At 38.6% G+C, this 229,543-nt stretch overlaps 1 protein-coding gene across 2 annotated transcripts; it reads left to right on the plus strand.

The window, feature by feature from the left end:
- Window positions 1–1,700: 1,700 nt before the first annotated feature.
- On the plus strand, window positions 1,701–202,426 carry VWA8 (von Willebrand factor A domain containing 8). Of its 2 annotated transcripts, none has more exons than XM_050896862.1 (45): window positions 1,701–1,845; window positions 14,107–14,184; window positions 25,428–25,558; window positions 27,714–27,824; window positions 40,175–40,342; window positions 42,049–42,213; window positions 42,632–42,681; window positions 43,009–43,117; window positions 46,034–46,138; window positions 53,050–53,181; window positions 54,520–54,654; window positions 54,735–54,812; window positions 61,116–61,276; window positions 62,549–62,662; window positions 72,238–72,406; window positions 72,756–72,833; window positions 76,121–76,236; window positions 77,111–77,214; window positions 79,262–79,368; window positions 82,535–82,606; window positions 93,969–94,045; window positions 108,475–108,550; window positions 109,241–109,376; window positions 110,715–110,834; window positions 113,481–113,686; window positions 123,865–124,016; window positions 132,159–132,267; window positions 133,188–133,326; window positions 134,629–134,831; window positions 142,152–142,268; window positions 142,752–142,816; window positions 142,916–143,041; window positions 143,683–143,792; window positions 145,854–146,008; window positions 147,765–147,966; window positions 153,373–153,454; window positions 155,429–155,633; window positions 174,598–174,706; window positions 175,466–175,622; window positions 178,886–178,994; window positions 184,811–184,936; window positions 186,786–186,944; window positions 196,221–196,319; window positions 197,519–197,757; window positions 200,100–202,426. In XM_050896862.1, exons 1-45 carry the CDS (start codon window positions 1,701–1,703, stop codon window positions 200,206–200,208), a joined length of 5,715 nt encoding a protein of 1,904 aa, XP_050752819.1. In that variant the 3' UTR covers window positions 200,209–202,426. The 2 variants fall into 2 exon arrangements, with proteins under 2 accessions (XP_050752819.1, XP_050752827.1); XM_050896870.1 differs by having other exon boundaries at window positions 1,787–1,845; window positions 134,632–134,831.
- Window positions 202,427–229,543: the final 27,117 nt, after the last annotated feature.

The raw sequence follows: 229,543 nt of genomic DNA on the forward strand, positions 1-229,543 counted from the left end.
ACAGGTATATATATACATACACACAGAGGTAAAAGGAGGCTTTGTACATTCACAGTGTGAAATTACTGTGAATCTGTACAAAATTTTGAAATGTCTCATTATTTCCAGCATACCATAAAATCTATTCAGTATTCAGGTTATGCATTTAATTGCTTGCATATCTGTTGCAATTTATTACTATTTATTATTTTTTCTATAGATATGACAAGAGGATCAACTTAATCTTCTAATTTAATATCCTAGATTGGTAAGACGTATTCACGAACAATTCCATTGTTATTTTGCCTCATTGGCCTCCTACTCTGTTCCGCCAGACCTTCTTGTTACTTAGCCTATCTTTAGCCTCCAGCATTCACGATCTTCAGCTTACAAGAAATTAGGGCAATATCCATAAAAGGATGTTTCAATTTAGTTTGCCCTGCCTTAGACCCAGAAAGCAGGTTCATAGACCTATATTAGGTACTAAGAATAGAATTTATACCCAACCAACACTCTAGCCAACGGGAAACGCTGAAGATCATGAAATCTCACCTCTCTTAAGTGTTTAAAGCACCTAATACTGAGCTGCAGAAATGCATCTAGGACTAGATCAACATTCATAATTCATGATATCTTTTGGGGGCTTAGAAGTCTAAGTTGTCTATGTTTAAACAGATGCTTAGCTCACTCTTTAGTGGCTGTCCTCTCGGATAATTGTTCAATGCTGAAAACATGCAGGAAATGGGAGATTTACTGGAGAAAAATTCTCCCAGCCCCATGGACACTGAGATACCTAAAAACTGAAGTACAGGTGATAAAGACGGTGACTTGACTCTGGCTTCTACCTTCTGCTAAGCTCCCTCACCATCTTTTTACTGGTGCTGAGATCCAAGTCTCAACCGGATTTTCCTTGAAAGTAGGCTTAGTTCGTTATCGTGAAAGCTTCAGTCTTTCACAAATTATTCTAAAATTTACTCCCAAGCTTTTACATAGATCCAAGAGCCATAACTTTAGTTGAAACAAGCCAGTTTTGAAATCTATTTCAGTAACATAATCTTTTACAAAAATCTCACATCTGAGCCATGCATGTGCAAAATGTCACTCCCGAGTAACTTGGTTCAAATTCTTCTTAAAGTATAAAAAAACTTAAACCCAAGAACACAGGTGAGGGGTGGCACTGGGACAGAAAGGCCCATGAATTCAGCAGGTTTTAAGAAATCAGAGGTAGGAAATACCTTTGACGCATGAATTTACTTCAGCCACTGCTGCCCACGCTTTGCTTTCCAGGGTGTTTTAAATGTTTCCAGCTATGGAGTTCAGCCTTTTTCATACAAAAAAATAACGTCGTCCTCGGAGCTGACGCCCCAACCCTCCTGACACAGCAGGTATCAGCCCCCCCGGCCGCCCGCCATCGCCTCCCCCTGCCGCCGCAGCGGCCCGCGCTGAGGGGGCCCAGGGCTCCCCCTGCCATTGCCTCCCCCTCCGGCCAAGTCCCCCCCACCCCCTCCGGCACAGCTGGGGGCTAAAGGAGTCCCCCTCGCCTTCCCCAGGCACCCCGGCGGCACAGGCAGCCTCGGCCCGCCGCCGGCCCGTACCCGCCCCGGCCGCCGGTCGGCCCGGCGCTGGTTTCCGGTGGGACTTTGTGCCGCGGCGTTTCCCTTCCCCTCCTTGGCTCGGCCCGGCCCGGCCCGGCGGCGGCAGCGGCGGTCTCTCCGCGGCCCATGCAGTCGCGGGTGCTGTGCCTGGGCGGCGGGGCCGGGGGCCCCGCTGCGCGCAGGGTCCGCCTGCTCCTGCGGCAGGTGCTGGGCGGCGGCGCGGCCGCGGCGCGGTCCGGCCGTCTGGAGGTCAGGGCGCTGCACGGCTCAGGTAACCCCTGGCCCCCCCGGGCTAGCCCGGCCCGGGCCTCCCTACAGCCTCCCCCTGGCTTCCCCTGCCCCGGCCAACCCCCAGGCCCTGACACTGGGGCCGGGGGTGTGGGCAGCCCCGCTCTCCTCTCAGCCAGGCGGCCCAGGGGAGGCCTTGAGGCAGGTTACCACCTTGTGGGCTGCTGGTTTGTCCGGTTTGCGCTACCGTCCCTGTTTCTCCTTATGTTCGTGAGTATTGCGTGAGAGGAAAGGACAGAGTTCAGTCACAGGCTTGCAGGGACGCTTAGTGTGGCTTTCCGTAGCTTCTCTTTCAAAGTGTTTCACCCGCAGTGAAGCAAGGAGCAGCACCGCAGCCTGTACCTGTGAGAACTGCCCTTCTCCATCAAGCGGCTTATTACCATCTTGCGATGCTTTCTGTTTCTGCATTGCATGGCTTTGTCCTTCCGCTAAGGCAAAGCCATATCCATATCTGGTTGCCAAGGCTGATGCGTGTTTGAATGTGCCTGCAGTGTACGGTAATGAGATAGGGGGTTGACCTTGAGCTTGCGTATGCTAGGAAGGATGACCTGAACTGTCCTGGAATATCCTCTGGTGACCTTTGAGACAGAAAACGGGCCTGGGCAGAGCAGAAGTGAAGTTTGGAAATGGTGACATATGCCTGTGGTAGCTGGCACTTTTTTGGATGAATGCCAAAAGCAACAAAGCCACTAAATACAGAGCGAGTGATGAGTAGCTGTAAATTAGGGAGATAGAATGACAGCAAGTGATTCTGATGGTGGGGTACTCACTAAAGCTCTTAATTACACCCCTTTTATACCATTTATCTCCATTTTTTAAATCTGTTTATTAGTTGACCAGTTCATTTCTTTAAATATGAGTTTGGTTTCTCAAAGGTTTCTCAAGAAGGAAGCCTTTGAGGAATTGATAACCATAAAATTCCTTCAAGAATTTTTGAATAGAAAATATTTTATTTGTGGAAAGTACTGAAAAAACTAGGGTTATTTATCTTAAAACAAATAGGAATAAAAGGGAACAAGTTAACAATGTGTGAAACAAGCACCTGAAGAAGGTATCTCAGCACTTTTCAGGCCTTTGTTGGGATGAGTAACCTTAAGAAGAAGAAGAAATTCAGCAAAATGAAATGGTAGCAAATGCAGTATTACTAAAAATACTTCATAATTTCCATTTGCTATGGAATGTAACTGAGTGTAACTTAACAATATTCATGAATACACTGCATATGTATATGAATAATACGAGTATTCCCAGTTACAGTCAATGATGGTAATAGTTTTGGTAGAAAGATTTAAATCTCAAAGCTTTAGACAGTCTTGTAGTTTATTAAAGGCAGGCTAAGAGATAATATTAGGGATATTTGCCCTCCCAGCACCTGAAACATCTCATTCATTATAGTGCTTCCTGTGCTCCTGTGAACTTGGGACCTTGATATTGGGAATACTATTTATTATTTGGTTTTTGTTGATTTTTTTTTTTAAAATTAATTTTATTTTAAAGGTGATTGCACGTCCTCTTGCAGGCCCTATCACTCCTTTGAGATTACTGAATTTACAAAGAGATGGTCTGAAATTTTGTGTGCAATACATGTTTTTGCTATTCTATGCAGCTGCTGTAATTACAAGTCTTGTAAGCAGTGTTGAGGTTGCGTGTCTGTTCCCTACTGATAAAGAAAATATTTCTGAAAAGGCTGGAAGCTGTTAACAGTCAAGTAAACAGCAAATTGTTGTCCACCCAGTAATTTGGATCTGACATCCCTGCCAGATCAGATTTACTGTCTGTGATGGTACCTTTTAAGTTTAAGGGAGAAACTGTTGCCTAATTTTGTCCTGTTATATGTGAAGGAGCCATGCTTATCTTTTCAGCTCTGTCTTTGTAATGCGAATATGGCTTGCTGGTGCACTGGGGGCTGTGGAGGAACTGCTAGAGCTATCTAGTGGTAAAGCTTAAGAGAAATCTCAAAGTGAAGGACAGGGGCACTCAGTGACTAAAGGGTAATGGGAATATCTAGGAAGTGTTTGGGTTTGCACAGCTTATTTAATGAGGGAAACTTTATTTATAGTAACAAATGTTGTGGAAGGATGACTATCAGATTAATTTTTAATGCAGGTTTCATGTTTCCTTCCAAAAGACTGAGAAGAATCAAGTTTTTGTAGACTGCAGAGTTATTTGTGATGAATTATTATTTTAAACACAGTATGAGCTGAACAAAGTGAAGTTCTCTGTAACTCAGTTCACTGAGGTTTAATTATTTGCATCTATCTGTATGTAATATGAAACTTCTGAAAAAATCTGATGGAATACACAATATCAGAGATGCTTTAAGGGGTTGGTGGGAACAAATGCTGAATTTGGTGAAAACTGAAGAGCTGGAAAAATAAAAATCATTGCCAGTCGGATAGTACAGGCAAAGGAAGGTCTCTTGTGTGCTTTGCTGCTCAATGTACATAAAACAACTTAGACTTTGTCACTTGTATAGACCAAAATATATACTAGCTTTATTTGCTGTTTTCTGCAGCTCTGCCTGTGCAGGTTCATTTCCTGTGCTTTCCAAAACCTGGTCAGTCCCAGGTCCTAATCAAACCCATGTTTAAAGCCTAAAAGATCCCAGTAATAAATGCAAGAGTATCTGCTGAGTATAACACAGTCAGTGGTGAAAACTGTCTTAGACTTCAGAATCCTGTAATGTTAATCATCAGTGTACAGGATCTAAGTGATTGTGGTAAAAATTTATAATCTGAAAGAAGACTATGGAATGGGACTATATTGTTTAGAAGGGTGTTTGGATGGATTTTTTTCCCGGGTCTGTCACTGTCCAAAGACTAAAGAACTAGTTGATGATGGATGTAAATGCTTTCCAGTACATTCCTTTTTCCGACTTTACCTGTGTCGTTATCTTGTTGAATTTCACGTGTTGACAGCTGGGAATGTGGTTCTGGCAATATTTTTTTCACTGGCAAAACCTACTTAAGAGACTTCGTTCTTTCATCTTTCTCTTAACCTTCCCGCTATTGTTCATTGCCTCGGTAGTTGTACTTAGGGGGCTGCATTGTGGTGACTGAAATGATTCCAGTGATTTGATTTACAGCGAGGCCTGATGAACAGTTGTTGTGTCAGTACAACTGAGAAGGCAGTGAATGGAGATGGGAATTTTCAAAGCCAGTTGTCATGGAAGTTTGCAGAGTTATGCCGGAGTTATTTCAAATTATTCTAACATTTAAGAGAGAAAAGGTTGGTGGCAAAAAAAAAAAAAAAGTCTTTTATTAGACATGCTGATATAGCTGGAAGAAAGGGATGAGCTGTCAGGCAGATAAGCTTCTGTACGCTCTTCGGTAGGGTTTCACCGTTGTTCCCATGAGTAGATGTCAGTAAATAGCTTCTGAGTTTTAATATTTGGCAGTTGTTCAAAATTTAAATTTTCCTGTTTAGCAACTGTTACAGTCCTGATACATGTTGATGTGTTCTGCAAGTTCTGCCCATTTTAATACATAAGGCTGAAGCTGAACCTGCTTGGCAAACTCAGGGACTCATGATAGTTGCGTAGGACAGGCCATAGTGAATTTTAAAGCTGTTTTGTCTATTTTGGTTATCTTTTCAGTAAATGGGAAGTTTTAAAAACAATTCTATTGATTTTCAGTTGTAGTTTCTTTTTAGTTGAAATACATTATTGAAATTATACTAGTGCATTTGATACCTAAGCTCAGTTTAGAATAGACTGATAGTCTGGCTTTTTTGCACTGAGCAAAATGTACTTCAGGAATCTTCATACAGTTTTAAAACACTATGAGCTGATTTTTCACATAGGTAGTACTGGCCACAGAAGATTTGAAAGGGAACACTGGGGATGTGGTGGGCATCTGTTACCGTGTAACTAAGAGGAAGTAGTGGATATCCATACCTATATTGCTACAGATAGCTAGCAGAAACCTCCCACTCATGGGCCCTCATGCTCATGGGGGATTTCAGCCATCCAGACATCTGCTAGGAGGGCAGTCTGGCATTGTGCATGCGCTCTTGGTAGTTTCTAGACTGCGTTGGTAAAAATTTTGTAACGCAGATGTCAGAGAGCCTGGTCAGGGGTAACTCTTCACTTCATCTGCTGCTCACAAGTAGGGAAGAACTGTGGCCGGTTTGGTCATGGATGGCAGCCTGGATCACAGTGACCGTAACATGATTGAGTTGCGGATCTGGAGGAAGGCTGGGAAGGTGAGCAGCAGAATTAGGATCCTGGACTTAAGGACTGCAGGCTTTCACTTATTGAGGAGATTGGTAGGTAGAATCCCTTGAATAACAACCATGAAGAAGAAAGGTGCGAAGGAGAGCTTGAAGATTCTTAAAGAAAACTTAATGACAGCTCAGGAATGAACCATTCCACAGTGCATGAAGATTTGGTATTTCAGCAGGAGGCCTGCTTGGACCAAGCAGGGAGCTTTTCAATGAACTAAAACACGAAAAGGGGGCATACAAAAGTGGAAATAAGGACAGACAGCAGAAGAGGAGTGTAAAACTGCTATTTGGTATGTAGGGACAAAATCCCTACCGTCTGACAAACTGCAGATCTTTACTCCAGAAGGACCTTGATAAAGTTGAGGACTGGGTCAACAGAAACCTCAAAAAGTTTAAGAAGGGGAAGTATGAAGTTCTGCTACTGGACTTAAGTGTTGCTGTGTGTTGCCACAGGCTGGAGAGGGACTGGCTAAGTAGCAGCTTTGCTGAAAAGACTGTGGGGTTGCAGTGCATGTCTGGTTGAATATGAGCCAACACCTCATAGCAAATAAGGTGAACCACAGGCTGGGCTACATTAGGAGGGGGGTGAGCAATGGTAAAGGGAGAGTTCATCTCTAGAAAGCACTGGTGAGGCTCTGCCTGGAATGCTGTGTCCATTTTTGGGCTCCCTAGTTCTAGGGAGATATTGAGAAACTGATGGAGTCCACTTGAGGGCTACCAAAATTGTTAGGGGCCTAGAGCACCTGATGGTGAGGAGAAGCTGAGGGATCTGGGCTTGTTAGGTTTGCAAGGAGAGGCCTAAGGGAGGAGAAATCTGTTGGCAACTTACAGTTATAATTACAAAAATGATTAAGTGTAACTCTACTTAATAGTTCCAGATAATATATCAAGAGGCAGTCATCACAAATGGGGGCTCGGGAGGGTCAGACTGGACAACAGGGCAAACCTTTTTACTAGGAGAGTAGTGCAGCAAAGGAGGAGGTTGGCTAGAAAGGCTGTGGAACATCCATCCTTGAAGGATTTTGAGACTCAGTCAGCCAGAGCCACAGCTCATCAGTTCTCATCTTGGTGGTAAGCTGGTGTTGAGCAGGAAGTTGGAGAAGACGACCAGTATTTCTGAAGTGTTTTGGTAACTGATGAAATGGGCAGCTTAGCACTTCTTTGACGTGGTAAGCGTGTTACTAAGAGATATTCTGAAATTTATATATCAAGTCTATGTGAGATCATCATGGTATTAAACATATTTAAAACTGACTTTTCACATCATAACATTTCTGTAATTGAGCATCATCAGACTCCCTACTTTCAGGATATGCTATTGGCCCGAACAAAAAATAACTCTCTGCTAAGAAATGATTGTAAGCTTCCTACGTGACTGGATGTCAGATAAGATTTCGTGTTCATGTTGTTGATCTTTTACTAATGCAGAAAATGGAGGAAAAGGTTCACTTCCTGGAGTAAGTACCAAGATTTTGTTTTAATGACACTTCGGACTTTAATCAGTAAAGAAAATCATTAGCTTAAAGTAGACAATTGAAAAATCAAGCATTAGCGTCAAAACTGAAAATTAAAAAAATAGAAGGTCTAACAATAATGTTGAGTAGAAATCGAGTAATATTCAAATGTTATGTTTGCAGTAATTATTTTGGTTTCTCAGAGCAGGAGACTTTCTTTCTTTTGCTCATAAAAAAAAGGGCGACTTAAGTGAAGTGGATATCTTTGCTTAGATTGGAGATGGGTTTTGTTGTGTAAACATCCAACTATTTCAGTCAGCAGCAGCTGTCAGTCTGCAGCGTCCTGTCGGCAGCAGCTGAGCTCCACCTCATCTGTATGTGAAGGCAGTGGTGGTCAAGGAGCAAACCTAGTGAGTGCGGGGAATGGGTTTCTGACCCTCATACTCATGTGTTTGGGAGGCTGCCAGTACCAATATAAGATGCAGAATAGCTTACAGTGTTACCCGGTGACTGTGTGTAATGTTTGCAGCCATGAAGATGGCCAGTATGAAGAGCTGGTATGAAATGAGAGATGTAAGTAAGTTGTGTAGATAGGGCTGCTTTTTTTTTTTTTTTCCTGAATAATGTATTCAGAAAAGTCGAGGAAAAAGAAAAAAGAAATCCTGGAAAGTGTCAGTTCTGTTTCTTCAAAATAAGTTGGCTCTTCAAGGATGAGGGCTGACACTCTTTTCTGTGCCCTGATGGAAATGTCCTGGATAAAGATCAGTTAAAAGCATCTCTTCCCCACCGCCCCCTTCACATTAGAATGAAATTAAGACCTGGAAATATACATTTGAATATAATATAGATTTTGAACTTTTCTCTAACAGATGTGATCTTATCACACAAAAGTTAATGTTAGCAGAGCTTAGCACCTTCACAGTTTTAATATGCTCTTGCTGTTACTGGCTTTTGAGACCAGATGGATGGTCTGTGTGCAAGTGAATGTGTAATATAATAAATGACTGTTGGAGTGTGTTAATCTCACATAAATTCAGGACTAAAAAGGCCAAAAGGCAATAATTTCAGCCACTTAAAAACTCAACGTTCCTGAAGGTTCATTGTAGTGTCTTATAAAACCCTGATAATATAAAGATTTACACATGAGATTGGAACTGTTTCTGTTGTGCACTCAAAAAACTAAACACACGTATAGATCTGTGCAAGGTGTTTTCTTTCACTGTAGGATTTCTTTATTTAAAAATAGCCATTTCAAATTTATTCATTTCCTTTTTTTTCTTAATGTGTTATTTCACCAGAAAAATGGCAAGTAGAAGAAATAAAACTTTTTTCTGCTTCTTAAGTTCTCAAATTGTAGTTGAGATGCAATCTGTTTGTCTTCAGATATGACCAGCGTTGCTGTAAATAGTTGTCGTGGTTCAACCCCAGCCAGCAACTAAGCGCCATGCAGCTGCTTCCCCCTCCCTGCTCCCAGTGGGATGGGGAGGAGGAAAGAGGGAAAAAAAAAAAAGGTAAAACTTGTGGGTTGAGATAAGAACAGTTTAATAACTAAAGTAAAATCAAATATAATACTAACTAATAATAATATAATAATTGTAATGAAAAGGAATATAACAAAAAAAAAAAAGAGAAATAAAACCCAAGAAAAGACAAGTGATGCACAATGGAGTTGCTCACCACCTGCTGACCAATGCCCAAGCTGCGATCCGCCCCTCCTAGCCAACTCCCCCCCGTTTATATACTGGGCATGATGTTCTATGGTATGGAATATCCCTTTGGCTAGTTCAGGTCAGCTGCCCTGGTTATGCTCCCTCCCAGCTTCTTGCACACCTGCTTGCTGGCAGAGCATGGGAAACTGAAAAAATCCTTAAGATAAGTGCTACTTAGCAACAACTAAAACATCAGGGTGTAATCAACATTATTCTCACACTAAATCCAAAACAGAGCACTGTACCAGCTACTAAGAAGAAAATTAACTCTTTCCCAGCCGAAACCAGGACAATAATTTAAACAGCAGTGGCTTTTTCTTCTCAACATATAGGAAAAAATAGTAGGATTGGGGAATAGTCTCTTCTTGGGAGGGGGAGAGGAGAAGAGGGATTGTTGGTGTGATACTAGCTTTTAAATAGAAGACTGGTTAAAGGTGCCATGCACACAATAAAGCTGCATCTTCAAGAAGCCTTCTTACTGAGATTATAACATAAAAGCATCCACAGTGGGTCAGAACAAAGGTCCATCAAGTCCTACTCTTCTGTATTGCAGAACAGTGAGTAGGAGATGCTGGGGGAGAATAAAAGCACAGGGTGTTTGTGCAGGGATGCCCTGACAAAGTGCTCTGCCAGCCTCCGGCTGCCTCCTCTGCAGTTCAGGGGCTTGGAGCTGGAGGTGGTGCCTTTCTATTCAGTAGCCCTCGGTGGACTGAGTGGAAGAAATAGGCCTGCTCACCTGAAGAGCCCTTGTCAGTTATCGTAAAAAGCAAATGTAGGTATTAATAGTGTTTTCTGTCTAAAATGTAGCTCTAAGGAAGAGAGCGTATTAGGTTCAGTGCATTGCGGTTACTGGCTAGCTGTATGTGCATGTGCACATTGCTGTTTTGCCAGAGGTGCAATTCACACCTGTCTGTTCCAGATGCAGTAGAAAGAGCTTGTTGCATGTATTGAGGCGGTTTTCATATCTCCTTGTTTCAGAGAGTCTCTTCAGGGTCCTGTTATTGGGTCATGATCTTTATGTGCTGCCAATTTCTGACCCATATTGCATGGGCTCTTAAATGACTGCTTTGTCTGTATGTTGTGCGCCCCCTGAATGGGATGTCCCCCTTACCTTTTGGATTCTGGCTTATTTGGCACTTGTTTTGTTTCAGCAGCCATATATCTCTGTGTACAGTGGGCACTGCTTGTATCGCACTGTTTTCCCTAAAGACTGTGGTACCTAAGATTACTGTTTTCTGTGTGGGAGATAAGAAACCAGGGGCACATCTTCACTACTTGCCTAAGCAAGCCTGATATACGCTACAAAGTCTCCATTGCAAAACCCTGTATGTATAGCTTTTGTCCACAATAGTGTGGTAGTAGCTTGTGAGATAGGTTGGAGTATTCATGGGCTATTCCATAATTTGCAGTGGAGTCAAATAATTTGGGATACATGTTCTCAAATTATGAGCCTTGCTGATTTAACACCACCATTTTACCAAGCAGGCTGTTGTCAATTCCTTGCCAGCTGGTGAAACATTGGAAAGAGCCTGTCTGGGATGACATCTCTGTTCAAAGAGTTTGGAAATGTAGTGGAAATGGAGTAACCAAACATGAGATTTTAAACAAGTACAGAAGAAACAAATGAGACAAGAAAATATAGCCCAGGTGGAAGTGTGTGATAAGATTAGCGAGCTAATCCCCCCTGTGCTCATTTAGCTAGGAAAATAGACTCTGCTGTCTTGGTTTATTGTTGCTAAAAGTTCTGTTAAACACTGCTAATATTTTTGCTTTTTGGACAGATGCAAGCTGGAGGCAACATTTGTCTCCAGGCAGCAACAAACCTGTTAAAAGCTGAATGCCCTGACTGTATGCTAGGGATTTTGTGTGCTCAGCTCTCTCCTCATCTTGCATATAGTTCCCTCCCAGTCCATTTTTCATGAAAGTTTGTAGGGTCCATTGATGGCTGGGATATTTGTGGAATTTTTGGACATGATTAGATGTGTTGATCAAGGGTTAGCATGTTATGGACTGACATAAATACCACCAGAAGAGATGCATTTTCCATTTTTCACCTAGACCAAACTGAGTTGTGTTTGGGTTTTTTTTTTTTTAGGGAGTACAGGAAATCAGCTAAGGCTTTTCAGTACTGTGCCAATAAAGTAAGTAATTAAAATTCTCTCCTGTAGATGATATCATCATTCAATGTATTGAAAAAGTCTGACACCTTGTTGTTTCAGCATCTTGTCCCTCCTGTGTTTTGGAAGACTGTATATGCATGAAAGTGTATTTACAACTTGAGCTGAGGTGATTCAAGCTAGGAGCTAATTAGTCATATACTCTTGTCTCATTGCATGTTGGCTGGGGAATGGTGAGAAATAAACTGGCACTAATTTCCTAAGGATATATCAGGCAACCTGCTCTTTTTAGAATGTTAAAATTCTTCCTAGCTGAGCTAATGAGAGAGGTGTCAACTTTTGCAGGAAGCAGTGGGCTCCTAGATGTTTTCATCAAATTTTAGGCATTTTGGTCAATCCTTTAGCTGTTCCCCAGTGAGAAAGAGTGATTGGAGCTGCAGCAGAAGAAAGGGAAAGAGAGATAATGCTTAGGCAGTAAAACAGTTTTTCTTAGTTTAAAACTTAGAGAAGTGGGCAAAACCCTGGGACAGCCAAAGCCTAGATTTTACTCCCTGCAGTGGTTGTGTCTGTTGTTCAGTGACTCTTTAATTTAAGATATATAACAGTTCCCAGAATGGGGACCAGGCCCCTAAGCCGTTGCGGGACTTTCTTTTGGAGTGAGTTTGAATGCTTCAGGCTAAAGAAGGCACAGTACTCTTAGGTGCATTTGAACTGCAAATTCAGCGAGGGCCAGGAAATGAGCTAAAGCCCTAGACTGCTGCCTAATCGTTAGCTTAGCCCCAGCTCTGTTTGGGACCATTCCACTTCTTGGCTCCTGCACAGATCTGCCAGAGAAGGGTGCTTAGCTCTAGCAGGGAGAGTGGGAACTGCTTGGTGCTGCTTGTCCTTAGGACCAGGGATGAACCCTTGGCCATCTTTTATTTGGCAGTACTGCTGTTGCCTCAGTCTCCCACTTTCTGGCAAGCCATTGAAGCACTGTATTGTTGCGTGAAATGCGGGAACAACCACCAGCTTACCGCTTTCTGCCAATATTTTAAGGAAAAAATGAGGGGCTGATTATTTGGACTTCAGGAGCAACATAAAGACCCACGTGCAGACATGTATGTCAGGCTATGAATCCCAGTCTCAGCATCATTGTTAAGCCCTTAAATTGGGGAGGAAATCAGCTGTAATCCTTTCTTCGCCACTTCCTGTTTGTTGCTGTAGGTGATTCTCCTCTGGCTGCTATAAATCTTGTCCTAAATGTGTAACCTTTCCCATGGATTCTGTGAGTCATGTCAGAACCTGGGGATTCTCAGTCCTGTGAGATGAGCAATAACATCTGGGTATGCTGAAAGAGAACTGCGTTTGAGTGCAAAACTAGCATTGCTGCTGACTGAAAGGAGAGCTGCTGTATGTATGGGAGGAGTTTTAGTTGCTTCTGTTAATTTGGACAAGCTTCCTCTTCAGCATCTCCCTCTCTGGTTCCAGCATTGGTCCTCCGAACTCTTTGACTCCTTAGGCGATGCTGGAGATAGGCGACCATAGACTGGGTCCTCTTGGATGGAGTAGGACAAGGTGCAGATCTACAAAAGGATTTTTAGAGTTGGATCTTGTTCGTGGGCTGTGTACTTTCTACATCTCGTTTCTGAGAAAAGCACAAGCACAAGAAACAGTTCCAAAACTTGGCCTCAGTTCATGGAAAGGTAGTGTAATCTACACAGAGTGCTGTGGCAAAACTGCACCCCTGTGTAGCAGTCTTACTCCAGTAATGCTCTCCATCCTCACGCATGCACCACAGTGCCTGTTGGGCAGCAAAGGTGGTGTTATCTTCAGCAACAGTAATGGAAAAAACATCATTTTACTAGAGTCATCTTAGTTTCATGGTCTTAATACTTGTGAACTCATTTGCATGGCCCAGATGGTCTCTTGAAAAAAATAAACTTTGGGTTTGTTACCAGTCTGCAGCTCATTTTCTTGGCTTCACAGGTTTTGGGTGTTGTGCTGTTTTTCTGTGTGACCACCTCTGGCTTGGTGCTCGCCCATTTCCTGGCTGCAAATTAGATTTCACTTCTGATTTCCATGAGAAAGTACAAAGGGCATGCCCTGCAATGTAATTCAAGCCTGTGGTTGCAGAAAGACAGATAAGGCAGGCAGGTCCTTGTAAGAAACCAGTAAATAAAATGGCCAGATGCTTTAGTTTTGGTGAAATCCAGAGCAAGAAGTGCTTGAGACCTCTCAAACCTTGGAAAGGTGCCAGGTTCTGCAGCCATACAGTCAGAGAGTGCAGGAAGGGCGCACTGACATGAATATGTCGTTTTGTACCTCCAACAGATACTGTTTCAGGCTGCTTGAAAACTCAGGAAAATCATCACCCCTACAAGTGTTTCTCACTGCTAGTTCTTCAGACAAACAGGCTAAAGATTTAATTTCAATAAATCAACGATGGTAGCTGGAATGGGGTTCTACAGTGAGTTTGAATTCCATAGCTCCCAACAAAGTAAGTTATGGTTATAACAACAGCAACAAAAGAAAAAAGTCAAGAAATATTAATTAAATGTAAATTGTCCTGGTAGCTGATCTATTGAAAAGCAGCAGAGCCTAATTAGTAAACTAATAGTTCTCAAACACTTTAGAGGCTGCTTTGTGAACACACAGTCATGGCCTTACCACAGCAGGCCTATGATTTAAACTTTAATATAAGGACATTAAACACTTAAAAAGTATCTGGGAACTAAAAGACTTCTTTTCTCTTTTTTAGGTGATACTGTCACTATTGGAGATGTGTCTTTTAAACTCAAAACACCGAAGAACCCAGAACTTGTTCCACAGAACTACAGTAAGAATCTGCTTTCCTTTTGAATGAGTTTCAAGGCTTTATTCAAAACACTTTTACTCACTCAAGTCACCCCACTGACTTCACTGAAATTATCTAAGAAATATGTTTTCAGAAAGCATGCAATTTGGTGAAGGCTATCTTTGCTGAGCTCTTTACTGTATCTCTGGTTCAGCTGGTTATGTAGGAATCTCTTAACTTTGAATGTAACTTGTCCCATTGGTCAGTGGGACAGTAAAAGGATTATTTGTGTCTGTTTAAATATTTTGTTCAAAAGGGGTCTCATCCAGCAATTACTTCTAAAAATAATACAGTAATCTGAAATTGTTTGGTCATAAAACTGTGGCAGTTTAAAATTATCATTCAATTGCAATATGGTTATATGTCCTAGGAGTTTTCTGCTGTATGGCAGGTGTGTGATGTTTTTCTACTGTGATATTTAGTATTCCCAGATTGTCACGTTATTGTTGTCAGCAAACATACAGATCTTTGCAATCTGTCAAGTTAATGAGAAGTCAATTGCATAGTGATAAAAAATGCTATCAAATACCTACAAAAGACACAGCCGATAATGCACATTAACAATGTGCATACATGCACTTACAATTAATTCACATTATGTTTTGATACCATATTAAAAATGCCATGCATTTGCAGCCATCCATATTTCATGTTTGTTTGTTGAGAATTCATGCTTCTTGAGCTTTTCCTTTTGCACCGTGGATCAGCAAGTGAGTCATGTTTTCGTTCTGGCATTTCCTAGGACAGTACAGGCCAGCTATTTCTTGGGGATCCAAAATGATCAGTTGCCATTTGTTCAGCACTTTCACGTGTAGGCTACTGGATGTCCAAAATTTAAATTAAAAAAAAAACACCAGCAACTGATTTTTCCACCCAGATAAATTTTCAGACCAAAACCAAGCACACATGGCATTCTGAAGGGGTATGTAAGTCTTATACTATGCTTAGACAGGGCCAAACATTGAGAACTCCCAGTGACTGTCATTGCTGGGCTTGCAGGGTTCTACAGCTGGGAACTGCGTGTAGTCATTCGCTTCAAGTGAATTTGCTTTCCAACATGTCTAAACTCATTCCATGACATTTTGAAGCAGGCATCAAGAAGACTGCTGGGGTGCCGGGGGTTTTTGTTTTTGTGTATTCTTTTGGAAGGGTGACATTGATAATATCAACAGTAGACTTGCCACTGCACAGCTGGCAGGATGGCAGGTAACTGCTGGAAGAGAGATGCTGAGGGCAAGAGGGATGTTACAGGTGTACAGGGAGTGCTACTAGTACAGTATCAGAAAGGGCAGGAGCTGCTGTGTGAAGGTTTATATTGTTGCATTCTTAGGCAATAGTACTTCAGTTCATCAGACGTGCTTCAGGTGGCCCTGCTTGAGCAAGAGGGTTGGACAAGATGACATCCAGAGGTCCCTTCCAACCTCAACTTTTCTGTGTTTCTGTGACTCCTGATTTTGTAGTAACTGTGGGATAGTAGACCTGTGTTACTATTGATGTGTTTAGATTACTGTTTCTTAACTGTATTCTGACATGCAACATTTCTTATGAAATGTTTGCCCTTCAAGAGGTGTAGCAGAATCATAGAATCATTGAATAGTTTGGGTTGGAAGGGACCTTTAAAGGTCATCTAGTCCAACCCCCCTGCAATGAGCAGGGTCATCTTCCACTAGATCAGGTTGCTCAGGGAGCAATACAGAGAGGAAGATTTTGTTTGCTTTCGGTCTTTGACTAGTGTGAAGTCTGCCAGTAGTCTGGTAGGCCAGATCGCTGATCTGCATCTGGATTGTGGGCTGCTTAATTCCCATACCCCAGTAGGCATCACACTGTGACACTTTCCTACCAGGTGATCTAAGGTACCAAAGATATCCAATGGCATGTGTCAGCCCTTGCTGTTACGGGGTAGCCCATGAGGAAAGGATGTCTGTTTTAGACTGTAATGACACTTGCCGTTCCTCGTGAGTTCCCTGGGAATGCAGCCAAACAGTTGAGAAATGCTGCTCTGTATTATTACTTTTTATAGCTTCTTAAATGATAGATTTTTGCTTTTCATCATTTATTTTGTATGCCTGTTTTCTCATTTTGATCATGAAGTAAGGACATCAGTTGTCTATGTCAATGACTAACGTGATCCATTTCCTTTATTTACATTTCTTGTAGATTGTTTTGCTTTCTGGTTTTCTGTGCTGTACCAAATGTGTTAATTTTAACAACTCCTCCCTGCCTTCCACTCTTCCACACCATGCCAGTCGCTATTACATGTTTTGGTCAGTCTGCACTTTTCAGAGAGATAAATGTTAGCTCTAAGTTGCTGTAACAGCATCTCTTTTAGTTCTTCAGACTGGAAGGTAAGAGAATTATAAAAACATTTGGTAGAATCAAAGAATCAGGGATTTTTCTAGTTAACGATTATAAAAAGGAAAAGGTAGTTGAAAACTAATCTGATAGGAAAAAAGTTATTAAACATGGAATGGTACAGAATGATGGGATCTTAGCTAAAATCTGATACTACAACTAAAAGTAACATTTATTAGCACGTATTAGGTGTATTTTTACTTGTTTCTCTTTTTTTTTTTTTTTTTTAATAATCGTGACTGAAAGGAGGCTATGTCATGCTTGGGATACTGTTGTTCGTCAGTATTAATGTACTTACAGTAGGATTACTTAAGGTACAAAATTTTGCTTGTAAACCTAAATATTAAATTAGTTAAAATTGAGTAAGGTAGAATACTCATGTATTTAACAGCAGAAAATAGATTTCAAATACTTGAGTACGATTTCTTTGTATATTTAAATTTAGGAAATTTTTTTATCCCTTAGTGCTTAAGTTCTATGGTTATGTTACTATGGAGAACAAAGTTATATTCCTTTAGTGAAATTAAGTAGATTGTATTGGCTTCATGTCAATTATCTCCTCTTTGTGAGGCATTTAGAGAGTATGTGCATTACTTAACACATTTTTTCTTGTTTTAAGAGTACTTTTTGTTTTGCTGTGTGAATGACTGCTGTAGATACAAGATGTTCTGGTGTAAAATAGATGCATGTAATTGCGTATTTATACTAATCAATAAACTGAAATGTTATGTATTTTGAAATATTATTATAGTAACTAATACTACATTTAAATGACCAAGGTACTTAGCCGATTTCTTTTAAACAAAGACTAGAAATAATTTGGTCATCCACTTAAGTGGGAAATATCCCTGAAAAGGTCTCAGACTTCGTAATGTTTGCAGTGGAGTAAGAACTAAGAGGAGGGAATTGAAGCTGTTACAGTTCATTTACTAGTACTGCATATGATATTGTTTTCTAGCTCATCATCTGTGTAAAATAGAATGTTTCTGCTTTTGTTATTCTGCCAGATAAAAGCCATGTTAAAATGCAATGATGTTGAAAGTGCATATCTATAATTTACACCAAATTTTAGGGATGTTATAACTTATTCTAAACTCAACATTATTATTCTAGGCTTAAAAATAGCCTTAAATACCTGAAAAAATTGTAACACCATAAGGAATGTAAATGTATTAAGGACCTACAAAACTTTGCATTTGTCATTTTGTCACATAATTGATACCAAAATATTTCATTCTTTGTGTTACTAAATTAAACTGATTTTTAACTCCTTTATTGAACCTTGTTAGGTTTTGCAGAAATGGATAGGATAGGTACGGCTGGTTACCTTATCTTTTCATGTCTTTGCTTTTCCGGTTTTATGCTAGGTACCTAGCGAGTTCTGTATGAAGTACTCCATTTTGTGTGTTAATGTAAAATATTAATTTGTTTTGCTGTTGTGGGCAAATGGCTTTTTCTTGGAAGATGATAATTAAAGGTACATAAAATCTGAATTGTTCTTATTTGTCTTTTTGTAAGTGACAAGTAAAAATGAGTCATATACAAGGGAATTTTGTTAATGGGATTTCTGTCATAACTGTGTCTGGCGTGTTCTAGAAAGAGGGCACTTATTTTTTTGCGCTGCTTGGGTTTTTATCAGTAAAAATAAAACCTACATTTTTAAAATCTCACCATGCCTGAAAAGCACGATTATTTCTTTAATTATACTTTGGAGAAACTTTGTATGGCTTTCCATGATAGTTTAGATCTAAAATTGTGAGAACGCACATTAATTTTTTTTTTACGTTGAGTTCATGTCAGTGCACTGCTTCCGTTAATGGTTTCTGGAAATTTTATGAAAATTACAATGTACCTGATATTTCATGTATTTATTAATCTTGACAAAAGAATTCCTAACATAGCTCTTCCAGGACACTTTGTTCAATGATGGCAAATCCTCCTTAAGGCAGGAAAAGGGATGTTCTCTTGCAACTCCATGTCGCCTCTGCTGCTCTCTGAAGGTGCAAGCACATTTGGGAGTTTGGCTGTAGTCATGTTACATGCAACTGCATTGAATTGTGGAAGATTGATTTCAAACAGTGTGTGGTTTTGTGCCATGTGTCCTGAGTCTGAGCATTCTCCCCAATGTGAGATCAAAAGTGACATGCGTGTGTACAAGGGGTTAAGTGATAAATCCTGTTAGTTTTGTCAGTTGAGATATATGGAAGACTAATTATTGTGAGGAATTTGAACAGGTTTGTATGTATAATAATGAAATGCAAAGAAAGTAGCACTAAATGGATTTCTGTGCTTGAAAGGGAATTGTTTTAATGTTGAGGAAATTGGGGTTATTTCTCTGTAGTAGGCTCAGTGGTGCCAGCAGTTCCTGTTATTTATTCTTCGCCTGAAAGACCAATATTGCCTTAATAGTAAGATGCCTCTGTGTCCTTCTCCTAGAACGGTATGCACCACGTGCTGAAGCAAGGACAAGCGTGTGTGTTCAGTTACTGCTCAAAGTAGGTTCAGATTTGCGCTGGAACGTGTGTTCATTCTTCTTTGTTAACTTTAAATCTGAGTGCAACACATTACAGAGACAGGTTGTATTGCAGGATGACTGTAATTTTGTGCTAACAAAGACTTTTGTCATTACATTTCTTCTTTCCTAGCCTAAGGAGAGATGTCTGTTGACAGAGACGGTGATTATTTCAGCAGTTTGAGTTTTCATGTAGGCTTGCAACTGATCTGCTACTTGGCTGTTACCACCTAATCCAGAATCTGGAATAGTGGGGGTTTTGTCAGTAGAGCTCTGAACGTTTTATACCATTATGCCCGTTTTGTCGATACTGAGAGTGAGGCGCAGGGAGACATGGGGTCATGGAAACCTACAGTGAAGGTCTGGGTGGAGCTCAGGGTGTTGTCTGCACTGTTCCTTGTGCCTCAAAGCAGGGTCAGCTGAATCCGAACCGTTCCTGAGAGATGTTTGTCCTCCTTGTTCTTAAAATGGGCTGGTGGTGTAGATTCCAGAACCTTTCTGCACACTTTGCTCCAGTAATTAATGATTCTTTTGTGAAAAAAGCTTTTTCTGATGCCTCATTTAGATCTTTTTGGACATACTTTTAGTTCCCTGGGGCTTGTTCTGTCTAGCATAACAGTGATGTACAGGTAACTTTTCTTCATTGTGATTCTGTCTTGCATATTGGAAAACAGTCGTTATGGTTTTCAGGCATTTATTTTCTAGACTGAATTCCAATTTCTTTTGATAATTCTTCTTGTTCTTTTCTAGAATTTCTCAAACATTTCGGTGCTGGACTGAGCTGTTGCACTCAAAGGCAGACACAATATGTCCCTCCAGTTGGAGTCTGAGCTACAGATAACTGCTCTGGCTATGTATTTCCCTATGAGTTGTACATCCAGCTAAGAATAGTTGCATTTATTCCATGTTTATGTGTCACTAAGGGAAACTTAGTCTTCTGAATCCCATTCAGGGTTCCTTCCAGAAATCTATTTGGTTTTACATGGTTCCTTTATATTCTCTTTTCATTTATACTTGCATGGAGAAACGTGATTTACCTATGTAGATCTTATACCTTCCTGTGAAGCAGTCAGCTCAGAGGAATTAAGGATAAATGAGTTTACGGTCTTATCCATGAAGTAACTTCCCCCTTTCAAGCCCCTGCAAAGACTCGCAACTTGTTTCCTTACCACTGCAAGAACAAAAATTTTTGGAATGAAGACTGTTTCCATGAAAAATTTATGAGGAAAAATAGTATTCCAGTGAAAACTGTCTGTGATGTAACCATGTTATGAGAGTTTGAAAACTCTTTGGGCTCTGTGCATCAGCGTAAAATTGGAAGAGCAGCAATGTTTTACTTGCAAAGTGCTAAATGAAAGCAGCTGAAAGCAGGCCACAAGGAGTGCCTCCCTCTTCACCTTGGCCATGCTGCCTCCTTCATGTGTTCTGGGCAACTCACTCTCTTCCTTCATCGTCCCTCAGCCTGAACAAACTGTGCAATAAGTCTCAGTGAGCTCCGTTTTTTTTCACATTTTCCCTTTTTGGAATGTGTTCATGTTTTTAGACAAAGACCTCCCTCCTTGTCCCTTCTTCCTCAAACATATTTTACAGCAGCCGACCCCTGTACTGATGTACTAAAAACTGCCATGGAAAGCTGAAGGACCCCCTCGGTAATCGGACGAGAGGGAGATCTTTTTCCCCTCATGAACTTTTGCATCCCCTGATGAAAGGAGCCATTCTCAGACTCTGAACATGCACTGTAGCAAAGATTCCGGGTGTGCAGAGGTCTTTTTTTATTCTGTTGAAAATGATATATATTGATGTCTTCTAAGTGCCTGTTGGTTATTATGTGATTGACCAAACTGGAGTCATACAGGGACATGAGCTCTAATGTAATTTATACCACATCTGGAATAGATATTCTTGGGAATCAGTTCATTTAACTGTCTGTCTCTGAAGAGTGGGAAGAGGTGGGTGTCTCCTTCATTTATGGGATTTCTTCTGTAGGTGGGCCACAAGGAGTTGCCAGCAGATACTGTCTGCTATCTCCAGTGAATCTTACGGCTTCAGTGAGTGTAGCATGTGCCAAGAATTCAAGTATGAGTGAACTGGAAAATTTCCGAGGCTAGCATAGCCATTTCAGTCTTGGTTTTATCAAAAGCTGATTTGTGGATCAAACAAGAACAGCTGCTGCATTTGCTTCAAAATCTATCTATAACATTTTCTTTTTTTCTTATTTGGGGATTTCTCCGTTCAGCTTCAGCTGCTCACTTTACAAAATGTTTGTGCAGATTTTGCTAGGTGTTGTCCTACTTATCACATATTACAAAGCAATAGAATGCAATTTCTTTCGCTGGCCATCCTTGATACACAGGAATAGCAAATTGCAGCACCGACTACTCTCCTGCATGTGCCAGATGGTGTCTTTGAGAATACACTGTGGAGGCTTCCTACGCACCATCCTGCAGATTAAGAATATAGGGCCAGTTACTCAACTGCTGCAAATCAGCAGTGCCACTAAACAGATTGTGCAAACCCAGTTTGCATTAGATGCTATCTGACTCATGGGATAATTAATAAAAATTGCTGTAATATACATGCTGATGCTTTTTTCAGCTAATTTTCCCTGTCTTCTACATGTCATAGAAAATGATTATATGGTGCTTGTAGTAAAGTTTATTATACAGTAGTTGAACAGAGAGGAATTTTTTCAAGTCATGTTAGAAAAAACGTAAAAGCTTTGCAATGCAAATACCACGGTACAAGTAGTCTAAATATATAGAAATAATATACAAGATACTGTGTATGTGCATCTGAAGTTGCTTTTGAAAAGCTGTCGTGGTTTAACCCCAGCCAGCAACTAAGCACCATGCAGCTGCTTCCCCTTCCCCGCTCCCAGGGGGGTGAGGAGGAGGAAAGAGGAAAAAAAAAAGGTAAAACTCGTGGGTTGAGATAAGAACAGTTTAATAACTAAAGTGAAATAAAATACACTACTAACTAATAATAATAATAATATAATAATAATTGTAATGAAAAGCAACATAACAAAAAAAAAAAAAGAGAGAAATAAAGCCCAAGAAAAGACAAGTGATGCACAATGCAACTGCTCACCACCTGCTGACCGATGCCCGAGCAGCGATCTGCCTCTCCCAGCCAACTCCCCCCTGTTTATATACTGGGCATGACGTTCCATGGTATGGAATATCCCTTTGGCTAGTTCGGGTCAGCTGCCCCGGCTCTGCTCCCTCCCAGCTTCTTGCACACCTGCTTGCTGGCAGAGCATGGGAAACTGAAAAGTCCTTAACTTAGGATAAGCGCTACTTAGCAACAACTAAAACATCAGGGTGTAATCAACATCATTCTCACACTAAATCCAAAACAGAGCACTATGCCAGCTACTAAGAAGAAAATTAACTCTATCCCAGCCGAAACGAGGACAAAAACATACTGTGCTTTGGAAACAGTTTATGCAGCATAGACTGCATGTACAAAGAAAATTTTATATTCTTCTGATTTTAGAAGGACATAACTGGGAAACTGAAGTAGGCTTACTATTTGGAGCAATGTACAGGTATTACATGTTAGAATAGAAGGAACTGACAAGTGGAAGCTGCTGTCATGACAGTTCATCTTAGAGAATGCTTGCTTTGAATTGTTGGCATTATTTGTAACAGGCTTCCTTTGAGTGAGTTTGCAGATGATCAGTGTGCTGTGTGATTGAAAACATGTATCATAATTGATACAGCTGTAATCTGTATGTGAGGAGAATGATGTGAATGGAGAAGCAATGAAAACATTTTCTAGGAAATGTATCGATAAGGAATTGTGTCTTTCATGTCCTTTTCTCAAAAAAATCAAAGTTAGGAAATTATAGGAGACTTTTAAAACTTGCATTTTTCATATTAATATTTCAGAGTAAATTTGGATTGTTTAAACACAATGACAAGAATATAAGTGCCCTGAAATTTCTTAAGGTTTGCAGGGGGATGACATTCCTAAGATTTTAGATTTTTTTGAATGCTGTACACTCATGTTCTCTTTTACGTTACAGTTTGTCTTGCAGATGCTGCTGTGAACGTTCTTAAATCCTGTTTCTATTTATGGTACCGCTTTTAAGTCTGACCTGAGTTTTTTCTTGAGACCATCCTAAAAATAAAAAAGATAGCTACATGTATTAATGTGAATTACACCAGAGGCATTTGTAGTCATACTGTGTCAAAGCTGTTTTTGCCATGCTTCTAATGCGTGACTTTTGACATGAAAGAATTTAGTGTTTCAGCAAGATTTCCAAGCTTATTTGTCCACTTCAAGTAAAGTAACTACTTTTTTTTTGAGAACAGCTATTATAAAAATACATTAGAGGCACATTGGCAAGTTCATACAACAGGTAGAAGTAATAATGGATGTGCCTCTCAGTGAGATCTCTGTCTTGCAATTTTAATGGTACCTTTAATGTAATACTTTTTATTTGTGTGGTGCTTTTCAAATTACCATACCTGTCCAGTAGCAAAGTTTCGACAGAACAGTTCTTCTGGTTTGATGTATTACCCTTTATTTCGCAAAAAATATATGTAGTAGGAACTTTCTTAATTTTCTTGAAAATCTCATAGAAAGGAACATGTTATTCTCTGTGAGGAATTTATTTGTGTTTGGCCTGTGGTGTGTGGTACGTGTGATCTGCTTTGTTTTTGGAAAACAGTATTGCAGCGAAGAAGAAGAAAATATTCTTACATTCATGTGATCTTACCATACCATATATGAAAACTAATCCTGGGCACGGTAATGACAGTTGTTTAGAAAACAAAACAAAAAAGCAAACCTGAAATGTTTATTTACAATTAATCTGACAATTGTAATGCATAGATTGCTCACCTACTTGTGTATGCTATTCCTGTTCATATTGGTGGTAAGGATATAGTAGATTTCTCTGGAAGTGGAAGAAGATTTCAAATGGTTTTCCTGAGTGCCAGACCAAAACATTCAGTTAAAATTTTTGATGAAAGTTTTCCTTTGCCACCTTTATGCTTGAAAAATATTCCTTGAACCTCATACAGCCATTTAATACTGTTTCTGTGATCTTACAAAAATGAATTTTAATTTTGATATGCAAAGATTCAACAATGAACTGAAACCCCTCAGAACTGAGAGGCACTGTTGCTTGCTATCCTTAACTCTGCCCCGCACATACTGCCTCCCCTGTCTCAGGAAAGCTGATGTAGAACTGAGGCTTGTTTTTTAAAATTTTGGCTTCTAATTGCAACCAGTAATCACACTGAAAAAAGGTAAATAACCAAGTATTAATTTGAAGATTTCATCACCTCTTGCTCCTTTCTTACTTCACTTCAGCATCCCAGACACCACCATTGAGGCTCCAGCTTCAAACCCCGTCATCGGTCTTGTCAGATTGTTCTGAAAGCAACCATATGCATACATGCATACATAGATCTCCCTTCTGGCTTGCTTGTGTTCTCCTCCTTCTCCTGCACTAGTGCTCTTTGCTTGTGTCTGAGAGAGAGCCAGGCTTTGCTGGGGGGTATGTAAAGGAGTATTCTGGGGATAGAGCGATGTACAGCAGCGGGAATGGTGCCCCTCCTTCAGTGTGCTCTTTCTGCATGATGCTTTCCAGTGCTGCCAACATTTGCATACATGTGGTAAAGGTTTTAGTTTAATTATAATCAGGTTATTGCTTTTTAAAATATTAAGGGTATGGTATTCTTAATAGAAATAAGTTGTTTTTTATTATGATTTTGGAAGCTGTGTGGTATTGATGTACTGATATTGCAAGGTTTGCATTTCCTTGATAATTTAGTTCTGTGTTTTATTGTGTCAAAATGTAAACAGGAATGCAGTTGCCTTTTAAGAAAATAACAAATTAAGTATGTCCCTGAACATTAATCCTAGTCGTGATGCAAGCACAATATTTTTATTTTTTTTTAAGTTCATGATTCACAGAAGCATTGGGATATAGGCTGGATAAATCTTTTACAAATTATTAATAATGTATCTATATTGTATTAAATGATGCTGAGAAGTCCACTCAACATTGGGTAATAAAAAACAGTCTTTATGTCGATCAGTTTAATATGAAATGAGAATCAACAACTTTTTTTTTTTCTGGTTTTTGTTGGGGTTTTTTTTGAAGAATGAACATGGGCAGAGAAAAAGGCAAAGGGTAAGATAGGTATATAAACTTATATGTAAATTCAGTAGTCTAATATAAACTGTGTGTGGAATTCCCTGCTTTTCAGCTGTCCAGCTTTAGGGCAGCACATCTTTGTGTCTTGTTTTATTTTTAGAGATAAGAATAAAAAAATGTGTGCATGGCCAGGCATCTAACGCTTTTCAAAGTTAAATAATGTGTTCTTATCTTTGTGTTTCAAAGTGACAGATTCTTTGGCCCAGTCTGTAGTCTACCATTTAAGATGGATAATGCAGAAAGATGTCCTTGGCCAAGATGTCTTTCTTATTGGTCCTCCTGGGCCTCTCCGGCGATCTATTGCCATGCAATATCTGGTAAGTATGTTGGTTTAAATTCTTGGAGACACAGTCAGTAATGTCAGTTATTCATTCCTCTAGTAGCCAAATGGTAAAAGGTAGTCCTAGAAAATCTTACAGCAAGCTACTTAGGAGGTAAATAAGTTTTTCCGTAAATGTGCTTTCCAAAGTTCAGTTTTCGTTATGGATGAATAGAAAGTACAGACATTTTAATACATGTTTTCCTGCTTAAACTCCGGGGGGGGGGGGGGGGGAAGAGTTGGAAAACTGTGTTACCATATGCTATCACAAATGGAGAAACAGTTTGTTCTAGGCATTATGTATGTTAGAAGATTAAGATATCTGCCTACTGTTACAGACAACAGATCGTTTTTGCTTCGTTATATAAAAAAAAAAAAATGAAGGAAAGGATTTGGGAGAGGAGTGTTCTGAGTAACATTTGGGAACAGTTACTGTGAGTGATTAGAAAGAGTAGAAGCGTGCATGATCCTCTCTCGGAATGTGAGAAGGACTTGCCTACGTCCATCTGTGTGAACAATCGCAGCACCACGTGCAAAATTTCACATTTAAATCGTCAGTGCCCTTAAATGATCAGGAGGAGGGGGTTGTCTGCTCCAAAAGGTGATGTGGGTAGGACTTTGCCATGAGCTCTATCTAGAATCTGGTTGGGCAGAAGGATCACAAATGGAGGTGTACAAACAATTACCAGAAACATCAGCCGTTCCTTTAAAAATCAAAAGATACTAATACAAAGACTAGCGCTCGGAGGTAAAGCATACAGGAGAAAGCTACAAGATTTTGAACTTTGGAATGGAGAGCAAAGATTTCTTAATTCAGTAAACCAGATATGCTACTTGGTAGCTCAGTGCATTCCTTAAAATAAATGAGAAGAGTTTGGTATAACCTGAGAAGAGTTTGGTATAACCTAAAAAGAGGACTTAGGAAACACCTGATATCCAGGCGTGGGACATAGAACATGTCTTGTTATTTATACTACTGTTTGTATGCACCTGAGCTATATTAGAAAGGCTACATCTTACTGTTTCAGTGCCATGCCAAACAATTACGTGAAGGCTGGTCTTTGCATGTGAGCCAATACATGCTGTGGTCCCTTTAGTGAAGCTATGTAAGCCTGGAAAACTTTCATCTGCTGTTGCTGAAAGCTACTACTATGTGTTCATACACAGGGCTAATTGTTGAAGAAAACTTCTGTATTTCACCTTCTAGTTTTTTCCTTTAATTATAAGAAAGTACAATTGTATCTACCTGCAGCATAAAGAAATCGGTGGCTTTGTAACCCATAAGCACTGAAAAAGTGGAAAGGAAATAATTTTCATGGGTTTTTATATCTTTGCTTGATTTTTTCATACAACTATAGTTAAAAGCTGCCTCTTAAGAGACATCTGTTAAATATAGCATACCTTTAATTGAGGGGTAAGGGCTAAGAGCATTTCAGCATGACTCTTGTTTCCCAGCAGAACACATGATAACCCAGATATGGAAGTAGCAGGAACATCAGGTGTAAATACATGGGGGATTTTTTTTTTTCCTTTAAGATAGAAAATTCTAAGTATATCTCGTATTGATTCAAAATAAACAAAACAGTAACCCAAGGGTTCTCATTTTTTAAATAGTCTGTAACTTTACAGATGCAGACTGCATCTCATGACATTAAAGGGAGAGAAGATAAGAACAATATAGTTCATCAGTGTACTGGCAAAGCATGTACAGGTAATAATCACAACTGAGTCACAGTATAAGTGTTACTGAACAGTGAGAGTTGAAGCTTTTCAATCTTTTATGGAAAACTTCTGAGTTTTATTCATGATTTGCAGATGCTGATTGTTTTTCAGAGTCCAGAACCAGAAGATTAACTTACAGGATGTTACAGATGTTCAATGGAAAGAATATATAGCTGGTTATTATGTTTTTAGAACAGGTTTGGGGAAAATAAAAGTTTATTGAACAGAAATTCAAACCATTTTGTTTGAGGCAGAACACACTGTAAACATTTTAAAAATAAGAGATATTAAATTTTGTTCAGAGTTATTTCAGATCACTGTGCTGCTGCCTAGAGCTCTTTTGTACAATTATACCACTAGGCCTATTGTTAAAGTTCACTTACTGGGGTTATAGTCTTATTTTTGTAATAACTTTAGACTGTTGTCCGCAGGAGCTAACAAAGCGGGAGGTTGAATATATTGCACTATCGAGGGACACCACAGAAACTGACCTCAAACAGCGACGAGAGATCCGAGATGGTAGTGCTTTTTATCTTGATCAGGCAAGTTGCAGTCACACACCACCTAATTGTTTGCAAGTAGTTTGAAGGAATTAATGGTTTATATGATGAAAAATTAGTATGTGGATTACAGACTGACTGACATGTTTATGATGCAGTTAGAAAGTCTCATGTAACACTCTTGATCTCGTTATTACCGAAAATGTTATCTTTACCCAAATCCAAGATTACTCTGTCTCTTAAGTGTACTACAGGGTTGATTTAGGCAGCCTATTTTTGATATGCTTCTGTAACGAGGAGTGAGTTCCATTCTGTGCAAGTTAGACAAATGCTTCTCTTGGTGTGTCTCTTTCCTAACACTTGTAGCACATCAGATGTATTCCTGAAATGAATCTTGTGATCTAGTTTCATTGAAAAAGAGTCTAGTTCATGTATTTTAAGACTGCTCTGTGTTGTGAAACCCAAACACAGTAAATGGAGACAATTGGGAGATTTGATTTGAAAACTCACTGCTGATCTGGACTAAAATAATGATTTAAGCACTCCTGCCATCAGTATTGCCCCAACCCGTTAGCTGATTTAGTACAACCATAGAGTGACTTAGGTTAGATAAGATTTCTCTTTGTAAGTTATCAACGGCATGTCTTCCTTTTGATTTTGCAGGTAAAATATACGCTTCATTTAGAATGTCTGTTTTCCTAGATACCTAAAATTTGTATACAAGTTAGGTTTCTAATTAAATAGGGTGGCTCAGTTCCTCTGATGTAGTGTGAATTTAAATGTGTTGTCTAAAACAGTTTTCTGTTGGTGCTATAGAGGTTAATGATGTCACCATCATATGAGTGATTTGTGGGTGGAAAGGGAGATGGGAACAGGAGAGGAAAGAGAACCTGAAAGCTTTGTTCTCTGTTTTAAAGAAACATTTTCCTTTCTTTTTCTTTTTTTTTTTTTTTTTTTTTTTTTAATTCCCAATGATCTCTTTTTCAGCCTCCAAACTTTAAAGAAACCTTTAAATAGATTTTTCTTGAAACCATGATAAATGACTTTGGGCGATGGAAGATCCTCAGAGTGAAGGATAACAACTAATCTAAATAATTTTTTTAGTTACTTCTAGGACTTCAAATTATCTCATGCTTATCTGGAAATATGAGGGTTGCACAATATGAGATAATTTAAAGTACTGTACTGTGGATTAGGGCTGTAAATGGCTTTTCATTTACCGGAGGATAAGAGCATTTGTGCAGGCTGTGGGGTTAACTCATTAACTCATGTTAGCTCCATGACTAACTGCTGTTATGGACAGCTTTATCCTCATGCTTGCTGTAGGATAGTCAAGGTAATTTACCCCTGGTGTATAAGAGCTAGTGTATCAGGGACTATAAGAAGCTCACCAAGATGTGAGGTGGTCTGTTAACCCTGTATTTGTGTGAAGACTTTGATCCCAGTGTCAGTATGAGGCAGCTTGCTTCACTTTGTACAAGCTATTTTGAGTGATCTCACTCCAGTAAGAACACTCTAGGAAGATTAGCTTTCTAAGGTGGTTTTGGCTGGGATAGAGTTAATTTTCTTCTTAGTAGCTGGTACAGTGCTGTGTTTTGGATTTAGTGTGAGAATAATGTTGATTACACCCTGATGTTTTAGTTGTTGCTAAGTAGCACTTATCTTAAGGATTTTTCAGTTTCCCATGCTCTGCCAGCAAGCAGGTATACAAGAAGCTGGGAGGGAGCATAGCCAGGGCAGCTGACCTGTACTAGCCAAAGGGATATTCCATACCATGGAACGTCACGCCCAATATATAAACGGGGGAGTTGGATGGGAGGGACGGATTGCTGCTCGGGCATCAGTCAGCAGGTGGTGAGCAGTTGCATTGTGCATCACTTGTGTTTTCTTGGGTTTTATTTCTCTTTTTTTTGTTATGTTCCTTTTCATTACTATTATTATAATTATTATACTATTATTACTATTATTATTATTAGTTAGTAGTATATTTTATTTTACTTTAGTTATGAAACTGTTCTTATCTCAACCCACGAGTTTTACTTTTTTTTTTCCCCAATCCTTCTCCCCATCCCACTGGGAGGAGGGAGGGGTGAGCGGCTGTGTGGTGCTTAGTTGCTGGCTGGGGTGAAACCATGACATAAGGTGAAGGTCTAAGATTACCTTTCTTCCTCAACCTGTTGGACATTTTCAGTTAAAAAGTTTTTACCAGAATCCAGCACAGCAGTACTTCAGACCAAGACTTTCCTTTAGCAAGATACCAAAGTACTAAAATCAGTTGGAATCACGATGTCTTTCCTCAGCTCGTGTGTTACTCATCATATATGTAACCAATGTATGTTTGAGCTCTGAAGGGAAAGTAACAAAATAAATCACTGGTATTTAGATGAGCACTTTTAAAATATTGGAAACATGAAAGATGAATCTCGTAGATAGTGATGTTCCAGCTGAAGTTTTCTAACCCTGCATTTTAGTTAAAGACACATAAAATATGGTACATAGTCATGTTTAGAACCATCACAGATCTAATTATAGCTCAATAATAAAAGGGAATAAAGTTTTACAAGTTACACTGGGATTTGAATTTTAATTAGTTAATTTAATGATTTTGAGGTTTGCAGATGGCTGTACAATTCAAAACATTACAGAAGGCAGACACTACTCTTCTTTAAACCCCAGACCATGAAGTGTTTCAAGACAGAGAAGGCTATCAGTAGGTGGCCTCAACAAAATATTCCCAAAAGAGCTTGGATTGCTCCCATTGCCATAGGTGAGCTAAAGAGAAGGTGAACTCATATGAGAAGCTGAAGATACAGGCTATGCTTTTCAGATTTACATACCATTTTCCTTCCTGTGGAAACTCATGCTTGCTCTTTATGACACCCAAGAGAAGACAGCAAAGCTTGAAAGTCTGGTTTCCAGAACATCCACTGTATGAATTCTGTGGGTCAAATAAAACTTAGCTGTTGTTTGAGATAGATGAGGCTCTTCGTGTGCAAGTCATAATATAGTAATGTAGTTATCTTACACTTTGAATAATAATATACTGTAACGAAAAGTTGTCATCTTGTTACCAGAAATAACTTTAATATAGTGAATCATCAGGTTTGCAGACCCACAAAGGTTTGCAAAGTTGTCTGTGAGTGATTGTTAAGATATTATGGTTGTTTATAGCTCTACATTTAATAGTGACAGATCCAGTACTGTAAATTGGTATCTCAGAGGTTTCAAAACATCTGATATATTTTAACATGAAGTTACTGAATATGATTGCAGTTAGTTATTTACGATAGATTTAGAAGATGGTGATTTGGAAGCAGTGCTTGAAATTCCATATTGAAATGTATATTGAAGGGCCTGTGTATCAAATATCCTCGCATACTACCTTTTCTTAGTACTAGAGTGAATCAAATGGGAGAAGATTTGGAGGTAGGAAGTTAGAAGAGATATCTGATGAGAAGGGGCAGGAAAAAAAGGTTTTTATTTACCTCAGAAATAGGGGACCATTAAAATAAAGGTAAACATTGAATTATCAAATTCATTCCCAATTAAAATTGTGTAAAATAAAGGACTTCTAGTGGGGTAATGGTGAAGTATTTGTTTTCATTGAAGTACTGACAGCAGAAAATTCTGTTTTCTTGTCTTTACCTTGGGCCATTAATTTTGGTTTTCAGCTGTTAATTCACTGTTAAAAGCCTCAGAAATGTCATTATTGCTGTTATTGAGACAATTAAGTAACCTCTTGGTTTTATTCTGTAATTTATTGCATGGTTTAATTATGTTGTGTATCAAGTAATTAGTTAGAATTACTTTATATTACTTAAATATTTAAATGGCAGCTTCAAATTTTGCTTTTATTGATAGAAGAGCTTGTCTTGCAGAGTGGTTTTCTGTTTCTGTAACTCTTTGTAGTTGAGCCACCAACTTGATTGAACCAGTATGGAGATTCTAATATCAGCCTATTGTATTTTCAAAAATTAAGGAATTAGATTTGATGTTTTTATGTCCTTTTTTTTTTTTTGGTCATGTGATGCAGTTTTGCTTTTTATTGTGTGTGTACAGCTATAAAAGGCACACCTCTGGTTTAAACTCTTATTACTACAGCCTCCTACATTATTAATTATTACATCTAAGGAAATCCTGCATTATTTTAATGTAGCGGATGCAACTGGGAGAGCAGCTAAGCCATTTTGTTAGTGCTTGAGAGGTGTATTGCTCCAGGATTGTGCCACAGACCATGTTGCCTGGAATGCCCGCTTTTGTTTACCCTGCATCTTCCAGCCTTTGCATTAAATGAAACAAGCTTCCCAAACACAGTCGACTTTATTAAGTGTACAGTCTTTTCTGTTCAGGACAGTCAGACTAACTGAGGTTGGACTAAGTAGAAAAATATCGTAAGGTTATGTGCTGAAAAATTACAGATACTATGTCATGTTTTTGAAGATTTGCTGATTAAGCTGTATCCACTGAGTGGATAAGTACGTACATAATTGTCATTTCTGTATATACAAAATTAGACTGAGTTTTGGTGTATCTTTGAACAGACTCATTTTAATAGAATACTTTTGCATCCCTAACTGCACCAGCATCATAAATTATGCAATGATAAAATGTAAAATTGATTGTCAAGATAGCAGAAAAATGATCTTCTACCATGGCTTGAAAGACTTCATGTAGTAATCAATTAAACACCCAGAGTGACAGAAATGACAGCTTAACCTATCCTGTCTGTAAAATGAACATGACATGAAATCCCTTGGAGTAGCACTACACAGACTTGAGTTTGGTTTCTTTTAATCAAAAAAAGATTAGAAAGAGAATTATAAAATAAGACATGAGATTAATTGAATGAAATTATAATCATATTTGAGAGTATGTGTGTATACGTATGTATATATGTTTGTGTGTACATATCAAAGAAATTATTTCTATACCCTAGCAAAGAGATGGGTAAGAATAATTCAGCCTTTAAGAAAATTAACCAGTGAGTGCAAATTGTGTAATTCTGTGACTTATTAACTTACTACCTTGGAGGTCACAGTGGATTTTTGATGAGCTGGTAAGTTAGCCTCAGCAAAGGCATTGTCCGAAAGTATAACTTAGTTGACTGACTGTCAGTGCAATATCTGTCTGTCTAGTACAGGGAGCTGATAGCAAAGTCTGTAGAAAGAAGAGGCAAGCAATGCAGTGCTCCAGAAGTATGAATGTTACTATTAATTTTCTTGTTGTGTCCAACATTGCACTGAAAGGGGGAAATAGTAGCTAGAAACCAACAGTATTTGGATAAGGTTAATCTTTATTGACGTTGACATATAGTATATTTTGTATCTAAAAAGAAAATGCATGATAAGGACCCCTATATAGTAGCCTCTTAACTCGTAGAAGTGATTTTGTTTTAATCATTTGCGATACTTCTTTTATATTTATAAAAGTGTCAGCATTTAACTGGATTTGTTAGGTTAGCAGTTCAGACTGGTATCTTGTTTTGATGTAGAGGGCATATAGATGAATGTCTGTGGTGTAATGTGAGGAGTATAAGGATTGTGTGTTTATAATTCCTTATAGATTAAAATCAAAGGTGTGGAGTTCTTTTTTCTTCTGTTTGTGTCTGTTACATATATATTCCACTTTCTTTTCAGCTAGTATTTCCTACAGTGCGGGAAGGGGCAATACTTGGTAATGTGTGGGGTCATAGCATTCATAGGCAATACGGACTTGATGGATGGTGCTCTGAATCCAAGTGATTTACAAGTGATAAGTAAGTTCATCATTTTTAGATATCTGTCAAGTACTTAATTTCCTTTTTATTCTGCTACTCATCAGGAAGAAAAATTTAAATAACCCATCTCCCTTATTCTTGTTCAGAAGACAAGAGTTGTATAGAATGAAGATAAAACCCCCTACATTTCTTTGTAGATATTTGCACAGCTAAATCTGTTCAGAAACTCAGATTGCTTGCTCCTGGGCCTGCTCTCTGCCCAAGATGCAAAATGTTTCACATACCTGATATAAATGTACTGTTGTACTAATATACCTGGTGTAAAGTGGCTACAATGGCTGGACCCTGCCTAGGTGGGGACATAATCTCTTGTAAATACAGCTTGCAGGCACTGTTGCAAGAACACCTGACTGTCATGTTAGGGGAAGGGGTGATGGAAATAAAAGAGATCATTTGACGTGTAGTAGTTCAAAAAAGGAAAAAAAAAATCATGTGGAGGAAGCTCAAATCAATGACTGGGGAAGCTAAAATCAATGACTATGAAATGAAACACTGTTCCAGTTCTTGTCACATTAACATATTTATGATCTTATCATATGTCAGTTACTTCCTAGGGTAGACTTTCCTGGACTAGTTTTCTGATTCGAACCTCCAATAAATTCAAGTTGTTTCTTTTTTAGTTGCTTTTCGTTCTGTGCCATGGTGTTGCATCATGAATTAGGTGCTCACCAGTTCAGACCATTCTTCCTCACTGAAACATTAACTACTGTGGACAGCTGGAGTCTCTCTTTTGGATACTAACTAGCCTGGCTGACGGTGCTCTGGTATACTGCAATTTCTCTGTCATCTTTCGGGTTTTTTTTAATTAGAAAAAAGGAGTGAGTAACAGTATTAAATGCAACCTGCCCTGTAATTTTCCTAATCTTACAGGGGAAAATTAGCTATAAAACCCACCCAAAAAACACTTGATTAACTCAGCAGGGAGGCAGGCTGAATAGTGAAGATGTAGCCCCCCACCTCCATTACAGAGGGAGAAAAAGCTTGAATTATTTAGTTCATAAGTTACTTTTTTACTTTGACTAACCACATTAGTTACTGTTACATTGATTTTAATAAAACCTGAACATCACATTTGGAATATATGCAACTCAGTATATTTGTGGCCTAAGTTGTAAAATGCAAAAATATAGTTTATCATCATCTACAAAGTGAAAAATTTTGTAACAAAAAATAGAATACACATTTTAGATGAATAGAAGGTCTGTTTGTAATCTCATCTTTGAATGGCATTATACATTCAGAACTTTTTTATTAAATACATGTTATTTTAAACAACTAACACAAGATTTTACAAATATTTAAGGAGAAAGGTAACAGTAAGTTTTTATAAAAAGTTGACATTTTTGCTTTAAAACTGGTTGAACATGGCTTTTAATAGCCCTTTATCTTACTACTTAATTTTTGACAATACTTTTATTTTGGAGGAAGTATGTTATCACTTCAGTCCATTAAATAGTCATCCATTTCAGCGTTGCTCAACAGCTTTCCTGTTTGCTCAACTCATGAGGGAAAACAATAACGAAGGAATTAAGAGGCCTTAAAACTGAACTTGAAAGATATTCTTTGGTAGAGGCATACCATTAGACATGTTGTTTACAGATATTTTTAAAATTTAGCAAAGTAGATTCCCCAATAGGAGACAGCCTTATATGCTTCACTGCCCTCAACATCTGTTTGTACATCTATCTTTAGACTGTCTCTAAATTTCTAGATAATTTGCTATTTCCATATAAGTATTATAAAAAATTTGATGATCTTATTAGTTCTGTTGCATCTTCTTAAAAGAATAACCTGAGGCACTTACAGTAAATTACAAGTCTTGGTCAATGTCCTCTTCCTTCCCTGGTAAAATGAGGAGTAAAAGCTCATAGCATATTCCATTCTGCATCTCTGTCATTTCTTTTCCCAGTATCTTTTACTTGTTGGTTAGTTTTAATGATTTAAATTTGAAAAATGTGATTAATTGTATTTGAGCCATGGAAAGAAATTTAGAAGATATCGATTTCCTCTGAGTTTTGTGATATTTGGTAGCTTGGTAGGTTACAGGGACTCAAATTAATGTCCACCTCCCATCCCTGGAAGACAGGCTGCACCATGGATTGAATAGTTCAAGTTCTGTTAGCCTGCTGCAGCCAGTCAGCATCGTGTTAGCTCAAAACCAGCCAAAGTTTTGTGTTGTCTTTACCAGATGGTTGTTAAAGATCTCTTTTCACCATGAGAGACATCTGGACATTACATTGTTGGGATGTTTATGAGATACAGGAGTGAATGGAGAGACTTGGGTGGATGAGTTTGTGTGGGATATTGTGCGGGTGGTGGGAACAAGATACTGTGCTGCAAAGGACATCTGAAATGTAGGCTGCAGATGTAGGGAAACCTTACCTCATTAGTTCTCGTGTTCACTGAGCTACTTGTACTGTTGTTTTTCCACACTGTAGTTGTGGTTGCTGTGCTTGAGATGTCATTACAGGAATCCAGTTTTCAGAGCAGGGACAAGTCATCTTCTAAAAAAAACCCCAAACTTATCTTGAGGTGGCTCCTGAAAAACAGACAATTACTGATTACTGTTAAGCAATTTCTAGCAGCATTTTTTTAATACAGTTCTGAAATGTAGCCTGTATATCGTATTCAGAATGATGCCCAGGTTTGAAGAATTAAAGCCCGAGAACCTTCCTCACGGATTTCAGGGCAACCAGAGTTTTCTGGTTTACAATAAGCATTTTCCTGAGAGAACTACCATTTCTGTTCTGGTATTTTAAACTATACTGTTAAAATTTCTTGTGCCTTTACAAACTATTTTGGTTAGCTTTATTAAAATGTCCTGCTTTCTCTGGCGTTTGTGCATTTCAGTATGTGCATTGTGGTGAGCTTTTTTCTGTCCTCCTTCCCTTTCTGACACTGTATAACTTCATCCATGTGCTCATACGCTGTGATTTATGTCAAAATCGGGGTTTACAGCTTCCTGCAGTTGTCATATTTTGCACTGCTCAAGTGGAGGAGCTCACCGTGGTTCAGCTACAATGAAAGTCCGCATAGGGTTGTCTTATTCCTAAGGTGGTTTTGCCTTTAAAGATAAAAATGTATTTTTGTAGGTGCAGTGTGAAACCAGGGTAAGCACTCAGCATTACGTATTGGTTGCATAAAGCCATTACTATGAGAGCAGCACTGTGTGAAGGGTTTCTGCTCCCGGCCTGCGGTAGCTGCAGGTATTCCCTGGAGCAGGTATCCAGGTTACCATCCTCCCAGAGCCCTAGGAGCATGAGTGGGAGGCAGCAGCGTCTGTCATCCTCTGATGAGCAAAGTAGTCCCTCACTGCAGCTACAATAAATCTGAAAGTAAACATTTAACAAATCCCTCTCGACCTTTTAACAAGAATTAATACTTTTAATCTCAGGTTTATCATCAAGGTTGCACAATGTAAGCCCACCCTGTCAAGTTGTGTTCTATGTTAAACATTTAGAACAAACACGGCTAGTGAGAGAGGGAGGCAGCGCAGCTATTTCTGGGTTTTCATTACAGAATTACGAAGATATGTTTCTTGGAAGCATTGTTAAAAAAAGATTTTCAGTGACAGATTGCAAACTTACTTTCCTTCCTCTGATTTTTTTTATGCATTTTAGTTTCCATACCGATCCATCAATACACGGATAAAACTGAAGTAATGATTCAGAGAATGCCTTGTAGTATGCCTAGCTTATTGCAAAAACTTATTACTCATTACCGACCAGAATGCAGAAATATCATCGTTCAGCCAGAGATATGTGGCTGTTTTGGTCTTAAGAGCAGACTTTATGGTATTTAACACACGAACTTTAGAGGTAGATGAATTGTGCATTTATTTCATTGTATTTTGGAGAACAATTTCCAATATTTCAGATATGCTTTGAAGATATATGAAGAGCACAATTTGGAAGAAAGCCGATCAGAGTAAATTAGCACCCAGGTGGTGGTGGTGGTATCATTGTTATGGGGTGTCTTTGATTAAGAAGTGAAAAACCATGGTTGTGCATTCAGCCATTCCTGAAGCTGATTATAAAAGGTACATATAAGTAGGCAAAGACCATCTGTAGCATACCTCTTGAAATATTATTGTGCTGAGCAATAGAATTTTGAATAAAAACTTCAAATAGTTTCTAAGCTCTGGAAACTGTGTACTTCCTAAATTTTGATCCTGTAAGCTGATGATCAGCAGGCAACATAGTGTAGTAGGCTGCTTCTCAAGATTGCACTGCTAAGGGTGAGCATCTTCTTTCTTGAAGTTAATGATTGTTATATACTTCCTGATATTCGCTGTCTACCCCTGCAGCAGATTGCCTTCACATACAAGTTCAGGACAGAGATTTATGTTGATACTGGAAGCCTTTTATTTCAGCAAGCCTTCATCTATGGTGTGCATGTCTCAACATGAGTCAACAAGATTCTATGGATACTCAAAATATTTTGAAACCATATGAACAGAATGTGTATTTTCCTCTGGCTAGTAAAACTCAGTCATAAAGTCTTCATAGACTTATAATATGCAGAATCCAACCAACTTGGCAAATAAATTGTTTGTTAAAGCATATTCTGGCCGTATCTCCAAACTGCATTTAGACAAAATAGCATTTTGTTCATGCCAGAGATTGGACTGGCTGCTGGAGACTCAGGTTTTCTATTCAAGCAGGTTGGAGCAGATTTTTGACTTGACCAGTGACATTCCTACAGAAGAATGTTAGTACAAAATTTGTCCTTTGTACAAATTTTATGGGATGAGGAGAGAGGAATTTTTATATTGCCTGTTAGTAGACTATGATGTCCTGCATTAACAACAACAACAAAAAAGTCAATTCACATACTGAGTGCTTTTTGGAAGAATTGGTGATTAGGTGGAAGAGAAATAATCTGAGGACTATTACTTGTTTAATGGGATTATTCCAGATTCCTCAGATACTGATTATGAGGCTACATATTAAAATGTTATATAGAATGTCTTTCAGAGAAGGGAACTTGATCTGGAGATGTGTACCAGGATTTGTGAGTGCCTTTTTTCAGTAATGTTCGCTTGAATCCAGATTAGATACAGGAATTATTTCCATCTTAATAACGATGTGAAAAGCTTATGTTATGGGTAATTTGCCAGTAGTTATTTATGCTTCTATACTGTACATAAGAAGCATCTAAATTAGTTAATCTTACCACTTAATGTCTTCTTTATCTTCTCAGATGGATCTCTGATTCTGTTGTACGCTTTGTACCATGTAGCAATTCATTTGTTGTGCTGAACTGTTCTTTGTTTTTAGTTTATGCTTATGCTTTTGTCCTTTATACATCTGCTTTCATATGTAATTCTTTTTTTTTTTTTCCTTGTTATTTTTGTGTTCTGGTACTTCTTCATTATTCTTTCCCATATCTTCCTTCTTTCTCTCTGTCCGAATTTTTGGCATCTACTGTATCCATCAGAGATTTCCATCTAGCATTATATGGCAGGTTCTTCTGTAGGAGTTTATAGGAGACATGCTGGGAGGAGATTTCATTTGTTCTCCCTTTGCAGCTGTGCTTGTGTCTAAAAGTGTGTTAAAATGTAATAGGAATGCAAAGGAAGACTCTTTGGTTCTTCTAAATGTTGTCTGTGCCTAAACCCGCCCCATTATTATCTGATTAAACTTCTGCAAATTGGAAGTAGATAAGAATGCATTGAATTTCAGTCTTTTACTGGACAGTAATTGTGAATATTACATATGAAGTGTAGTTAATTTACCTGAGTGAATGTCATTGGCTGCAAGAAAGTTGCACAAAATTACCAGCACCAGAGTTTAGTTTTACGTTGTGGCTCCACATTATGCGCTTAAATAAACAGCCACATATAAACAACTAATAAATTGAAATATAGAAAAGAAATAACTTTCTATCCCAAAGGCTCCAAAGGATTATCAGGTTAATTACTACATTTTTATTCTGGTTTTGTAGAAAACCGTGTTCAGTCAGGGAATATAATTCTAAGTCTTTTTAATTTTATCACATTTTTTAACGTCTGATTATTTATAGCACTATTTTGTTTTTATCATCTATGTTTGGTTTCAATAGACTTATGTTCTAGTCAGACTAAAGCAATGTACTGAGGATGAATTACACTGGTGCATAACCAGAGCAATCCAAAGGAATACCTGACTTTTTTCTAAATATTTTAATATAACTGTAAACATGTAAAACCACCTTGATTGTGTGTTTTCTGTATAAATAGCTGTCCCAGAATTGTTAGATGGTGTTAAAATACCTGCAAATACAAAATATTATGCAACATAAAAAAAAAAAAAGGCTGCCGCATATTAATATACACCGGGCATACGCTAAAATGTCTGCAAGGTCTTACATTTTTTTCTGTTGGTACAAAATACTGGAACTTATTTCTGTCAGTCCCTATAATAGTTAGGAGATAAAAGTCCAGCTCATGCATGTGTAGCACTGTTAAGGCAGTCAGCTGTCACTCTTCCTGATCACTACTGATGTGAATCTTATTGATTCTTACAGAAATAAATACTGCTTTGGGAAGCACCTGGAGGTTCTTTTTCAGCAGGATTTGATGAGATATGTAATGTTTATTTCTATTATAATATTGGGGTTTTTATTTTTTTAAAAGTGTGCAGTTCGTGCAGCTACTGAAGGCAGAATCCTTGTGCTAGAAGGTTTGGAGAAGGCAGAGCGGAACGTCTTGCCCGTGTTAAACAATTTGCTGGAGAATAGGGAAATGCAACTTGAAGATGGTCGTTTTCTCATGTCTGCAGAGCGTTACGACAAACTTCTGCAGGTATGGAAATGCTGTTCGGATTTTCCTTTTTTTTTCACCCCCCTGTTCTTGATAGTGCTGGAATACCATTATGAAGGGGAGAGTACTTATGAGTCAAATGGGGGAAATCTCACCAGGGTTTCTATGTTTTTTTCTGGGATGTTACGTAGGATGAAATAGGCAGGGTGAAAGCTATGCGAGAAGTCTAACTACTGCTTGCAACAACAAAAATAATTTTTCATCTGTATCTTGTCTGTCCACATGAAAAAGAGTAGTCCATGTTAACCTTGTATGAAGCCTGTATGTTTCTAAAATGTGAAAGCCACAATGTGAGAGTAACTAAAATACACTTGTGAAAAGAGATTTAAGTTGAAATTGTTCCCATGAAGTTCAGATAATGCTTCAACATTGCAATAGCCTTGATGCTAAGCTTTTAAAATGTTAGGATACCAAAAAAATGAGGTCAAGATCAGCAACACTATATTCATCAGTGCTGTCCTGCCTTTAATTTACAAAAGTCTGTGCAAACAGCCAATCTAAATTATAGGAAATGGTTAGAGAATTTTCTTTTGATAGGAGATGGGATTTTAGTATCTGCTGCCATTGCTACTTTAACCGTTTTACTTTTTTTCGGGCTTTGAGTCCTACTGCTTAAATTTGAGTGGATACTTTTCAGGCTTTTAGCAACCTCAATAGATTTCATCAGACAGTTCCCAGTAGTACTCCACATCTTACTTGCATGTGCTGTAGTTTCCAATCACATACCTGTCAGTCTCTCGTAACAGTCTGACACCTGCTTGCTCATGTTTCTGTCTGTCATACCTAACTGTGGTTAGGTATATAATTCAAACCCATGTGGCACAGGAAGGAAATTTGCAATAAGCCTTGTGTCATTGATCCCGGTTGTATGAAGTTGCCAACTATGCTGAAGTACTGTATTGGATTTCTGAAAATATATCATTATTTCTTATGCCTCTCATCTGTGGTTAAAATTCTTCTGATCCATGCCTTTTCCAAAAACATTTTTATGATATTTAATTAGTAGATGCAGTTGTTGGAAGCATTATTACTGTATTTGAAAAGTAAGCTTTTAAAATGCAATTGTATTTAAAGACTGAAAATGAGAATTCAAACTTAGGCAGGATTTGGTTGCAATTATGCAAAGCATCTTCCTCTTTAACACTTTTCTAATGATAAAATGTTTCAAAATGAGTGCCTCAGGCACACTGCTAATAGTATATGAATTAAATAAATCTCTTGCTACAATACTAAATCTAATATTGTTGTTTAGGGAATATTGTATTATATAAGCTAATGTTAATTTTCTCTTCTCCTGTGTGAATAATTACTGTACATCTAGGTCTGCAGGAAATGTACTCATGTACTCATGTTGGAATAAAATAAATTTTGTGGCCTGTTTATTTTCTGTTCTTTGTGAAAGCCATGTTGTAATGATACCTTTTCAGCTTTGACCATCTGTGGGGTCTTCAAATTTCTACAGGCCTGAAGGCTGCACCTAACCTACCTTCATTTTGGAAAAACTTGCTTTTACCATCCACAAATTTGACTAGTTCAATGCTTTCTAGCCCCTCTGAATGAAAGATAAGAACATTACCACATTTAGGTTGAAGGACCGGGGCTTTTAGTCAATCTGCAGCTTAGTCATCATAAGTTTTTAATGATGTAATAGTTTTTTTCTTCTTGTTGCTTTATTTGAATTAATTTAGGATCATACAAAATCGGAGTTAGATGCATGGAAGATTGTTCGGGTTAGTGAAGATTTTCGAGTGATAGCATTGGGCCTGCCAGTACCTAAATACTCTGGTAACCCTTTGGATCCACCCCTTCGCTCTCGATTTCAAGCTAGAGACGTTTATCATCTGCCCTTTAAGGTAAGTGTCCTAGCAGAAGAGTTGGATTATCTGTACTGAGTAGAGCTAATATTTTGACGTTATGTTTTACTTACCTCACCTCTGAAAAGAATCCTTGAGTAATAAATTTATCGTAAAGGGTATTTTTCATACTGAGGCCTAATAAATTCCTGAAAAGCAGGCTTAGAGTTGCCAAGGAATGCTGCAGCAGAAGAAGAACTTCTGTAAAACAATATAACCCTAAAAGAAAGATTTGATAATCCTTCTTCTTTTTTTTTTTTTTGTAATATTTAAATAAAATTAATTCTGTGTCAAGGAGCGAGTAGACTCCTCATGTCTAAATTAGAGGGAAGAATAGAAAATGCCTTGTATCATGAGCTGTGACCCCCAGTATGATCCCAAAATTAATTTACTCTGTGATTTTATGTTCTATTTTCAGGACCATCTTCAGCTATTATATTCAATTGGATCAAACATTTCCACAGAGAGGTAATTTTTCATAATTAAAAAAAATAAAAATGGAATGAATGAAGAAAAGCAATGTCCTTTCAGGATTCCTTGCTATTTTTGTATCTTTTATCACTGCATAGAGACCAGAACTGAAGAAGTTTTTTAATATGTGTGGGTGTATGCTCACACAGCTTTTCATATGCAGCCTTCATATAATGAATCCTTAATGCTTTAGAACTTCAATCACACCTTACTTATTTGCGCGCAGAAATAGTTTCAGCATCTTATACTGTATTCTTTTTAGGCTTTAGTATTTTAAATATAGATAGCATGTGTAAAACTCTGTAATTATTTTTTCCTATGCAGAATTTCTCAGCTCCTGTCTTTTGGTACAACTCTCTGCTCTCAAGAATCTTCTACATTGGGACTTCCAGATTTTCCTTTGGACAGCTTATCGGCTGCAGTTCAGATTTTGGTATGTGCATACACATGTGCTGTGAAACTGTATGGGCTTAAAATTTCTCAAAATCAGATCTGGATTATTCATGTTGTTAGAAGAAGATTAACATGAACGTTTGAAAAATAAACCCAAAAAAACTAAAGATGGTTTGAGGGAGAAAAGCCCCAGTCAGATATCTCTGGAAAATACTTTAACCAAGTATATAGCATAATACTGAAGGACAAAGTATGGCACGACACAGTATTTGTGATGTGATTAAATGTGTCTTAGTGCTCAAAATAATGGTTTTTATTCTGCTAAATCATCTTGCCTGGCTTCAGGGGCATCTACAGTTTACCTGAAGACACTGAGGTAGTCAGTGGAGAGAAATAAAAATCACAATCTAGAAGTGCTTCTGATTTAATGGTGTGCATGTAAATCAGATTGATTGCATTACGAAAACACCTATTACTCTCCATTGACACCTAAAAGGACCCAAAACAGCTATTCAAATGTGGGTATAGGAGACAGTTAAGTTGTATGAAATGAAGCCTGCATTAGGTCTTTGGGCTGGCTGGTGGATTTAGAATAAACATAGACAGAGAGGGTTACCTGAAGATGCAGGTTGTGCATGCTTGAAGATGCACTACTTCCTGACAGCTGCAGTCCATAGGGAAATATAACAACTGTACACTTGCTCAGTTCACAGTGGCAGATCAGGCAGCTCAGGACTAAAGCTGTGGCAATCTTTCTGCTTTCCCTGACAGACCTTTGTCCCTTGGACTTTATAATTACAAGGTAAAAAGTCAAAGTAAAAACAGAAGATGCCTCCTGAAGGAAGTGAGGGAGTTGAGATCTGTAGAGAGAGAGAGGGGTTAGTACCCTTTTGCATGCAGGAAGATGTGGTCAACCCAGGAGGGTAAAATACCAGGACAGCTTCTCAAACCCTCTCTGCAAGGTGCAGGTGTCTGTAGAAAGGACTCTTAGGATAATTCTCTGTTCTATCTCCTGTGGTACTGCTCAGTGGCAGATTACTTCTACATTTTTATTGGATTATATACATTAAAACATACCAATTAATTGTGTTACTGTGGTGCTCAGTCCCCTCAGTTGTACTGGCTACTTACAGACATAATTTTTTCTGAATTAGTGGTACTACATCAGATGTTAAGGAGTGATTAAAATTCAAGTTCAGAGAAATGAAACGGTATTTGGAGGGCTTTAGTGAAGAAATACATGTTGGATTTTAAAATAAATTGCAACTTTTTATTCTTTGAGCCCTGTAGTGAAAAATTATTTTTAAATGAATGCCAGATGGCTTTCAGAGTAATGGAAAGAAAATGAGCCCTAAGCTATTATCTAAACTATGGAATGAAGGAAGCATTTTATTTTACATTAGAGAACGTGAAGTGTTATCATTGTATGACAGTGTCTTTTTTAGGTAGACGAGAACTGTTTCTTTTAGAATTAGTTTTAATCACTTGGTTTTCTAAGCCGACTGTTCTCAGTGATTCTAGCTACAGCATTTTTCCTTTGCCTGCTGGGTCACTGCCATCCTCTACTTCTAGCTTGGTTGATTTAACCGTTTAAAAGTGTGGAGGGAATGCATTGTAATGACTAGCTCCTTATCTTCTATCATGGATTCACGGAGTCCCAAAATGTATTTCTTAGGTTGAAAACTCCTACCTGCTGAAAGGGAGAATTTTTTATAGGGTGCTGTTCTGAAGAGGCTAATTTCATACACACCATTGTAATTATTATTAACTTGAGATAATGTGGACAAATTGTATGTTATGTTTTTATATATAGACAGAGGGCTTTTAAAATGCAATAAAAGGCTCCCTGATCCTTTAAGCAGTACATTTACTACAGTGCCTTAAATGGTTTGTTTTTACTGATCTTTTCTTAATATGGAACATTATAAATAGTATTACTGATTATAAGTATGAATTGAATTATGCATTTCATAAAATATGCATCTCCTGATTTAATTTCTAAGCAACTCTTCATTCAGTTGGGTGCCTATGTAAATCCAACTGTATAACTGAAAGTCAGTTGATTTTATTTGAATTATATTATTTACTTTTTACTTACTTTGATGAAGACTTAAAAAAAGTAGTGCCAGTCCACTGACTGTTTTTCACTAGTGTTACACACAAGTATTCCTTAAAAATTTGCAAGTCTTTTTTAAAACAAACAATCAAGCATTACTTTAGGGTTTTTGAAACACTTTTTTCCACAATGGAAGGCTTTATGCGTATGTTTCTTGAGTATTCATAAATGCACTTCCATTTCTTTCTCTGTTACTGCAGCAAAATAATTGAATCTTTGTCCAGTTCAAGCAGCAACTGACAGAAGAGTTAGTACTTACAACAAGGAGATAGTAAAAAAAAAAAAAGTTTTTAATTTTGTGTAGAAAGTGAAAGCATACTTAGTAACTCATTTCAAAACAAAACAGTTTTGATCAAACTGTTCAGAAATTTCTAGGAAGTCATCTGTTAAGTAGAATCTATACAGTGTAATAGAGTCAAAATTAAATACTAGAAATTGCTGTGAATGAGTAGATCATTATTGTAATATAGATTTCTTGTCATATTGATTCTTTTCTAGTAGTACTATGAAACTCAGTTACCTGTGGTGGGATTTGTCTCTCCTAACCTTAAAAGTCTTTAGGTATCTGAGCCAGTCACTGTAGCTTCCATTTATACACGGGAAAGAAAGTAATTTTTAGGACATAGTTCTTCTAATCTACTTTAGACTTCTATATTATAATGAATTGCACCTGAGAAATGCCTGTTTTGACATTTGATTGACTACGGCATGTAGTGGTCATTTGTATATTGCCTGTACAGTTTTATTTTAAGTTCAGCGCTATATAGGATTTTCAGGTTAATAGCTGATGATAGAATGAGCCAATCATTTTTTTAATTTGTATTTTTTAATTTGAATTAGGATTCCTTTCCTATGATGTCAGTCCAGCGTGTTATTGACCGGCTTTACCCCTATAATGTTTTCCTTGGAAAGGAAGGCAGGACTGCAGTCAAAGATGCATTAAAAGTAAGTATTGCATGTATATATTTTAATTCCAGGGAGCGATCGATTATGACAGTAGTTCTCCTGACTAATGTTCCTTCACTACTTCTGTAAAAAAAAGAAATCTTCAGTAAACTAAATGGCTACATTATTGCTGATGCTGAAACAGTATTTACAAAAAACAAACTTCATAAGCTAGTAGATTTCATTATGGTGAAAGGTGAAAACTCTATGTTGTGCAGAATATTTAGACCTCGGTTCAAGACTACAGAAAAACCCTCATTATATAAGTGGTTAATTAACTTGAAAGTAGCTACCTAGATGGTTAAGGTAGTCAAATGTTTCTGGCACTTGACTTTTAAGAGAAGATACTACAATGACAATAGAGATCACATGCACAAAATACATTCAGTATAGTATGATTATAGATTATATTAGTCTCTGATTTTGGTCTGTGTTGCTTGTTGGTCAGATCTGTTTTGTTGTTTGGTCCATGTTTAATAATAGCTTATAAAGCCTATAATTATGCTGGGTTATTCCATTTATCCTTTTAAAACTTTATCACAGTGCCAGCTTTCTTTCATTTTTGAGTATGTTGTAGGAGTTATGTATGTTGTTGAAAATTAGTGTTCTCGACCTAGAGCATCTTACCCAGCTCTTTCAGTCCTGAAAATTAGAAGTTATTTGTACATGCATATTTAGAAATAACCAACTCATAGCTAGTGAATTTTTGTTTTTCCTAAAACCAAGCCTACATATCAGGGAAATGTTTGTAGCCCATCCCTGCTGACACCTCTCATATATAGTCTTTTTGTGTTGGAGCTCAGTCCTGTATTCCCTGTTTAACTGGGCTGGTCTCCTACTTGTCTTCCTGAGTTTTGAGATGGACAGTTGTCCTGGTTTCAGCTGGGACAGAGTTAACTCTCTTCTTAGTAGCTGGTACAGTGCTGGGTTTTGGATTTAGTGTGAGAATGATGTTGATAACACTCTGATGTTTTAGTTGTTGCTAAGTAGCGCTTATCTTAAGCCAAGGATTTTTTTAGTTTCCCATGCTCTGCCAGCAAGCAGGTGTGCAAGAAGCTGGGAGGGAGCAGAGCCAGGGCAGCTGAGCTGAACTAGCCAAAGGGGTATTCCATACCATGGAACGTCATGCCCAGTAAATAAACAGGGGGGAGTTGGCCGGGAGGGGCGGATCCTTGCTCTGGCATCGGTCAGCGGGTAGTGAGCAATTGCATTGTGTGTCACTGGGTTTTTTTTCCTTCCCCCCCTCCTTTTTTTGTTATATTCCTTTTCATTACTATTATTATTATTGTATTTCATTATTACTATTGTTAGTATTATATTTTACTTTAGTTATTAAACTGTTCTTATCTCAACCCATGAGTTTTACTTTTTTTCCTTTCCTCCTCGTCACCCCACTGGGAGGGGGGAGGGGGAAGCGGCTGCGTGGTGCTGAGTTGCTGACTGGGGTTAAACCACGATAACAGTCCTTGCATTTGAAGGAGGTTGTCCTGAATGACCTGCTAGCTTTCATGAACCTTCAAAGCTGCCTCCTGTGGGGTGCTATCTACCGCTTCTCTGAATAAGCCAGTCTGGCCTGAAATCTGGTATCGGTAGTTGACGTTACTTGCCTTCATGGCTCCCCCTCAGGATTTTGAACTCCCATTATTTCATGGTTGCTACAGCCAAGGCTGCCATTGGTTGCTACATCCACAACCAATTGCTCCTTGTTTGTGAATAGCAGGAGCTGTCTGTGCATCACCCCTGCATAGCCAGCGCAGCGCCTGTGTTGAGATGTTATTCCAGGCAGCCTCAGAAATCTAGATTGATTGTGTCATGCTGTGTTGCCCTTCCACCACGTGTCAGGGTAATTGAGGTTGCGCTTAAGAACCATGGTCTGGGTGGAAATACAGACTTCTATCTCTTAGCAGAGCAGTAACAGTCACTTCTGTTCTTAATATGCCTTTATTTTAAATCCTTTGTGTCATTTTGTTTCCCCTATCACTTATAGATAGTGAATGTCTTTATGTTCAGTACCATCAGCTTCCTGCATTTTCCATTTCTTTTATTTAATTTTATGTATTGTGCATTCTTTTGCTTCCTGTGTAAGACAGGTTGATTTGACTAGTAAAATCTTCTTTCTCAATGATCATCTACTTTTAAATACCTCCTTATAATTTACATTTTTCTGTGTTGATTTTCCTTTTTTTGATACTCTTCCTCATCACTACTTATACGAACTTGTCCCATTATGTCAACAAGTACATATAATCTTATTTGGAATTTTATTCTATTTACACACAACAAATCTTGTTAAGCAATGAACCTTAAGAAATACAGAAAATAACTGGTTGTACTGAGGAACTTCTGTTTATAATGATATTACAGTAATAGCAGCACCAGAACTGTATTAAATATGGATAAGAAATTATTTTTTTCCATTCCATAAGAAATGTGAGGGAGAGGAGTCTGGCAGAAGCAAGGTGATTTCTTACTTTACCTTCCTACAGATTTCCAAAGAGTGTCCAGCTAATATTTGCCACTGAATACTTCTCTCTGTGTAACAGAATACAGTTAGGAAATACTAATCTTAACTAGGAGGTGTTGATAGTTGAAAACATAAGTGCTTGGAAGTGTATTTGCAATTGATGGATTAATTTGTGTGAATTGAATCACTTCTTAACATCAGCTAACATTTAAAGAAAATAAAAACAAATTTAATATAATAAAATGTAAAGTTTAGGCATCAGACTTGGAGACAGATAGGAGGGAGTAGTAATCTAGCTGATAACGTATCTTAATTTCAGGATGTCTTCCCTTCCAGTCAGCTGTCAGAGCTGAGAAGTGAGGTAGCCAGCGGTTAGGCTAAACAGCTAGTTTTGGCAGCTGTTAGACCCTGTGCATATTTCTTGAAGAGATCATGTTCTCCAGGCACTGTCTTCCCAAACATTGTCTTCAACTTGGGTAAATCTTTTCCTTATGTGCCTCCTTGCTCACTGAGACTCCACCAAGACCTAGGTATTCCTCATAATTCTTACTCTTGATAATGAATTAATGTGAAATTGACTTATACCTTCCCTGTGAGTGAAAGTAGTTCGTTATGGTGTTAGTCTTGGATGTGTAAAGATGCTTTGAAATGCAAATCTCTTGTTGAGTGGATCTAGTTGGAGTTAAAATCTGTCTTAGGCTTAACGCTATCAACCAACTTTTTTATTTGATACAAATGTGGCTCCTTGTGTCAAACTAGTTAGCATCAAAAAAACTGTTTATGGATTGCACGCTAATCCAGCATCAGCAGTGATCTTGAGAGTTGCGTATCATACAGAACATTTGGACAAGGGCTACAGTTTGCGGCATTCATTAGTTCATTAGCTTGCAACAGACAGGACAGAAGTACCAAAACAAACTTGAGAATGATGTGCCTTAGTGTACCCTTATTTGAAGTTTCTGCACTTTGGAAACTGTATCAATTTGTATTCTGATTCTTAAAGAACATCTTAAACTTAAGATCTTGCAAAGGAAAATATGACTTCGTTTGAATTCTGGCCTTTAAAATTATCCTGTACTTGGCGTGAAATATTGGCATGACAAATTATTTTGACTAACAGATGAACATTTGAAATATGATTGCAAAAATTAAGTAAAATTTTATTTAAGCTTTTTCTCTAGAAGATTTAGATAGAGAGAAATCACTGCTTTCAAGGAAAACAGCCTCCAGTTAAACATTCCCAAACAATAAGCTTAAGCACATTTGATGTTTCCCACAGTATTGAAGTTTTCTTTCCTGTGTATTAATGATAGGCATTTATAAAACTGGACATCTTCATTTAGGCTGAGTTTGGTGGCTCATAAGAGACTCCAACTGTTCTATACTTATTTCTTCATTGTTCCATAAGCTTTTAGTATTTTGTGTGCCTTTTTTTCCCACTGTTGGAAACACCCACAGTTTTTCTCTTTTTTTTAATCTTCTGATCAAGAGAATCTTCCTGTCAGATTTCAGAAACAACATATAGATCAGGTTTGTCTTAGTACATGAGTAAGTCCCTTTTAGCCTACTATCCAAGTGTTTAACTTCGCTCTAAGACCTTTGTAGAATTTTTCTTCATTTTTTTATGCCTCAATTAATTCTGTGTTTACTGTCTTGATCTTATATCGAATAAAAGCTTGTTTGTTCCCTTTGACTCATATTTGCACACCCTCTTTGATCTTACCTGACCTCCTCCTCGAAAACTGTTTCCCTTCCTCACAGTAGGGAATCTTTAGACTACATAGGCACTCTCTCGTAGAGAGTGGGCTGATAGTTCAGAAAACTGGAATCTTCTTTCTTGTCTAGACAATTCTGTTCACTTCTAAGATATTTCTGTTGCAAATTTTGGCCTAAGGAAGGATTTGTTTCTCTTTTATTCCCCTCAAAGTAATCTGTAATCGTTGGGGTTTTGCATTAATGAATGCTTTTAGTGCCAATACATACCATTGTAGTGGAATCTGTCCTTCAGACTTCATCTGTCTATCCCGTCTTGCACTTGCAGTTCATATTTTGCTTCTTGTGAAACAGTTCAGTGCTCTTGTTCTTGAAAAATTCTCTTTCCTTCCCATGCAGAGAATCTTCAAGAAAGATCAGTTGCCTTTGAATGCCTCTTTTGGATAGCTTAGATGTCTTGTGGGTTCAGCATAGTGGTTATCTGTGGTTATCTGCAAATACGTCTCATTTAAGCTCTCTGTTCCTTTGACCAGCGGGATCACCAGTGTATTCTTTGCAGTTTCCATGCTGAGACATTACTGATCATTAGATACTTCCAAGTGGTCAGAATTCCTCCTCTTCCTTTTTTCTAATTTTTAGATTGCCTTTTCTCATGTGTTTCTAGGCATGCAGAATGTGGCCTGATGATTATGGACTGCCAAAACACTTCCTTGTTTTTTGTGGCTAGTCTTTTCTTTTTTCTTTCCTCTTGAGTCTGAGGCAATGAGGCTGCCCACTTCTGGCTCTCTGAGTATCTCCCAAACTTTCTGATACTGAATGTGCTCAATAGTTGTCCTTTCCAGCCACAAATATTTTTTCCTTTGCAGCTATCAACTTGGACTACGTGTAGAGGAAGTTGCTTCTGGCTTAGGCAGAAGTATGTTTAGTGTGTTGTACATCCATTTCATGCCTCTCTCTTATTCCATATCTAGCTATCATAATTCTAAATGAAGAACTGCATCAAAGAGATCTGTCTTACTCTGAAAGCCACAAATAGTTTTGTTTGCTGGTCCTGTCCAGGTATAAATGTGGTAACTTGTTTAATTATTACATTATCTAGTTCAGCAACATCTCCGTGCTTACCCGTGATGAATTCAAATTGTACAAATTCAGTTAGACGAATTCAAGTTGTATAAATTCAGTAACAATCTACACAGAGATAGTCCTCTTTCACTGTCCTAATTTAGGGTCTAAAAGGCTAGCTGCAGAACCCTCAACATTTTAAGAAAACAAACAAACAAACAAAAAAACCCCCAAAATACCTTAGAATTTTAGACTCCCAAGACCTTCGTGTACAAGGTCTGCTGCTGCTGTCTCCAAATATTCCTTGTTTGATACAGAGACTGCTGGTGCAGATAATCTTCTTGCTTGCTCACAGTTACTTTCTTTTGTTGGTATCCGATTAAGGGATTTTAGTGTACAAGCAGTTTGCAATTTTGTGTATGAGCAGCTTTGGCCCTATCCAAAATGCCATTAACTTAGTAAGAATATTACAATTTACTGCTGAACATAAGTGACAACATCTGTAGTTCACAGAATCATAGTTGGAGCTTTTCTTAGAATCATGGTTTGAGATACTCCTCAGTAGGCATTCCTGTCCTCTGTTGTTGTTTAAATGTTTAATGGTATCTGAAGTAGACTTAGCTGGTACAATAAGAATATAATTTGGTGCAGCCCTTTACTAAAGCACGTTTATCTTAAATTCATGTTTAAATGTGAAATTTTTGTAGGCTCTTGTTCCAGAATGGGAATTTACAAAGTGATGAAGAGCCACAGCATTTGTATGAATGCATCTGTTTTCTTTCTAAACTTTAATAGGCGGTGCTGTGAATCCTAGTAGTAATAAAACTACATGCTTTTTAAGAATTATTTTACGTTATTGACTTCTGTTTAAAAACATCTTTTTTCTAAGAATTCTAAGGAGTTGGATAATACTCCTTTTTCTCTTGTTTACTCAGCTTTCACTCTGTTGAATACAATGGCTCTATGAGTTCAGTAATTTCAGTTAATGGCTTTTTTTGTGCATAAACCCCTCTGATATGACTTCCTCTTCCCCAACAAAATAGACTTTTTACAGGATTTTAAAAATAGTTTTCATGCTTTCTATATGCAGCATAAAATAGAGAGTATAATGCTCAAAAGAGGATTGGGAAGACAAATGTCCCGTTTTTTGTCCTTGATATACCCAGAACATGCTGAAGGCTTAATTTGTACAGGTTGTCCTCAGTTTTCATTGTTTGATAAGGCTGTGGAGCTAAGTAAACATAATGTTTGATGGTTATTTTTATTGGTAGCCAGATGTTTAAATCTGCAATTGGTTATAATGACCTGCAGAGAGAGGTGATCTATTATTACACATGCTAAAGGCTATCATCCATTTCTCTTATTATTTTGGTCTGTTAGGCTAAGACTTGGCAAAGTCACTATATGACATTTTCACTTTACATCTGTCACTACAGTCAGAATAAGTAGATGGTATACAATCTTTTTCCTTTGGTTCTAAATGTAAAATATGTAGGCCATCAAGAACGTGAACACAGGTATGTGAAGTAAAAGTTGAAGTAAAGTAAATTGATTTAGGAGTTTGCAAGCAATTAATCTTGAATATACGTCTGGCCTTGTTTTGAGAAGGAACAGTTTTAAAACCCAGAAAGCTGTATTTAATAATTAATTTCCCCCACCCCTAATTCTACAGCGTTTTGAGCTTCAAGATGCAGAAAACCATTTGCTTCCCAGAAGGATTACAAACGTAGAAAGTGTACATGGAAACAAACCCTTCAGGGCTGATGTAACTGTCCAGATTGGTGAAAAAGAAGTGACATTCCAGGTATGAATTTATATATTCATTAAACTATATATGTTTTTAGATATCATTAACTTGTTTTCATCTCATCGACAATTTGACACTTACACTTGATACTAAAACTCATTTGCACTGAATATTTTTTGGTAGAGTAACACATGATATTTATAAGAAAGGCATTTAGATACTGGAATATTAGATTTTGGATACACAAGATTTTATTTCTAGTTAAACTCATACTTTCCAACATGTCATTTGTTTAAGTTTCTTGTGTTAAAAGAAATGCTAAAGAATACATGAAAGAAAAGCCTCTAAATTACATATTTTTTAATTGGATTACAATAACAGAGAGTACTTATGATGCTCTTGGTGCTGCTTTCCCTTTTTCTTTTAATAAAAACAATAGTCTGTCTACACTTCAAATAAAATCTAATGAGTGCTTGGTAATGTTCCGACACAGGATGTTGGGAAAATGGAACAAAAGTAATCACATCAAATATGATTAGTTTGAGTTTCTTCCAATGAAGTTTATGACCTGCTAGGTGGTGAAATAAGGTCTTAATCAGGAAACAGATGCTGATCTGAGAATTTGAAGTTAATGTTGAATTTGGAGAGTCTAGAGAGTCTGTAAAGAAGGTGAATTAGTGGGAGTCAGAGAGAGATCATATTAACATTGGTGAGGAATATCCTCAGAGAGTTTGTACCTTGACAAAGTGAAAAGGGGAACAGCAGCAAATGGGAATTTGTTGGAAAAAGATGAGTCTGTAGGGACCTGATTCAACTCTTTTCTGAGGGGAAGATTTTTGCTTTCGTTTGCCGTGTAGGTGATACCTTCTGAAAATAGGTCTGCAGAATGTCTCTTTGGGAAAAGGAGGGCATAAGGAGTTTGCAGATGAAACAGTTTCCAGACTAGAATGGGAAGTGGAAATAGAGCAAGTGGCTTAACTTGGGGAATGATTGAAACTTTCCAAAGTTCTGGTCAAAGTAGCTCCTTCAGATTTTCAAAATACAAATTGCTCTTTCTGTTCTGTGTTTCTCTGATGAGCAATAAATATTAGTGATTTTTGTATTTTGTCTCAAGCACGAACAGCCTCAAGTTCTTTCCAGACCCTAATGCTGTAATTGAATTGGTTCACATTTTGTTTTTTTTCTTGAAGAGTTCGCGAAGGAGGTGTGAAGGAGGTTGTCTATTAGAAATTATATGATTGAATGTTTTTTAAGTGAAAGATTTAAGTTTGATGGATGACAATCATCAACAAAATATTACAGTAGTCTTGGAGAAGCATAACCCAGTCCACACAAAGCCTAGAGTTATCACAGTATAGCTTATTTAGCTTTTTTTTTCCCTCCCGCACCTTATAGGTTCCAGCTGGGACTGGGCTGTTAAAAAAGCATCCTCGATCAGATACTTTCGTAAGGACTTCCAGCCATAATCAACTGTTGGCAGAAATGATGCAATCCCATATGGTTAAAGATATGTGTTTAATTGGAGGAAAAGTAAGAATTTAAATTTCTTTTCTCCCTCCTTCCCCATGTTCCTTAGAATGTAATCTAGTTCTTATTTTTTAACTTCTTAGGGCTGTGGCAAAACAGTTATTGCTAAGGAGTTTGCTGATATACTGGGATACAGCATAGAACCTATCATGCTGTACCAGGTAAGTAAAGTGTCTGCTGATGATCATGCTTTAAATATGATCTAAAATGCAATACACAAATATCGATTCTTTGTGTGTATTCTCTCTCTCTCTCTCTCAGTGATTTTAAAAGCTGCAACTGTGTTCATATACAGTTGCAGCTTTTAAAATCACTGATAATCACTGATATGGGTTAAAAAAATAAAGGATAGCGAAGATTTCAAAGATAGCAAAATTTTCTGATCATTATAGAGCATTTTTTATTCTCTCTGTTAGAATGCTCGTCTAAAATATCTTCTTATTGCATCCCTAAATAGAGGAGGTATTGTGCAGCAATATAGATAGTACAATGTTATTCCATATAAACTAGCCCTGATACTGCTTTCCTTTGATTTTATTGACTTCATTGTGAATGTGAAAGAGAGGTAATCTAAATAAAATGTAAGGAGAATCGTTTAACACAGTGATCTTTCTCCTAGCCGCAGAGAATTGACAAGTCATTCTGTGATTTGGCATGACTGAGTGTCATAAAGAAAACTTTGTCGTTTGTATCTTCTCCTTTTTGGATTTTTTTTTTTCCCTTTTGAAGTATGTTTCCTGCCTTTAGGTCAGAGTGGTGGCCGCTTGTAATTCATGCATGGTGAATGCCTCGGGAAGACATTTTGTTGTTCCTTTTTTTTTTTTTTTGTCATCCATCTGCTATTTAATCTTATAATGGAATTCTCCATTATCAACACTATTTTTTTATTATTACGGAAGACAGCTTCTTTATTGTATTGAGAATACATAATGGGTTTTATGTTTCTGGGGAATTTTTTTAAAGTTACTTCTCATGTTTTATAGGCTTAATCTGTCTTCTGGTTTTTTTGATGTGTTTCTTCTGTCAAGATTGCTTAATATCCTCTTACATGTTTATTTTTTCTGATGCCTAACAGGTGGAATTTTAATCAATATTATAAATTCTGTACCTTTTCTTTTTTTACATTTCTGTTTAGTCTGACGATTACAGTTGTGGCGGGACTGTGTTGCATTAGAGATTAGAAGATAAGGTTCCATGTTCAAAAATGTTGCATCCTAGAAATATAAAATGAGGGCTGATGTTTAAATGTAATATATACATATTACATTCAATGAATGTTAACTTCATTATTCATAAGTGCTATAACAAACAGACAGTAATCCTCTTGCGCCCTTAGCCTAATTGTTGCTAATTTATTTATATTGTGTCTTAGTACAGATGTGGCTTTAAAGATAAATTCAGGGCAAAGTGTGCGTTAACACTGTTTGAGACATGCACAAGCAGTTGACATAGTTGCCTTAAAATGGCAGTCATGGGCTAAAATGACAAGAAGACTGGAGAAGTCATAAGGATGTCCCTGGGCTTTGAAGGTGGTGGCAAGGATCTTGTTGTAGCTGCATTTTTCATGAGTTAGAAGAAGAAATTTACAGTAATGGAAAAAGTAAGGGCAGAGTGAATGTTTTTACTGAGTAAAATGTAAAGTTTGCATTTAAAAAGATTAACGTAGAAGTAGTAGTAGTGGTGCCAGGAGGGTTGAACATGCAGAATAATAAGGGAATGAAGGTTTTGGAGCTGTCAGTTGTATCAGAGTATGGTAAACATGGCACAGTGGGGCTGTTGTACATTTAGGGTTTTTCCCGTTGATTTCATCCGAATAGTGCTTCAGGCTTTCTCACAGCACTGGAGTGTTTTTGCAGACCCCAAGCTCTGTCATGCTTAACAGTGATCTCCCATAGCCAGTGGTCACTCAGTATGTGTTTGGAAAGAATTGTCAGTCTTAGATCTTGATACACTCTAACCTCAGGACATAAACTGAAAAATTACAAGATTAAAAAGTAGAATTAATTAATTTGCTAGCTTTTCACAGTGGAGATCACACATGTAAGGCTTTCTCCATAACCTTGAGGAATGAAAACACTCTCAAATAAAATATGAAGTCAGGAGTCTCCCATGACCTTGTGAGTCAAAATACACCAAATATCACAGGATTTACAGTTGTAAGTGATAATTGGCAATGCTACAGGGGAACATTAGCATCAGATTTAATGCAATATATTGGTCTCTTTCTTCCATCCCCGTGCTGCTTTGAATTTTTCCCAGGCAGCGTGGAGACCTCCAAAGGAAGAAAAGGCAGTGGCAGCTGATTTGGAAGTGCAATGGCATGGGGGGAGAGGGAGACACTGACAGAAATGGGTGGTGAGATTGAAGGGTTGAAACAGACAAAAAGTGAGAGAAAATAGAAAAGAGAAATATTACTGATGATGAAAAAAGAAAGACAGTCCATTTTATGTTTTCCTGCACTGTTGAGAACCTCCCCAGACAGGATCCCACTGCCTTTCCTTCCCCCTATATGGCTGCAGCTGATAAAGGCACAGACTCTGAAACTGCGCCTGCATAGATGGAGTCAGACTTGTGCCCTTTTCTTACACTTTAATGTGGCCATGTGTGAGCAGATTTGGGTTCCAAAGCTACATAGCCTCATCAATGCAATCTTACGTTCATAGTAATATACCTGGATTGCCAGCAGTGCCTATTACCTTCTGCACAGTGGTATATTAAGATAGGTGTGTAGTTTCTGAGCCAGAACTGAGTGTGTCCAGCTAGTCTGTATACTTCTCTCTGCACTTGTCACTGTAAATATATTTTTAAATCATCCCAGGAAAATAACTTTTGCAACTTGACAAACCTGCTTAAGGACAGGCACACCCTAACCCTTGTTTTGTTGCACGCAATACAATATTGGGTACTCACCAGCAAAATTAGACAATTATTTGGTTAAAAACATGGCCACTGTTTTTCAACATCCTACCTTTAATTAGTATGGCTTTGCTGAATAGGAGCAGACTACTTCCTTTTTGGAGACACATGAGAAGAGCTGACAATGAAATTAGTTACTCAGTAAACATCTTTCTTTCAGAGGGATCTGTAATTCCTGCAGAAATAAAATCTAGGACAAGGATTTGAAGTATTTCCCACTGAACTGAACCTTTCCTTTGGTTTCACCAGGGTTTGATCAAGTTCAAAGGGCAGAGGGTTTTTATAGAGAGGCTTTTTGATGATATCAAACAGTATCGCTAAGGCAAATAGATGACTGTTTGTGAGCTTGTTGTTCACTATAAATTCCTGTGTAGACAAGTCTACCTAAGATCCACATGTGTATCTATACATATAGGTATTTCCTATGTACAATGTCTCACATAATCTCAAAAGTTTTTACAGGAAGCAGTGTATAAAAAAAATGATTGAATGTAGCTGAGCTATACATCTGATAAATTTTAAGAATGCATTTATTTTTCTTAAAATATGTAATAACATATCAGGGGCTTTGCATAGCAAAGTAATAGGATAATTTAATGACAGAACAAATGTTAAATGTATTAATTCATACAGTAATTCAGCAGTGAAGGCTATGAGAAGTTTGATAATGCTGTAAATTTAGCAGATTTTTCTACTTTGGTTCAAAAAAGTGTCTTTTTGATTTTTTGAGAGAGACACCGTATTGTCCTAAATCCATTTCTGAAATTAAGGAGGCTTTTATTTGTCCTATGGTTCATTTTTATTTTCCAATAATTTCTGCAGGCACAAAAATAAGTAGTGGGGCACTTCTCCGTGGTCTGAAGCAATAGCAATGTTTTTCTTCAGGCTCTGTGAAGAAATGAATTCTTAGACTTTTATATATATATAATGTTTACTTTTAGTTTTAGTATTGGCTTCATCACTCTTTCCATCTGAAGTTGATTTAAGGGCTTGAATAGTGTGAAAATAGCTTTTTATATTGATTTCACAGAAAAAACCCTCTAAAAGCTTTTATGTTGTGAGATGAGAATCAAATTTACCTAAACCAAGGGTTCCCAAACCTTTTGAGCACATAGATCATCTGTTATACTAACAGTTGGCTCAGAGAACAATTCCTGTCTCATTTGTGATATCTGACATCATTATACGGATTTCTCATTATGTGCAATTCCATGTAGGCAAATTGCTGACAGAGGAAACTCATCCTGATTAGGAAAGGTTTGTTTTTAAGTTGTCTCTTAATGCAGTTAAGCAAAAGCAAATGAGAAGCAGCAGCCAGCTAGTTCTTTGTAGACTGTAGCTAGGGAACTTTTGGTTTAAATTGTTTAAAATAAAACGTTTTCTGCCCCCAGAGTTTCAGGGGGAAAAAAAAAGCAATATTCAAAGTGATGTTATAACCTTTTTCCAGCAACTTGCTCCTTTTCTTCCCCAGCAAAAACAATCTTTTAAGCACATCAGTAGTGTTTGTGTACTGTGATGTTTTTGTTTCTAGGATTTCTTTTTTTTCTTTTTTTTGCATGACCTCATAATTTTTCTTTACAAATTCCTTCCAATTTTTTATTTGAGAAATACTAACAAAATGAGAGTCCAAATTGGCATGAAAAGCAGGAAACACAGATTTTTTCACCTCATAATTGCCCAGAACATGATTAGCACTGTGAGCCATGAAAAACAGCTAGGTTGGAGGCTTGTATTGCTAGAGCTGCTAAAGGGAGTGGAACAGAAGTTATCCTACTTATTTTCTCTCCTAAACTTCTTTTTTCCTGTATACAAGATATTTTAGAAAATCAACAATGCAATGTAAAACACATAAGTTACAATGACTGTTACAAATTAAAATAAGCTTTTGTTTCACAAGGCAATATAATGTTGCCATTGCTTTGCCCAAAATAAGGGGAAAAAAAATTAATTCATGTACTTCTGTTACCTCCCCTCCGAAGGGAAGGATTTTTAGTGTTAGAGTATTATAATACTATATCTCATAATGTTATATTTTTAATATCATGTATTAAAAATTGGTTTAGAGTAAATAAATAGAAACAATAAATCACTGCGCAGGTACTTAGCCATAAAACAAATCTCTTGCAGGAACTGCGCAGGTGTTAGCAAATGATACTTCTTTTTAATGCATCACTAAATTGAATCTCATTCAACCATTTAAATTACAATATAAACATTCATTTTATAATTCAGAAAATATTTTGCAGCAAAATACACTTCTGAGTTTATCTTCAGAAAATTAATGCATGGTTCTCAAGTGGTTGGAATTACGGATGGACATTCTATGTAGCATACTAGGCTCTCAGTCAATTCATACTGTATGTTGTTTCATTCCTCTAGAGGTGAATTATCAGAAGGTGTGTTAGTTACATATTCAGTTATACAGCATTTACTAGCTACTGAATGCATACTACTGATGGAAGTCCTAAAAAGACTTCCATTTTTCTCTGGCTTTGAGAAAAATGTTTCACGTTCTGGTTTTAGTCTAATTCATTAATAAAATACAAAAAAGCAAACACAGCAGTAAAAAACCAGAAATACAACGATAAAAATACAGTCTGGTTTTGTGGATTTGAATGTGGGACTTTAAATTATACAAATGTGGAAGCACTGAAGGAACCAGACTTTGTCCTGTTATTTTAAGGCTTTTAAGGAAATGTAGAAAGAGGAAATGATTCAGGCCATATGACGTAATGTGTTCTATTTTTATTCTTTAAAGTTCAAAGGGTTTATAGTTGTGAAAGGACATATGCAAAAGCTACAGCTACAATAGAAAATATTTTTCTCATCTGATTTTAGGTTAAGTTGTGTTCACAGCACAGCCTGAGGAAGGAATTTCATCTTCCAGGTCACAAAATGGCTATTACGTCTTTGTTGCTCTAGTGCTTACCTGTTATAATGGAACATCTAAAATATGTGTGCTGGAGGATATGCTAGATTTTGACTTTGGTTTTGATTTATCCCTTAAGCATTTTTTTGTGATACACTATGTACTTCTGATATTTTGTGTTACTGGCTTCTTTCTTACTCTGTCCTTTATTCTCCAATGCTTCCATTGCATTTTCCTGCTGAGAGGTGGAATATCATGCTGGTTTGTGTTCAAGATTAATGATGAAATCTTTGCTCTTTCAGGTGACTTCTATATGAAATAAATGACTCTTGTTTGTTCCAGGTGTAAATTGCTGCCCCCTTCTGTACACAAAGCTGTGTACAAGTTGTCATGTGCTTGCATTACATTTAAGGGGGGGAAAAAAAAGGCTTTTGTTCTGGTTTCAAAGAGGTGATATTGGCAAGTCTAGAACTTCCGAAGACTATTTAACATAGTGTTTTTGTAGATTCGTGTGTGTATTTCCAATACTCTTTGGAAAAGTAATTGAAGATTTCTTGCTAGTCTTCTTTGGGTATATTCTCAGGAAAAACAGAATGCAGTTTTTTAAGGAGAAGGCATGTACCTGTAGATGAAGAAAATAGAACACAAATATATTCTTCTGATGAATTGATACTTACAGGATATGACGGCTAGAGATTTGCTACAGCAAAGGTATACTCTTCCTAATGGAGACACTGCTTGGAGACCATCGCCACTTGTTACTGCTGCCCTGGAAGGAAAGCTTGTTATTCTTGATGGCATTCATCGAATTAACCCTGGCACTCTAGCTGTACTTCAAAGGTCAGGATGTGAGCACAGATAAGTTGGGTGCGCGTGATCTGAAATACTGTTTATTTCAGTATATAAATATAATAAATGTAATAAATAAATAATATAAATAAAATAAATTTTAAAAAATCTGTTTATTGAGCTCATGCATACTGAGAAATTAAGTTCCCTCTGGTGAATATGACTTTATAACTTCAAGAATACTGTAAAGATCAAGCTGAGCATTGAAGTTTCATAGAATATGTAATGTTCAGTCTTTACATACTTAAAAGCAGAAGCAATTCTTTCATGTTCTTTGTAAGTCTATAATAATACAGGAAACTTCAGCTCTTTGTAAATACAGAATGTAAGTCTGAATTGAAGAATGAGCTAGATTTTACTCTAAACTTATGAAATCTAAAACTTAGTAATATTTGCGCAATGATTTGAAAATGCAGGATGTCAGAAAATGTTTGAATGCATTCTGCTTCTAAATAAAATGTAATCATTACATTTATATGTAAAAGCATACTTTATATTGATTGCAAAGAACTCTTTCTAAACATTATTTCATAATTCAATAAAAAAAATTAAACTTTGCAGAACAGGAGTAGTAATAGCAAATAGTGTGTTAATAATAATCTATACTATCAGGTCAAATTTTTCTGCTATTTCATGTGCCTGCATCGTATACTTCCTTTTGCAAACTTAAAGGACATCACCAGCTTTAAAAGCAGGTTGTAGCAAAAACATTTTGTGCCTTCTTTTATTATATATATACATGCAGAAGGGCAGAAGAGAGAATTATGCTTGCCTGTTTTTTCCCTTTTTAATCAGTTTAGCTTTGCCTTCTGATTTTTCTTCTGACATGTGCATGTGTTATATCTAATCAACTTCTGCATAACAAAAATAAAAGCTGGGTCTGTATGTGTGTTAATGATTAAAGCCAACTGAAATATATTGCTTCAAGAAACGAAACAGAAGTATATTACTTCCTACAAGGATAACAAAATGGCTGTTTCACACCATTTATGCACACTCTACTGGCAAGACAGAATTTTTTTATTTTTCATTTTCTTACCACATCTATTTAAACTAAGTTGACTAACTGACTATGCGCTGAAACTGTTTACTTATGCATATTATTTTACTTCCACACCTGGATTTATCTTAAATTGATATAACTTTTTCTCTTTCCTATGACCCATGTTGACTGAGGTAGCTTTTAAAAAAAGTGTTAGTTGATATAAGTATTTTAAGAAGTAATCAAAGGCTAGATAAAGCTTATTCTTTATTTTCAAACAGACTAATACATGACAGAGAACTGACTCTCTATGATGGCACCAGATTGTTAAGGGAAGATAGATATCAAAACTTAAAAGAAGAATTGCAGATCTCTGATGAGAAACTACAGGAAAGGTAAAGTGTCAGCTACAACTGTAGAATGCAAACAGCGTGTCATCCTGTAAAGAGCTTAATCTTTTTTTTTTTTTTTTTTAACAAAAACATCATGCAAAATGCTTCCCTATTAAATTGATACCTTCTAATCACTAAGAGAAACATATTTTAAACGTCAGTTTCCTCATGAGCTTTTTTTCTTTTTGTGGCATGGGAAAATTATATCCTGTTTAGAGTGCTTGAACTAAAAAGAAAACATTCAATATCCTTTAACAAAAGGAGTTAGAAATTGAAGAGAAGTTATAAGTACATAGATATAAAGGTATATAATATTTAATTTTGGAACATTTTATTAAGAGTGTGGGAAAATAAAGCTAAATTGAAGCTAAATACAACTTGTTACTTTCTTTTGCCTCATTAGCTAGAAAGCTGGTATTTAATTTGCAACTAATATGGGGCAGGAAATCCTAAGGATGGGTTGGGACCCATTATGCTTATTCTTTTTGTTTCTTCACTTCCACTTGTCTGCTAGAAACATTCCACAGATAGAAACGTTTTCTAGTCCTCTGAGGCCATACTTGATACATAGACAAACACTGCTGACGAATTTTAGTTAATGGGAGGGATGTTGTTGAGTGTACGTCAAAACAAATGCAATCTAATATTCAGTAATATATAAGGAGCTAAACATGCTGTGATTCTTAAATGGCTCTAACCTCTGAAAAAACAGTTGAAGTTTTATGTCAGATGTCCGTGCTCATATTCACACTGCAGGGTGTGTGTGTGCCCAAACTTTGAAGAGGCCTTATCACTTACAGTAGGGATGCATTCATGATGTGCCACCCATTTTCTCTCAATTGTCTTGCTGAATATGATTTTTTTTCTTTGACCTCCTTCGTAGTCCACCCTTTAGAAAAGCTTTTTTTCTTTTACTGCCTGGTTGTTTTGTTATTTCTGGTTCCCTTTTGATTCAAAATACTGTGTTTTTTTTAAGAAAAAAAAAAACCAACAACAAAACAAACTTCATTTTAAGTCTTCCATACCCTCTACAAGAGGGTACATTTAGGTTAGACGTAAGGAAGAAGTTCTTTGCTGTGGGGGTGGTGAGGCACTGGAACAGATTTCCCAGAGAGGTTTTGGATGCCCCCTCCCTGGAAGTGTTCAAGGCCAGGTTGGATGGGGCTGTGAGCAACCTGGTCTAGTGGAAGGTGTCCCTGCCCATGGCAGGGGGGTTGGAACTAGATGACCTTTGAAGGTCCCTTCCAACCCAAACCATTCTATGATTCTATGATTTTTTTTGTAAGTATGGTGTTATCTAAGCCTACTTCTTGCAAATTCTATCCACGCTGCTGAGACCATACACCCAGCTAGATAGGCATTTCCTGCATTTGTTTTATTTGAGTGAAGAACTATGTATCAGGGAAGTGTTCTGTTTATCAGGATTTTAAGCCCAGACTTTGGAAAGAGAAGCAAAAAAGCTCCAAGGATCTATCTTGGATGGTATCCCAACTTTGCATTGGACTTTGTACTTCAAAATACATCTAGTCATTGCGTAAGTCTCCTCCCTGCTCCGTGTTCATGGTCTTGTCCAAGGTGCTTTCAGGCAGAATGGCAGTGGCTGTGCTGTTTTGCTTACTGCATGATACCCTTTAGTTCATGCCAATATACTCCAAAAAATCAGACAATTCATCACACATTCATATCTTCAGTACTACCCTCTTCCTGGATCAAATCTCTCTAACAAGAATAGAGCTTTACATCTGGATTCTGTGTCTGCCTGTTTGTTCTAACTATGGCTGTTTTGGCAGTGGACTCCCTTATAATCTTCATGATCTGTTAGACCATGAGAAATGTCCAAGCTGTCTTTTTTAATGACTGTTCTGCAGACCCATCTTCTTACAGTGCAACCTCTGTACACACTTTCCTTCCCTTCAGTGTCATTGAGTAACCTTTTGGTTCCACTGTTCAGTGCTAATTGTGCGTTGCTTTTGACTATGGAGGCTCCAGCAGTCTTTTTTTGGCTTTCTTTGGAAGGCTGTCCCTCCTTCCTTCAGATCACAATGTACTGCTTTTACCTAGCCACCTTAATATTTTGCAACATAGCGTACTGTGAATTGCTAAGCTCTAAATTATCTGTTTGACTGACAGTAAGCTTTTCACCCTCTAATCTGTAAATGAGGGGTGTCTGTTGTCTTAGACAGGAATACATTTCTGATTAGTATTTGATGTTAAAAACAAACAAACCAACCCCACTGTGTAGGCATTCTTGCATCTGGAAGCTCAGTGTGACCATTTAGCACCATCTTGGATACAGATGAAAATTCTTGGTACAGAATTAGCTGAAGTCCATTGTGCTGAGAATCCCACCTTCTTCTAGGTGAAATGTTCAATCTGGCCTTTGTTCAACTTTCTTCTCTACTGACTTATTCAAAGAAGCCAGGGTAAAGTAATGCAAACATGTATCTGCTACTTTGGTTTTGGCTATGGGCTTCTTTGGCATCACTGAACCACTCCTCTGTAGAGAGGGCACTGTTCTCGTCAGCACTTGACGAACTGAAGGTTCTAGGACCTCATCCTCGTTTTGGTCCCTTACATATTCTGAAAATGTCACTACCTTTCACTGGCTACAGGATGCAATATCAATAGTTGCCCTTTGATTCCAAGACTAAATTCCTCCCTGGTACTCATCCTTTTCAGCAGCAGTTGCCTGTCACTGCAAGCTTCAGTACCTTCCAGTGGTGCAGAATGGCTATGCAGAATTAGCCTTTCTCTCCAGACACCTTCTCATCAAATGATATCTAGGGTACTGACAGATGATTTAATCACAGACTAAGAAAACACAACGGTGCTAACCATCCCTCGTTTGCCTGCAAAAGATTGCCTTGTGGAGATGTTTTATACAATATGTTGTACCTTGAATTTGTTAGCAGATTGGCTGGGCAAATTCTTACTTCTAAATTGTGATTGGGAGATGCTTTCCATATCGATGAGAAATGCTGTCTCTTTTGCTGTGTGTCAATGGCTGTGGCTAGTGGCCTTAGCTATATTTCTGATGTTAGAGTAAGATGAAGAGAGAGCTTTACTTATCCTGATTTATTGGATTTGACTGAAGTGATTTCGGTACAGTTGCTCTTTGCCAGGCCTGCAAAATATACGCTGTTATTCCCAGTTCTGCTGGGACTGAATCTGGGATGTTTGATGAGTGAGACATTCAGACTACTGTTAATTTGCCAGTAAGGGAGTTCCCTATGGAAAGTGGTTTCAAATTTTGTTTGAATCAGAAGATTATTTTTACTTTTTTCTTAAATCCCACTCATTCAGCCTTGATTCTCATTTGTATATTGGGAATCAATATGGTACATAGAATACCTATGAGGTTGCAAAAGTAACTTTTTATTTTGTTATTAATCTTTTTATTATCTACATGATCTCATGTACTAACGTAGTTCTTATGAGAAACAGAGGAAGAGGAAGAAACATACTGAGAGGCACATCAGTGATTCAGTGGAAGTGCATCACAAAGTTTTAAATGTCTAAGCAGTCAGGCAGGACCTAAATGAAGTAGCTGAAAATAGTCATAAACAGAGGAGATATAAGATCAAGAGAAAAAGGAGTATTTCTGAAGGACTAGAATTTGAAAGAAAGAAGCCAAAAGCTTCATTAGGAAATCATTAGATTAGGAGAGGGCAAGGCCATCTTTAGTATTTCAGCAAAAGCAATAGCTGGAGACTGGAAGGCACCTGTGATAGAGAAAAACTGATACCTTACTGCCATATGTCAGAGAAACTGAGAACATGGAGTACATACTTCTTCCCCCCACCCCATTCGGGTCAATTTTGCTGTGCCTGATGTTTCTTGATTGTAGTGACTGTTTGTAATATAGTTTGTAGTTTCTGTCTTCTGTGCTACTTCTAATCATTCATAAATACAAAATAACTCACTGTGACTCTCTGTCCCCTTAATTTAAGACTCACTAATGAGGCGGCCAGATGCTGCTGTAAGTTACATAAATACAAATATGTCTTTCATAATGCAAAAGAACAACTGATAATGCTTTTTAGTAGACTACTTGGACTCAGTACTTTGTGAATGGAATTTTAAAACAGAATTTCCATTTAAATCTATTTTAGAGAAAAGGAGTACTATTTCTAACCAATGAGCCAAAATTTCTGTAAACATTTTTTTTTGGTCTGTGTTTGTAAACGGATTTGACACACCTAAAGATTTATCCCATTTCTAAGAAGAGAAAAAATTGAGATATTAATGGAGAAGTTTTAGGGGATCCCTTCTTTAGACAAGCGAGACACATTTTGTACTAAGCTTTCATGCTCCTATATGAAAATATTTGATAGTAAAAAAAAAAAAATGTTTTTTCACAGTTTTAGTGCCTTTAATTTTTAGTGTTTCAATAGTAATAATACTCATGTGTAGTAGAATAGAAAGGAGAATACTGCACAATCCATCACTTAATTTCCAACCCTGATAAGTCAAGAGGGTTGGGTTTTTTTAAATAAAGGGATGGTACTTCAGATCACACTGTGGTCTAAAGAAATCACATGCCTCTGTATACGAATGTAAACAGTATTACAGTAGAAAATGTGAACGTGCTTAAGCCATGGCAGTGTTATTAGCAGTGCTGGACAAAGAGAAAAGTATTGTTTGGTTTTCAGATTGTTTTCAAGTTTTGCAGGTTAAACCACTATTATTCATAAATTATATTTTTGGACAACTTAATTTAAAAGTTTTATTACCTTTGTAAGAGCTAATATATTCTTATTTTAAATGATGTTAATTATTGTCATTGAATTGTATGTTCACTATTATTTCCTTACATTTCTACATCTGTTGTGTCTACTAGCATTTTTCTGAGAAGGGCTTCAGACTGGTGGGTGCAATAGCTCTGTCAGGACTGACAAGTGCAAGCAGTGTTTTTGCCCTTGTGAGATTTTGGGATACTCCTTGGCCTGCTGAAAGCCTGTAAGCTACAAGGTAACTAGCAGTGGGCACAGAGTACTTTTTCCGCTATTCTTTCTTGTGCCAGTTTGTCTGTGGAGTTAAGTTAGCAAACAGTCACAGTAAGATGACATTCACTCATTTGAGGAAACTAAGTATTTTTGTTTATGAGTTTGAGGAGAAGGAAAAAAAAAAGCTGCCTTTGAGAAAGTGACAGATGGTCCTTAAAGATCTTTTACATAGAAGGAAATTATAGCTGCTGATTCCTTACTCATTTAATGATTGTATGATTCATTTTCCTGAACAGGTTCAGAGATTAAGAGAAAGTGCATTCAAGTACTGTGCATATCCAAGATTTCTGCATAGAATTTCTTCTGTAATCATCCATTACTTCACTGAGACAGATACCATAAAGGTAGCACATAGCCTTTACAAGACGAGCAGTGAAGTGTTGGTTTGTCTTATGATGCAGTATTTTAACCTGTTTGGGTGGATGTCCCCCCCAAAACACACGCGCACACACACACAGAAATGATAAGTCCTTGGTGTGGTGAGCAGAAAGGCAGCTATTATAGGAAAATCTAGAAGTAGGTATATAATAGGATTGTTCAAAAGCTAAAAGAAATCACTCATAATGCATGGGTGGTTTTAATGCCCTGCAGACAGTGGATTATTTTCCATGTGATTAGGTTGAAAGGGAACACACAGTAGGTGAGACAAATATAAAATGTGGCAGGGAGTGAATTTAGCAAGCAACAGAAGTTTTTAATTGCTTACATTTTCTAGCTTTTACTTCTTTTTTTTTTTGTTGTGTTTTTTTTTTCCCAGTTTAGGGAGTTTTCAGATAAAGTAATATGTTAATTTTAGACTGTGGTGAAATTTAAGAAAAACAGCAAGAAAACAACAATAGGTCATTGTGGTCCTAGTATTATAACAATTCCCAACTCATAAAATTTGATAGAAAATGAGATTTATTAAATCATGTTACAGGAAGAGATGACCAAAAATAGTTTGGTTTTGCAAGGTGGCATTAAGAATGCCATTCTGCCTTTTTTTTTTTTTTTTTTTTTTTTTCAGGAGAAGCTTCAATTGCTCAGAACCATGTGTCAATAACAAGAAAATCTTTCCCTAAAATCACCCTGAACAGACTGTGTTCCGATCTTCCTCTTGGGAGCAGTGGCAGTAATCCTTGGCTGGAATTAAACACTGATGTCAAAAGAAGGATGTGCATATTATTAGGAGAGTGCTCTGCTATCTGTGTTGTTTGTAAACATTTAATAGAGAGAAGGATAGAGACTCTTTGTATTAGTCAACTAACACCAAATCTTACCACTGTGTTTGAGGCTCATTAATTTAAAAGATGTCAAGTTTTTAACAAGATACGCTTACTTGGCCTTCATCTGCAAAGAACACAAGACGTCAAGGATTTCTTTTTTATAAAATATAGCTCCATGTAGGAGCTCCATATAATATTCCTTTAGAGACTTGATCTGTAATACGATGGAACAACTTTGAAGCTTTTCATTTGCACTGATGGAAGCTGGGAACTTTCAGAGCGTTGCAGGATTGAGCCATTTGTGGCATTTGTTTTAATAATACACTTAGCTTGACATTTTCAGCATTGCAAACATCAGTCCAAACAATAGGCTTTTGAAGTAGCCAGATAGTTTTATTCATGTTTACCAACTGGAAACCTACAGCAGTGATGTTGTGATATGTCCAAGTCTAGAGAGTACGTCAGTGACTTTTAACTAATATCACCAAGTTAGCTTGCCCTGACTTTGCATCTCCTCTCCTCCCACTTTTCCCCGTGCCCTCCCTAGCTGTTCCCACTGTGCCCTTCAAGTTAGGCAGTGATGTGGAGGTGGTACGAGAGAAATGTTTTCCCTTTACTAGGGACAGCTGACTGCTTCTTGTGTTCGCTAATGGTATTGCAGAAGGACCAGATTGGTCCTTCGAATTTGATGGATTTCTGGAGGAGGGTTGTTTTTCTTCTTAGTAATGGGGGAGGAGGTGAGTCTGGAAGTATATGTATTTATCCTGTCTAGGAAACGTTTTCTTCTATAATAAGGTTGGCTAATGTTCCCTGACCTTCTTTTATGCTTAGTGACAGTGACATTCCCATTGGTTCCTCTTTCATGTGATGTTTTCAGACATGTATTTCTATTTTTATCAATCAGGGACTAGCTTCTAGGCTTATGACATTCAGCTGAGAATAACTCATGCCACCCCCTGTGTTTGCTTTGATACAAGAGACTGCGCTATAATCGCTCTGTTGTATCACAGGTTTATATTTGTGACGAACAAATGAGCCAACTATGCAGTAGATTTGTTAATTTATGTTTAACGGTCATAGTCTGTCTTCAGATTTTCTTGCTTATGCCATCATTTACCCCCTCAATTTAACCAGGTGTCCTGGTTTTGGCTGGGACAGAGTTAACTCTCTTCTTAGGAGCTGGTACAGTGCTGGGTTTTGGATTTAGTGTGAGAATACTGTTGATAACACTCTGATGTTTTAGTTGTTGCTAAGTAGCGCTTATCTTCAGCCAAGGACTTTTCAGTTTCCCATGCTCTGCCAGCAAGCAGGTGTGCAAGAAGCTGGGAGGGAGCAGAGCCAGGACAGCTGACCCAAACTAGCCAAAGGGGTATTCCATACCATGGAACGTCATGCCCAGTATATAAACTGGGGGGAGTTGGCTGGGAGGGGCGGATCGCTGCTCTGGCATCGGTCAGCAGGGGTGGGCATTTGCATTGTGCATCACTGGGGGGTTTTTTGGTTGGTTCCCCCCACCCCCCCCTTCCTTTTTTTGTTATATTCCTTTTCATTACAATTATTATTATTACTATATTTCATTATTATTATTATTGTTAGTATTATATTTTACTTTAGTTATTAAACTGTTCTTATCTCAACCCACGAGTTCTACCTTTCCTGATTCTCTTCCCCATCCCACTGGGAGCGGGTTGGGGACAGGGGGAAGTGAGGGAGCAGCTGTGTGGTGCTTGGCTGCTGACTGGGGTTAAACCACGACACCAGGAAAAATAGTTGCCTCCAAGTGTTCAGATTTCAAATGTAGTAATTTATGTGGAAAATGATATGGTAACAGGCATATCTAGGAATATAAGCTGTCTAATTAAATTTCATTTGCTTTTTTCCAAATTAACGTCTCCTATTTTAATAAGAATGCTGTGAAATTAATTGTTGAAAACAGGCCCTCCTTGCACAATTTGAATGGCTTTTGTATCTGACTTGTTACTCTCTATTATTTCTGCTGCTTCTAGAGATCATGCAGTTGTGCTGATTGATGAGTACCAATGAATTCCCAGTCTGAAGAGGTGATAATATTACATAGATAACGGAGACAAAAGATGTAAAGAAGGCAAAAATACCAAAACCCGAGGCAGCGGTCTTCTACTGCCCTAACACATGCATTTAAAAGTTGTAGATTTAAGTTTGTGTTGATCACAATAAGCCCCCATTATCTTCAGTGGAATCAAATAGGCAAGTGTCTAAGAGATTGTTAGTCACCAAATCCTGCAGTGTGAACTAGGGGACACTGACTGAAGCTAGCAGGTCAGTTCCATAAAGATTTAAAAAATAATAGTAATAAAAGTACCTTTTACAACCATGAACAGTGCATATGTTGCCACAGGAAGTTGTGGAGGCAGATAGGATGAAGACGTTCAGAAAGGGATTAGACGAATTTGTGGGTAAACAGACATTAAAGCAAATAGAGATCTACCCTCCAATGTCTTTGAAGATATGATTGTGGGTCCTGGGAGAGTATGAGGGGGACAGACTACTGGTAGTGGCTAGACTTACGTACTTTCCCCAAGGAGTATCTCCAGCTGTTGTAATCAGAGACAGAACATGTAGTGAGATGGGTAGATTGAAGGACCCAGTAGGGTATTTCTTAAGTTCTTGTAAGTCTTAATCTGCCGTTGGAGGGACTGGTCTCCCCATGCTGACTCTAAAATGAGCCAAGGGTGAGGTGACTGGTTTGGTCCTTGAAGTATAACTTTCAGGAATATTATGAAGTTAGGCATATTAATCCTACCCCAAGAATCTAGGTGATTTTCCAAGGGCCACAAAGAGCATCAGTAAGGGGAATGTTCCTAAACTGTTACTAAATCCAGCTCTTCATGGTATCTAGGCCAATCTCTATAGCGTCATTCTTTCTGCCAGTCTAATTGAGTAAAAGAAGTTACTCATTACTGCAGCTCCAGTAGATCTTGTTCTCTCCCTGATTTGCCTGTGAGACATCCTGCTTTAGGTAAAGCACCTGTAAAAGTTGGTCAGATGAGTAAGATGTGTCCATTTCAGACCTACAATGTGGTAGACTGTAGCTTAGTTGCTGGTATTTGTTCATCTTGAGGCATGCAGGTCCTGTTGCAGATGAGAAGAGGAGACTTGGGTACCCTTCTGAGCATAAAAAAATTGTAAATTTATAAAATTGCAAGTCACATTATGCAGTCTTTGTCTTTTTTTTTTTTTTAAATAAAGTTGCATTGCAAATGATCTGAATAGACTGTGATATGATTCAGTACAATAATTTAATTCTTTTTTTCATCTATTGTAAAAATTAAATTTGATAATCACTGCTTAAGCCAGGTAATGCATTTTTAAACTCTTTTTTTTGTAGGTCTATCTTTCCTATCCATCCTTCTTTCAGAATAGTGGTCTTAGCAGAACCTCCTGTCATTGGAAGTAGTACCCAACAATGGCTAGGTCCAGAGTTTCTGACGCTGTTTCTTTTTCATAATGTTCGATCTTTAAGCAAGAGTGAAGAAGTTGAAGTTATTAAAGAAATGGTAAGTACGTTCAATATTTTAGGCATTTATTGACTATTGCTTATTCAACATGATTATGTACTACATAAAAAATATTTTGCTATTTCAGCATAGCATAAATGAGTCTTCATTTTCAAAGCTTATCAGAGCAGCATATCTGCTTATCTTTTAACGGTATTGATATAAATTAGCATTCCTATTGTGATGTTAAATGATGCTGTAATAGAAAAATGCTCTTTGTCAAAACTGTATTCCTTTTTGGTTGACATAAAGCAACTGCAGCAACTGTATGCTCATTGCATCTAGGTGTAGCTGTATATGGAACTTGCATATCTTGCAGTAAGATTAATACGGTTTTTCTTTCAAGCAGATTCCAAATGTACCCAGTGTTGCTGTGGAGCAGTTGTTGTCATTAACACACAAGCTTCGGGAGACAAATGATGCCACGGTGAGCCCTTTTTTTTTTTTCTTTTTTTTTTTCTTTTTTTAAAATTTACTTTCTTCTACTGTGACTGTTTGTTTTACTAAAGGCTGGGTGAAGCATGCTAAGCTATAGTGTTATTTCAAAGGTTGCCTAACTGGAAAACCAGCCCCAGAAAATTATTGCTGGCAATTACTGCACCGCATACTGTAAACTTTTTTGATTTATGATGTACGTTTTTAGAATCTGCATAAGTAAAGCTTTTAGGAAATTGCCCGAATCCCAGAGAAGTCAGGCAGAACAGTACCCATGTTGTCGGTGGGTTTAGATACATGGCTCACAGTGAAACATGCTTGTTGAGGTGCCTTTTGAATAGGTATGGATATAATCATGTGTGTCCAGATATTTTTTGATTACTTCGCTTTAGTCATTGGAACTTTGATAGCTGAAATTATTGGGGCTTTTGGGGCAATGGGAACTACCTAGCCATTATAAAATGCCAATGGGCAACAATGAAGACTCAGAAAAGGGAAAGCTCCAGAACTCCTGGCTGCATTACTGCTACAGGCTATTCTATTAAAGCAATCTTGTCAAGCAAAATAAGTTCTGCTGACATAGTAACCACAAAAATTGTTTAAAAAGATACAGTCAAATCATGGTGAAAAGAAAGAGAAATTATTGCTATGGTAACTAAAGCACTGGATGTTTTTAATGTAACTAAAATGTATAACATTTTTAGTAGATTCCAGCAGTTTAGCTGGTATGCAAATGTAATCCGTTCTCCTTCAGTTTTCATGATTTTAACATGGGTAATAGTTTTTACAGTATTACTATTTAAGAAGCTGAGAGAGGCTGTTAGGCTCTTCTGAGCTTAAAAAAAGTAAGTAAAGAGGTTGATGTTTAGGTACACCTTTGGGACAGTGGTGGTGTTATTATCTATTTAGCTTCCTACACCTAATGTATAAATGTATTAGTTTTGACATACTTGGAGACATACCATGCCTGGACAGAGCATTACAAAAATCCTTTCCAGATATGTGGATGTTTATAACATTGTGAAATATCTAAATGAAGTATAGGATGTTGGATGAGAAGTGAGTCACAGTATGGATTGAGGGAAGATTCTTGTAGATCAGCAGTGACATGAGACATGTTGGGAATAGCACACCTGTGTAGAGAGCTGAAATGTGTGCCTTAGGTATGTCAGGCTATTTATAGAGTTGCCTAAGTAAGCCAGCCTCTGCCAGAGATTATCCTGAAATATTAACCATTGTTTAAAGTGATTTTGTTAACAATAGAATACCTGTAGACTATTCAGCCTGTGGGCGTTGTCTGCGTCATTGTAATTGTTTGCTTGATTTACAATAGAATCTAGAGACCGCAGTCAAGATCCTGTTGAATTAGATGCCTCATAGGTATATATTACAAAGACTGTCACTAACCCAATTTTGAGAGTTGTTCAATATAAAATATAAAAAAAAAACAGGTAAGAGAAAAGAGGAAATTTTGTTCCCAAAATTTTAACTGCCAGTTGCAAATATTCAGAAGATGTGATACAGCTTTTCCTCTGTGGTCCTGTCCTCTATGCTTGCTTATTTCACTGCAGGATCTGATGCTATATATTATTTAGACTTTAAAATGCCCATGTCCTTAGAGATTGGATTTGCCAAGGTGGCACAATGTATGAAATACACTACCTCAGTTACTATGCCCAGCTGCCATTCTTCATCAGTGCAGTCCCACAGGTTGTGACTTAGGAGGATTGCTTACCTGCCAAAACTTACTCTACTTAGGAACCTTTCAGCTGTTTAAGATACTTCTGGAAAGAGAATATAATCTCCAAAGGCAGCGAGGGTTCTGGCTAGTGAGCAGGGGTAACAAGGATACAGCACTCACCCCTCTCCCTTGCCCATGCTTCACACATAGCTGAGTAGGTCTTGAAATATGCCATCATTTACATCACAGTGTCCATAATGCTGAGTGGTAAACTACGATGGTTCAGAAGATGCTTCACAATCTTCTGTCAATGAAAGCAGGAGGAGCAGGAGTAGTAATCTTTGCAGTTAGCCCAATCTAAATCATTCTTGCTCATTGCTCAGAGCTATGCTAAAAAATATTATCCTTTGCTTTCTCAGCATTTGAGAAAAGTTTTGTACAATTTCATAGAACTTTTTTTTTTTAAATATTAATGCCTGTTTGTCAAAACTGCAGTTTTCCAGGGTAAAGAATTGATGTTAAGACATTTCTCATGCTTAAAAGTTATTAAGGGGGGGAAAAGGCTCTGAAATTCATAAAGTGTTGCTTTTCTCTTTTTTTTTTTTTTTTCCCCTGGATGGCAAATTTCAGGATTTTTCCCAATTGAAACAGCATAATATAGTAAGATAATTGTAATGCAGTTAGAAATTATTTATATGAACCAAAACAAAACGTTTTGAAATTACCTAATTAAAATATTTCACTTGACCCAGGCAAAGCATGGCGTGACTTATCAGATCACGCTTGTTATGTGTTTCCTGCTAAAATAAGGAACCTATTTGTATTAGATACCTTCATCCGGTAGATATAATTACAGAATGATTTCTTTCTCAGTGTTCATATCTCTCTTTAAATACATGGTCACTTGTTTTGGGTTTTTGTTTGTTGTTTTTTTTAATTTTGCTGTATCTGTTTGAGGTCTGCCTTCCCAGGCATTGAATCATTTTTGTAACTCTTTGCTGAATCATGTCCAGGTTTTAGCATTTATTTTAACATGTGGACAACAGAAAAGGACAGAGTGTTCCAGTAACGGCCCGCCCAGAAGGCGTGTGCAGAGGTGATACAATCTCCTTACTGCTGCTCAGTGTTGTCTTGTTTATACGTCCAAGAATCCTGCCAGACCCTTTTGCCAGAACATTACATGTGGAGCTCATATTCAGTTTGTGAAGAGCAGATGAGTTTTTAGGACGTTGATCCTTTTACAGTGGCTAACCTCCTTTTTGTTGTTAATATTGTTTAGTGTTAGGTTTTATATAGCGAATAAAATTCAGTTATCAGCACAGTTTTCTTCCTGTTGCTTATCAAGTGAAATCATAAGGCTGATCTTTTGATGACATCATGATTTCCACGGCAGTGAATTACTGCAATAAATACAGAGTTACAAGCTTGCAGATGAAAAAGCACAAGCTGCTGTAGGAGGCAGAAAGCACCTATGAATTAGGAGCACAGTTGAAATAATGCCTTTTGGATTACTTTTTTCTCCTGACTTGTTTGGTTTAAATCCCTGAGATCCAGTCCCAGAGATCAAATAATTAAACTACCTTGGTTTTTTTTGACAGGCACAGTCACTGGCTTCATCTTTATCTACTCGACAACTATTGCGAATTTGTCGTCGACTGTCACAACATCCAGATGAAAGCCTTTACTATGCTGTTAATAAAGCCTGCCTTTCCAGGTAGAAGTGCTAATTTTGGTGGAAGTTCAAGAGCTTTTTGGTCAGTTGCTAACATGCAAGATAGTTTTTAATGCGTTTTAGTAGATAATACAATTGCTGTTTTGCTCCTCAAAGTCTGTCATTTCTTTAGAAGTATTTCTGTGGTATTCTCAAACCTAGGAGGTAGGTAGAAATGACTTTGTACTCCTTTTCTCATCTTTTTGGAGATATTTCATTACATTATGTAAACTAGGTCACCATTATCAGCATTACCTCACTGTCTCAAAACACTCAAAGTGGAGTTATATTAATGTCTAGTATGACTAGATGTTTGGTGGAGGCTTGGTTTCAGTTCTAAAGTCTGTATATAGAAAAGTTATGAACATCTAGGTTTTTTGGTTGTTTTCATCCCAAAAGAAAACAAATTGTAATTATCAAAAGGTTTGGAAAACTGAAAGGGCCTAGTTCTGGACACCTCAGAGCTTACTCTTTCTCTTTGGAACCTGGGGTCCGAGTAAACTCAGTCAAGAGAAAAGGTATTTCCAAAAAAACGTTGTTTCTATTGTAGCTCTTACTGGCAGTGGAATGAGGACATTACATACTTCCAGTCCTAATCCATCCTACATTACAACCCTGTTGCAATATTCAATAACACTGAAGCCTTTTAAAATGAGCATGCAGCTACAAATGTAGTTCATTGCCTATGGAAGAAGCTCAGTTTCTCTCCTTAGGGATAGGTGAAATGTTGAAGACTATTTGAGTGTGAAAGGAACAGACATTCAGGGTTTGGAGGTCCAAGTCAAGCTTCATACTGATTTTAGATTACAGAAAATACTGAAAACTTTTTAAAAAAATTCCTTAAAATGCAACCTCCCTATTGTTTTTCTTCATTTAGGTTTTTACCAAACCTTGCCAGATCAGCTTTACATAAAAATCTGCAGGATTCTGGTATTGAGACAAGTTCAGATGACATGAAACTAGAGGAAAAGGATTACACATGTAAGCTTCTGCCAGCTTTTCTCCTGCTCTTCATGAATGTTACTCAGACAGTTGAGCATATAAAGGTGTATTAATTATCCTCAAAATTAAATGTAGTTTGCTCCAGTTATATCCCTTTGACTTTGTTCTATCAGAATGCAGTGCTGCTCTCAGTATGTTGATACTTTTGTATTGTCTGCTGTATTCCCAGCTCATGGAATTTTGTTCTCCATCATGTTTAAGTGTTTCTCAGTCTATAAGATCCATGGCCTCAGGCTTTCTTGGACCGCTCTTTTTTTTGCACGTGCCCCCCCCCCAATAACTACACTTCTGTACAGTTAAAGCCTTTGTTTGATGTTAATATTTCTCTGTTTTTTACCATCGCCTTCTTTCTCTCCACTGTTAAAATCAACGTTTTTCTTATTGAGACTCTTGTAAAAGTCTTGGGTTATGTTTTGCTTTCATTTGGGTACACACTTCTTTGTTAGTTTCCCTTCTTTTTATTCTCTTTCAATTGCTGTGGTTGTTACATGTCACCTTTATTGAGCAGGTCTTTGTTTCTTTACCTGATCCAACTTGTACTCATTTGCAGTAGCCTTCAGTGCTATGCATATATTTCTCTTCTGCCATTTTTCTCACTTCTGCTTTCTCATTCCTGCATGACCTCTGGTCTTCATGCTAGCTGCATATCTTTTCATATCTTCTGTCAGGCAGCACACTTTGAGCAATTTGCCATTTTCCATTCACTAAACTTTTCCTTTACTTCACCAGTGTTATCTCTGTTGTCATTCTTCTGTATGTTTTCTCAATTTTGTGATGTATTTGACTTCTGTGTTTTTACTGTTAGTTCTTTGCAATAGTAAACACATCTTTGGTTTTAATTAATATAGATTCTGTTTTTATAGATCTTATTTATGTGTGTGCATATATAAAAATTTATATGTAAATACAGATATATTAATGTATCTATACAGTATAATGCATATGTGCAGCCATAAGTATGTGTATATACATATATACACACATATACATATGCAGTCATCCATGTATTATTATATCTGTATTTGCATTTTTTGTATATATAAAAACTATATATATAAAATAATTTGAACTCTTGCCAGTTGTGTGATGCTACCTGCTTACTATTCTTTTTTTTATCTGAATACATCCCTTGAATTTTCTTTATGTTTCTCTGTTTCATGCCATAAAGATAGAACCATATAGAATAATAGGTGAACAACTAGAAACATCTGTCTAGAAATCGGGCTATTTTCAGTTTTACACCATACCAGATTAAGAAATTAGTGGAAAAAAAATTATTAGTCTTTTATTGCACACTATTATTATTTACACTTAGTTGTTATTTTCCTAAGGACAGAATTTATGGTTCTTTTGATCTAAGAAATTTTTCTAATGTACTTTTTCTCTCAGAGCTGTAGCTGAAGGTTATTTCAATGAGTGCAAATTTAGCCAGTTTTCACCAAAATGTTGAATGTGTCCACGTTCTGCCATTAACCCATTTGAGCAAAAATGCAGTGCTGAAAGGGAGAATCAACAGTGACTCTATACTGTTGTGGTGGGTTTGCCCCAGCTCTCAGCCGAACATCCACACAGCCGCTTGCTCACTCCCCTCCACACCCCACTCCCCAGTGGGACAGGGAGAGAGAACAGGGAGAATGAGAGTGAGAAAACTTGTGGGTTGAGGAAATGTAGCCTAACGATATTAGTGATATTCCAATAATAAAATGAGAGTATGAAGTTAAACCAAGGCAGCAGTCACAACTTCTAGTGTTTCTTATGGTACTTTTCCCATAAGATCACTTATTCGTCATTTATTGTAATAGACTTCTCTGCAATTTTAAAGAGAATTCAAATTCATGATAATGCAACGTCTTGTTAACAGATACTCTTTCAAGCATTCTCTTTCTTTAGATAGAAATCATTTACTGCAACCCACAGCATTGTTAAAATTTGTAAATTGTCACTTGCAAGTGTTGGGGGTTGATTGCATGTCTGCTCAGAGGATGCTGTAAGTAATGCATTTGCTTGTTTCCTGAAAAATATCTAGGTGAAATAAACAATGGGATTCTGAAGATAGGGTCTGTGACGATGCCAATTTATAACTCAACCGAGAAGATGAAAGTGCCTGATGTTTTGTTTTATGAAAATGCACAAGTAAGTACGAAACTCTGGCTTCTGAGGTACAAAAAGTTTGTTAAATGTGTACTAATGTGCATGCTCATATATATTAAATAACGTACTAACTAGATTTTAAGGGTATATTTCTGAAGTAGTTTCTTCAGGATTTGATGCTCATTTCAGATGTGTCTTCACCATCCCTTTGCGAAGAGATTGTAACAATCCTGTTGAACATTCATAAAATACAAAGTAACAGCGACTGAAACTAAATTTTATTTAGAATGATTTGATCAGATGTTGTGTTGAGTGATTTCCCCCCCCCCCCCCCCTCGCTACTGCTGGACTGATCCACTCTTAGGGCTGGATTATTGATTCCATCCTGAGACCATGTTTTACATGCTTGTCACATGAAGTTGTACCTGCCTTTTATTAGAATTAACACTGCATGTTTGAAAAGGAAGGCGAAGAGTAATTAGTTAGTGATCAGTTAATTGGCTATTAATTATTTATTTTAATTAGTTTAGCTTATTAATTAGTCATTAGTGTTATTAGTGTTAATTAGTTCATAGTAGTGAAGAGTAAGAGTAATTAGTGAACACAATAAAAGGGAAGGGCTTGATGACTGGTTCTTTTGGTTTTTGTTTCCCCCCACCCCTTTTGTAGAGGGAGGTGTACTGCAGCTTTCTTCTCTATCTGGCGTGGAAGCCTCAAAACTGTCAGACAAGGATATCCTTAGCAAGAGAATTACCCTCTGAGTTACCTTTAGAATATTTTGCCTCTGAAAGACAACACTGATAGCGTGTTCTTGTGAAATATTTTTCTTTTAGGGGCCTGGTGTGGGTTTGCTTACTTTTTCTTTCCTATTCTTTTTTCCTCCCTCGCTTGCAATTTCTCCACAGAAAGACTATGCTATGTGGGTATCACCTACTGAAGGTGATGACAGGCTGTGCAAGGGGAACAGATGACAGTCGTCTTCATCTTCCCCACTAACATTTCATGTGAGATTTTGTTCTGTGTTGCCATTTCGGTGAAGTACTTAGTTTGGGTCTGTTGGAAATGAAATCCTGGGTCTTGCTAGGACTTACATCTGCGTTGCTTTTTCCACCTTCTTGCTTACAGCTTCAGAAAACTGTGTTCAACAATGAACAACCTGTGTTCAGGTATTATGCATCTGTTTTATTTAGGCAACGTCTGTTAAAAATGCTGCAGAGAACGAACTGCTCTGTCTCTGGTAGCTAGGCACTCTGAATGCTGAAGGAAACAATGAAATACCAGTCAGGATAGCCGTTCCCATTTCTAAATGAATTCTACCCTTATTTTCTGTATTGCTAGTTTGTAGTTTGGTCATTCAGGTGCTGTAATGATCGTTTAGCAAAACCTGCTGGAGAACACATTTGATTTATAAGTCTAGTGCAATACTTCCTCTCCGTTATCGGAAAAACTACAAAAATAAACCGAAACAGAGAAAAAAATATATCCTCAGCCCTTTTGCAGTGCTGCACAATGTAATGAAATACATAGTTTTTGCCTCTGCGTGTTTGGTCTTGAAACATTTCATGTTCCAGTGGAATCTGACATTGCCGTGGAACATTGCTGTTGGTCCACTACAAATGGCAAAGGGATGGAAATAATTTTTAGGTGATATGCCAAATGCCACTTTCAAGCCAGGCTTTGGATTGATGGAGTTGACATGATATTGATGTGTCTACTTACAAGTCTTTTGTGTAAATAATTAATCTGAAATGTCTGCATGCATCCTAATACAATGCTAATTTAGGTCCTGGTGCGAAAAAAAAGAAAAAAAAGTATCAATACATAATATCCCTCTGGGAATTGGTGCATATTTGTGCAATTTAGGATAAAAAAAGAAGTCATCAGAAGGAAGTATTCATGCCTTAGCAATAAAATAAAAAATGTAGTCAATGTGTGTGGTAAAACTGAATTCCTAGAATTTATGCTGTATCTGGTCAAAGTTACTCTCATCAGTTATAAATTTCCAGTGTATACACATGCCAGAAAATATAGTAATTTGCCTTGAAGTCCTCTCCTTAAATTGTGTATTGAGTATTCAGTAGTCTTTTGACATGCCTGGTTAGGCTTTTGTGGTATTAAGCTGTTTCTTCCCCCACCCCCAGCCTCTGTTCTGGAGAGATTTGGAAACCTAAAACATCTTTCACACAGTTAGAAACTGAGCATTTCTATGCTCAGAAATTACAGGCAAGCTACTGATTTTTTTTTTTTTTAAATCAAGTACTAGAGATGAGATGATAATGTGAAAAAAATATATCTGTTTATCTAAAGGCAAGCATTCATTTCTCTAAGTAGGTTGTCTGACCTACTTACAGATGACCTATTTTTACTAGATACAGTGGAGAAATATACACGACTTTATTGCGAGTAAAGTAGTCTGCATTGCCACATTATCCTTAAATCCTTTCGATCCTTTTAAACAAATTAGTTGTCAGGAGCAAAATAAGGTTAAATGATGTACAGTGTGTGTTACTTTTTATGATATTGGATATGTGTAAAATACACGTCAAGCACTGGCTTCAATTAGGCAGTCTAATTTAAAAGTTGTAAGGCACATAATAAACACTTTTAGACTTGAGCTTGCATTTTCCTATCTTTGTTTTCCTTGAAAATAAAGTTTGATTAGAATAGAAAAGTGTATTTGTCATTAAGCTAGACCTGGTGTTTAATCTTTAATAAAATAAATGTGTATAATTTATGTATTCATGTCAACTGCCTTTTATTCCCTCTGTCTGGTTTCTGTAAAGTTCTACCAGGATACATTTTGCTTCCTCCCAGTACAATTGCTGGAAAATTGTCATACACATATTAATGAAAGTTTTTACACTCTGGGTGACAAGCATTCAACTAGGCTAAAAGGAAATGCATGAGGAGTGATTACGGAGAATTAAATATATTTAGGGAAATCAGGCACCCACAGTCAGTTGGAGCAGGGGAAGTACATAAAGAGAGTTAGTATTTTTGTTTCATTGTTTTAGTCACTGGATAGATTGCCCCTGCTTTTATTGGATGAGAGACTCTTGCTATGAAATAAATAGCTGTAAGTATAAAGTTCAAAAAATTTTGGCCCCAAATCCTGAAAGTAAAGTTCCTGTTGTACTACTATCATTAGTGAATGCATAAACTTGAGAGTATAAAAACAGAGGTGAAAATTATGTTTTTGTTTCTCTAGCACATGATGGTAATGGAAGATATGCTAAAGGACTTTCTGCTAGGAGAACATCTTCTTTTAGTTGGCAATCAGGTGAGTTAAACACCTCTTACAATGCATGGAACAAACTCATTATTTAATAATGAAAGTAAATCTCTGTTTTGCTTCATTGAAATTGCATTCATTTGTGCTACTGAGGTATTTGACCCTTTTTTTGATTCTTTATCTACTAGTGTCTGTGGGTTTTATGGGCACATATCTGTGGAAAAAGTAAATGCCTTAAATATTTTTTTACATTGCTATCAGAGTAAAAAGTCAAAACATTAATAGTTATATGTAACATCATTACCATTAAAATCTTCAGTTAATGGCTTTGGTTATCATTCTTGACTATGTATCAAACCTCTCCTTTAAAATCTCCAATGGTAGATAAGAGGTGTACACATAAGTGTTATCTAAATCTTATTTATTGATAGCAAAATAATAGTTTTCTCTAAATGAGATACAGATTCACTTTATTCTTTGGCTAGTATCTTGTTGATGGAGACTTTATTGGTGAGATCGTGGGGGCTGTTGTGTTCTTTTAGTTGGTCGTTGCTGTTTTGTGACACCTTCTAACAGTTTATAGACTCCCCAAGAGGAGGTATGGGCAGATGTTCTCCAATTGGGTATGTTTGAAAGCCTTTGTTCTTCAGAACCATCTGAAACTATTACTGGAACTGTTAGGTGACTTGAACAGAATTACACACTTTGCCAGTTAGCTCTGAAAAAAAAAAGAGAGCTTGTGTTATTATTTCTATATGTTTGAAGTGTTCAGGAAAGTGATACTTCCCAAGCTACCGGGTTGGTTTTTCCCTCATAAATTAATTTCCCTTTACTTTAGCTTTCCTTTAGCAAGGATACAATAATTTTCTAGCAGATGTTTCTCTTTATGTTTTGCTATAGCCTTTGGAAAAAGTCTAACACAAAACACTAATGGTCTAACCTACATGGCAAGGAATATAAAATGCTAATTGTTATGAATGTGCATATATTAAAATTACAGTGTACAGTTACATACAGTCTCATCTGTTTAGAGTCCTTGTTAACAGCTTGAATTTACAAAGATGTTGTACTTGAAACCTCTGTAGACTTTTGCTGGATGATGGTAGCTTCTCCCAAAAGGTTTCATCTATTCATAAATTGAAATGAATCTATTTCATTTATGAAATAAGATCTATTTATTCTATTTCATAAACAATGCTCTCTATGCCAGCTTCTGAGCTGGTATGGAAAATGTTATATAGTGCAGATTGCCTACAGGACCTGCTGTCAGGGAATAGCAAGAGTGGGCTGCTCTACAGGGGAATGGAGGCAGGGACAGTGTCCTTAAAGACAAGGTTCGCAGTCCCACAGTGTCCAGGCAAGAAGAGCAGGTCTGGGGACAGCAGCCATGGTCAGCCAAGTGCCCAGTGGCTGCCAGTCAGGTCCGTGGTGATGAGGCAGGTCTGAGGTCAAGCTGGGAAGTCAAGTCAGCAGGTCCAGGCTGGGATCAGCAAGGTACAGGGCCAGGCACAGCATCGCCGCAGTGTAGGTTGGGAAGGAGCTGAGGAAAGGGCCTGAGTGTAAATGCAGCTCCCAAGCCATGGGGGGCAAAGGGGACCCCAGTGAGGCAGCAACACCATGTCAGAGCTGACCTTGAACACAGACAAGTAAAACCCTAGGTGGGGGGGAAGAGCTTGCAGAGCCTGGTGGTGCACTCAGGGCCCCGACACATGCTTCATAAGTTGTACCAATTTGGCAAAAAAGACTATGCGAGTACAATTTTTAGGGTATAAGGTATTTTCCCAGCAGTGGTATACTCATCTTTAATAATTTAATATGTGCCACATTTTCTCCAAGCTTATGAAACTCTAATTGAAGACAGTGTTAAAAGTTTTAACGGGGTTGAAGTATTGGAACATTCTGCTTTGATTCTAGACATCAGCTGGTCTGTACCATTAAGTTGGAAAATCGATTGATTTGCTGCGGTTTCTCTTTGGCAAATCAGTAATACTTACAGATTTTGGTTTTTAATTGCTAACATACTTCTGAGTACTTTCAGGTTTACTCTTTACTAATTTGTTCCACTGTTTTTATGTGTGACTAAGAAAAGGCCAACTGGCCTTTTCTTTTTGAAATACTGTTTTTAAGTTTGAGTGCTGTATTTGCCATTCTGCAGTCTTTTGGGACCACGCCAATCATCCTTGATTTCTCAGGGATGATCACTAACCATTTAGAAATTGCTTGGCTAATTCCTTAAATATATTACTGTAAATTTCTGCAGCACGTCATAAATCCTGTTCAAGCACTTTAAAAGCAACCATATTACATCAATATGCTTTCATGCTATATGTATAGATACCTTCCCACTGAAGAGCCTCTTTTTGTAAAGTAAATTATTAAAAAATAGGATTTTTTGCTGTTCAGTTACTTTAACAGTTCAGTCTGTAACAAGAAGGTAGGGTTTTATGATTGCTTGATACATATATCAGTGTGTACCCATGTTTTGCATTCGGAAGAAACACATAATGCTTTTGTGTGGAGATACGAAATGCTGTTTTGAGTTCCTTTCTGTTGTCCTTCTTGTTGGTGAATGAGTGAATCATGGAAATTCAGTGTAAATAAATGACAATTCAAATACTCTGAACCTGAGTATTTCAAAATATATGACTAACATCCTTTTGAATGCTTGTGTCATTTCCTAGATATTTAAATGAGTTGGCATATACCTTAGAACATAATTTGGTCCATCAAAATGATGACTATATAAGAGAGTATCTGCGTTCAACTATGATTCAATGTACAAGGCTTGAGCTGTAGTCTTTCTTTTAGAGACTGGATTTGATTTTGCTTTGTTGACTGAATGTGGTTTTCCTCTTTTGCCTCTTTCGTTTTCATAATACATGTACACACACAAAATCCCTGTTAGCTTAAGACCTCTCTCTTTATTTCAAAGTCTGTAAACGTAGTCTCTTTTGTGTATTCTTTTTAGTTAAGAGCTGCCTGGTAAGAGTCCTTTTACCAAGGTTGTTTTCAAGATATGAACTTTGATAATTAGTGTTTGAAATTCAGTAAATGAGAATTAAATTATTTTGGTGGATATTAGGGACTGGCTTCCTTAATGAAACTGAGGAGAATTTGAAGACAAGTGTTTAGATACCACCAGGTATCTTTAGAAGTGTTCAGCTTCTGAAGTAAACTACTTTATAACCCACTTCATTCGTGTGTGTTCCCTGGAGCTTATATGGCCCAGGATTTCACAGCATAAATGTATTACATGAAATATGGCTTCATCTAAATATTTTATTACATTGGTTGTTGTTTTATTTTGGATGCTAACTGGAATGTGCTTCCATTTCATATATAAGCAAACAGGTTTCTTTGGGTCCTTGGGAAAGGCAGTGGATAGATATGAATTTTCAGCTATGAAATAGCTTCCAATTAAAGGAAATGCAAGTACTTTAAATATGGCTTCTGATATTGCTTCTTGAATGAGCCTGTCGTCTGAGTGTGAATGAGACTATCTATGACCATTTATAGTTTCTGAAAGCAACTATAAAGCAGCTTCTTCCTTGGCTGAGAGTAAGCAACTATTTATTACTCTCAAAGCAACAGGCAAACGACAGCAAGAGTCCTGTTTAGTAAAGGTTACTTATTCCAAACTTTGCAGTGACTGTTTATTTAGTCGTTACATATAGCTCCTACAGCTGCTCCCAAGCTTCATGAGACAGATTGGAGTATTTATTCTTACTACAAAGGAAAATTTTTAGGCTGTGTTTTTGTGAATTTTTTCCTGATGGACATTGTGCAGTTCATGGATTGGCCACTACTTGGTATCTTTTACCGTCTCCTTGAATTTCCTATCTTTGGCAAATAGGAGAGAAACTGTGTTAATAAATAGAATTTTTTTATGTGGAAAAACTTGAAAAATAGCAGTGGCTGAAACACTTTTATTTTGTCTTGCAATTTTAAATTTTATATATAACATTTCCCAAATTGTTGCATTTGGAAGTTGTGTAAAGAGAGGTCTTGGATCTTTTCACCTTTATTGGTCATAGGTGAAGTCTTGGCAAACCCTGAAGTTCTAAAATACCTAACCACATGTTAAACAAAATTGAAATATTTTATTTGGCATTATTCTGTTGCCATGATTTATAATATGAGCTGTTCAGATAGGTGGTCTAGTAAATTAAAGAGATTTTGTCATAGCAATGAATCTTGAACATTTCTGGGTTTAGGGTACAGTTAGCATACAAGAAGTATTTAATAAAAAGTTGTGTTCATTTTGGCTTTTAGAGTTACTCTGTTTTCATTCACTGTATAAATATGGCATAACTATAAATATTATAAATTTGAATATAGTACATAAATATCTTTAAAATACACTTCTACCATGATCTATCATGAGTTGCCTAAAACAGCACAACTGCAATTTTATGTAACAGGACAGATGCAGCTTGTACCAGGTCCAGGAGTTCTGCCATGCCTTGAAAACTGCAGGTGATCCCTGGCTATGTCTTCATTAATGCTTCACTAGCCCTTAGCCACTCCATAATATATCTTTTAAATAATACATATGTTTTATTTTGATTCAAGTTTCAATACGTACAACCAATATTCTTAGGTGCATTTTAGTCAGCGTGTGCCCCTCTGCTTGACTGTAGCCTGTCAGCTTTGGCACATAGTGCTTGGCCTTCCACTCTTACGTCCTCTCTTGTAGTCTCTGCACCATTTTCAAAGTGTAGAGCCTAGCAATGAAAGGTGGCTGAGTGAACGTTACTGTCCATGTCGTATAAATGTTACCAAAATTATAAGGAACATTCTCTTTGTCAGTCTTCCTGAAGAGTGGACAGAGGAAATGCAGTGTACATTGGGACAGCCTCAGTGTTCATCAGGACCATTCCCTATTTGTCAGCTTTTGCTTGTTCTTCTCTTTCCAGAATTCCCAGTTTCTCTTTTGTCTTGTAGTTTTCTTCATTGGCAACCTTTATGGCTGTTTCCAAGTATTTGGTACTGGCTGGTCTACCCTTGAAAATTAAATACTTGTATTACCAGTATCCATCCTGCTTTTATGGTAAATTACTTAATAAGGAAGAGCTACGTTAAAAAAAACAATCCACCCCCCCCAAAAAGACAACAAATAGTATATTTCTTCTCTTCAACAATTATTATTAAGGCTTAATGGATGCTGGAGTTCCACATCTTGTTCTGGCTTTCCTATTGCTTATGTTCTCTTTTCAACAAGAAACACAAGTTGATAATCAGTAAGAATAGTTTAATCAGTTACTGATTAAATTACTGCTGAATACAGAAAGCGTTTAAATTTTGCCCTCCTTCATTTGATAGTGTGGAAATTTGGATTGTGCTTCTTGTTCAAAATTGTGCCCTCTCTACTTCCCCATGTACAAGGAGAGCACTTTGCAAGGTGATAAAACAAGCCTGTTCCTGAATAGCTTGCAGTCTAGATGATGTATAGATAAGGGAAAATCAGAAAGAAGTATGAAGTAGAATAAGAATGAAGAATGCTATAAAGGTGCTAAATATTGTTGTAAATAATTTGAAAGAAGACCATGACAAAATCTCTGGCAGCACTTAGTAAAAATGTTGATGTGAGCCCACAGTAAGTAGACTATCACAAATACATTAAAAGAACTTAGAAATGTAATGACCTTTTGGCACATTTTGTAATTTATTTCCCTGATGGAAGAATGTAATTTCATCCTTTCTGCTGCCTTTCTTTAACTGAGAGATCAACTTAAATGAACTCTTGGGCTCCCACTAGGAATTTATTTTATTCTTGAAGAATTTAGTTGGACAAATGATTGAGTCTTTCTTAAAGATATTTAAAAGGACGTTTGAATAGATCTTTCCTCCTAAGATAATATTATTCTTCTTATCTCGTTGTGAAATTGAATTAAGTAGATACTGAGAGTGTAATAATATCAGTCACCAGAAAACTTGAAATAGCAAATGCTTGGCATTTTAACTTTTCTGCAAATGAAGGACTTTGTTTTCCTGCTTAAACTTGTGTAAAAATGGGCAGCTTCCTCTGCAAGGCAAGAAGGTACTATCCAAAACTGATTTTTTTTTTATTATTATGAGCATGAAGAAACTGAGCTCCAAATGAGCTAAATTGGGCCAAATACTATGATATTTCTTGCCTGAGGAATTCTGTGTGACAGTTGTGCAAAACTTGGAAAATATTTCTTTTTTACTTGCTGCAGTCATAACAGTCTGTGCACATATGAGAATAGGTGTGCTCTTTAAAAATGTCTCTGCTTACAGGATTTCTTTCTGTCTTTGCAAGTTATACTGAAGAACTAGAATTAAAAAAGAATCAATGAATTGATTTTTCTTTCGGATGTTTCTTCCCACAGATTCTTTCCATTGTAAATTTTTCATACACTCCTCTCCATTGAACCACAATTGTCTTTAAGAACTCGCTGGAAATGTGAAGATTGTATTTAGCCTGACAGGGCTCTGGGTTGAAGGTTGTACTTAAAGTCAGAAAAAGGCATAAACTCTACAAGCTTATCTAGACCTGTATTCAGAGATGTATCCAAAGCATTCCATTCATGATTTCTATCAGGGAATTAAGTTTATTTGTTCTTATGGTGAAATTTTATTATTTTACCATCACCATATTTTTGCATGCCCCAGATGATAAACTCATAATAAAATAATGAGATACTAAACCACAGAGCACTTAACTGTTGTGACTGATAAATATATAGATTGCAGCTGGGGCAAGACTTAAATCACCACTGTTTTTGCACAACTATTTTCCTTTGTTACTAACATCCAAGTGAAGTAGCAATGATAGGATCTATTGCAGTGGTCCTCTGGTAGCAACGTCTAGTGTCTGCTGGTGACACACCTTCTGCAATTATTACACTGCATTATTCACATTTGTTCCAAGCAGGGAGTGATGAGCTTAATAACACCTGGAGTGTTTGAGAGAGTTCTGTATAGGTGCTGCGTGTGGCTCTGGTGATAACAGTACATTTTTAAAAAAAATCAGAAATACATCCTGTGGTGTAAAAATAGCAGCCTCAGTCAAAATGCATGCATTCTTGCAAATGTTTTTGTTGGCAGAAACAGGCAAGCTGTGGGCATGGAAGGTGGTTCAGTGCCAGACCCAGTGTTAGAAACCGTACATTAGCAAAAGTGTTTTCATTTTCTTCATTTTCGTTGTTCAGCCATAAGTTTCTGTGATAATGACACTATCAATATAACTCTTTCTATGAAGTCACAAACTGAGAACTCTGACATGAGGGTTCTGTACACTAAAATTTAATGAGAATTCAAGATTGTCTTTCATTCCCTAATAACACAATTCTAAAATTAATTATAAAATAAAATTTCCTAAGGTGAAAAAGTAATAAACTGCTTTTTTCACCAGTTTCCAAATTTGTTTCATTCTTTTGTAATGAAACAGGTGCTCTGCTATGCAGGACGGCTGTGTGCTGAAATGGAAAAGGTGTGATTGCAGTGTCTCAGTTGAAGGGCAGTACTGAAGAGCACAACATGGCAACCTCTTTAACTGCTTCAGTATGACAACTATTAATTTCAAAAACTTGGGTCCAGTTCTTCTGGACTGTAACTTTATTGGCTTTAGTTGGGCTGTGCAGGGGAGAAATTTGTCTCACTACTGTAATAGCTGCATCCTGAATTGCAAAATGCCTCCTGGGACCAGTAACAACCTTGTTTATATTTGAAACTGCAGTTACTGCTAGAAGATTAAGTAATTTTATCCTTGGTAACAAGTGTTTACAATGTCAGTTAGGAGAATTTTTAAATAAGGGATTATTTTGTCTTCTAATTGCATAATTTCCTTTTTTGTTATTCATTAGTGCAGATATTTACTTCCCATTTTTCTATTTCAGTTGTCCCATATGTCTGACGGAATAAAAATTGTCTAATACTTGCTTTCTGAAATATTTTTATTCAGTTCAGCTGAAACACCAACACAGATGTTCTTTTCTCTCTAATTAGCATATGTTTATATTTCTGTTAAATTAAGTAACTGCAATAGTGCGTATGTAAATAACATACAGCAAGTGTTAATGGCGAACTGGTTTGTCCTCTGAATGTTACTTTAGGCTACAATAATTGCAAATTACATGAGATTACATTCTTAATCCAGTCGAAGTTCAACTCAGTCTTTTAGTATGTTCATATGAAAGGTGGTTCTGATTCTTTTCTGCTTAAATAGTTGACTGCTAGCTATGTGGGAGTCCAGAAGATCCAGCTTGATCCTTGGCACTGGATATAGACTCAGGGGAAAGGAGAATGACTTTGTTGCAATTTTTGTCATTTCTTGTTTCTGAGGTGCTGGTAACTCATTTCAGAGGGTTTTTTTTCCGAAATGGGTTAGCATTTTCCACATTTCTTGTTCACCTGAAGAAGACTACCAGGCATATTCTTTATCCCATGAAGGTCAGGTGAATTTGGGATAAACCTACTTTTCTTGGCCTTACGTTAATGAATAGTACTTAAGGAATGAACTCATCCAAGCTCTTTTTTGCAGTTTTTTAATGGTGCTAAAGAGCCTTCTGAATAGCTTTGGTCTCTTCCTTCCTTTCTATTATATTGTGCCTTCTCAATGGAGTAACTGAGACAAAGAGAAGTGGTAGCTTGTCATGAAGTAGGAATGTGGAGGGATGGAATCAAAAAGCTTTGACTTGAACTTTGCTCCAGCTACTGTTGCCAGCCAAGGATTTTATGTGGTACACCACAGCCTCTATGAAGGCACATAATGTACTGTCTGAAGCAGTTCAATCTAGAAGTTGGGCAATGTTAACGTGTTTATAATAGCTAAAATCTGGTGGAAGTGCCTTTTGGCTTCTGAATACTGTGTGCACCTTTTAAAAAATGTATCACGTTCTGAAATCGAGGTATGCTTAAAATGAAATAAAAGGAGGTGTGCGGGCAGTCTCGTGAGATGCACAAGTGCAAATGAAGAAAGGGCGAAATGTGGTCATGGCACAGCTCCCATTGACTTCACTGTGTTACTCTGGTAACCGTGCTCTTTCCCTTCATCCACAGTGGTCCTCCACCATGCTTGAGTCCTCTTAGCATTCTCTCAGAAGTGAGGTGCACTCTTCATAATACCCTTGGTGATAACAGCATGGATAGAAATATGCAAAACCAGCTATTTGGTCCTCTTTCTATTGGAACGGGAGAGGGAGAAAAAAATCTAGCAGTGTTATTTTGTAGTTGGGAAAATATTCTGTTGAGGCATAATTTTAAGAATCTATCATAAACATAAAAACCACATGCGCTTTTTGTTAATGCACATGAAAGCCAATTTTTTTTAAATGACAGTAACCATTTTGTTTGATATTAAGTATGTTTTACATTGGTTCAATATGTTGATCTATTTCTTCATCTTTGTACTTGCCACAGCTGGCTGGAGTCCCACTCTGCAGCAAAAAGGATACGCGATCTGCTTGGGATTGGTACAGAAACTGTGTGCAGACATCTGCCCAGTCATCTTTAGCTCTCTTAGGAAAAGTAAAGGAAGCTGCTTTCAGCATGGGTGCTTTGTGCTTGACATTAGTATTTCTGTTTATTCATCCATTTATGATTTTAAATATCTGACTGCAAGTAGGAGGAAACATATGGGAATAAAACTGTCTGGGTGCACTACTAGAGGATTGTTACCCTGTTTCTGGTTACTTTTGATGCTTCTGATGCAATTCCTAAAGTTGCATATTTCCCCCCAAATGGGTATGTATGTTCTTTGGGTTCCTGAAAGAATCTGTTAGCACAATTTCATCCTGTTTCAAAGCAGTGGAGAACCGTGTTTCCAGTGACAGTTTTCAGAAATGACTGGTGATAGATATTAAGTGTGTTGCAGCTTCTTACTACACCTATGTGTAAAGCTGTAGATTCTTCTGAAGAATCAGATGGAAGAGGGTTTGTGAGGAGGCATGTGGCAGAGCACTAACTTGAGTTGGCTTTCCTGTGTTGGAGTTGAGTCTGCAGTAGAATCTAGGTAGTTCCATTTTTGTCAGCTCTGCAGTATGTTTTTCCTCTGCTCTCGTGGTGAGAACTCTCCTTCTGTGATCTCAACTACTATGCATATGCGCATGATTCTCCATTCTCATAAATGTAGTCAGATAAGAGACTGTGGTCCCACTTGGAGAAGCTTAATCAGTTTGCAGTTCTGCAGCTGGCAGTTACCATCTTTCAGCTAGAACTTAGTCATAAATGTCATAACTTGCAGCTTTGAATGCTCCTATTCTGTTTCAATGCCAAGTGAAACAGATTAGGAAGTCTCAAGTCGGTTTAATCTAATCTCTTTAATCTTTCTGTGGGTTGTATTTATCTGCTTTACTTTACACTGGTGTGGACTACTAGATGCATTCATGCAGTCAGAGTGAGAATCTCAGCAGAGGGACAGTGACTTGTCAAAGAGCTTTTGGCTGGGTTACAATCGAACTTTTCTTTCTATTAATTCTTTTTCTTTTTCCTTTGCAACCCTTGGCAAACTCACTGTCGTTTTGAGCTCCCAAGTCTGCAGCCGCGTCCTTGCAGGAGCAATAAGAATTTCTGCATCTGAACTGTCATCTTGGTCTGCATCTACATTAGCATTTTAGACCTGATCAGGAATGTACTTTTGAAGGGAATCTCCTTACTGCAGTTGGATACGTGTCAAGGGACATATGACCTGGATTCTCTTAGGATGAGACTAAAGTGGAAGATGTTCTCCAGCGGCACACCTAATCCATGCCCTCTGCTGATTCCTTCTATGGGACCAGGCTAGGCCTGGGCTGAAGTACCAGCTCCTGAACCGCTTGTAGAGCACACACCAGGGTGTTAGCAACACCTGATTCACTTTGTAAATCCACTGTCATTGTTCTGCACATCTTGCTAATGCAGGCATCCTGCAATAGGAGAGTTATAGATCAGTTTGATCTCCAACCCAATTCTGATTCCATCTGGGCCTTTTTTGGTAACTCCAGTGGAATGGGATTAGCAAATATTACCAAGGCAATGCTCTAATTCCACGTGACAGTTACAGGATGTTTCCTATGACCACCGAGAATTACCTTTTCCTATTAAGTGCAAGCCAACTTCCTAGCATTCACAGCCTCACAATACCTTTGTGAAATAAAAGGGCTGGAAAAAAAATGGTGTTAGTTAAAAGGATACATTGGCGTGTGTGACATAACTCTAGGGACACGATCCTATTTCTGGTTATTCCTAGTAAGACAGATAAGTATTTTGCAAAAAAAAAAAAAAAGTAAAATAAAATATGTATTATTAAATTGTGTTCAGAATTCTTTGATGTGGATTGAAATTGTATTTGCCTATGAAGGAATATGAAGAGTATTTTAACAGTTTTGGAAAGTTATCTTTTCTTTGTTTATAACTCTTAAATGTGTATATCTATCTTATGTCTTAATATTATATTTATTTACTGTAGGGTGTTGGGAAAAACAAGATTGTTGACAGATTCCTTCACCTTTTAAACAGACCCAGAGAGTATTTACAGCTGCATAGGTAAGAATGTGTTGTATTTCCATACTTTGTGTGTATAATCTAATTTCCCATGTTTTAAAACTCATGTTTCTGAAGTTTAATTTGTTCTTACTGTTTGAAGAAAGACCCTATTATGGTAGGTGGCACACAGACCACAGGATTGTATCCATTTTATAGGCAGAGGCAATAAGCTGATAGGTTGAGGAGGGGGTACAAGAATCTAATGCAATCACATTGCTTAATATAAGAGGAAGTAGAACTCAGAGTGTACTGATGTTAAACCATGCTCAAGAAGAGAATAATATTTTGCTGTCATTTCTGGAGAGATTTCCCTAAGCATGAGTACTGTGGAAAAAGTTCAAAGGTGCTTGTTTGAATATATCACTCATTAGACGAGAACTATTTTACATAGTAAAGGCTTTTTGGTTTTTGCCTTTGGCACTCCTGCTAAGCACATGTATTTCTTTCTCACCCATAAATATTTGGATTAGAAAATTATATATTTTTTCATATGCAAGCTAAAAAACAGACTTCAAAACAACAAACCAATTGAAAACAATTCAAAAGCTGCAATAATATCAAATTATCTGCCTGCTTTTTATGACATGAACTTTAAATCAATAAATTGAAATAAAGACTGAATATGTCTAGAAGACTGTTTCAATTGAACTGCGTCCTTTTTCAGCTTCATTCCTAATCTTTACCTCTCTGTCTTCAACTTCCTAGCTTCATCACCCTGTCTCTTTCCATAATCACTGTTTTTCAAATAGTGCTAATAAAAACGTACATCTTTGATATTTTGCCCTTTAACAACACAGTCTCTGTAACACTTTCTCACTTTCTCCACCAGCTTTTTGTCTTCAAATGTCTTGTGCTTGTATTCCTGATACTTGGATAGCTCTATTTCATCACTTTTCTATTGCTGTTTTCTTTTATACTACCTGTCCTAGACTTCCATCACTTCTTTGCGAAATACCACTTTTGTGACCTGCTACTTTCAGCTTTGTGTTAACTTTCCTGCCGTCTTCTCTGCCTGGAGCAGCCACCCGTTCCTTCTGGAAAAAAACACTATCATTTTTGCAAATCCCAATTATTTCACAGAATACTACGGTATTTCTGTCTTTCTGTGTGTCTCTGAAAGATTGTTCTCCAGTGAGGTATGGTCAAGCAGAACAGTACTTTAATGTAAATTCAGATAGCTCGGGAGAACGTTGCATAAGCACACTGTTTGGGGTGATGATGGGGCTGTAGAATGTATTAGTTACAGCATGCTAGTTGATGCATCGCTAGGAAAAAAAAATGTGCCTTTTTTGTCTAGTCAAGACAAACTTCTATAGGCTATGTAAAGTACTGTTTATGGTTACAGGGTTTTAGGGATAGATTGCAGTAGAAAATGATGAGCAGTCCTATGGAGTTCTACAAAAATAATTCCTGAATATAGAAAAATCAGAAATTTCTATTTCCTGGGTAGCATTTTGAAATACTTTGTGAAGAACTTAGTCTATATAATACCTTGGTAAACTTCATAGGGCATTTAAACAAGGATTACGATATTGTTAGTGCACACTTCTGGATTGCAAAGCAAAGTAAGAGCAAATTTACAAAAAACCCCAAAACAGTTCACTACTGAGCTTTTACATATTTTGTGGGGAGAAATGCAGTCAGTAGCTTATGGCATAGATGTATTTTATTAGAAAATATGCTAGAATGTGCACGTCATCTTTGATAGCCCTGGGTGTTTCTGCAGATTTCCTAGCTAGCTACCGTCAATACCATTAAGCATGCCAACAGGGAAGTATTTCTATGTATCATACTTTTAATGGTGCTAATATACCTGAATTACAGACCTTGAGAAATTGAACATTCAAAGCATGCCTTTTAGTTGATTACCTTGTAAGGGAAAGGAATAATATTAATGCTTTCTTCATGAAAAATGTGGAGGTGATTCAGTGTCAGATGAAGGTGGACATTCTCTGCCCTTTCAGAAATGTGTCTGACAGATGTTACCTCATTAGTCCTTGGAATTTGGGTTGCAGCCTCTGTAGTTCCACTTCAGCTAGTCTCTCTGGAAATGAATGTGCACTTGTCAGCCGCATATTGTGAGGCTCTGAGTTTCTAGTGAGGTAGTGGATCTGTCAGAAAATGGCTGATGATGACATCCAGAGTTCTTGAATTTGCCCATATCGACTGTCACTTCATATAATTAGCTATAAAACAGGTAATGTGCATGTATGTATAATAATGCCAATACGGAATGGGTGTTGCAACTGAATAGTATCTGTTCTGGAGCAGAGAGATATATCCTTAGCTATAAAATATCCTTGTTGGTGGCTATAATTAAGATGTAGCCAGAGAAAGAACTGCTGGAGTGGAAAAAAACTTAAGAAGAGCTTTAAAATTAATATAATTAAGATTTTTACTAAAATGTAGTGTTATGTAATAAATAAAAGTAGTGAATAAATAGTAGACAAAAGTAATTAGTCTGAATTTCAGAAGTATTCTGATTTATGAATCTAATTGCCATTTTTCAAAAACTGTTTTTTTTAAATGGTATTTAAGTGCCAAAATCATGAAGATATTCCAGAAATGTTTACTTTCAATAGCTTGTGAGGTAAGTAAGGGGGAAATACACTGTGATGTAGTGTAGTACAGTTTGTTATGCAATGTAATTGATGTAGGTGTCTTTTATAGAAGAATACCTCACCCCTTTTGCCAACAAACAGGAATAGAAAAGAACTAAAAATACCATTAAATCTGGTTTGGTTTTGGTTGTTGATTGTTTGATTAGGGTGGGGTTTTTTGTTTGTTGTTTTTTTGTTCGTTTGGTTTTTGGGGTTTTTTGTTTGTTTGGGGATTTTTTTTTTTTTTTTTTTTTTTTTTAAACTGTCTTGATGAAACATTATACGGAATTCTGCTGATCTAACACTACATATGTTCAGTGACATTCAAGCAGGGAATATTTGCCTTAGAGACAATGATTACTCTAATTACCAGGAGTAATTTTAAAATCTCACATTTTATGTCTTATACTTCAAGATGATGAGAGGAGATAGAAGACAGAAAAAAGAGAGAGTGCTTTTCCTTAAACATCCTTTCTGACATCTGTATTTACTTGCTCTACCACTGATTCACATGGGAAGGGTCAGCCTGACCGTAAGGTTTTGATTGCTTATGGAGGTTATAAATCCTTTTCCTTAACCTTTCTTACAGCACCTCATTGAGAAGTTTTATTTTCTTGAAATTGTTAAGTCTCATAAGTCATTTTGGGACCATAAAACTGAAAATCTTAACTGGAAGGAAGCTGTGATTAGATTTAATAAGGAAAGAATTTAAGAAAAATGTTTGCTTATAAATTATTCAAAAAGTTGGCTGCTTCCTCTTGCATACTTCCTAATATAGGAGTTGATCAGGAGTTGACCAACTCTCTCATCGTGTTAATTGTGGGGTTATAGGACTCTTTCTGAAACGGGTAATTTTGGCGTAGGCTCTGCACGGCCTCTCTCTAGGACTGCGCTTATGAAGCATCTTGCTGCTTTTCCGTGTTAAGGAAGAACTTTCATCTGCCAGTCACTCCTTTCCTACAAGAGTAAATTTCAGCAGAGAGATCCTAAATTTTGTTTACCCCTCTGGGATGGTTGTCTCCATTTTGTGCACCCAGGACACTGGCTACACGTTACAGAACAAACAACAGCGTTACCTTGCATAATATTAAACTTTAAGTTTTTACTGCTTTCACCTTGAGCATGCATTCATCATGCTACTAGAAAGGTGAAAATCTATGAGGCGCGTGCAGTCACAGGCCAATGGGAGATCTGTATAGAAATTAAACACATACCAGCTGACTTTCTAAGAAACTTTGATGTCCTCCAAATAAATGTAACACAGAGTCAGGTATTTGTATTGCTCCTAAATGCGTGAACCCTGGAAAGCCTCATCATTTTATGGACCTTGCTGTTACTACTTTTGCCATCTCTCATGTGAGTGATGTGGAAAGAAATTACCAGTGGTTCTACACAAAAATCTGAAGTTAAATTTGGTAGACTAAATTGTGGATCCGTAAAACAAATTTCATTGACTCAGGAAAATGATTTTCATGGAAACTGATAATATCTTGCTTTAAATTATGAAGTCTCTTGGACCAAGAAGATTCCATAGAAGGAACGAAAAAAAATTAAAGCTTTAGAGAAGACTCAGGCAAGAACATGTGCCCTGTTAAGACTATAAAATCCTTCTTAGCACTGATGAGAGTGATAGATAAATATAAAAATGTAAGCTCTCATCTCTCCTGCATAAAAACATCAGAAGAAAGTATCGTGGACTTTAGACTGTTGGATCCTTTGATGTGATCAAAGAAAAAAAAAGATTAATTTTACTTCTCTTATCATCAAATTAGTAACTAATTGCACACAAAGAATGGTTTTGCTGGAGTAAAATGTCCTTTACCTGTGTCCTGGTTTTGGCTGGGACAGAGTTAACTCTCTTCTTAGTAGCTGGTACAGTGTTGTGTTTTGGATTTAGTGTGAGAATAATGTTGATAACACACGATGTTTTAGTTGTTGCTAAGTAGCGCTTATCTTAAGCCAAGGACTTTTCAGTTTCCCATGCTCTGCCAGCAAGCAGGTGTGCAAGAAGCTGGGAGGGAGCATAGCCAGGGCAGCTGACCCGAACTAGCCAAAGGGGTATTCCATGCCATAGAACGTCATGCCCAGTATATAAACAGGGGGGAGTTGGCCGGGAGGGGCAGATCGCTGCTCGAGCATCAGTCAGCGGGTGGTGAGCAATTGTGTTGTGCATCACTGGGTTCCCCCCCCCCTTTTTTTTTGTTATATTCCTTTTCATTACTATTATTATTATAATTATTATATTTCATTATTATTATTGTTAGTATTATATTTTACTTTAGTTATTAGACTGTTCTTATCTCAACCCACAAGTTCTGCCTTCTTTCCCGATTCTCCTCCCCATCCCACCAGGAGCGGGGTGGGGAGGGACAGGGAGTGAGGGAGCAGCTGTGTGGTGCTTGGCTGCTGACTGGGGTTAAACCACGACAACCTGTCATTTAAACATTTAGGTTTGCATCTATTTGGAATTAAGTCATACTGTCAAGCTGCTTTTTAAATTTTAATGACAATGATTTCTCCTCCTTGAAGTTACTATTTTTGTGTAAACTATATTACAGAACTACAGTACTTATCCTTTTGTTTCCAATGAAAGCTTGATTTATGGTGCTCTCTTTTTTTTTTTTTTGGGGGGGGGGGGGGAGGGGGGGAGGATTGTGAAGAGACTTCTAATAGAAAGTTTCCTAAAAGCTTAGGTTCTGACTAGGAAGATGTAAAATTCAGTGACTCACTTTTTATAGTAGTTTCTGCTAGTATAAATGAGGCGCTAGGTTTTGCATGCTAAAGGCATTTGGATTAATATATACATCAAGTTTTTGGAGTCATATGGTGTTATCTGATCTCAGCTTTCATTGAAATACACTTCTAGTCTTTAATACATGAGCTTAAAAAAAGGAAAAAAAAGATTTACATGTAATTTATTCTCATCTGAAATCTTAATTTTGGCAACTAAAGAGAACTGGAAAAATACTGTGGAGAACACAGTGTCAACTCAAGACCTGTGAAAACTGCCACCTCTGTTCTGCTGGGGTTGGGCTGGCTTTAAGTCATGTAGCCAAAAAGAGCAACTGGCAACAGGAACCCTCTGAAATTGTCATCTGCCATCATGAGTTGTGCTCCTGACTGCTCTGATAGCAAACAAAAGCCTCTCTGTGTTGGTTGTCCCTTTAAGAAAAATTAATTGTGGAAAGAAAGTCTGTGTTCTGAGCAGCACATTTGCTCGGTTCAGGAAGGCACAATTTTCATTCTTCTGTGTCAGTACCTTTTCTTTAAAGTTTTGTGTACATTACACTGCTTGATTTTTTGAGATATTCAAAAGCTGTCTGGACAGTGTCCTGGATGCCTTGGCTTTAGGTGGCCCTGCGTGAGCAGGGGGGTTGGACCAGATGACCTCCAGAGGCTCCTTCCAATCTCAAGCACTCTGTGATTCTGTGATTTACCAACAGTTTCTGCAAGGTAGCAGCTGGATGACCCCAGCTAGCTCTTATTCTAGGTATGTTGTAGTAACATGTCTTGCTAAATCAAAATTGTTCAGTAGGGGGAAAAAAAAAAAAGAAAAAAGTTAAAAATTAGTTTATCTTCATAAAATTAGATAATCCAACAGTGGTTCTTACATGTGGGGAGTCCATTTGCACTGTCCTTAGCTGATGCCCAAATGTGTCAGTATGGAACAGTAGTTAAAGTTGAGGGAATTAAGAAACAGCTTCAAACTCATCATTGTTTTCAGAACAAGAAAAATAAGAACATTTTGTGTAATGAGATTAAGTTTGATAACTTCTCCAACATTTATTTATTGTTATGAGTGTAAATAATGAGCAGTTGTTAAGCACGGATTTCTCTAAGATGTTTTCTGGCTTCATACTGTCTCAGCCATAGATCAGCTGTAGGAAATGCAAAAATTGCAGCCCACCATCTCCTCTGCAGAGTGTCTATCACAGGTGTTCCTCTACACAGTTCAAAATGTTCAGGAATGAAAAGTACTGATCCTTTCCATTGCGATGGGAACTGGGTTACTCTCAGCTAGTGGGAGACCCGGATCCCCCCTGAGCCGCTACAGATGCGGCCACTGAAGTCATGATAAGTAAAACTAGTCAACCTCAACTCTGACGTCTTCAGTATGTAGATCTGCAGTTATTTAGTTGTGTAAGAACATCACAGTCACTTACAGAAATAGAAGCTTTTGATGAGTAGACTGCAGTGTAATCTACATCAATAATTTATTGATGGCTTATGCATGGATTTTCTGCTGCTCGGAGCCTCAGTGAATCTGCAGAAGATATGGAACGATTAGTTCTGTTCAAGTGTTCTCTTTCTGTGTACCAAGAAAATAATCTTCTAGGAAGTTAGTTTATTGTCAAAAAGAGAATACGAATCTTCATAAAGTCATATGACAAAAAGAGGGAGTGTTTTTTGGTGTACGAGAGTTGTTCTCTGTAAGGTCGAAAAAGTTAAAATTGCTTATAAATATGGTTTGATGCCTTTCCATTAAAATAGAGAATGTAGGAAGTTTTCTTCTTTAGCTTTTAAATAAAAGAATTTGTGCCCTTAAATTAGCCATATTAAGTCTTATTAGCCATATTAAGCCTTAGTTCTCCATGTGGTATCTTTTCTTACAAGTTGAGAGAACTTGTTTTCCACTTTCCTAGACATTAACATATATGCTAAAGCAATTTGGCTTTGTTGTAAATTTGATGTTTCACCACTGTTAGCAGAATACTAACTGCTATAGAAATTATATTTGTTATCTGATAATCTTACTATTATTTTAGAAGATATTACACTACCTTATTCTGTTTTTCCTAATGTTACATTTCCTTTCAAACAATTTACCTATGGTATTGCATCTTCCTGTCAAAGTTACTGTGTTTGTTCTAGTGACTGATGATTGGAAAGTGTGATACAGGGTTTGTTTTAAAAATCTACTACATTTTGTGTTGTGCCTTTTCTAGTTCCCTAATAAATTACAGTAATCTGATGATCTTTTCTTCCAAAAATTAACTGAGTTTACATATGTTATCCTTTTCAAAATAAACGTAATTTTGCTGTGATCTTTAACAATCAAATTAATGGAGAGGTTTGGGGTAGGAAAATGAGCTTATGGTGTCCCTACAAGCGATACTTACTACAAACTATCCATTAATCTTTAGATGTTAATTTTCTTTCTCTCTTTTTCAGCACACGTAATCAGTATAAAATCTAATTACCTGTTTCCCCTATTGAGATCATTTAAAACTACCCTTTCAGCTTTATTGACTTCAGACTTTTTAAAATTCTAATTTAAAAAGTTGTTTCAGAAGGAATAACTTTCTTTGCCTAAGACACAGATGAACACCTGATATTGTAGAATTATAGTGTATTTGTTCTCAGAATTGCATTTGGTTATCTTTTCTTGAAAGAATATAGGACCATGTAAAACCGTTTAAATGCTGACATAGCTCTGCAGGTCTGTTTTTAAAAATGAACAACGCAGAAAAGCTATCTCTGTAGCAGACTGTTGTTGAAGCAAAGTGCTCTTAAGCTGCACTGGTTTATTAGAGGAATCCATTGAACACAGTGAAGATGTGTGTGTGTGTGTTGTGTATTTGTATGTTGGCAGCCACAAAAAAAAAAGACTAGGTAATTTTTCCTGATGATTTTGAGTAATGAATGTATATGTCTAGCATATTTTCTTTTAATGTTGTACAATAACCTTACAGTGTGTTCTTTATTCTTTACACAGCTCAGGTTTGGAAATAAATAATAAGATGACATATTTTTGTTATGAAGATTTATGTTGTGAAGCACTGAATGTATTGGCTAGCATATAATAGGTGTCTTTATGGTTTTTACTCTTGTTGTTGTTTTTTCCCCTTTTCTTAAATACATTTTCAATCAATACAGAGCTGCAATGCAAAGCTTCCAAGAGTTCATGCAAGCTGGCTGTCTCTGTTGCCAATGTTAGCTTTTCATAAGCTGGCTGACTAGCTCTGCTATTGTCAGATTCCAGGTGTTAGAGAGCTACTTCATTTGTCTTTTTGTAGGAATTGAATTCAGCTTGAGTTTCCTGCTGTGTGGCTGTTATGGAGAAATAGCTTAGCTTAGAAGACCCAGTTGTTCCATTTTCCTCTAAAGCTGAAGTAACAGTTCCTCGCTGTTTACTCAGTGATATGTATTCTTATACACAATAAGGGGAGCTGTAGGGTGTCATGTTTCTTCATTTATGGATTTTACAGTTAGAGTGAGTGAATTTCTTATGTTGTTATAAAAAATTATGTGAAAACATTGCATCTTGTTTTGAAAGGTGGATCACATATAAGTAATTCTGGAATTTTATTTAAGCATATAACCTGAATTAAACATATAATTCCCTTTGGCCTTTGTTCTGCCACCCGCAGTCATACCAAGTAATGAGTACCTTTATACTCCAAATAATTTCTTGGATTTTAAACAAATATATGTCCTGCTAAGTAGCTATAATGGCCTAGCAGAATAAAAATGGGGATTTAATTATCAGTGCATACAGATAAGTCAAAAAGGCTTTACAGTGTCATTTTAACAGAGAAATGAGACAGCTGGTTGGCTTTTCAGATATTTCAGAATTTCCTAAACATAGTGGTCAGATCGTGCAATGCAATGGCTGTATGATAGGTTGGCTAAAGAAATTAATTTGTAAATGTCAAAGTAATGCAGATTCTTTCTTTGTGTTAAGATCATCTGCTCTTCATCAGGATAATCCATGAGTGGATTAGCTAACCAATTAACAGCTTCAAATGGCCCTTGGCCTAATTATTTTCAAATACTCTTAAAATTAGGTCACAGCAGATGGGTTTATTCATGCCTGATGGAAATGTAATTGAGAAGATATATATATATATATCTATGCACATAGGTATTTAGATAGATAGATATCTCACAGAAATTAAGAACAACAATTATTAGAGCATATATTGTGTCTCTGATTTTTTCCTTTCAACTACCATAAAGTTTCATTTTGAGAATAAGAGGAAGGCCAAACCTGAATCTGGTTTATCTAAGCTTGTTACCACGAGCACCAACCCTTAAAACACAAGGTTGCCTTCCATAGATACTCTTCTTACCCTTTCAGCCTCAGTGTAAGTACATACAAAAGCCAGGACAGTATTCTTCAGCACTTGTCAAGGTGGAGTAATTCCAGTGAATATGGATGTTTGTAATGTTAACTGAGGTCCTGACACTGTGTCCTGTATTTGGGCATAAGCCTCCTTGGCAACTCAAGTCTTAAAATAAAGCATTGGAATACCTTTTCCTTTTCTTAAGTTAGATAATAATGAGTAAATTATACAATGGATCAAATTCTGTTTTGGTGTTCACATTTCAACGTTCTGGGGAGGACAAGTGTCAAAACATATTTGCAGATGTGTCATAGAGACAGCATTAACATTTTTAATGAAGAATTTCATGCATTGATTTCATTTCTCTAAAGAAGCATCTTTCAGCCAGGTAGTCCTCCAGATGAACTAACACAAATTTCAGGAGAAGAGGAACATCATTCTCCTTTGTACCCTAATTTTTCCTCCTGGCTAGTTTCAGCTCCTGTGTCTCACCACAGGATATCCAGAATGCTTAGAGGTTTACTTTCTTTCCATCTTTGCCTCCCATCCTGCCCTGTTTCAAGGTCTATCAATAGAGGTATTCAGCTCTTCCAAATAACTCCAAATTTTCATTTGAAAAGAGCTTGGGAGAAAGCTTCTGTCTCCCATGAATGGAATAAGAAATGCTGAACTCAGTGATTGTATTTGTGTAGAGGAGAATTCTATTCTAAACAATAAAATAGCTATCAGGTGCAGTTCCTCTCCTCTCTTTTTGCAGTAATTTTTTAAATTCAATTATTTAATAGAATTTGGGTAAATCTTGAAAATCGACAGGGACGGAATGGACTGAACAGTCTCTGTGGTTGATGGAAATTTCTCCTGCCACATCTCGTAGTTCTTCCCCAGAAAGAAGGCATTGCTGTCAAAGAAATAGTAACTGTCACAGACTAGTATGTTCGAGTAACTCTATGGACCTCAGAAAAAGCTGCCTTTAGGGTAAATAATGCACCAGTAGCAAAAAATTAATAAAAGGCAGTGAAGTGAGCTAATGAAAAAACATCAAAAGAATTCTCAGAAGTCCTACTATGAGTTGAGTGGTACTGTCAGAAGAGTTGCTGAGTTTCAGTAGCAGATCTTTTTTTTCTTTCTTTTTTTTTTCTTTTTTTTTTTTTTTTTGTTTTGTTTTATGGAGAGCTTGTGAGGACGGCTTGCTTGATAAAAATAAAAATATGTTCTTAGGAAAGACATTAGTGAGCTTTTCATATTTTTCTTTTACAATCAGGAGAAGACAAATCAGTTCAGTTGAGTAGGATGACAGTATGTCAGACAGCTTTTCTCACAAGCTTCTACATTCCCACAGTCTTGCTTCTTTGTGTCAGAACTATTTTCATCTTGGGTGCCAAGTGTGATGAAATTAGGAGGTTTTGATATTCATGTCTTTGTGAGAGCCTAGTTAATATTAAGATGCTAATATTAATAAGTGAACGTGAATTACAGTTTTTAGTTCCTTTCCTATGGGAGTGAAATTCTACAGTCTAACGTTTTGAGCGCCAGACATATTGTACATTTATGAAAATCTGCATACCATATTGTTCAGAAATATTTCAGACTTGAGCATATTTTTATTATTCTATATTTCAGTGTCTTTACATTTACGTAGTTCATTACAAAGTGGAAATTTAAGAAGAAAAAACCCTAAGGAGGCAAATTATTTTTAGCCATTCTTTACTATGTTTAGGTCATGTTAGGTTTCTGAAGAACAGAAATTAATGACATCTAATTGCAGCTTATGAGTCTGAAAGGAAAACAACATTTATCTGTACTAAACCTGGCAAAATCATTCTTATATACATGGCTGAATGTAATAGCCTAAGCAAATACAGGAGTTTTGCATTCACTTATGTTAACAAGCCAAGGGAATTAATATTTGGCTGTATATTTAGCTTCTATAATACATTGCAAATCCCCTGAAATATTTCCTTAAAATATTAGAGCTGAATAGCCACAAAGTAGAAGAAAGGAGTGAACCACAGATAAAATAAGAAAAAAAGTTAGAAGCTAGATGTAGGATGTCAGTGGTTCTTTAATTTTGATACTTTGTACAATTTTTTCTGATTTATGCAACTTTTATAATAGCACTTAAGTAAACTGTAAGCTCTTCTAGTGTTTATTTCCCCCAAAGATATGGTCAATTTTGTCTTCCCTGAAGAATGAGATCATTGTAAGGATTTGTGTGGGCTGCTGGTGATAGTAAGCGCAAGTTAGTATTCCATATCAGGGCATTGTAAGTAATCTCTGCAGAGCCAGAGGGTTAACTAGCTCACCAAAAGTAAAATATACTATTTCATGTTACAGTAAAACGCCATTTGACATTTGTGTCTTTTCTTCCATTGCCACCTGTGCCTATCCACACCACCACTAGAGATCTTCCTTTCCTGCCATGCTCTGTTCACTTTATTTTTTTCATGCATTGGCTGCTAAGGGCAAATTTTTGATCTGTAAAGCATCCTGGAATGCTTCATTTTCCTTTACCTTATTCTTGGCCTATGCTTTCCTTAGATCCTCCCATTTTCTCACCTTTCGATTACTTTAAACAGATCACAGTTCAGGTTTGACAAATCCTTCCTCTTTTCTCTGTGGGTTAATTCCTTAGAACATTTTTCCATGAATTATTTCTGACTAATTAGTAACCTGTGACTGTGCCTTCATATACTCTAGGGTTTGGTTTACACATTTTAAAATTCTTCTACATCTGCAACTGTATAGGCTTGAACCAGAAATGATAACTGGTAATGGAGGTAGGCTGATACATACAGTCTGAGAATTTAGTCCCTAAATAATCTGTGTTCAAGAAACAAAAGTCGTTGGTTTATTGTTATTTTGGGATCCATTATTCATTTCTCTGCCCAGCATAATGGGTAGACAAGCAGGATGACAATAGAAGCTTTGTTTTTACATTCATGGTAGGATTTCTAAGATAATAGATTAATGCTACTGCTTATTTCAGTGGTTTAAAAAATTTTGTGTTGCAAGTGAATACAATATGAATATAACTATTTTGGGAGTGTTGCTGGTTGTGACAGGCAGCATTTGTCAGGGTTAAATGAAGTGAAGGTGCTCCCAGCTTTGTAACCTTTCCCCTCCTGGATTAAAGTTCAGATGAAGTAGCTAAACATTAAACATCTCTCTTCCCGCCCTGTGCTTTATTCGTGTGCATGGGCAATGCTGGGATAAATCAATCATGAGTTTAAAGCTAAACAAGAAATTATTAGTTATTAGGGACAGAAATCCTACTGACAGCAGTTTCAAAAAAAGGAAATGTGCATGTTATGCTGTCAGTTTAAAACTGTAATCGAAAGCTGGCCATTTAGTAGTTTGCTGTAAACAGTACTGTGTTTGATTTCCTGTACCCATGGAGCTTATCAGAATATTGTTGTTTTTTTACAAGGTGTTACAAAATTAAAGATAGAACTAAGGCAGATATTTGGAACAGTGAGTCAGCTTAGCTTAAGCAAACAGTTTTGTTATACGGCATGGCTGTGAAAAGTAAGAGATTTTTGTTGCATCAAATCTCACATGCAGTGCAAAGGTTACCAACCTTACCTGTCAACCAGCGTGTGGATCTCAAGCAGTGGAAGTGAGGCTCTCGTGATGGGTTTTGTCAAGTCGATAATCCATCATCGTGTTGACGCAGACTAATCCAAATTTTGAAATACAGGAGGAAAGGGATGGCATAGCATACTTGCCCTAAGATTGAATTGCATATCCTGTTGCCCATGAAACCGTGGGAGTCATGGGGACCTTCTGTCGTCACCCACCTCTGGATTATTCCTTAGCTCAGTGATCCCTCTGAACCCCAAGGTAAATGGAGGTGGTTTTACGGATCTTGACAAAGGTTTTGACAAGTATTTCGTACAATCAGGAGGGGTTTTCCCTAGCTTATGGACATAATTTATGTAGGTAAGTGCAGTGTGGTGATGTCTGTTGCTGGACTTTTCTGAATTGCAACTGGTTTTTATTTATCTGTACATTTAGTGGTGGTTGAAATAGATGAAAATAATGAAGATTAAGGAATATTCTCATTACAGATCTTTATTAACGCTATTTTAAATTTGAAGGAAAAAAATCATTAGAGCAATTCAAACACAAATAGAATTTAAAAAAAAAATACTATGCTGTTAAAGCCTCTGTCCCATCTAAGAGCTTACACTGTCCATGGTATAAAATGTAGCAAGTGCTAGTAAAAATTATTCCATCTGGTGTGGTTTAAATAGAACTAAAAGTAATTGATTTTTAGAATTCCACATGAGTATTTTTAGTCTTTTTTTTTTTTCTTGGTGATATGTGGAGAACAACAACTAAAACATTAATGATTTGACTACGGTACTGCAAATTCCTGTTTGGTGGTTCTGGGGAGGTTCGCCTGTTTGTCATGTAAATGACAGTTTAAGCGTGCTTAACTAGAAACAGTAGTAACAGTAGTAATGTGCCTACATACAAAAGATACGGGTTCACTTTTCAGTGTTTTCATTTCCAGGTTTTATGAGAAATTGAGAACTACTGTGAAAGCCCTGGCAGAGACAGGGATACTCACCTTTGACCACTAAACTGGCACAGCGTTGTTCTCAGTTCAAGTTCTTCAAGAATCCTAAAAAAAAAAGAGATATTTTTTTCCTCTTAGAAAAGGAGAGCCTTCAGTTTTTCATTTATTCATTTTGCATTTTATTGTAACTAAAATTCCTATGTATTTTTAATTAATGCTGTCCATTTTTCCACATTTCAGGGATACCACTGTACAAAGCCTTACCCTACAACCTTCTGTTAAAGATGGTCTTATCATATATGAAGATTCACCACTGGTCAGTAGTAACATTTGGATTGTATATTTGGCAATGTTTTTCATTTAAAACAAGTAGTTAAATGTGTTGGCTTTTCAAATAAGAAAATTCTTTGTGGTTTGGTTACTTTCATGGTGTAGTCAGTGAATGTGGTAACATTTCATTAACTTTTACTTTGGACACATTTGCCACGTTTGCTGTGCCAAATGCGAATAAGATGATAGTCTTGGGAGTCAGCACACACAAAATGAGTATGGAAAATAATTTAGTATTAAGCTGACACATTCTAACTGGTAGAGTGGTATTTTCCTCCTTCTCTTTTGTAGCATCTCACACCTACCTGCTAAGTTGGACTCCAAACAGCTGTTGCAGCCGTTCTTTAGTTCTTTCAGCTACATGTTGACAGTCTAGATGCAAACTGCTTTTGCACTTCTCTGTCAGCACTCCAATTCATTCTCAGTCAGGCTCCTCACTTCCCTCCCTAGCGCAGCCCTTTCCATCCCTATCCTGAAGAAACAGAAACACCCAGCTTTCTTGTCTCACCTGCCTCCTCTGCTCTCTGCTACAGTTTGGTCATAGCTTATCCATGTTCTGAGTCCCTTTCTTGTCTCAGTGCCACTGAGATGGTCACTGCTACTGACCGAGAAATCAGCAATGCAGTTTCTTGCAGGTTTTTTTGTGGGGTTGTGATGTTTTGATTCTCTCTTCTAGGTAAAAGCAGTGAAGTTCGGACATATTTTGGTGATTGATGAGGCAGACAAAGCACCAACAAATGTTACCTGTGTCTTAAAAACTTTAGTAGAAAGTGGGGAAATGGTTTTGTCAGATGGAAGGCGAATTGTTGCCAGTAAGTACATGGAAAGTGTTTTGATCATTTGCAGTAAACTGTAACATGTTGCTGGTTTTCAGCAATTACATTACTAAATAGAGACCCAAAAGAGTCCAAATGGAAAAAGTACTTGATGCTAAAAGGTTAACAATTAAAGAATTTAAAGTCATTTTCTTTACTACTTTTGCAATAGCCACAAAGGTTTTCTTAAATTAGCATTCTCGTGAATTTTGCTGAAAAATTTAAAAAAACCCAAAGAAACAAAACAAAAAACCAACAAACTGTTAAGTTGACCTCTCTGCTTCTCATTCACCTTAAGAAATAAAGATCTAGTTGACCAAATTATGATCTTGGTTATGCCCATCTGGACAGTTGGGGTATAATTTGATCAGATCTAGAATTGAAGATATGAGTATATCTAAGGTTGAATTATTAAGGGTTTCATCTAATCAAATATTGCATATGTTTATATTATTTAAATATATCCTGCAGGATGAGAGTATTTTGTAGTTTAATGGAATTTAATTCATGTGAATTGCAGGAACTAAATATTTTTCATTATTTTTCAAAGAAAGACCATGTTTGAAATGCTTTCTTGATGTTAGACACTGTACTTTATGTAATGAGTTTCTTTTTAACAATATTAGGAACAATGTTTAAGTATGAGTGGAGCAGTCATTCAGCAGTCGCATGGCGCAACACTTGAGTTTTGCTTGTCATTATAAACTGTAGGTGGGCATTTTTTAAAAATAACTTGCTATCCAGTCTCAGTTTTTTAGAGGAGGTAAAAGGATTCCCAAACACCATGTGCCACTGGAAACATGCTGCAATGGAACAAGTGGGGCCAGTCTGACTCATTTTGGAGAAACAGTCTTCACACGTGTGAAATCATGTGTCTCTGGCTTCTCACAGATTTTTATAATAACCAGGAGGAATTTCAGTCCTGTGTTCTCAGATCAGATAATGTCAGACCTATGTAAAAACACATTTTATTCACCATTGGCTTCAGCATTTTGGTGAAATTAAATATAAACAGGACAGGTAGTCCCCACCCCAGGAACAGTGGATGCATTTTTATGTTTTTTAAATGAAACACTTCAGTCAAATTTTCATGAAACAAATTATGAAACTTTAAAATGAAACCTAGAACACTCATAGTTGAATGACGTGCTAAGAAGCTATTGAGCCTTTTTTGTAACTGTTCTTCTAATTCTAAGAAGAACATAATTAGATTAGAAGAATTCTAATTCTAATTCTTCTTCTTAGAAGAATTCTTCTAATCTAATTATGTTCATTTAATTCATTCATAATCACAAAGCTTAAATATGCAATTAATAAATTTTATTTCTTTTCCAGATCATGCTCATGTAGAGAGGAGAGAAAATGTAATAGTTATTCATCCTGATTTTAGAATGATAGTTCTAGCAAATAGACCTGGATTTCCTTTCTTGGGTAATGACTTTTTTGGCACATTAGGTAAGTGATTCATATTAAATGGTGATCTTTAATAGAACTGATTAATAGAATAACTGTCTTTATTCATTAGATTTTGTGAGGAGAAGGGGTCCTTATGCATATTGATACTTTGTTTCACATAAGACACTCCAAGTGAGATTCAGCTTGAAGGCTAACATGTAAATTTACATATCTTAATAAAAGTGCCTAAGCTTGCCCTGAAGTGAACAGCTACATGTGGTCATCTGTGTTACAACTATTTTGTTTTATGGGATGTGGACAAAGACAGAAGACAGACAAGGTTACAAGAAATCTTTGTTAATGAGTGTGTAATGTATACAAATATAGCAAAAACATGAGCTGTAAGCAGCTTCATAAGTGACATCAATGGTTAACACAACTGCTCAACATTTTTTTTCCCCATATTCAACAAGCCACAGGCCAGGTGCTGTCCTGTTCACTACAAGAGATTGGAGCTTGATGGATGGCTCTTTTCTCTCTTCTCAGCAGTGGACGCTGCTGTCTTTTTTGGTGTTAGCACTATGCTACCTGCTTCTTAATCCTCATTAGCTTCTCTGTGCTGTCATGGTTTAACCCCAGTCAGCAACTAAGTACCACGCAGCTGCTTCCCCTTCCACTCTCCCAGTGTGATGGGGAGGAGGGATAAAAAAAAAAAGTAAAACTCATGGGTTGAGATAAGAACAGTTTAATAACTAAAGTAAAATAAAATATACTACTAAGAATAATAATAATATAATAGTAATGAAAAGGAATATAACAAAAAAAAAGAGAAATAAAACCCAAGAAAAGACAAGTGATGCACAATGCAATTGCTTACCACCTGCTGACCGATGCCCAAGCAGCAATCTGCCCCTCCCAGCCAACTCCCCCCTGTTTATATACTGGGCATGATGTTCTATGGTATGGAATACCCCTTTGGCTAGTTCGGGTCAGCTGCCCCGGCTCTGCTCCCTCCCAGCTTCTTGCACACCTGCTTGCTGGCAGAGCACAGGAAACTGAAAAGTCCTTGGCTGAAGATAAGCGCTACTTAGCAACAACTAAAACATCAGAGTGTTATCAACATCATTCTCACACTAAATCCAAAACCCAGCACTGTACCAGCTCCTAAGAAGAGAGTTAACTCTGTCCCAGCCAAAACCAGGACACATGCACATGGCCGTGTGTGATAGGCCTTATTAAAATATATATGTTTGACAAGATACTGGATTCATCCTAGTTTCAGGTAAGGCTGTCCAAATTTCACATCAAAGTTTTTCATATCAACGGCAGCCTCATTTCAGAAAGCTCCTGGTAGGTCCTAAAAATCCTGTGTATCAGCAAAGATTCCCCACAGCTTCATCTCACGGCAAAAGCAAGAATTTGCGTTGCATAAGGGCAAGTGATGAAGAATTCATTGGCCTGTATAGTCCAGTGTTAGTCTAAGTGGGCCTCTGACAAGGCTTTGGCAGTGTTACACCAGAGCTATGAACTGAATAGCCCTCCAGACTCCACTGACTATGTTATCTATGTTAGTTTAGCCATTTATGTACAGGCACCTTAATTTGTGTGGTTTTATCTGTTAGCTTTGGCCGTAATGCTTATTCTGCAAGAAATCATAGAATCATGGAATGGTTTGGGTTGGAAGGGACCTTAAAGATCATAAAGTTAAAATCCCCCTGCCATGGGCAGCGACACCTTCCACTAGAATGATAACGTACTCATAAAAGCAGATGCAAACCCAGTTCCGTATTGCATGATAGCTTTTTGTTTTTCAGATGTAGTTCCCAGTGAATGGACATTCTGTGTCAGAGACTCATTGGCTCTGAATTTCACCCAGCTATGTTGCCCCATGATGCTTTAGTATAGCCTATTTCTTTTTCATGACCTAATTTCCCTCCTTACATGGACCCTTTAAACAAAATTGATCATCCCAGCATTATTGCTTTTGGCCCACATGGCAGAGGCTTGGTTGAGGTTTTGGGGTTCTTTGTTGATTTTGTTTTTCAAGCATAGGGGCTCTTCTGCTTTTAATCCAAGTCCTTTTTCAGCAAGATCTGATCATGCTTCTGCAAAGTTTTGTATGACTGTTAAAGGTTTCTTTACGAATAAATTCAGTTTTATAGATTATATGATTGGGACCAATATAATGCAAATATATGGAAAGGATGTCTTGCCAAATTTCTTACCATGCTTCAAGACAGGCAGAGAGAAAAGATAAATCCAGTATTTCCTCTAGACCTCTCAGTCAGGCTTGCATTAGGGCATTCCTGCATATCAAGATTTCCCTGCGTCCTGGGGTGTTTTGAAGGTGTTCACAAATTGATCCCATTCAACCTGTTATTCTTTCTCTAAACTTTTTTTCTTTCCTTTTTTTTTTCATTCATTTGACTTGTGTTTCTTCTTGAAGTTAATTTCTCCCTTGTGATCACCTTCATTAAAATGACAGGAGGGATCTTCATGTTTCCGGGAACCTCGATGTTCGTCATAGCAAGTTTGTCCTTCGCATTTTTCAGAGTAGTTTTTGTCTTGTTTTGTTTTAACAAGCAGGTACTCAGCATCCTCTTGAGCCATTGCTTTTCCATTTAAGGTGCTGTATGAAACTTAAAAGGGCTGTTGTGACGCTCTCTCTTTATAAATTACTTAACTGTATGCTTTTTTTCTTTTTAGGGGACATTTTTAGTTGCCATGCTGTTGATAATCCCAAACCACAGTCTGAACTGGCTATGCTTAGACAATACGGTCCTGATGTTCCAGAGCCAATTCTTCAGAAACTGGTGGCTGCTTTTGGAGAACTCAGGAGCTTAGCTGACCAAGGAATTATTAACTATCCCTATTCAACTAGAGAAGTTGTGAATATTGTAAAACATTTACAGGTACAGTACGTCGGATTTCATAGAAAACTTGAGTTCATCACTACTAATTTTTTAATGCTTGAAGGTTTTAGAAAAAGATGCCGTTATTGTTCATGCATTTCTATTTCATTCTTATGAAAAGTTTTGCATTTTGAAGGAATCATCATATTCAGATGTTCGGATAGTCTGAGGGTAAGGATCGCAGATGTACACAGGCAGATATTTTTTCTGTATGTTTGTTTATAGATATAAAAAAACCCCTGACAGTCTGTTTTTCTACTATGTGAGAAAATATCACATTCATACTGTGAATACAGTATGCAATGTTCATACTAGCCTTCATTATAAAATTCCGTATTCAGCATACAGTACTTCCAGGACAGTGCAACTGTTCACTTTATGCTGCTATAAAATTTTTGATTTTAATCATTTCCTGGGGGAAAACAAGTTCCTGCTGCATAACAGTAATACATCACTGGTGGAAGTTTTCTAAGGAAAATGTTAGATGGATAACAACTTAGCAAACAGGTACTTAGGATCCATGATTGCTTCCTACATGCATTTTAACTGTAAAATGGTGAATTCTGATTTAATGATGATTTTTCTTTTTAAAGATTACAGTAGAGCCTGACTTCTGTCTTTATAGATTGAAGGATACTTTTTGTCTGAAGTGTTTGAAATACAAAGCATCTTAATGCTCTTTGAAATAGCAGTGCTTTTATTTTGTTCTGTTTATAATCATAAAATTGGTAATTTGTTAATTTATAGACTATTTCTTGAATTACTGAATCCTAGATTGAAAAAAGATTAGTGGAAATATTAATGTGATTATTACAATTAGAATATAATTTCACACAAATTATTTGACCTACTGTTCCCATGTTTAACACTGCATAGTATAACAGGGTTGGATGATGGTTTTGTGTTTGTGCTCATGATCATATTCACATACATTCATCCATATACACAAACATTTAGATCCTACAGCTTAGAATTACTACTTTTAAAAAAATCTTCAGTTCATCTAGATTTCTGGGGAGGATAGAGTTTTGTGCTCTGTGGTCTCTAGGGTGCAACGAGGTCTTGAGACAAAGCAAATTGGTGCTACTATGATATCATTAATATAAAGAAAAATGCTATCTTTATAACTTTGTACTAAGGGTTAACAAAATTCAGATCTAAAAGCTGAGGAATCCATCCAAATAAAGACATAAGCAAAGTGGTTTATTAGGCTCCGTTACCAGTTGATAGGTATTTTTTTACCAAACTGATAGAACATGTGCAGCTGGAGTGCATGGAGCTCCCCCGGGGGACGGATGAGAAGCCAACTGAGAGCTTGTGGGTCAGGATTAAAAGGAGAGCAGGGACAGGTGACATTATAGTGGGGATCTGCTACAGGCCACCTGACCAGGAAGACCAAGCAGATGAGGCCCTCTATAGACAGATAGGAACAGCCTCACATTCAGAAGCCCTGGTCCTCATGGGGGACTTCAGCCACCCCGATATCTGTTGGAGGGACAACACAGCAGGGCATAAGCAGTCCAGGAGGTTCCTGGAATGTGCTGATAATAACTTCCTTCTCCAAGTGATAGAGCAGCCAACGTGGAGAGGTGCTATGCTGGACCTTGTTCTCACCAACAAGGAGGGGCTGGTGGGGAATGTGAAGCTCAAGGGCAGCCTTGGCTGCAGCAGTGACCGTGAAATGGTAGGGTTCAAGATCCTTAGGGCAGCAAGGAGGGCGCACAGCAAGCTCGCTACCCTGGACTTCAGGAGAGCAGACTTTGGCCTCTTCAGGGATCTGCTTGGTAGAGTACCATGGGATACAGCCCTGGAGGGAAGAGGGGCCCAGGAAAGCTGGTTAATATTCAAGGATCACCTCCTCCAAGCTCAGGAGCAATGCATCCCAACAAAGAGGAAATCAGGCAAAAATGCCAGGAGGCCTGCATGGATGAACAAGGAGCTCCTAGACAAACTCAAACACAAAAAGGAAGCCTACAGAGGGTGTTGGCAAGGACAGCTGGCCTGGGAGGAACACAGAGAAATTGTCCGAGCAGCCAGGCATTGGATTAGGAAAGGCAAAGCCCTGAGAGAATTAAATCTGGCCAGGGACGTCAAGGGCAACAAGAAAAGCTTCTATAGGTACGTCAGTGATAAAAGGAAGACTAGGGAAAATGTGGGCCCTCTCTGGAAGGAAACAGGAGACCTATTTACCCAGGATATGGAGAAGGCTGAGGTACTCAACAACTTTTTTGCCGTAGTCTTCACCAGCAAGTGCACCAGCCACACTGCCCAAGATGCAGAAGACAAAGGCAGGGACTGGGAGAATGAAGAACCGCCCACTGTAGGAGAAGATCAGGTTCGAGACCATCTAAGGAACCTGAGGGTGCACAAGTCCATGGGACCTGATGAGGTGCATCCACGGGTCCTGAGGGAACTGGCGAATGAAGTGGCTAAGCCACTATCCATCATATTTGAGAAGTCATGGCAGTCCAGGGAAGTTCCCACTGACTGGAAAAGGGGAAATATAACCCCCATTTTTAACAAGGGAAAAAAGGAAGACCTGGGGAACTACAGGCCAGTCAGTCTCACCTCTGTGCCTGGCAAGATCATGGAGCGGATCCTCCTGGAAACTATGCTAAGGCACATGGAAAATAAGGAGGTGATTGGTGACAGCCAACATGGCTTCACTAAGGGCAAATCATGCCTGACAAATTTGGTGGCCTTCTACAAGGGGGTTACAGTGTATTGGGACCTGCGCTGTTTAACATCTTTGTTGGCAACATGCACAGTGGGATTGAGTGCACCCTCAGGAAGTTTGCCGACGACACCAAGCTGTGTGGTGAGGTCAACATGCTGGAGGGAAGGGATGCCATCCAGAGGGACCTTGACAGGCTTGAGAGATGGGCCTGTGTGAACCTCATGAAGTTCAGCAAGGCTAAGTGCAAGGTCCTGCACATGGGTTGGGGCAATCCCAAGCACAAATACAGGTTGGGCGATGAGTGAATTGAGAGCAGCCCTGAGGAGAAGGATTTGGGGGTGTTGGTTGACAAGAAGCTCAGCATGACCTGGCAATGTGCGCTTGCAGCCCAGATAGCCAACTGTATCCTGGGCTGCAACAAAAGAAGCGTGACCAGCAGGTCGAGGGAGGTGATTCTGCCCCTCTACTCCGCTCTTGTGAGACCCCACCTGGAGTACTGCGTTCAGCTCTGGGGCCCCCAACATAAGAAGGACATGGACCTGTCGGAGTGAGTCCAGAGGAGGGTCACAAAGATGATCAGAGGGCTGGAGCACCTCTCCTATGAAGAAAGGCTGAGAGACTTGAGCTTGTTCAGCCTGGAGAAGAGAAGGCTCCGGGGACACCTTCTAGCAGCCTTCCAGTACCTAAAGAGGGCCTACAAGAAAGCTGGAGAGGGACTTTTTACAAGGGCGTGTAGGGATAGGACAAGGGGTAATGGCTTTAAACTAAAAGAGGGTAGATTTAGATTAGATGTAAGGAAGAAGTTCTTCACTGTGAAGGTAGTGAGACACTGGCACAGGTTGCCCAGAGAGGCTGTGGGTGCCCCCTCCCTGGAAGTGTTCAAGGCCAGGTTGGATGGGCCTGTGAGCAAGCTGGTCTAGTGGAAGGTGTCCCTGCCCATGGTAGTGGGGTTGGAACTAGATGGTCTTTAAGGTCCCTTCCAACGCAAACCGTTCTATGATTCTGTGATCTCTAAACACAGAGCGTCGTGGTTTAACCCCAGCCGGCAACTAAGCACCACGCAGCCGCTCGCTCGCTCCCCCCCCACCCCTGGGATGGGGGAGAGAATCAGGAAAAAACCTCGTGAGTTGAGATAAAGACAGTTTAATAGGACAGAAAGGAATGAAAAACAATTATAATGATAATAATAATATGACAATAGTAATACTAAAAGAATTAAACTATACAAAGCAAGTGGTGCACAATGCAATTGCTCACCACTCGTTGACCGATGCCCAGGTAGTTCCCGAGCCGCGATCCGCCCCTGCCAGCCAACTCCCCCAGTTTATATACTGGGCATGATGTCATATGGTATGGAATAGCTCTTTGGCCAGTTTGGGTCAGCTGTCCTGGCGGTGTCCCCTCCCAGCTTCTTGTGCCTCCTCCAGCCTTCTTGCCGGCTGGGCATGAGAAGTTGAAAAATCCTTGACTTAGTATAAACACTACTTAGCAACAACTAAAACCATCAGTGTGTTATCAACATTATTTTCCTACTAAATCCAAAACACAGCACTATACCAGCTACTAGGAAGAAAATTAACTCTGTCCTAGCTGAAACCAGGACACAGAGTTACATTGGAGAGGAAAGTGGAAAAATTACAGACTTGAGCAACAGTTGCTGTGCTGCTGAAAAGCTGGTGGTTTAGGGTTTTTGTTAAATGAACTCCTTCCTGTCTTCATACTCTTTGGCTGTTCCCACCTTCCTTCCTAGCTTCTTTCCTTCATCATCTGTCTCAAAGTACTCTGAAGTTGCGCTGTCTTCTGTCACCAACTGGTGCAGAAACATAGGACTTAATTCTTTTTATCTTTGAGTGTGAACTGCATCTAATTGAAGATTGGAAGAGCTGCATTACTAGTTGTCTTAAGGGCACTTACTCTCTGCTTCTGTCTCCTTCACTTAACCAGATAAGTATGGTCACTTCAGCCTGGACATTGGGCACAGATCAGCAGGGAAGTTTCACGTCTGCTAAATTTTCACCTCTTTCAAAGTCAAGTGTAAATATCCAGATAAATCTCCAACATGCAGCTTTGATTTCTTCTCTAACATTTGTTTTCAAGATCCCAGTCTCTTTGAAAGAATGCAACATTTTGTTTACTGTAACTTGTTTTTCAATCTGAATAATAAAAAGACTAGGAGTAGCCAAATGTAAACAATGAACATAAACATAATGGTTATTCCAAAGTAAGAAGCTTTTAGGTCTTCAGGTAGAGAAAAAAGAGGAAGGAGGGAAATGAGTCAATAAAATTGCTGGTCCTTACGAAGGAAGGAGGGAAGTTAGTCATGTTGTTAAACAATTTCCCTTACAGCAGTTCCACAGCCCCACTCTCTTTGTACTATTGTGTTGATTTCTTTCACATAATTTCTGAATTTTTTGCTTCTCTAAGAAAGGGTTGGATGTTTTGGAGAAAAAATTGTTGTTGATTACTGTTATCTGAGAGCACATCTGAGCATCGGGGCTAGTCAGTTAAAAAATATTCTGATTACTGTGGCGTCAGTATATTATTAGGCTAATCTCTGCACGCTGATTAATTGTGGTCTTCAACGTATAGGATTGTGTCTACAGTGTAGTTACAAGAGCATCTTCCCATAAAGATTAAGCAAGTAGGGAGCCTGTAGCAATTTAGTTGTAGCTTAGACACTGCATTCAGAGCTAGGTTGCCTCTATGCTAGCTTTTTCTTAAGGAAAGGGTTTTTTGGTGAAGCTTGAGATACCAAACTAGTTTGAAGACCTGAAACTGCACGCATAGGGAAAGTTGTCTAATGCAGGTGCCTAACTTGGTTGCTGCAACTATTTCACCCCATAGATTGTATAGGGAATTTGGGTCTTGCAGCTCTAGATCACAGGTGACCTGAATATAGCCTTTTTGTCTCGCTCACCTGCAGTTTTCAGACGAGTATTGATGCTAATAGTGTCTTATGGGCAAGCTAAGAAGCTCTGCTCTTGCTCTGTTGGGTTACCATATGCTGCCCGTAACTACCGGTGTATGCTGTGACTGCTTCTTTGCAATCTAATATGCTAACTTTCATGAGACCTTTTGTATGTTGTTTTGCGGAGTCAAGATTCACCCAATGTCCCTGGTAGATGTTAATCAGGCAAGCCACATTAGTCCAGATAAAATGGAAATAGCTTTTTCACTAACTCTGTTGAGTTTGGGAAAGCTGAGATTTTTCTGATAGGCCTTCTTTCCTGTTTGTATCTGAGATTACTTTCTAATATTAGGCACTAGTATAACAGTTTTCAAGCAGTAAATGTCTAAGGTACCTTCTGGCCCTGAAGTCTACTAATCGTCAGGCTTTTAGGCCTGTTCAGTAAGCTTTTTGTGCTAAGATATTACTTTTTTCTGTTCAGCCTAATCTCGAAAGGAAACTAAGCTTATCAAATCACAGTTTGTATCCCTTTCTCACCTTGCTCCCAAACACACATCAATAATAATCTTTTACCGTTTTGGCCAACCACAGTGAATCTCAGTTACCAGTTTTCAAAGACAATTAGGTTTCTGCTGGTTTAATCAAAATCAGCAGCTATGTGACAGAGGGGAACAGGTTGAAATTAGTGTCCCTGTGAATGAAAAGGCAGGGGGAGAATTCAGCTGTTTTTCTTGGCAGTAGATGATGCCCACTAAAGACACGAGCACTGGTTAATCAATTAGTATGCCTGTCGCTCAGGATGAGCCACAGACGTGGTGCTTCTTGCCCTGCTGAGAGGACAACTGAAGAGACACAGAGAGAGCTGGCAGTGTTCACTCAAAAGGCATCGGGGATACAGGGGGAAGCCAAGGGCACGGAGGAATGAGCAGGTAGTGGGAGATCTGTTAGTGTCATGGCGGCAGGGTGGGCCTTTGGGATGGTGCTGGCAGGATGGGAAATGCGTGGGCATCTGAAGGCACTAGAATGTGTAGGGAAGTGAGTGGTAGTGAGAACACAAGGTAGAAGTCTAAAACAAAAATCTGGATTCATTACAAACTGGATACCAGATAATTTGTCACTTTGTTTTCAGGGTAGTGGTAGAAGTACACTAGACCTCAATGTGTATAGCATATTTTAATTAAGATTCTGTATTTGTACTAGGAAACTACTATTTTGCTGATAGCTTTTAAGCAGACTATAGCAATATATGTACTCATGGAAAGTTAGATCCATAAAAATATAGACTTTTCACCAAGCTGAATTCTGTCACAACCCTGTATCAAATAAAGCATTATATATATATAAATATAAAATTGTTAAAAGCAAAACCTGTGTTACTATTTTAGGGAATAGCCAAGAATCTAAGCTGTGAAAATACTCTGAGGTACACACAGAGGTGTTACTTGTAAGGGGAAGAATCAATGAATGAGAACCAGCCAGACTGATGAGAGATCAATTTCGCCAGTAATCTGGTTTTAAAAATCAATAGAAACCAAATGATTTTTTTTAAAATGTTCAAGTCAAACATTCAGCCATTCCTTTTTTTTTCCTGTTTTCCTGTTTTTCTTTTTTCCTTTTTTCCTTTTTTTTGCTTCAAGTGAACTGCCATTGCCTTTCTTCAGTAAGCAGGTGTCAAGGCAGTTATTAAAAAGTGGTTGGATTTGTTCTGATTGAAGCAAGAGGGTTGTGATTTTTTTTTTTTAATAACTGAAGTAGAGGGCCTTTTGACAAGTGGCTTGTGTTCAGAACAGGTTTTATTGACAGCAGCGATCAGTTGTACCTCAGGAAATAATTTTTTATGATGTCCTGCTGATAAAAGAGGCATGGAACTATTGAGGCAATTCATTGAGGAGAAGGGTATCAATGTCAGAAGTTATGCAATGATTCAGAAAACTGTGGACATACTTGAAGACTACTGGTGAAAACGAGATAATATTTGAAGCACTGGACCAAGGTTTCTGCAGTACCTAGTGCAGGGCAGGTAAAAAAGTAGGTCATGAGTGAACAAGATAGCTTGGTGCCAGTTTGTTGGTTGTGCTTTGCAGTGAGAAGTGAAGAACACAGGAAATGAAGTAGTCATCATCATAAATGTTCTAAAATAATTACTTAAGGAAAGGGTTTGGTTATATAGAGTAAGCACAATTCTGGACATGTTTTGTTCTTGTTATTGAAACGAAGACACACTTGAAAACAGACTGAGATAGGATCTTGCACACTGAGTACTAAGTAGCTTTACATGTTTTTAAACTTAACTGTGATGTACATTTTTATAAGTCTGTGGGCTTTTTTTTTTTTTTGCAATATGATGTTTACTGTGACTCCAAGGTGCAATTTACATTATAGAAGTTAGTACTTTCACTAGTAAACATTGTCACAAACTTCGCATTTACGTTACATGTGAAATGTTTATACAGTCTTTAGTTAGAATAGCTGTTGGGAGAAATTTTATTTTTAGTACATCTTTCATTTGGTAAGGAATGGACATTGTAACCAGGATGGCACAGGCTGTAGGACAACTTTGTATTATCTCACAATAACTTGTATTTTGCTAAGATGTAATAATGCAGAACTTCTAATAGGTTCCTCATGGACAGATTTAAAAAGCAGGACATAGTTTAGCATGCTTTTATACTAACACTAGTACTGAAATATTCTGTGGCATGTACACCACAGATTAAAAAAAGGTTTGTACAAGCCTCTTTCTAGCAGTGGTATTCCATTCTACCACAGTAACTAGCTAATTTTAGTATTGCTTGTGTCACAGATATTTTATTTCAGAGATTAGATATTTATTAAGTTGGGAAGATATTAAACTCCTGACTAAGGCTGATATTTGATTAAGAGTACAGGTCAAAACATTCATGAAAGTTTTCTGGTTTCTTCTATTTTAGTTTTTATTCAGGACTCAAATATCTTTTAATACATTTATAAATTTCTCTGACACTTGTGTAAGTCTGTTTTTCAAGTTTTTTGTACCAGCCTTGCTCACTAATGGGGAAAAAACGATTAAGACTTCAACTCCCTAAAATACTTCTTCATGTGTTTATCTTCATCACTGTAAATGTGCCATACTGAGATGGGGGCATCCAAGTCCTTGTCTCAAAGATCTAGTATTTGAATGAAAGGCATATGAAGAAAAAGTGAGAAGTTTAAAATAAAAAGATTCTCACTCCCATCTCTTGCCAAAAAAGGTAAAATAAAGCAGTCAGGTGGTAAAGTTCTAGGATATATAGTAAAATGATGATTTTTTAAAAAATTCTTTTTATTTGATTTACTCCATTTACATCTTACAAGAGTAAGGTGATTTTTCCAGATGTTTTGTTAAAGCGTATCTGTGAAAAGGCTCAGTGACTTAGTTGTGTCAACATGTTCAACTTAAACAGCTGTTTTTATCAACGGCAAGTAAAATCTAAATTTTGCACAACACATATTCTGTTTAAATTACCTAAATGTTCCTCTAAAAAAATAAGCTTATTTAAGCCTGATATTATGGCTGCATACATTAAGGTCCATGTTTATTGGAATCTGTCTTCATTTAAATGGGGACAGGTACATGTTTGCTATTGGAGTTTCAGGGTAAATCAAAAGACAGTGGAAGTTACTGACTAAGCACTTGGAACCAGTTTGCGGAAAGGCTAAACCAGCTTTTCACACCTATAGTGTCTTCTGCAGGTGCCAAAAAACCCCTTCTTCATTTCAGTTTATTCCTATTACATGAGTTCAATTGACTGCTCAGTCAAGGCTTTTAAGTCTTACTGGCTTCTAAGTCTTAGTGGGAAATGAGAGGCAGGAAAATGTGTTTTCTTGCAGAACAAAAATAATTAAAAGGTGTGGGAATATGTGAGTGGCGGTTCTGAAACCTGGAAGAGCACACTGGCCTTAAATCATCAGTCCAGTCCAGTAGCAAAACTCCCTTTGTTGGAAATACTAATGCAAGTTTGATAACCTCTTTTTTTTTTTATGTACACAGCACATTATTTCAAGTAGTATTCTTCACTGAGAAAACAAATGTTTGCAAATCTTAAGTGAATTTCTGTTTCTACTAAAATCCATCATGACCTAAAGTCATTTTTAGTAAGCAAGCAGTTTATCTTCTGCTTTTCTATATTCAACGTTAAGAATCAGAATTCTTAAATGAATTGTATAGTTGAATTATACGAATATATGTATTTGTGTCAGATCTTCATGGTTAGCAGAAAGCAGTTCCAAATTTAAAAAGTACAGGCTATATTTAATTATGTATTTTAATAACAGTGATTACACCGTCTTGTTATGTGTATAATGAAAACAATTCTTTAAAACAGAATGATGATGTGTATTTAAATAATTGTCTCCTGCTTGTTTGTTTAGTTCAGGTTTAGTGTCAGTAACTTCATTCTGACTTGAAGCAATGTACCTTCTTTATTCTGGAAACTAAAAAAGAGATTACTTGAGCGCTTGTCTAAGTTGAGCAAAGTTACTGTTATAACTATCCATTTTAGAAGTATATAATGATATGCTGTAACTTAACAGATATTCAGTAAAAGAAATTTGGGGGTCTTTGTTTCTTCACAGAAATTTCCAACTGAAGGACTGGCAAATGTTGTTCGAAATGTATTTGACTTTGACTCCTACAACAACGAAATGCGTGAAATTTTAATCAGCACTTTGCACAAATATGGGATACCTATTGGAGCAAAACCGACCAATGTACAGCTGGCCAAGGAGTAAGAATAACATAAGATATATGTTAAGAAGACAGGTCTCTCATGATCACTTTTTAATAGTGTGTTATCTTGCTGCTAACTGATTTAAAAACAGCCTGGAATACTTGAAGTCAATCCTCCTCTGGTTCAAATTTATATTCCTCCAAATAAGTTACAAAAATATAAGTTACTTTATGATAGAGTATTTGCTTAATACTAATATTTAATCTTTAATGTCCATGTACATATTCATAGCTTGTATGGTAAACAGATATATATTAATAAAGGGAAATACTTGTTTCTTCTCCTGTGTTTTTAATTAATTGCAACACATTTCTGTCCTGTTATTTATCACCTAAATCGGTAGCAAAAAAATAAGTTATCTTCAGTGGTAGTGGGATTTTGTCTTTGATACTCACAAAAGGCTCTACAAAAATACTTCTGCAGAATAGGACAGTGCTTGTAAGCTCTAAGAACCATTTTTGTATGTGGCTGTATATCACTATTATTCTTTAAGTATGTTACCAGTCAACGTATTACACTATATACTTTCTCAGAGGTTAGAATCAAAATAGCTTTTTCTTTTTTAAGATTAAACTAAATTATGAAACAGATTTAACTCATTCTTCTACAATTCACAGATAACAGGCTTAAGTAGGTCATATTGAAAAGCAATTAGAAAACTTACTCTGGCTTGAACTCTAATATATAATTTATTTATGGAGAAACAAATATTTCCCTTTCATGAAGAAAGCTTTGGATATATGGAAAATTGAGTTTCCCATGGGACACATATATTTTACATTTGCTAAGGAGGGACTGATTCTTATGACATGATGTGTTGATATTAGGTGTCCATGGGTAGGTTTCTCCTGCTGGAGCACCACTGTTATAGGTAACATCCTACATATAACTATTAAAAGAAGATTGGCAGTGTAATGACTGTGGTGTACCTTTTAATTTTGATGGCAGAAGAATTACATGTCTAGGGAACTAGTACCTGAGCAACTACAGCGTCTGTTAAATTGACAGTACACACTTGAAACTCTGGCCATAGTTTGTTTGCTGAAAGTCACTTGGTAATTTCTATTTTAAAGAACTATGATTTTTGTCATAGCTTTTGAGAAATTTGCACTTTGTATAACTTAGAAGTATTAGATGTGTGTTTACATGGGTGGATTGGAGAGGACTCTTTAGTAATGAGAAGATCAGAGATTTAGGCAACATAAGAGAAAGACTGCTGTAATTGGAGATTGTTCAGACTAGAAGTGAGAAGGTGGAAGAAAGATCTGATCATATTGAATTAGGGATAATCACCTGATCATTTTGAATCCATCACTGAGATTTTACAGGACAGGTTACACCAAGGATGACAGACTTACAAGACCCCCACAAGACGCTCATCAAAAACTTCACTTGACTGGCAGTTATGAGCGCATACTCTGTACACTGAAGGCCAAGAGGAGGACAAACTACAGGAGCAGTTCACACGCAGTTGATAAAAGTAACTTTTTCTTAGATCTCACCATGCAAGACTGGAACTAGGCTGACCACCTGGCTCTGATGATCCAGCAATCTTGGTCTCAGTATCTCACTTGCATCCACCACAGCTGGCATTTCAGGTTATCCTACTGCTCCATTCCAAGACAGCCTTGCTGTTGGTCATGAGATTTAACCCTATGGAGCTTGTAAGCCACAGGTGGATCACCTTGAATTACAGACACGTCTCAGGAATGGTTTAGGCACAGTTGATTCTGTCTTGGGGTAAAAGAACATATAGATAATCTCTCCAAATCTGTTCCAGCCCATATTGCAAGCTCCCATGATGGATGTGTTGAGGTAACTGGGTATGGTGTTTGGACGACTGCAGAAAAGGTACTTCCCAAAGCTGCTACATGTTTAGAACTAGAGTACTGATCTCCTGTATATTGTTTTCCAGGAATTTGGGAGTAGGATAACGGTGCTAATCTAGTCCATCCCACTTCCTTCAGAAAAGATGCAAGTTAATCTATAACCTTCTTATCTGATTTTTGTCATGATTCATGCCTGAAAACCTTCAGAGATGGAGTTCTATAACCTCCCAAAGCAAGTCAGTCTTGTTTCTAAATATCCTTGCCATTAGAAAGTCATCTCTACACTAAACACATCCAGTTCTCTCAATCTTCCCGCTTTTTTAAGGCCTCTGGTTGTTTTTATTTTTCCTTTATGCTCCCCCTCTCCACTTGATTCATGTCTGTCTTTAAGCATTGTGCATGAAACTGGGCAGGTTAGGTTCTGCTAGACGTGAGTAGAGTAGTAGGAGAGTATAGAATAGAGATGTATTTCATGCATCACTCCCTTTTAAAAACCCCAGTACGTTTGCATTTCTTGCAATGTTTAGCTCATGTCTAGTTTTCTAAACATGAACCTCCAGATCCTTTCTGCAGAACCCTGCATATTGCTTACCCCATCTTCGCTTTATGTAATGAACTTCCTTCGTGCTTACACTTTTCTTACTGTTGTGTTGTATTTTTTCAGATTAGTTCTCTGACTTGTCAAGATCACTTTCAATTTTAAGCTTGTTTTCCTGCCTGCTTATAGTCTCTCACAAGTTGGCAGTCTGAAGGTTTACTAGGTGTGATTTCTACAGTGTCCTAGTGACAACAGCATACCCCCACAGAGGTTCACTTCTGTGCTCCAGTCTTAATTTGCAAGACTTTTAAGACTTACTAGCTAGCATAATAAATTGCTCAGTGGTTCTATGAAGTAATGTGAAAACGAGGATAATAGTCCAAACCTATTCTGCCTGAGGATTTTAGTCATACCTGCAGCAAAATCACTGCTATTGATAAGAATACAAATCCTGTACGATTAAGAAGTTTTGCAATACAGAAGCATTTCCAGGAGATTCTAGGACAGGAATATCATTATACTGAAATGCTGACTCCTTTATACAGGTACTCTCTGGCATGTCTTGGATCAAACAATTTGTGAATCTTTATTTTATTTTAATAAGGTTTGGAGAAGTCTGTCACCTATTACTTAATCTAAAAGAAAACTTGAATTAATCAGAATTATTTAAATTGCTGCTGAAACATAACTGCTGTAAATGTAAGAATAAAAACATGAGACACACGAGCAACACGCTACAATACAGGGTCTCAATAGAAGGAACTTTGAGGGTTGTATCCAGCTGAAATTACAGGGGAAATTTAACAGACAGTACCAGTGACCCTTATAGGAATTTTAGCTTAGGCTCTGGAATTAGTATACCTAATCTTGGAAGGAAAGATTAGGTGGTGTCTAATGACCATTTAGAAAAGAATTCTTGCAGTAGTTATTTTTTCCAGAGAGAAATTAATTTGTAGATGCTAATTCATTTATTTCCAAAATTATTACCATATATTAGACCTGTAAAGTAATGCTTTACTTGGGCTTTTTGTTTCCTTCAGGGTTTTTTTTTCCCAAATAGGATGACCGTTCTTCAAGGCACTGACATGTTCAGTATTGTCAGGTTATAACATCGTGATATTGTCTGTATCTCCTGGTATCACCTGTTCAATAGTTTATAATTTTTATCAGTATTGTGTGTAAAGCAGATGGCTTGTCTATGATGCTTTGCCAAGACATAGCGGGTAAAATGGATTACTCATTGTACTAACTCATTATCTTTCTTTATGTACAATTACACTTTGTTTTTCCCATTGACATCTGTTATGTCACATTTGTCTGAACTCATGTTAATCTGCCATTTTGGTGCACAGTTCAACCATTTGCAATTCCTAGGTAAAACAGCATTCAGCTCTAATTCTGACATTTATCCTTGATGAAATTGCCATTCCGTATTTTTTCTCCTGTCACTATCCGCTTCCAGGTGCTTGCTATTACTTGAATATTCATTTTATATGAACTGAATTTTTTATATGTAATGTAAATATGTAAATTTTAACGGCTTTAATTTTCTCTTGAGACTGGTTGTTGTTGTGTCATTCCCGTTCCCCCCCATAATCTGTAGTTAATTGTTGGACCTGTCTCATACCATATGCGTCTCTTGTCCATCCTGTGCATTGTGGGAGAAGCAGAGTGCGGGGGGGGGGGAGGCTGCACTTGACTGTCAGGGAATGGGAGGCCTAACATAAGAGTGTTCTGCATGTCTGCTGCTTACATTTTTAATCAAAAGGTAGTTAAATAAAGGAAGGAGATCTGGTTGGTAAGGAATTTTCCCGGTTTCAAACTATATCTTACTTAAGTCCTAAGAAGTTAGGTGGGATAGAAGTCTCTTCAGTTAGACAGAGCACAGGCTGTTACTGAAGTGCTTGGATAATACATTCTGTGCTAGCACTGAGTTGGTTTACAAGATCGTGTATTATGCAGCTTTGTTGCCTGTCATAGTTCGTGTCCGTAGTTGTACTAGTACCATAGCTGGTTGCAGAGAATTTGCATTCAGTGAAGCTTCAGTCTTACAAGATTCGTAGCCATTTTCCAGTAAGTTGTCAGAAAGCTAAATGAATAAATTTATAAAGCAGGTTCTATTGACTTTTTGAACACAGTTGTTTGGTGGTTTGTCTTGGCTTTTTTTTTTTAATTAGCCTAAAATGAATTTCTTTTCTAAAATCAAAAAGATACAAATGAAAAGAAATTGTGTTCTGTAGGTGTCACTTTGAAAAGTTTTCCAGCAGCAGAAGCCACTAGAGAATTATCTTTTGCCAGATTGTCTTCCTTTAGACCACTGTGCATGAAGAAAATCAGGCTAAATAGTAATTTTTTGTAGCATTGCCCCATCAACTGTGGGTCATGTGCAATCACCTTTTTTAAACAAAGTACCATTTCATGGACAGCAGTGATCTTGTAGAAAATCAGGATGTAAAATTAAGAGTAAATAAACATAAAAAAAAATTTCAAAATTTTCCTCAAGCAACGGACTTTGACAGATCCATAATCAAAGAATTGATCAGGAATAATTCCTTAGAACTTGCTTTTAAGTCTTGGCTTTCTTACAAGATTACTGTAGTCTGTCATGTAGTTTTTCTGTTCTAGAAACCCTTTCCAGCTTTTAAGGAAAGCAAAAATCACGGATCACTCTGTACACCCCAACTGGAGAGAGCAGTGGAGTTCCAGTACTGTTCTTACCCAGCCACTGCACTTCTTACACCCATCAGATCTTTTTGCTTTGCAGATTTTTGCCAGTGGTGGCATTTCCATAGTATTCTGTCTGCCTTTTATGTAAACGGTATTTGGTTAATTAATTTGAAATACAGCAGTGTGGCAGGAGCACCTTGTGAAGCTTTTTACTAATACTGTCACTTCAAGTTATTTTCAAAACTTGCTTGTTACTTATAAGTCCTGGGAAAAGACAATAATTTCCCTCTTTCACTGCATATCATATGTATTGACTAGAGGAAAACTTTTAAGATGTATACATGTTTTCAGTGTGGGCATGTTGTTCCAGTCCTTCTGCATCCTCACTCTCTCCTGAAAAATCATTCAGGAGGCAGACTGGTTATAAGACCTTTAATGCCACCAGCTTCTTCAATACTCTTAGTCTTTCTTAGACCAGATTTATATGAGAGAGCAGTGAGATGGAGTAAAAAAGGATTGTCAGGCCCTGGAAGAATAAGATCCCTATGACTCTTGACAAAGAACTCTGTATTATGAATTGTGCTTTCTGTTTTATTCTTAAATTCTGATCTACCTTTCTCTCCTCTTCGCTGTTCATGATGACTTTGTCTGCTGCCCCAGAGAAACTAAATCATTCAGAAACAGGGAAGAGAATAAAACCTCAAGAATCTAGGATAAAGGAGAAATCAGTTTTCCTGAGGGAAGAAAGGAACTATTAGCGAAGCAAATCTCCAGAAAGCTGAACCAGAGTGGAAATATTTTGTTTCTTTGGGAATGCAATCTGTAATTCTGTTGCTATATAAAGCAGGGTATTTGGTTAGAGCTGGTTATTAACATATGTTTTGTTTTAAAATTTAATAAGTATTCATGATTATTAGCGAACCCGTTGATTTCTAGGATGTTGTCCATGGGAGTAATGTGTAAGGAATTAAAACTGAAGTCCAAATCCTTGTAGAAGTTGATGTTCCATTGAGCTAACGGGAAACAATTATTGCTGATTATAGACATATCAGAGATTATGCTACTCGGAGTCATCATAGCAAAAAAAAAGTCTCCAGTTTCTTTTTGCACACAAGACAGTTTTGGCTCAAGACATAACCAACGTTTTGCCAACAAATCAATCTGAAACCCAAATGGAAGCCTGAAGTAAAATTCCAGTCCATGGATAAAATGACATTTAGTTTAGTGACTTGACTGCCCATTTTCTGACTGCATGAATAAATTTATCTAAGAATTGTGTATATGTTGAAATACCTCATCCTGTATGTTTTTTCCTAATGGTGTTGAATGTTGTAATCTACAATATATTGCACTTGCATTTTTTTTGAGTCTGGCTTAATTTCTCTTCTTAGTTTGGGAAGAATCTGGCTAGACTAGCTAGGTGTAAAGAATGGAAAAATACAAACTGAAGTGAGGAAGAATGCAAAATAAATCACTCTTCAAACATTGGTATCTATTGATATTCTTAACTAGGCAACAAACGCAATGAAAACTCTACTGGTTCTTTGAGTAAGAGAGGGAGTTAATGAGATGCAGTTTCCTCATTACATGCCCCAACGACATATTGCTGGCAGCTGGATATTTATCTATGAGCACCAACGATCTATAGTATCCAAACCATTTTCTGTTTGCAAAAAGTGTCTTTGGCTGTCTGACTGCCTTGGCAGATGGTCCAAATGCAGAATGGGGATGGAGGCTGAGTGACTGTCTGCCTGTGAGTACTGGCTTCTCCAGGTTGCTTGAGATTTGGTGTCAATATACCAGTAAGAAATGTTAATGCAGCTTTCCCACATGAGTTGCAAAGGTATTTCTGTTCATTCCCTGAATTTTCCTTTAAGTTCTCAGCGGAAAAAAAGTAAAATTAAAATTCCCCAAGATTCATATATAGTCCAACTGAGTTTTTTTGATGTGGGATCCCTTCTTATTCTGAAAAGTATATCAAGAAAAAATGAAACAAACCTCTAATATCTAGAGGGGCCAGGTTGGTTGGCGAGAGGGGAAATAATTGTAACAGTAGGAACGAGCATCATCAGACAGTACAGAAGAGACCACGCACAGACTTTTAACAAACAGTCTAAGAGAACTTCCTTAAAATAGACTTTGGAGATATTTATAGAAACTGGGAGAAGGAATGTCTTCTGTTCTCTTGCCAAGTCCTGTAGACGTACAATAATGTGCAACGGCATGTAGCACAGAATGTAGTTTTGATAGGAGGTCTCTTTAGGAGCAACTGATCCCAAATAAAAGAAACCAGAAGTGATGAGTTCATTAGCTTGAAGGTATTCATGCTAATTAATGAAGTCAAACTGCTTTCAGTGGTTGCAGATCACTTCAGAGGAAATAAAGAAAAGTTGTGTTGTCCCTATTTTGTGGTCAAGCTACTTTGTCATATACCAGCATTTTCTTTTCCTATATAAATGAGCTTTGCTGTGGCCCATCTATTTCTTCCCTAATTAAAAGGTACAGAAATGAAGAAATTAGACCAAGGCAAGCAACCGAGGCTTTTGAAGATGTCCCTGTCCTTTCTGTAGACTGTACTGGCCAGAAAGCAATGGGATACTCTCACGTCTGTATTCCTTTGCCTTTGTTCATGTGAGCAGTGGCAAAATATATGGAAATAATTTGTTGAACTTTTATTGCATGGTTAACTTGCCACAGTGTTTACTGTGCTTATCCTGCTGGTTTTGTAGATGAGTGTGCCACTGACAGGAGTTCCTTTAAGTGGTACTATCACACCCTGCCTGCAAAGCAAGAGACAGAAATATATTTCATTACATATCTCAAATAATTCAGACTGGAAAAATTGTCCTTTTGAGGCCATATTATGTGAATTGCTTCTTCTTTTATTATGCTCTTTAGGTTGTGACTGTATTAGTATTCCAGAACGCTAAAATTTTTGTGATTTAAAATGTAAAAGAAATTAAGTACTTTAGTGAGGAAGCATTTTCTACAAAAGAATCTTCAGATATGTCTCGTTGGAAAAATGCAGTTGTTTAAATGATTTATTCCGTATCACTTGCTGGTTAATGAGTGTAAAAATTCGTTTGTTCCTACATTGTTTGACAGACTGCCATTACCAGATCATAAGTTTATGGGCTACTGGAAAGTCAATCAGCCAGGGAATGCACAACAGAAACTGCTGTGTCCAACAGAAACTCAAAAAATAGATGTAAAGGTTTGTCTTTTTATTTTTTTTTTAAATTCATATAATACTAGTTTTATATATTGGAATGCGAAGAATCTAAAATGTGATTAATTTCTTCAGGAAAAAGAGTATATACAAAGCATGGTCCTTGTTACCTGTTCTTGGGGTTTTTAAACTGACTAGAAAAATGAACGTTTTTGTATACCTACCCCTCACAATGTAAGCTGTGCTTTAAAATCAGTAAGTTTGGTCAGAAGTTCTTGAAAAGAGGTTTTTATAAGGATATTGAAAATACCATATTTGAAGGAACTTTGTAGCTGTTTTGGATGCTTGGAGGCGGCCGGTTTCAGGCCCCAGATCTCAATTTTTGGATAAGATCAGAGACTGAAAAGAAAGCTGTTTTCTGTTTCTGTTTTGCATACAGCTGAATTCTTATGGGTCTTTGGCACTGCCAAGTTTGAATCTGAATCTTTGGTACAATTTGACCTGCAGCCAAAGCTTCTAAGTCCTTTTCAGCTTTGAGTTCTTGGCTTAACTTCAGTAATTATTACTCCAGTGAATAAGAAAAAACTTGAACTGGTAATGTGATGTAGGGGTGAGATTTAAACTTTATATAATAAGAAATTGCCATTGAACTTCTTTGAAACAAAATTATTCTATTTTTTTCCTTGTATGGACTGTGTTCTCCTTCATGCCACTGAACAATAATGGTTCCAAACCAATAAAAGACTAAAGAGGAAAGGCATGATGGTTTCTATACTGTAAAGAAAATGGCAGTATGGACATTCAGAGAGCTTGCAGAAAAGCATTTCCTTTTCCCTTTTATTTATTTAGTAATTGGTCTGTTTCTGTTGTTAATAGTATTAAGTCTTGAAGAAGACTTCTAGATTTTCATAAGGAATGGTGAGTGGAATATTTTAGCAAGCCCTCATTGTTACCATTTGTTTCAGGGCCCTGTGTACTTAAATATTCAAGGATTTCCACTGGAACGACATGAAGCCAGGTCCCTCAGCTTCACAGAAGAACTCGCTTTTTGGACACTGCCTTTGGGTGAAGTTAACTTAGTTTGTGATGTCACAGTAACAAAAGGTGCGGTAAGAAAAGCTACTAACTTTTGTAATGATCCCCGATATTATAAATACGTGAACTATCCTGGAGATGAGGAAGGACTGGGCTGTTGACTTCATAAGTGCTTGCCAATAGCCAGCGGCAGAATATAAAAGGGCAATATGAGGAATTCTAAGTGTAATAACAACACTTCAGTGTGTTTACAGTAGTGTGTATTTCTAGGTATGTTTGCAATGGAATATAGGAATAATACTAGGAATTGGAATATGGGAATAGAGGATATGGAGTATGGGAATGGAGTATAGGGATAATAATTTATCTTTTTCCACTTTTTTTTTTTGACAGTAGGTGAAATACAAAAATAATCAGCCACTGAAATTGGAGCATAATTTCACTGAGTCATTGTGGTCTTTCTAAGGATACGCATCCTTCTCAAACTAAGAGAAGGATATGTAATTAAAGTAGAACACAGCCACAAAATTGCAAGTCTGTTTAGTTTGTATGTTCAACACTATTACTTCACAAGAATGATTCTTTGACTTTTCCTCTCTCAATTCAGTTTTAATACAAATCTTTTTTAACTTGCAGAGTGCTGTGCTTTTTTCCCCTGTGCTTATACTGATTAAAATTCTTTCCCACTGGATCAAGCCTGCCTTAGTTACCTATACTACTTATGTCCCAAAGTGAATTATGTCATTGGGAATATTCATAAACATTTTTAGGGTTCGTCATTAAACATGTCTAAACTTTTATTGTATATTATAAACAGATTGCTAATGATCAATACTGGAATGCTGCTTTTTCTGCTTATAGCCTTAGTTTCAAATACATTAACAGACCTTTATGACAGCGAAACAGAATTAGGTGGCTTTGTATTGATTTCAAGAATTGTCTGAAATCAGTCAGGAAGGTGCTATATGTGAAAAGTTCCATATGAAGTTCGCATTCATCCCATGTTTAATTATTAAATGCATGAATTGAAAGGGAGGATGGGATAGAGAAGGAGGGAGAACCAAGATTATAAACAAACAAATGCATCTGGACAGATTTTGTATATATTAGCAGCTGTCAGGCACTGCAGTCATGTCTACACAAATGTGCCTTGGACTACTTGTTTAAAGAGTTAATAGTGTTGTGGCAGGATTCTGCCTATTAACATTTAGTTAGTATCAAGAGACCATTTCTCTCTTTATCTCCCTGTGTCAGCGGTGGTAATTTTTCTGTACATCTTGCTATATCATCTGCTGAGTTTATGACATATATTTGCAGAAGAGCAATGCATGATGTCAGTAGCCTTTCATTAATTTTATGTTCTTATTTCAGAAGAGGAAGCTGAAAATGTTCTTTATGTTACTACATGCAATCCTGTTTCGTTGTACTTCATGAACGTTTCTAGTAAGAGTGGATACTTTGTGGATCTTTATGACCTCTTCCCAAGAACAGTTGGAAGTGTGTGGCAACCTTTTGTGACTGTGGCACCGCTGGGAAATCCACTCAAAGGTCAAGTGGTTCTACATGAAGAGGAGGTAAAAAAAAAAAAAAGTACAGCTAAATGTTTAGTGATGAGCAAAGTAGTATCATAAGGGTAGGATAGCTGAGGAGTCTATAGATTAAAATAGCCTGGACAAGCCTACCCTCTTCTGAATGGTCTCTTTTTCACTATACTTGAAGCTTGGGAGTTGCCTTCAGTTTTAGTTTTTATGTGGAGATTTTTCCTCTTGCACTTTTTAGCTGGACAATGTCCTTCTGTGTTCTTGAAGCTGAGTGCTACCTGCTTGTCTTATTTCTCTTACTGATAGTGGGAGATTGGCCTTCATGGGAGAAAGGGAGATAGTGAGTTGAGTTCAGGAGTCTCAGTCGAGCAGCATATGTTTGCAAAGTACAAAGTAAGCTGTTTTATGCTGTGAACTTAAGTTCTGCTCCGATCTTGTCCCCTTTCTATTTTTCAAATAGTATATGAAAGAGACATTTGCTGAGTGACAAAGTAAAATGTTGCTTGTATTTGCTTCGTGCCACTATTTTTGATTTGTTTTGTGAATCCTGATTTTTCTCATTCTGTAACATCTGAAATACCAAGACTAGAAAGACTACGTAAGCCTTGACATCTAGTGTATGAGCAATGCAAATTTAGAACCACTGACGACTTCAGTGTTGGTTTGACTCAAATCCTTTTTTTAAAGTCAAGTATTGCATACTTTCCACATACTTTCCACTTTCCATTACTATTAGTGAATTGATTGGAACATTTCCAATTCAAAACTTCTTTGCCCAGGAGTGGGAAGAGACAACAGTTGATACAGTGCTGCTGCTGTTCATTTTTTAATATTAATAATAGTTTATTATGTTACCTACCAGTCATAGTGGTTTGACATGGGTATTTAATCTGGTCGTTATTGTTGGTTGGTTTTTGCTTTTCCTTTTGTTGTTCTGAATTTCTTCTGCCCATTTTTTGGTAGGTGAGACACTCCGATCTAGAAGAACATTTCCTACATTGAGTTGGGGTATTAAGTAGTTTTCAGTCATTTCATAACTAGTGTCTCTGCAATACTGTTGTTCCAGGAACATTTGTCAAGTGTTGGTGCCACTTTCTGGTCTCAAACACTACAGTTAACCTCGATGCCTTATGAGAAACACAATTCTTCCACCTTTAGTAGAACTGCCTGTGACTTCTTTAGCTTTGCCTTGGACACTTTCCAATGTCAACTGGAAAAAATATGATTCTGAAGTTACCTGCTTGTGGTGATTGCCTGTGTGGTTGTCTTGAACAGCTGTAGAAGTACCGTTTGGACTATTTTGAGATGCAGATAACACATTTGTTTGGTTCTAAACAATCCTTGGCCTTTTTTGGCGAAGTCAACACAGGAAACTGTCAAACAGATGGCAGTCTGTCTTGTGTCTAAGAATGTTTAGAATGTCTCACACTTTTTATTATAAAGCCCAGCAATATTCTTTGCTGTCTAAGTCTCTGAAATTCCTACTGCGAAAATAGTTGTCCTGCTAGTTTTGTTTTTAACCAAATCACAGTAGCATTTGGTGTCAGCAATGAAGTTTTTATCAAAGGTTCATCCGTGAAGCTTTAGGTAGTTAACTCTGTGACTGGTTTTGCCTGTCCTCATCGAATATATTTTTCAGTGACAGTATGAATTAAACTCTGAAATAAAGTTTGTTCTGTGGAGAGACTACGGTAGCTCAGTGCCCCTTTCCAGATGACTTCAGTTGAGCTGTAACCTCATGTTTTTTCTCTGGCAAAGCTTAAATATTGCCAGTTTCAGTCTTGCCTTTCTTAGCAAGTGCTGCAGGTGAACAAATCCTGTCTGAAAATAAGCCTGTTTTACACTGCTGGAAAATAATACAGAATTACAATATTCTGAATGCTTTGCATTATCTTAGGACTTTTTACATAGTGTTAACATTAAGATAGACCTTACTCATTGAATGTGAAAATATGTTTCATTAAACTACAAACTTGGTTGCAAAAAGTTGTTGTATACTTATGACACCATTCAAAAGTAATATTAGACTTCTTGAGGAACTTAAGTAAACATCTTGCACAGAAAAAGTGATGAAAAAGGATTTTCTTGTGTATTGCTTGTTCGTATCCATGGACTACATCGGTAATTTATTTGGGATTGGTTTCTAAATGAGGCACCAAAGCACAGGTCAGATGAATGCTGCTGTTGTAGTCTTCACAGCCACTGCTATCCTTCCTTACATTGGGGCTCATGTGTTAGGATCTCTGCATTTCTAGTTCCCACTGAATCAAAAGAGAGATTCTCAAGTAGTTTAATTTTTCCACACAGAGCTTAGGTTTTATTCCCAACTCTTCCTGCAGTGGAGCCATGGAAAAATCATGTGCTTTCTTTGTCCACCTGTGAAATGAGGTGGATATTGCTGTATATGAAATTAAATACATTATTATTGATCTTAGCAGGTAAGCATATAGTCTAAGCTAATCATCCAAGTACCTTCTCTATCTGTTGGGAGGATAAAGGTGATCTGCAAGAGCAGTTCATCCCAGCTAAGGTAGAGCATGATGAATTGCCCTCTGGAGGTGCCTCTCTCTTTCCACTGGCTACAGAAGGAGCCTTTACATACAGTCAGGATGCCTGCCTTCAGGTGTACTAAGGTCACTGGCAGCCGTAAGCTCAGAATTTACAGCATTCACATGTTAAGACAAGTAGATTAGTGGCACATCTGTATTTTGGGCAAGGCTCCAAGGGTTAACTACTTGTGCTAAGGGTGCATCAAACAGATCTTCAAGAAAAAGTAATGTAAATGATGTATGTGATGCGTTAGAGGTTTGTCTATGTGTACTTGCAAAAAGACCAAGAAATATTAACAATATTTGTGGAAATAAGAAATTGCATTTATTAAATAAAAAAGCCCACTCGACAGCTGATATTTCATAAATACTATAATCCATTAATTAGACAATACTAAAAGCTAAAGGTTTTTCCCATTTTTTTGTTTTAATAAAGGTCTTTGGAAATGAATGTTTCTGACTAAGTTATAAAAAAGAACAAATTTAAAGGGGTGATAACCATATTGGAAAGGATGAGATGATTATATTGTGGCTCTTCAAATAAGCTTGTGTGATTTATTTCCCACATGACATCCATCTGGATTCAATAGAGCCCTCCAGTGAAATAAAATGAAAAATCACCATTCCTTCCTGTCCTTTTAAATAAAATTTTACTAAAACTAAACTCCTTGGGGATTTAACTTAATAGCACAAATCAGAGATTTATCTGCTTTTAAGCCACCTTCACATCTTCTTGGAAGAAAGAGTAGATGATTCTGTTCCTCACAGTGGCCATTGGTCTCGGTGAGCACAGCCTGTTTTGACTGTATCTTTTTGTTCAGACTAAGCTGACAGACTTTGAAAAGACTCTTCAGAAATTTCAGGTTATTTCCTCATAAAATGGGAACTGCATTCATCTTTTCAAAGCAGCAATGCCTCTGCCCTGTCCTCCCCACGAGTACTTCAGGGCGTACCCCTATTTCCTATAAAGCTTCGTGCCCGCCTATTTCACTTTTCTTTTTCTTTCTGCACCTATTGCTTTTACCACTCAGAAGGAGAGCAAATACAGACTGAAAAGAATTTTGATAACTTTATGCATGATTTTATATGGGATTATAGGAGGAAAATGCACATGGAGAATTGATTTGCATGTAAATTAACTGCACACTTCCGTTTTTTCTTACAAGCACTTTGCTCTGTTGAAAGGCTACAACTGGACGGACAGAGTAACCTACAGCCTACCTCAGGGAGAACAACAAGCTTTGCCCAGGCAGTGTCCTGCCAGCATCCTTTAACTCTGCTTTTATCTTTCTCAGTCAGGCAGTGGGGTAGGGAGGGAGGGAAGTGCTTTTCCCAGTGCCACGTGCTGCTGGAGCTCTTTGTCAAAGCTCTCCAATAGCAAGGGAGTGAGGCAGTCTGTGGCACAGAAGCTGACACAGAGATCCACCTCGCTCACTACATCTAGAAGATGGCAAACATCCTTTAAAAGACGACTTTTTTTTTTAACAGTTTGTGATCTGGCCTGAAACACAAGTGGGGACCTGTGTATGGAAGGACCAGCAACCTACTAGTAGTAATGTCTGAAACCTCTAGTCCCCATAATATTCTGATGTATGTGTTCAGGAGGAAGAGTGTATTTTCTTTGAAAACTAGTTGACATTATTAAATTCTCTTCTTTTTTGGATATTTTAGAAGACTTTCCTTTTCTGTAAGCACACCTTATAGAAAAGGAAAGGTGTGCTTATATAGAAAGGTGTGCACCTTCTATAGAAAAGGTGAAGACTTTCCTTTTCTGTAAGCACAAAGCTTATATTTACTGTTCTTAGTTTGCTGAAATCTCTAGTACAATCAAGTCTCCCAAATCATCTGAAAGACACCACTTGCATTAATTGGAACACCAGTAATCTACTTGCATACACTTCCCACCTCTGAAGGCGTGGAGGTTTGAGCCCTAAACCATAAGTTCTTGGACAGACTTTTTTCACTTGAACCTAATAACAATATGATATGTCTGTATCTGTGCCTAACAGTTACAGTCTCAGGATTGTTACGTGTGCATCACTCAAGGGGTCATTGAGTGGCACTAGTAGAAAAGGTGCTTGTGGGACAGGAGGCAAGGTGGAGAGTGTACAGAGAAGTTACCCTACCAAGCTAAGAATCAGCCTCATCTGAAGCTGACAGCTAAGAAGAGTCTGTGTTTGCGAGCTCGCTTGCTCGGGATGTGAGCATCAAGGGCAGAAGAGAACAAAACTGAGAGTGAGTGCAGGGAGAGGAATACAAGAGGGTTAAACTGCTTTGTTTGTACTGCCCCACTCTGAAATTGGAGTGTATTCCTTTCCCTAACTCTCCTCTCTGTCTGAGAGACCATAAGGAACAACTTCCCATACCAGCAAAGTGAAATCACAGCCCTGTTTGGTTTAAGGACTCTTAAGAGGAAAATGCTGGCTAAAATAAAAACAGCAGTAAGGAAAGGGAAACTTTGCAGTAACTAAAAATAAAGGCACACCACTTCACGAGATTGGTTATTGCATCTGTCCAGAGTTTGGAATTCCAGACATCAGGGTCGGGAGGTCACCCAAAGGTTACTTTTCTCCCAGTCAAGAACAAACACAGCAGAATTGCACACCAACATCTTTTCCCAGCCCACTTGAAGACTTGCCAAAGCTGCTCTTGGATGTGTTCGCAAGTGACGCAAAAATCTATTCTTAAACACAGACAGAATATACATCAGTCACTTAGCACAGAAGGAAACCATTATCATCAAAAGGGGTGGAGTAGAGAGGCTTTTTATATTACCAACTGCTCTCATAAATTTAACGCTAAGTGGAAGAATGTAATTGATTCATATGTGTTCTTTATCTCACGTGGAAGGCTAGTGCGTTGCTTTGGTTCAGCGGTGCTGTTGCAGAATTATATAAATAAAATATGGCAGAAAACCAAAATCCAAAGCAAATGCCCTATTTTTTTTTTTCCCTGAACCACATTTCTATAATTTTGGTTTGTAATACATAAGCAAACTTCTTTTTTTAGAGGTATTGAACTCTAGCTGAAATTCCCAAATGCTCCAAATAACATGGTAATATTTTAAATGCTTTACCATATTTAGCTTCAAATGACTGTCATTATTAAATAAAGTTAATTCTCCCAAATGATCCTAGTGAAAGTATGAAGCATACCCAAAAAGAACAAAACTGCTGTGACTCAGATTGTTTGTATTTTTTTTATTTAGGAGAATTTGTGGGAATTTATGTTTTACTCCCTTAATGTCTATCATGCGTTATTGCAGATGTTGTACGTAGACAGTTTACTTTTAGTAAGTCCTTGAGAACCTAATGTACTTGCAGAACGTAATGCTTCCTTGAATGGTAAACAAAAAATTCAACCCAAGGCTTAACTAACTTGTTCTTTTGTACCTTTCATTTGATGCGATTAATGTTGGCCCTGAATTATTGTTCTCTTGAATTCTTAGTTAAACACATTAGAATCATAGAATCATCATAGAATGGTTTGGGTTGGAAGGGACCTTAAAGACCATCTAGTTCCAACCCCACTACCATGGGCAGGGACACCTTCTGCTAGACCAGCTTGCTCACAGCCCCATCCAACCTGGCCTTGAACACTTCCAGGGAGGGGGCATCCACAGCCTCTCTGGGCAACCTGTGCCAGTGCCTCACCACCCTCACAGTGAAGAACTTCTTCCTTATATCTAATCTAAATCTATCCTCTTTTAGTTTAAAGCCATTACCCCTTGTCCTATCCCTACACGCCCTTGTAAAAAGTCCCTCTCCAGCTTTCTTGTAGGCCCTCTTTAGGTACTGGAAGGCTGCTAGAAGGTGTCCCCGGAGCCTTCTCTTCTCCAGGCTGACCAATCCCAACTCTCTCAGCCTGTTTTCATAGGAGAGGTGCTCCAGCCCTCTGATCATCTTTGTGGCCCTCCTCTGGACTCACTCTAACAGGTCCATGTCCTTCTTATGTTGGGGGCCCCAGAGCTGAACGCAGTACAGGGGCAGCTGTAGTACTTTGTAAAAAGAAATGTTTAAAATGTCCCCATCATTTGACATCATGTGTGAACCCTGGGACATTGAGTAACAAACTGAGAAATCTGAAGAAGTTTAGAATTTAGCATACCATATTTTCACAAGTGATATGTGGAGGACAGTTGCACCACTCTGTTCAGTATCCTATCTGCTTCTATCTCCACCCTCTTGAGTCATCCTGCTGTCCTCCAACAGTTTTCCTGCCTCTGACACTGTAAGCTGTCTGAGCGTGCAGGTCACGGAAGGATTGTCACGCACTGGGATATTTAATAGGCTCCACAGTATCAGAAGTATGAACTTGGAGAGAAAGTACTAAGCCCTTTCTTCTCTCACCAGTTTTTCACCTTCAGTGTAACTTAAGTAATGGGTACTTTAGAGGAATGCTAATGAAACATAAAAACTGAAATGAAGTATTTTAGTGACTTGACAGAACAAAACTGGTATGTCTCTCACCTGTAGCTGACTACAGCTTGGACATGTAAGCCATACTAGTCTAGTTCCTAGAGCTTATGCAGAAGTGAATGTGATATGTATAGATAAAACATTATGGAAAAACTGGAATATCATTCCAGCTCTTTTTGCGTGTACTTAACCTGTACAATTGAATTTCTACATGAGCTTTGAAATGAACCAAGAAGATTCAGCCTACGTTTTCCAACAAAATCTAGATCATCTTTTCAGAATGTCCCAAGTTGCTAGAGTTGCAAAAATGCTTCAGATGATAGATAGATTTGTTGTAGTCTCTTAAATGGGCTTGAGATGTACACGGATCTGCTTTTCATTTACAGAGCAATGTTGTGTTGTTGCTGGATACAAGCAGTGGTGCCCTTCGCCGACTTTTGCTCTTACCAGATGCTCAAGTGTCTCCTAAGAGAACATCTTGGTGGAGCAGCAAAGAAGAGACGGTGAGGAATAGCACCTGCCTCTATTATACTAAGGGTTTTTTTTAAATCAAAGCTCAATATTGGAAAAACTGCCCCAGGATCATTTATCTTTCTGTTTTTACGGCCCAAGCACTTAATTGTTTACTCTTACCTATGTTTAAATACCTTACACATAAAATAGCATTTTTACGGAATACTGATACGAAAAATAGAAATAAATTGTATTGTCTGAGGATATGTATCTTTAAAATATCCCTCTTTGGAGCTAGAACTGGAAATAATGGAACATTTTGTTACAAGGGATTATGTCCAAAATAATGAACTCAATTATGATGCAATTATATGACTTGGGACAAGGCAGGCTAGATAGCGTTTTGAGAGGTAATTAATGCCGTGGATTATTCTAAATAAGGAAAAAACTTAGTACACTTTCAGGGGAGTCAGAGAAATTCACTGGAACAAGTCTAACAAACACTAATTGCTGTACGGTGTATTTTTATACAGAGCAACTACAAAATGTGCCGAGAGTTTTCACACAAAAACTGGCTGGTGTTCTACAAAGAAGCAGGGTGAGAGTAAATTATATCCTTGTATTATATTGATTTATAACACATCTCCTTCTGTACATCCCTATCTGATTATTCTTTTCTTGGCTTCCAATTTTACAGAAACCGCCTTATTGTATTGGATGTATTAGAGGGTCAAACTCATACCATCTTGCTTCCGATCAATCTGAAATCTGTTTTCCTGGCAGCTGAAGACCGGTGGCTCTTGGTGGAAAATGAAACAAATCAGTTAGTTAAGCCTAGTTTTCTTGATGGCTTTATTTCTTGTTTGTGTCTTTTTTATGTTCAGGAGTTTCACTCCTCATCTCAGAGTTGTTTTTTCATTTTGTGAGACTGGCTAGACTTAAACAGTTGGTGTTTAAGATGCAGATTTGCTCTGGTGAAAGTGCAAGTAGGCTTTTAGAGTAGGAAATGAAGAGGATATGCCTGCCTAAATTCGTGCCTCTGAAAATCTAGGTTAGCTTTGATTGTATGCATGTTAATACTGTTTTTACTGAGGTGGAATTGATCTTTAGAGATGAGAATGTTGGTGGACCTAGCTTTGGAAATACAGCCACATCATCCAGAGTTAGAGCCTGCTTGCTTTACTTTCATGGTCACGTGAAAGAAATATTACTCCGCTGTCTTGTTTTTATAAATGCACAGCAAAAAAAAGTGTGTAAATAGTTACCAGAAGACAAATCTGCCACTTGCTGGCTTACCCTTTCCTATCTCACAGATGTTTGGTAAATCATATTTAGTTTTAGCAAAAGGTGTTGATAACCTGATTTATATAAATGTAGAATGTTTTTACTATTTCAGAAGATAAAAGTCCTTGTTTAGAGTTACAGGCTTAATCATGAATTATTATAAATGTGTGTCCTTTACAGGAAATTTCTTTTAACCAAGCGTGCCCATATTGAAGCTGAAGACAGTGAGGTTTGCCAGCTGTATGCATTGACTGAAGAGCCAGCTGACATGGGATTTGGCTTAACAACGGGTATTGAATGCAAGCTTGGCTTGTTCTTTTTTTTTTTTTTTTTTTAATCATTTCTGTGTTTGCAGCTGCACAAACAAGGCTCTTTTACTTTAAAGGTCTGGGTAACCTTCTCTCAGATTCTCTTTTTGTCCTCCCCTTATCATGTTTGGTTAATAATAACTTTTCACAAAGCATGGCAAATTCCATGCTCAAACTTCAGGTTGTTTGAATACAGCATCTTTGTTTCATTGTAGCATTTAAGACCCTCAGTCATGGACTTTCAGGAAACATACAGGCATACAGAATGGAAAAGGAAAAAAGAGGACTAGGCAGGAATTAGAACATAGGAATAGAAGGGACCAAATATTTTGATGAGTCCAGTCTGTACGCTGTTGCAGGTCTGTTACACTCAGATGAGCTAGAAGACATTTCCCAACACATGTAAGAATACAAAAGGCCTACTGTTAAAACAGAACAGAAGTCACAGTTTCTAAACTTCTGCACATAGTGTGCAGGAGGCCATTGAGGCCATCACACCTGTATTAAAAGATAGGGGGAATTTGTTCAATAAAGTTCCCAGATGGTGCTAGATATTGAGGCATGTCTTAGCTACAAAAGAAGGCAGAAATCTCCAATGGTCATCATTCTGCCTGGTAAGATCTGCCTGTCTTCAGATCTGATGACATTTTCAACCGTGAGCATTTGATCACGGTGCACAAAATCTTTAGTCTACCTGGTTTAATAACACTGGAAGTACATGTGCATCCCACCTAAGAGTTTACGGGCTTTGGCCTATCTCCAGTGTATCTCAGAAAGACACAGGAAAAAAGTAGAGAAACCACTGTATATCTGTTAAAGAGGGGAAAAGTTTTGTCCTGGTCCTTGTGGCTAGCATAAATATGAAGAACAAGATTAACACAGTGTAAACATGATACAAGCAAAAGTTATTGACAAATAACAAATACAGCTTATTTTACACAAACAGCAACAAATTGGATACCAAAGACTCTAACCACTGTTTCAGTATCTAGAATCCTTTTTATCTCTTGTACAGTTTACTCTATCAACTTATCAAGCTCCATCAGATCACAGTAGTTTCCTTCCTCTTACTACCTTATTTAGAAACCATTATAGAGTATCATTCCTCAGATGGGTAGAAACATTATTATAATTTCCAGTCTCAAAGTATTTGTGGACATTTTATTGCTGCATGCTTTTTGTGCTATTTTTATCCTTTGTTATCTTATTTCTTCTCTTCCAATCTAAGAAGTTATCATATCCCCTCTCCACGTTTTTCCAAATCATCCAGCAAACACCGAATGTAACATCTTCAGCCTGTTCTCATTCTTTGAGGCAGAACCTGTGGCAGGAGAACTAAGAAAAGGTAGACCAGTGTGGGTTTGCCACTGACCCAAACCAGTAGCCCATTCATCCTTTGAGGGAGGAAAGATTTTCTCCCACTGCCAGGTAAACGAGATAGTCTGCCCATTGAAGTGGAAACAGTGTATGTTGCAGAGCTAAAGATAGCAGGTTCTGACTGTGTTGATAATTTGAGGCAAGGTGAAGGGCTGTTACAGTTGCACAGAATAAAATTTAGTTTTCCTTAGCTTAAAGAAAAAGAAAACTAGACCATTATTTACCAGAAATGTGTTACAAATAACATTATTTAAATTGCAAAAACAGCAAGACAGCTACCAAGAAATGTCACGTTGACACTTACCTGTGCAAACCTACATTTTGCCTTTTTGTGCATTTGCATTATAACAATCTTCAGTGAGATCACATGCTGTTCTATTCCATAGGCTTCCTGCCTCATTTGCACAGTAGAGGGCAAAATTAAGCAGTATAAGCAACTACAAAGCTAGTATTTCCTGATTTTAAGTACTTAACTTTACAAAAATAACATTATTTCCTGACTTCTTTTCTGTGTTATAGTATGGTATAATCAAATCTTCTGCTTTTTAGTAATTTTATGCTCAAAGTAATAGCAATGGTCAGTGCTCAGCGCTCTTACAGTTAATATTGTTTCCTATTGCACATCTGGATTTAATGACTTTCATTTTATTTAATTTCCCTGTTTAGCGTCAGAACTGTGTGTGCCGCATGCAGTTTCAAGTGACCAGCTATCTTCAGAAAACCTCACTGCAGCTGTGGGACAAAAGATCAGCTCCCCCAACAGGATTTTCTCAGATGAACATAATTATGCTACTATTGTTATTGGTTTCCCAGACCTCTTGGTAAATACTCAGCATTATTATACAGTGAAGTAATATGATCTCATTTATTCTGTAACTAGTTAAGTACCTGTTTACCAAACAATATGGAAAAAGAACGGAATGACAGTAAATGACAAATTCATGTAGTGTACACAATTGGGTAGGGTAGTCTAATCTAGAGGGATTTCAGTGGAGTTTGAAATAATAACAAATTGGACAATATAATGTCTAACACAGACAAAATTCGTTGTAGGTGAGTTCTGAATAGTGCTGGCTAGAGGAATATTTTCTAAATCGTATGTTTTTGTAGATTTTTAACTGAATATAACCACTGAGAAAAAGGGTATCAGTATCATTTTGGACTGTTCAGTGTGAACTTTTTGCTCAGTGTGCAGCAGCTGGCAAGACTCTAGATTTAAGAAAAAAAAGATACAGAAAATGGTAACAAAACTATACGGCCCCCTCACTATTTAATAACATAGTTAAGTGTAAATACTGCATGTAATTATGCTCACTCCTGTGACACGATTAGAAAAGGACCAGAAAGGAAAGTGAAACTTAACAGTGTAATGACTAAGGCTGTTGCAAGGAGTGGAGGTAAACACAGGGAAAATAAAAGCAGTATGTTTAATTCTTTTGATTTATTTATATTTACTACCTAGTGATACATAAAAAGGGTGGTGCTTATGGAATAAATAATTCTATGTCATGTTTGCTTAATAAATTGGGGCAAATTGGAAAATTTGACTGTTAATAGACATGAATTTTGGGAAAGCCAAATGATGGAAGAAAATATTCTGAAATCCAAAACGATTCAAAAACATGTTTTTATCAATAAGACATTCCCTGTCTTTGCAGTTAGCTTTTGAGTTTTACTTGATTTGGATTTATATTACCAGATTGATTATACTAGCTTTTCATATTATTTATAATAGGTGTAAGTTTATTGCTGGAAAAGGGAGGTAGTCTAGAGGGGGGAGTCCTAAAGATGCTACATACTTCAATACCAACACTGGTGATGAAGCATTTTGCTCTCCCTGATTTAGACTGAGGCCCTGTCTTTCCTTATAAGTGGTTTTAAATGTCCATGTGAATGTCAAAGAGAGAGTGCTAAAGGTGAATATGAGGGTGGTGGGACAAAATTTCAGGTTCAGTGTTTAGTGTTAATGGTGTAGGTGTTTAGTATGAACAAGGTATCTAAGCTCTTATTGGTAGTAGCAGTGCTCAGCTGACCAAGCGTAGAGGCCGCCTTCAAGATGAGATGATTGATTCTCTAGGCTCTACTGACTACAGTGGGAGATGAAGCACCTGGCTCACATGTGGACACCTACCTTTATGTCTCTGAACCTGGAGCAAAATCCCAGCCTTAATGCCTACCTTTGAATTTATTACTGAAATACTTGTTTGCATTTATCTACGTTAGTGGAAGCTTAGATTACGGTATCAGTTTGTTACATAGTTTGATTCCAGATTAGGTTATTTCAATGCTTTCTGTTCCTGGTTCAACATGAAAAAAAAAATGTTGATTCAACTTCAGATCTTCAAAGAGTCTCAATTCCTAAAACTTGTGTAGGTGGTCTGTTGTTTTTCACTCCTATAGGAGTTTTTAATGACAAAATAATCCAGGTCTTTTCCTTGTCATGTGGTAACATGAAAGGTAACCACAGTAGCTACATTTGATTTGAAATTAGATAAGAACTGGAACTTATCAAGAAACGTTTGTTCTTAGGCTCAATAATAGTAACGTTTTGTTCAGTAGACTCCTCCTCTCTTGCAGTCTTCTAGTGAAGTGTATAGCTGGAAAAGAAACTCCTCTCTCAGTCGCAAACGTGCTTCTCCTTCTGATCCATTTTATTATGGAGCCCGGAGGAAAACAGGAGCTGCAAAACAAACCAATTGTGTAACTTTATTGGCTTCTAATCAAATAGTCAGAATTTTAGCGCCTGGAGATGTGCCTTTGAAAGACATTTACCCAAAAGGTAAGAGGTTCATATACTTGTGCTGCGACAACTGTGCACACTTGTTCTTGTTTTGTAAACTGCAATCACTCATGAATTTTTCCAAAATGTTTTTAAAGAGTCACAAAGCAAGCATTTGAGGAGGAATGAGAGTAGTTGCTTTTAAAATTAATTTGGATCTTATTAACATGCTGAATTATACTTCTGAGGAATTAACAGGCTACCTACACTGTGAATATCCCAGTAGATGGGATCTCCCTCTGTCTGCACTGGGAACCAGTTACAGGAATATGATCATTCCAGTTCAGCAATTGGCCTTCACCTGTATTTCCAGCCTCTACTTAGTGCCACACAGACACGTAGTGATAAGACAAACCTGTTGTCCGTCTAGCTCAGTATTCTGCAGGAGGCCCTGGCTCAGCAGGGCCAATAGGAGAGGTTATCTTGGGAATGCATGTGAGCCTGGCCACTTCTGTCTTTCCCTTCATACTTTCTCAACATTTGCAGTTATTTTGCTAAGGATGTTGCAGGGGACATCCCTGCCTCAGGCTTGAAATCTCCTTTTATGGGCCTGTTGTCCACAAGTTTGTCTGGTCGCTCTTTGAACTTGTGCGTCTCCACAGCAAGCTCACAAGTTCACTACTCTCTATGATCAACTGATCTCCTACCAGGTTTATCAAGTGCCCCTAGTTCTAGCGTTGCAGGGTTGGGTGAATAACAGTTCTACATTCACCTTAACCATCACCTTCCTGACTTTGTAAACTTCAGTCACATCTGCCTTCTCTCCAAACTGAAGAAACCCAGGCTTTTTAGTTCTTCTCTTGTCCAAGAGAATGTTTCATGAGCAACATTCACATACAGCAAAACCATCCTCTGCTTGTACACTAATAAAGCAGGTATAGACTACAGACCTTCAGCTTTTTTGTGCTGCCATGCCAAGATTTCTGTTATCATTGTATCTTTAGCTTCTTCAGCCAATAACTAAAAATATACCAATTAGTGCTAAATAACAGCATTTGTGAGTTTTGCATTAATTACCTGTAGAAATTTCCAAGGAAAGATCACTATCAAAAGAGAAAACCCCCAAAATATTTGTATATGGTAAATGGCAGGGTTTTTTAATTCATCAGCACAAAAAGCTATGCCTGATTTGTTCTGTATGTGAACACTCTGTCCCAGAATAAATGCTTTATTCCAAATTAACTCCCTTTTACAAAATAAATGATCTAATACGTCTGCCCTCATTTAACACAGATTAACTTCCCTGTGTAAAGAAATCCTTTTGTTTATTACTGAAAGGATAAAACATTTACTTGACTAAAGAAGCAAAGTCAAGGATATAAACAGGGTAGAAAACTGAAGTTACCTACATTTGTAAAGAGAAGGTTAGCTTTTAAAAAGATTAAACTTAATAAAACATAATTAGAGTTAGCATGATGATCTTGGAACTAATTATACCACTTCAGGCTGTAATCTTCTCATACTTTATAAACTGCTGAAGAGTCAGACTGGGTCATTTGTTTTCGGCCTTCACGGTAAAAAAAAAAATCTGACTCTGAAGTGGATGGTATAAAAATTCAGAAGGTAAATCCTCGGAGCTTTTGTTAAAATTAGTTTATTAATTTGGGAGTGAGGGAGGGATACAGTGCTTCCAAATGGTACCTAAAATTGAGATCTTGACAGTTATTTCTAAAAGTCTTTTAAGTTGCTGTGGTGTATAACACTTTATAATGCTAGATTAATATAATTATAAAACAGGGGACATTCTTCATGAATCCTGGATACCAGTGACCTGAGCAAATTACCTGTCTGAGAATTGGCTTCTGTCTGACTGAGCAATTTAATTTATATCTGTTGTTATAGCTGAACAAGATACTAACTTTTTTTTTCCCTCAACTATGGTGAAATGTATTCATGAATAGTGATTGATAGCTTTAAATTGATAGAAAATTTTCTGAGGTATAGATTGTACAGTGCTTTATGGCCATTTAAGTTGAAAGATTTAAGGCCTTCTTGAAGATCATTATCATTGATTTTTCTTCTCTAAATGACGTTTTAATTTATGAATTACCAAAATTGATCTTCACTGAATCATGTTTAATATGACCTTACTGCTACAATTAAATTGGACCTGAGCAAGACTCTACGTTTTCTATTCCATAGCCTTTTTTCAGGACTTAAGATATTTTCATTTATCAATTAATGGCCAGTTTTTCTAGTGGAGGAGGAGCTATGAGTGGAGTCCTACAGAGACCTGTGCTACTCAGCATGGTCATGAAAAAATGCAAAAATGAATGAACAGTGAGGTGACAGTGTTTGCTGATGGATACTGGTTATTATCCACAGTAGAAAGGATTCACCATGAAGGATTACAGAAGGACTACGATGCTGACTGCAATAGAAATGGCAGATGAAATTCAGTATAGATAAATATAATGTACATGAAGGAAGGAAGAAAGAGTCCTAAGTCTACATCTAAAATGATGGGGCTGATCAGTACATCTCAGGAGCATGATTTTGGTGTTATGATAGATAGTTTCATTAAAATGTCAGTTCAAAGCTCAGTAGCAGTCAAAAAAAAGGCAAATCAAATGTTAAGAATTACTAGGGAAGAAACAGAGAGAAAACAATTAGAAACACTAATTGACAGAATATTTAATTGAATGCACATTTAACTGCTACCAGTAGCTGCTTAACAGTCTTGGTCCCGTGGAGAATCAGCGTTGCTTATTCCTGTTTGTGCTGCATAATTCATGGGGGCCTTTGGACGTTTGGTGATTCATTTGTGCTGTTGTTTCTGCATTGGAAACCTGTAGTTATTTACCTATGAAAGTTGTATAAGGCTTCATTCATAAGTCTTTTTATCCTTTCCTGGGAGATGGTATAGTGAAGCAAAGGCATCCTGTTACATAAAATCGAGTATGTGGCATTCCCTTGAAGTTCTTGCACTAATGTCTTATGTTGCCTTTGAGAAGTTGTTTTATATTTTTGCTTCGGTTTGCGTATATATCGGGCTTTCTTTCTCATCTTCTTGGACAACTGGTCAGTTCTGGCACACAGCCTTCCAGTTCTATTAATAATTCAAAGTACTCAGCCAAACTCTAGCATACTCCAACATGTATTACCGAAACTGTGCCAGGAACAACAAGCAAAGAAATAATTTCCTTTATGTTTTATTGGAACTGTAAACCAGGGTAATAGTTATGTTTGAAAAGAAACTATAACAAGTAATAATTTCCCCAAAGACTGCCAAATAGATGTATGGCCACAAAATGTAAACTCAGACAAGACATCATGGCAGAATCCAGCAAATAAGTATTAATGTTTATTCTAAAAACAAGGCCAGAGAAATGAGGGCTACTTGAGAGCAAATACTTACTTGGATTCTCAGCACTTTCTCTATATGAATATAAAATAACAGTCTATTTCTGAGTGCATATCTCTATTAGTGTGACAGTAACTGGAACAACATACAGTGTAACTGTAGTGTATGTGTAACACAGTTACAGGAATAACCTCAACACATCATCTGGTCCACCTATTTATACAGGGACAGGATGACACATGTTTAGACTCTTCTTAACTGATGTTTGTCAAACAATTGGCCTATTGCAATGCTTCACTCTCCTTGTATAAGAAAAGCTTTTCCTAGTATCCAGCTTTTTTTTCCTGTAAACAAAACTGAATACTTCATGTCACCTCCACTCAGTCAGGATAATATCGCTCTCTTCATAAGGATCTTTTTGGTATTATGGGACATGTGTTTTTCAAAAAAAAGTCTCTTTTTAGACAAAAAAAAAAAAAGTTAAGTCCTTACATTTGTCCTTATAGCCCATCTGTTCTAACCTCTTTGTCATCCCCAGGACTATCTCATGTGTCTATGTTTTCCTTAAAGTTTGATGTCTAGAGCTGCGCATAGCTGCTATTCTCCGTCAGGCTTTGGCAGAAGAGGAACAAACTGCACTTGTTTAGGTCTAATGTTCATGTTTCATCGTAAGATTCTTGACTGCAGTTCTGAGGCCTGGCCAGTTGTTCCCGTGTTGCATTTAAACATTTGATTACCTTTTCTTCAGCTTCCTACTCTGCAATCCTTTGTCTTCTTATAATTTAATTTAGTTGATTTGTGTTCTCTCTTTATTAACTTAGTTTTTAATTCTTATCCCACAGTTCTACTCATTCCAGTTCAGTATCAGCTCTGTGTTCTAGATCTTCATCAGAATTTTTAGTGTGTATCTTATTCTCCATTACTACCGAAAGAGAGAGCACATTTTAAAACAGTAACAAAATCTAGGCAAAACAAAAAGTGCTCTGTGGCCCACAAGCCTGCATTTTTCCAGACTTTTTTTCCTATTTCCAATGTGTTTGATATTTCCATTTTTATGAAGATGAGTAAAGTCAACAGATATGCTACTATAGATATGCATACTATAGATATGTAGATACAGTAGATACGTGTAAAGTGCTGCTGTGGGTTATTCTTTATACTCATTTGAATGTTAGATCCCCTTATACTCCTGATCTTACTGGTCTTTTCTGTGTGTGCTGTATGCAAGCATAAACACTTTTGCAGGTAACATCAGGCTCTCCTTCATTTCAAGGAGGTGAAAGATGTTGTTTCAGAAGGAAATCTAGAGTTATTTTCATCTTGTGACAATGGTATTTTGTACCCATACCATGCAGTGTAATTCAGCCTTCTGCTTTCTTTTCTGAAAAACTTAAGTTCCTCAATTTATTCCAGGCAGATGAAAGCCGGCTGCTAACTGGAAGCCACTTCTGAGCCCAGGCAGAGTGTACTCATACGTTGGCAAAAGCCAATGTAGGCACACACACACAAATTTATTTCTGAGGGAGGGACCATAGTATTAGCTGTATTCATTAAACTGTCTATAAACAGAATATTAAATGCCTGATAGTCTAGGGCTATTTACTATGACGTTATGAAATCTTTGCATGCTGAGAATCTACCTGCAAAAAGAGTCGTTCAATTTAAGGCAACAACATTTAGGTTAGTATTATTGAGAAATTTTCAAGTGGGAATCATAAGCATAATGTTTTGAAATGTTCTGCAATATGCTTTTAAAGTCAGATATGCAACTGACATTATCTTCAGTGACAGATAAAAGCAGTGAGTTAGGGATTGCAGTAATGCCTGATTAGTGCTTTTGTGAGTAGGGCTATATTTGTGTGTAATTTTGACATTTGCTATACAAGTACATTGTTCTTTTATAATTGTGCCTGTCTGGTTGCTCACTATCATAATAGTAAAACAATTCCGTATTTGCAAGTTATACTCCTGTGTTGAATGTGAAAGCTTATCATTTTCTGACAAGTACTGTATAATGAAACGTTTAAACTTAATCTGCTAAATGCAAATGCAATAACCAGTTAATCATGCAGCAGGAAAATAACAGGTTTGTTTATTTTCAGATGTCACTCCTCCACAAACTGCCGGATACTTGGAAGTAACAGATCTTAACTCAAAGAAAATCAAATACATTGCTATTCCTAGGTAACTGATTTTATTGATTAGAGCAGCCTCTGTCTTAGAGGAAGAGCAAAGAGAATTTAGTATGTATTATCACTTCAGGATAAGCAAATATTTCTTCTGATGTGGAAAGTAAGAGTAATTCATACCTAGTGGATAAAATTCTGCAACTGTTGCAGCATATTTTTGTCAGCATTTTTTATCTGTTTACTAGGTGATGCCAATGAAAATGTAGCAATTAATTAGTAAATATGAAAGGCAGCTTTATCTTCTGATTTTCATTCCGTTTGCTCTTTCCCCCTCTTCACCCGCCTTATCCTCTACCCTCTTTCATTTTGTTTTGCTATCTTTCTTTTCTTTTCCTTTTTCTCTGTCTTTAGGGTCTAACAAAGACAGGCAGAATGATCCAGTGCTAGGTGTTAGGAAACCAGGAATCAAGTTCTGGTGCAATATAAAATTCACCTTGAAAATAACTTGAGCTTCTCTATGTTTTGGTTCTCCCTTTGGAAAGTATACATTCCCTCACAAGTGTCTTGCATGATACACAAGTATTTTGTATGATACGTTAAAATAGCCAGACTATGTGGCTTCTGTTTGGTTTTAACATCTATCTCTCACCATTGTGGAGCATATTTACAAATGTTTTATAATATAAACATATATTTTGGTTACAAATTGTCATTTTCCTGTGCAATAATAATAAAGGTTTTTGTTTTAAATAGCAGTCTCTCAACTTCGCATGTTTAAATAGCACATGTATGAAACGCACACATCAGGAATTTTATACTTTTTTTTTTTAATTCTATCCATTTGGTGTTGATTTTGACAATATTAATTGATTCTCTTAAATTAATTCTGCTTCATTCATCTGTGGAATTTTTGAATTAATAGAGAATTAATTTTTGACTGTTCACCATTTTACAATTGATCCATTGGCCTACATCTTACACAGTCATTCAAAAATGTAAGGCATTAACACAGAAATAGTAGGGAATCACACTTTATTTTACACTAGGATTTTATAAGAAATTACAAAAATTACAAAGCCAAACTTCAACATCATGACCCTTAACCTAGTATGAGGATTTAAGCTCTTTATGGCAAATCTGAACAGAAGTCCAGATTTTAAAATGTACTCCATTAAGAACTGATAAATAAAGTGACTTTTCATATATATGAATAGTTCTATGCTAAAATCTCACAACCTTCCTCCTTCTGGCATAGTTAGCCTGGTCAAATGCTAAGATAACTCTTCTTCAGTTGAATTAGTACATGGCGATTTCAGTCATAGGTAGAGGCATATGTGTTACTGCTTCTTTTATCTTTGAAGATTATTAATTGTACTATTAATGCAAGTTGCCAAGTCATTATGCACGTCATTAACAGTACTGAAAAAATGCAAAGAATCTTTCGCACTTTATCTAAATTTCCCTTCATATTATGTAGCTATTAGGCCCTCTGTTTGAGCAGTAAATTTTTGTGTGCAAGTTGACTGTTTAAAACAGTGCTAAGATTCTCTATGCATAAAGCTGTGCCATCTTTAAATAAGTGTTTAAATCTAAATTAAAGCCCTAGAGAAAAGTGTTACTTTAAGTTGGTGGAAAGGTATTTTCCTCAGTGCTTAGGTCATGTTCTCTCCTATTTCTTTTGTAGTTTTATATTTTTCTATAACACATTTTTAAATTTTTCATATTCTTTATAATTTTTTGTAAAGACTGACTATTTTCAGATAGATGAGATATAGCAGTGGGTTAGGCAACACGTTCCCTTTCAGCCTGGTCTTTTATACTGCTTTTTATACTGACAAGTATCTTTTGATCATATCCAGTTTCAGTAGGTGGAATGTTTCAGATAAAATAGTGGGTCTGCAGGGCTTAGTTACAGTCTCTCATGGAATGAGGATGTAATTTCATTTAATTCTCACCTTAACTACAGAAATACTCATCCTCTTTTTAATTGCAGCTTCAAGAAAAATCACATTAATTCTTGTTTTTTCAGATCACAGTCTCTCTCTCCATATACGTCTTGGCTCTCTAAGATCTCGGATGCCGATGCCCTGTTGGCACCACTGGGCAAAGTAGGTTTGGTTACTGTGGACATGGGAGGCAGTGTGAGGCTTTGGGAGACCGGGCTGGACAGCCTCCAGCGGTCACTGCAGGACTGGAGGAACATGATTGGCCAAGAAGATAGTCGTCCTGTCCAGGTAGGGGTTCACAAAGCTGAAGTGAAAAACATTTGGCAAAATGAGTTGCAAATGAGTTTTCAGCTGGGAGAGGGGTCGAGGGAGAGCTGTGTTGAAAAACACTGTGAAGTAGAAATATGCCTGCGAGAAAAATGGAATAGACGTCTTCACTGAAAAAAAAGACACAATAGCTTAATAAAAAATCTTATTTGTGACCCCTGTAATTATGGTTTCTGACAGTCTCTTTGTCTTGCAGTGTTTGTATTTTTGCCAAATTCCAGTCCATTTGAATGCAAATCAGTTCTTTATCTCCTGCTGATTTTTAACTGCAACTTTCAAAATGTAGAATAATGAAATTAATTTTTAAGGAAAGCATATACTTTTCCAGAGTTCAGATACTTGGAAAAAATTATTATGTTTGTACTTTAGAAAAGAAACTTGAAACCTAGGTGAAAGATGCCTTGAGTTCACAGTCGTGCCTTTGGCTAATTGTGAAAATTCTCCCAGCTGAGCAGAGTTACAAGGGTCTCCATGCAGCCATGTTCTCATGTGGAATGTTTAGGTAGATGTTGAAAATATACAGCATATACATGTATGCTGTGTGTGCATGTATGTGTGTATACACAAGTGTTAATGTACTGGCTAATGTGTGTGATCACCATTGCAACACGGAGGGAAAATTCAGGACTGTTCAAATGCATCTAGCATTGCAATTATTTCTGTTTCATGAATTTCTGTAGCCACTTTCACAGTACATTAGAATGGGAAAACAGGATGAGTCTTTTCTAAATTAGATCTCTCTATATTTTTGTTTACAAGGAGTCCAGGTATCTCAAGTATGAATGGTATTTATTAGGCCAAAAACATAGCTCTTCTTTCACTTTCTTTTCCCAGTCTGAGCTCCCTTTCTACAAGATGTTCTGCAGTTACAGAAACTTGTGCAAGAGCTGACATGTTCTTGTTACTGGACCTCAGCAAATGCCTTTCATAAAAGTCATGAGAAAAGGAAACTGTTACCCAGTAGCAGGGTTGTGTGTGTGCTTGTTGCTTTACCAGTGCCATTTTTATTACCAATGCAGTAGCACTAGCACCATCTTATGGTCAGATATAGTCAGTTTACACCAGCCCAATTTCATCTACTGATCAAGTTGACGCGTAGAAATGAAAAGAGCCAGGAGGAACAGTTAGAGTTTTAGTTGTTTTAATGGTTGGTTTTCCTTCTTTTTTTTTTTTTTGATAACGTGATTTATTCAACAGTATTACTGTACTGTCAATCATAGTCAACTAAATATTAGGGAATACTGGCTTGGAAAGTACACATCATCAGAAAATTTTAAGTCATTTAAACAGTAATGTCAAGTAACCATTTTAAAAAAAGGCTAAGAAGTTTTCCCACAGTCATAAAGTAGTTTTCAAGATCTGTTGTAGAACTTCTCTCTCCTGACAGCCTGCCTCTCTAATTAGTAGGCACATTCCAGGGTAAAGTCTTCTTAGAGTATCTTTCTTCTTTCCTCTGTCAACACAGGGTATATAGCTCAAGTCAGTGGTTTGTCACAACTCAAAATGGCATACTGTTTGATCTGAGCTAAAGGGCTGAAACAAAGCCTCCTATGTGATCTTCAGACTTGTATGATTATCACTAACTTCTGTTTCTCTACTTTACACACTTTGCTTTAAATGGAAAAATAATGAGACCTAAGAAACTTTGTTTACAAAGGCATTAAAGAGCAATAAGCAATAAATTAAATATTTTATTTTATGTGCATCTCCAATAAGATAATAGACACATAGTTGCTGTGTAAACTCTATACTTTGCTATTTGGAGATAAAGGCCTTCACCTTTCCTACTTAACTCAATTTTTCAATGGACCTAGACATAAAAGCAGTGCTTTATTACAGCATTCATTTGTGGAGATGAAAGGATCCTGTTAGCTTGAAAACATATTAATGTAGATTCCCTGTGTAAGGTAAGCATAGCAAGAACTCCAGTGTTTCCTGTTATAGAGGCAATTACTTTGCTAAGAAAGCTGCAGCTAAATATTTCCTGATACCTGTTTTTACAGAACTGGAGATATTTTGCAGCCACGTGTTGATCCATTCATTCAAGTGTGTGAAAATCACCTTCTTTTGTATAATGTTTCATGCTCATGCTTGTGTTAAGTATCTTGGAGTCTAATGAGGCATCTCTAATTCCTTGACTAAACCCATCATTCCCAATCATCTTGTAGCAGGAGCTCACTTAAGAAAATTGTCAGTGTTCCACATATCACTAGAATTCATTCCCCACCCACCCCCAATTTCCCCTTCCCTAAAAGCTGCCATTGATGCATCCCACAAAGCTACTACAGGCTTAGCAAAGCTTATTAGCCCTTCATGGTGATGTTCTTAGACCAACACGAGACCTGTCTAGGTGGTTGAGAACGACTGTTCTGCAAAACCACACAGAATCTCTCTGAAGCTTCCTGACTTTTCAGAGAAAAAAGAATTAAAGGGCTTTCAATATAAATATAGATTCAAAGAACTGGAAGCAAATCTTCAACCAGGCTTCAGTTGGAACTATTGGTGCTATCTTCTAGGGCTGCATTTTGGCTTTCACAAACACATTTGATCTCAGAAACAGGCTGGATGTACATAAGCAATGAAACAGAGGAAAACAAACAGCTGTTCCACTTATAATCAGTAATTAGGCTCCCTTGACATAATGTTGTGGCAGTCTTCAAAATAGTCAACATTTGTTTTGTGTTGTTGATACACTCAGCAGAGTTCAAACTGCTGAAGTCTTGAGGCTACAAAAATAGTTTCTGGAAATATGGTTTATGTTTACATAAGTTTGTATTTATATAGGCAGGTCAGAAATTTTCTTCATTTATTGAAGTTTTAAACTCAAAATATGAGTACAGTATTCTGAAATGATCAAATTGGAGTACCTAAAATACAAAATCTAAACAAAATACTGGATTTTCTAGAGCTATGAACTCTACTTGAAATCCAAAAATTATTGAGCTTTTTTTTGTTTGGTGTTTCTGAGAACAAGGTCACTTAATTATCAAATATCTGAAAAGAATTTGAAAGACAATTTATTTTTAAAATCTTGCCCTAAAAGTTTCATGGCAGTAGGCAGACATTGATAAGTTTGTGTTACTTTTTGCATCAAAGATAGAAATTAAATTAAATTGACAGAAATTAATTAGAAAAAATACTGATTACATTCTGATATAGTTGGACTGTTGTTTTTCAGTAAGCATTGTTTACTGTTATGTCTCATTTAGATAAAGTACAATGCTTACATAAAAATAATTAAAAGGTGCATCATGTAGAGGTGTTTCAATAGATGGTAAAGCATCGTGCCCTTTAGGCACCTGAAATCTCTGCAACGAAATCTTTTTTCATTTATCTGTGATTATCAGCAAAACCATTTATTTCTGTATTCATTTCACTTATGTTCACTCGCTATAGACTGTTGCCCAAAATGTTTTGTGCTATGTAAAGGTTATACTCAGAATGTCATTGTTTTCAAAAGTCCCAGGACATACCCAAACCTGTTGAGTGCATAAAAATGTACTTGGTCAAAGATTACAAAAGTGTGGGCTTGTAATTAATGAAAATATATATCTGAACCTCGAAATTGAATCACAACATTTTTAGCAATCCTTGTGTAGTCTTGGTCTGGACAGTATCACCATGCAAAATGACATCCCAAAGCTCAGGATAGTCTCTTGTTATTTCAGTACCAAGATTGTCCAAAGAAGTGATCTGATTGATAAAAAAAAATACATTGTTGTAATCTGAGATTTCTTAGGGGTTTATTTTGGTGGGTTTTTTTGGTATCTGTGTTGTTTTATGTATGTGTGGAACCTGCAGTAGATGCATCATCTCTTACGTGCATGAGATGAGTTTTTGAAATCACAGTGCTGTGTGTTTCTGGCTATAAAGGCCTAATGAGTTAAGTATTTGCAACTCTTTTGATTTCCTATGGATTCCTCTCCCTCGTTTTCAGTATAGCAAGCCTTCCTCATAAACATTCAGGTACCTAGTTGGAAATGAAATAATATTTTCATCTAAGTGAATAGTTAACAAGGAAGAAAAAGCCAAAAAATAAGACTTCTTTCCATTTTCCCATCTTTTCTGCTGTAATCCTAAAACAGAGTCACAATCTCCTGGTAGATCCCAGATCTTAAAGCTCAAAGCCTGCCTGTTCTACAGTACACTGCTTCTTCAAGGGTGGTTATTGCTTACATCTATTTGGCCTATGACAGAGGCCCACTCTACATAGGCGTTCTGTATAGTATGTGTTTTCCTCAGAAACTTAAAAATCTGAAGTGTTTGGCTCAGGTTATATCTGCTGTAAGAGCTCAGGTGGGTTTCTTAAATGATCCAGATGCAGCCAATATAATGTCAAGATCACATACTGTAGGACTGAACAGAGCAAAGATACAGCAAATGTGAATTGAGTGGGCACCAGCCTTGCTAATACCCGCTGTTTAAAAATAGATAAAGTACTTGGCATTGATAGCTCAGCTACCAGAATTTTCTTCTGCTTCAGGTAGTAAACTTACACCTGTACTCACCCATGAGCAAGTGCATGCGCTGTGTAGAACCTGAGTAATAAAACACCTCCATCATCCCAGCCCTTTAGTCTCAAGACTGATGGACAGTACTCAGCTTAAAAAAATCATGTACTTCTTTGTAGGTGGGTCAGTCCAAAGGAAGTGTGTAAGAGAGACACTGACACCTGCTCAGGGCAGGTTTCCACGCACTGGGTCAATGGCTTGAAACATTTCAACAGCCCATGTCACTGAAGACCATTCACGTAGTGTCTATCAGTAATAGTCCACCTATTGGGGGCAGACCTTTATTTGGACAATTTTTTAATATGAAACCAGGCCCTTCCAGAGACAAGAAGCAGCCTGGAAATGTTCTCTCCCTTTTTTTTTTCCCCACTTTGCTTTTGTGACTTGACCCGATCTGTCTATTTTCTAGCAAAAAGCCAACTGCACAGTTAAGTCATGTTAGAGTTCACAGCATCACAAAACTGAGATGGTGGAATGAATCTAGAAAAACACATGAATGAGAAAAAAAATCTTTGTTTGCTTCTCACCAGTGGTTTGAACAACAAATCCACTAGGGACAGTTCTGCAGTAGTGTGTAGAAATTCATGCAGTACTGGCCCACATTCATTCTGTTAGAAGAGGTCCTAGAGGTGGACAACTCGTCATGACTTGGATATACTTTGGATATGTTTTGGGCCTTGGCACTAAAAGGAGACATGAATGAAATGTATGTAAGAATAGGGAAGGCTTTAGATTAAGGTTTTGGGAGATTTCATTCAAGATCTTCTGCCCTGGGGAACTGACTGAGAGAATAGTTTTCTGTCAAAAATGAATGCTTTTATCTTAAATTGCGATTCCTTGTCCCAGTAGCGCTAGAGGCATGTTCTTTTGGTTTGTGCTGAGTAGTTAACATTTTACTGATACAGTGTTTCCACAAAGCATGAATCATTGTAACTAGCTAAATGGAGAAGTAAAAAAAAATTACTTCATCCATCCATAACCATTTCCCTATAGACACCTCTAAACATTTACATATGTAATTATTGCAACATCTGGAACCAGTAAGCATTATCATTGCTTTCCAGAGGAGGGAACTGAGACATAAGGAAGGAAGGTCACTTGTTCAAATTCACGCTGTATGTCTACACTGCAGTGTCAGAGGTGGAATAAATGCAGTATACACCCGTAAGGATATATAAACATACTTTGTACCTGTGTTGCCAAGCTGAGTAGCTTGAATGTCCTTGAATGCTGCAATCAGTACGAACATACCTTAACTTGGGCAAAAAATTGCATATAAATGCAGTGCAGCCACCTAAGAAGACAAATGTCAACTCTAGATAACTCGAGGTTGAAACATGCTTAGCTGAGATGAGTATAGGCATATTCAGCAAAACTCAAGAAATGCAATAAATAGGCATTTTTCTCAGATTTAAATGGCTGTCTTCACAGTCTTATAGCAGCACTTAAAAATGATAACAGAACACATAAGTTATTCTGTGTCCTGTGAACAGCTAGAAGACATGAACATGTGGTTCATGTCAGTAATGTAAAAGAGCAATATATATGTGTTCATCCACCAATAGCTAAAAAAATTAAGGGTGTTTTTTTCATGTGTCTTAACTGCTCAAATCATCCACGATGCAAGGACTTTTTGCTAAAACCACCATTTTGATGAGTTCAGCAGCAGTCAGTAGTAGTTCCCGAAATTCAGACTTTCTTCTGCAATCCATCAGTTAACCTTTAGATCTGATGAGGGCAAAGACAAACACTAAGTAGCTATTATGGAATGCCAGGTCCATCATTAGAAATATATTTAAAATGTGTTCCTGTCCCACCTAGACTTCAGGTAAAGCCTGTGTTGAACTGGAGTCAAAGTTGAGTACGTTTTTAAAGTAATTATAACGCCAAAAATGTCAGATTTATTGTTGAAGTTAGAAGAAAGACAATCATGTTAAATTGGGGGGGGGGGGGTGGACATATGTAGTTGTGTGTATATATATATATTCACACACATATATATTTACGTATGTGCACACATGCATACACACACACACGCACGCACATATTCAGTTTTTTGCCCAGATGTCATACCTGGACGTTGACTCTCTTGAATTAGAATTACCTCAGGAGATCGTCATAACTTTGCAGGTACCCAATGCAGGGACTGTATTTCATAATGAACAGGAATTGGAAGTGGATTTAGAGGAAGAGATTTTAGAGCAATTTAGGAAAAAAGATCTCGGGATCCCTGTGTTACACATACACTTAGCCATGAGGAATGCAACAATATTTCTCCCTCCTTTCGTCAGGTCCTTGTCTGTAGTCAGCCAGTTAACAGACCTGTTAGCACAAGTCCTGCCCCTTGTCTGGCTTTTGCACCCAAAGTGTTACTTTATCTGGTGTGTGCCTGATATAGAGCTAGAATATAGCTGAGGCACCTACCCAGACTCAGAAAATGAGAAACTTTCTGTGGATGTATTCACAGCCTCCTTTTTCCCAGATGCATTTTTATCTCTTAGAATGGAGGGGGATGGATACAGTGGATGGCCTCCACTTGCAACAGTGAGAGGTTCAGAGCAATCATGAAATACGTGGAGATCATCAGGAATGCAGGATGATACAGTATACAAAATACTGTCTACTAAAAACTACAGAGGAATTTAAAAAAGAAAAAAGAAAAAAAAAGTGTCATGGTTGTTAACAATCTTTGCAATTTGACTTCTCCATTGTATGGCCAGAAGAAGGGTAAAGAGAAGGTGGCTGATAGGTAGTAGTGCTTTTAGTCCTGAATTAATTATAGTAGATTTTTTGGAAGGACTCTTAGATTTGTTTCTTTCATTCCCTCATAGTGCTATTACAGAACAAAAGAAATATTGTGTAGCTGCCTTTGAGTTTTCATAATAAGATGTAGGTGCTTGCTTTAGAGGTTTTTGGGAATCACCTGTACAGTTGTTGTGGAAATAAAACATTAATAACAAAAAGATCGCTCTCATTTATATGAAATGAATGTCTATGTTTTCCTTTACGGCAGTCATGCCTTGGTTTATTAATGGCTAAACCCTTTGAAAACATGTTTCAAGTTCAGCTAACTCCTGGAGTTTCATTGATCAAACTGTCTTATTAAAATCTTAGCTTGTTTACAGAGGGTCACCTTTTCTTTCTAACAATTTTTCACTGAAACCTATGCTCACTAAACACCACACAGCCTTCCATGAGCCTTGGTGGAGTATCAGGAGATAAAACATTTACCTCCCAGAGAACGATAGACATGGTCAACTATACCCTTTACCCTGCTTTTTTTCGAGACTGTATTAGATCAAAAAAGCAGCAGGTATATTGTACTTAATAAATAAGGCTTAGTTTTTACAGGCAAAAGCAGTTCAGTTTCATTGCTTTCAACAACGTTTGCATGTACTTGCACATAAGCAGCTCAAGCAGGTTGCTGTGGCTGTGCTTGGAAATATTGAAGAGTAACAGCAAGGAGAAGGAGTAGGTTCCAGCTCCAGACCTGTAGGCATTTCAGTGTCTTACTTCTGAGCTAAGCGTGTGAGTTCCCGTCGTAACCAAGAAAGCCTGAAGAGCTCACCTTGAAGGAGACAGTGAATGGCTCTTCAGACACCACTGCCCTTAGTGGCACCTCAGACATCTGACTTACCTGGGAGATCCCTACCTGTAGGTGTCTGCAGTCTGGATCCAAAACCCATCCTCAATGTGCAAGACATTATTTACGGATTTATGGAAATAGATTCTTAGAAATGGAGGGGGGGTTCATTTATGCCTCTTTCTGTTATTTGGGCTGAGACCAGAAAATCTGTAGTTGTTTGATTCTCTGCCATCTTTGGGTGATGATCATCTTACTCCCGTCCTTGAATAGTCTCACTTATTCTATTTGTGTTCCACTCAGCAAATCGCGCGGAACTCTACATGAATTATTCACCCTTTAAGTCAATTAATATTTTTGTTTTTATTGAATCCATTCTTTTTTTCTTTTGATTTTCTGAAGCTGCAGTTTGTACTTGCAAGTTTAGGGTAATGCAAGTTCATCTGATGAAATTTATTTTTTAGGTTGGTTGTTTATCTGAAGAATAATTGATTCAGGAGTTTCAGTGATCCCAACTTGTTTTTATTTGCTGCTCAGGATCTACTTTAATCTATACTGGCGATTTTTAAACTATTTTTTTTCCTTTTTTAAAAGTGACATTGTACTTTATAACATTTTAACAAAAATCCAGCCTTTTCCTAATGGTAATACTGAACTGGGCAAAGCTGCAGTTCTTGATTCGAGATAAAAGCATGACGTTTAGCAAGAGTGGCTAGTACCTTCTCCCCACCACCACCCCCGGTTCTGTATTTTCCACTTTAGACCGAGTAGTTTTTGTGACCACATGAGGGCATCGCTGAGCTAATAACAGTGATTTTGCTCATCTCTTAAATCCTGTCGGTGCAAACCCCATAAATGATGAAAAATATATGCAGTGGAGAGTTTTTGTAAGTTTGGAACAACCATATGATGGCATTCTGCAGTCTTGCGTGGGATCCTGAAAAACTTGAAATACTACAAATTACAGAGTTATCTAGTCAATAAGTGGATTACAAGGTATAGTTTGATAGCGTTTGCACTTCTGAGATCCGTGAGCGCCAAGTACACAGTCTAGGTCTGTGACCTTTTCCTGGACTGCATGATTCATTTTAGCAAAGTGAGGAGTAGCAGACATATACCGCCCCTTGAAGCAAGGCATCTGAGTATGGGGAAGCATAAGACTGGAAAGCCACGAACCCACAGAGCTCCATAAGTTCACATCTCTAAAAGTCTCCACTGGGTAAAGCAACTCAGATAAAGATCATCAGTTCTCTGTCAGATACTTTTTCTCATATAAATGTCCTCAGCTGAAATGAGGCCCTTGTTGGAAGCACTATACAAACATGTCTAAAATACATTCCCTTTCCTAAAGATCTTCCAATCTAATTAGAGCAGACAGACAAAGAGCAGGAGTGGAAATAACCTTAACTTTCTGTTAGAGCAGGCTGATCCAGCACAAAGTTCCTCTTTCTTCCTCTGACCTTCCTGTGAAAGCCCAGAGTTCTCATGGGAGAAAATATAATAACCTCAACACGCCGTCTTTCAGATCTCAAAAAGTCTGCAGCGGTGCACATTGCTGACGTAAAGGCTGGAGCCTCTAACACCAGTGAAATCCCACTGTCCCAGCGAGACAAATACATACTAATAATTCTGCCCTTATGAAAGTTGTTCCTTGATTAGTGAAAGGACAAATGTAGTGAAAATTTAAATCATCTGATCTGTTACAGTAGTGCTAAATATAGGAGGCTTTCCTTTAGAAAACAAAACAACATAGTTGATCTTTAATAACTTATGTGTCTGCTTCTTAAGGACAGATTTGACAAGGTCCTAGGTCTATAGAAAATAAGGCTTTTCTGCTTCCACATGTTATTTTTTTTCAACTTTCTTTTGCCCATGCAATGTCCCTGTGGTTTTCTGTCCAGACTATTCCAAATTGTCATAATGTGTTCACTTATTCCATCTTTCTAGCTGTTGATTATTCAGGGTACTCCAGAAGAAACCAAATTCAGTGTTTTCTGAGTTCATTGATGTTAGGAGGTGTGTAGTAGTCATGATAAATAACCAAGCTAGACATTATCTCTATCTGTTCTGATAATATTTTGTAGTGGATTAGCATACTAAAAAGATGACCACCTCACATCTTTTAGTTGAAAAGAGTTGACTAGGCAATTTTTAATAATGACAGAGGAAAATGGAATTTACACAGGTGTTAACGTAGCAGCAGATCTGTTAGATGGAAGCAAATGTATGATATTCTCTCATTACTTCATTTAGTTTATCCAGCTTTTAAGCCACAGAGTGCATATTCATGGACAAAAGACTCTAATGCATCTACTGCTGGAGAGTTTCTGAGGTGGTTCTTAGAATGACAGCATTTAGTTCAAAAGAAGACCCACAGCAACAGCAACTGTGTTTTATATAGTGGATTGGGTTTTTTAGCTGATGTATAAAAACTTCATTTGCAAGCAAGGTACCCCTTTTTTTGTGTTTCACTCCAAATCTCCACCTCTTCCCCCACCCAGATTCACTTTTCTAAAATTCCATTAAAGCTATGATGCTTTGAACGGTTTTGTTATTTGAGACAGAAGTTTAATGCCTGTATGAATTTTAAAAGCTACTTTTAGAGAGAAATGTTCACAGGAGTCAGATAACGCGTGAAGCTTCATTAGCTCATTTTGAATTCTTGCAAAGTTTTACAGACAAGGTAGAGAATCAAAATGAAGCCAAATGAATGAAGAAAACCTATTAAATGTTTTATGCTGCAGTGCGACTCATGTTTTTTCATTTCAGGATACAATTGAAGAAACAGAGTATATTTCATACATTATTATTGTCTTGTCTAATACTGAATATTCCTTTCTGTGGAAAAATTACTTGTGGGCTCAATTTTGTGCTGTTGATGTGAATAGAAATTGTGCTATTAATTTTTAGCACATAGAAAAAGGCTGTACATGATACGGTACAAGTAAAAGTAATAGAAGCCATTAGATTTTTTTTGCCTATTTTTGCCTTTCTCTCACTAGTTTGTGTAAGCAGATTATAAAATGTTTTCTTTCTGTCTTTGGTAGAATCAGTTTTACAATAGAATGTCAAACCACCATGGAACAGGCAGATTAGCCTTTGATTTGCCTGATGTGGAACTTTTATATTCTCTTTGAGAAAATAATGCATATATTCATGCTGCTGATAAAGAATGTGTTGGAGGAGAGGATGTTCTTGTGACCTGTTAAATGCAGCCTAGGGTAATACTGAGGTTTTAAGGTTGTTGGCGGGGGGGCAGGGGATAAAAGAAAACAAAGATTTTGTTTCAGGGAAAAATCAGTCTTTTACACATCCACTGAAATACATTCTGCATTCCATGGAATACATTTCCTAATCCTTTGTGCCACTGTGGGATGGATTATTTAATGCCTTTTTCACCTGGAGAACAGTCATGTTTTGTTACAGCCAAAGTCAATCTTCTTTCCTAATAATGTATGGTTGTGATAAAAGATTTTTCACTGATTTTGATGAAGAAATTAACATCTCCCAAATCACCTGCAGGAGAAAAGTCTGAGATGTTTTCACTTCTTTTCCTGCAATGATCTTCTGATACATGCCCAATCTTTGTCCACAGTGCTAATGAAGAAAGCAAGCTATTTAAGAAAACATCCATATTTTAACTTTATAGTATTTGTAGTGTTTTTATATTCATATAATTCATATTTTTCAACAATAAGTTATTGCATTATATGGAAAGTAACACATATTCTTCATTGACTATAAACTGCCCTGTTTAATGTTGGATGTTAATGAAAAGGCAAAGTAGCAGATTAATTCTTTCCCTCCATGTCTTCTGATACTTTCTAACTTGCATCTTAGCAGGGTTCTTTCCTTTATGATAAAAAGAGTAAATGAAAAATGGGATCTTGCCAGCCTCGATCCTGCCTACATGTACCTACTTTCCAGGACTGTGTAATCATGCAACTAATTAATCTATTGCACACCTCCTTAATTTACATTAAACTAAGCACCTAAATCATGTGAACTGTATTCCACCTCAAATCTTTCTGATCAACAGTAAGAAACACCCAATAATGCAGTATTATTACGAATACTAGAATAAGTGCTTGTGAAAATAGTTATTGTTTGGGCACTTTAGCTTTTTCTTTTTAAAAAGTCTTCCTACATAAATATTCTCTACAGCTGTAAATACTGCAGCTGTAACCCTGTTTGCTTGTATTTTGCAAAATGATGTTTTGCCCATTTGTGTGTGTTTATTAAGTTGTGACACGTGAAATCATGCTGGTTTCAGTTTTAGTAAATGTGTTGGATGTGGAATGCTCCCCGGAATGCTTAAAAGGGCTTAGCAGAAAGGTTGGTTACTTGTTTGTCACTGCACACAACAGGGAGGAATTCCATCTGTTTCTGTTATGAAGGTGTAAAATCCTATAAGGAATGGCCAGCTCTGTTTGAGTGTACTCAGAAGGATAAAAAATTTGATTTGAGGAGGTTTGGGGAATGGAAATATCATCCATTTTTTAAAGTATAAATTGCATCCCTTTACACCTGCGGGATGTTAGCCTAGAATTAGAGTATTTTTTCTGGGTTTTTCCCCCTTTTTAAGTTGTATCTGGAGTATTAAAATAAGCATTGTGTTTTGCGTAAGAGGACTAGATATGAGTTAGTCCTGGCAGGGTCAGATGTATTAAAACTAAGAGGGGAAAGGTCTGTTCCTCGGTGCATGGGGCAGCTCGCCCCCATTGGAAACCAGAGTTTCTTTGCCAGTCCTCAAGCAGAAACTAGCTTTTGTTGCTGTGAGCACCGCAAAGGAGCTTTTCTGGCAAACACTCCTGAATGGGAGGCACTGACACATCTTGTGCCTTTCAGGAATTTTAATGAAGTTAACTGAATCAGAATACAAAAGTAAGCTGCTGTATTAAAAGGCCATCTACTCTCTAGCCAGCTTACTGTGTTGAACAGAAGCCTGTCTTGTACAGGGTAGGGTGACAGGAATATCTACGACCAAAAACTCAATCTACATCAGAGACGCATCTCAGACTGCATCAAGGAAAAAATCCTTCACATTTTACTGAAAGCCATCACTCATTTATTACTTTTCTATTCAAAGCTAGAAATATTTTCAACCTTGTCTGACCTCTGCTTACAAAGTCTAAAAGATATTTCCTAACCTGTAACCACAAGTTCTTCTTCTGCCAGGGGTTACGTCTAAGTACATGTTCTGCCCCTTGTTTTAGAGACTCAGCTTTTTACAGGACTGTAACGGAGGTATGGTCATCTAAGACCGTGAGAGTCGTTGGTTATATCTGCTGCATGAAACTCCCAGGAATAAAGAGAATTTCAAGTGGGAAAATACAGGAAAAGATTAAATTCCCTCTCTCTTTCTGTGTCTCTGCAATAAATATAACTATAGTCTTTAATGTATTGTAACAGACTTGAACAGTAAGGAGCTGATAGATGGGCTTAAAATGCATGGGTGAAAAGATGGCAGTGTTGAAGGTCGTGAATCCTCTGGAACGTGAATGATCGCATACTAGACATCCTGAAATGTTAATTTCAGTTGACTTTGCTAAGTGTCTTTTGCTGATTAAATTGGATACTATTATAAACATGTTAATATTAGAGAAATTAATATATATTCAATCTAGATGTACTTTGAATAGTTCCTTAAAAGCATCTCATAGAAAGTCAGCCAATTGAATGATTTTATTGCCATCAGACATGTAAGTGTGACATGCTGAAGACTGGCTGTCATTTCTTTTATTATATTTATTTGCTTGGCACAATCAAATTGGGGGCAACCAGCACTTGTTAAGATATAGAAATGCACAGTTGTGCTACTTGGGACTGCCTTTGAAGTGGTGAAGCTTCTTTTTAAAGACATTTTTTTCTTCTCAGTTTCATTGCAATGTATGGTTAAGATTACTGGGTGCTAAAATATTGTTAAGCTCATTTGTACAAAATCAGCTGAAGCTAAATTTGATAATGCTTTTGGTCACTTTTACTCATAGAGCCAGAAAGATTTGTTCACAATATATTAGAAGAAAATGAATTCTGAGCTCAAAAGGGAAGTACTGTAATTGTGAAAACAGCTCATATATTAGAATGAAAGGCTGATATCAGTGTGGGACATAAATCATTTTCATAATAGAGTACAGCAGCCCTCTCCATAATTCATGCACTTTTGTTAATGGATTATTGCAAGCTCCTTTCTTCCCATAGTTGTGACAGCGTCTTGTAGAGGCAATGCACGTTGTATCTGGGTCAGCTGGGTGATCCTCAACAAATTCAGCTCCTGTCTTTTACTGCGGGTTGATAAAAGTATCAAAATGTGATGTATGCCAGTGCTTCCTTACTCTCCAGGGGTTAATTTTACTAAATTAGATTATTTCACATCAGAATTCAATAGAATTCAATCCCACATTCACTTAAGTGGCATGAATGTGGTTCTAGATCCACTTCCAAACGTGGTTAAGATTTGGTTAGTGCACAATATACAGTTCCCTTACCATATATGTTTGCCTGACCAGCTGAAGTCTAGACAAAGCTACCAGCCTTTTACTCATCTTCAGAGTGGCCCCTATTATGGATTGGTATGCATTTAATAGCTGTTTGGCATAAATATGACACAGATGTGAAACACCTGGTTTCATTGTGTTGTTGAGTGCATTAAATCATGTAACTGGCTTCTCTGAGCCTCTTTATCTTCTTTGCATTACTATATGAAGGATGATAAGATCACTTAGTTTCCAAACTGAATGTGTTTCTATCAGTTTCCCTTATTCAGTTGGCTCTTAAAATCCCAGTCTTGTCAGGAAAAAAAAAAGAGAAGTGTAGCCATGTAAAACTGTTTTGGCATCCATTCATATATCTCAGAAGGAACTGATACAGAGCGAGTTGTTCAGATACCGTGTACCTCTCATTGAATGTAAAATGAGCGTTCAGTTCTGTTCCTGCCTGGCTGCTCTTGCTGTCGGGAGTGAATGGATATGTAAGAGGCAGGACCAGAAAATGAAGTCAAAGCATTAAGTCTTGGTATTTGCTGTTGTTTCTTCGTGTCCTTTTTTTCTCAAGCACTTCCTTCATGCCATTGCCCCTTCAGAAAAGCACATTCCTTTAGCATCTTTCTGACCTGCAGTCTTCATGTTCTTCTCGCATAAAATTTTTGTTTGTTTGCTTCATTGACTTTAGAAGACCTACAGAGTCTCCATCCACAAAGTCCTTTCAGATGCACCCGTTATCCATTGGTGTAAGTGCCTGAGAATATAATACAGTCAAAGAAAAGAGAACAAAAAGATTGTAAACCAGGGACTAAGGTAATTGTTGATTACTGAGAATTTGGACTTTATAGAGAATAAAGTCAGAATTACGTGTATCTCAGGAGAGGATGGCAGTTGTGCTTCTTGTGTGGTGAGAACTTTGAAGAAGAACCTGCCCAAACAGGCAGTGGAAAAGTGCTTTCATGCTCTGATGATGAATCACCAATATATATAAACAAGTTTAGATAATGCACAATTGAAACATGTGTGCCGTGAGTGTTTTGGAAATAGTGGTTATTTTGGAAATCAAAAGGAAGTCTCAGAAGGAAAATTTCACAGTTTTTCCAGCTATTCTACTCTGAACCATACCTCATAGCTGAAACTCAAGGCTACTAGAGTGAATTCATCTGTTGTTTTACAAAGCTGTGATATGCACACGGGGCAGTATGGAATCTTTGCAATAATGCGGTAATGAATAGTGCCTTTCAGTGCATGTATAGCCAGAAAGAGCACAGATTTCTCTCAAAAAGAGGCACTTAGTCAAAACTCTCGCTGAAAGAAACAAAGTTGATAGACGTCTTGCAATAGATTCAAACGGAAAGTATTCAGGAGGGGACAGATCAACTTTTGAGGAAGCAAATTTTTTATGTATTTGGAAAATATCCGTCACAACAGTAAGAGAAATCTCAGTAGGTTTAGCAGTTCCCATTGGACAAGCTTGGAAAAGTTACTATGGATTTCTTAGATTTGTTTGAGCTTTTTCTCTACTTTCAGTACTTGTTTTTCTTGTCTTCCTTCTCACTCCAGACAAACTAGATTTTTCCCACTGACTGTCTTTCAGTTTGTCAGGTTCATAATACATCCAGTTTTGGATCTTCCCCCTTAAATCTACCTTTCCATTAGTTTCTACTGTCAAGAATTCCTCCAGCCCTCAGAGGGGTGACTTATCTATGGCTCTTCCATCTCTTTATATCTGTTCCATCTCTTTATATCTGTCATGCTGAAGAATGTATCATTATCCAAAAGTTTTTCTCTTCAGTTTTTTCCTCATCCTTGGACATGATTTCATGTCCAGACTCAGTGATTTACTGTTTACTTCTTTCTAAAATATATCTTCGATTCTAATCTAGATATTTGCTAGTCTAACTTTTACTTTATAGAGGCGCCTTCAGAGCAGAGAGAAGTTAGTTGTAAAATTGCCTTGAAACACTTCCATGGAGACAGGGATGGGAAGGAGAAAAGCCTGATAAGTCACTAATGGAATTATCTAAGAGCTCAAAGAAAAACCAGGAAAGTATGTCCAGAAGATTTTCTTTGAAGGGCTCTACAGTGTGCTAATTTAACGCAGTTTCTACCTGTATGGTGAATTTAAAAAACAATTACCCCAGCAAACCAGTGCTAATAAAAGTTGGTTGTTAAAGTGTTCAGATGTAGCAAAATTCTACTACCTTTTGTGTGCATAGATGTTACTTAAAAAACAAGTAAATGAATGAAACTGCTGCAATTCACTGGCATGACATTTACACATCTGATGGTGGTGTTCCATTCTAGTATAAGTATCCTTAAATTTTCAATTATTTTACCCAGTAACCTATTAACTATATATAAAAAAATTAGTAAGGAGGTCACATTCTTAAGCTATAATAGATTGTACCACTTGTGTCTTTTTCTCTCTCTCAAGCAATTTTTTCCAAAGTTCTAGTAGAAATCAAATGTTGGCTGTTCTGCTGTCCTTTTAAGAACAAAAAGTCACAAATCATTATAAAATCAAAGATTTTTCGATTAACCATGTGCTGTTTCATAGTAAAATAGATTTATATTAGAAACTTGTCTAGTGCATATGTACTAGAAATATTATTTGTGAACAACTTATTATACATGAGAAATATACGTGAGCAACAAAGCTTTTTTGTCTACAGAGCTTTTCACTTAAAATTTAAACAATGCTTGTATTTCAAAATATTTAGTGAAATTTTTCAATGGAAAAACTTGACAAAAATAGAATATGGCATTTACGTCACTGATTATGGTTATGTTTGCCTCATAGAGCTTCCTTTTGCAGAATTTTGAGTATTTTTCAATGAAGAACCTAGAAGGATGAACATGTAAAAAAATTTCCTCATTTTATTGTTTCTCTTTACAGAATAATATTTTGTTTTGATTCATGAGGCTGACACTACCATTTTGGTTTTATGATTTTATTTTAAACTAAGTTCAGCAATGTTTGTTGACCTGTGTTTCTGATAGTTTTGAAATCTACCAGTTATGCAAAAAAGAACTGTTTATTTTGGAGGAAATCTCTTAAACCAAAGAAATATATAACCCTAAGGGTAACATGCTGTTGCAGTTAAGTGTCTTTCTTCCTATACAAATGTTAAATTAATGTAATTTATCAGATTAGATCTTGATTTTACACTAATGACATGGTTCACAGAGGATGTATTGTACCTCTTCGAATTAATATAAATTCTATAAAGAGAAAGAAAATTATGTTTTGAACAGCTGCCAAGACGCTGTTGTTAGAGCACATGTTTTCGGTTCAAAAACATGTATGGAATTCATGTCAGCATTAAGTTGAGTCTGCAAGACAGTGAATTCAAGGATTAAACTGCTCTACAGTCCCAGTGAAAACCCTGATAATGCCAGTGAACTTCTCAGAAGGCAATAAATTGTAGTTATTGGGGCACATAAATTCATCAGAGAATTAAATGTATTATGGTAGATGAGAAGAAGGTTCATTTGTAGAGGTTAAAGGCATCAGTTTTACATCTCTGTCATTAAGTTTCATAAAAAAAATAAAGTGGCATTGAATTATAGAAGATCAGTAACTGAAGGGCAGTTTACACATGAATCATTGATTCGCTACATGACTCAGAGCTGGTAACGGGAAGGAGTATTTTTACCTTCAGTCACCCACTTAAATCCAACCCCAGCCTGAAGTGACTCAGCCCTGACTGTGACAGCTGTTGGGTGTTCAGCTGTGCAGGGAATCGATGGGGAAAGCGCAGTCAGCAGACAGGTGTAGAAAACCCGCCGCTGTAGACTTTTGTGGTCACGGCAGGGAAGTTAAGGATTACGTGAGAGTGTCATTTGAACTAGCCATTTACTGACGAATCTCCGAGAAGAGCATGTCATTTCTTTAGTCCCTGTTCATGAAAGCAGGATCAATCTGCCCATCAATAAAGAATGTGGAACTGTAGTTGCGTGTGCATTAAATTTGTAAATGGATGTGCAGTACTGTGGAGGTACAATACTATGAGAAGTGTTCAAACTGCAGATGTTCCTGTCTACAGGGGGATTTTAAATTATGTTGGCAATTATCAGTAAGCACTTTTCTAGTGTGGGTACGATCTGAATGCACTGAGTGGTTCGGATGTGGCAGTAGTCTTAGATCTGGTGTGGGTCTAATGTGCCACTCAGGAGCCCTGTTTTACTCTGCTTTATCCTGTTGTCCTCATCAGGTGGGCTGTTGCATTTATTGAATTAGTTCTGGTCCTACAGCTCTTCAGCAGACCTAGCATGTTATTGTTAGGTTGTTAGAGCGGTTTTCCTTGCTGTAAGAGAGATTTACAGCTCTATTTTTTATTTTACAGATAACCATTCAGAGGGACAGTGGTTTGGATGTCAGTTCCCCCAAACATGGAAAAGTGGATCCAGACAACATGCCGCATGTTGGTGGAAATACTTGGGCTGGTGGAACAGGTTTTTCATTCTTTTTTTTAATGCATCATTGGTGGGTGTCTAAGGGAGATGCTGTACCAGTCAAAAATGGATTTATAGAAGGCCACCCTCTGCTTAGAGCTATTTTACCCAATACAGGGTTGCTTTGTTGCCAGTGAAAAGAAGTATTTGCAGTGTCTAACTTAAACTGTGTATAGCAGTTCTCTACTTCAATTACATTTTGTTGTTGTTTCTTTTCATTGGCCATATAGAGAACCAGAAGCTTGCAGCCATAGAAACTAGGCTGAGTCATTTGCCATTCTCTTAGATGTCTCTGTGGCTGCAGCAATTTAGGTAGTGTAGGCAAGAGGCACACAGAATAGGCAAAGTGCCTCCTAATTCTAAAAGGGCATGATAGTGATCACTAGATAAAGTGGTTTGGGAACAGTATAAACCAACAAATTCTAGGGAGAAGACAGAGTCTGAATGAATGGATTTAAGGACCAGGAGCTTTGAGGAGATGTACAAGACTTATATGATCTCTAGTCCCCTTTGCACAAGGTGGAAACCATTATGAATCTGGTCTCAAGGGACTACAAACACAAGTATTCCATTGGAGTTCTTCTTTACCATGATAGCTGTTTGGTTTTGAAAATCTTTGGCAATGAATATTTCTACTTGGGATTGTTGGCAACATTTTTGGAACATCTGTAGGTATGACAATGGAAGCGTTAAAGAAAATGTGTTCTTATTTATTATCAAATGTATATTCTTAATTATTTTTTATCTCAACCATGTTAGGTGGGAGAGACACTGCTGGGTTAGGTGGCAAAGGTGGGCCCTATCGACTGGATGCTGGCCACAGGGTTTACCAAATATCTCAAGCTGAAAAGGATGCTGTTCCTGAGGAGGTTAAGAGAGCTGCTCGAGAGATGGGTGAAAAGGCCTTTAAACAGAGGTAATGTGCAAGTCTTTATTTTCCTTTCCATTTCGCAGAAGAATTTGAAAAAGCTAAAAAGTATTTTCTTTCTTAACTGCATTTATCAACTACCTTATCCTGTTCATTATCATTTAACAGAGCTTACCAGCATGTGTTTAACTGTTCTGGACAAGATGTATAGAATGTTTTATTGAATTAAGCCACACTGTTAAAATGACTGTGTGATTTGGTAGAGTAAAACATAGCTAGGTGGATAAGGAGACTGATGTGAATATTTATCTTTTTACAAAAGGGATCTACCATATGAAAATTTCTTTGAATTATGATGAATCCAGATTGTATGTTATTAGGAATTCATCACCAAACAAATGTCTTTCACAATGGACCATTATGAGCAAGTTGCTTCTGTTTGAAAGATCTGTAGCCAAATGGTGAGATGATTTGAACTATTAAACCTCAGCAGACACTTTTACATGAACCACAGATCTTCCCAGCATTAGTGTAATGCATGGTTAGTAATCAACTATTTCCCAGACTGCGCACAGAGATTCAGATTTCTTCCACCAACTGAACTCTCAAGTCAACCTCTGGTACTTTGCATTAAAAAAAGCAAAGTGTATTGCCAGTCATTCCAAATGAGTTTTACGTTTCAGCCCAGGACATACTGCAATGTGAGTGTCTGTCTGAAAGCAGAGCGTACTAGACACAGATTAGAACACTGGAGCAAATAAATTGAGAAGCAGCTTCATCAGCTCACGTTTTGTTCCTATTACCAAAGTGATTCCCAACGGGGGGCAAATCTGGGTGCGGTGAGGAGCAGGTGAGATTGCCATTTGCTTCAACTGATGTATAAATAGGCTGTTAAGCATAGAGCACATGCTGTACATGAATCACTGTATTTAAAAACAGCAATTTATCTATTGCGTTCAGGTCAAGTTTCTCTTTTAATCATGGCTTTATTACTAAATTACCTGGAGCATTTAACATTGCCATTAGAGCATTAGTGATTAATAAAGACAAGGAAAAATGTGTAGATTACGTCAGTGCTTCACAGGAAAAACTCCTGAAAAGAAAAATACCTTTTAATAGTGATCTAATTTACACGAGCAACATACAGAAATTTAAATTAAAAATAGTCACTTAAGGTTTTGTTTTCAGGGGGAAGGCAGAGCTTGTTTTGTCTTTTTCTATGGTGCTTTATGGGGGGGCAGGTGGGGAGGACTACTTTTAACCCTTTCTGCATCCCCATTATTCAAAATGGCTTATCAGTTGCTTCATAATAGAAACAGTCGATATATATGGTCTTGGATACTGTACATGTCTTTGCACATATGCACATATACACACGTGGCATGCTTTTGATGAGTTTCTACCTGCCTGTATGGTGATTTACAAAATTCATGCTAGGGGAAATTCCTGGATACTGCTACATGTTGTGACAACAGTGCAGCTGTGTCCTGTAAAATCTAAGTATCTGTACATGAGAGAACAATTCTTGTCCTGCTAAAACCAGTGAGCTGGCATATACCAGCTGTAGATGTAGCCTATTCTGAAGCCACATTTGACTTGGATTATTATTCTGTACCTCTTGGATAGTTGTGGGAACTAACAGATAAAAGTTAAGAATAGGGAGGTTGGAGTCCTCAGGCTGAAGAAAAAAACTAAGGAGGACTGCAGATTTCACTGCTTTGTTTATACATGATTATCTGGAAGGGAGAATTTTAATATGAAAGCTATTGATTGCTTTCCTGGCTAGATAGTACTTCTAGTGGAAAACACTTTAAATTGCCCTATTTCACTCGAATGAAGTTAGCAACTGCTCTTGAATAGATGCAGTATTTTTCGTGGTATTTTTCTGAACTAGCTTTCACTGTGGATTGATGTAGAGTCTAACAAAGTAAAACTGCACGTGAGGGTTTTTTTGTTTGAAACAAAATGTTTTCTTCATTGATGTGAAGATACTCAACTCCATTGGCAGGATCCATGAAATAAAGTGTACAGTACTGAAAGTTACCTTTTCCTGCCTTGAATGAATAATAGTTGGCTATAATGACTATGTCTATGCAAAATTCAAAATAGAAAAAGACATAGTCATACTAAAGACAACAAAGATTTGATGTTTGATTTTAACATTATCATTAAAGGGCTAGTCTAAACAGCAATTCTCATGTATACTGTATGTTCCAGGCAAGTAACTTGTGATGGTATTACAAAACTTGTCATTAGAAATATAACTAGCCTATACATATTTTACTATCCATTTATAGTTCTTTTAAAAATCAGTATTTTCAAAACCATGTGAGTGAGGTTATGCTGTTATGAAGTGCTTGTTTGAAGTGAGGTGTGCACAGATAGGCCAATATGTTTTAGCTCAGGACTGAACCCAGCCACATGCTGGATGGTAGGGCGAGCAGATGCACAATTGCCGCCTCGCTACATGATGCTGGGTCATGGAAAACATCAAACAGTGCACGCTCCCAGCATATCCACCTGTCCCCTAGCTCATTCTTCACCGTTAGACCTCTGTAATTACAGTCCAGTTGTGAGTTTCACCAGTTTAAGAGCGTCTGCTTAGCTACGATATTGAGAAGAATGATACAGAACTTTAAGTGGGCACATCTTAACTTATAGAAAAAGCATATATCTGTTTTTATGGTGCAGATGTTGTGCTCTCTGTTAGGCCTCTGGACAGGATAGTGTTCAGTGACACGACTCATTTTTTTGTGGAGGAGCACATTTTTGTTAATGTTCATTTAAAACTTCTTTGTTTCAAGGTTTCATCATTTTATGAAGCACAAAGATAGGTATTTGAGACAGTTACTAGTTGTAGGTCTTCAAGGGCAGATTTTATAGTGTGTCTTAACCTTTGTGTTAAAGCATGGATCGTGGTATGTTTAAAATACTCCGACGGTGAAGTAATGAATAGACACTCATGATCCTTTTATATACAGATAGCAACACCTGAGCCAATAAAACCTTTAGAATTTGATCATAGTTTTCAGAACATCTGATTTACTTCCCAAACATTAAAGCAGATTAGGAGAGAGACAAAGGATTAGTAACTTTAATAAGTTTTAAAGTGATGCAATCCCTGTAGACATTGGTGATCACCTGCCTTGTCACAAATTCACAAAAGCGGCTGCCACTTCTTTGTCTCATGTGTGTAGTTATTACAGTCTGAATATCCCTGTTATCAGGTAAATAAACTTGTAATTTACGTACGTAAATGGATGATATGCGTGTTTCCTAAACTGTTCTTAGCTCCCTGTTCTTTGCTTTAGACTGAAAGAGATTCAGATGAGTGAATATGATGCATCAACTTACGAAAGGTTCTCTGGAGCAGTCCGACGTCAAGTTCAGTCACTCCGCATCATCTTAGACAATCTGCAGGTAATCTTCACTGATTCACTGATAAAGGAACATGGTGAGCTCATTACATTAGGCCCCAAATACTATTCTGCTAATACCCTGTTACCATCTGACGATCATACCTTTGAGGGCTAAAAGCAGATTCAGGTTATAATCATGGTTAGGAAAAACAGTCTCATATTACTATTTCAAAGGCAGCATTTAAGTGGGTCCCAGTGCTCATCTCTACAAGTTACAGTATTCCCATACCACAGCTTACAGAAATTACTTATTCAGGAGCACAATTTTGTGAAAGAAAATACTATACGTTATTAAAAGAATATGTGATGGTGTGTAGATCACTGCCTTTGTCTTTACCTCCTGTCCAAAAGACTTTTTTAGCTTAGAAGTGCAAATGCTATAGATGTTAAAAGAAACACTCACTCCAGGTCATAGCTTTACTGCATATGCAGCTGAAAACATGAATTTTTCTCAGGTTTGTTTTTAACTCTTGCTAACAAAAATAGGTGTAGCCCAAATCTAAGTGGAAGCTGACCAAAACCACCAGTTTGCCTTTCTTCTAGTAATTGGTCCTGTGATTGTTCCAGGTTTTATTAATACTAGTGTTCATATATGGGGTAAATAAAATAAAAGTGAATTGTTTCTAGGAGGAATCTGCTAATCTTCAGTGAAAATTAAAGGAAAATTAGTTTTACTCCTTATAAGACATCTCTGATTAAAATTATTTCTGTTGAAGCCTACCAACCACTGGTATACATGTACCTTAGTCTATTAGTTAGTCACTGTACTATGTCTGATCTGTGTCCTTACTTCAGCACTAAAACTGAAATATAGAAAGAAATTACTTTGTATGATCGACAGACTCCTCCTGGGTCAAAAAATCCAATCCTCTGGTATTGCAAGTAAGAAAGGTAACATTTTTCTTTGCCTTACTTATATCTTTAAGCCATTGTGACTACAACAACGCTACTGTAATCACGTATATACGCAGAGAACCATTAGCCGGTTTTATTATGAATGTGTCAATTCAGAGAGCTCCTCATATAATGAACATTTAAGATGGTCATGATTAGGTGATTCATGCACCTAATGTGTGTTTCAGTTCAGGACATAGGCTTTTGGCTTGTAAAGACAGGTTTCAATTGAAAAATTTTAGATATAAATCTCAGTTTTTCCTACATCATTTATATCTAGGTGGTTTTTTTACCATGTTGCTAGTAGACATGCCATTGGAAGCACATTCTGGGTGTGAAGTGAATAAGTGAATCTTCAGTTTAAAGTCTATTCCTTATCTTTTAAGAAATACTAAGTCTGTTCCTTATCTATTCCTTGGAGCCAAAATTCTTACATTCAGGGGTCACTTTAATCATAATCAAAATATAACATTTTAATATAAGGAGACATATCCTATTGCTTTGTTTAAAAGATCATTTTAATATCAAGGCAAAGTCTTATAAGCCTCAGTATTTTATGAGCCTTTGCTAACTTTCTGGCAAAATCTGTAACAGCTAACCACAGAGCTAAATGTACTTTATGATAAAAAATAAACTCACTAAATTTGGAAAAGCTAGCTCATAGAATAAGAGCAATATTGAAAGCAAATTTTTAACTTTAAAAATTTTTATACAGATTTTGGTAGGTTTTTTTATTAGAAGATGCACTAGGAAAATGAAGATAAATGGTAACAGGAGTTACTTAGTTGCAAAATGCTTTCTGTTAATTGGGAAGCTGAGTCCAAGCACGTTTCATGTTATCTTTTTGAGAAGAAAAAAAAATTATTTGAATTCTTCAGCATGGTAAGTCATTCAGCCCTGATGAAGGACTATGCCTCTGTCTCCCCTTTTTTCTGTATAGTCCTATGTACACCATGGGTTCTCAGCTAAAACTGTTTTCTTTCTGTTATCAGTCAGACATTCCTCATTTCTCAAATAAGTTGTCAATGGCACAGTCAGTTGCAGTAAACTTTGCAGCTCAGATGTCTGTGTGTTTTTAACTTTGTGGAAATCGCAAATTACCTTCTCAGTAGAGAACGCTTTTGGCTTTTAAAAATTTTTGAGTCTGCTTTGTTTCAAACTCAGTGTGTTCACATAATGGAAATATATTGTCCATGTTTATTTAACCTGGATTTTCTTTTCAATATATGCCTTTTTATTGTTAGGTTTGTAGGATTTTAAAAAATATGTTCCTTTGATTAAATTTTACATCCCAAGAATCAAGAGGCTGACATTCAAGTCCAGTTGTTGATGGCTCGCAAAAATTCGTAGCAGCAGAAAGAGATGTTTCGAATAGGCTGATCCTTGAAAGTGATACATAAATACAGTCTGAGAATGTAATTTCATTGTTCATTTTACTTTGCATAACTCACTGATCTCTGTCAGCTCTTTGAACAACATTAACAAAACATTATGAGTTGTTGTTTATCTTCTGTAGAAGTAGCAAAGCCAGAAGTCCAGGAAATCCGGTCAATGATAAGCTTTCTTCTCTCTCCTAATGCTGGCCAAACCCTGAATAAAGCTTGTCTGTCTGAACTCCAGATTCGAAAGCTTATGGTCAGTCAGTCACTCAGAAGGGCCTTCTTAGATTTTAGATGACTGGCCTTCCAGAAAGTACTTGTCTTTCTATTGATTATTACAGAGGGAATCTGGGGCAACTGTCCCTGTAGCTTCTGAGCATCATTTAGGCACCTACATTTAAACTGGGCCAACCTGAGCCTGAGTCACCGAGCCTACTGGGGCTCTGTCTGATTTAGACAGTGTGGGAACTGTCTGGTCATAGCAGCAAGAATAAAATACTGGCAGTCCTGTAATAAACATGGCTCAGAGAGCTGACGATGTGAAAAACCCTCTGCCCTGTCAGTAGTAGTTTTCTGATTTCAGCAGCTAAGGGAACATATGCATAATGTTTTCCTAGAAACAAAGCAGACCACAACTGGCAGTATTTCGTACCATCCCATACTGTTATGAGTTACATATTTAGATGTGATCATTTCACATACACAACTTTTTCTGTGATATTTACAGACATCATGGTTATATTTTGCAGGGGTTTTTGTGAATATGCCTTTGATATCTTTCAATGAAAAGAATTACTGCAGTAGTGTATTGTGATCAGCCATTGCCATGCTGATAAGATATGGTATCTAGCACATTTTTCTAATTTCAAAAGCAACACAATGAATATATATACAATATTTTTTCATCAATACGGTCACAGTATATTGCAATAGTAATGGGTTGTATGCCCTTTCTAGTAAAATATCAAAGCAAGGTATATATGTAATAGTTCTGTTTTTCTCTTAAAATTGTAAATGCTTTTAAACTTATGTTGCTTTTAAGCTTATGAAAATTATATATTGAAAATGCTTTGAAGCTTTTCTGTAATATATATGTGCATTGTATAACACGTGCTTAAGTGGATTTATTTTCAACTTTTATAAAAGGAAATAAATTCTTAGGAATTCTGCATGGAAGAAGCAGATGCTAAGTAGTCTAAATAATTTTAGCATTATTTTGGAAAGAGGTTAGGTCAGATTTTGTTGGCATTCTTTCCTGTTTTAGGAGAGAACGTCAACTCTTGTGTTTCTCCAGTAAAATTTGAGCTCAAATACTGGCTTTTGTTGCATAAGCTTCAAAAGTTATTAAATGGTTTTTAACTCTGTCCATAGTTAAAAGCAATTTTTTCTCACACTACTGCTCCTTGAACAGTGAATAGCCACAAAGCTAAAGCATTGTCAATGAAAACAGTAGTGAAACTAGTTGAGAATTTTCTCAGTGAAGCCAAAACTTTATAATCTTCTGTTGTTTGTCCCTCCTGCCTACTGAAAGGAAGCAAATGATAAAAATTTGACAAAACAGCAGCCCTAAGGAAGCGTTAAGGATCTACCTCTGTTCCAGTACTTATAGTGGCTGAGATGACTAGGAACAAAGTCATCTCATCTGCATCATCCTGGAAGGTGCATGATTCATTTTAGACAGGCTGTGCTCACTCAGCAGCATGTTGTCTCCAGGAGCATTTTCTTAATGCTTAGTTGGAGTGTTGTTGAAATTTGCCATGGGTTATCCTACTGTGTTTTTCACAGCAGGAAAACTCCTACAGTGTGACATTGTGGTGGTGCATGTAGAGGTCACCTGGAATTTGCAGGTATCTTTTTGTGATGTTACACAACTCTTCAGGCAACAAAGGAATCAATGATCCTATGGAAGAAGGGACTTCAAATTTCATCCCAAGAATATTTAATGATGGTGGAAACTACTAGTTGGTGGTACAAACGAACTCATGGATGCCCCACTGCCAAAGTGGGTTAAAGCTAGGTTGACTGTAGCACCATGAAAATGTATCAGAGGGCACAACTGACTGAATTCACAACCTAAGAAATCTTTTCCACTTTCCCCTTCCGTGATTTACTAGAAGGCTGAGGTTTCCATATATTGGCATTGTTTTTGCCTCCCATCAGGAAGCATCTGTAAAGCTTTTGACACTACCTAACTAAAAAACCTGTGTTTGTCACAGCTATGTAAATTCTATACTGTGAAATTAATTAATCAAAATATTTTCCTTGTGGCTTTGTATTCTTTCTGGCCACTTATTTTCATAGGTAACTAGTCCATTAGTCTTGAGTAACCATAGGCAATAGACAGTAGTCCAGAACGCCTTCTTCCATACACACCAAAAAACCTCATAAATTTTGACCAAAGCAAAATCAAAGATTCTCTGAGCCTTAAGAAGCCATCATCTGACTGCTTAGACTGTACAATATTATAAAGATTTGTCCTCTCAAGTCCCAGGCCTGCAGTTTACTGGGGATTGGTAATGTAACACTTCCTGCTCATCAGAGAGCAACTGATGTTCATTCCTGAGAACTAATGTTTAAGGCAGTTTGTGTCCTGCGGGATATTTTATTTGCCTCCAGCTGCTGACCAGCAATTTGCTGAGAGTGCAAATGCATTATACATATATAAATTTAAAATCTTTCCTTGCTGGGCTTACTACTGGGATGAGCAACTTCAACCTGAAGATTTAAGCAGAAATTAAATAAACCATGAAACCCATATATGCAGACTTTGCTGTCTTTAGATGGATCTTACATATTATGAACCATGATGAAGCTATCCATTGAAAACATTCTTAAATATGTTGTTTATGATATTAAAACACTTGAGTCTTCAATCTTAAGTGCTCGCTTCTATGTACAGGAGTTCCATGAATATTTGAGTTCCTGGATTGTATTGCATGTTCATCAAGTCAGGCTGTAGATAACCAGTGTTCTTTTAAAGAAAATGAAAGAAACATTCAGTGGACTGTCTCTTGAGTATCACAATTTTCAAGGTTTTTATTTTAAAATATAAATACAGTTTGTTATGAATATTACTTTAAAAGAAACCATTTACCATTACCTAAGGTGAATACTGCTTAGTTTTACCTTTAAGTCGCTCAATGTTTTTTTCTTGCACTGCTTGGATGGAGAACAGATAACAAATGGTTGGTTATGCATGTCCCTGTGGTTGTATGTATTTCTGCACAGGCTTGTTACACAAATTTCCAGCATATTTGCAAGAAAAAAGGTTAACATTTGTGCAGTCCACAGTTAAACTCCCATATCTGAAACAACTTTAAAAGGACAAAATTACAGAGGGAACCTGTTCCTTGTCAGTGTTAGTTTTTCTTTCAGAGAAAAAGAGCAGGACAGCTATGAAAATTTATTCGGATTTCTTTGGCTTATGCCAAAACTATCACATCATTACAAAGAAAATTCATGCATATGTCATGTTCGGTAGGTCTTAAATTGTCTAACATACACTGACATCACTGAGTGAATTAAGGAATCTTTTCTCTTGTAGGCCAAGGGTAAGGAAAGACAATGGCTGAGACACCAAGCTGTTGGAGAGCTAGATGATGCCAAAATCATTGATGGGCTGACAGGAGAAAAAGCCATATATAAACGACGGGGGGAACTTGAGCCACAAGTAAGTATCCAACAAGCGGCAGGAAAAGGTAGGGAAGAGCTTATCCAGTTTGCTGATTTCATACTGGCTGTACAATATCTGTGTTTGGAGTTTGAGTAAGTTATAGGGATGAGAAATTCAGGAGAATCATCTCTGGCTCGGGAAGTCCATGAGACAGAGGCAACCACAAGATGGAAAATTTGCTTCACCTCTTCTTATAGTCTTCCACATGTATTTGCTGTTGGCCACCCTCAGAGAGAGGATGCTGATCTAGGCAGTGCTTTGTTTTGATCCAGTGCAACAGTTTTTATGTTCTTATTTTATATTTTAATAAGCAGAAAGTGATTAGCAGAAAAGTTTGTTTGTCTAAGAAAAAGGAAAGTATTTTCTCACTAATTTAATTTAATTTTTGTTAATAAATACCTTGATACCCTAGGAAGTTTAAAAAAACAAGTGTTTTACAAATGTCTTCTCCTTATTCCGTGATATGCAAAGAATTTCAACTTTCACAGATATTTGGATTTACAAGAATAAAAAGGATAATGAGAAAAAAGTGTGAGGAAAAGCCATTAACATATGATGAAGTTGTCTGCCCTATGACTCAATTCAGCCATTCCTTAGAAGACATTATGCTTAGGCCTATGTGAGTCAGCAACAGAGAAACCACTTGAATCAGACCAACAAAACCTGGCCCCAGAACTGGTGGGGCTAGTCCATAATATTTAACAGTAATACTTAATGACAGATTGCAATTTTTAACTATACTAAGAATTTTTTTTAAATAGCTGAGTACAACATCTTTTTGCATGTCAGCTACCCACATCTGATGAATCCCTGCTATTTTTTTTTAGTGCTACTTGGTCCTGATGTCTGTTGCTTTGAATGGCTTGTGGAACTTGGCACTGCCTGCGTGAAAGATCAATAAGGGAAAAGTGATTAGATCTTCATTTCTCGTTTTTTTCAAAATGTATTTACTCAATGTATCAGTTTTAAGGCTTTGTAAAAATAGTTCAGTTAGGAAAAAAAGGACACCTTTACGTTTTGAATAAAAAACGAAATAAATGTAGGATTTAATGCGCCCTCTCTCTCCCTTTGTTTTTGGGAGGACAGGGATGCCACAGTCTATCAAAAGAATAATTAAAAGAATAAAGCACACAAATCCTTGCAACCCTTTACAGGTAAAAGAAACATTTTAGTTATTTGTTTTTAATGTGACTGGGTTTTTGCCAGATCATCTTTAACAGCCTTATACTTGAATCCAGACTCATCTCATTGCACACTAAATAAAACACCTCCCTTGAATGTATTGTGCCAAAAATTGTTAAAACAGATGGGGATTGTTTTCAGGAAAAAATAATGGTTTCAGCATCAGAATGAAGAAGAAACTAGTAGTTAATCAGAACAAGATTTCAAACATTTTTGGAATGTTATTAACCTCAGCAGACAAGTTTTTACAGTCTTATACGGGTCCCTGTTAGTACCGTAAGCCAAGGATAAGCATTTCCGTTATGAGCCTTGGCAGAAGGAGCAAATTTGAGAGTCTCTTTACTGAAATAAAATGTTAAGAATCAAAACTGAGACAGAAAAAGTATTTTCCTGACAAGCATGTGCGGAATTTTTCGAGGTATTTTGTTTCCAGTCATTGAAGGTGAGGGGAAAGAATGAATTGAGGTATCTGTCAAGTAACTTGTTTGAAACAGTTAGAAAAAAGGTTAGAATGTTTTTGCTCTTTTTTTTTTAAATAATCAGTGTTTGCTGGATGTTTCTTGCTTCGCAAAGTGCATTGGGTTCTCTTTCTGAAATGTTTTATCATTACTGATGTTTAGCTTTCCCATTTATATTGGGTTTTTTTCTGCTGTTTCCCTGTCAGCTTGGGAGCCCCCAGCAGAAACCTAAACGCTTGCGCCTGGTGGTGGATGTTTCTGGTAGCATGTACCGCTTTAACGGGGTGGACGGACGACTGGAACGCTCCATGGAGGCTGTCTGCATGGTCATGGAAGCTTTTGAGAATTATGAGCACAAATTCAAGGTAATTACAGCTGGGCTAGGAGCTCTGTGGTTATTGCACACGCTGTGTGGAGCAGTGGAAAAAGTGTTTCAGCAGTCAGTCTAGCCAAAGAACATTATTCATTCTCACAAGGAAATAAAGACATTAATCTATTTCTAGCAACCTGAAAAATAATACTAGTGAATGGATAAGAAACATTACACGCTTCAGCAGGGGAGAATTCAATCTAAGACTTTTAAGACTTTGATTTAGTGAAATTTGCTGCCTTTTTCTGTATTTGTCTGTTTATTTGTTTCTTTGAGCAGAAACACCTAAGCCTACAGAACACAAGTAAATATGAGCTTCAGGACATGCAAAGATGCCCTGCCTTTCCATCTGCCCAGAGTACAGACAGTAGTACTTTGTCATGGGAAAAGACCAAACTTCTTTGTCCCTTACTTGTGTTCTCTTCCAGTTACCTGAAAGCAAGAAAATAATTTCTTGTACTGAAACATATTAGGTTCCAAATGTTATTTAATGGTAGCCTGCAAAGGAAATGTAAATAAATTTTATACCCTTTTTTGTCTCAGTAAGCCTAAACAAGGTCTAGGGTATGTTTCTTTAACCTTAAAAAAGACAGGAATGGCCAGTCTCAAGTTAATTCGTGACAGACTCAGTGTTTAATGGAAGAATAAAGATGTTTGATGCCTTTACTGAAGAGCATCTCAAACATAAGACTTAAAATACATCTGAACAAAATGTGAAATCTCCTAAACAAAATTAATAGAAAACTTAGTCCAGATCAATTCAGCCAGGTCTGCTTCACATTGTTCCTCTGACAGCATAATCCTACAGGTTTCTGTTCTTCTGTAGAATCTCCTGTACAAAAAGAGGCCATATGGAGGCATGTACTTCTAGAATGTCTTCTAAAGTACAATCATGCAGACTTCCATTTGTCAGGGAAAAGGCTATAAAAGGAGACAGGCATTATGTTTTTAGCCTACTTTCCTAAGGAAATGAGGCGTATGCTACCATACTCTCTGGCAGTAATGCTTTCTCCCCCTTAAACATGCTTAAACAGAGCATGTTGCACAATTTCAAGCAAATTTGAAACCATGGTTTTTTCCCAAAGACACTAAATTCCTGCAGAAGTCATGAAAACAGGCCAGGTAGAGAGTGATGCTCTGTATTCCTGCTGGAGAAAAATGCTGTAACCATAAGCTTAGACCTTAGCCCAGAGAAGACATGTGGGAACTCAATTGTAATTAAGAAAACCATGGGAAACGAGGGGTTTATTGGTTCAGCTGCTCATGTATCTCCTGCTCACTGTGATTTCAGTCTTTTTTCACAGTCTTTGATTTCAGCCTTTCACGGCAACAGTTCATAATAGAAAAGTTAATGACAGATATTAACAGGGGCAGTGTAATTATACAACATGATTTGTGTAGCTTGGTAGATCAGGCATATCTGAGCAACACACGTATTAGTATGGCCAAATGCAGGATCATCCACAAAGGAAGATGAAATAGAAGTAGTGGACACAAGGATACATGATATATGGGGGTATAGGCAACATGGCTTTTGTGAAGGGAAGTAACGCATTCTGAAGAGTCTATGTATGTGACAAGCAGGGTTGATTGATAGAGTCTCCTTAGCCAAAAGCATTTGACAAAGTCCCTCACCAGAGGCTTGTGAAGAAATGATACTACTTTGAGGGTAAAATGGAAAGCCTTCAGATAAATGAACTACTGCTAAACATACAGAAAACAGACTAAGTGGTCATTTTTTAGAGTGGAGAAGTGAAGGAAGGTCACTGCTGGAACTGTGGTGAGATTTGTGCCAGAGCCCATGATGTTATTTTGTTCTGTATATTCATAAGTGATCTGTAAAAGGGGATGGATAGCGAGGTGACAAAAGTTGCTAGTTGTATGAAGTTATTTGGGAAAACAAAAAGGGAAATCCAACTGTGAGAAGTTGGAGAAGGACTTGGCCTTCTCCAGTAAATGTCACCAGTAAATGGTGACTGGGAAATAAAATGGCAGATGGTATTCAGTGCTATTAAATGTGAAGTGCTGCAGATGGAAGAAAACAATTCTGATTTTAAATACACAGTGAGGAAGTCTCAGCTATCTGTTAGTGCTCACTCTCAGCTATATATTAGTGCTCAACAGAGAAATCTTGTAATTATGTTGTCTGGTTCTTTGAACACTCAGTGCCCACCAGCTGTCAAAAAAGCTAATTGAACGTTAGAAACTATTAGCAAAACAACAGAGAATAAAGCAGGAAGCATCAGAATGTCGCTGTAAACACCCATGGTGCATTCACATCAGGAGTAATGTGTGCAACATTGGTCCCCCGTCTCACAAAAGTTCTTGTAGAGCTGAAAAAGAGAGGCTGACAAAGTTTACAAAGGGTATGGAAGTGTCCACATACAAGAAATGGCTAAGTAGGCAAGAACTGCTCAGTTTGGAGGAGGTAAAAATCAAGGAGCTGATAAAATCTTGAGTAAAATGGAAACGGTGGCCAGGGGACAGTTGTTCATTCTGTTCTACTACAGCCATTCTGCTTTTGTTATGAACAATGAATTATTTTACATTTACACAACAGAGGACACAACAGAGTGGTAGAAGGTGATGACACTGAAAAAAGATGTAGTGCAGTGGTAGATAACCAGCTGTCCTTATTTCCAGTGCAGCTCTATAGCTGAGAACCCAGACATGACCCTCAGGTGCATGGTAAAGGAATAACATGTAGAAGTAGACAGACAGACAGCCCACTGTGCTGTAAGATCATTAAGAACTGTCTTCAGTTCTGGGATTTTAAAAATCTATGTTTCATTACCTTTCAAATCCCTCTGTGTCTATTACAGATTATTATATTTTGCTTGGCAATAGTTGCTATTGGCCAGTGTTTTGCCCCGCATGTAGATGAAAGCCTGTATTTGGCCAAGCAAATAGCTCAAAATGCAGTTAGTTGTAACAGTAAATGTGCCTCTCTAACAACCACTTACCGTTTATAAAAACGCAAAAACCATGTGCAGTTATTAGACGTCAACATTGCCACTCTTTGATGATAGTAAGACAGGAGTAGTGTTATCCTTACAATCTCTATGAGTCAAGAGAGCTGTAAGGCTAATTTTATACTTAAAATAACAGTGGTGAGGAAGATGCTGGAAATTTTAGTGACATACCAAGGGAAAAAAAGTTGTCATCAGCTTCTACATCTGTTCAACTCAATTGCCTCTAGGGTAACTCTCCTCCATTTAAGGGCTCCTTCCACTGGACAGAGAACTTTGAGGGGGCAGTATCAGCCCCTTGATTCAAGGCTGGCCAGATCCAGCGTGAACTCTGTCAACTTTGGAGCTGCTTTTGCCCAAGGGAAGAAAAGTATTTTTCTTCCTCTACATCTCTCTGTGCTGCCTCATTGGGATTTGATTCATTCAAAGCATAATATCTACAGGAGTAGACCAGAGATGACTAGGACAGCAAACAAGATGTGGCCTTATGTTTCACTGGCCACTGAAGTCATCCCCCAAAATGAGCACAGAGGCATTTATTAACTAGTCATGTTTGAACCATATTCTTAACATGATCCAATGACTAGGCTAAAGTATCTTTTTAACCTACATTACACAGTCCTCTCATATGAGAAATCTCCCGTGCATGTGCTGATGGACTCTTTGAGTCATTCCTTTGATAAAAATAAATAGCATTTCTGAAATCTCCAGCTTGAAAATACAGATTTTTTTGGTGTATAATCTCGTATGGCAGTTGCTACACCTGCATGAATGCGGTCAATAACCAGAGCTCATGCCAGTTCCTCAGTTTCTAACGAGTGTAATTAGGTCTTCAGAGGATAAGAGAGCCAGTGATTCTTTTAAAATATCACTGACTCCAGTCTGTAAAACACTGTCACTTTGCAAGATGCTGCTCATTTTTCTCAGGACAAAGCTGAAGTTTTGGTATGTCTGCAAAAGTAGCATACATTTCTCATTTCTAAAAGAGAAAAGAACACACAACTGTGTAGTGTGCAATGAGAAATCTGCAGTTTATCACTTTTTTTTTCCTCTTCCTTATCCTCTTCTTGCCTGGTTTTATAAAAATAGACTTTTTTGGCCTTCAGATATGCCTGCTGTTACCTGTTCTTGTTGTAGCCCATTTGCGAGGGTCACAACAACATTTGCTGCAAATTTGAGAGGTTTCTTGTACAACATGTGTTGAACCTGGGGGACCATAGGCTTGTTGAGCAAAGCATTCAAAGGGGATTTACATAGTAAAGTTCCCTTCTGCTATCTAGCTGCAGTGCAAACTTCAGAAACCAATTCTTGGCCTTTGCTCAAGATCACTTTTCTGCTGGTGCTTGGTTTAGTTCTCTGCCAAATAAGGTTGTGAATTAATCAGATGGGCTTTTCCTTGGTTGTTTTATCCTGCCAGCTGAGCTTTCCCCATGTGTGGTACCCCTTGGTATCACTGATGACGTTGATTGTCTGGTCTTTACAGCACTGAGTGAAGGTAGAGAATACTTTCTCCCTGCCTTCTTACACAGAAGAGCTAAGTGTTGGGTATGTGACTGTACCAAGCAGGTAACGAAGTTATCCTTCATAAAAAGTCAGACAAATGCCAGCAGGTATTTGTCAGCTTTTTATGCTTGCGTAGGACAACCTGCCTGCTTCCATTTCCCATAAGTGCAGGCAGTGAATCATTCCTTGTCAAGGGGGAAATGGGAGGCTCATCCCACGGTCGGGAATTCCATTTAAATTAACAGCCGTGTTTCAAAGCCCTCCTCCAATGTCATCTCATCCACGCTTCCTCTGAAGTGCTTTATTAAAGAAGAGAGTGGGAGTGACTGAGATAATAGAAGCCACATTCTCAGTCTTATCCTAATAATGGAGGTTAAATATGTTCCTACAAATGCCCCTTGGCCCCTTTAAATGTGTGGATGCATCACTTACACGTGTAAGTTCTAATAAGCAAGTTATTTTGCAGGATTAAAGTTCTTACATCTTTTGTACATCTCATTTTAGGTGCCAATTATTTGAAAATGTACAGAAGGGCAGTTTGTTCTTTGTTTTATCTGAGACAGTATTATGTCTGTCACACAAACCATATGGTTTTATATCATCCCTAATTACCATCATTAGCACACATGATGGCAGATTTAGGAGGCATGTCCAGTAAATTATCCAACAGCAATTTTATGAAGCCTTTAAAATATTGTAAGTGGCTCAATAAATGGCATGTTATGTAACTGGTAGGAAAAGCCTGAATTGTTATTTATAGCTATATTAAAGGGATATTGCAGATTTTATATGACCATTTCAGCATTCCCTGTTTGTAAAATTTACTATGGAGGCAGCACTGTTAATTCAGGAAAAGAAGAAATGTTCCACATGCTTGGCAGAATAGTTTATTTTAAATAATAAACAAAAGGTTTGAAATAAATTCAGAAAAAAAAGAATGTCCAAAGAAGAGATGAATTTATAAAGATCTAGCCCTCTGGCATAGGCCTGTCTAATTCACACTGCCTTTTACATTCAGCTTGTGTCTTCTTTCAGCCTTTTAAATGCCTTCAGAAATTAAACCTTTTGGCATGGCAGCTGCAGAAGACAAAGTCTTCCATTTTACCCATTTTAGGCAGCAGCAGCCATCCATTCAGTGCAAAATGTGACAGTGGAATAGGGATTGTTTTAACCTGCAAGGAAAGAAACCAACAAAATGATGCTATTTTGAGCGACGTGTTTACATATTGTGTACTCACAGCTCTGAATAGAGCAGTTCTTGTCTCAGTGTACCTGAGGCTATTGGAAAATGAGCCACTGTGTACCACAATAATATATTAATTCAATTAAGCCTGCACTATAGCAAACATGTATTTTGCTGCTGGATTTGTCCTGAGAGCCTATGCTTACAATCCATTTTGTAAAAGAAAACAAAAGTCAGTTCCGAGTAAGATTGTATCACAGCTCTTCTCTCAGTTGTAACTCCATCCACATAAATTCTCCTAGGGAATTTATGAGAAAAATGTATCGGATCCTTGCTTCTCAGAGGCCCTTTTGCTGTGCTTGTCTTTAGCTACTGCGAAGGAAGGAAACTGGTTTTGACAAAGTATGCATGTGCCTGCATGTGTTGGGGTTCCCAGTTGGCCAGGGCTGTGGAGCTGTCTGCACCTTTTCTTTAAAATGAGCACACCGAGATAACATCGAATCACTACGGGTTCATTTTACTAGAATACAAATCAGAAGGAGGTAATAATTTACTGAAAGAAAACCTGAGTGAGAGATTTGAATCCTCCTTCTTTGCCCTTGCAGAGTGGGATGCTTCACTCCAGTTTTACTCCTGTCCCAAACTCCATATTCCTAAATTGTGGTAGACTTCATACATTCCCCTGGGCAAACATCTCGCTCCTGTCACCTCTAAAGCTTGGCTGTGAGCCTGCTCCCATCCCTCCCTCTCAGGGAGGGTCTCCCAGGCTGCAGTCCTATGTTAACTTAAGTCAATCCAAGTCAGTGCTGCTACATTCCCATCCCCTCCTTCGCTGGGACACAAGTACTCATCCAACCTCACAGTTTAGGAAGCTAAGTTGCCCAAAAGCAACCTCACACTCGTTAGGTTTTGGCTACTCCTGGTGCTTGACTTGACTTCCAGGGCGATCAGAGGACCATGAGGACCAGTGCTTGAGGGCTGGTGACCGCAGCACTTCGCTTCCACAGCATGGCGGGATCTCACCCTGCTTTTCAGGAGGCCCTCCTTGACCCAGAATGCAGCAGCCAGGACGAAGCAAACAGCCACTTCTTCCCTGCTGCCTTACCACACTTTTTTTAATCACAAGTAGTGTAGTAAACTGTCAGCAAAGAAACAAGGAAACAGATAACATCTGTTAAATATAAGTATACATACTCGGGCGCATGCATGGGCACACACGGAGAATAATAAGCAGCTAGCCAAGGAGGGAGCAGACAGGACATGATGTTCCCAGGTGAATGCCTTTACGTGCCTGCAATAGTTTGCTCGGATCATTTCAGCCTCACCTTGCCTGTACCTGGGTTGTACATTCCCACCTTGTGCAAGAACGTGGAGGGGGCCCAACCGTAGGGTCAACCTCTGGTGTTTCATCTAGGAGCTACAGCAGTTCCCTTTACACAGACTGTCACACTGAGTTTAAACTCAGCCTTTTTAAGACCTAGCCTTGGTCTGTTATTAGTGTGTGCCAAGAACCAAAATGATATTCCCAAATAGCAAAGTTTGGCCTATTCCCATGAACTTAGTATGGCAGAGCTGATACCAGGACACCCAGTGGGTGAGGTCCGTGAAATGCTGGGAAGGAGCTCATTGCAAAGGAATCAGCCTTCTTTTTACACAGGAGAATGACAGCATTTTGCTTTACATAATTAGGTTGTTGATTTAAAAGTAATACCGAATACAAAACTGCTCAGCAAAGGACGTACAGGGTTTCATAATTAAGAGCTTACCCTGAAGATCTGTGGATATTTCTGACATTACATAAGAACCACATTAGCGCTGTATCTTTTCTGCTCCATTAAACCACTGCTTTATTCAGTTCCTCTGGTTTGAATAATCTCTAGTTTTTAAAACAATACGCATGCACGCTCTCTTTGTGTGTAGTTTACATTCTGGATTTATTCCTGTATTAATTCAGAAGTATGCTGAATGTAACCTCAACATTATTCTCAAAATTTGTGTATTTTCATTTGCCATGTCTTTTCTCTGGGAAAGATAACCGTTTGAGGAACATAGAAACACCAGCTAAATATTCACCAGGAAAGAAAGAGTCTGAAGCGTTATTGGTAATAAGAAATAGGTTTTTAAGAGAAAGCATCTGTCAGACTGGAAGCTTTACATGAGGCTGGGTAGCAAATACTAGAAATGGAAGAGCTGAGAACAGGAAGCCAACAGAGCAGAAAGAAATCAGATTGCGTGAGGACTAGATTATATAAAGATTTCCTAGGGGAAGGAAGTCTGGGTTATGTGAGGCTGTCATAAAATGGTCTGACCTTGGGTGAAATAATCTATAGTATGTGGCACGTTTGCTGTTTTGCAGAGGGAGGTGTCACCTTTAAAAGTGTTGTTCCAGCTGCTATAGCTTTCTTTTACTCTTGATATATTTTTAAGCAAATTAGTGATATGGAAACAAATAAAAAGAGCTTTGTCAATAAAGAACGCCATTTCTCCAGTCTCCAGGACCCAACTTACACCAAATAAAGTGGTCTTCAATAGGAAAGAAAAGAGAGGAAAAACTTTGAGGAATAGACCTGCCTTTTACCAAATGATTATGTGGGAATTAGGGATGGTGAACCTGGCAGGGACCCGCAGGCAGTACTTGAATAAAAGATAACAGAAAGGCAAAATATTGCACAAGGGCTCCTTGTCAACTAAAGACAGGTCTGTGCCAGCTAGTCACGGGGAAATACAGGCATGTTCATGTTGAGGAATTGCCAGCTCAGGTCTCTCCGGGCTCAGGATCCATGCACTGTGCTCTATTACTTGGTGTAGACAGCTCTTAAATCCACTTTTGTCCTGCTCATGAATTCTCCCTGGGGTGACTGCCACATCCACAACACAAAGGGCAGGTCAGGGCCTTGCCGTAACTCAGCTTGTCTTGGTTTTCATGTAACGACAATAAAACTCTTACATAAAACAAAGGCCTTCCCAATATTACATTATTTGTTCAACAAGATATTTGAACTGTTGCAGCTCTACGTGTCATTTTTGCAGCATCTTTCACAGGAGAATGATGTGCACACCATCTCCTTTGAAAATGTACAGAGACTCTTGGAATTCACTTCTCTACATACTTTCAGCAATGACTTTGATCTGTTATGCACAAAAATAAGGAGTGCTGATTTTCAAAAAAGAAGGCTTGTAGTACTTTTTTTTTCAGAGGAGAATGAGGTCACAAAAAAGATCCATCAAACATGGGAGCTACTCTGAAACAATGCACTTCTTGTTTGTCAGACTCAAAAGGACGAAAATTGCTACTTTAAAAAAAATACGCGGACAATGTGAGAGGGCAAGGTCTTGGTCTTCTGCATCACCGCTCTGCAATTGGTGGGATGATGTGAAAAACAGACCATGGAAATAAGCAACTTGTTCTTTAATTTCATTATTTAGCAATTCTTTCCCATGTTTTCATGTTGGTGAGAAATTGCAAGTAGTTCCCTTAAGCAGCTTATAAACAGAAGCAGGGAACAGTATTTGGGTTTTCTTGTTGAAAGCAAATTGCCTTTGATCTGTCTCATGTTGTTGTGACCCAAGGACCATTCGTGACTAACAGATGACTGATGAAGTTTCTTTCTTGCAGTATGATATTGTTGGACATTCAGGAGACGGCTTCGACATCACCTTGGTTGGGAGTGACAAAGTTCCCAAGAACAATAAGCAAAGATTAGAGATTCTTAAGGTAAATCCTACTGATAAGTGATGCTGGATAATTAAGGATTTTATGACTGCAAAGATAAAATTGTAGGTGGGTCACAGAACGCAAAACATAAGGAGAGTAAAATAAAAGAAAGACAAGAAAGCAAAATCTGTGTATTTGCATAAAATTGAAACAGGACCTTTCAAAGACATGGCAGAAAACAAATTATGCTAAAGTAGTAGAAGCTAGATGTGCCTTTTTCTGGACTACTGTGTCATAAATGTGTCATTTTTACTACCTGTCAAAGGATATAGGAAGTTCCAAGCATTATACAGTGATATAGATAGCTCTACCTAAATCATGTGGTGATATTATTAGTGCATAAGTGAGTAATTTAAACTGTTGAGGGATCCCAAGTCAGCGATTTAGCCTGGTACCCTCAAGAAGTTATGTGTCACAGTAGCAGTGGGAAAATGTGTCAATGCTAGATTGAAAATGTGTTAAATCATAATTGCAAAGTGAGTGTATTCACCAAGATTTTACTGTAATAGGATGAAGAAAAATTGAGTATATTTTAGGATTTACCTGGTTGGCAGCTTGATAGGTTAGAACTGTGTATTTGAGCTTCCTTCAAAAAGTATTTTTAAAAGATTGATAGCTACTTGCGTTAGAAAGACTGGATTTTCTAATGTCTAAAATTCCTTGCCTTCTGCGTAGGAAACAGCTTCATCAATGAAAACAGTGTATTCACTTCATAAGAGCTCAAACAAAATGTTTCAACATTTTTAAACCTTGCTGCCACTGTCAGGAGTCAGATATTTGATAATAACTGTGACACTACTAGGGTTTGGAAGTCTAGTGCACATTATAAACAGGCAGGAACTGGTCACAGTATTAGGAAACTAAGCACTGTTTTCTTCCTTAAGTACACAGGAATGTAGCTACTCAAACTGCAGCTGATCAAAGTATTTTACCTTCCCTAAGGCCCAGTCTAATTATGTCCATGCGTGGGTTTTGATTGTTTGACCCACTGTGTTTTTAAGAAGTGATGCCCATCTTAAAGTACGATGTATTATGTACAAAAGCTGCATCTTCTGTAGTATCTGGAGCACTGTCCACATTTCTGAAGCATCCCCTAATATAACATAACTGAATATTTACTCCCTCCTGTGCCAGCTGAAATGAATGTTTATTCCTAAAGTCATCTTACGTATTTCCACTTGGTTATGCTGTGCACACAGATCATGCATGCCCATGCTCAGTTCTGCATGAGTGGAGACCATACCTTGGAAGGGACAGAGCATGCCATTCGTGAAATTGCCAAGGAAGAGGCTGATGAGTATTTTGTTATCATCTTGAGTGATGCAAATCTGGAGCGATATGGTATTCAGCCATCAAGGTTTGCCCAGGTCTTGACCACCAATGCTCAAGTCAATGCTTTTGCCATATTTATAGGATCCTTAGGAGACCAGGCAGATAGGTAAGTATATTAGTTTTGTGCCTAATATAACTTTCTTTGTTTCCATTCATCATAAATCTAAACTATGCTTTTATTGCAGTGAAGTTAGGCATAGTTGCCCATGCTGGTGTTCTGCACTAAGGTTTTGATCATAGTATCATAAAGTCATAGAACGGTTTGGGTTGGAAGGGACCTTTAAAGATCATCTAGTCCAACCTCCCTGCCATGGGCAGAGACATCTTTCACTAGATCAGGTTGCTCAAAGCTTCGTCCAACCTGACCTTGAACACTTCCAATGATGGGGCATCCACAACTTCTCTGAGCAACCTGTGCTAGTGTCTCATCACCCTCATCATAAAAAAATTTCTTCCTTATGTCCAATTTAAACCTACCCTCTCTCAGTTTAAAACTATTACCTCTTGTGCTGTCACTGCAGGCCCTGGGAAAAAGTCTCTCTTCATCCTTCTTATAAGCCCCCTTTATATATTGAAAGGCCTCAGTAAGGTCTGCCTGGACCTGTCTCTTCTCCAGGCTGAACAACCCCAACTCTCTCAGCCTTTCTTCATAGGCTCCAGCCCTCTGATCATCTTTGTGGCCCTCCTCTGGACTCAGTCCAACAGGTCCATGTCCTTCTTATGTTGGAGGCCCCAGAGCTGAACGCGGTACTCCAGGTGGGGTCTCACCAGAGTGGAGTAGAGGGGCAGAATCACCTCCCTCGACCTGCTGGCCACGCTGCTTTTGATGCAGCCCAGGATACAGCTGGCTTTCTGGGCTGCAAGTGCACATTGCCGGCTCATGTCCCACCTTACGGCCAGCTAGTTCAGAGCATTCTGCACATCCAAAGGGAGCACCTGAAGCCGTCCTCCCACTGGAGGTTGTGGACTATCCCCGTATGTAATACCACTACCTAATCATGACGGAGACATAGTGCCTTTGCCATTGCCCAGTATGCGGTTTGAATGTGTGCGGGCCTAAGAAAAGAGATTAAAGCAAGAGAAGCTGGAGTTTAATGGTCTTCAAAACTGCCAAAAATTTGACTCAGATACTCCCCTTGTGTTAGACACATAAATTCTTTGGAGAGTCTGAGCCAATACACCTATTTTTAGTGCTGCTACATAATTTTACTTTAAATTGTTTGGGCACAGAGGAAAAGCAGGAAATTCTATCCCAGGTGTCCCTCGGTTCCGCATCCACTGAGGACCAGTACATGCAGCAAAAAGCTGGTATAGCCACAAATATCAACAGTGCCTTTTCTGCTTCTGTTCGAGTCTTCAACTAGAGCAGAATGAGAGAAGGCCCAAAGGGAATTGGCCCTTGGTATGTAGTTTTAGTCAGAAAAGGGTTGAAAGATACTGCACAGCCACCATTAGTCATGTCTGCAGGTCCGTACATCAGAGCTGCGTTATGCATGAAAAGAGAATCCATTCTGAAAGACTGCAATTACAGAAAGTCCTTTTACTTCTGCTAGGAATAAAAAAAAAAAAAAGGCATTGACCATATCCTGCTGTGTAAGAGGAGATCTTATAATTGCCTAGTTCACTGGGTATGGAAAATGCACACAATGCTGTCACTGAAATGCATTTCTATGTACGTGGAAGTGCAGAATTAGACAAAGCCTTCCTGTAACTGCTGTGGGGGAAGGAAAAGGGAATTCTCCATTGCAGCTTTTTTAAAAACTCACTTTAAAAGTGAGACTTAACTTAGCATTGGAGAAATGGTGTAGAGCATAAACTCCTTTAAAAAGCAGTGAAAAAATGAATTCCAAGCCTGCTGACTGGACATGAGGGAGATGGATTTCGTAATGTGCATCTTGTTTAGCTTTTTTAAGGGGCGTTAAGCTGTGAATAAAAATGTGTCTGGCTAATATTGGCAGAAAAATATCTTTCCATCTAATCTGCTGCGATCTGAAAGAGGAAATACAAAGAGCACATTTAGAATCACTGGAGGTGTTGAACTGAAAGAGCTGTGGGTTCATGGCAATCTATTTAGAGTAAGTAAATATCTGCATTTCCAGAGTAAACCTCTAGCTGCCCTCAAAAAACCAGTTGTGGTAATACCTCCTGGGGTCACTGGTACCTTGATCAAAATGGAGTTTTTGCCTGTCAGAAAGAGGACGTGAATAGAAATCTCTAGAAACACTCTTGATTGTCTTGCTGAAAGGACCTCTGTGACTTAGCTGCTCTCAGTGTTTCCTCCCACTGCTGCTTTCCCAAGCCTTTAATTGCATGGTGACTGCGACGTGAATGGCATGGATTGGGAAGGTATTCAAAAGGAAAAACATCCGTTCTTAAGGAACCCTGGCTTGTGGTAGAGAAGATAATTTGAAATGGTAATTGTGTCTTGTCCCTCATTCTGTTCCTTAGGCTGCAGAGGACACTACCAGCAGGTCGGTCTTTTATTGCCATGGATACCAAAGAGATCCCCCAGATTTTGCAGCAGATCTTCACATCTACCATGTTGTCAAGTGCCTGAGCATCACTGATGTCACAGTGCGTGAATTCAAAGAAGAAACTCACTCCTGCTGGAGATCTAAACCCTAAAGCTGAGGATAATCACAGTTATTAATAAAATACGTACTGTTCTCTAATCAGCAAAGCGACCCAAATCTGCATGACAGCCAGGCTGTAAAATTTCACCCAAAATCTCTCAACCCACTTAGCGTGTTCAAAGAATTGCAGCGGGGCAGAGGTAAATCGCAGGGTGGTAACAGAGCGAGTGTTTTTCTGGAGGGACAAATAAATAAAGGACAGTTTGTGATCACTCCTCTGCCTGCCTTGTTGCCAGCACTACGGTATCATCTCTCCCTGTTTTATTAAGCACGGTTCACTGGGATTTGATAATATTATGCAAGGCAGAGCCAGGCAATCTGTTTCAGTGTTTTGTGTGCATATGTTTGAATGGGTAGTTAGCTCCGTCTCTGATTTAAACAGGACTGCTCTTGTCAGGCAGGAAACCCTTCCTTCCTCTGCTGTTGCTTTCTTGTCCGGACGGGCATCGGGGCTTCACGGCTGGATGCTGGGAACAATGGAGCAGTTTGGAAACACTGACCGTCGCGTGTAAACATTCATTATCTGATCAGGCACGGTACTCAGAGTTGTCAGATCTAGAGAAAGTGGCTGTTAAGAAGGAAAACAAAACAAAAATAGATTCGTGCAGTTCTGCCTCTGAAAAGTAAGGGGAAAGGGTCAAAACAGTCTTAAGAACCCAAGAGCCAGCGTTTCCAAGGAGGGAACTACTGCCACCTCTCCTTTGCATGACCGATGATGCTGTCCCACTGCACTGTTGCCCAGAATCCCTGGGATGGCCTCAGTACGCGGAGGTGCCTTTTCAGTCGGGAGACAAAATGTTACTAATGCTTTGCTAGAGCTCCTTCATGATCTGTTTTGCTTGCGTCTTTTGAAGATGAAACTGGAGGAGAGATCTAGGCATGAGAAAATAAGTTCTTTCTTATAAAGGAAGAGGAAAAAAATCTATTTTTATTTTAGCAAGATATCTGTGTTGGGGTATATTTAATATCCAGGATAGTTATAAAGACTTATTTTATAATTCAATCGGCTGATGTTTGGCTTGTCCCATGAGGCGATAATTCCTCTTTATCTACTAAGGAATAGATATCTTGTAGTGCATCAGGAACACTGGAATACTTGATGAATTGAATGTATGGTTTAATTAAGCGGGGGCAGGGGGTGTGCATCATCACTGATACTCTGCTGATATTAATTTGAGGGTAACTGAATAGAAAAAAGTCAAGGGAGAGTACTTACAAAAATCTGAAGGCGGAATTGCAGTACCTCACCTTCTAATATTTCTCTTAATCCCACAGTTGCCCAAACCACACTGTGAGCAGTATATTTGGAGGGGAGGAGGCAAATTAATTTGATCTTGTTAAATACAGCCGTTGGTGTTTTAAAGGGTCCAGTTTCTAGTGGTCATTCTCTACTCTGCAGCAAAAATCTTTACCAGAGCATCAAAAATGTCCCGTGTTTAGGATGTGTTTCAAAGCCTGGCCAGCTTCGAAACTCTTCATGGCAAGAGAGGACGGAAGACGTTTTTCAAAGGCTTGTTAGTATTGTTATGATAACTATATATGTGAAAACAGAGGTTGAAAATACAATTCCTGTTTGGAGAGAAAGGAATTGGGAGGAGAAGGTTGAGAAGGTTATCCCTGGCTGGGACAAATGCATGTACACGCACATACACACAGACGCAGCTACTAAGCGGAAGTACGCCTCAAAATATAAATATCTTGGTCCTGTAAACATATGATGAGATGCTAAATGCAATAAAGAATTGGCATATTAATAAGTCTGTTAGTAAATGTGTTTTTACATGGAAATTCCTTCAGCACCTCTGCTTTTATTGCCAGCAGTCCTTCAAAAAGAAGCATTTTATTACAGTTAATTAGCAAATGTACTGTACACTTTCTAGATTACTTGAGTGGATAAACTTTCTCACCTCAGATTTACATGCAGTATAATACTGTTATCTTTATCATAAAAAAGTAGTGTTATTTAAGGGAAACTCTAAGGTAAATCCAATTTTAAACCTGTTGTTTGATTATCCCTGTAAATTGTATTTCATGTCATGCTATTTAAAGTTACCTTTCTGTTGTGTTTGGTTTTATTCTTTGTTTCAGGAGATGTCTGTTGTGTTTCAGTTCATGTTTTGTGGGCCCACAGGCTACGGCCATGTCTGGGGCCAGGCCTGGCCCGGCCAGGAGGGCGGCTGGGAGGGGGTGGAAGCAGTTCCTGGTAGATTTTGAGAGAAAGGGAGAAGGAATGAATTAACCTTCCCCCCCAGTTCAGAAGGAGGGGGTTTGGTTTTTGCTTTTAACAACGCTTCATTGCAGAGCATATTTGACCCGACAGTGTCTCTCTAAATTGTAACAATTCAGGGCAAAATTTTCCCCGGGCCGTGCATCTCTCACCTGCTTTAATGCCCATTGCTACCCCAGGGAAATCAAAGCAGCAGCTGTGCTTTTCCCTGTTTCACAAGCACTGGCAGTGTTATTTCACTGCTCAGAAATTCAGCAAACACTCTTCTTTCAAGTCCCTGGGACTTGCAGAGCTTCTTAATATGCATTTATTTTTAATTAGTGAAATGCTTAAGAGTAATGTGGCTTCGTTTAACTAACAGTAGCACCAGTGACTGCTCTCGTTGCAATGCATGCACCAGCGTTGTGTGTCACTCATTCCCTCTGAAAGCTTGTTAAGGTATTTTTCATCTCTTCTCACAGTTTATTAAGGCACTTTCCCACTCATTGGTTTTTATGAAAAGGCACTGTTTCGGTGAATGAATAGAGCTGCTGGTTGGAGCGGGTCCTGACCTATCGCTAATGCTTTAATAGCATTAGTCACATCAACAGTAGTGATTTTAACTACCACTTATAATGCAGATTTTTGTCTAGTTCTGTTTATATATGTAATGTGTTCATACTCACTAGCCAGTTAGTACGCAGTCATTTCGGATAACTATTTAACTGAGGTGCAAAAAAAAAAAAAAAATACAGAAAGCCCAGGCAGATGTGGTTTCAGTCAGAACAAAGCATGTTCAACATTTAGAGACATAAGCAGCTTCACGCGACTACGTGTAAAAGTGATGGGTTAGCATGAAGTGCAAGGAGAGTTAGGAGGGACTCGTAATCTTTGACTCCAGCAGTCTTTTTTTTTGTTTTCACTTCTTTCCTTGACCAACACTAGGTGTCAAACGTGATTGTGAATGTCGTGCTAGAGCTTATCCATTAGCCTGATAAAATTAAGACTAAAGATCCTAATCGCTGGTCAAATATACTGATGTAATATTCGAGCAAACAAGCATACAACAGGAGATTTAGATACTGTATTGTATGTGCAACATCAAACCAAAAAAAGAACCCTGATGCCTAGTTGAGACTACAGGTAAGAGATGCAAGAATACCAGAGGTTTTCTTTATCTATACAGTTAAGATTTTTTTTTTAATTGTTACAAAACAAGTATTAAAATAATTTGGACAATTAATTAAAAATACAAGCAATTGTGCTGTGTTGGCTATTGCACATTATCGTGTTTATTAATAAATAACATTCCTATAAAAATGAGAATGTACAAGATATTTATTGAGAAATAAAAATACAGTTCCTAACCATGTATCGAATCCGGAAAGCTGATTTGAAAATATAATTGTTGTATAGAACCTCTAGATTAGAAAAGGTTCAGGGTTTAGTTAGTGCTTTAAATGCTACTGTTTTAGTGAAAATAGGTAAAGCTCTTCAGTTTGTCTGCTGTAAATATAATGGAAGTTGTTGTTCATCTCCTAGATAATTCTGCTTCTGGGGCAAACATGTCTATTTTGGCCCCATCTTTAAAAAAACCAAAAAAACCAACTTGCATTCTATCATTTACTATTCTTTCTGCCGGTATCTAGGGAGAGCAAACGCGCTCTCCTGTCCTGACAATGAGTGAGCCTTCTAGAAAAGGAAGGTCAACATTTCTTCCTCTCAGCCCCTGTGTGTGCTGTATAGTAACAGCACTCAACACATGGAAGTCTTACATGGTCCATTACGCGTGGAAGACATTTTATCCAACGTAATAGGTGTCCAACAGTCCCTGAACATCACACGAGGTAAGTTACAGTCTTCAACCCTGGCTTGGTGCTCTGCGGGTTATAGTTAGTGAATGATAGATATTGATGCCCAAAGCATTTGAGCATTTTGGAACAGTCCAGTGAAGTCAAGACCCTCCCGTATCGGTTGAATTAAAATGCCTCCCACACTGTATGGGACTGTGCTATTAGGGATATTTTTTCCAAGACAATTCTCGGTATAGCTGTTTGATGTCACCTTGCTCTTTGCTGGGAATGTTGGTGATCTCTAACTCAAGAATGTGTGACTGCTTACAACAGTTTGTAGAGAACAAATTCCCCTAGAAAAAAATGCACTTGCAAAGCAAACCATTCAGCAGAAGGATTTCATCTTCCAGGAGACAGACTTTACACCAGGCATTTTAATCCTTAAAACCAGAAAAAGTCTGTCTTTATCACCAGTCATGCACTGATTTGTAAGCAGGCTATTTTAGAAAGTATCGGTATACTGATAGGTGGAAATGTAAAAAAAAAAAATCTCAGATTTTGAGCCTGGATTCCCCAGCCATCACATACAGTTTTGCTTTGGACAGGCTGAGCTGTGCAAAGCCAAGCGGGGCTGGAAACTAGACCCTGACCCTGGTTGCCGGAGGCTGCAGATCACTACTAGCTGGGTGTAATCTGGCACCAGAGCTCCCCCAGTTCCAAAACAACCATAAGGGAACAGAGCAGGAAGGGGAAAAAAGGACAAATTCCTCATTTTCAGCCTGTTCAGCTTCCTGCACTGGCTTGTCTTGAGCGCCAATGCAAGCACGGTCAGGAGAGAGGTGGAAACATGCAGATGAAGGAGCAGAGCTGGGAAGATATACCAGGCACAGCCACAGCAATAAAATTACCCAAACCCCATTCTTAGCAACAGCCTTTTCAGGTCAAATCATTAAATGAGTATTTTATGTTAACTTCTCTGGCCAGGCTCTCTGAGTAAAATGACAATATTGCATGCAGACGGTGGTTTGGAAAAAGTCCAAAAATAGCATTACTTTGTTAGGAAAATGTGTTATACAGGAGAGTGATATGAGGAATGGTGTCCCAGATATTTTTGCTGTCCTCATAACTAAATCATGCTCCATGCCATCTGTACCAACATCTGCATTTCAGCTTGGATTGGTTCGACATCCATAAGGTCACCTACTGTAGTTTCCAAATTGACAATTATAAATAGGTTTGGTTTTTTTAAAGAACTGCATTTGGGTAGGGACGGGGATGCTCCCCTGCCATGATTTACAGAGAAGTGTTGAAGCAAGGAACATGCCTCCCTGTTATCATCAGCACACGCTGTTCCCATCCCAAAAATATTTGATGGTAGCAACCTTAGCATTGCCTCATCCCCTCCTCCTGCTCGGGCGGTGCAGGGAAGGGCAGTGCAGTGAAAAATTTAGCAGGGGCAAGGACATCTAGGCATCTCTGCTGGCCTGTGCAGCTCACGCACCTCCATCCAAGCCGGTGACCCCGCCAGCTGCTCCTCTCCTGCCCCTTCCTTCCCTCCAGCTGGGGGTTGTGTCCGCCCGGGACTCTGCCAGCCTAATCCGCTGCTTCTGGCTGGTGGGAAAGCCCAAAGTCCATTTTAATGAAAAGCCTGCGAGCTCTGCATTCAGCAGCAGAAAGTGCGGCGGAAATTTGATGCACCGAAATGACTATTTTTTTTTCCATCTGAATAATCTGAAACTGCTCTGCAGGTCCCTCCCACTCCCTGCTGTCCCCAACCCCCTTGGTGTTCCTCACTGTACGGAGGGTGAAGGGAGAACACTGAAACTCCGTGTCCTCTTTCTCTGCTGTCACAGTGAGGGGAAAGGACTGAGTACCTCACTGCATCCCTTTAGCAAGAAGTCACATAATGTGCCCCAAAATGAGCAAAATCATACTAGAGATACAGCTGCTGTAGTCCTCCTCACTCCCTCAATTTTCTGACATGACCCACTTTAGATGTGGCACAGTTTCAAGAGAGCAAGCCAGATGCAAGAGGAAAAACAAGACCTTATGTTTGTCAATATATTTGCTGTAAGACCCTGGCTTAAAGACTGTATTTATGTTTAAGCAAGGACTTAATGGTACAAGGGCTGAGCATGCAGGCAGCTTGTCCTGGTTTCGTCTGGGATAGAGTTAATTTTCTTCCTAGTATCTGATATAACGTTGTGTTTTGGATTTAGTGTGAGAATAATGTTGATGATTGATAACACACTGATGTTTTTAGTGGTTGCTAAGTAGTGTTTATACTAAAAGTCAAGGATTTTTGAGCTTCTCATGCCCAGCCAGCAAGAAGGCTGGAGGGGCACAAGAAGCTGGGAGGGGACACCGCCAGGACAGCTGACCCAAACTGGCCAAAGGGATATTTCATACCATATGATGTCATGCCCAGTATATAAACTGGGGGGAATTGGCCGGGAGGGACGGATTGCTGCTCGGAGACTGACTGGGTATCAGTCAGCAAGTGGTGAGCAATTGCATTGTGCATTACTTGTCTTTCTTGGGTTATATTTAACTCTCTTTTTGTTACCTTCCGTTTCATTACTATTATTATTATTATTATTTCAGTTATTAAACTGTTCTTATCTCAGCCCACAAGTTTTACTTGTTTTTGATTCTCATCCCCATCCCACCGCGGGGCAGGGGAGGAGTCAGTGAGCGGCTGCGTGGTGCTTAGTTGCTGGCTGGGGTTAAACCACGACACAGCCAAAGACTGGCAAGTGTGCCCGTAGTGGGGAGGCATGCCAAACTAGCTGTAAGCTGACATCTGAGGGCAGCAATCATATCAGGAAGAGCAATCACCGAAAGAGGCCCCCGTCTCGTGGTTCATGCTCGCTCGGGGCCATGCTGACCTGGTGCACGTGGGGCTGCAGCGCTGCAGCTGCTCCCCGTGGCATCACTGACTTCTCCTCTGGTGTTATCTTCTCATTTGAAGAGGACAGAGATCGTTTCCCGCTCCTGCTAACGTAGCTTGTGACAGGGCGGAACGCCAGTTCGCTGTGATTTCACAAATTCGCTGCAAAGCTCACAGCTGAGCACTGAACAGGCACGGACTGATGGGGCAGTGAAGTGGGGGTGGTCACTGCAAGTGCCACTGAGAGAATTTTTTAAGAAGTTACCTTATTCTCCCTTGTTCTGCCATTTTTAAGTCACCTCATTCTGCCATTTCACTCAAGAATGTCTCCATGCCCATGAAACAGCAGGCTTCCCTCTGTTATGGTGCATTTAAGAACTCGAAGTTCTCCTCTCCTTTAGTGCCAGCTCAGAAAAAAATCTCATCACCCCCGCGAATCACTCCTCTCTCTGCTGCAAATAGTCCCAGCAGACCAAGGAGCCTCTGTAGGGTCTGGTCTTTTGCAGGCAGGACAGGTTGGAAGCAGAAGATCTTAAAATACACAAGAACTGGATTAACACAGCACAAAACCCACGCCACAACACTAAGGAGCCGAGCCCTGAACTGCAGCACGCATACCCAAACATGGGCTGGCATTAATGCTGTTTGTGCATTGGATGCCGAGAACTACAAATTCTTTTATTTAGGTTTTTAGCATGTGATATTATAGCTCTAAACTCATTAATAAGTTTTATATTGCAATGAAAACATAGAGCATCCTTTCTCCTCTGCTTTTTAATTCATCAGCTGTGAATTTTTATCCATGTGCAAATGAATAGGTAAATTATTCAGTTAGAGAAGAGCTAGATGCTGCCAAAGGCCAAGATACCATTTAAAACTAGTATCTTATGTCGTTAATCCAATAGCATGACCCTTGTAACGAACTATCACGTGAGCCTTTTGAGACATTATTTGCATAGTCCACACAGCACACCTGTGATAAAATCCGTTACAGAAATTGTAGTCAGCGTGTGGTTTTTAGAAGCTTCCTACTTCTCTAGCGCTGGTGTGCACCCTCATTAATGTGCCTCAGTAATGTGATTTGCAGGGTGGAAAAAAAAAGGAAGCAGCTATTCTCCAAAAAACCAAAAAGTCAAAAGATCATTCCCTCCACCACCACCACCAAAAATGATGAAGAGGGAAGAGGGAAAGCAGGAGAGGAGAACTCATTTTGCTAAAATAAATGAGAGCAGGAATAGATGCGAGAGGGCTGGCTAAGAAAGAGGTGGGAAACAACCCAAAGCCAAGCTGAAGCAAACAAAAGCAAGTGTCCAAGAATAAGTGTGCCCAGGCACAGACTGAGACAGAAGAGACCCTAAAAGAGCTCTTTTCTGTCTCTATTTAATCCTCTTGAGTGCCGTGGAGAGTGGCTCTGAGTAGGTGTCGGACTCTAGACTTGGCGTCTCCTCATCCCACCCAGCAGCTCTTCCCTGGCCGCCCTCACCCTTCGAGGCCAGGGCTTTGCAGGGCAGCGACTCCCTGTGCTTTTGGCTGAAACCTGCTCAGCGTGTACTCCAGAAACCAAACTCACCTCTTCAGAGGGCCTGGGGCATCCTGTCTGTCACCTCACAGCCTGCAAAGCCCAGCCTAACTTGAGATGATGGCAGACAGCAAACCAAAAGGTCACGAAGCTTTTTCCGTTATCGTGGAGGAGTCTGAAAGCAGCATTATTTAACCCAACCGGCTGCTCTTAACAAAAGGCACATTGTTTCTCTGGATGATCTCTTCTAGGAAAAGCATGTGTGTGAATGTGGGAAACTTGGACTGGCAAGGCAGTGAATGTCAAAGTTCAGTCATTTTTACTCCAAACAGGAATCCAACACTTTATGGGTTTAAAAAAAAAAAAAAAAATCAACCCCCTTTGAATTGCTCAAGTTTCATGCTCCGTCCAAAACTAGGTAAGTGTCATTCACCTGACCCTTCTTAAATTTTTCTTAACCGCCAGAGTTTTGGATGGACCTGGACCCACACTGTAAGGGAGCAGTCTCCAGGCCTGAATCTCCACTTCCCTCCAGGCAGCAATACTCGTTGCCGCCGGCTTTCCACCCAGTTAACGTGCTGAACCACCCGTGTACCTAACTAGTTATGTAGCCACTAACGTTGTCCTCTGCTTCAGGATGTCGCTCATCATATACTGTTTCTTATCTCCTGCTTGAGTAGGATCACTGCAAGTGGGGAGAATTCATTGGTTTTAACCTCATCATTTGGGATATTTTCTTGTGGATGCTAATCAGCCAGCCTTGTCCACACCAGGGAGGATATACCAGTACACTCCCAAGCCCCCGTAAGGCAGGCATGCCTTGTACGGGAAAGGGTGGGGAAAAATGAAACAAGCAAGGGCTTTCTCAGAGGGCATTAAAGTGTTATGGTACCGGATTACATTAGGGCAAGATAGGAATTAAGATTCTTGCAACAAACCCGTGATTAAGACAATTTAATTTAACAAGGGCTAGTGCACACAAATATTTGAGTATTTGAATATCCTTTTCTAGTAACTGAAACTCCCAATGACTTTGCATCAGTCATGGAGCCTTGGTTAACACTGAAAGGCACCAAGATGAAACAACCTCTTCAGGGAGGCAAAGACAGAGAAAATTTACCCATAGGCATAAAATTAACTAGTTCCATTACACATAGTTCGGGTTTGAACATTATTTATTTTCAGTTCAGATGCTGTGGTGTTTGTGAAGACATAGCTGCTAGTGCGGTTTAACCTTATTTTTCTGGAAAGCTAGTTATTTTATTACTATTTATTCGATCTCTTGGTGATTACCGTAAGGCACGCCAAGAGATTTGCAATAATCATGTGCTTATGGAGAAAAATTAAAGCAAAAAGACATCCTATGATCGCGTTAACCTTTGCACAGCCAGATGCGATGCTACCTACGTGCCAGTTTTGGCACAATCTAATTGTAACAAAAAGTGCTTTAGGAAAGGTCCAGCTCCATCTTGCACGCCCATCTGAATATGACTCTCTTCATTTAGGCTGACGGGCTGTGTTAATTTATGCTATGTGTACATCATGCGTATTAAAAAAAAAAGAACAAGGAGAGAGCAATCAGAGGATTTTGAGGGGATATCTTCCCTCTCCCAGTGGGCATGGCAAACGTGTTGGGTCCCATCACGCAGGGGCCACCAGGCACAGAAGGGCAGCAGGATGGCAGCCTTCTGGGTCAGATCTGAGAGGGTCAGCTCCAGCCCCCAGTGTGCAGAAAAGCAGGAGGAACCTAAGGGCACAGACAAATAAGCAGCTCAATAAGATGATTAATCCATCATCCAAGGTCCTGCTGGCTATTCAGCAGGGTGCCAGCACACACTAACCTCTCTCTGGGTCTGCCCAGACTTAGACCCCACAGTCAGTGGCCGATTCATTTTTATGCGTTCCTCCATCTTTTTAGCACAACCCTGTCGGAAAACCCTTAAAATCAAAAATTTCTCTCTAGCTCCTCCAAATGCAAGGACAGAGTTTGGCATTAAAACCCCAGACGTTACAATTTGCAAGCAGACACCCCTTCTGCTCTCGTGGTCACCGGCTTGGTTTTGTGAGTTTTGTCCCTGAAAAGAACCAGCTCCTTTGTCCAAATAACTGGAAGAATAGGGAATATAACAAAAATACCCAAAAGACCCCCTGCCTTGGAGGTAACCCCACCCTCCTCTGGGTGCAGACCACCAGCCATTGCCCCATGCTGCCAAGCAGGCAGGCAGGCCAGGCCAAATGGGGGAGCTCACCCTTCCCTTGGCTGGGGGAGCACCGGCATGGTGCGGACCCCCCTGCCAGGCACCTTCTCCTGCAGGGAATTGGGTGGGCGCTGGGGCAGGGGAGGCTGGTGGTGGGCACAGAGCAGCCCCTGCGCCTGCTTCCCCCAGGCAAGCCATCCACGTCTGTGTTGCTAGCATTTCCTAAGCCTCGTGAGTCCAGGAAATCCCAATCGCTAACCAATCTCTCATTATCTTAAAACCAAAAATCCTGTTAATGTCTTTACCTCATACCCTGCAGCTCTGGAAACCTGCCCGGCTCCTTCTTGAGTTACTTACTTCAGCTGATGATTTTGGCAGGTTTTTCCCCCAGATCTTGGCTACTGTTCCTTGGAGAAACTGTGCCTAACCCTCTTGCGTTGTGGTTGTCTGTCCTCAAGCTTGGCTCCACGGGGTATTTATTCCTGCACCGTTCATAGACTAAAAACTGAGCAAGCAATTAAACAGTGCAATGCACAGAGGCTCACAGGCACCTCAAACCAATTAACGACTTCACCACGTGTTCATTAGTTAAGAAAACATTTCCGTGCGTACCCATATAATAAAAACACTGACAGCGTTTAAACCTGCTTTTTGTAGCCTAGTTTAAAAACTAAGTTTTATTGCAGTGGTTCTCCCATGACGAGGCTGAAAGGCACAGACCTCACTCCTGCGGGTCCTTTAATAAAGTTTAATAAAGTTCCCATTTATAAGCATCTCTTGTGCCATTATCCGGCATGCAGTACACGAGACAAAAGCCTTCAGAGCCAGCACCTTACCCTTTATTAAAAACATTGTTAGGGTTTAGTGTGGAGCTCTTTTGAAGGTCAGTGGGTTTTGATGGCCATCCTTGTTTCCAACACCGAAAGCCGAGCAGGGGCTGCGTGAAGCTGGGGCACAGCCATGGACAGCCGGGGGGAGAAAGCAGCTCTGAGTTTCAAGCCAAGACATCATCCATCCAGAAAGCAGACAGGGATGGAGGACGGGGTCTCAGTTCCCCAAAGATGTGCATTTGCACCAGATAAAATATAACGGGCTTCTACAGTTGTCTCGTGTGTGTTTGGGCTCAGTTCAACCAACCATCTTTTATTAGGTGACACCTTTGGAGAGTTGTGTCCAACCAAAGTTGCCCGTGATTTGCACTTCCTGGCGTTGGGGTATAACCATGGAAGGGTTTCAGCCGGGCTCAGCACTAACCCCATCAGCGCCTGTTGGGGTTTGACTTGGCTGCATTTTGAGTCAAACTGCTCAAACAGGGCACTAAAATGCTATTTTCAGGAGGGGTGGACATCCTACAGGTGGGTGACCCATTGCGTCAGCTGCCACCACCCCCAGTGCAAAACCTACTGGCAATGGTGACAAGGACATTGAAGACCAAGTCGTACCTCCTAAAAGAAAGAACTGGGATTTCTTTATCCCTCCTGAGAGAAGACAGAAACATAATATTCTTGAGGGGGCTCACATAATTTGCCCCTTCCAAATTTTACGTGCAGACCTATTCTTTACCCTACCACGTGTCTCCTTAGACCATTGCCCCGTTGAGCCAGGTGGGTTGAAGGACTTGGATCTCTCTTGGCCCCCGCTCACAGCCCGTCGCTATTTCCTCTTCATCCCGTTAACAGCACAAGCAAATCTGGGAGTCCTGCTCAAAGTAAGCCAGCTGCTGCATAATGATGTATGAACAAAGAAAACCCATGTTCCCAGGCCTGGCACCTCCCAGCAGAACAGCCTCCTCTTTGTGGCTTCGAAGAGCCCAGCGCTATTTATGGCACTTCAGTTTCTATTCTTCAGCAATTTCATGTTCATTGAAAAACAACTTTCTAATTTTGTAATGTCACACAAAAAGCACAGACAGGATGGATTTGTCAGCTGCTCCTGCCTGTAAAAAACAGAAAAAACCAATAATTTTACCACCAAGTCTTCTATCAGCGGACCATTCTTCCCCCTTCCCCAACACAGATCTCTCTCCCACCACAGAGCTTTTTCAGGCTCTGCCTTTGCAGGTGGACAAGTACCTCACCTCTGGCAAATCACTTCCTCAAGGGCGATGGTCGTGTTGCGCAGAAATGCACAGGGCAGGACTCACAGAAGGTCATTTTACATTTCCAGGCTTGGAAAGAGCTGCGAAGCCTCATTGACAGCTGGGGTTAAGGTTTTTCAAGACGAGATTGGCAGAGCTGTTACACTCGGGTTGTCCCAGCTTGCCACAGCTCTGCTTACCCATATGTCTGGCCACACTTGTTTTGCTGTGCACAGAGAGAGTATTTGATTATGCCTATATGATGTATGGGCTTGTACGACACTATCTCTGAAACCCCTTGTCCCTGCATACACAGCAGTACAATACAAAAGACGGAAAATGGCATGTTTGTGTTCCTTTGCTTTGGACAAAATCATTACAAAACAAAGGTGTGGCTTGTCCTTACTTGCTGAATATATCTGAGGGCTTGTGTGAGATGACAGTGCAGCTCCTGACCTTCTGGGAAGCTTGTGAGGGACATTGGTTTGTATTTATGGTGAATGGAAGAAGGGGCTGCATGTGATTTGCAGCATAGAATCATAGAATCATAGAACGGTTTGGGTTGGAAGGGACCTTAAAGATCATCTAGTTCCAACCCCACTGCCATGGGCAGGGACACTTTCCACTAGACCAGGTTGCTCAAAGCCTCATCCAACCTGGCCTTGAACACTTCCAGGGAGGGGGCATCCACAACTTCTCTGGGCAACCTGTTCCAGTGCCTCAGCACCCTCATAGTAAAGAATTTCTTCCTAATAGCTAATCTAATCTAAGGCATATGAGGCCAAAACTAGTGTCTCATCGTTAGGGAATACTTGAGGGGAAGGAAGGCGAGAATTGGCTCGTAATGCTGTAAAAGAGCTAAAAAAGGGCTACAAAAATAGCTGGAAATACCTGTATGACTGTCATTGCTCACCATGGACCTACGTAGCTGTCATCATTGCTCGTCATGGGCCTATGTAGCTGTCACATCTGCTCGAGAGGCCTAAGGTGAAATCAAAGAGCTTGTTTGAAGTCCAGAAAGACTTACTGACCAGTTCCTTAAATCTCAGGCTAGAAGAGAGCAAATTAAAAAATTCCTGCCTGATTTAACAGCACTTCAGGAAGAAACCTGTCTAGATAGTGAATGTCTACACGCCAACAAAGACAGTGGCACACAGAGCACCTGGCAAAGCCATAACCACCATGCTTAACTCCGATCATAACTGAAGAAACACTTTTTTTGTTCCCCTTCTGAGCTCCAGCTTATTGATTTTGGAGTGCTCAGTTTTTATTCAGAGATCATGCAAGTCTGTTTGGAGACCACATTAGGTGAAATTTCCCCTGTCTTTTTAAGTGAAGTTTCCAGCCCTTCTGGTTGCAGGGAAAGTTTTAAACATACAACACAAGTCAAGCAAAGGATTAAAATGCCATGAGGCAAAGAAAAGAATAATAATTTCTGATGTCTTCTCTGAAATCAGGTTTGAGACAGTTTGGAGTCTCGTTGATGTGTTTTGAATACTTGTCATATCTTTAGCTTCCTAAAATGTTCATGTCTAAGGAAGGCAGACAAAAACATAGACGACTGTTTGACCTGAGAGAACCAGAGACACCGTCCTGAAAGACAACATGATTTTTGGCTAAGTATGTGTGTCCTTGGCAGTTTGCTATTTGACCTTTCTTACCAAACAGCACTTCAGTGGTAGGATTGGGAGCTATTCCCCTGGCAATTTTTTGAGCCACTTTTTCATTATTAAATTTTTTAATATCCTTTTAAAATTCTCTTCAGATTTCGTATTATCCACCATGATGTGTTTGCTCCTGCTTAGTTGGGCACGTCCTCAAAGACTCCTACTTGCATGAGTCTCATTATCACTGAGGGGCAAGCCTTGGACCACCATTTTCTAAGTCTTTCGGAAGTCTTGTAAAATCAGTACAAACTGGTTCCAGCTGGGGCATTTCACAGCTGGGCTGCTGGGAAGGTCTGGAGAGCTTTTTTTCTCCCTCTTTGTGATGCCTCAAAGTCCAAGGCAGCTGAAGGCAGGGGGGAGCTGGAGAAGGTGCTGGAGCATTTCTGGCCTTCTGCTCACAAATGGGGAAGAGGAGAAGCTTGAGGTTGAATCTGCTGGCAGCCTCATGTTTCCAAGGCCAGAGCATCATTTATATTGGACTCAGTGGACTTAAGACAATATCAGCTTTCGCCAGAGATAATTTGGGATCTTGGTGTAAAACAACAAGCATCTGGCATCCAAGGTTAGCACGTTCAGGCAGGAGCAGGGCTCCTTGCAGACTGAGCGTCAGAAGATAAAAATGAGGGGACATCATACTCAGCACAAAAAGCTCAGCAAAGGCAGCAAGATATGCCATAAATTAATGTATATCAGACTAACTATCCAGAAAGACACAATTAGGTGAGGTGTAATTACTTAAAGTCACACAAGCGTGCAGGAACACAGGTAGCAAAATTAGCTACCAGTATAGATCACCTGTATGTGGTGCAATGGAGATGACCAGGTTCTCTATTAGCTGGAGTCCCCTTCATGTACTCTTAGCACTGTAATTAATGATGTTTTCCTCCCTCTGCAGGTTTTTCCATGTTGCCAGAAATCCTTCCAGAGCAGGATATATAATTTAGTCCTGTCCCACGAGCGCTGCCCCATCGCATCAATGCAACAGCTGCGAGTCCCGCTCTGGGGCTCTCTGCAGCCTGATTCAGATCACGGGCAGCTCTGGACCGAGGGCTCACTGAAAACAAAGAGCCTGATGAGCCACATCATCCCTCCCCAGACTCCAGCCTCTCAGACAGGGATGAGGAGCAGCACCATAGCCCCGTAGCCCCACGGCGCTGCTGCTTGGCCAGCAAGCAGGGATTGATAAACACCCTCAACCCCGGGCCAAGGACCACCAGGGATCCCCCTTCCCACCAACCCAGGCATTTCCCAGCGTCCATGTCAGAACATGTTTTTTTTAAGCATTAGCTAAGTACAAGAATACAAGTAGCTGCAGTAACTATGGCACAGATTTTTTTCTGCCTGACAGTATCAAAATTTGTGTACTCGAATCTAAGCCACATATGCAAATGTTGGAGCAGCGACCTGAACCGATCTCCTGCCATTTGCTTGGCTCTTAGTGCTTCAGCAGCGACAGAGCTCAGCCCCCTGCATCCCCCTCTCCCTCCATGGACAGAGAGAAGAAATTGAGCTTTTCATCTTCTTCCATGCCTCAGTTTGTTTCCCAGCTGAGGACAAATCTTCACGCGAAGTCGCAGCACTGCCTGAAAGGAAGGGGACATTTCTTTTCCCCGGTGAAAATGCTCTGCTGTGCCCAGGCTCACTTGGGTTTCAGGTTGTAAAGTCACAGCCAGTGACTGCTGCTTCTCCTATAGTTTTGTTTCATTTAAAACCAAATTCAGATGTTTAAACATTTGTCATTTAAATGGTTTTCAGTAGGATTAACTCCTACTTCACTATAGTTTCAGATGGAGTTATTTTTAAAACAAAAAAAAAAGAAGACAGAAAAATACTCCTACTATGGCCCCACACTCATCTGACACTGATCTGGTGCACCTGCAGGTCCCTGGCAAGTGGGAAGAGGTTAGGAGCGGTCTCGCTCCTCCCCAGACATCATAGCCCCAGCTCCAGCCCCAGGTGACTACCATTTCCCTTGCAAAACCAACATAGGGCCTCTGTGGGGCTGCTGGGCATGATGAATAAGTCAACTAACCAAACAGAAAACAAACCCCACCAAAGCAAATCAGAGCCCGGGGGTACCATGTACATGGGGCGTCACTGGCTCCCACCAAAGGGCCAGGAGGGGAATAAGTCGGGGTGGAGAGAGGGGAGCCACCCTTTGGGTTGCAGCCCACAGTTACACCAGATTTGAGGGGGGGGGATATGAAACCACTCCATCCTTCCACTGCAACCTTGAGGATGCACCATTCCTTTGGGAAGTCAAGAGGATGCTGCATTTCAGAAGCGAGCTAACTTGTTCTTGATGTTTTCCAGAGCATCCCTGAGCTGCCTAAGGAGACTGTTCAGCCCAGACATCTCAGCCCCAGTGGGGCTGTTCTGCCCAAGTGTGCTCTCCTTTTTCAGTGGACTACATAAAGCAATAGATAGATTTTTCAACCTCCTTTATTCACGCTGTTGCATGCTGCAGCTATCATCTCCTTGATGGATGCAGCAGTTCAGTGTGAGGCAAAAAGAGACTAAGACATGCTATGCACTAATATTTAACACATTTTTTTCCAAAGCCAAGCCCTATGTTTGTGAACCTCTAAGACAAAACACTGTTATTCTACAGCTGCTATTACCATGGGAAGTCAATCTGAAGCTAAATCTTACGTTTCTATCGCAGAGGTTTATCTCCATGGGCAGCATTAATGTTGGTAAAAGTGGACTGGAAAGATGCCCAGCCAAGCCATGGTGCACATGTCCAGGGTGAGAAGATACCGGTTCCCTGGCTGTAATTTACTGCTAAGTCTCCACCTTTTTGCAAGGAAAAGAAATGGCTACCAGTACTGATTTTTCTGTCACCATTAGTGACACTTTATGGGAGTGAAACAGTATCTTTTAAGTACTGATTTCCAATTTTTTCATAAAAGCTTCTGCATTGCAATACTTACTTAACTTTTTAAAGCCCAGTGGTCATGGGGCATCTTTGAGCACCAAGGAGACCCTTGCCTTTGCACAATAGCGGACACCTCAGAAAGGATCCTGGGAGGGCAGTGGTGAGAAAGGCGCTTCACTGGGGAGCAGAGAGGTGTTTGGGAACAGGGTTGGGTTTAGGTGCTGACCCTGGGCCAGCACTTCCCTCCAGCAAGGTCCTGGGTCTCAGAGCCTAAAACTAGCTCATTGCTCTGCTTGTAGGCAGCTGCGGCTCCCTGTCTCAAGCATCTTCTCCCTCTGCCTCATTTCGGCACCCACATCTTGCAGAAACAGAATTTTTTGTCAGCGAGAGCAGCAATGCAGTCAGTAATTTAAAAGCCTTGGAACCCTTTCCACACGCTGGAGAACTGCTACGATCGGCTGCTGCCAATATTCAGTCACAGAGACAGGCCCCTGCCTCAGATCTTGGCTGCAGACCTGTGTCCTCCACCAGCCACAGACTACGGGCTTGGAGCAGAAATACTGGAGGAAATCATAGGGTGTATGTTAAGCACAGAAAATCAGAGTAAATGCTCACGACAGTGCCTTTTAACCCTTGTCTGACATCTTCCCAAAAGGGAGAACTTGGTTGTGGCCTGCAGGGGACCAAGGAGCAACTTGGCCCACACACGGTGCATGGGAGTAGAATTTGACCCGGGATGTTGAAATCCGCTTCTCAAAGTCAGCACATGTTTTGGGGTGAAAGAAACCCAAAAAGGGCTCTGAAGGGAATCACAGCTGGGAGCTGCACCCGAAAAGGGAGGAGGCACATCTCCAGTGAGTCACCACCTTCTGGAAGAGGGATGCTTGCTTGCAAGGCGTCTTTATTTCAAGCAAAGTCAGTCACTCCTGAGTCATGCCAAAGCAACACTACACGGCCAACCAGGCGGAGAAAATTGTTCACGCAGCCTTTGTCAAGCAGGGTGGGTAGCAAACACCATGCCGGGGCGTGACGGCGTCCGTCTGCAGCCCTGGTCCCTTTCAGAGAGCCCTTCCTCGTCTCTGAATCCTAAAACCCAAAAGCGGATGGGAAAGAGGTTGGAAAGGGGCCTGGAGTTCAAACTGGAGCGGCTCAGCTCCCCAGGAGGGATGTGGTCGCCCCCCTGCACCCCCCTGCAGTGAGTCAGGGGCCTGGAGGACACCCAGACTGCACCACCCCGGCTCTAGTGCAGCTGCCGAGGACAATCCCTCCGGCTGCAGGAGAGCTGGCCAGCCCCAATTCCTGTTAGCGAGAGTAATTCGCCAGGGGGGAGTGTGAGGGGGGGAGCACGTGAGGCAGGAGAGGAGAAGATGGATGGGGGAGGAAGAGAGTGGAAAGGGGACGTCTCGCAAGAAAGCCAGAAAAGCACCTACACATGCTACAGAAATAAATACTACTTATCTGTCCCTAATTTTGACACACGTGAAGATAGACCCTTTTGCTGTGCCTGCTGATGGATCCGGGGGGGATCTCAGCGCCTGCAAGGGGTGTCCCCAGGCGGGGCAGACACTCCTCAGAGACCCCTTTCATGTCAGGATGGAGGCAAGGAGAGAGCTGCAGACGTCCACCCACTGCCCCTTCCCACAACCCCTGCAGACCCAACAGCTGAAAAGCCCCAGATATTGGGCAACTTTCGCACCCCCAAGGAAAAGGCAGGACTCCTCCCCATGCACACCTCGAAACTCTCTATTTCCTTTCACTGAAGCATCTTGTAGCCCTCAAGGTTGCAAGCTTACCAAAAAAACATAAATGGGAGGGACTGTTTCTGCATGGTTTATAAAGAGAGAATACCTGTGTGCATGTAGGAGGAGAAACCATCCACTCAACCTTACTTGCCCAGGAAAAGGACCCATGTGAAGCCTATTATTTCAAACCACCATCATTTCCCTAAAATTGCTAGGAACTTGGGTTGATTTGGCTTGCAGATGGGGACCGCCAGGAGAGACTCTCACGCGGGGTCGGGTGTAGGAGCTCGGGGTCCTTCGAACATCACTACGCAACAGCCAGTAACTTCAAGCACGACGCTGGCACTAAGTCACATCAGCTTCTTGTCCGGGTCGCTGAGGTTTCACAGTACGGAGTCAGCAGCTTTCTCAGCTCTGGTTAAAGCAAGTAGTGAGCTAAATAGGAAAAAATGGTCTGAAGCCAAGCCTTTAAAAGCTGAAATGACTGTGGCTTACACATAATCCACCACTAAAGTAGGTCTTGATTTTTATTGAGCTGGCTCTCTGGTGCACATTCCTGCATCGGCTGCTTCAAATTGCATCAGGCGGGAGCGTCACACTACGACTCGTTTGCAGCTTGGACTGCGGCTTGGTTTCCGAAGGAGTGAGCCGACAAGCCAGGTAGATTCAATCTTGCCGTGCAGCAACAGCCTTGTGTCAATATTTGGGTGTTGTTTGGGCAAGCTTCTGTTAAAAGAAGTTTATTTTTCCCAAAGCTTTGGCCAGGAACTAAATATGCTAGAAGGGACAAGACACACCAGGCCTGTCCATCGGCTTCTTTCCTCTGGGTGAGTGACAGTATTATTAACACTATACTCCATCTATCCAGCATATCTGAACGTGATTCAGGACTTATTTCTGCCAGCCTTCTGTTGATGGTACCAAATGAGGGTACCCAAGCCAGAGGGCATGAGGCTTTTACTGCGTTTTCATTCTACCAGTCCTACCATTTCCTGAACCTCCCTTTACCTACTGCTAGATGGAAGAGGAATGGTTTACTTCAGCTGGCAGAGTTTGGGGTCAAACTTCTTTGAAACCAAGAAGTTAACCCCCAGAAGGGCTGGACACTGTACCCAACAACTTCAGCAAAACTTAGAAGCCATTAGTGATGCTTGCCTGAGTCTGCAGGGAGCTTGACACAGCAGCGGATAGCTGTAGGTTCCCAAACCAAAGGCAGCTTTGCTCCCTTTGGGGATAACCAAGCATCCTGGGGTCTTTTCTTCACACAGCCCAAAAGAGGATGGGATCGCCCGGGTGGCAGAGGCAAGGTCCCATGGGGACTGCAAACAGAAGCAGCAGAGAAACACTGACCCGATGAACATGTATACACACACATACCATATAAATATATACTTTTTTTTCCTACTTCTCCTCTGGTTTCATGAAATTAGATGAAGGCATCAAACTGGGCTCTGCATATAGGCTAGCAAATCACTCACCACATGAACTGGGGCTGTCTGGAGATTTTACATCTTTTTTCCATTAGGAACAAGAGACTGTTGTAATTCTGGCACTGAGATGAGCTGAGGGCATTGGTTTCCATGCAAATCCCTATGATATCAGCCTGATTATGGGGAAAATAAAAGTTCAACAACACAGCAGTTGGAGAAAACCCAAAGAATAGACAAAATGAGAGGCCAAGCCCTTGTCTGAGCAAAGCTAAGAGAAGTCGGTTTTCCTGCCTTCTCCCTTCAGCACGGTCAGTTTACAACCACATATCGCTACCGAATAGTGGTGTTCCTTCTTGATAAAAAGTCTACATTTGCAAGGCTGGCAGGTCTGTCATCTTGCCATTTGGCTCCCACAAAAGCCAGGAAAAATTAATATTTGTCTCAAAAGTATTACAAGAGGCAAAAGATACAATGGAACTGAGTTGGCTTTGGGAAACGGTCTTTAAGCTGTAGAGGAAACCATCTGAAATTATATCAGTGATTTAACAGACACAAATTGCAAATGCGTTTTTACATACAGATATAAAGCAGGAATTACGCTTTTGGGAGCCCAGTTTCCAATCCGTTAGCATGGTACTGCATGCAGAGACACGCCAGCTCGTGTAGCTCTGGCTCTGGAAGCTCTTCACCAAACTGTTGTATGGCAGAAGCTGAGAAAGCAAACCATCACAGCCCGGTGCCCTCGAAATCCCACCTGCTCTTTCCTTGCTTCTGCAGCTTCACCTCTGCTATCGAGTTCTCATTTTAAGGACCATCACTGTCATATTTCAGGCCAAGCTTTTACATGTATATGTATATATACTTATATATGCATGCCAAACCCCAAAAGGAAAGGCTTTCCTTGAGGAACTGGATCAATTCCCATTTTGGATATCATCATTGCCACACCAACTGCTCACCCCTGGGTGGAAAGAGAAGAAGCCTGAGAAATAAGAGCTGCCTGAAAATTTTTCGTCAAAAGCTAGATGTGTCGTTACGGTGAAACGGTTTGAAACGGAGGCACTCTGAAAGTGAAAATTCCTGCATAAAAAAATAGCTCAAGGAAGGTTTCCAGAAATGTATGAGTGTTTTTTTTCTCCCTCCCCTCCAATTCATGAGGTGCTAATGATGGCGTGTCACAAGATAGCACAGAAGCTCAACTGTCCTATTGTATTTTGAGTATCAGCCAATACTCAGCACCAATTTAAAACACCTTTTTTTAATGTCAGGCTTTCGTTACATGGGAGCCAAGAGACATTGTGAAACAAAGGTGTTATTCAAAATGCATAGGGAAGTCTGCCTCTTCTGCTTGGTAATGTAAAATTTATTTTTAGACAAAAAGAAGTCAGTTTTTTGGAAAGGTTACTGAGAAAGCACAATTGGCAGATGCTGAGGTTAGCTGAATGACTCCTAATTTAGCCACCCAGCCATGAGGACTAGGGAAGAGTGGCAAATGGCCCAGCCATCACTGGGAGAAAAGCTTGTTTTAGGCTTAAACACAAGCCCATAGACTCCAGAAATGAAATGTGAGCCATAGTGGATGCGTCATATTAAAGAAATACTAAAATGGATCTGACATTTTAAATATTTAAATATTTTCCAGTTGAGATTGCCCACTATTTTGGTGCATGTTCCCTTCCCCTCCATCTCCATCCTTGATGACAGAAATAAACAAAGCAGCCCATACACCCAGGGCCCATCCTCTGAAGTTGAGCCATTTAATCACAAGGACAAGAGAAAAAACAACTACAGACAGCAAATTCCAATGACTTGGTGTCAATGCTCTTAATTGTAGAAATCTGTGTGGGAGAAAATTCTCCCAAAGATGCAGACTGAGCTGCTGATACTGCTGGATAATTTTTTTTCCTAAGGGGTAAGGAAAACAAAGAGCCCAATAAGGGTAAAATCTGGCTGTCTTTAGGTGCACGTTTAAGGTGACTATGACTCACGACAGGAGAATTTAATGATCTGGGGAGAAAAGTAGGGTTTTTCCCTGCCACACAGTTCTTTTGGATATTTTTTTTGTGAATTTCTTTGTGTACCATGGGAGTTTACAAAATCAGTTCCTACACCCCCACACGCTCACACTCTGCTCAGGATCGTCACAGTCCTTTTCCCACTCCGAACCATGGGCAATGCTTTGATGTTCATCTTCAGGCTGGATGGATGGCAGCATTTTAGCACAAGTGTTCCACAAAGATATCCGCTCTGAGATCTGTGGGGAAATGTGATTTTATGGCTCTCTAGCAAGGCATTTCACCCGAGGGCGAAGCAGAAATGAAATGTGCTGCTAAACGCAGATGCTGAACAGAGATGATTTGACACTTCACCCCAGAAAACAGAGAGAAGGTAGCATTATTGCTGCCAACAATGAGTTTTTCCAGAATTGGCTCTTTTTTTAAGCAGTTGTTACTTATTCGAGCAAGATGAGGCCAACTGCACTCCTGTGGAAGTGAAATATCTGAGGGAGTTGGGATATTTAAACAGAATTTTCTGGTCTCGTCCTCTTCTAGCAGCACTGGTGACCAGCTGAAGCTGAAGATGATCTTTGCTGGAGCTGAAGGAATGCCTCCTCAGCAGCCAGCTTGCAGGTCAGCTTTGGGACACAACTGAAAAAGAACAACATAAGCCAGCATTTCTCAAAGACCCACAATTAACATTTATCAAGAGCTGTAAAGAATCCTCAAGTCAAAGAAGCCATCTGCCTATATGGGACGGTAGGGACTCTGGCCTTGGGACACAGCAACAGTGAAAAACTTCCATGGCAGAACGGCTCGAAGACCTCGGAGCCCCGCGAGGCAGCGCAGCACGTGTCTGCTACCCACACCAAGCACCGCGCGGTGAGGAGGGATGCAAGAGCATCCTTGGGAGAGTTCGCCAGCATGAGCAGAGCCCTCGGACTGCAGCTACCGGGAGGACCAGGAGATACAGAAAAGCTACAGCCAGAGGTGAGTTTGAAAGCACCCGTGACTGATGTTTAAACTGACACACAGCAGGCCAAAATGGTACCGAAAATGATAGCAGCGCTGAAAGCAATAAAATGTAAACAGATAGAATTCAGGGTACGTATGGATCAGCTTATACTCGTCAGTGTACATTCAAAATAAACATATGAGAGAATATTCAGCCAGCACATGAGAGGATTTGGTAACTATTAAACAAAATGGAGATGGTACTTTGACCTGTGAAAACCAACAAAAGCGTGACCAATGGCTCCAAGCAGCTCTGTGAAAAGCCAGAAACACTAGATTAACACAAGGCAAAAATGTTACTTCTCTGAGGTGCAACAAACACATTTTACATGCAAGGTTAAACTCAGCAAGCAGCGCAAGAAGGTGGCTGAGAGGATGGGACCGTGCCACCACACTCCTCACTGAAGAGAACTCATCACAAGGACTCTTTGCAATCAGTTTTGCTCTCATTAGTTCTGACGCAGGTGTTGGGAAATTAGAAAAGCTGCCAAGAAGCTGTGTGTGCTTCCCACATGGACGTGCTGCTTTAGAAAGCAGGGGAACTTCCAGGAGAGACACTGGAAACTGGAGACGACTTGTCAGCTCAGCTGCTGGGCAATCCCAGGCAACCATGCCATGGACCAGCCTTTGGATGAAGTGACCATGGTCACTTCATAGAGGAGTCATAGAGTCACAGAGGAATCATAGAGTCATAGAGGAGTCATAGAGTCATGGAGTCATAGAGGAGTCAGCATAACTACAGTCACGTTATGAAGCCAGGGTTATGCCTCACCAAAATAACATTTTTCAGGCCAGCTACCAAATTCCGCTACCCAGAAACCTAAAAGCTGGGTTTGGTGAAGCTGATGGGATTCTCAATATCAATCATGGGTAAATCACCAGCAAATATAGTTTAATTTACACACAGACTTAAAAACATTAAGAAGTTGGAGTGGCCGCTGGATGTATCTTTCTGTAGCACAAGTTCTGTGATGGCAAACCCTTCCTTTTTTATCAAGTGCATTAAACGAAGCATGCACAACTGGACCTGCCAAGATTTCCTCCCTCTAACACAAAAGCCAAGTGTAAAACTAAACCTTTTCTCATCAGCATGAAAGAACATTAATTAAAAATCCTGCGGTTAAAACACCCTGCAAAACAGACAGGGGAAACAGAACACTACATGAGCCAGGAGAGAAAGTGTGAAATTGGATCTCGGAAAACCCTTACACATAAAGGCCCTTTCTTATTTTATTGCTTTTCAGTGCTCACTGCTGCTCTAGTGCAGCTAAGGCGCACGCAGGGCTGCAGCTCGGGGGTGGGAGGGGGGGGGCAGGAGCAGGGCCACCCCACAGCCCCATTCAGCCACCGAGGAGGGATGTGATGAGGGAGCTGCTGTCCCTTGTTACACAGCAAGGCACCAACAATGCTGGGGAAGGCCAGAGTCCAGGACACAAGAGTCTAAAGGCTTGTTACATATGCACAATATTTACTCCTATACTTGTCCTGTGGCTCTACAACTCAGGGGGACATAGGATATATGATATAGGATATTCAAAATCCTAGAGAGACGAGCAGGGTCTCATTAGCTTGACTCTGGCTCTGCTTGCTTTCTACCTCTGAGGCTACAGGACAGGGGCTCATGTCTCTCGCAGCACTTTCCCACAGAAGACCATGTGAATGTTGAGCCATGAAAGGAGGAAAAGAAGTCTGCAACCTCTGGCTGTGTCTCTCTCCTTTCCTCCTGCCTTTCTGCAGATGGACCGGCTGCTGGGCAGGTTGCGACGCTCATCTTTTGGCCCAATTTGAGAAGGGGGCACTGGAAGGAGGGTTTTTGCTAGGTTCAAAAGAAAGTAGAGGGAAGAAAAGAGCTCAGGGGAAACATTTTGTGTTAAGAGGTACCTTGCACACATGGTGTCTGATGAAATGCATTACTGAAAACATCAAGCAAGGATACTAATGCTTTTTGGACAAGTTTCTGGAAACTCTGTTACTTCCCCCTGCAATCAACAGGGTTGGAGTTACCCAGTAGCAAGCTCAGAAAAAAACGCCAAGTTGCTCCTCTTAATTTTGTTCAGTGAGGGCTCGGGAATGCCAGAGACACTTGCTAGGGCAAGGCATTTCCGACAAGATTATTTAAAGCTGCAGAAGTGCTGTGAGCAAGAGGCCCTAATCCTAAACTCAGTGTTAATGCAGGCTTCGGACCGCTGACACCACGAGCTTCCTTTGGCCAAGCCGTTGGGCGAGTGCCAAATTTTCACCATCTCCCTCTAAATTAGGGTTGCTGCATGCTGGAGAAATCTGCCTTGTGCTTTAAAGTGGTATTTATTAGAGCATGCCAAAAAGCTTTCAGACAGCCAATCTGTAGCTGCTAATGTGTAATAACTACTGTTGTATTAGCAGCACGTTGTACCAGCTGTCAACAAAATAAATCATCTGGGATTCTATTTGGAGACTGAGAGCTGAGCTGTTCTGTTTGGCCTCTAAGAACATGCATTTTGTTTCATGTCATAAACTCTATACATAAACAAATATAAAGCTACTGCTCATAAATCAGTTTTCCAAGAGCATAAAGCTATTAAACGATACACAGCCTTAAGAACCAGTCTATGAAGACAGATTGCCAAGATCGGAGCTTAACGCTGCGCGAGAGCCCACTGAAGTCACAGCTTGAAAGTGCGAAATATTTGTGGGTATAAGCTCTTAGCGCAACCCTGCTGCCAAGAACCACGGGGGAAAGGCGACAAACCCCATCCACTGTCATGAATCACTCTGCTTCTCAGAAAGATGGAGAAAAAGCAGGGGACAACACGATCACCCACTCAAGTTTAACCTAGATATTAAGCTAAAGGTGTCCTGAGATGTTTTGAGTAGTGTCCAGAAACTCCAATCTGCATCGCATGAGAAAGCTGACCCCCTTCACAATTTGTAAGACTTTCTGGAGCACTGATGGAGCCATCAGCCCAGCTACACACTGACAGGGAGTTAAATCCCAGCCCACTTGCAAATTTTGCCATGGACTTCAGCGGCATCCATTCGGTCGTCAGCCATTAAGCCACTCATTATGGATAATTAACCTAGAAATTATCTGCAGCTGATAGCCACTGGCATCGTCCTAAAATACTTTTTTTTTAAAAAAAACCCAACGCCTCCAGACAACCTGGTACACCAGCACGGTTGGCCTGACTTTGAGCACGAGGTGGGGAGGCAAGGCGCGTTAGCTGGGCTACTGATGCAGAGCACTGGTGGGGAGCAGCGCAAGAGGAGAGAGAGCATGCTCTGAGGGTGCATGAAACCAAAGGGCAAACGCCTGGAGATCAGCGCTGTGACAGCCAAGCACCAACCTGAGACTCCTCTTTATTTCCTTGGTCCTGTCAAATGAATTGACTGGAACTTCCCACCCTGCCTGACATGGTGGGAATCAGCAGGCAGTGCGGCGGCAGCGGTGAGGATGAGGAGTGCGTTTCTTCTCCAGCTTGTTCTGGCAACTCTGCTTCATACCACATAGCTCCTGTGGGTTTATCCCACAGCATCTCATGTGGGCTTAGCATCCAGGCTGTAATCCCAACACTTACCCGCATGGCCCAGCGGTGCCACGCCAGCAGGTGTTACCCTGCCCGGCACAGCGAGGGCAACAGATGCCCCAAGTTACAGGGCTGAAGCAAGCTGCCGTGCTTGTACAATGGGATGCAAAGCCCCAAAACCAGGTAACCCTGGCCAGCTGGGTAGTTTTGCCTCTGCTCTTCCAGCCCCACAAACTGTTACACTCTAAGGCCAGTCGTAGGTGGGTTTATTTCGACACACACACTTTTCTTTAGGCAGTTGATTAAGAAGCCCAAGTGAAAAGTCTGCTTATCCGTAGTCTTTTATAACATTCACTGTAGCAAAGGAACATCATTAGGGGATAATTCAGCCTCCCTCTCCTTCTTGTAATGGCTATTGAAGGAGCCAAGGGCAACATCCTAACTTCAGTGTTTTACGTAAGTGCCTAAGTCAGGTGGGAGTGGTCCTGACCTGATTTGATACACTAGCAAGATTTGGTTTTTTGGAAATATGAAGGCTGCATATATACCAAAATACCGTGACTTGTTTTTTGAGACAAGGGCAACATTCTTAATTATAAATACTGATCTGAAATACATTATAAACAGAACCAAAGGATGGCCGTCAGTATTACAGCCATGCGCTATGGAGAAGGCAACACTCACTTCCAGCTTGAAGCCCATATAAGCACCCCCAAGCCTCCCAGAGAAGCCAGTGAGCTCTGATGCCTTGGGAGAATGGAGGCGCAGGCCTCTAGTCTGTAGTTTTTAAAAGCTGAACTGGTGAATATTTTAGTTTCCAAAACATAGACGTAAAAGAGCAAAAGCAACCAAAGCATTGGCATCCCTTTGTATTGACTGGCCTGTTTTAATCCCACAAGCCAATCTACAGCATTTAACTGATAGCTTCGAATCTGTAAGAAAGAAAAGGACCTTGAAAAGATCTGGTTTACAACTCTAAGCCAATGAGATATAGCAGCCAGGATCATCTTACATTATTGTGAAGTTATTTAGACAGCTAGAGCTGTTAGCCAGGCCGCAATGAAGTCAGTAATGTAGAAAGTAACATAGAAAGCAGGAGTTTTCCCCATTGAGAATATGGAGTTCGTGCTGCTAGTATGCAGAACTGGATTTAGTTCAAGAGCTGCTGCCATCATATTGGCTTTATGATACTTGCTTTGCTTCCAAACATCACAACGCTGGAAGTTTCTCTCCAACAGTCTAGCAGATGTCATGTCTAGCACATTTAGGCACCTTCAGATAAATGAAATCTCACATAAGATGGGCTCCAGTGTGGTGCAAATACCTCTTGGATGGTCAATCGGGTCCCTCTGAGCTGCACACCATCCGAGATGAACTCCGAGTTCCTCTACAGAGACCCACACTGGGTGGACCTTTCCCACTGGTGAATTCTTTTCACTTCACACAGGGTGTGAAGCTGCTGGACAATGATCTAAAAGCAACAATTAATGATATGAATTTAAAAAATCTGGGTTTGCAGACACGAATGTTTCCCAGCAGGCAGAAGCGCTCTGTGTGGGTTTTCTCTTTGCAAGCATCCACTACTGAAACCAAGGCTTAAATGAATCTGTGAAGCTCTGAACACAGTTTCTCCTCTCTCTCACCCTTCACATTAGGCAACCCTGCTAAAAATCCGTTCCATGCCCAGCATGTACTGCAAAGCAAATATCAGTAATGAAGGAGGGAGGAAGGCACTAGGACAACAGGCTGTAGGAGCTGGCAGGGGTTCAGCCCTTCCCTATAAACAAGCTCCGTCACTGCCAACGCAACTGTTTTCCTCCCTTCCGAAAACTCACCTGGCTGTCAGTGCATCAATAGTGGCTACAGGCACATGTACAGCCAGGGAAAAAAAAAAAAAAATCCCTCCTTTGGCTCTTCTCTCTCCCTTACTAAGGGCTCGGAAAAATGAGCATGTTACCAAGCTTAATGAGTTACCACCTATCAGCTGAGTCTGGGTGATGGCACCGAGGACACACACAGTCAATAGCAAACCCAAGATAAGACACATTAGGTCAAGCCTCAGTGATGGAGGTTTAAACTAATCCATTTAACCTTGAATCTGGAGTAGGTAAAGAGCGTACGTGCAAATAATTGTTGCGCCTCACCTTACACACGTTAAGCTGCAGTAATACATCTGCTTAGTCTAAGCTCCTTGTTTCCATTTCTGGATGCGTGGCGTTGGCACAACAGGGCTGAGACTCTCTTCTGGATCCAAATTCAGCATCACAGCACGAGAGGGAGGTCAAAACAAGGATTAAAAAGTCAGGCAGGTCCATAAGGACAGTGCAGCCTCCAGGAGTGCTCGC

This window comes from Gymnogyps californianus, chromosome 1, assembly GCF_018139145.2.
Source record: "Gymnogyps californianus isolate 813 chromosome 1, ASM1813914v2, whole genome shotgun sequence".
Classification (NCBI taxonomy): domain Eukaryota; kingdom Metazoa; phylum Chordata; class Aves; order Accipitriformes; family Cathartidae; genus Gymnogyps; species Gymnogyps californianus.

Bases quoted from the DNA above. Each gene is read 5' to 3' on its own strand.
- VWA8 (XM_050896862.1), top strand. From the start codon at position 1,701: ATGCAGTCGCGGGTGCTGTGCCTGGGCGGCGGGGCCGGGGGCCCCGCT. The intron at 72,834-76,120 runs GTGAGCCCTTTT...TTTTTTTGACAG, and splicing joins GGGAGACAAATGATGCCACG to GCACAGTCACTGGCTTCATC. The intron at 79,369-82,534 runs GTAAGTACGAAA...TTGTTTCTCTAG, and splicing joins TGTTTTATGAAAATGCACAA to CACATGATGGTAATGGAAGA.